The sequence below is a fragment of the Orbicella faveolata genome, unplaced genomic scaffold (assembly GCF_042242905.1).
Source record: "Orbicella faveolata isolate gen_17 unplaced genomic scaffold, um_ofav_v1 contig_2, whole genome shotgun sequence".
Taxonomy (NCBI): Eukaryota; Metazoa; Cnidaria; class Anthozoa; order Scleractinia; family Merulinidae; genus Orbicella; species Orbicella faveolata.
In genome coordinates this window covers 22,893,588-23,162,500 of record NW_028301547.1, presented here as the reverse complement: position 1 = coordinate 23,162,500, position 268,913 = coordinate 22,893,588, and the positions used below count along the sequence as shown (strand labels likewise).

Sequence of the window (268,913 nt, the reverse complement as noted above, 5' to 3'; positions counted from 1 at the left end):
AACAGAAGGATAGTGCTTACCATGTCGGTCACCATATAGGACAGAATATTCTTTTTTGAGGGAGGAGGGGGGGGGGGGGCTTGGGCAATTTTCTGGGGCATGAAATTTTATTCTTACCTTTAGGTTGCGCATGATGCTTTTGGTGGTCAATAGGTTGTGGAAGAACTTTTTAAACATAAAAAAACAGGACCTGAAAGAAAGCACCTGACCGATATTTCCCCCATGGCTCCCTTTGCAGGATTTTTTGTTTGTTTGTTTGTTTTTTTTCAGTCGCTTTTGCTGTGCAGGAAGTTGTTTTTGGTATTAATTGCCCACCCACCCCCCTCAAAAAAAATAATGGTCCGTCCATAATTGTGGTTTGAGATGTACAAATCTGGTAGAGGCTAAATAACCCCAGAATGAATCATTTTACCTGGGGGTTTGGCGAGATCTTAAAAGCATCATGCAGACGCATTCCTCACCCCACCCGGAACAGCTGATTTTACTTTTAAATTGTGCTTAAGGAATTGTTACCGTGTATAAATAAAGTTACCAATAATTAAAAATGTAATCTCTGATTATGTTCTCTTTCCTAGAAATGAAGCAAAATCAAAATCGTTTACGCGACAATTCTCAGCAAATTCAGCCGATAATCAATCACGGCTTCAGGCCTTATTTTCCCAAAGGCATGAAGAGGATTGAGCGAGTGAACCAGACACGACTCTTAAAGCGAAATTCACCATTAGGCAATTTCCAATCACTTGACTCTTTTACAGTTATTCCTGGCGTTTTGCGAGGCGGCATATAATCCAGAGATCATTTCCTTCAGTCTACCGACACTTGCTTATTAGATGACCCCGCATAGGGATACATGAATACCAGGGCCGACGCCAATTTGAGGCAGGCCGAGGTACTTGCCTCAAGCATTGTTTTCGTTTTTATTGTATTTTTTTTTTTGAACGGGGATAGTAAAACACTGCTAAATACCTATCGAGAGAATTTAACCATGGACATTGCCTCAGTCATAATTGTTTTGTGGCAGTGACGGCCCTGAATGCAAAGTGTGAATGTCAATCAATAACTATCAAATGTCCATCCAGCCTGGAAAATATGCTCCTGACCACGCGAAGAACAGGAATATTACATGAAAATTTGAAGGAAGGTACAATATCTAGTTAATTACACTCGACTAATAACTATATGCTAGCGGTTTCCTTTTTTATGTGGGTTCTAAAACTCAGACTCAAACGTAACCGAATGCTAAAGTAAAAGAGTTTCTCGTTTGGCATGATGGGGTTGAGACACGCTGAACAATCCGACGAAGAATCTAAAACGAAGCAAATTTTAGTCGAGTCCCTAAAAGGTAGCATCTAAAACTTAACTGATGCTTGTCAGTATAGCTCAGGATTGAACTCCCTTAGCGGGAGGAAGATTAATAGTTGTTTCAGTTTTCGTTTTAAGATCCCAATTATCATGATGAATTCTTGAATACTGCAGATTGCTAAATATGATTCTGAAAGGCTTTCAATTGAACGACGAAAAAACAGAAACTTGGAAGCGGAGAAAGTGCCTTCTTTCTTTCCCACGCCATGTGATTAAAAGTGGACGATAGCATGCAAAGGACTACAATGTAATACTTAATATCAATATGCGAACCTTTTCTTACCTTCTGATCTACAAACGTTGCACAGCTATTCCGACAAGGAATGGGATTCAGATCACTAAATCTGAAGAGTGTCTCGGTCATTCAACCGTTTCTAATGCCCCCCGTAATGGCCTGGTAACGGCCCTTTTCACGTAAGGGAAACGATAATTATTTTTACTTTCTTATTTTTTTCCCTGTGGTTTTATTTCTGTCATTTTACTTTTTCTTATTTAAAATTTACATTGACCAAAACGCAGAGTTTTCCTAACCGTTTCCTTTCTGTAAAAAATCATATGGAGAGTTTGATCATTTGAGAATTCGTCGAGTATTTCGAATCTCATTACTCAGCACTCGAAGCTCTTCACTGCAGAATTTGTCATAGAGGGGGGCGTTGGGATTTTCGGTTTTGCGGTTCTAGCTATTATTAAGATTGGTTTTTCGGTCTTGTCGTTCATCGCGGTTTGCGGATTTTCCCGTTTTTAGCATTTGGTTTTTTGTTTTCGTCAAAACTACGAGCGGGTTTTCGGATCTGGTATCTGATGCGCTTTTCGGTTTTTCCTATTTGGGTTCCTGTTTCTCTTCGATCTCAGCGCCTCTACTGATGTCGAATAGTCGAGAAACGTCAAAGTTGTACCGGTTAGCTCCCTGGGTGCAATAGCATGTTAGACCAAGTTACAAGTCGCGCGTGACGGATTGATTCAACATTTCAATCGAATCTCCAAGCGTTCAGGTCTTATATATAATTAGTTCGCAAATGGAGATATTAGATTAGGGATTTTCGATGAAAATTTCCAGAGCTAGGGCTTTTTGCGACTGCAAAATTGCAATTCTACAGAGGACTTTTGCGAATTTTCCTAAACTAGGCTCCACAGGTCTAATCACGGTTTTCGTCCCCCTTTTGCTGGGTACTGGCAAAGGGGTCAGAAATTACAGTATTTGTATGGAAATTAATTGGATGGGAACTTTACCATACTGGGTAGCAGATTGTATTCACCAAATTTGAAGGACGTAGCCGGGCTAGAAGACGCTCACTACAGTTGATTTTTAATTTTTCTATAATTTTTTCCCGCGAACCGCGTCTACCCAGCCAAATATACAGACAAATGTACCGAAAATTAGAGAAATAGCTGAGCGTCTTCCCGCCAAGCTACATCCTCGAACTTGGTGAATACAATCTTCTACCTGGTATTTTAACGTTGCGATCCACAAATTTTGTAAAATTCAATTTTTGAAAAAGTTATTTGTCATCGGATTCCCATACAAATACTGTAATTTCTGACAACTTTGCCTACCCGTCAAGATGGAGTCGAAAACCGTGACACACAAAGTCTGATGACGACTGCAAAGTGGTGTGGTGAGGAGCGCTGCGTGACGCTCTTAGGCCATCCGTAGAAGAAACCACATTTTACGCTGTATGAGTTCAGAGAACATCCGCGCCTAAACCGTCAGCTTTCTCAACTCATCCAAAATAATGTTCTATCATGCAGATTTTAATGACTTCTACTTAAAAAACACAACTTTTAGAGTATACTCATATAAACCAGACCGTGTAATAATTCACTCACTTGAACATAACTAACCTCCAGAATCATCAATAACCTATTTTGTTATATAGCTGGCGTTTTTCCCGCTACAGCGCGCCCATTCATTGGCTAGTTCATGGTCACATGACATCTGACAATGAAACTGTTTCCTGCCAAATGCCATGAGCGGGCAACACTGCGAAAACTATGACGTCAAACGGGAAACAGTTGACTGTTACCCCCGAAATGTTGACCGCTGTTGCAAATGATCAGAGTGTGCAGTTGAAGGTGGCCTGATGTCGTCGCTGGAATTTCCGCACGTTTTTCAAAATTTGCTTTTGTTTTGTTTTGCCATATAACAAATCACTTAATGACTGTTCCCTTGGGGAACAGTGAATTTTGATTACAGGGAATCTCAATGTTTCCCGAGACGAAGTTGAGGGAAACATTGAGGCAATGGCACACTCATTGCACTACGTGGACTATCTTTACCTTTGCTGTATACTTGAACATGCTCTACGAATCTCTCGGCCATTGTCATATAGCTTGGCGTTTCTTAATACATTGCATGCAAGCTGTAATCGTCCTATGAATTGTCCTTATCGTGAGAAATAGTACCATGCATGTGTCACCAAATCTGTTCCATACTGAACTTTGTGAATAGTTTACTGATAGTCACAAAACCTGGGATAAGGTGCATCAACTTCATATTGATTTTTCTTCTATGTACATCACAGTTCTCTCCAAAGATTCCATGATGCCGTGCGTCTGTTCAATAATCAGTTGATCACTAATGACGTCAAAATGTTGTAAGAACAGTAAAAAAGGCGCACGAGGTGGAAGCCGAGTGTGTCACTGATGTTCTTACCACATTTTGACGTCTTCTGGGATCTATTACTGAACAGACGCACGGCAACATGGATTCTAAAGGAACAAAAACAAATGCTCAGTGACAGTATCTATCCGTCTGTCCTCCAGTTGGTCATAGCTAAGAACCAATCAAATGCGAGAATACTTTGACTCATTATATAAATTGTGTCTGCCGATACCAAAGAAGAAAAACAAACAATTTTCGGGTGTTTTCAGTTTGACTGAAAGTTTGCAACTTATTGCTTTGATGACATCAGTGGCACAATTCACACGATTTCAGAAACTACCCTACACTACAAAATTAACATAAACGCATTCGACTAACAAAACTGTTTCTACAACTGACTCTAGTCTTATCTATCAGTCAGTCAACTTGGACTAACTTGCTATAAAAAGTTCCAATGCATCGTAACTAAAAAACGTTAGTCTCCACGAGACTGGATCACAGAATCAACGCCTCTGGCGAACAAAGTTCAGCTCACGATGCAGCTGGCACATCACACAGGAACCGCACCATTGCACCACGCAGAAATCATTGCACAGGGAGCCCTGGAAATAAACAAGAAAAACGCGAGTTCGCCGGCGTTCAGTGTAGAGTGAAATCAAGAGATGAAACATAACTTAAGGTGGGGTTAACCTAAAAACATAACATTTTTGCAAACTTTTCTCGTGGTAAGATTTAATTCCAAACCATGGCAAAGTATTCAATGATATTTAGAGTGCTTAAAGACCAAAGATTATGAAAAAAATATTTTTGTACCCTAGTACTGTATTGTAACCTGACACCGGCTGATTAAATCTGCCACCTGCTAGGGAATTGCAGGGCTTACTTGAGACGTCGTAAACTTGCCGTAAACAAAGATAAGTGAATTTTACTCAAAATGACGCCAACATTGTCAATAGCGTTTCTCGCTTTTTGATTGGCTACTTAGAGAAGTCCATAAAGTCTCACTGGTTAAAAAGTTGACAGTTTGACTGCGAAAGTTGAACTTGAAAGCTTGCATAAATGAAATTTTTTTCCGTCTGTACTCTTATTTGTGATAAAAATGAGCCAATTAGCGCGCGAAAAATTAGACAGTCGTTGTAAAAATTTAATTTGGCCCCTGAACATCCCATAATGTCTCTCAAATCAATAAAAATCAAAATGGCCGCCGTACTCGGTAAAAGGGTCTATTTTAGCAGCCTTACGCTGGCTTTACCTCTTTTAGAGATGAGCTTTACATTAGATATTCGCTCACGTTTGAACGGTTGCTTAAAGTCTCTTATACGCTAACTTGATTTATGCCAGCTGTTCGTCAAAAAGGGTAAATGTTGGCTTCAAAGCCCTTAAACCTATGGCATAAAGTTGGATGACCAACTTTAAGGAGATTTTCACCGACTTTAATGTCCATAAACTTCTATGTCCATTCTGTGAAGGGGCTTTGGTGACTGCAGTGTTCGCTTTTTGGCCAGCGTTCGTCAACATCTTTCCATTAATTCATGCATGAAGACGTCAAAATTAACGTCAAGACTGGATAAGCTGCATTTCGTACAAGTTGTAATTCCATGTCCGTGAACTCGGTGAGCGTCCTTTCCTCAAAGCCTTTGAGGCTCCGCTTATAGGTTTATAGGTTCTCCTAAGCTGTGCAGATATCTCAAAATATAATCGTTCAAATTGCCTGTTATTCCTCTTACTTGTTCCAGGAATGCGATTGAACGAACGAACGAACGAACAACTAAGCACAACAACAATGACTTTATTTAAGAAATTCTGATTAAAGTCGTTTGTAGACGCAATTAGCAAAGCTATTCTAGGAGCGCTTGGGGCAACACTACTTAACCTTTGCATATGAAGTCGGTAAACCTACCTGAATGTTTTCCTGCACCCTGAGTTTGATCCTCAGTGCAACCAGAGCTCCAGGACAACATGCGGCAAAGCAACAACCCTCACCCATTCTTGAAGAGATGTCATACAGCAAACATGACCCACAGAAGGTTCCCATGCAACCTGCAAATTGAACGAGGAATTAGTGGATTATTTTGGTTTATTCTTTACGATTTTACTAATAGCAAGCATGTGGCTTAATCTACTCCAGAACACACACGCCCGTATGCATATGCATATATGTATGCCTTTAGGCTATGAGGATACACTTCTGGTAAATTCTGTTCCAGGCTGTTGTTGTTGCATGGAAAGAGCAGTTTTCAAAAATAGAAAGACTCAAAACCAATGGCAACCGCCCCCCTCCTCCCCCGCCCTGTCAGGTGTTAATCTACATCTTTACAGCTTCGAGTGAGACACGGTATGCTTGAAAAGCAGTTTAAGTGTCATGATAGGTTTTTATTCTCATATATAATACTATTTTAATTATTAGTTAGTTTAGCTAGGCAGACTTGGCTATTTTATACTTTAAAATCGTGCTGGAGGAAATTTTACCGTGTGTAAATAAAGTTGTCAATCAATCAATCAATCAGTAGCTGGAAAACAGGCACCCAGGAGGGGATTTGCACTCCCAGATGAAAAGGTCGGGGATGCTCGTCGAAAAATTTGAATCAAACCCCTAAAGGAGACAAATCTGGGTGTGGTTCAAGCTAAATTTCAACCTTAAAAGATAAAAGATCACCTAAAACAGAATAGGCCCGATTACCAGCGGCTGTTCAGGCAATTAGACCGCGCCATTAGACCGGACTCCATACACCGGACTCCAGAGACTGGACTCCAGAGACCGGCGGATATCGAGCCTAAAAATGGAAATAAGAGCCTTTTTTATTTTAATTTCTTCCAGTGCACCCTAAAAGATGCCTTGACAGCTAAAAATAGTGGTGTTTCGTCATGAACACCCTGAGCGAGATCAAAATCTTTGATTTTATACCCCTAAGCGAGATGATGAGCATCCCCGACCTTTTGATGTGGGAGTTCCCTCCCTCCCCTCCCCCCCCCCCTCCCCCGCCTCCCTCCGCCAGGAACAGGTATACGCGGCTGAAGTCTCGAGTCACGATGTCCCTGCTGTGATTGGTTAGAGTTCGTTTTAAGAGGGATTTTAACTAATTGTTGATTTCAATAACGATAAAGAATGTAATTGTTTCGAACACGTGGGTTCTTCAGTGATGCGCTGAACAGTTCACTTACATGAATAACAGTCTTCAAAGCATCCACACAGACCAGTGCTCCAGTCACGCATTCGTTGTTGTTGCACAACTAGAGACGGTTGTGTCACAACAATAGTGGTGTTTGTTTGCTGCTGGCCAATTGGCTGGGCCATCACTGGCTGAGGATACCCTGGCTGAGGATACCCTGGCTGAGGATATCCTGGCTGAGTCATGGGGTACCCTGGCTGCATGCCATAGGGAGGGGACCCTCCCGCTTCAGGTCCCTCCGTATTATATCCCGTTACAGGCATTTCCGACATGTTTCAAGGATGCTTAGCTAAATTTAAGCAAAAAAGAAAAGAAGAGACTGATTTTACCGAACATGTTAGTCAGCGTACATTAATGGGTCAAAGCAACTGTGGCTTGAGATGTAACACGAACAAACAAACATCACAAAAATATTACCCCTGATTTGCTGTCGTCAATTTACAGTTCAATATTTCGTTCATACGAGAAAGCATCCTATTTAATGTCAATGTCTTTTCGATACCACTTTCGCAATGGGGGCGCTTGTTGGAATAGGGGAGCTTATTAAAAACAAAACTCCAGGGAAGCGCTTATTAGAAAGGGGGCGCGAGTGCGCTGAATTGAATCAAGATAAAGATAAAGAAAACGGGAGTTTCGGGAGAACTTAGTTCTTCGTGCAGGCAGAGCCTGCCGTTTTTCATTTGCTCCTGGGAGCAGCAAGAAGAAATGTGAAGCGACTAAAGGGTTCAATATTCAATCTTAAGGGGTACGCTTCACTTGGTTGACAGTAAAGTTCTTCTCCTTGCTTATAAAAATAACCCCAGGATGAATGAATTTTACCGCGGGGTCCGGCGATATCATACATACAGCAATCTGACAAGAGTGAACCAAGACGCAAACGCGTCCCCTAACCCCACCCTGGACAGTCCATAATTCATGTTCCCTTTCGTGGAAATCTGAAACAAAACAAATTCGTTTCGGGGAAAAATCTTAAGTTAATAAGCTAATTGAACTAGAATTTCAGTCACGGAACCTGACAGAAATTCGACAAAGGATAAAAATTAAATATTTTTTTAATTATTCGACTGTTTCAGAGTAATTCCTAAACACTTGCGGGGTGGCATCATTTCTGTCATTCGACGAGTCATGTAAACGTGTCCCCTACCCCCGACCCGAACAGTCAAACATGTTCTCTTTTTCCGAAATGAAACAAGAACAAATTCGTTTCGGCGAAAAGTATCAGTTGGTTCGACTCAATAATCAGTCACAGGTCTGAAAATTGGTAGACGCAATTAGCAAAGCTATTCTAGGAGCGCTTGGGGGAGCACTACTTAACCTTTGCATAGGGGATTAAAAAATTGTGTATTTTTAATCACTTGACTCGGTTAGAGTCGGCAATGACGAGGACTTATTTGCCCTAAATTTTTTATGTGTATACAAGTTATATTTTTATTACAGAGAACTGGAAACGGCGAGGACTTCTTTGCCCTAAATTTTTTATATGTATTTAGATTATATTTTTATTACAGAGAACTGGACAGGGCAAAGACTTCTCCGCCCTAAATTTTTTATATCTAGAAAAATAAATTATCGATAAAAACAAAATGGCAGAAAAGAGATTTCTTCCCCGAATTTTTTTTTACTAGTAATATAATAAAATATATATTTTGGGAAAGAAATTACAGAATAAAGTTTCACGCACAAATTTTTTTTATGTTGTACAGTATAAACGTTTTTGCAAATTTTGTAAATATATTATTCCCCGCATTCTGTCACGAAGAGCGAAAACAATGTCGTGTTTCTCGTCCCCAGTTTCCACGGTCTACGCATGGAACGCCTGGGACCATGACCCCCTAGCCTGCGTAGCAAGCGTTTCCGTGGGGTTTGGGAGCAAAGAAAGACCGAGGAACGTGATTTTCGGTGTTTTGCCTGCGCGGAAAATGGTGTGACAGCGAAGAAAAGAAAGATGGGGGTGGGGAAGGGGAAGTAAGCAATCTTGCGAGCACAAGGATTACAAACGCGACTGAAATACTTCTCACATTTTAACTTTCTGGCAGATATGTGCTAAATTATAAACCTTCACCCTTTCAATCCTTCCTTTTAGACGGATTGAGTAGAAATATAGCTTGATTATAAATTACCAAATTTAACTTTGAAAATTGCAAGTACAAAGCCTGCGTTGGTCGCCCGGAGTCATCGAGATTTCTCCCTTCCCACTGTTACGCTTGTTGTTTCAGACATATTTTGACGAGTTTGTTTTGGTTCAAAGTTCACTTCCGCTACGGAAGGCTGAAGATTTTATTGATAAATTTATGACAGCCGATGACAGCATGACATCTCAGTGTGCGCGTGGGCGGTTTTCAAAATCCAGGGGTTTGTCTGCAAGCGTTTCCTTCCTTCTCCTCCCCCCCCCCCCCCCCCCCCTCTTTTACTCGCTCCATTTTTCGCGCTGTAATTCTTTGCTCCCGAACCCCACAGAAACGCTTGCTACGCGGGCTAATGACCCCCCTTTTGGCGACCAAAACGCTTGCATTTTATGACTCGGGCTTTCCTACGGAAGCCCGAGTAATAAATTACACGACAAAACAAGCGCCACATTCCAACACGTAATACAATACAATACAATACAAAATATACTTGCTAATTAACCAGACGCATTAATAACACCCAGACACCACCCAGACAATAACACCATTATTTTAAGGCGGTGCGATCTTATAGTCTCCGTATGGAAAAAAGTGGTCGACACAGTGGAGTCTTCAACTGCAAGGACCTAAAATGATAACTGATCTGCGAAACAGTAAAGGTTTCATTGTTCGCTCGACCAAAGAGTGTCACCAAATTTCGATCAAAGCCCAGAAAATATGCAAGTTATGATCACGCGAAATACATAAATATTGCATGAAAATATGTAGAAACGGTAAAAGATCCAGTTAATAATCCTACTAAATGTATGTTGCAGTTACCTTTTGGTATTAGTTTATAAGAGTTTCACATTTCACGCACTAATCCAAAGAAGCGTCAAAGAAAAGGAACCCCCAACCGAAAGAAACAGTGACTGAATTTAATCGAGGCTTTAAACATTACAAGTCGGCGTCTAAGGCCTAGTTCAGACGTCGTGCTTCTGCCGTGCCGAGCTAAATTCAGGAATTAAGTTCGACAAAAGCACGGCAGAAGCACGGCGTCTGAATCAAACTTTTTAATTAAGTTAAGCAAGCAATTAACTTTGACAAGCTCTGCCGTGCTACACGACTCTGGCACGGCAGCGATTCAAACGTCGTGCTTCTGCCGCGCTAAACAAAATTCATAAATTATATTAACGTATTTTGGCGAGATTGCGTTCCCACGGGGAATTAATAGGACAATTGTTACGAGGCATCAGTATATCCTGAATTTGGTTCGACTCTGGCGCGACGTCTGAATCAGAGTTGTTTTCCTACTATGCTACAGTCGAACCTAATTGCAATTTAGTTCGGCACGGCAGAAGCACGACGTCTGAACTGGGCCTAAACGTTGGCGAACAGCAGTGAAGAAAGAAAATTTAAAATCTAAAATAAAGATGTTTCATTGAATTATCCCCGGGAATCATCCTGTGGATTGCTAAACATGTTTAAATTGAGGCTTTCAATCGACGAAAGAACAGAAATTTGCAAGGAGAGAAAGTGCCGTCTTTCTTTACCAAGGCCGCCAAAAGGCCAGAAGTGCACCACCGCATGCAAAGGAGTGCAATATGATTAATATAATATTTCAATTGTTGCTTACCCTCTGATCGGCGAAGACTCAGAAATCGGTTTTAGATCTATCAAGTACAGGGAATGGAATCAGATCTTGAAGTCGCGAAATCTGTCGATTGGGTCACGCAACAGTGGGTTCCACAGTGATGGCCTGGGTCTGGCAGTCGAGAAAAGTATGCAGTTGAAGAGAAAAGAACCCAGAACGCGAAAAAGACACGTTCGAAACTCGAGAACACCGTTAGCAAGAAAGACTGAGGAAGAGAATAGGAAAAGAACTTTCAGCTGTACAGCTGTGATATTCGAGAACGGTGATTACACTCCCCGAGTGCAGAGACGGGAAAGGATAGGAGAACAAGTGAAACCCAGATATATACCAGAGGGTGTTTCCGCTTCTGTCAAATAGGGAGGTCCTCTTGGATGAGCGCTGACCACCAAGAGACGCGCGAGCGCCACGAATTCACTCGTAATTAAATAATCCAAGTGAAGGAGTGTATATTCATGACAGTTTCACTGAACTGATTTAAAAATAACAACGTTGGAAGCATGCTATTAAAGGCCAATAATCAAACCTCAATGTATCCTGCATCCTTAGTTTGACTCTCAATCCCCCAAGAGCTGCAGGACAAGATGTGGCCACGAACAAGCTTTACTCATCCTCGCGGAGGATAAACTACTCAATAAACAAGGATAACTGGCCGCTGTGAGGCTATACTTCGTACTGAGTGGCTTGGCATGGCTACGTGGCTACGGCCAGGTGTACAGCTTTGAAGTCGCCATGTACCAGGAGCCATAATCGGGGACGGAGACCGTAAGTCTTGGGATCCGCGCGCACCCATGATATGGGACAATTTTTCTATTTTTAGAACAAATTGCGCCATTCTGACGTCATATATCCGCGAGGATCCACGCACATGTCGGGGGCTCTCGTGTGGATGTTGTCACGTTGCCTGATCAAATGGTGAGAGTGGCGAGATTCTCTTGCAGATTTTTCACAGCGATGGCAGGGAATAAGGCAGGGAATAAGAACCAGGGTTCTTATATGTAGTTTTATGCGTTGAGCCAATGGACAAGGTGAGTTTTTCAGGGTCGAAAACATGACTTCGATTTCGCGCTGTGAATGAATGCTTGCGCTAGTTGTACGCGTAAGCTTTTGCGCTTGTTCTATAAAGAAAAGCTCTATAAGAAAACTCTTTACTCTGGTATCGAGTTAACTTGTGAGTTTCCCAAACAATGCGTAATCATAACCAAACCCTGTTTTGATAGTTTCTTATTGTTTCTGTTTGTTTGGCGTGTTTGCAAAAGGTTTTGAAAGGAAAGTCGGACGCATACAAGTAGCTCATTTGCATAGTGCAAGAGTGCAGCGCGTGCACTTTCAAGTCCGAGTCGGTGTTTTCAATTGTCAGCAAATCGTAACAAAGATTTCTTTCGTTGTCTTTTGTGCCGAGATGCTGCAACAAGTTTCACCAACGCCAAAAGGCTACTAACATCATGTGTGTATCTTTAACATAGTGAAATTTTACACTGCGAAAATAAAATAGACAAGGAGTTTTGATAACTCTACCAACAAAATCGAAATCTTTATTCGAGTACCGTGACTATTCGGGATGATTAAAGAAAGCTGATTATTTCCGCTGTATTCACATATTTTCAGCTAAGCTTTTAATATGTTCTCAAACACTTATCAACCTTAAACATATTTAAAAACTAGAGATACATGAGTTCGATGTACGTTTTCACACGAAAGTGGGAAGTCCAATTTGTCATGTCAGTTTTACTGACTGTACAAAACACGCATCGGCGGGCGCTCTTATTCATCGATAACAGTCAATTTATTGGATTTTTACACAAACAAAACTGAGCAGCATCTACAGACATAAACTTTATTGTCACTTATTAGGCCTTGATAAAACATCAAGCGTTGCTTACAATTCATTCGAAACTCAAACTTGCAATTATTTTTTTTTACGGTTCGGTCGAGATAGACTCTGGTGAAATCCTCGCAAGCGTGTGGCAAGAGGAGGGAAACTTTGAAGTCCTGAAACGTTGCTATATCCAAATATATCCAACTAGCTTTTTGCTGTGTTTTGGAAAAGCTGTTAATCTTCAACATATGTGAAACTTAGAGTGGAGTAATGTGGAGCTCTTGTAAAAGAAGCAGCGGAACACAACTTGGTCAGTGATATCATAATTGATAAAGTGGCACATAACGTAAGTCGACGCTGTCTTACTTCACTCAAACTGGAGCAGCTTACGACGAAAATATTGAAGCAAAATTCCAACAGACATGAATGTATTGAGTTGTGGGCCAAAAGCATCAAACATTTCGGGAATTTCGGACGCCATTTCCCCGCGCCACATCCGCAAAAATCCTCGCAGCATGTACGCGCGTGTGCCGCACGGGATGGCGCAATTTGTTCTAAAAATAGCAAAATTGTCCCATATCATAGGGACAGCCCCAATACTAGAAATGGCGCGCGCTTACGGTCTCCGTCCCCGATTATGGCTCCTACATGTACTGAATATATGCATGGCCGAAGTGTGCTGACACCATGCCTTCGTGTCAGGCCAAATAACATATATAGGGTTTACTGACCAAGCGCATGGTCAAGATGGCTGGAAATTGGAACACTCTTCTTTTTCTTTGCAGGTGTATAGACCGAGACGTAGTCGAGGTCCATAAACACGCAGGGAAAAAAAAAGAAAAAGAAGAAAAGAACGAAGCCAATGCAATATACAGCCATCTGGACCGAAAAAGCTGGATGAATAAATGATCTATAAACCTGACTGATTGATTCAACATTTCAATCGAATCTCCAAACGTTCAGGTCTTATATATAATTAGTTCGCAAATGGAAATATTAGATTACGGATTTTCGATGAAAATTTCCAGAGCTAGAGCTTTTTGCGACTGCAAAATTGCAATTCTACAGAGGACTTTTGCAAATTTTCCTAAACTAGGCTCCACAGGTCTAATCACGGTTTTCGCCCCCATTTTGCCGGGTAGGCAAAGGGGTCAGAAATTACAGTATTTGTATGGAAATTAATTGGATGGGAACTTTACCATACAAAGTAGCAGATTGTATTCACCAAATTTGAAGGAAGTAGCTGGGCTGGAAGACGCCCACTACAGTTGAGTTTTGATATGTCTATAATTTTTTCCCGCGAACCGCGACTACCCAGCCAAATATACAGACAAATGTACTGAAAATTAGAGAACCGGCTGAGCGTCGTCTTGCCAAGCTACATCTTTGAACTTGCTGAATACAATCTTGTACCTGATATTTTAACGTTGCGATCCACAAATTTTGTAAAATTCAGTTTTTGAAAAAATTATTTGCCATCGGATTCTGATACAAATACTGTAATTTCTGACAACTTTGCCTACCCGTCAAGATGGAGTCGAAAACCCTGACAACATTGATCAAGACTGCAAAGTGGTGCGGTGAGAAGCGTTGCGTGACGCTCTTAGGCCTTCCGTAGAAGATACCACATTTTACGCTGTATGAGTTCAGAGAACACCCAGGCATAAACTGTCAGCTTTCATAACTCATCCAAAACAATGTTCTTTCATGCAGATTTTAATGACTTCTACTTAAAAAAACACAACTTTTACAGTGTACTCATATAAACCAGGTTTATCGTCAAGAACGTGTAATACTTCACTCACTTGAATAAAGTCTAGCACCCGGTATCATGAATAACCTAGTATAATGAATAGTAACCATGCGTCATTATTAGGGCAGGGAAGATGAGAGAAGGACTATCGTGGAATGTGGATATGACCAGACGACACCTGACTTAAGTTTTTAGTGTGGATTCAAAAAAGTTTTCAATTTTCGGAAACCTTTTTCATGGGATCTCATGCCTAAAGAGCACAAGTGCAATAGCCTTTGTCCTCAAGCCGCGTATCTTCAAACATAGTTACTACACTCTATACTACTTTGAGCCGAGTTCCTTTTCTCGCTGCTCCCGTCTTTGTCCAAATTCCACGTGTTTTCCAAGCCGCATGGAGACCCTGTTAAGCTGAAGAAAGGGCCTCCTCGGCCTGGCAATGAAGAAACAGCCCATCTCACCCGTCCCCCCTCGTTTTGTTGTGAACCTTTCGCACAGTCATTGCACTACGTGGGCTGTCTTTACCTTTACTGTATACTTACTGTATACTGCTCTAGGAATCTCTCTGCTATTGTCATATAGCTTGAGTGTTTCTTAATATATTGCATGCAAGCTGTAATTGTCCTATGAATTGTCCTTATCGTGACAAACAGTACCATGCATGTGTCACCAAATCTGTACCATGCTGAACTTTGTGAACAGTTTACTGATAGTCACAAAACCTGGCATAAGTTGCATCAACTTCATATTGATTTTTCTTCTGTGTACATCACAGTTCTCTCCATAGATTCTATGTTGCCGTGCGTCTGTTCAGTAATCAGTTGATCACTGATGACGTCAAACTGTTGTAAGAACAACAAAAAAGGCGCACGAGGTGAAAGCCGAGTGTGTCACTGATGTTCTTACCACATTTTGACGTCTTCTGGGATCTATTACTGAACAGACGCACGGCAACATGGATTCTAAAGGAACAAAAACAAATGCTCAGGGACAGTATCTATCCGTCTGTCGTCCAGTTGGTCATAGCTAAGAACCAATCAAATGCGAGAATACTTTGACTCATTATATAAATTGTGTCTGCCGATACCAAAGAAGAAAAACAAACAATTTTCGGGTGTTTTCAGTTTGACTGAAAGTTTGCAACTTATTGTTTTGATGACATCAGTGGCACAATTCACACGATTTCAGAAACTACCCTACACTCCAAAATTAACATAAACGCATTCGACTAACAAAACTGTTTCTACAACTGACTCTAGTCTTATCTATCAGTCAGTCAACTTGGACTAACTTGCTACAAAAAGTTCCAATGCATCGTAACTAAAAAACGTTAGTCTCCACGAGACTGGATCACAGAATCAACACCTCTGGCCAACAAAGTTCAGCTCACGATGCAGCTGGCACATCACACAGGGACTGCACCATTGCACCACGCAGAAATCATTGCACAGGGAGCCCTGGAAATAAACAAGAAAAACGCGAGTTCGCCGGCGTTCAATGTAGAGTGAAATCAAGAGATGAAACATAACTTAAGGTGGAGTTAACCTGAAAACATAACATTTTTGCAAACTTTTCTCGTGGTAAGATTTAATTCCAAACCATGGCAAAGTATTCAATGATATTTAGAGTGCTTAAAGACCAAAGATTATGAAAAAAATATTTCTGTACCCTAGTACTGTATTGTAACCTGACACCGGCTGATTAAATCTGCCACCTGCTGAGGAATTGCAGGGCTTACTTGAGACGCCGTAAACTTGCCGTAAACAAAGGTAAGTGAATTTTACTCAAAATGACGCCAACATTGTCAATAGCGTTTCTCGCTTTTTGATTGGCTACTTAGAGAAGTCCATATAGTCTCACTGGTTAAAAAGTTGACTGTTTGACTGCTGAAAGTTGAACTTGAAAACTTGCATAGATGAAATTTTTTTCCGTCTGTACTCTTATTTGTGATAAAAATGAGTCAATTAGCGCGCGAAAAATTAGACAGTCATTGTAAAAATTTGATTTGGCCCCTGAACATCCCATAATGTCTCTCAAATCAATAAAAATCAAAATGGCCGCCGTACTAGGTAAAAGGGTCTATTTTAGAAGCCTTACGCTGGCTTTACCTCTTTTAGAGATGCGCTTTACATTAGATATTCGCTCACGTTTGAACGGTTGCTTAAAGTCTCTTATATGCTAACTTGATTTATGCCAGCTGTTCGTCAAAAAGGGTAAATGTTGGCTTCAAAGCCCTTAAACCTATGGCATAAAGTTGGATGACCAACTTTAAGGAGATTTTCACCGACTTTAATGTCCATAAACTTCTATGTCCATTCTGTGAAGGGGCTTTGGTGACTGCAGTGTTCGCTTTTTGGCCAGCGTTCGTCAACATCTTTCCATTAACTCATGCATAAAGACGTCAAAATTGACGTCAAGACTGGATGAGCTGCATTACGTACAAGTTGTGATTCCATGTTCGTGAACTCGGTGAGCGTCTTTTTCTCAAAGCCTTTGAGGCTCCGCTTATAGGTTTATAGGTTCTCCTAAGCTGTGCAGATATCTCAAAATATAATCGTTCAAATTGCCTGTTATTCCTCTTACTTGTTCCAGGAATGCGATTGAACGAACGAACGAACGAACAACTAAGCACAACAACAATGACTTTATTTAAGAAATTCTGATTAAAGTCGTTGGTAGACGCAATTAGTAACGCTATTCTAGGAGCGCTTGGGGCAACACTACTTAACCTTTGCATATGAAGTCGGTAAACCTACCTGAATGTTTTCCTGCACCCTGAGTTTGATCCTCAGTGCAACCAGAGCTCCAGGACAACATGCGGCAAAGCAACAACCCTCACCCATTCTTGAAGAGATGTCATACAGCAAAAACGACCCACAGAAGGTTCCCATGCAACCTGCAAATTGAACGAGGAATTAGTGGATTATTTTGGTTCATTCTTTACGATTTTACTAATAGCAAGCATGTGGCTTAATCTACTCCAGAACACACACGCCCGTATGCATATGCATATATGCATGCCTTTAGGCTATGAGGATACACTTCTGGTAAATTCTGTTCCAGGCTGTTGTTGTTGCATGGAAAGAGCAGTTTTCAAAAATAGAAAGACTCAAAACCAATGACAACCGCCCCCCCCCCCTCCCCCGCCCTGTCAGGTGTTAATCTACATCTTTACAGCTTTGAGTGAGACACGGTATGCTTGAAAAGCAGTTTAAGTGTCATGATAGGTTTTTATTCTCATATATAATACTATTTTAATTATTAGTTAGTTTAGCTAGGCAGACTTGGCTATTTTATACTTTTAAATCGTGCTGGAGGAAATTTTACCGTGTGTAAATAAAGTTATCAATCAATCAATCAATCAATTAATCAGTAGCTGGAAAACAGGCACCCAGGAGGGGAGTTGCACTCCCAGATGAAAAGGTCGGGGATGCTCGTCGAAAAATTTGAATTAAACCCCTAAAGGAGACCAATCTGGGTGTGGTTCAAGCTAAATTTGAACCTTAAAAGATAAAAGATCACCTAAAACAGAATAGGCCCGATTACCAGCGGCTGTTCAGGAAATTAGACCGCGCCACTAGACCGGACTCCTATACCGGACCCCAGAGACTGGACTCCAGAGACCGGCGGATATCGAGCCTAAAACTGGAAATAAGAGCCTTTTTTATTTTAATTTCTTCCAGTGCACCCTAAAAGATGCCTTGACAGCTAAAAATAGTGGTGTTTCGTCATGAACACCCTGAGCGAGACCAAAATCTTTGATTTTATACTCCTAAGCGAGATGATGAGCATCCCCGACCTTTTGATGTGGGAGTTCCCTCCCTCCCCCCCTCCCCCCTCCCTCCGCCAGGAACAGGTATACGCGGCTGAAGTCTCGAGCCACGATGTCCCTGCTGTGATTGGTTAGAGTTCGTTTTAAGATAAAGATAAAGAATGTAAAGAAGGTAATTGTTTCGAACATGTGGGTTCTTCAGTGATGCGCTGAACAGTTCACTTACATGAATAACAGTCTTCAAAGCATCCACACAGACCAGTGCTCCAGTCACGCATTCCTTGTTGTTGCACAACTAGAGACGGTTGTGTCACAACAATGGTGGTGTTTGTTTGCTGCTGACCCATTGGCTGGGCCATCACTGGCTGAGGATACCCTGGCTGAGGATACCCTGGCTGAGGATATCCTGGCTGAGTCATGGGGTACCCTGGCTGCATGCCATAGGGAGGGGACCCTCCCTCTCCAGGTCCCTCCGTATTATATCCCGTTACAGGCATTTCCGACATGTTTCAGGGATGCTTAGCTAAATTTAAGCAAAAAAGAAAAGAAGAGACTGATTTTACCGAACATGTTAGTCAGGGTACATTAATGGGTCAAAGCAAATGTAGCTTGAGATGTAACACGAACAAACAAACATCACAAAAATATTACCCCTGATTTGCTGTCGTCAATTTACAGTTCAATATTTCGTTCATATGAGAAAGCATTCTATTTAATGTCAATGTCTTTTGGATGCCACTTTCGCAATGGGGGCCCTTGTTGGAATAGGGGAGCTTATTAAAATCAAAACTCCAGGGAAGCGCTTATTAGAAAGGGGGCGCGAGGGCGCTGAATTGAATCAAAATAAAGGTAGAGATAAAGGGGGTTTCGGGAGAACTTAGTTCTTCGTGCAGGCAAGCCTGCTATTTTTCATTTGCTCGTGGGAGCGGCGAGAAGAAATATGAAGCCGAGACTGACGTTGCCGGAAAAAAGGACTTTAATTCACTCGAAATAAAAGAATTATTATCAAGAATATTTTCATCCGTCATGCTTGAAGTCAGGCAAGTATGCCGCAAATTTTAATTTATATATTTAACTGTCACTTTACAGTCAAACCAAGAGAAGCGCATCCCTCAAGATTACATTAATGAATTGATTATTTGAATATTGAACCCGCTAGTCGTTTCAAGAATGCAATAATGAAGTGATTATTGGAAAATTGGATTCACTAGTTGTTCCAAGAATGCGGCTAATGGGTTCAATGTTCAAAAAAATCGATTTAATATTGATTTTTGAAATTACTAGCGAGTTTAATATTCAAATAGGCAATTCATTATTGCATTCTTGAAACGACTAAAGGGTTCAATATTCAAATAATCAATTCATTAATGTAATCTTAAGGGGTACGCTTCACTTGGTTTGACAGTAAAATTCGTCTCCTTGCTTATAAAAATAACCCCTGGATGAATGAATTTTACCGCGGGGTCCGGCGATATCATACATACAGCAATCTGACAAGAGTGAACCAAGACGCAAACGCGTCCCCTAACCCCACCCTGGACAGTCTATAATTCATGTTCTCTTTCGTGGAAATCTGAAACAAAACAAATTCGTTTCGGGGAAAAATCTTAAGTTAATAAGCTAATTGAACTGGAATATCAGTCACGGAACAAAATCCCTCTGTACGCACGGCCGTGCGTACGTACGATGACGTGTGCAGTTTCAATTTAGCTGCAAAATTTCCGTCGACTTAAGTGCAAGTTCCTTTTGTTTAAGTTTCGGCAATGTGAAGATTATTCTGAACAATCCAAACTCTACTTCGAGCCTTTGACTTTTGCCAAGCTAAGATGGTTACTTAAACGTTAGTATTTTGACTTTCTTTGCCTACATTTTCGTCCAGTACTTTTGACTTTGTCTGCCTACATTTTCATTATAATTAATTCAAAGAAGCGAATTTTTCATTGACAATTTTAGAAACCGTTGCTCAACTGATTGTAGCGTGTTAGGATCCTAATGACCTTTGTTTTTCTTCACCATGCACTGCTAGAGCTCTGTAGTCAATCACAAATAAAACATGTTTTCGCGCCCAAGTTTTTGTCAGCATGTTATAAAAGAATTGGTTCATGCTTTTAGCTGTGCGTATATCGAGTTATGGATGCACTTGGGAAGTTTGGAGGGCACTCAAGAAGCTAGAGACGCACTCGGCTGTCGTCTCGAGCGAGTTGTCTATTTACCGAGTTAGGATTTCGAGTTGGATTTCGAGTTGGATTTTCAAGTTGGATTTTGGAGTTGGATTTTGGAGTAAGGATTTTTTGGCGGGATTTCCAATAAATTTTCAGTGGTTTGATGATTTAAATGGTTGACAGGCCAAACACGACTCCTATTGGTCATGATAGAGCTAGCCAATGGCGTAGTGTACTTTTCGATCCTTATTTGTTTGAAGGTCGACCTCGTTATTTCGTGTTTCTTGACGGCATTTTCCCTAGATTTCTAGGCACTCGATGGCTAATCAGGGACATCAGTGTAAAATGGGGTTGACAAGCCTACACGACTCCTACGGTTCGTGACATTCGTACATTTGCCGTTCTGTGTTCGGTCACTCGACCCTTTTGTTGCTTCACTCGTGTTTGTGAACGGCACTTCATGTTGTGTTATAAGAAGCCGGAGGAATTTAAATAGAGTTGAACCGGAAGACCGTGCTATAGCAAAATTTTTAGAGGTCATAGGTCTGCATGATTTCCGCTCTTATCTGCCTTTCGTGTCGTCGAGTTTGATACCCCTGTAATTTGCCATGTGTTTATGCCTTTTTTAGGCTCATTTATATTGCAAGATATGTTTTTAATATGTTTGCATTCGAGGGACAAAATATGACATTTACCGTGAAAATTTCGCTTACTTACATTCTACATTGTGACGCCGGGCCGGCTGTAATTAGAACTGTTTGCAAGTATGGTGGTAGATTCTTATCACGGATATTATATATTATTTGTCCTTGTACGGTTTTCTTCTGAGACGCCGTAGCTTTACTTCGAGAAAGCTATAGGTTTGTCCAGAAACATTCTTTTGTTTCTTGCAGCTATCTGATCGAGCTTATGTTTCTCGAGCTCGATGTATAGAGGGTGGTAAAGGGTATATTCGTGACTCGTGATCGGCCTTTTTTTTCCCCGTGAAATGTGAAATGGCTAATTTTTTCCTCGTAAATCGTGATTTTCATAGTCGCCGTGAACCATGATTTTCCAAAACGTTTTCTTTTATTTTCCGTGAAGCGTGAAATGCCAATGTTGTATTTTTCGTGAATTGTGAAAGGGCTGCTTTATTTTCCGTGAAACGTGATCTATACCCCTCCTTTACCACCCTCTGTATAGGTTTATTCCTCCTTTTGGTTGTTCTGGCACCACGCGATTCAAATGTAGCTGTTTACGGGCAATAAAAAGGCAAAACACTAACCTCACCCCTACAGGAATTCTTTTGTGGCTGCATTGGACTGGAAATCTACGAGACGGTTTACGGACAAACTAGCCGATTCGTTGTAGCTGGATTACTAGTAACCATCTCGAGAAAACCGACTCTACATCCTTACTCGAAAATCCAGCTCAAAATCCTAACTCGGAACTCCAACTTGAAATCCTAACTCGAAACTCCAACTCGAAATCCTAACTCGAAACTCCAACTTGAAATCCTAACTCGAAGATCCAACTCGAAAATCCAACTCGAAACTCCAACTTTAAATCCTAACTCGGAAGTTAGTTTGTCTCGTCTCGAGCAACTCTTGCGCTTCTTTCGTGCTCTCCAAACTTCCCGCGCGCATCCATAACTCGATATACGCACGCTAAGCATGAACCAATTCTTAAATAGTCTCCATATGGAAAAAAGTGGTCCACACAGTGGAGTCTTCAACTGCAAGGACCCAAAATGATAACTGATCTGCGAAACAGTAGAAGTTTCTTTGTTCGCTCGACCAAAGAGTGGCATCAGATTTCGATCCAAGCCCGGAAAATATGCAAGTTATGATCACGCGAAATACATAAATATTCCATGAAAATATGTAGCAACGGTTCAAAATCCAGTTAATTACCCTAGTAAATGTATGTTGCAGTTACCTTTTGGTATTAGTTTATAAGAGTTTCACATTGCAAGCACCAATCCAAAGAAGAGTCTAAGAAAAGGAACACCCAACCGAAAGAAACGGATGACTGAATCTAATCGAGGCTTAACATTACAAGTCGGCGTCTAAAAGTTGGCGAACAGCAGTGAAGAAAGAAAGTATCTGGTTTGAGTTTTCGATTTAAAATCTAAAATAAAGAATGATGTTTCATTGAATTATCCCCGGGAATTATCCTGTGGATTGCTAAACATGTTTAAATTGAGGCTTTCAATCGACGAAAGAACAGAAAATTGCAAGGCGAGAAAGCGCCGCCTTTCTTTACCAAGGCCGCCAAAAGGCCAGAAGTGTACCACCGCATGCAAAGGAGTGCAATATGATTAATATAATATTTCAATTGTTGCTTACCTTCTGATCGGCGAAGATCAGACTGAGGAAGACAATAGGAAAAGAACGTTCAGCTGTACAGCTGTGATATTCGAGAACGGTGATTACACTCCCCGAGTGCAGAGACGGGAAAGGATAGAATGATAAGTGAAACCCAGATATATGCCAGAAGGTGTTTCCGCTTCGGTCACCGATTCTAGGAAAAAAACCGAAAGTTGCATGCAAGCGAGGCTTAATAGCCCTCGAGCTTTCAAGCTGGCGGTCGAAATGTTGGGAAAGAACGAAAAAATTCTAATGTATGTAGGTTAGAGCAACTTGTCAGGAGCAAATGTGGTAAGGAAAAGGAAAAGAGCTGGAAACAAGTGTTGTACGGCTGCAAACTCTAATAATCGAAGCAAAAACCGACCTGATTTATCATATTATATTTATAGCCAGGACATTCCAAGTCCGTTCACAACAGAGAGTAGGTGTTGTACATTGCACTTCATAAACTGAAGTAAAGATGACTCGTGTTTACTTTTAAACTAGTATCAAACATTTTGCATATTGATTTTACAAGGTAATCTTTCAGGGTCTCACCATCCATAACAATGACATTCTTGGCTTCAATGATTTCATGGAGATTGCTCTTACTTGGGTCTGTAACCAGCTCAGCTGGGGAGCCCCCAAAATTTCCCTTTTCTCTTGTACAAAAAAAAAAGCATTTTGTTACTTGCACCTTCATCTATCCCTGTTGATGCATTATTTCAATGTACTTGTCCATTACCAGTTGCTAATATTCAAGGCCATCTTTCATGGCATGTGGCTGATAGTCTATGTTACACTTCTTTGATAATTTTATTCGTGATTTCACCAATGAATCAGCTTTGTGATTTCGTCCTACCCTGTAACGCATTGATGCTGTCACTGTACCGAACCCTTGTTTGTACCATTCTTGGCGAGTAGATCGTGGTCTTGTTTGATACTCTGATTAGCATCTTTTGAACTCAAGGATTTGTCTTATTCTCTCGCACCGATTGTTAATCCATGAAGAGAGATCGGATGTACTCTAACTTGAGAAGACTGAAGTCGTCAGCGAAAAATGAATCAGCCGTAGGAAATTTGTTTACGTTTGGATGTTCTGTTACAATATTCTCGATATCCGGAGCAATTTTTAAATTACTTCCGTATGTTCTTTCGAGCTCTTGCTTTATCAGTTTTACTACTTTAAGCTATTTTAGCTTTAGTAAAGCTATTGTTCGGGTCAGAGTCGTAGATTTTTAAAATTTACAGTTCATTCAGATTCTCTTTCCTAAACCGACCATTAATAAAGTTCTTTTAGGCAATAAAAATGGTGAAAACATGTTGTTTTTTTCGCATATTAGAGATCGAGACAATCGAAGGATGGCAAACATATCTTTCCAAAAGTTCCTTTATTTTGCCACTTTAATTTATGCGGCGACTTTTAAGCCAGAATTTCAATTGCCTAAGTGTCAATTTGTCAATCTGTTCTACGCTCACACTGACGCCGGGAATATCATCAGAATAGTGATCGACTTCTCTTCCTCGTTCGCCATGTTGCTTTGAATATTTACCGCGAGGGCTATTAAGCTTCGTTTCGGTGCAACTTCCGGTTTTTTTCTGGAATCGGTGTAGGGAGGTCCTCTTGGATGAGCGCTGACCACCAAGAGACGCGCGGGCGCCACTAATCCACTCGTAATGTTAAATGATCCAAGTGAAGGGGTGTATATTCATGACAGTTACACTGAACTAATCTAAAAATAACAACGCCGGAAGCATGCTATTAAAGGCCAATAATCAAACCTCAATGTTTCCTGCGTCCTTAGTTTGACCCTCAATCCCCCAAGAGCTGCAGGACAAGATTTGGCCACGAACAAGCATTACTCATCCTCGCGGAGGATAAACTACTCAATAAACAAGGATAACTGGCCGCTGTGAGGCTCTACTTCGTACTGAGTGGCTTGGCGTGGCTACGCGGTTACGGCCAGGTACGGCTTGTCGCCATGTACTGAATATATGCTTGGCCGAAGTGTGCTGACACCATGCCTTCGTGCCGGGCCAAATAACATATATAGGGTTTCCTGACCAAGCGCATGGTCAAGATGGCTGGAAATTGGACCACTCTTCTTTTTCTTTGCAGGTGTATAGACCGAGACGTAGTCGAGGTCCATAAACACGCAGGAAAAAAAAAAAAGAAAAGAAAAAAAGAATGAAACCAACATACAGCCATCTGGACCGAAAAAGCTGGATCAATAAATGATCTATGAACCTGACTGATTGATTCAACATTTCATTTGAATCTCCAAGCGTTCAGGTCTCATATATAACTAGTTCGCAAATGGAAATATTAGATTAGGGATTTTCGATGAAAATTTCCAGAGCTAGAGCTTTTTGCGACTGCAAAATTGTAATTCTACGGAGGACTTTCGCGAATTTTCCTAAACTAGGCTCCACAGGTCTAATCACAGTTTTCGCCCCCATTTTGCCGGGGTCAGCAATTACAGTATTTGTATGGAAATTAATTGGATGGGAACTTTACCATACTAGGTAGCAGATTGTATTCACCAAATTTGAAGGACGTAGCTGGGCTGGAAGACGCCCACTACAGTTGATTTTTGATATGTCTATAATTTTTTCCCGCGAACCGCGTCTACCCAGCCAAATATACAGACAAATGTACTGAAAATTAGAGAACTGGCTGAGCGTCTTCTCGCCAAGCTACATCCTCGAACTTGGTGAATACAATCTTCTACCTGATATTTTAACGTTGCGATCCACAAATTTTGTAAAATTCAGTTTTTGAAAAAATTATTTGCCATCGGATTCTGATACAAATACTGTAATTTCTGACAACTTTGCCTACCCGTCAAGATGGAGTCGAAAACCCTGACAACATTGATCAAGACTGCAAAGTGGTGCGGTGAGAAGCGTTGCGTGACGCTCTTAGGCCATCCGTAGAAGATACCACATTTTACGCTGTATGAGTTCAGAGAACACCCAGGCATAAACTGTCAGCTTTCATAACTCATCCAAAACAATGTTCTACCATGCAGATTTTAATGAATTCTACTTAAAAAACACAACTTTTACAGTGTACTCATATAAACCAGGTTTATCGTCAAGAACGTGTAATACTTCACTCACTTGAATCAAGTCTAGCATCCGGTATCATGAATAACCTAGTATAATGAATAGTAACCATGCATCATTATTAGGGCAGGGAAGATGAGAGAAGGACTATGGTGGAATGTGGATATGACCAGACGACACCTGACTTAAGGTTTTAGTGTGGATTCAATAAAGTTTTCAATTTTCGGAAACCTTTTTCATGGGATCTCATGCCTAAAGAGCACAAGTGCAATAGCCTTTGTCCTCAGGCGGCGTATATTCAATCATCGTTACCACATTCTATACTACTTTGATACGAGTTGCTCTTCTTGCTGCTCCCGTCTTTGTCCAAATTCCACGTGTTTTCCAAGCCGCATGGAGACCCTGTTAAGCTGAAGAAAGGGCCTCCTCGGCCTGGCAATGAAGAAACAGCCCATCTCACCCGTCCCCCCTCGTTTTGTTGTGAACCTTTCGCACAGTCATTGCACTACGTGGGCTGTCTTTACCTTTACTGTATACTTACTGTATACTGCTCTAGGAATCTCTCTGCTATTGTCATATAGCTTGAGTGTTTCTTAATATATTGCATGCAAGCTGTACATGAATCGTCCTTATCGTGAGAAATAGTACCATGCATGTGTCACCAAATCTGTTCCATGCTGAACTTTGTGAACAGTTTACTGATAGTCACAAAACCTGGCATAAGTTGCATCAACTTCATATTGATTTTTCTTCTATGTTAATCACAGTTCACTCCATAGATTCCATGTTGCCGTGCGTCTGTTCAGTAATCAGTTGATCACTGATGACGTCAAACAGTTGTAAGAACAATAAAAAAAGGCGCACGAGGTGAAAGCCGACTGTGTCACTGATGCTCTTACCACATTTTGACGTCTTCTGGGATCTATTACTGAACAGACGCACGGCAACATGGATTCTAAAGGAACAAAAACAAATGCTCAGTGACAGTATCTATCCGTCTGTCGTCCAGTTGGTCATAGCTAAGAACCAATCAAATGCGAGAATACTTTGACTCATATAAATTGTCTGCCGATACCAAAGAACACAAACAATTTTCGGGTGTTTTCAGTTTGACTGAAAGTTTGCAACTTATTGCTTTGATGACATCAGTGGCACAATTCACACGATTTCAGAAACTACCCTACACTATAAAATTAACATAAACGCATTCGGCTAACAAAACTGTTTCTACAACTGACTCTAGTCTTATCTATCAGTCAGTCAACTTGGACTAACTTGCTACAAAAAGTTCCAATGTATCGTAACTAACAAACGTTAGTCTCCACCAGACTGGATCACAGAATCAACGCCTCAGGCCAACACGGTTCAGCTCACGATGCAGCTGGCACATCACACAGGGACTGCACCATTGCACCACGCAGAAATCATTGCACAGGGAGCCCTGGGAATAAACAAGAAAAACGAGAGTTCGCCGGCGTTCAGTGTAGAGTGAAACCAAGAGATGAAACATAACTTAAGGTGGGGGTTAACCTAAAAACATACCATTTTTTCAAACTTTTCTCGTGGTAAGATTTAATTCCAAACCATGGCAAAGTATTCATATTTAGAGGGCTTAAAGACCAAAGATTATGAAAAAAATATTTTTGTACCCTAGAACTGTATTGTAACCTGACGCCTGCTGATTAAATCTTCCACCTGCTGGGGAATTGCAGGGCTTACTTGAGAAAAGATAACTCTTACAAGAACTGATCAAAATGAAAATTTTTTAACAAATTAACAAAAAAGACAAATAGCTTACTGTTTCAAGCAGACAGATTTTTGAAAAGTTTTAAAAAACACAAGAAATGGTCACCAGTTAAATCTGATACAGAAAATTCAGCACACGTTTCAATGCATAACTTCGACAAAATACACTGGATGGAAAAGTTCTCTGCTTAAACACCAAACTTACTTAGAACAACAAATCCTGAAAATTTCAGCTCAGTTGGACAAATCCTTCTGAAAATATTCGCTTTTCTCAAAGGCAAAAATATTGAGAGAACGAACTTTGAACTTACAGCACAGAATCTCTGAAAATAAAACTTCGATACCTTAAGATTCAAATACAGAATTTTAGGTTAACGCCCCGACTGCCGTGTAGAGCTGGCGTAAGGCCGTTGTTAATTTTACCGATACGGCGGCCATTTTGAATTCCATAGTTTCAAATAGCTATTATGGGGGCAAATACATTTAACAAATTGACGTCAGTTTTTTATGCCTTTGTCCTCTTATTGATGATAAATTGTGTCATAACATTGTCAAAGTGGCTGTGGTTCCGCAGTAAACTTTGACAATGTTATGACGAAATTTATCATCAATGAGAGGACCGACGCATAAAAAATCTGACGTCCATTTACTTTTTACAATAACAAGACCCCAAAATGGTCAAATGCCGGGAATAAATGAGGGGAAAAGACGCCGTAAACTTGCCGCAAACAAAGATAAGTGAATTTTATTCAAAATGACGCGAACATTGTCAATAGCGTTTCTCGCTTTTTGATTGGCTACTTAAACGAGTCCATAAAATCTCACTGACTAAAAAGTTGACAGTTTGACAGCTGAAAGTTGAACTTGGAAACTTGCATAAATGAAAAATTTTTTCCGTCTGTACTCTTATTTGTGATAAAAATGAGCCAATTAGCGCGCGAAAAATTAGACAGTTATTGTAAAAATTTAATTGGTCCCCTGAACATCCCATAATGTCTCTCAAATCAAAAAAATCAAAATGGCCGCCGTACTTGGTAAAAGGGTCTATTTTAGCAGCCTTACGCTGGCTTTACCTTTTAAGAGATGAGTTTTACATTAGATATTCAGACTTTCATCATCAGAGGCAGTTTTTAAGGCTAATCTTAAGACTTATCTTTTTAAGCGTGCATTTGATTTGTAGTTTTTACTTTTTATTTGTAGCCTAGTTGTATTATATAGCGTATTTAATTCTTAGGATTTTAACTTTTAGGATTTGGATTTAGGTTTTTAAAGGATTAGGATTTTAATTTTAGGATTTTAAGCTTAGGATTTTAATTTTAAAGTATTGTAAAGCGCCATGGACAATTAGTGGAAAATGGCGCTATTTAAATGTATATTTATTTATTTATTTATTTATTTATTTATTTATTTATTTATTTATTTATATTCGCTCACGTTTAAACGGTTGCTTAAAGTTTCATATATGCTAACTTGATTTATGCCAGCTGTTCGTCAAGTTGCGTAAATGTTGGCTTCAAAGCCCTTAAACCTATGGCATAAAGTTGGATGACCAACTTAAAGGAGATTTTCACCAACTTTAATGTCCATAAATTTCTATGTTCGTTCTGTGAAAGGGCTTTGGGGACTGCAGTGTTCGCTTCTTGGCCAGCGTTCGCCAACATCTCTCCATTAATAATTCATGCATGAAAACGTCAAAATTGACGTCAAGACTGGATGAGCTGCATTACGTACATGTTATAATTCCATGTCCGTGAACTCGGTGAACGTCTTTTTCTCAAAACCTTTGAGCCTCCGTTTACTAGGTTTATAAGTTCTCCCAAGCTGTGCAGATATCTCAAAATATGATCGTTCAAATTGCCTGTTATTCCTCTTACTCGTTCCAGGAATGGGATTGAACAAACGAACGAAGAAACAACCTAGCACAACAACAATGACTTTATTTAAGAAATTCTGATCAAAGTCGTTGGTAGACGCAATTAGCAATGCTATTCTAGGAGCGCTTGGGGGAGCACTACTTAAGAGTCACTGACTGAAAATATCGAGAATGGCTGGCCAGGTTAGAAAAATCGAAAATCTTGAAACTTTGCCTAAAGAACCCTTTTAGGTAGCCACTTTCGAAAATATTATTCCGATTTTCTTAGAATATGAAGTCTTCGAGAAATTCGCAAAAAACGAAAACAGAGCTTTTTGCCTCGTTAAATATGCAAAAAATATCTGGAAAATTTACAAAGTTCTCGGTATTCGCATTGAAACAATTTACAAAACTAGAACTCGGGGTAAACCTAGCATAAGAGCTTTACTTTTCTTCTATCTAACAATAGAAAGTTTTAAATTTTTCAAGAACGTGTCGGTGTTATCCAGAATCAAATCATTCCCATCCCATTTGAACACGGGGTAGCATTTTTTTCCGTCCGGAGCTCGTAGACTTTCACCTTCGTGATCCATGTACCGGGTCAAGCGATCATGCAAACGATTGACGATGTATTGCATGAGAGATTTACCACTCGTCACTTTGTATCTGTCTTGAAGGATTCTGTCGACCGTTGAAGAATTGCCTTTTCAAGCCCCTATGAAAACGGCAAAAATTGCGTAGTTTTACGGGCTTAAAACGCATCTTGGTATGTCCGATATGGAACTAAAACAAGTACTGTGCAAAAGAGTGTCGTTTCTACTATAATAATATGGAAAAACATTTCTGGGCAATCGAGGTTCACACAGGTAAAATGCAAAAGTTCGCGACAGTCTCTTCTCAAATTTGCATAATGCGGTATGTTCAGAGAACTCTATTGTTGAACACTCTAGTCTGTTTTTGTTCCATTTGTGGGCCATGCTTTGTGGGAAATATACAAAAAGATGGTTGATCCATGTCGTTATTACAACATTGTTTCATTGTTTCACACAAGATACAAAAAAGCTATAGATAAAGCCCAAAATATAAGTTCAAAGTTACATAGATTGAACACGCTACATGTATTACGTGACTGGCGTCACGTAAGATATATTTTCAGTTAGCTCCAATTGGAATTCCTCGATTATTGAGGTTTAGACACTTGCTTATAATAGAAGCATATAGGGGTTTGTCTTTCCCGTCTATACACACTCGATTAGCCTGCAAATATTCGAAAGGAGACTGGACTTTTAAAGTAAATTTTAGCATGTCTCGAATTAATTAAATACACGAAATGAAACGAAGAGGTTTTATTAACGTGATCCAGCCAGACCAAGGAAGCAAGTTTTCTTGAAAAATAGAGTAAGACTGTTTGAAATCGATCCCGCGATCTGACCTTGGTTGGAATTCGGCCTAGTCCAAACGTCGCGTTTCTGCCGTTCCGACCTGATAAATTTGTCCCGGCAGTGGCAATGACAAGAAAACAGCGGTGATTCCAAACGTCGAGTTCAATCAGTCGCGCAAAAGATTGGAAGAAGCCTGCTTTGCTGAAGGCCACTTTAAATGCTACAAATATTAGCAACGGCAGTTAACGCAGCAGGCTATGAATTCAGTTCGGCACGGTACGTAAGAGCACGCCGAAGCCAAGTCGCCCTACACGGCATGCAAACTTTATTCATTCCCCCCCGGGGGAGAGGGGAGACTCATATAAAATAACGGGGGTGCTCGTCGTACATTTTAGGGGTTAATCTTCAAAAGGTCCACCGCGAGAGCTTTTGCGGTACCTTTTACGGGGATTGAGCCGAAAAGTATGACAGGGGATAATGTGTTATGTAAACGGTTGTCAGATTAACCATCGAATTTCCCTCTTTCTTTATTATTTGGAAACTATTAATGCTAAGTAATTGAAGACACCAACAGCGACAAAAAACACTGTTAGAAATATATCGAGTAGTCATTCTATGAAGAGACAGTTCACCTAGCCTTAAAAACGTTTGTGTTTGCTGGCGCGCGTTCTTACTGCCCAGATTTTTTGTTCCAAATACTGGTTGAAGAAGACCAAAAGTTAGTCAAAGTATTTATTTCGACCCGATATTGGGCAAACTAAAACGCCTTTTAAGCCCGTAAAATTACGCAATTTTTGCCGTTTCCATAGGGGCTTGAATTCTTCGACAGTCGACGGAACTCCTCAAAATTTAATTTAATATAAAGCGCGGCTTTCAATATGCTTAGTTGATCCGGTGTTCTAGTCTTGTAAATTGTTTCAATGCGAATACCGAGAACTTCGACTCAAGCGCGGCAGCAGCACGACGTATGAAACCATGCATGCATCTAAAAAGGCTTAAAATCATGAGATAAGTATATATTTTTTCAACAAACTAGATCGTAGCCTTGTGTCACGCAACCTGCATAACCCTGAAATTAAAAATGCTCTGGTTTCCAAACGAAGCACGCTAATTGTAAACAGATATAAATATACCGCCTGTTATACCTGATGAGGATAGAAACACGTCTCGTGAAGACGATCTATTGAATTAGAAGTCTTAGAAAAACACAGACATGTAAACATTCTCGAAATCCCGGTGGCGATAGTATCAAACATCTATCAAACAGCTAATTGTCAAAACGAAGTGCAAGCCTTGGCCTTGCTTGCATGGTCATGAAGCTGAACTTCATAACTAGAGCTTGGAATTTTGGCTTCTTATACTACTCAAGTAGACATTTCCGAGGAATTAAAGCCAAAATACGACCAAGGAAAAATTATAAAATAAATTTGTTCAAATTTCCAGTGCTACACACTAGGTGTTTTACAGAGTGATGAAGCGTTGTAGGCTTGTGGGTCTACTCGGGTGAGAGCATCTTCTGTAATAGTTGCTTCATGGTTAGAAAACTTAAAACGAGTGGCGTTAATGGCTGATAAAATGTGATTTAACTATAACACCGAACTATCAATGTTTAACAAAGGAGGATATGTATGTTACACTGATCATAATTTTACTGAGAATTGCAAAGAAATGCAACTGAGCCAAGTCGTGTTTTGATGATTGAGTGGTGATATTCATAACATCGTAGTTAGCAACAAAATTTAGTCGAAAGTATGAAAAAAAGCAAGTTGTAAGCCATTACAATTATAAGATGGCTTTAATAAAAACATTGGTATTCACGTACGCCAATTCCCTATCCACACCATCCCACCATCCATGCCATTCCTTATTTTTCAGTCGGGATCATTTGCGGTCCCTATCGGGGATCATTTCCGGTCCGGGATCATTTGCGGTCCAATTTGGGGACATTTGCGGTCCGGGATCATTTGCGGTCCTGGGATCATTTGCGGACCCGTACAGATCACGCTAATAAAACCTCTTCGTTTCATTTAGTGCATCTAATTAATTCGTTTTCCATCAAGATCAAAATCGACACACAATGGTTAAAAAATACTTTAAAAGATCAGTCTCCTTTCGAATATTTGCAGGCTAATCGAGTGTGTATAGACGGGAAAGACAAACCCCTATATGCTTCTATTATAAGCAAGTGTCTAAACCTCAATAATCGAGGAATTCCAATGGGAGCTAAGGCCCAGTTCAGACGCCGAACTTTTCATGAGCCGAACTTAATTCGAATTTGGACCGACCCAAATTATCAAAAGTACACCTGTTGATTCAGACGTCGAACTTAATTCGCCGAACTTTATTTAGTTTAAACCAAAACACATCATCGAAATTTCAGCGATTTTCAGGCAAAGTAAAAACTGCTTGTAAAATACGGTATAATAGTTTATACATTAGGTTCGGCTCATGAAAAGTTCGACGTCTGAATCAAAGCCGTTCCAAAGCCGAAATTCCCGGCTGAGCTAGGCGGGAAGAACGGCTGGGCCGTTCCAAATTCAAATAGCCGTTCTTAATTGATTCAGACGCCGAACTTTTCATGTACTTAATTCCATGTATTTGGTTCGGCTCATGAAAAGTTCGGTGTCTGAACTGGGCCTAACTGAAAATATATCTTACGTGACGCCAGTCACGTAATACATGTAGCGTGTTCAATCTATGTAACTTTGAACTTATATTTTGGGCTTTATCTATAGCTTTTTTGTATCTTGTGTGAAACAATGAAACAATGTTGTAATAACGACATGGATCAACCATCTTTTTGTATATTTCCCACAAAGCATGGCCCACAAATGGAACAAAAACAGACTAGAGTGTTCAACAATAGAGTTCTCTGAACATACCGCATTATGCAAATTTGAGAAGAGACTGTCGCGAACTTTTGCATTTTACCTGTGTGAACCTCGATTGCCCAGAAATGTTTTTCCATATTATTATAGTAGAAACGACACTCTTTTGCACAGTACTTGTTTTAGTTCCATATCGGACATACCAAGACGCGTTTTAAGCCCGTAAAACTACGCAATTTTTGCCGTTTTCATAGGGGCTTGAAAAGGCAATTCTTCAACGGTCGACAGAATCCTTCAAAATGCTTGAAAAATTTTAAACTTTCTATTGTTAGATAGAGGAAAAGTAAAGCTCTTACGCTAGGTTTACCCCGAGTTCTAGTTTTGTAAATTGTTTCAATGCGAATACCGAGAACTTTGTCAATTTTCCAGATATTTTTTGCATATTTAATGAGGCAAAAAGCTCTATTTTCGTTTTTTACGAATTTTCAGGATTTTCGATTTTTCTAACCTGGCCAGTCATTCTCGATATTTCCAGTCAGTGACTCGTAACCTTTGCATATAAATAAATAAATAAATAATTATACATTTATATAGCGCCATTTTCCATTAATTGTCCATGGCGCTTTACAATACTTAAAAATTAAAATCCTAAGTTTAAAATCCTAAAATTAAAATCCTAATCCTTTAAAAACCAAAAATCCTAAATCCTAAAAGTTACAATCCTAAGAATTAAATACGCTATATAATACAATTAGACTACAAATAAAAAGTAAAAAAAAAACTACAAATCAAATGCACGCTTAAAAAGATAAGTCTTAAGATTAGCCTTAAATACTGCCTCTGAAGTCGGTAAACCTACCTGAATGTTTTCCTGCACCCTGAGTTTGATCCTCAGTGCAACCAGAGCTCCAGGACAACATGTGGCAAAGCAACAACCCTCACCCATTCTTGAAGAGATGTCACACAGCAAAAACGGCCCACAGAAGGTTCCCATGCAACCTGCAAATTGAACAAGGAATTCGTCTATTATTTTGGTTCATTCTTTACGATTTTATTAAAAGCATGCATGTGGCTTAATCTACTCCAGAACACACACGCCCGTACGTATATGTATATATGCATGCCTTGAGGCTATGAGGATACACTTCTGGTAAATCCTGCTGTTGGTGTTGCATGGAAAGAGTAGTTTTCAAAGATAAAAAGACTCAACACCAATGACAACCCCCCCTCCCCTGTCAGGTGTTAATCTACATCTTTACAGCTTTGAATGAGACACGGCATGCTTGAAAAGCAGCTTAAGTGTCATGATAGGTTTTTATTCTCATATATAATACTATTTTAATTATTAGTTAGTTTAGCTAACTTTGTTATTTTATACTTTTAAATCGTGCTGAAGGAATTTTACCGTGTATAAATAAAGTTATCAATCAATCAATAGCTGGAAAACAGGCACCCAGGAGGGGAGTTGCACTCCCTGATGAAAAGGTCGGTGATGCTCGTCAGAAAATTTGAATTAAACCCCTAAAGGAGGCCAATCTGGGTGTGGCTCGAGCTTAATTTGAACCAAGAAAGATAAAATAAAAGATAAAAGATCACCTTAAACGGAATAGGCTCGATTACCAGCCGCTGTTCAGGAAATTAGACTGCACCACTAGAACGGACTCCAGAGACCGGCGGAAATCGAGCCTAAAAATGGAAATAAGAGCCTTTTTTATTTTAATTTCTCCCTGTGCACCCTAACAGATGCCTTGACAGCTAAAAATAGTGGTGTTTCGTCATGAACACCCTGAGCGAGATCAAAATCTTTGATTTTATACCCCTAAGCGAGATGATGAGAATCCCCGACCTTTTGATATGGGAGTTCCCTACCCCCCCCCCCCGGCCCCAGCAACAGGTATACGCGGCTGAAGTCTCGAGCCACGATGTCCCTGCTGTGATTGGTTAGAGTTCGTTTTAAGAGAGCTTTTAATTAATTGTCAGTTTCAGAAAAGTTAAAGAATGAAATGTTTCAAACGTGTGCGTTCTCCAGTGATGCGGTGAACATTTCCCTTACATGAATAACAGTCTTCAAAGCATCCGCACAGACTAGTGCTCCAGTCACGCATTCCTTGTTGTAGCACAACTGGAGCGGGTTGGGTCACAACAACAGTGGTGTTTGTTTGCTGCTGGACCACTGGTTGAGTCATCACTGGCTGAGGATATCCTGGCTGAGCCATAGGGTACCCTGGCTGCATGCCATAGGGTGGGGGGCCTCCCGCTCCAGATTCCTCTTGGATTGTGGTATATCCCGTAACAGGCTTTTCCGACATGTTTCAAGGATGCTTAGCTAAATTTAAGGGGAAAAAAAAGAGAAAGACTTTACCGAACATGTTAGTCAGCGTACATTAATGGGTCAAAGCAACTGTGACTTGAGGTGTAATACAAACAAACAAACATCACAAAAATATTACCCCTCATTTACTTTCGTCAATTTACAGTTCAATATTTCGTTCATATGAGAAAGCATTCTATTTAATGTCAATGTCTTTTGGATACCACTTTCGCAATGGGGGGCGCTTGTTGGAATAGGGGAGCTTATTAAAAACAAAACTCCAAGGAAGCGCTTATTAGAGAGGGGGCGCGAGGGCGCTGAATTGAATCAAGATAAAGATAAAAATAAGGGAGTTTCGGGAGAACTTGGTTCTTCGTGCAGGCAGAGCCTGGCATTTTTCATTTGCTCCTGGGAGCAGCAAGAAGAAATATGAAGCGACTAAAGGGTTCAATATTCAAATAATCAGCTCATTAATGTAATCTTAAGGGGTACGCTTCACTTGGTTTACAGTAAAGTTCTTCTCCTTGCTTATAAAAATAACCCCAGGATGAATGAATTTTACCGCGGGGTCCGGCGATATCGTACATACAGCAATCTGACAAGAGTGAACCAAGACGCAAACGCGTCCCCTAACCCGACCCTGGACAGTCCATAATTCATGTTCCCTTTCGTGGAAATCTGAAACAAAACAAATTCGTTTCGGGGAAAAATCTTAAGTTAATAAGCTAATTGAACTAGAATTTCAGTCACGGAACCTGACAGAAATTCGACAAAGGATAAAAATTAAATATTTTTTTAATTATTCGACTGTTTCAGAGTAATTCCTAAACACTTGCGGGGTGGCATCATTTCTGTCATTCGACGAGTCATGTAAACGTGTCCCCTACCCCCAACCCGAACAGTCAAACATGTTCTCTTTTTCCGAAATGAAACAAGAACAAATTCGTTTCGGCGAAAAGTATCAGTTGGTTGAACTCAATAATCAGTCACAGGTCTGAAAATTGGTAGACGCAATTAGCAAAGCTATTCGAGGAGCGCTTGGGGGAGCACTACTTAACCTTTGCATAGGGGATAAAAAAATTGTGTATTTTTAATCACTTGACTCGGTTAGAGTTGGCAATGACGAGGACTTATTTGCCCTAAATTTTTTATGTGTATACAAGTTATATTTTTATTACAGAGAACTGGAAACGGCGAGGACTTCTTTGCCCTAAATTTTTTATATGTATTTAGATTATATTTTTATTACAGAGAACTGGACAGGGCAAAGACTTCTCCGCCCTAAATTTTTTATATCTAGAAAAATAAATTATCGATAAAAACAAAATGGCAGAAAAGAGATTTCTTCCCCGAATTTTTTTTTACTAGTAATATAATAAAATATATATTTTGGGAAAGAAATTACAGAATAAAGTTTCACGCACAAATTTTTTTTATGTTGTACAGTATAAACGTTTTTGCAAATTTTGTAAATATATTATTCCCCGCATTCTGTCACGAAGAGCGAAAACAATGTCGTGTTTCTCGTCCCCAGTTTCCACGGTCTACGCATGGAACGCCTGGGACCATGACCCCCTAGCCTGCGTAGCAAGCGTTTCCGTGGGGTTTGGGAGCAAAGAAAGACCGAGGAACGTGATTTTCGGTGTTTTGCCTGCGCGGAAAATGGTGTGAGAGCGAAGAAAAGAAAGATGGGGGTTGGGAAGGGGAAGTAAGCAATCTTGCGAGCACAAGGATTACAAACGCGACTGAAATACTTCTCACATTTTAACTTTCTGGCAGATACGTGCTAAATTATAAACCTTCACCCTTTCAATCCTTCCTTTTAGACGGATTGAGTAGAAATATAGCTTGATTATAAATTACCAAATTTAACTTTGAAAATTGCAAGTACAAAGCCTGCGTTGGTCGCCCGGAGTCATCGAGATTTCTCCCTTCCCGCTGTTACGCTTGTTGTTTCAGACATATTTTGACAAGTTTGTTTTGGTTCAAAGTTCACTTCCGCTACGGAAGGCCGAAGATTTTATTGATAAATTTATGACAGCCGATGACAGCATGACATCTCAGTGTGCGCGTGGGCGGTTTTCAAAATCCAGGGGTTTGTCTGCAAGCGTTTCCTTCCTTCTCCTCCCCCTCCCCCTTCTTTTACTCGCTCCATTTTTCGCGCTGTAATTCTTTGCTCCCGAAACCCACAGAAACGCTTGCTACGCAGGCTAATGACCCCCTTTTGGCGACCAAAACGCTTGCATTTTATGACTCGGGCTTTCCTACGGAAGCCCGAGTAATAAATTACACGACAAAACAAGCGCCACATTCCAACACGTAATACGATAGAATACAATACAAAATATACTTGCTAATTAACCGGACGCATTAATAACACCATTATTTTAAGGCGGTGCGATCTTATAGTCTCCGTATGGAAAAAAGTGGTCGACACAGTGGAGTCTTCAACTGCAAGGACCTAAAATGATAACTGATCTGCGAAACAGTAGAGGTTTCTTTGTTCGCTCGACCAAAGAGTGGCACCAAATTTCGATCCAAGCCCGGAAAATATGCAAGTTACGATCACGCGAAATACATAAATATTGCATGAAAATATGTAGAAACGGTAAAAAATCCAGTTAATTACCCTACTAAATGTGTGTTGCAGTTACCTTTTGGTATTAGTTTATAAGAGTTTCATATTTCACGCACTAATCCAAAGAAGCGTCAAAGAAAAGGAACCCCCAACCGAAAGAAACGGTGACTGAATTTAATCGAGGCTTTAAACATTACAAGTCGGCGTCTAAGGCCTAGTTCAGACGTCGTGCTTCTGCCGTGCCGAGCTAAATTCAGGAATTAAGTTCGACAAACGTACGGCAGAAGCACGGCGTCTGAATCAAAACTTTTTAATTAAGTTAAGCAAGCAATTAACTTTGACAAGCTCTGCCGTGCTAGACGACTCTGGCACGGCAACGATTCAAACAAACGTCGTGCTTCTGCCGCGCTAAACAAAATTCATAAATTATATTAACGTATTTTGGCGAGATTGCGTTCCCACGAGGAATTAGTAGGACAATTGTTACGAGGCATCAGTATATCCTGAATTTGGTTCGACTCTGGCGCGACGTCTGAATCAGAGTTGTTTTCCTGCTGTGCTACGGTCGAACCTAATTGCAATTTAGTTCGGCACGGCAGAAGCACGACGTCTGAACTGGGCCTAAACGTTGGCGAACAGCAGTGAAGAAAGAAAATTTAAAATCTAAAATAAAGAATGATGTTTCATTGAATTATCCCCGGGAATTATCCTGTGGATTGCTAAACATGTTTAAATTGAGGCTTTCAATCGACGAAAGAACAGAAATTTGCAAGGAGAGGAAGTGCCGTCTTTCTTTACCAAGGCCGCCAAAAGGCCAGAAGTGTACCACCGCATGCAAAGGAGTGCAATATGATTAATATAATATTTCAATTGTTGCTTACCGTCTAATCGGCGAAGACTCAGAAATCGGTTTTAGATCTATCAAGTACAGGGAATGGAATCAGATCTTGAGGTCGCGAGATCTGTCGATTGGGTCACGCAACAGTGGGTTCCACAGTGATGGCCTGGGTCTGGCAGTCGAGAAAGGTATGCAGTTGAAGAGAAAAGAACCCAGAACGCGAAAAAGACACGCTCGAAACTCGAGAACACTGTTAGCAACAAAGACTGAGGAAGAGAATAGGAAAAGAACTTTCAGCTGTACAGCTGTGATATTCGAGAATGATGATTACACTCCCCGAGTGCAGAGACGGGAAAGGATAGCAGAACAAGTGAAACCCAGACTGATATACCAGAGGGTGTTTCCGCTTCGTTCAAATAGGGAGGTCCTCTTGGATGAGCGCTGACCACCAAGAGACGCGCAAGCGCCACGAATTCACTCGTAATTAAATAATCCAAGTGAAGGAGTGTATATTCATGACAGTTTCACTGAACTAATCTAAAAATAACAACGTCGGAAGCATGCTATTAAAGGCCAATAATCAAACCTCGTTTCCTGCATCCTTAGTTTGACTCTCAATCCCCCAAGAGCTGCAGGACAAGATGTGGCCACGAACAAGCTTTACTCATCCTCGCGGAGGATAAACTACTCAATAAACAAGGATAACTGGCCGCTGTGAGGCTCTACTTCGTACTGAGTGGCTTGGCATGGCTATGCGGCTACGGCCAGGTGTACAGCTTTGAAGTCGCCATGTACCAGGAGCCATAATCGGGGACGGAGACTGTAAGTCTTGGGATCCGCGCGCAACTAAGATACGGGACAATTTTTCTATTTTTAGAACAAATTGCGCCATTCTGACGTCATATATCCGCGCGGATCCACGCAAATGTCGGGGGCTCTCGCGTGGATGTTGTCACGTTGCGTGCTCAAATGGTGAGAGTGGCGAGATTCTCTTGCAGATTTTTCACAGCAATGGCAGGGAATAAGGCAGGGAATAAGAACCAGGGTTCTTATATGTAGTTTCATGCTCTGAGCTAATGGAAAAGGTGAGTTTTTCAGGGTCGAAAACATGACGCGCTGTGAATGAATGCTCGCGCTAGTTGTACGCGTAAGCTAAGCTTTTGCGCTTTTTCAAAAAGAAAAGTTGTGTAAGAAAACTCTTTACTCTGGTATCGAGTTAATTTGTGAGTTTCCCAAACAATGCTTAATCATAACCAAACCCTGTTTTGATAGTTTCTTATTGTCTCTGTTTGTTTGGCGAGTTTGTAAAAGTGTTTGAAAGGAAAGTCTGACGCGTACAAGTAGCTCATTTGCATAGTGCAGCGCGTGCACTTTCAAGTCCGAGTCGGTGTTTTCAATTGTCAACAATCTTGAGAAAGATTTCTTTCGTTGTCTTTGTGCCGAGATGCTGTAACAATTTTCACCAACGCCAAAAGGCTACTAACATCATGAGTGTTTCTTTAACATAGTGAAATCTTACACTGCGAAAATAAAATAGACAAGGAGTTTTGATAACTCTACCAACAAAATCGAAATCTTTATTCGAGTACCGTGACTATGCGAGTTGATTAAAGAAAGCTGATTATTTTTGCTGTATTCACATATTTTCAGCTAAGCTTTTAATATGTTCTCAAACATTTATCAACCTTAAACATATTTAAAAACTAGAGATACATGAGTTCGATGTACGTTTTCACACGAAAGTGGGAAGTCTAATTTGTCATGTTTTACTGACTGTACAAAACATGCATCGGCGGGCGCTCTTATTCATCGACAACAGTCAGTTTATTGGATTTTTACACAAACAAAACTGAGCAGCATCTACAGACATAAACTTTATTGTCACTTATTAGGCCTTGATAAAACATCAAGCGTTGCTTACAATTCAGACGAAACTCAAACCTGCAATTATTTTTTTTTTTACTGTTCGGTCGAGAGAGACTCTAATGAAATCCTCGCAAGCGTGTGGCAAGAGGAGGGAAACTTTGAAGACCTGAAACGTTGCTATATCCAAATATATCCGACTAGCTTTTTGCTGTGTTTTGGAAAAGCTGTTAATCTTCAAAATATGTGAAACTTAGAGTGGAGTAATGTGGAGCTCTTGTAAAAGAAGCAGCGGAACACAACTTGGTCAGTGATATCATAATTGATAAAGTGGCACATAACGTAAGTCGACGCTGTCTTACTTCACTCAAACTGGAGCAGCTTACGACGAAAATACTGAAGCAAAATTCCAACAGACATGAATATATTAAGTTGTGGGCCAAAAGCATCAAACATTTCGGGAATTTCGGACGCCATTTCCCCGCACCACATCCGCAAAAATCCTCGCAGCATGTACGTGCGTGTGCCGCACGGGATGGCGCAATTTGTCCTAAAAATAGAAAAATTGTCCCATATCATAGGGACAGCCCCAATACTAGAAATGGCGCGCGCTTACGGTCTCCGTCCCCGATTATGGCTCCTGCATGTACTGAATATATGCATGGCCGAAGTGTGCTGACACCATGCCTTCGTATCGGGCCAAATAACATATATAGGGTTTACTGACCAAGCGCATGGTCAAGATGGCTGGAAATTGGACAACTCTTCTTTTTCTTTGCAGGTGTATAGACCGAGACGTAGTTAAGGTCCATAAACACGCAGGAAAAAAAGAAAAAAGAACGAAGCCAATGCAATATACAGCCATCTGAAGCGAAAAAGCTGGATGAATAAATGATCTATGAACCTGACTGATTGATTCAACATGTCAATCGAATCTCCAAGCGTTCAGGTCTTATATATAATTAGTTCGCAAATGGAAATATTAGATTACGGATTTTCGATGAAAATTTCTAGAGCTAGAGCTTTTTGCGACTGCAAAATTGCAATTCTACAGAGGACTTTTGCGAATTTTCCTAAACTAGGCTCCACAGGTCTAATCACGGTTTTCGCCCCCATTTTGCCGGGTAGGCAAGGGGGTCAGAAATTACAGTATTTGTATGGAAATTAATTAGATGGGAACTTTACCATACAAAGTAGCAGATTGTATTCACCAAATTTGAAGGAAGTAGCTGGGCTGGAAGACGCCCACTACAGTTGAGTTTTGATATGTCTATAATTTTTTCCCGCGAACCGCGACTACCCAGCCAAATACACAGACAATTGTACTGAAAATTAGAGAACTGGCTGAGCGTCCTCTTGCCAAGCTACATCTTTGAACTTGCTGAATACAATCTTCTACCTGGTATTTTAACGTTCCGATCCACAAATTTTGTAAAATTCAATTTTTGAAAAAGTTATTTGCCATCGGATTCCCATACAAATACTGTAATTTCTGACCACTTTGCCTACCCGTCAAGATGGAGTCGAAAACCGTGATAACACTGATGACGACTGCAAAGTTGTGTGGTGAGGAGCGATGCGTGACGCTCTTAGGCCATCCGTAGAAGATACCACATTTTACGCTGTATGAGTTCAGAGAACACCCAGGCATAAACTGTCAGCTTTCATAACTCATCCAAAACAATGTTCTTTCATGCAGATTTTAATGACTTCTACTTAAAAAAACACAACTTTTACAGTGTACTCATATAAACCAGGTTTATCGTCAAGAACGTGTAATACTTAACTCACTTGAATAAAGTCTAGCACCCGGTATCATGAATAACCTAGTATAATGAATAGTAACCATGCGTCATTATTAGGGCAGGGAAGATGAGGGAAGGACTATGGTGGAATGTGGATATGACCAGACGATACCTGACTCAAGTTTTTAGTGTGGATTCAAAGTAGTTTTCAATTTTCGGAAACCTTTTTCATGGGATCTCATGCCTAAAGAGCACAAGTGCAATAACCTTTGTCCTCAAGCCGCGTATCTTCAAACATAGTTACCACACTCTATACTACTTTGAGCCGAGTTCCTTTTCTCGCTGCTCCCGTCTTTGTCCAAATTCCGCGTGTTTTCCAAGCCGCATGGAGACCCTGTTAAGCTGAAGAAAGGGCCTCCTCGGCCTGGCAATGAAGAAACAGCCCATCTCACCCGTCCCCCCTCGTTTTGTTGTGAACCTTTCGCACAGTCATTGCACTACGTGGGCTGTCTTTACCTTTACTGTATACTTACTGTATACTGCTCTAGGAATCTCTCTGCTATTGTCATATAGCTTGAGTGTTTCTTAATATATTGCATGCAAGCTGTAATCGTCCTATGAATTGTCCTTATCGTGACAAACAGTACCATGCATGTGTCACCAAATCTGTACCATGCTGAACTTTGTGAACAGTTTACTGATAGTCACAAAACCTGGCATAAGTTGCATCAACTTCATATTGATTTTTCTTCTGTGTACATCACAGTTCTCTCCATAGATTCCATGTTGCCGTGCGTCTGTTCAGTAATCAGTTGATCACTGATGACGTCAAACTGTTGTAAGAACAACAAAAAAGGCGCACGAGGTGAAAGCCGAGTGTGTCACTGATGTTCTTACCACATTTTGACGTCTTCTGGGATCTTTTACTGAACAGACGCACGGCAACATGGATTCTAAAGGAACAAAAACAAATGCTCAGTGACAGTATCTATCCATCTGTCGTCCAGTTGGTCATAACTAAGAACCAATCAAAATGTGAGAATACTTTGACTCATTATATAAATTGTGTCTGCCGATACCAAAAAAGAAAAAAAACAAACAATTTTCGGACGTTTTCATTTTGACTGAAAGTTTGCAACTTATTGTTTTGATGACATCAGTGGCACAATTCACACGATTTCAGAAACTACCCTACACTACAAAATTAACGTAAACGCATTCGACTAACAAAACTGTTTCTACAACTGACTCTAGTCTTATCTATCAGTCAGTCAACTTGGACTAACTTGCTACAAAAAGTTCCAATGTATCGTAACTAACAAACGTTAGTCTCCACCAGACTGGATCACAGAATCAACGCCTCAGGCCAACACGGTTCAGCTCACGATGCAGCTGGCACATCACACAGGCACCGCACCATTGCACCACGCAGAAATCATTGCACAGGGAGCCCTGGAAATAAACAAGAGAAACACGAGTTCGCCGGCGTTCAGTGAATGGTGACCAGTTAAATCTGATACAGAAAATCCAGGATACGCTTCAATGTATAACTTTGACAAAATGCACTGGATGGAAAAGTTCTCTCTTTAAAACACCAAATTTACTCAGAACAACAAATCCTGAAAATTTCAGGTCAATTGGGCAAATCCTCCTCAAAATATCCTTTCTCAAAGGCAAAAATAACTCTTTTTGAGAAAAAAAGCTTTGAACTTACAGTAACAGAAATTCTCAAAACAACCTTCAATACCTTAAAATTCAAATTCCGATAAAAACAAAACTTCGAATTTTTTTTCAGAATTTTAGGTTAACCTCGCCTTAACTGCTGTGTAGGGCTGGCGTAATGCCGTCGTTAATTTCTAATAAACCGTTTTAGCTCATTCATGGCGCGCATGCGATAAAATGAATGAGTTATTGTAATGGTGCAGATGTGGACGGAAGTTATGCGTGGACGGAAGTTGACCCTAACCGAACGTTCCCGCTTAGTAAATGTTAGAATTAACGCGATGAAGTTAAGATACACATGTAAAGAAAAGCAATGTTTGTATAGTCCAAAAAAATAGCAGCAAATCACAATTCCTATAATTTGTAACGTTTATGAAAGAACCGAAATGTCCACACCTAAGGGGGCGTCATTTTAAGACATGCTTCCGGTTCAGGTTCTCATATCATAAGCCCATGCAGAACGTAGAGGCAGGCACATTGCATTACGCACATTCTTCATTTTTTTTAAAAAAAATCCCTCTCGTCTGCTCATATGAAAAGGCAAAACACCTAACATTCTCAATGTGGCTCTGAAACGGAATATCATGAAGTAGAGAGTGCGTACACGTCGCTGACCTGGCGAAAAAATTTCTTTTCTTCGCAATTCCACGGCCGTGACGATTCCAATGGTTAGAACGCAATGTGAATTAGGCCGCTTCTAAGTCTTTAGGAAGAGATTCTAGGTCGCTAGGTCGCTTCTAAGTCTTATGGAAGCAAAATGGCAAAGTAAAGTATTGGTTTGAAGTTGGGCAGAGTTTTTCCAATGATCGGTTAAGCGGCTGAAATCAAAAGAGTGCGTGTTTCCGTGTTTGTGTTTGATTGTGTCACGCTAATTGACTTCAGGTGAACAATGTAAACACAATAGCGTGACAACCAATTTTTTACACACATTTCCGGACTCAATTTCCACCGGAAAAACAACTCAACGGTAAATGATAACAATTGGATTAAGTAAACAAAAAATAATTCTATAGTTATGAATGAAATCCGTTTATAAAAGAAACAATCAAAAAGAGCAATCAGTTCACGTTGTTTAAATAATTAAATAGAAATGGTTAATCGTAATATTATTAGTTAAATATTAACTTCGTTTAATAAAGTCCAGTCCAAAGTCCAGTCCAGGGTTCAGTCCAGGGTCCAGTCCTTTTCCAGTGGGCCTCGTAGAAAAGCTACTTTTATAAGAGTACATAGATTGTATCAGAATGACAAATTTTCCTTACTCATCTAAAAAAATTAAAGAATGACAAGTTTTTGATAAGCGAGTCACGTTTCAGTGTGTTTATCTTTTCATGCTGGTAAATTTAATTTGGCGGACTGCTCACCAATTAACCGAAGTTTGGGTAGAAAATGCCTACGACATTATATCAACTTTGCATGTCATGAATTGGTAAAAGTTCAATTGAGGCCTTACACTACGATAAAATGATATTAAAATCTTCTAAAAAATTCCAAGTTTTCGCCGAACTACGGCATCATCAGGGATAAGAACAAATATTCCGCGTAAGGCTTATATACAGATGTAAAGTTAAAACGTGTGAAAAGCGAAAGAATGTGGGGGGTAAAATGCATGAGATTAATAAGATACAAATATGAATAAAAACGAATGATATGATCTAATGAGCGAGTGTCAAAGTACAAAGAGTCTCTAGATATATTAAAATAATTACTAGAATAAAAGGTCCGCGAATTCGCCGCGTTCCTCTCGGGAGTTGAGGGCAGGTTTGTAGTTTCGTATGTAAAACGCTTCGAACAGTCGTAGATTTGCGGGGTCGTTTTCTAGTACAATGGTCTTGATTTTGATGCCTTTGTGGACTTTATTTTGACACTTTAAAATGTGTTTCTCCACGGAACAGTTGTATTCAACGTTCGTCTCTGTATAGAGATTCAGTGGTACAGTGTACCAGATGTACTTTATATATCTTTTTTTAGATCAAACAATGCGATTTTTACCAAATGCAAGTTCAAGTAAATCATAACAGATTTAATCTTGAGAAAACTTATAAATTGGAGACTCATTGGTGGTCTCACGCTGTGATAAGGATAGGAAGGTCATGTGAAATATTATCAGCGCACTTTAGAAAAAGTAAAATACAAAATGGCAGTAAATTTTTCTTTAAAATGCCTGTAATAATAACTATAAAGAGTTGGCCTGGCATATTGAACCTTGCATATTATTATAGAATTTATTTGAGCAAGCCATTTAGTTTATGTATCTAAAAAAAAATTCAAGATTGGCAGCTTTTTGATAAAAGGGTCGCGTTTCCTTATTTGCATATTTGGATCGGCTGCTAATGTAATGCTGCGGTCTGCTGGCAAATTTACACAATTTTTTTAACTAACTGATGCCTACAAAAATATAGTAGCGTTTACTAGCATATTCAACGTTCATCTCTGTGGGATGTTCGGTCATAGAATGTGCCAGTTTCACTTTTCACATAAATGCATATCTTTCAAAATCGAACAATGCTCTACTAAACGTCGTAGGAGAAGTTTTATACACCAGAGTCCCTGTCAGACGTGAGAAAATGCACGACTGAATTTTTCGGGAATTTTGGCTACAACCTCCCTTTTGTGTGCATCAATTACAATTCGTGCACACGGAAAATTACATTATAATTACACCCAGACACAGACTAAAGGTAAATAAATATGTCACGATATTGTTTTGTGCTGACACAAGCAAATATTTAGCTCAGCTGTAATCTTAGTTACATTATTTGCCTCTTCACCATGTAAAATTTATTTGCATCCAGATATTAAGGCAAAACACACAAAACCGTTTGAAAAGAAAAATTTTCACAACATAAAGAACACAGTAAAAATGTACTATCAGAAATTAAGCCCTTCTGTTTCTAACAGTATTTTCTTTTTTTTTTCCTCCAACTGTACAATGCAGATTGTACATTACATAAATGAGCTGGCTCTAATTAAGAGCTTTTGATTACCTCATGATACGGCGGCCATTTTGAATGTCATTGTTCCAAATAGCTATTATGAGTTGCTTGGGGGCAAATACCTATTAGCAGCTTAAGCAAGCAACGCATATTGCATATTTAGCTCAGGCTAAATATGCAATGAAAGTGTTTAATTCCAAATGGAAACACGAAAAAATAGGCGTCATCGTTCGCGTTCCTCAGACTACACAAAACTTGGTCATTTCGCGTTTTTGTTTTGCAAAGGACGGCAAAGAAATGTACAAAGATTTATAACGCACGTACGCAGCCATTGTTTTGCTCATTATACAATAATTAAATGAATGCGCGCGCTCTGATTGGTAAAACAGCTATGGTTTATTGTGCCAGTAAACTCATGGAAATTTCGCGTGTCTTCTGAATTATTATATAAAAGCAATAGACCACAAGTTTCTATGGTTTAGAGGCATGATAAACCACTTGGGATGTTGGAAGAACACTCGAAGAATTTGTAAATCACTCGCCTGCGGCTCGTAATTTACGAATTCTTGGAGTGTTCTTCCAACATCCCAAGTGGTTTATCAGCCTATAAACCATAAAAACTTAAGTAACCTTTTGTTTGGCGACGTTCTCGTTGCTGTCGTCGTCTTGGTTTGCTTAAGCTCCCTAAATTTGCCCCCTGAACATCCCATAATGCCTCTTAATTATGCCAGCTGTTCGTCAGCTTTACGTAGGTAGCGCAAATGCCCGGGCTTCAAAGTCCTTAAACTTACTGCATGAAGTTGGATGAAAAACTTTAAGGAGATTTTCACCAACTTTAATGTCCAGAAATTTCTATGTTCTATGCTGTGAAGGGGCTTTGGGGACTGGCCAGCGTTTGCCCACATCTTTGCCATTAATTCAAGTATGAAGACGTCAAAATTGACGTCAAGACTAGCTAAGACTAGATGAGCTGCATTGTATGTTATCATTCCATGCCCGCAAACTCGATGAACACCTTTTTCTCAAAACCTTTGCGCCTCCGTTTACTAGGCTTATATTAGTTCTCCCTAGCTATGCAGATATTTCAAAAATATGGTCGTTCAAATTGGCCGTTCCAGGAATGGAATTGAAGAAACGAAACAAGGACCAACCCGGCACAACAACAATGACTTTATTTTAGAAATTCTTATCATAGTCGTTGGTAGACACAATTAGCAAAACTATTTTAGCAGCTCTCGGGAGAGCGCTAGTTAATCTTTGCATCAAAAGTCGGTCAACCTACCTGAATGTTTTCCTGCACCCTGAGTTTGATCCTCAGTGCAACCAGAGCTCCAGGACAACATGTGGCAAAGCAGCAACCCTCGCCCATTCTTGAAGAGATGTCACACAGCAAAAACGGCCCACAGAAGGTTCCCATGCAACCTGCAAATTGAACAAGGAAGTAGTGTATCACGAACCACGAATGACGATGGCCCTGCTGTGATTATATAGTTCGAGTTCGTTTCAAGAAAGCTTTTAACTAATTGTTGATTTAAGTAAAGATAAAGAATGAAGTGTTTTCGAACGTGTGGGTCCTCCAGTAATGCGATGAACACTTCACTTACACGAGTAAAAGTCTTCAAAGCATCCGCACAGACCAGAGCTCCAGTCACGCATTCCTTGTTGTAGCACAACTTGCGACGGTTGTGTCACGACAACAGTGGTGTTAGTTTGCTGCTGGACCATTGGCTGGGCCATCACTGGCTGAGGATATCCTGGCTGAGCCATGGGGTACCCTGGCTGCATGCCATAGGGTGGGGGGCCTCCCGCTTCAGCTTCCTCTTGCATTGCGGTATATTCAGTAGCAGGCTTTTCCGACATGTTTCAAGGATACTTAACTAAATTTAAGCAAAAAAGAAAAGAAGAGAAACATTTTACGGAACGTGTTAGTCAGCGTACCATGGGTCAAAGCAACTGTGGTTTGACATGTACAAACAAACAAACATCACAAAAATATTGCCCCTTTGCTTTCATCAATTTACAGTTCTATATTTCGCTCATATGAGAAAGCATTCTATTTAATGTCAATGTCTTTTGGATGCCGCTTTCGCGGTGAGGGCGTTGTTGGAATAGGGGAGCTTTTATTAAAAACAAAACTCCAGGGAAGTGCTTATTAGAAAAGGGGCGCGAGGTCGCTGAATCGACTCAAGATAAAGACAAAGGGAGTTCCGGGAGAACTTCGTTCTTCCCGCAGGCAGAGCCTGTCAATTTTCATTTGCTCCTGGGAGCGGCAAGAAGAAATCTGACTGACGTTGCCGGAAAAACGACTTGAATTCACTCGAAATAAAAGAATAATGTTCAAGAATATTTTCATCCGTCATGCTTGAAGTCAGGCAAGTATGCCGCAAATTTTAATTTATGTATTGAACTGTTACCTAAAAACTCGTCTCCTTGCCTAAAAAAAATAACCCGAGGATGAATGAATTTTGCCGCGGGGTCCGGCGATATCATACATACAGCAACCTGACAAGAGTGAACCAAGACGCAAACGCGTCCCCTAACCCCACCCTGGACAGTCCATAATTCCTGTTCCCTTTCGTGGAAATCTGAAGCAAAACAAATTCGTTTCGGGGAAAAATCTTAAGGTAATGATCTATATCGGTCACGGAACCTGACAGAAATTCGACAAAGGATAAAAATTAAATATATATTTTTAATTATTTGACTGTTTTAGAGTAATTCCTGACGATTTGCGGGGTAGCATCATTTCTGTCATTCGACGAGTCATGTAAACGTGTCCCCTACCCCCGACCCGAACAGTCAAACATGTTCTCTTTTTCCGAAATGAAGCAAGATCAAATTCGTTTCGGCGAAAAATATAAGTTGGTTCAACTCAATATTCAATCACAGGTCTGAAAATCGACAAGGGTATATTTTTAAACACTTGACTTCGGTTAGAGTCAGTTCTGACGATGCAGTATATAATTTCTTTCATTCGACCCTCATTTGCATTTCAGATGTCCTTCATATGTACACAAATAAAGCTAAAGACATGCATGAATGGCGGCGAAGCGCAGGTGTCAATAATTAATGGTCTCTGTATGGAAAAAAGCGGTCGACACAGTGGAGTTTTCAACTGCAAGGACCCAAAATGATAACTGATATGCGAAACAGGAGAAGTTTCTTTGTTCGCTCGACCAAAGAGTGGCACCAAATTTCGATCCAAGCTCGCAAAATATGCAAGTTATGACCACGCGAAATACATAAATACTCCATGAATATTGAAGCACGGTAAAAGATCCAGTTAATAATCCTACTAAATGTATGTTGCAGTTACCTTTTGGTATTAGTTTATAAGAGTTTCGCATTTCACTCACTACTGTAGTAACAAGTCAAATAATCCAAAGAAACGTCAAAGAAAACGCACACCAAACCGAAAGAAACGGTGACTAAACTTAGGCTTAACATATTACAAGTCGAGGCTGCCAAACTCACCTGAGGTGCACGACCACATGCAAAGGAGTGTAATATAATTAATATAATACAATATATAAATTGTTGCTTACCCTCTGATCGGTGGCGAAGACACAGAAATCGCTTTTAGATCTGTCAAGTACAAGGAATGGAAATCAGATCTTCAAGTCATGAGATCTGTCGATTGGGTCACGCAAACGCGTTTGGGTTTGTCCACCGTGAGGGCCTGGGTTTGGCACTCGAGAAACGTGCGCAGTTCAAGCGAAAAGAACCCTGAACGCGAAAACGGCACGCCCAAAACTCGAGAAGACCGTTAGCAAGAAAGACTGAGGAATAGAATAGGAAAAGAACGTTCAGCTGTACAGCTGTACAGCTGTGATATTCAAGACTGGTGATTACACTCCCCGAGTGCAGAGAAGGGAAAGGATAGGAGCAACCTCGTTAAGTGAAACCCAGATATATATCAGAGGGTGTTTCCGCTTGTGCCAAATAGGGAGGTCTTCTTGGATGAGTGCTGACCACCAAGAGACGGGTGAGCGCCAAGAATTCACTCGTAATTAAATAATCCAAGTGAAGAGGTGTATATTCATGACAGTTTCACTGAACTAGTCTAAAAATAACAACCTCGGAACCATGCTAGTTTAGGCCAACAATCAAACCTCAATGTTTCTTGCATCGTTAGTTTGACTCTCGATCCCCCAAGAGCTGCAGGACAAGATGTGGCCACGAACAAGCCTAACTCATCATCCCGGAGGATAAGCTGGACACCACGCGCCGTAGCAACCTCAGGCCCGGGATTTTCGAAAGGTGGATAAAGTTATCCACTGAGTGAATCACTATCCGTTGGATCAGCCGTTGGATAGTGTGATTTGTTTTGCCAACACTTGTCCACTGGATAGCGATTTTTCCGGTGGATAGCGTTATCCACCTTAAGAACAACTGGGGCCTGTAGTTACAACACAGAGGTATTAGCAGCTACCAACTCATTTAAACATGCACAGTCTCGCAAGCAGGAAAGGGCGTCTTTCTTTGGCAAGGACGAATATATAAAAGCCGGACAGAATGGTGCACGAAAACGCGTGAACGCGTACGAACCAATACAAACTTAGGCCGATCAATATGAGTTTAAATCTATTAGAACAAATACTGACAAAAATAACCCCTGCAAACTACCTTTTTAGCAGGTGGTCACCTGACCTTGTCATTCAAAATGCTTATTTGCAGAATAACTGGCCTCTCCGAAGCTATACCTCGTAACAGTAGCTTGGCGTGGCTACACGGTTACGGCCAGGGGTACAGCTTTGAAGTCGCCACGTACCGAATACATGGCCGGAGTGTGTTGACACCATGCCTTCTGGTCGGGCCAAATAACATATATACGGTTTACTGACCAAGCGCATGGTCAAGATGGCTGGATATTGGACAACTCCTCTCTTTTTGCAGGTTGTTCAGACCGAGACGCAGTCAAGGTCCATAAACACGCAAAAAAGAAAAAAAAATGAAACGGGTAATCCCGAGAGGGCAAGATAGTGTCATCTTAACCCCCCCCCCCCCCCCCTCGGATAGCCAATCAATAGTGCAGGATTTAGTTCATATAATGCAATCAATCAATCAATCAATTAATCAATCAATCAATCAAACTTTGTTAAAAGAGGGTAGCACATAATACCTTGTACAACTTATTAACCTGCGGTCCTGCAAATGTGCTTACATGTATATTTATAAGCGATGTTAGGGTGGGCTTGTCCTACAAAGACGGGCGGTATACAAGAGATTTGGGAACGAGAGCTAAACTCTCCCCAGTGTCCTACTCGGGAACAACGTGCAAGCATACGAAGATGGCGGCCGAAGATGCCTTTCAAGTAACCAAGCTAATGAGTAACGCTTCAACGAAGTATGGGGAAACATAGAGGGAAAGCGAAAGAAGCTACTTCTCGTCATAAACTCAGTAAGAGTTCAAGGTTTGAGGCTGCTTGGGATGGAAGTCATGCAACAAGCGATTTCGACAGTTTGCAAAATGATGGCGAGACACGAGGTAAGCTTCAATGAGTTTAAATGATTTTAAGTAATCGCGAATTTTCTAAAGAGTTAGCCTTGTCTCTGTTTGCCCGCCATTTCGGGACATTTTATTTCCACACACTCTACACCTTCTCACCCCTGCCTGCTTTAGACGAGGTTTCCTCCGTCAGCATCGTGTGATCTTTCTAACATTTCTGACGGGCTTTGGAAGAAGGGGTTTGCTTTTCTTGTTGGTGTAAAGAAAACTTGGCTTATTTCTTAATACATCAACGCTTTGATTTTTTTTTTGTGGTGGGGGGGGGGGGTGTGGGGCACTTTTGACCTTCCATGTCAAGGGGGCCTGGGGGGGATATGATATTATTAAAAACTTAATCATTGGATAATGCAAGTCAAGGCTTTTCACAGGCTTAGTCATCATGGTATGTGGGCCATTATACCATGTTCTTCAAATATGGTAAATGTACATGTACATGTAAATGTTTGTTGTTTTTTTTAATTTTAGTTTTCTATATTTTGGGGGCGTTTTTAATAACACAATTATTCCACTCGCTCTTATTGGTTATGAGATGATTATAGTATGGCTATCTACTATCTTTCATCCAGTGTGCGCTCGTAGAATAATTGTTAAATGTGATATGGAATATCAACTTGAAGTTGGTAAAGGTAAATTAACCAGTTTGTAGGGAGTTTGAGAAACTGATGTTTTGAGTGTTTGCCCTTGGCTTTGATGAAGATCTGACACTTGAAACATCAGCTTCTCTACTGAACTCTCTACAGCAGTTAATTTACCTTTATCAACTTTGAGTTGATGAATAGCTAAGCATTTCTTCAGTAAGAATAGTATCCACATTCTCATATATTCAGACTCTCAGTTGTCTGGTCTGAACTCTTTAGCCAAGCCCAAGTAGTTTGGATAAACATGGTTCGATTCGAAAGAAGAAAATTTATTGGATTTGATTTAAGAGCAAATGCCCACAAAAATCAAACAAAATCAAATTTCTTTGGCAAGGCTAGAAAACTCAAATTCGCTCATATTTTGCATATAGCTAGCCCCTGGCAAGAGTGGAAACAGGCTGTAGTTTTTTCCTTGAAATAGTTTTGTCTTTCTGAAAAAAGCGGCATTTACGATTTAGTTTTCAGACTCAATTTCTTGCAATTTAGTGAGTCCCAACTAGGCTGAAAATCGACCATTTTCCTTCAATTTGCATTTCGCAACTATTGAGCACAGAAAAGTTGTAATGCAACCAGCTTATTGCAGAACTATTTCTTGTGTAAAAAAGGATGATTTCAAGAACATTGGATTAATCTAATTATTTAGCGGTAAACAAAACCAGAGTGTTCTCCAAAATTGAGTTAGTCAGTGGGTGAAAAGAATTGTCATTTTAACCATGTGCCATGTCTCGAAATTCCAAAAGATTTTAGATTCTAACTATACTAGGATAGGTCTTTCAATATAGGTAAAGTTCCGTTTGGGCAAATGATTAGGCACTCTTCAAAACATTATTCAAAATCGTTCACAAAAGACACAAAATCACGCCAGCAGCTTACGAGTGCGGGACCAAAAGTATCATCATCGTATTGGCATATTACTTCAGTTGGAAACGTCAGAATTACCAAGCAGTATAAATGACATACACATAAGGGAAGTGGTCAAAACTATGTTACATGCTAGGGACCCACTTTTTGGAGGGTGGGCTATGTAAGAGGCCATGGGTCTCCTGAGGGAGGTGGGGGGCTACTTAAGAGGCCATGAATTTCCTAACGGAGGTGGGGGTTAGGTAAGAGGCCACTTGTCTCCTGACAGAGGTGGGGGGGAGAGGGAGTCTGAACTCTATCCTATTGTATACTGCAAGCTCTATTGCGATTGACATTCATTCGCCTTCATCAATTCATTCTAATCAGTCATGCTAAAAACTTACCCTAACCCTAAAATTGATCCTAATTGTCTTCTATTATTATTTTATTATTAATTATTTTACAATACAATACAAATTTTATTGTCAACTCCCCATGAGGGCTTTTCAGAAACAATAATAACAATAAAGGTAATTAAAAAAATACTCAAAGATTATTGATAAACAATCATTGAAAAACTATTTACATATAAAATTTATGACATTGAAAATTGATTTAAGAGGAAGGCTTTCATTTTACTTTTAAGAATTTTATTTTATTATTAATTAAATACATCTCATGAAAGTGCAAAACTTTTACTTAATTCACACAAAAAAACAAGCTGTTAGATGTATAATCATTTTTTTCTTAAATGATAAGCCAAATTTAATGAATACAAAGCCTACCATTAGTGGTCTTATTGTGTAGGCTTCTACTTCACACACAAAACTACAAACTAGTCGATGTAAAATCGATTTTTTTTTCACATGATAAGCCAAACTTAATGAATACATAGCCTATCATTAGTGTTCTTCTCGCATAGGTTTTTTTTTATCTAACAATTTCATCTGGCAACCTTAACTGAAATATTTAACTGTATACATATTAAATGTATAATTTGCAGTATTTCAGTGTAAAATGGGGTTGACTAGCCTACACGACTTCTATTGTTCGTGACATTTCTACATTTGCCCTTCTCTGTTTGGTCACTCGACCTTTTTGTTGCTCCACTCGTGTTTATGAAGGGTAATTCATGCTGTTTTATATAGAGGAATTTTATTAGAGTTGAGCCGTAAGACCGTGTCATGGCAAAATTCTTAGAGGTCATAGGTGTGCATGATTTCTGCAGTTATCTGCATGTCGCTTCGTCGATGACACCTTTGTAATTTGCCATGTATTTATGCATTTTTTAGGCTCATTTCTACAGCAAGATATGTTTTTTAGTCTCCAAGTATTTCCCTTCGCGGGACAAAATACGAAATTTACCATGAAAGTGTTGTTTACTTGCATTCTATATTGTGACACCAGACCCGGCTGTGATTATAGAACTGTTTGCAAGAACAGGAGGTTGATTATCACGGATATCATATTTGTCCTCGTACGTTTTTCTACGAAGACAACGTGGCTTGGAGAAAGCTATACGTTTCTCCAGAAATATTCTTAAGAGCTTCTGCCTGAGAGACCGGGGCAGACTTGGAAATGAAGATCGGCCGATTTCACTGAAAATTAGTACACAACGTATGTCAAAGTTTCAGGTTCAACGACCATTTTTTAGCCGAGTTCTGGATGTCAGCCCCTCAGGGGTCCCCACAGGCTGATTTTCAGTGTAATTTTGGTCAGTTTTCAATCTCTCTTTTAGCAACGTGCAACTGATTTCAGACAAAACCAAAACCATATTTGTAGTGCACTATTCTTAGGCGTTTATGGGTAAGAACATTAGCTTACCGGAATTTTTCGTTAGCCCGTGGCTGTTATCACAACTTGGTCCTATTTGAAGCATATGGGAAGCAACAGGAAATGGCCTGTTTTTCAGACCACATATTTTCCATGCCCATGTTTTATATCGTGAAGTATTAGTATCCCTGCAAAGTTCAGCCCTTAGTTTAGTAATATCAAGAAAAAAATACTAAGGTTGAGGCTTTTTTACCAAGAAAAAACTTACAAGAAAATAACTAACCAGGCCACTTTCAGTTAAAGTTTCAAAAAAGCGTGTCTGTAAAAATCAGCCATTTAATTTCGATTAATACCTTTTTTCTTCTAAGTCATGAATTAGAGACTCTGAAGTTAATTGTAACCGAAAAGACTTACCGTTAATCAAAAAATTTCATGTGATTTTTTAGGACCGATCAGATTTTGGTCCGGCAACGGTTATAAATTTTGTGGAAATAGTCTTGAAAATTACAGATAATGGAGTCACTGTGAAAGAACCATATATATACCTAACAATCCGTCTCTTGCCGGTTAATCACAATGCACCATTGCATTTTTTTGGTCCAAACTGCAATATTAAGTTTATTCAACCCGTTCAACGAAACAAGTCTGTGGCCCCGAGTAATGAAGCGCTAATTAAATCAAGAAATAAGCCGCCAAGCTTTGTGATCCCATTTCGTATCAACTCACCTGTCAGAGAGTTCTTTTCTAAAGAAAAGAACTTATCAATCACTCTAAATGCAATTACAACGTCTCTCGTAACACTACTTTAAAATCGCTTTGAACCTTAAGGAAATTTTGAATATAATTATAGCTAATTGTCCAATACAAAATGCAGTCTCACTCTTCGAGTCTATATACAAAGTGTCTGGATAAATTCACTTACTATAAACGCTTACCTGGCTTCAGGTTTAGAGGCATGCCCCTTTCTTATAATCCCTTAAAGGTGAAGCAACGTTAAAAACCTTAGCCTCAGCGATAAATTGGTAGTGAGTGCATTGTTCAGGTTGATTCATACCGTACATGGCGACGCTACGACACGCCAACTTGTCTGTAGTGTGCTGGCTATGATTGACTTGGAATTCAGTTTTTTCTCGTCTAGATTCGTCTCCTTGATACTGCAGAGAGTGATTAGATATAGAACTTGCTTGAGAAGCTAAAGAACAAATGGATATGTTACTGAATATTTATTCATACCCAGTCCCCCAGTGCAAACGGCCTAGGTATTATAAATTGAGGACGTCCAAGACGGACCGTTTTCCCCGCCAAGTCGCTGGATGTCTGACCAAATTACGAGAAAATTACTCATTGGCACACTTTCCCTTTCTCTATCGGGATTTTTCGTTTGTTGCTTTCTCAGTCAGTACAGATCCAGACTAAATCGGTGTACTGCGTATATTAAAAGATAAAACAGGGTAGGAGTGGATTTCCCTTCAAAAACTACTGCTCATGGCACCCCTAGCTGTAGAATTGCTGGCCATTAACTCCGATTTCCATAGTAAGAAGCGATAATCCCCAGGATGACCAGCATGCTTGCTGAGGTGGTAAGGTAAGTCGTCACAAGGCCCAGTGCCTCATACCTGCTGGAGCTTAAATTGGTTATTGCTCTTGTTCCCTGAACAGGATGATAATCACCAGCTCTCATTTATACATTTGGGTGGAGAGAGGCATTGTGAACGAAAATAAATTGATGAGGTGCAACCGCGAAATGAATATATAGCCAGCACGTGGACATCTTGCCGGCTGGATTGTTTATTTACAAGAAATGAAACTATCTGTGATCAGTTAATTAAACTTATTAACTCTATTCTGTCTGTAAGTGAATTTGTTTCATTTGAGTGTGCTTCAAAGGCAGAGGAGCGAAAGTCTGGCTATTGCAAGTTTAGTCCCCTGGAAAACTACATGTAGAAACATGAGTATACGGTGTCCCTCAGTTTTGGAAAGAAGATGACATATGCGGGGCATGAGATAACAAGCCATCAGGACCTACTGTGACTCTCCCAGTAGCGACGTTAGATCGAGATGTTACCCACCTGATGGTCAAATTAAAGTGGGCGCTGGTGGTAATAAACTGGCTGCGTCTCACAGAGTTGACAATTTCCCTGAATGGAAGTTAAAGTATGAATTAAAGAAGATTGTGATTTGCCCACGTCACCGCCAAAAATTCACCTGTTTGCGTGACCAAAGTGGGGCATGTCAACACCCTTTCAATCAAGGAGGAAAAAGAAATTGAAGAAACCGAAGAAGATGGCCGCTGACGTTTCAGATAGAATATTTAAGGAGTTCGGCATTGTGATACCTACTGCATCCCTTAAGTGTCCTAGGGTAGAGTGACTGCATGCATTTTTATCAGACATAAATTCATTTTTAACAGAGAAACAACAACAACATGATATTAAGTGTAGATTCTGGATCGTGGGTTGAAATCCCATCTGGGATTCTCCCAGAATTTACACTTAAAGATTTTTTTTACATGCTTTAATGTCTTAAATTCGTTCCACTTGTTCAAGGATCGTTCTTCCATCATCATCTGCATACATATTTGAACAAAATATCTCTAACTTAAATTGTCTACCCACCCACAATTCAATTGTCAACATTTTCGACGCTATATTGGATGTTGTTTCACTTGAAAAGTTGAAAGGGCTTGGAGATGAATTAAGTAGTTTCACATGCCCAATATTAAATCACAGCAGAGACGCTTTAACACAATAACAATAACATTTATTATTTGTATTGCGCCTTTTCTATAAAATATGCAAAAGCGCATCACAACAATAATTAATAACTAAAATTTTACAAATCTTCCTATCAAAATCATAAAAAATATTTACATTAAATGGGTAAAAGGTAATTACAAATAAAGATATAGATATGCTAAGATAACTGAAATGATTCCTTAAATAAAAATGTCTTAATTAAAGTCTTAAAAGATTCTAAGTTCGTTGCTTCGCGCGCGGACCTTGGCAGCTTATTCCATAGGAAAGGAGCAGCTACCTGGAAAGCTCTGTCTCCCAATGTTTTCTTCGCTTTCACACTTGGTCTTTCCAACAAACGACCATTGTCGTTGCGCCTCAAATGGTAGGACGAAGGCTGTTGAATACTAATTAAATCTGAAAGGTACTTAGGTGATAGGCCATGCAAAATTTTAAAAGTTATCAAGAGTATCTTATAATGTATCCTGGTGCGCACTGGTAACCAATGTAATTCTGCGAGTAGAGGTGTTATATGACAGAACTTGTGCGCACGATATATAAGTCTTGCACTCGCATTCATAACACGTTGCAATTTCATAGTCTGATATTCCGGGATTCCATACAGAAGGCTATTACAGTAATCCAATCTACTACTAATAAAAGCATGAACTAGTTTCTCAGTTGATTCTCTGGATAAATATTTCCTAATATGACGTATATTGTATAAATAATAGAAAGCGCTACTACAAGTCTTTGTAATGTGAGTTCCCATTTCTAAATGCGTATCGAACCATGTGCCTAAATTGCGCGCAGAGGCTACAGGAGAGACTTCAGTCTGCCCAATCTTGATGCTTTGGATTGACACTTTTGAGAGCTGCTGACGAGTACCTATAATCAGGAACTCAGTCTTGTCATCATTGAGCATCAGCTGATCCTCCCTCATCCATGCTCGGACATCGCAGATGCACTTTTGCATGGCTGATACAGCTTCGACTTCACTGGAAGAGTCAGAGGGCTTAAATGACAAATACAACTGAGTATCGTCAGCATAAGTATGAACGGAGGGCAGATGGTGTTTTAGAATCTGGAACAACTTACTCACGTAGATGGTAAATAAAAGCGGGCCCAGACACGATCCTTGAGGGACCCCACACTTCAAATTGCTTTGCGTGTCATGCTCAAACAATGTAATCTCCAGGCGAAAATAGGAAATAATTTTGCCCCCTATTGTATCACGAGGCTTACTTACTTACAATCTCTATCATAATGATGGTATTCATATTTAGAATCGATACCAAAGAGAAGCAAAGACCGAAGCTTGGAGGAAAGCACCTCTGGGTGTGTCGTAGTTAAGTCGAAAATTTCCGTACCACTAGTCACACAAGGTATTTGTGATCTTCTGGCAGGGAGAAGGAGAAAAATAACTCAAGGCTTAAAATTCTAATGGTGAATAGTAAGCTATGAAGGCACTTGACGTTAGAATGTCATAAATTCCAAAACATCCATCATATTGAATCCACCAGTCTGGATTTCATGACTATTCCATGAAGTAAAAATATCGTTTTTGCCAATTATAGCAAAATTAAAAGAGAAGAGAAAAGGTACTAAAGGAATGAAAAGGTGCAAAAAACTATGTTTGTCCCAAGAAACTTGAAAACATCAATAAAAACAGAGAATGAGATGAGAAAACTTAAACTTAGGGTAATTATGCCTGACAAAATAAGGTTGCCATGGAAACAAGGCAGAGTCCCATAAATAAGGCTTTTTTGGGCTCAGCTTTTCCCACCTAACTTATACACTCAGTAAACAACTTGTTTCATTGTATTTTGATTACTTTTCTCGTTATCAACGTTTAAAGTTTCCCCCTCGTCACCTTCCAGTCTCCAGGGTACAGAGTACAAATGCTGCATAAAATTTAGATTCAAATCTGTCAGTAGGAAAATCAATTTCTAGTCTTTGGTTTGTAAATATATATTTAATTTCAATAGTTCACTTCGAGATAATTAATTGTATGCTAATTTTGCGGCTAATGTCTAAAAATCTCTCCTAATAAAAAAATTAAGACTTTGGCAGGAAGTGCGTAGTAGGTAACTCTCTTGAAGTGTTTCGTAGTAAAAAAGCCTCAACCTTAGTATTTTTTTCTTGATATTACTAAACTAAGGGCTGAACTTTGCAGGGATACTAAGACTTCATGATATAAAACATGGGCATGGAAAATATGTGGTCTGAAAAACAGGCCATTTCCTGTTGCTTCCCATATGCTTCAAATAGGACCAAGTTGTGATAACAGCCACAAGCTAATGAAAAATTCCCGTGAGCTAATGTTTCCACCCATGGAAGCCTAAGAATAGGGCGTTACAGATATGGTTTTGGTTTTGTCTGAAATTAATTGTACGTTGCTAAAAGAGAGATTGAAAATTGGCCAAAATTGCACTGAAAATCAGCCCGTGGGGACCCCTGAGGGGCTGATATCAAGAAATCGGCTAAAAGAAGGTCATTGAACATGAAACTTTGGCGTATTACATAAGTGCACATAACAACTTTGTGCACCAATTTTAAGCGAAATTGGCTTACCTTCATTTCCGAGTCTGCCCCGGTCTCTCAGGCAGAAGCTCATAATATGTTTCCTGCAGCTATCTGATCAAGCTTATGTTTCTTGAGCTTGATGTATAGGTTTATTCTTCCTTTTGGTCGTTCTGGCACCACATGATTCAAATGTAGCTGTTTACGTGCAAGTCTGTTGACTGGATTACATGTTGTATTTGCCACTGTTCAGCTTAGCTCAGGCAAGACCATGGTTTCGATCCTCCATGTGGATCTCATCAGTTGCCAGTATTTCTAAAAGACTATGTATGTCTGTAGTTGCTAGCACAACTCGTACATATGTGATGATGTAAGACATTCTGCTGCAGCTTGTACAAACTCGTAAAATGGCTATAAGCCTACACAACTTCTATGGTTCGTGACATTTGTACATTTGCCGTTCTCTGTTTGGTCACTCGACCTTTTTTTTGCTTCACTCGTGTTTATGAAGGGCATTTCAGGTTGTATTAAAAGGAGGAATTTTAAGTAGAGTTGAGCCGTTAGACCGCGCTATGGCAAATTTTTAGAATTATTATTATTATCTACATTTTTCCGTCCTCAGGAAACTGGTTTTCGATTTTTTCATGATCCGTGAAATATGCATTTACTTGCGTGTGATTCGTGAACCAGCAACTTTTGCGAGAACAATTTTCCACTTTTCTTGGAGATTTTAGCATCATTAAAGCTCATAAACTTGTTCAGAAGTGTTTTTAAACGTTAGTAGGCCAGCATCCTAGCTCTAGAGACAAAACGGTTACAGAAAGTTTCTAGCTACTCTAGATTATGCATTGAAGAGAGTGCCACTCAATTCTGTGGTTCTGAGCAATTATGGTAGTCCACAGTTTATGTTTATGTTCAGAGTTAATGTGCTTTGTGTACAAGGCATTCATTAAAGGGACACCATGTACTTGAGCGCAAAACATTGTGGTGACTTTTTGTGTTTCTTCATTAAAATATCTTTAACATGACTGTCGAACTTGTTTTCAAACATCCAAAAGGTTTATTTCTAATTTTTATAGGTATGCATACCAGAGATGATTGTATATTCTACGATCGATTAAAGGAACAATAATGTGAGCACAGTGTACGTAACCCGGGATACTGTTTCTCTCTGTGTGTTTGTTTTTGTGTGTGTGTGGAGGTTCTCATGGCTCCCTTTTTTTTGAGGGGGGATGGGGGGTCGTGAAAGATACCATGGGTAGGTTGTGAAGGGAGAGGAGCCTTTAAAAGATACCATGGGTCACTTCTCAAGGGAGTGGGGTGGGCTGTAGTAGAGACCATGGATCACTTACCAAGGGATGAGGGGGGGAGGGGGGCTATAAAAGAAACCGTTGGTTTCTGGATAAGGGTAGAGGGGCTATAGAAAGAGTCAGTAGTCTCAAGTTATTCTAGTGGATCCCTTATATGTATAATAGTTTTGACCACTTCCCTAATAATAGCATGTTCACCTACCTCGGTTTGTAATATACTGAATCTTGCAAAGTGATTCTTCCCTGCAAATAATTTTCAGTGGCATTCTTGTCAGTACTCATATCCAACTTTGAAGAAAAACAGTTACTGCCAAGTCCCTTGTATGTATCATCTATCTGTGTTATTTGTGTCATTTGATTAAGCCAGTAGTAACTGTTAAAGCATTATTCCATGTGCGACTTTCGGGTTTCCATTTTGAAGATGTTTGAAAGTCCGCCATTTTGACTGAAGATGTGTTATCCGAGACCCGTGCGTTACAATGTTAACATATTTTACCTGGGGGTGAGGGTCGGGATTTCAGAACTTTTAACAGAGTTACTTTTCTTTGTTTGAATTTTAAGCCACAAAGACTTCGTTCGTGTGTAGCATTTTATCGTTTTAGCTAAGAAAGGAGGCCCTAAATTGGGACCAGCATCGAGATATTGGAAAAATTCTAATACTTTTTCTTTCGGAAATAACTCCCACTCTACCCTTACCCTGTGTGCAAGACTGTTGCTGGACAATATACAAATAAGAGACGCAGAGCCATCGAAGATGCCGGCTTATTTGTTACTGCTAATTACTGGAGATTTCTGCCTAATAGCATGTTGAATAATAGTACCGAACAACAAAAATGGAAAATGTAGGAACATTTGCATAGGATCTTGGTAATATTGAGTGATTTGGGGAATTCAAAATCATTACACGAATGCATACAGGTTATGCAAACCTAATGCAACACCGTTGAAATGGCAGGATAGGAATGTTGTTTGACAGCCAAGACATGATAACCCAACTAAGGTAGACATATATATGTTGGTTTATGCTTAAATCATGCTTACATTCCTGTGATATTTCGAATTGAAGTGATTTAATGACAAAAACAATGGTAATACTTTTGGTCACACATTCAACTGCTGGCGTGATTTCAATTTTTTTGTGTATGATTTGAATTATGTTTTGACGAGTGCCTAATCATTTGCCCAAACTAAACCTTAGATATATTGAAAGACCTATCCTAGTATAGTTACAATCTAAAATCTTTTGGAATTCTGAGACATGGCACATGGTCAAAATGACAATTGTTTTCAACGACTGACGAACTCATCGTTGGAGAACGCTTTGGTTTTGTTTACCTCTAAATAGTTAGATAAATCCAATATTCTTGAGACTGGGCTTTTTTGGACAAGGAATAGTTCTGCATTAAGTTGGTTGTATTACAACTTTTCTGTGCTCAATAGTTGCAAAATGCGAATTGAATGAAAATGGTCAATTTTCAGCCCAGTTAGAACTCGTTAGATTGATATCTGGACGTCAAAAGGAATGTTCTTTCTCTTGGAAATGCCAAGATATTTGAAGAAAAAAACTACACAGTTTTTGCTTTTACTAAGACCTACTTATATGCAACAGTAGGGCAAATTCTATTTTTCAAGCCTTATTGAACTATTTTTGATTCTTGTGTACATTTGGTCTTAAAATATGATCCATCCATCCATTCGTCCATCAATCAAAATCAATCAGTCAATTAATCGATCAATCAATCAATCAATCAATCAGTCAGTGAGTCAGTCAGTCAGTCAGTTAATCAACCAATCCACCAATGACAGAAATTGAAAGGGGTATAATAATAAAAGATCAGATATAAATGTAAATAGGGTATACTGTATAAAATTATTACCCACCTACACCTCCAGCCTCACTATCCTCTTTTTTCTAATATGAAAAAATCACTTATTCATATTGCACAATTTAATTTCAGATGGTAGTAAAACAAAAGATTATGGTAGAGGATTTCCTTTTCCTTTGGCTATGTGGGTAAGTTAGGAGTGTACATGTGTTGTAAGTGTTGTAAATATTAAACAAAAGAAATGTGGCAAGCATCCGATTTAATTTGTTTATCACTCTTATGACATCTGAATTAAACTCCAGTCAGTTCAAAAACTGTACAATATTTATACATTCAGTGCTTCTCTCTGACAAGGTGTATACTGTATGGATACTAGTCAGCAAAATTGTTGGAAAAAACCTGACACTATAACACATGGTACCCTACAGGGGGAGAGCAGTAATATTGCCAGTCACTTTACACTTCAGAATTTACCAGGTTTAAATGTCAGAATATATTGGTGACCCATTAGGCACCTTTGACCCTCAGAATTGATACAGATCGCCGTGGACTTACCTTTCAACTGGCACTCTATGCCTTTTTATGGTCCCAGTAAATAGTTACTGTCTAGCCTTCGCTAGAAATGGATGTTACTGCTTGTCAATTGGCATTAATTAACAATTTCACATATTTTTAGCAGGATTTTTTTCAGGATATTTCACTTCTGATTTTTACCCTGGCTAAAGCCTTGTTAGTTTGGTTATGTGAGTATTTTGATCTCAGTTTGGAGTGGTCTACACATTCAAATGTTTTTTCAAGAAAATGACTTATCGCCAGGAATTTACAGGCCAGTTAATTTGAGGTAAAGTCTGCGTATGAGCCAAGTGGCCCACCAGGCTGGAGCTTATCCAGGTTTCCTTAGCATGAAATGACTAGGAGTACTTCTACTCCCCCCTGGATGGGATGCTAGTCCATCGCAGGGTTACCCCCAGCATTAAATTCGCCGGTACCCATTTATACACCTGGGTGGAGAGAGGCACTGTGAGAGTCAAGTGTCTTGCCAAAGAACACAACACAATGTCCCTGGCCAGGGCTCAAACCCGGACTGCTCGATCCGGAGACGAGCGCACTAACCATCAGGTCACTGTGCCTCCCAGTTAATCTGAGCACTACCATAATTTACAAAAAGCATTGATGCAAAAGTTTTCATTGATCATTGACTAATTGATTGATTGATTGTTTTTTCATATCTGTACTACATTTTAGGATCTAGAGCACTGTGATCCTAAGAAGTGTTCAGGAAGGAAACTTTCAAGACTTGGGTTTGTGAAAACATTAAAACTCTCTCAGAGATTCAATGGACTCATTTTAAGTCCCTTGGGAAAGCAGTGTGTATCACCCCAGGACCACACCATTCTTATGGACCATGGAATAGCTGTTATTGACTGCTCGTGGGCCAAATTGGAGACCACGCCATTTGGAAGGATGCGAGGTGGCAATATGCGCTTATTACCTTACTTGATTGCTGCCAACCCTATTAACTATGGAAAGCCTTGTAAACTCTCCTGTGTTGAGGCATTTGCAGCTACTCTGTACATTGTTGGTAAGTGTTACAAAAGTTAGGTAACATTACTTACATGTACGGAGTTTCGTTAAGGGCCGGGCACCAGGCAAATTGACCAGCTGCGAGGATGATTTTGCCCACCTGGTTTGACCATCTAAAGTATAGTTCTTCTTATAAAGAAGTTCAAGTCAAAAACCTTTGCCCGCCTGTGAAAACCAGTTACCCTCCTACTGAAAACATTAATAAAACCCCTGCATTACTCAAGAGGAGGGTATTCGTACAGTGACATGATTCTTAATTGAAATTACATGTAGATGTAGAGACTACATGTACAGGTATCTATAACTTTTGTGCTTTACCTTGAGGAAAAATTTCAAATTTGTAGGCCCTAGTATTGAAAGTTGCCAGTTGGACCCACTACAGTGTACATGTGTAAGCTTCAATTTCAATACAATACAATACAATACAATTGAACGTTTTATTCAGAATCAGAATGAATAGATGTGACATGTTATAATAGGGTAAAAACAAAGCAGTGATGATAACATCAGTGACAACAACAAAAATAAAATAAATGGGCACCCTGAACAGAAAATAAAGAGGTTAGCCCTATGTGAAAGCTACCTTGAAGTGGGAAACACAAATTATGTATGGACAGAGTAACAGTGGTGGAATAATGATAAGATGAAAATCTATAAAATTGTGTGTGTGTGTGTGTGTGTGTGTGTGTGTATTAAAATACAGGCATTTGCAAAATGCAACCATCATTATGTGTGCTTCATCAGCAGAGATATGATGGCAGCAAGCTTTCTTGATTTCTGATATGCACCATAAATCATGTTTTGCTCAATATGTATGAAAGCATGGTCAGTATCGGTTAGAAGTCATCTAGTCTTTGTCATTAATAAAAAATCATATACATACAGTGTAGCTGATCAATCACTAAATAAATACTTCACTGTCACGTTTATCATTGTAACTCGCAGTAATACAGTATAATAATTGTTTTTTCAATGTCATAGGTCAAGAAGATCTGGGCACTACACTACTGAAACGTTTCAAGTGGGGATCATCTTTTTATACACTGAACAGGTTTGTGGCTAAACTAAAGTCTGATCATTGATGAGATAATGTCTCATAAAGTGGAACAGTTTACTTGTGAGGTTTACTCAGGTGAGGGAAGGCATGAGGATGTTCTAACAACATCTGACATTAATGGTCATGGTCTGCAGCATATTTAGAAATTTTGCCTTCACTACACATGGGGGTGTTGGCCAGTCAGACCCAAGATATGTTTAATTAACACAATAAGGTTACAACAAAGTGGATAAAAGATGCATCAAATAACATCCTACATGTGCCAAAGTCAGACGGTGCACCTCAAAACCTCAAATTAGGAAAATAGGGACCGTGTACCCCTTACCAAATGTATTGGTGCCACATTTGGGGTTTTAAGGTTACTATATAAACAACAGAATGAAAGGTAAATAAGATAACACTATTTACACAACACTAGAACAGAAAAATATACCATCTTTGATTTGTCATCAGTAAGGCTGACTGCAGAATGTCACAAGTTTCTTGACTATCTCTTTACAAACATACTAATCACAAGCCTTTGTGTACTACGCTAACCCCCAGTTTTCTGTTCCAAGTCGGCAAAATATAAATTTATGTCATTTGATACAGATTATCACAAATTACATGTACATTACTCCTTGATCCCCACCACATCCAGGAAGAAGATCTTTAAAAGTTTTATTTTGTTTTAATAATGCAGAGTTCTGCTGGACCGGTATGCTGCTTGTAAATCCAGCAAGGAGGTGGTCGAAGTTCAGAATAAATGGTTCGAGGAGTGTGAAAGAGAGCACAACTCACAATCGTCACAAGGTACTGTAAATTTACATGCACATGTATGCTCTTCAGCTAGGCCTTTCCTGTGAGAGAGGCCAAATCTAGACTGTTTGGTAAGCCGCGACAACAACGAACTGCGAACGACAGTGTACAGAAAACCGACGTATACCGACAGATTACTTGACGAATCGTCCTACAACCCGACTTCACACAAAGCCACGACTATAAAGACTTTGACGAGACGAGCACAACTAGTTTGCGACACACCGGACAGTTTACGTGACGAAAACAGATACCTTGAACGTGTTTTCACCAAAACAACTACAACACTGACTTTATTAGACGAAACATTTACCGACTCACTGAAGCTGACGCTACGAACAGGAACCCAACACCTGTTACTACAGTGACTATACCTTACATTGAGGGCACTTCTGAGACCATCTCACGGATCCTACAGCCCTACAACATCCGTGTAGCCCACAAACCTACAACTACGTTACGACACTTACTGACCAACGTGAAAGACAGGGACGAACCTAACATCAGACAGGGAGCAGTTTACAAGATCAAATGCTCCGACTGCCAGGCTTCCTACATTGGTGAGACTGGCAGAAACCTTAAAACGAGACTGACTGAACACAAACGAGCCACGAGAAATGGCGATGCCAACAATCACATTGCTGCACATCATCAACTGACAAACCACAACATCGACTGGGACTCTGCTCGGTGCTTAACCTACAGTACAAACTATTTTCAGCGGTTGACTCTGGAAAGCTGGGTCACTAACCTAGAACAAACGCCTCTTAAGAGATGTCAACAACTACCGGCGCTTTACAGACGACTTTTCCACGACGGAAACGAAACTGACAAACGGACTTCTAAAAAACTTTGGTTGGAGTACCTATATTTTATTTTCTGGAACAATATATTGCCAGTGTTATACTTGATTATGGATTACCTATTTTGATTAGAGAATCAGATTAAGCTATTCATTATTTTCAGTTGCATTTCTCTCACTATGCTTGTGGCTAGACCAGGCACAGCCACTGTTTATTTACAGACTGTATATTTACTTTTCAACTGATGATCTTTTGGCTATTTGAAACAATCACCTTTAGAACTGACTACCAGCTTGATGTGTTGGAAACTGACATTCTTAAACTCATTAATAATTTATCAAGTTAAAACAAAGAAAATCACAACCGTGAGGGAGGTCTGGATACCCGGTCTTAATTAGCATAGATTTTGACGATTTTTCTTCTCCGTTTACTCCTTAGCCTTTGCTTGGATAATTTGAGAAGATCTATCAAACACTCGAGACTGTGTTTCATCCAAACACCTCGAATTTCATCAAAAATACTCTACTGGGCGTCATTTTTCAAATCTCTTCTTGGTGTTTGGATATCCCAATGAAACACTGTCCCTCGTGTTTGATATATTACATCAAGTGGTTACCGTCTCCATCAAGCCTCTTGTGAGAAATGTCTTTCTATGGAGTGTTTTCATATAGCTTTATGAAATCATTGGGATGAAAGTTAAGACAAACTGAGAACGTTTTACAATGTAATGCGAAGTCTTGCCTGTTAGAACATTAATTTTTCTGGTTTTAAATCGGTCTGCCTTCACCAGTTAATGCATTATTATTATTATTATTTTTATTTACAGACTTGATGGACATCGATATGACCAAGGAACATTTCAATCCTAACCGACCCATTGTCAGGTTTGTAGAACACTGGAAATCATTAGATTCTCTTTCAACATGAAAATTTTTGAAAACTGTTCTCAAAATGGAATTGTTTGAGATTGCAATTGAGTTTCTGAGTTCAGACAAAATCTGGAAATTTTCGAAAAATTAATGATAATGCTGTAATTCCCAAGATTGGTTACCGTTTGATTAATCTTGTTCCTGATTTGTTGTGGATAAAGTCCGAGAGATCTGGGAACAATATTAAATTCTGGGGGATGGGCGATACTCTACAAAGTTGTATATGGGAAGGCTCTGCTCCAAGGTCCAAGCCCTTACCCTTTTGTGTACCATTTTGACAGGAAAGGTATCCCTTTCGTAATTCTTTTATAGAATTGCATCCCTTTTCTAAACCCTGGAATGAAGTCAACAAATGATATTACTGGAGAACATGAAGCATAACCAGAAGAGATATTAACCAGAAAAACAAGGATTTTATATTCAGTTCATGCTCGTTTTGTACTGAAATGCCAGTTTTCCCTACCCTTTCATATACCTCAACTTGTGAAATCCCTACCCTTTTGTATACCTGAAGCCTGAAAAAGGTGGATGGAGCCTCCCCATGAAGGCCATTATAGGGGGCACCCCCCTCTCCACCCTGGGAATTAATTTAGGTTGTCATGCAATTTCTCCTTGTATTATTGAGTCATTGTCAAGCACATAGGTTAGGAGAATAAAGCAAATCATGGTGAAAATTGTCCTGTTACTGTACAGTGTACATGTACCACCAAATTCTCTGAACTAATATTGTAATTAAATGGTTTTCAGTAGCGACGAATCAGATGACAGTAACAGTGAAGTCAGTGATGATGACGTAAGTGATGATGATGATGATAACGATAATGGTGATGAAGATAATCGTCAAGCTGGAAGTTATGACGATGTTAGAAAAGGTAAACATGGAAAATATCAAGAAGAAAGTGGAGACGAAAAGACATTACAAAGTCATGACCAAGGAGAAGGTGCGTGTGGTGTTCTTGGTGAAGACGAACTGTTGGTTCGTAGTGTCGACGACGAAAACCTGCTGAGTTGTGAAAAGAATTCTAAGTTATCAACTGAGGAGGGTTTGCTCGAAATAACCGAGAGAACTGAACTTGTTAAGCTGGAAGATAGATAGCACTAGTGGCTTGTCTTCCTGCTGCCTTGATAAAACCGTAGGAAAACGTAAAATACACGAAAGGTATTAAGGTAGAACCCTCCCATTAATGAGAGCTCCAATTACGAGAGCTGCAACATTTCTGAAAAATAGTGGCGTTTCGTCCTGGACACTCTCAGTACAGTAAGACCAAATTGTGTGATTTACACCCCCAAGCTAGACGACGAGTATCCGTGATCTATACCCGTGGGAGTCCCCTTCTTCCCCCCCCCCCCCCTCTCTCTCCCCCGGGGAAGAAAAACTACAAAGATAGCATAATAAGCCACAGATAGCGAGGATAGTTGAGGTTTGGGACGATTGAGACGCACATAAAGGCGGAAACTAAGCCCCACCCCAAAAAATCGCTTACACGAAGCACTCAAAACCCGATAACGAAGCACCAAAAGTCTAAATCGAGACTTGCTTATTGCGAAACTTGCGAATAGCTTCAAATTCGAAAGCGAAGACAAATTACGCAAAAGTCGAAAACGAAGCGGCACCAAAACGAAACACTCAGTCAAGATTAAACATGTGACATCAAAAACTCTAAAATGAAGAGGAGGGTTCTGAACACCTGAATACCGCAATACCGCGACACTTTAATCGGCCGAGTCGAAACTTGATGTCATACTGAAACCACTACTCTGTGTGTTAGTTTAGAGCAAATAACAGGGAAACAACAATAAGGAATTGTAATTTTCGATTTAGACAAAATAAACAAAATAAGTTACATCCATTCGCGTGTTGACTAATAATTAACTAAAAATAACTTACCCTTTTCCGATGGGAAACTGGAAAAGGCTCGGAAAACGTTGGAGGACTTGGAGAATAATCTTTGATACCGTCCAAACAGTGTAAAAAAAAAAAAAAAAAAAAACACGAATCCCGCAGGTTTGGAGAATACCACAATACCGCATTTCGAGATTAAAATTACCGAAATACCGCAAGATCAATTGTCCAATACCCAATACCGCAAACCGCAATCTCCACCAGTGAATGTCGAGAAGAACAAGACATCACGTATGAAGCATCTAAAATTTGAATTCCACGGTAAAAGCGAAAGCTCTTTGATGGTAATGTATGATTAACAGCCGGTAGCTGTGAATTCTGGCAAATTACAATAATCGCTCTTTCGCTCCGCTAAGCGATAACTACATTTAAAAGCTGTGAGTGACATATATCCTCTGAGAAATACTGAAATGATTTCATTCTAATGTAGCTCTATCTTTCTAGTTCTTGTTTAAAAATCGTTTGAACAAAACAGAGACCAGACAAGTCAAAACAACTCGAAGCTAATAGTAACACCACTGATAGAGGCTCATAAAAGTCATCCCAATTTAAGTTATTGAAGCAAAACAAGAACACATTCGTCAATTTTTCATCGTGTACTAAAAATTCCCAAAATGTTTTCTTTTCAATTTTCGAGCTTTGTTCTTGACGACGATGTCCTTTCATGTCATGTTTTCGTGCTTGAATAATAAACAGTCAAAAGCTCGTTACGGTCGTCGATTTATCGCCTACAGGCGTATGTCTTCTGGAGCATTACAAGCTCACGGACAAACAACTGCAAAGATTGAAAGCTAGCTGGAAACTATTTTCATGTAAATTATGTGGCGCTCGTTTGTTTAAAAATTTCCAGAGGTAACCATTACATGCCTGGCAATGATACTGACCAAAATACTGCACTCTTTTAATCTTCCGGTGTTCCGCTTTCATTGCTCTGTAAACCAGTCACGAAAGCACCTTATTTTATCCGGTTTCATTCTTCAAATAGACTCGTTTTGGGTGTTTCAGTTCTTGTGCTTCGTTCGTTTCCGAGTTACGTTGTTGGTGCTTCGCGTTCAGGTCGTTGTTTTCGAGTGCTTGGTTTTCCATACACTGGTGAATTGTCTCATCTCTCAGGATACCTACAATCTTGGACAGAATAAAATGGAACAATTATCCCCCATCCCCCCCCAAAGCAACGATGAAGGCGCGAAGGAGCAAAAGCGCGCCATTTTGGCATCATTGAAATGGGGGGAGGAGTGGTCCAGATGTTCCATTTATTTTGTCCAAGATTGTAGCGTCGCATCGTCACGCAATGATTAAGTCCTCGGTCAGTAGTTACAAGAACCCACTGCATGGTTAAAATGTCACTCATGGTGACATGGTGACATGTCACTAAAATGTCAATCATGGTGAATTAAAAGTTATAAGCTAGCCGATGTTTTCGATGCCTTCCAAGCGTGTCAGAACGGATGGAACCAGGGGGGGCTGGCAGCTACCTTTGATCTTGCCGCTTTTCCTGTTTCTATGATCGCCCCAGTAAAAAAATCTGTCAATCATTCGAAAACTAGAGTGAGCATGCGCAATAGGTAGCATCAAGTCTCGTGCTCGAATGGACGCTCGAATGCGTAGAGACCCGCGAACAGGTGTTTGTGTAAAATGAATTACCTGTTGGTTGTTTTCCTGCTTTTAGCATTTTTTTGCGGTAGTACGGAATTTAAACGTTCCATTCCTGTGGTTCGCCCTGATGAATTTGTAGGGAAGAACTTTACTGGTGTGAATCGAATATCGAATAGCGCTCCCGGTGTCAGCACCCACTTGACCTGGGAAATGAAATTCAATCAGACGTTTTATAAACCTGTGGTTTTAGTTTCCGAAACTATCAACTGGAATGCAGTCAAAGGTCAGTTCTGTATAAGGTTGGTAGAGTCAATATTGAAAATGCGGGTGAGAAGTGTCCGACTTCAGACTCGCAGTTTGTTGACAACCAAGATCATGTTTGGTAATTCCACGGACGATTGGACTTTTCGTCGTCTCAGGAAGAAATTATTCACTGGAAACTGTAGGGTTTATCACACGCCATGTTCACGTCAACAAAAGAGAAGGTTTCGATTGCGATTTCTAAAGTATAGAAGCGTCAAACATTTCTACGACTGCCACCGACAAGAGTCCGCGCTTACATGTAGGTTGGAACTTAAATTAAATTATTTGTGTCAAGTCTTTTGTTTCGTTGCTCTTGAATGCGTAATTATGTGTGAAACACCACGTTTATTTTACGGAATTATCCCCCTGTTTGAATGCTTCATGGCAGCTGTTCTTCCAATTATGTTGGTCAGTTTTCTGAGTTTCTACAAATGCTTTACACTTCGGACACAAGGAAAAGAGCTTCAATCCTTGAGAACATTTTTAGATGATAAAATTTTGCAACTGGAAACCCTAGCTTCTAAAGATAAACAAACAACTGAAGAATACTTAACCTTACAAATAGAGCTGCCAGGTTTGCATGTTTTCACGAAAGAACTGAAGGACTTGGCAAATTATCTACAACCAGGGTTTGGAAACCTCCTTTCCATACTTTACAGTTCCAAGTTAGTTTCAGTAGAAACTGCAATGAACCATCACACTTCAGAGCTGTTCCCTGCATGTACATGCAACTGTTTAAATTCTAATTGCCGGACACATGAGGAGTATGAACGTTTGCTGGGGCTATCTAAAGAGATTGAGGGGTTTGAATATGATTTTTTGTCCCTTGCTTGTACAACATCGAGCTCACTTCAAGGCAAAGACATCCAGGCCCTTATTCATAAATGTGAAAAGTTTGTCGAGAGGTTAAGTTCAGTGACAGTCGGTGAACTGTGCAATCATGCAGTAAGGTCATTCCGAAAGTTCTTGCTCACACGGGCAGAAACTTTGGAATCTAAACTGTACATTCTGAAGGAAAACTCCACTTCCACCCACACACCTTTGGGTGAGGGGGATTGTACTACTGATCAGGAAACAGATTTTAACATCAAATTGCACCAGTATGGTGGAGGGAAACAGTGTTGTATTGCTGGGTGTCAAAATGGGGCTGGCATGCATTCAGTAACTAATTTACAAGGAAGGTATGAAGTTGACTCTGGATTGGCAAATGAACCATGGTTGCTCTATGTGTGTAATGATCACTTTGAAGTAGACAGGAAGAACCATGACTTAAGCACTGAAGAGTTTCCAAAAAGTCAAGTACATGCAACAAAACTGAGCACATCACTTTGCACTTTATGTCATCAGTCAAAGACACTATACAACCAACACCCTTGCCAAAAACATGTTATAAAAATCTTTGATAAAGAGTGCCAGATTCCATGTGACAGTGTATCTTCCTGGATATGTATATTTGACAATCAGTCATCCCCTTTGCAAACTCCACCATTGCTTGATTGCTTTGCCTGCAAAAACTGTTCCAGTTCAATTGTTCTATCAAGAACAATTCAAGCTCCTTCAGAATTCAAATGTCAGTTTTCTGCAAACCCGTTAATGAAGGAAATATACCAAGCCATGGTCACTAAGTTTTTATGTGAAATGACTGGTTGGAGTATTGCTGTTGAACAATCTACCTCTTTCAAGTTTCAGTTCTCACCCCAGAGGGGTAACAGACAAAATCTAAATGAAAGATTGCTGCACCTATTCCTTAAGGATAGTGAGCTTCATTACCAGGCATACATACTACATTCCAAAGTTAACATTTGGGGCTCGCTTGGCAAAGTACAAGAGCAAACTGTTGCAAACATATCTTCTCAACTTTACACTACTTTAAAGAGAATTGAACATGAAAAAATCTGTTGTGGAGTGTATGATTCCAACATCATAAAATGGGCAAAACAGAAAATTGGATCACCAGACCCACCACAATTAATTGTTGACTCTGAATGGGTAGTTCCTATGAGGAAAGCTAACTCAACAGTCTATATAAATGAGACAGTAAGGAAGGCGAGAGTAAAGTGGGATGCAGGAAGTCTTAGTACTTGCCTTGAATGCCAATTCTTGGTGAAAGAGCGCAGTAGGTCTGGCCGCTGTGAAGTATGTCAGAAAATGCTTGAAAACTCTTTGAAGAAACATAAAGAATTAGTTCCAGGAACTGAAGAAAGGGCAACCAAATCAGATAGTAAAGTTAAACTCTCTACACTTTCCCCATCACAGCTACTTGATCGAGCATCTAATTTAAGCAATGAAGTCAGAAAACTGAGCTTTCAAAACAAACGTCTCAGGATGATGCTTAAGAAACAAAAACAGAAATTATGTGTTCCTAATTTCCACCCAACTTTTGATGAACTGTCCGAGATGATGAATTTTGCTGTTACAAACAAGCTGTTGAAAGAAGGGTCCATTCTGTATTCTTTTATGCTTGATGCCTTGTCTCAACTGAAACTAAACCAGACCTCTTACAGTGACGAGTCATCAAGTGAGGGGCACAAACCTCAATCAAAACCACAAAATATCCGATGGGACCCACTTACTATAAAACTTGCTGTAAGTCTCTCAGTCAAATGTAAACAAAAGGGTTATGAAGCTGTTAGAAAATGGCTACCTTTACCATCATGGCGTTTAGTACAGGAGTACAGGAATATGGATACTTCATCTGATCCTGTTGATCTTACTCAATTACAAAAATGCTGGAATGAAATTAAACAGCGTGGTATCTGCAACCTGTTTGGCTTGCATTGGGATGAAATTGACATACGCAGTGGAGTTAAGTTATGTAGGAGGACTGGACAACTAATTGGCTTTGAAGATTTTAATCTTCCATCTGAACTGGAGACTGATGATGAATTTGATGAAAGTAATTTGCCTCATGATTTAAATTTTCCAGAGGAAGAGGAAAATGAGGACACTAGTGAAGATGATTCTGAAAATACTTATGACTCTGACTCAGACTCAACTACAATTTCTAAACCTAAAGTTGCACGCCAAATTTGTCAGTTTTTCTTGACCAGTCTTCAGGGTGATTTTACCTGGCCAGTAGCCTCTTTCCCTGTTTACAGTGTCACAGCTGAAAAGTTGAAGAAGCACATGGTCTGGCCTCTCATTAAAGCACTAGATAAGGTTTCAGATGGTAAAATCAAGGTGGTATATGGGGTTTGTGATGGAGGTCCATGGAATTCAAAATTTTTTAAGAAGTCATCAAAAAAGGCTCCATGGGTTGGCCAAAATGAAGTAACAGGAGGTGACATCTATTGGATATCAGATTATCCACATATGATCAAAAAGCTGAGGAATTTTATGCACAATCCTAATTACAATTTAACACACAAGGGACGAAGCTTAAAATGGGATCATGTTGCTGCAGTTGCTAGGCAGGATGACAGTCCTCTTAAAAGCAAACATATTTTCATTGATTCAAAAAGTAAAATGAAAGTGAAGTTTGCACGAGAAGTACTTTCAGAATCAACTGCACAAGCTATGGAAGAACCTTGCTTCCCCTACAGTAAAGATGAAACTTCCTTTACATGCAAATACATAAGAATGTGCGACAAGCTGTTCAGAATCATGAACTCTGTTTCCCTTCAGTCAAATTACATGACAGAGCTTCTGTCTGTACTAGTTTTCTTCAAAGGATGGCATGATGAAATTGAAGAGAAGGTGAAATCATGCATCAGTAAGGAAGACAAGAAGGCTTTGAGGAAGCAGTTCATTCCACTGAAGACATATCATGACCTCCTTGTCTTGATTCGGGGTACAATTGGGTTAATTGGCTCGATAAAGATAAATTATCCCCATATCAACATTGTCCCAAAGAGTCTTTGTCAAGATGATGTGGAAAATTATTTTTCACTTGTAAGAGGTCGGGAAGTGTCACCAACTGTTCAGCGGTATATGGAAATTCGTTGAACACTTGACATTGACTTTAGTATTACTCAAGAGCTTGGTCTTCTAGAAGGTTCATCAAGTTCTTATGAAGGTCCTGCATTTTCTCCACAGCCCCTTAACCTATCAAAAAGTCAAAATAAAAGGGGTAAGACAGAAGAAAGAGTTAAGACAATACATATTATTCAACAAATGCTACAGCAAAATCAGATTAACTGTGAAGACATCTTAATGGGAGCAAAAGGCTCAGCTTTGCCTGACTACAGTGAGGACCAATGGAAAAAACTAGAGTGTCAGTACCTGGAAATTGTTTCTATAACAGGGCAATCTTTACCAACAACTCTTATTAACTCGACTCATTTAGTACTGGACTCACTGTCAGATCCAGGGAATCGGCATTGTGTGATGAAATTTAACATACTTCTTGACCACAAACTGAAATCTGAATATTTCAACCCTCGCAGCTTTAATAAGGACTCCTACAATACTGCATGGACACAACTACTTCAAGACACAAATTTATTTTGTTGGTGGTCCAGTTTGTGTAACCTAATATGTGGAGGACATGATGGTAGTGAAGAAGCAATGGAAGTGTATTTAAGAAAGTTTGTTAAGGGGAGATGTGTATATCATTTGATGAAAGGTAATTTATCCCCATTATCTGGTCACACTGCTGCAATTAGAGTTAAACTGACACAGAAGTCAGCTAAGAGTGAGTCCATGAAAGAGCCAAGCCCTACAGATGTATGTAAGAGATGTAACATGTTAGGACACTGGGCCAAGAATTGCAAAAATGCACCTGAACCGGACTGGTTAGCAAAGCAAGTATGTTTCAAATGTGGACTAAAAGGCCATTTAGCAGCACAGTGTGTAAATAATATTAAGACCAGGTACAGTTATAATAAACACAAGAACAAATGGCTTAATTTACCTGCAATGGTTGGATTACTTCAAAGTGAAGACCTTGAAAGCAATCCAAACTATAAGCCACTTAAGGATGATCCACCACCTGGGATTGCTGATGTACGGCCATACCTAAAACAGCGTTCAGAAGCCTGGAAAGAAGCAAGAAAGAACATCCTTAATGCAAGCAAGGCAGGAGTTATTACGGGACATTTTGGTCTTTCACAGGCTCAAAGTTATTGGCAAAGTGCTGTTCAAGGACAAATTGAAGGTAGCAATGACAGTACAAGTATTATTAATAAATTAGCAATGGAGTGGGGAACTGTTTGCGAGGACTGTGCTAGGGTTTCCTACCTTAAATTCTTGGCTGGCTCATGCTATGATTTTACCATTTTTGAAACTGGTTTATGGACAATCAACTACAAGGACACAGACATGTTTGGATGTTCCCCAGATGACATTGTTGTAATACATGGTACTGGATTACATGGTATCAGTGGCAGAGGTATTGTTGAGTATAAGTGTCCATTCAAAGGAGGTTATCCCTCACATTACAAGCAATTACCAGCATGCTATTATATGCAAATGCAGTTGAATATGAAAGCAACAAATGCAGACTGGTGCCATTTTGTCATGTGGACACCGCAGACAACAAGAGTGTATACTGTTATGAGAAATGATAGTTTTATTGGTGAACTACTGGATGCAGTGCATAAACATTTTTGGAACTTAACTGCACCACCAACATCTCTTCACCCAAAGCTGAAAGAAATTGAAAGAAAAGCCAAAGAAAATTCTGAGAAAATAAAAATGGTTGTTGAAGTACAGTCTTACAGTAGCTTATCATCCATCCCTCACCTTTCAACTTTCAGTCCTGAAAATATTGACATTCAGGTTACCAAAGAAAAGAGGCACAAATCACTGAAACCAGAAAAACAGAACAAGCGCATTCTGCATTGTTCCAAGTGCAGAAGGCCACTTGTTATTTGCAATCAAGACAAGTGCATCGACAAAAGGAATAGTGCATGTGCTAAAAAGTCCCTGTTTAAAGATGACACAAAAAACACACAGTTGATTGACCCTAAACAGCCTCAAGTTTCGTTATTGTTTAGTTCATACGTCAATGGGTCAAACACTGTTACAAACTCTTGTCATCAGGATGCCTTTTTGGTTGTCATGTCAGAAATTCTTAACAGAAATTCAGAGTTTATGAGAACCTTACCTACAAACCCACAGCAGACCAAAGCACTGCAAGCCTTGAAATCTGTATGGAAGTTCAATTGTGATGGCAAATACCATGACAGTAAGATGGCCTTATGGTGGTGGCTGCAGAATGAAACCTGTAATGGTCGCATCTATTATAGACTTGGAAATCAGTGTAGTTTGGAAGGAATCATTCATTCATTACATCATTATATGGGTCAAGAGGAACGGAAATTCTTTAGTTTTGTTACATTAGTTTCAAGAAAGTGTTCAAAGTTTAGTGACCACAGATTTACATTAAGGGAACAATGCAGTGGCACATTTAAAATAATAGTGGATGAGATAGATCCTGAAGACCGTACTGATCCATCAGATCAAATAAGTCCTGTTAGTCTGGTAAAATACTTCAAACGTCGTATCACACCTGGTGGATATTCATGTTTTTCTGGTATATGCAGCTATACATGTCAAGATAAAAATGAAGGTAAAGCCAGCATGGGTACATGTAAATGCAGTCAACCCGCTGTACGAACCACAACTGTTAAACAAGTACCAAACCTTATTATATTTGAAATTTTTAAAGCAGATCCTTTGCCACTTAAATGGGATCCCCATGTCAACCAGGAGCTTGATGTGTTACAAGAGAAATACAAACTTACTGGTTTAATATACCATAGTCAAGCTAGGGCACACTACTGGTCCGAAGTTTATGTGGACAGCAGTAATGCATGTTGTGTTAATCCTGGCTGGTATGCCCATGATGGGCTTGTTAATGGTGGAAAGTGTATCAAAACTGGAGACAAACCCAAGTCGGAATCTCATGGAAGGCATCTAAGTTTGGCTTTTTTTGAGAGACTTACCTCAATACATGTATGCCACAATACAGAACCACCAACATGTCAAACACCTGAAAAAACGTCAGCAAGAACATGGTCACAAACAGACTCATCCCCATCAGGAAACACTCCTTTAAGAAAGAAACGGCAATAGAGAATCTTACGTTTGTTGTGTTTCTGTATTTTCTACCGATATAAGTTCAAAAAAAAGTCAGTAGTAAAAGAGTCATGATTCAATGTCAGTTTATGTCTTCGCGCGTTATTACTAAATTGTAATTAAATAACGCCTTGCTCTGCACACAACCGAAAGAACGTGTCCAAACGTATTTCAGTAGCATTCCAGTGGCATTTCTGCCGTGATAAACATCTGAACTTAACCATGAGGTTATAAGCTTAAGTATAAAATGGGTCTTACCTTGATAGCTGCTTTTGCCTCGAACATTGCCACGGTAAGCCCCTGGTTGCATGCTGTTCGTTGCTGCGCGTAGGTTTGCAGAGGTATTTTCATCGAAGATGCCTCCTATTACCGAATTTCGGCAACACACACAAGGTGACTGAAAAATTCCCTTAGATTCACGTCCGCAATTTACTGGATATTTTCCGAGCTGAAGTCCGCCATATTTGTTTTCTCACAAACTAGTACTTAGTCTCGCTCGGCCAAATTTCTTAACTGGGGCGATCATGTAAACTCGGTTCCAGGCCTCGCTGCTAGCCCCCCCTGGATGGAACCATATGGCTTTACAATTTTTAAAAGTTTCTTGCAATAACGCGCTCGTTTGGTCACGAATTTTAATAACGCCAGCGACAGTATCGTATCGTGATTATTGTATCGCAATGAGAATCCCTATGGCTTCCACAAAGGTTCGCTAACTGATACATTATTGTTTGGTAATATTCTTTTCTTCCAACGCGTGCCAGCCGTCAGTGACTAAGGCAACTCTGACGTCATAGATTTTTCACGGTCATTGCATATTTGGCGTGGCCAATCAATCGAAATCTCTGCTGAATATTCTGGAGGTGTGTTTCATCTTCTGCAAGGAGTGTTTGGTCTCGATCTGCGTTTTCTCTGTCAAGGTAGGAGAATCTTTTTTCGTCTTTGGTCTTGACTGGGTAGTCATTTGTACTTGAACCGGGGCTTCAACTGCGTTATCTTGGGATGTAGTAAACTATATCAGGAATGCCTGATAAACATAGTGTTTGAAAAACAACCAGAAGCTTAACGCCTTTGTTATATAGAAGTATCCCTTATTTCGGCGCAAAAGCGCCGTTTCTGTTGGTCAATTAACGGTTTTTGAAAGCCTTTAAAGGAAGCCATTGTAAGCCACACTCGTTTGTTCCTTAGGGACTTAGACTAGGTAGAAAGAAGATCACGCACATTGGGGTGCGTATTAAATATTCTGCTGCAGTCAGTCGCTGCACATATTGTCCATGCCGCTTTTCGCACACAGAATCAACCTTTTCGATGATCTAAATTGAAACATACCAGTACAGAGCGCTGCAGCACCCGGCCAACCTTTAGATTAGTGTCGAAAACATTAATAATCGAGCTGTCTTAATTTTTGTCTGTTTTTGTTTTCTTGAAAGCTTTTCACGCAAACAAAACCACCTACTGATCGATCGTGCTTCATTGTACGCTACGTATAACTTACAGTATACGGCTATTGTAAATAACCGTTCTCTTTCCTTTCTTTGTGATTTTGGTCACGAGAGCTCATGTTTGACTGATTTTTTAAACCCAGCGCTCTTCTTGTTACAAAATAAACGTCATTTCCGACGATTAACTGCGCGTTTTGACTGCCACAAGACCGAATTATTAAATTGAGCCTTATAGTGTTCGTAGAGCTTTATTTACAGTGAAAAACTACTTTCCACGGTCCACAGTCTGTCTTCGAGTTTCCGAAAACGAGTGTCGTTCCAGATGTTACATTTATTTTTGTTTATAATAGTAATCTTTTTTGTCGAAAACCTTGTCAAATCGAGGAAAACATTTTGAATATTCTCTTGGCATTAAATTCATATCATGTTGTATAAATTACCTGAAACATTTGGCCGCCGTCAAAGATGTTTGTCACGCAACTTTTTCATTAAGTTGTTGTTATCGATCGACGCATGGATAGATTTTGAAATTTTTACTCGCATCAAAAGGCCGAACTATGGCATTTTGAATCCCTTACGTTTTAGTGTTCGGGTCACCTTGTTATTTACAGAAAAAGGCGTCCATCTGATAGCTCATAAAAATTGTCGGGCGTGTTTCAGGTGCAAACATTGATACGAAAAGTGTTCAAAGTTTGAGGGCATTGCAATACAAACGGGGAAAAAAATCGCCATAGTAGCAGTTTGGCGTGTTTGAACCCGTTTAAAGTCTGTTTACATTGAATGTTGATCGGTCTCCTTAGAAACTTGTGACAAACGATGTTTTTTTTCAATTGAAGTCATGACATTACCCAATTACGAGACGACCTTTGACACAAGACGTCCTAATTAAGCATGTTCGTTGCAGTGTCTACAGGATTTGATTAGCCAAGTTCGTCGGTATTGAATTCTTTTCTCCGCATTGTGCCTATTTCGTCATATCCTGAATGTTTTTCCGCTTGCTGAAGCCATGAATAAATTATGTAAAGATTTCTTGCTTAACTATTCGCAAACAAAACAACATTTTATCTCCATTTCGGGAATGCCGAGGAAGAAATCGATTGAAGACCTTCGATCATAATCTGGTCGTCATGATGTGAAAGATTGGATGGATAACTGCCTAACCACCTGCTACCAGAGTTTTTCCACATAACTTAATTAAATCAATCTTTAGAAGCAAAACGTGTTTAAGTTTCTTTTTCTTAAGTTGTATTGGCGCATGTTATTTATGTTCGTGAAATCTTGCCAATAGCCACCTTGAGATGTGTAGGGTTTCCATGGAGAAAACTCTGAATTATTTATGTCTGGAACAGATCCTTGAAAAAACGAGCGTAGAAATAGCGTTATGTGAGAAGAGTGGACGGTTTTATGACAGGAAATTCAAGACATGTCTTGCAAATTAAATTAATGGATGATAAAAAATGAATTACAATAAAATAGTTAACCGTCGTGCCGGGCTTTTAAACTTTCTTAACGATTTGTGATTACTTTTAAATTGAAGGAAATCTCAAAATAATAATTTGCTAAGGCAGAATGACACCAAAATGGTAATGAAAACTAAAACAAAATAAGGACGGCTAAGAGTGAGAAAGATTTACACGGATTACAAACGACAAACTTGACAAACTTGGCCAATATTTTCAAGATGCGCGGTCCGTGACGTAGCTGCTTTACATGTAAAGAGCACTTCCGTCGTAAATGGCCGTATTCTTCTAATGAAATATAAATTTGAACTCAATATGAATAAATTCTCTCGACCCACGCATATTGTCAAATGAAATGGAGCATTGCCCATAAAGTACGTTTAACAATAAGAATGCACCATTTTACCAAAAAAATATTATAGCTCCTGAAAGTTGCAAAATATTCCCGCTTTTCATGTAACGTCGTCATTTTCCAAAATTAAAAATTCCCAATCCTTCCGAAGTTTTAGTTTCATCAGACATAAGACCCTCAAATAACTTGACGTTTTACAACGTTTAAGCTCGACAGGGTTCCTCCGAGGACGTTTGAATTTCCCAAGTTCATGCGTTGCGTGACATTGAACTGGCGGTCACCAACATGGCGTCTCCATACAAAGCTCTATAAATTTGAGTGAAACACTTTTCCGAAGAACGCGCGAATGAAAAATCAGGGAGACCTAAATTTTGGCAAGGTTTTTTATATATTAATCATCTCTTATATCGCAGATTCTCGAGTTAGTTTATTGAATGGTTACGATTTTTATTTTCGATTGCGTGACAGTGTAAACTAGCGATTGACTCTTTCTTGCCTCACGCCAGATATACGCTACACAGTTTATAACAACTCCATTTTAACATGGCACAAGTTGTAACAGCCCAGCCAGGAACCACTGTTGTTGTACAACAAACCCAAGTTCTGAGGGACTGGAATTCAAGCGTATTTGACTGCTTTTCTGATATTGGTTCTTGTAAGTTAACCGTTCCTTTTTCAATAGCCTTCTTAGTTATTTTCCTCGAACCATTGTAAGTAAGGTGTTACCTAGGAGTGATTTTACAAAGTGGAATGGAACTAGCTTGCGATGGTGGCTCATGCGGGGGAATTTCATTGAAAAGAGAAAAATGTCATTTGCATTTGAAAAGACTCTCTGCATTTGCCTCAGTTGCAAGCTGGTTCCAGTCCAATACCGGGAATACGAATATGGCTTATTAAACGCCAGTCTTCTTTGGAGCCAACCTTGTCCCCAGGGCCTTTTCCCCTTCACATTTGGCGGGAGAAGCGCCTTGGGGACGAAGGTGGTGTGGAGCTCTCGGGAAAAGGTCGTCACGCAAAGCTTCTGATACAAGTTTCTCCTCACGCGTTTTGTGACAGAATGACGTAGGTTCGTTTTGTTGTCGTCAGGCAAAGTTTCGCGTCACGCATTGAGTGACAAAATAACGTAGATTTTGTCTGATTCAGTTTTGTTGTTCGTGAACAGGCCTCTATGGTTTGTGCTGCCCTTGCTTCCTGTTGTGCAACATCTCCACCCGTATGGGTGAAGGATTTCTCTATGGTTGCTGTTGCTCTGAGATCGCTCCATTCACTCTTAGGGCCAAGTTGAGATCAGAGCAGCATATTCAGGTAAGTACACTTAGGAAGATTGTTACAACATTTCTACGGACTGAATCCGGCTAGTCCCTTGCAACCTGTTTCTAGAGAGAAATAGATGTGAGAAATTAAAGAAAGACTCAAGGTTTGCTCGTTTTTTTTTTTTAATGTCTGAGAGAGGCCTGGAGCGCGGAGCAAGCCAAGGAAGCAGCTCGAAAAAGCTGTAGAAACACTCGCCTCTCGGCTCGTGATTCCAAAGCATTTATCGTTCTCCCAAACTTCTACTCCTGTTTCTATTAAACAATTAGATTATGAGCTCGAGATTTCTATCGCGTGATAGTTGACGAGGACGCAGCTCGAGTCAACTATCACGCATAGAAATCGAGAGGTAAAAACTGCACACTGCTACACTACTCACAACCTATCACAGATTAGTATCAATCTACCAGCGTTCTATCACGAATGCCGTTCCCTGATTGGCTACGACTCGCTGTCCATTCTATAATAGATACTGAGTAGCGTAGCAGTGTGCCCTTGTCGATAAAATGATGGCCGCTTCGTAGCGTTTTCGAAGTGTCTGTGAAGAAGATTTGGATAAAATTTTGAACGATTAGCAGATTTACACGAAAACAATTAGATTATTCGCTCTCGCGTTGCATGATAGTTGACTCGGGCTGCGCCCTCGTCAGCTATCACGCGATAGAAATCACGAGCTCATAACCTAATTGTTTAATAGAAACACGATTTTTAACAAACAGTGCGCGTATTTCTTTGGGCTATTTTCTAAAATCTTTTATCACTCTCCTGACCTTTGTTGTTCTTTATTCAGGGCTCTCTTTGCAACGACTCCCTGCTTGTGATGTTTTGCCCCGCCTGTGTGTTGTGCCAGATGGACCGTGAGCTTAAAGCCGTTGGCAAGTAAACGTGGACGATGGGACGGATGCATCGTTTTAAGCCTCATTTGGCTTTTTGCTGTAATCTCTTTTATTTCAATCCGAGAAATAAGGCCATGTGATAGTACTATGTTATATGCTTTGCCTTTAAACTGACTAAGGTGTGATTATTCGAGTGTTAGAGGGACTGCTTATTTTCAGTTTTGGTTTTAAAGCATGGTCTGTACCGTTTTTCAGCATTTATTTTTATCACTGAAATATTCACACTATGGAGTCAGATCATTTATCCAATTCACGACTGCAAAATTGTAACCCGTTCTTGTGCATTTGTTAAGTTTTGATTTGATAATAAATGAGATGTTGGTGGACTTTTAGCCTGGTAAATATAGCTAAATATATGAGAAGACGATTTTTTTTCTCTCTGTTGTACAAGCATACTCGCGAAAAGAATTCCTGGAGTTCTCCAGCTCGGACTCGACCACTGATAGCCTGCGAGCAGGCTCACGTTGGAGCACAAGGGCGCGCGGCGTAGCCGCGAGCGCGAAATCGAGCGGCGAAGCCGCGAGACGAGAACTTTCTTGGCTTCTCTTCACCAGACTCCTTCCCGCCGGATCGCTTTGCTCTTCGCCGCTCGCGCGTGTGACTCAAAGGTGAGCCTGCTCGCAGGCTAACCACTGAGAGCGCTCGCCTCCCACCACTGTGGCCCGGGTTCGATTCCAGCCTGGTGCCATATGTGGGTTGAGTTTGTTGTTGGTTCTTGCCTTGCTCTGAGGATTTTTCTCCGGATACTCCGGTTTTCCTCTCTCCACAAAAGCCAAAACTAACTTAACGCATGACAGAGAGGGTTCAAAGTGTTGCAAGCAGAAGTTTCCTCTCGTCTCAATCTCACCAAGCAGAAATCTGTCACGCGGGGTACTTAAAGAGTGAACACCGCTCCACCAATTTTGCCGCCTTTTCATTGTATCCCTTTGTTTAGATTACACTGAAATGTCCACATTATTCGATTATATTACAGTTAATTAAACAATTGCTCTATTTCCTAGAAGATTCGTCCTTGAGATGATGTTGACAAACTCGGCGCCACGTGCGTCGGCTGTTCATCACTTCGTATCTAACACGGGCTGAATAATTGTTAAATATTCAATGCGAAACTACGTACTCTGTAGAGACTAGTCCGTTAAACCTTCCCCATTATATCACGAACGTTTGTTGTAAAAACTTCATGATGTATGTTCTTCTTCTTACATGTCTTAGGCAATTTTCGCTGATGGCCGCAATTGGCGAATAACCAGTTGAATTATGAAATTTTGTTAACTATAGAAAATTAGCTACCCGACCGAGAATAGTCTTAGCAAAATTGTCACGTGCTGTTTTAAATATGAAAAATTTAATGAATTTTAACCAAATGTTTTTTTCTCGCATGCGATTATGATTATACTAGGGTATCTAAAAGATAATAATGCTGCGGCACATTCTATTGATAGTGACATATTTTACGCAGTGATTCATCTACAACTTCATGCATGATGACACATGGATAGCGAGGTATGACAAGGGATCGTGACAAAAAAGCGCATAGTGATCTGACCCATGTTTGAACATAAAAAGATACACATCAATCTCCCCTTTACCAGATCGCGGAAATCGAAAGATGTGGAAGTTGCAGGAACAGAAATCTAACTTATAAATTCTGTATTGATACGTATTAAATGTGTCAAGAATGTTGACAGACTGTATCGAGGACGCGTCCATCGCGATGTGTGAAAATGCTAAAGCTTTAGCTTAAATTCATGTTTGGATGAAAAGGAATAGACCGCAGCATATATGAAATTAGCGTGTTCTACGGTTTTCGTTTGTTTTACTTATTCTGTAAGCTTTAGGAGCGACGATTTCTCTTCATTTAAGAATTCGGCCAAATAGGCGAGACTGCTAAGAAATGACATACTAAGTTTAAAATTAAGATGTCACAATTAATCGTCCAGATTTACAAACTGTCACATACTGCCTGCATTAAGAACAAAAGCAAGAGTTGTGAAAGCAGGCACAATCTCCTTCACATCGTTTTACAGGTAAATCAGAGCAAAACACAACCACTAATCTTTCTCACTGAAATCCACGCAAAAAGGCGCCCTCCTGTAGTTCGTGGGGGCGCAACGCACTCTGGTAAAAAGTGGCGCAGTGCATTCTGGTTAAATGCGATGCATTCTGGTAAAAAGTGATGAATTCGAGAATTTGGATCCCCTTTTATATATTCTACTTAAATCCTGTTTATGTTGCTGCTCGCTCGCTACGCTCGCTCCGCAGCAATAACCCCCCACCCCCCCTCCGGTTCCCCAACCTCCCATCTCAAGTGCCGAAACTGTTTCGCTATCCAGCTCACAATGACTGACGACTTTTTACTGTATTGATTTGTGGGTAAATGGCAACATGGATGAATTCCTTCATTTTGGAAATGTTATTTGGTTAAATGGTCATTCAAACTATACAACACGGGTACATTATCGTCGGTCAGTGTAAAACGCAGACTGCCGACCGGGGCTAAAATGCAGACTGAGGGTAAAATGCAGACTGCAGACTACAGACTTCTTAAGGACGGTGCATACCAAATACAAAGGTTTTTGCGCCAGGTAAGGACCACGCGGAAAAAGTAGATCTTTGCAAGGGCTATTGGAATCCACAAAGAAAAATGGGGGCAGCCACGCATTTTTTCGAGATAATTAGCCTTGAATCTCAACAAAAACGGCTGACATCAGCATTTTCCTGAAAAAAGAAGGAAAGGATATTTCTTCACAGATTTCAATAGAATTCACCTTTACATACAGAAAAGCAAACAGATTTAAAAATCTTTAAACTAAGTGGCAAATGGTGACAAAAAAACATAATAATAAAAAACATAATAACAAAATCGTTGCAAAAGCGCTTTTAACTTGTCTGACAGCCTTCCTCTGGCTCAGCTAAAATACAGTCTAAATACCTTTTGCTCACAACCAGAAACTAATCACGTGTTGAATAGATTTGTCACTTCATTTCATAACATAAAATGTAGGGGTAACCACGCGTTTTTTCAAGTTATTGATCTTTTTGAAAACTTTTACGGTGCCCGTTACATTTTTTCCTGTCACCTCCCCAGTAAGTGAGACATTTGCGTATCTCGCACTGGTTTTGCGCGCGCACCACGCCATCTGCAGGTACGTGTTTACAGTTGGATTTCAGTATAATTTTCGACAAATAATAGCTAGGTTTTCAGCTGGAAGACGTAAACAGTTTGTGGTTAGCGATATGCTGTCATTCTGGTGTTCCTGGTTTAAGAACAGGTTCATTAAACTTGATTTGGTCACAATAGGAAAATTTTGCTTTCATTTTAGTCGTGTACGTGATAGCGTAGTTGATTGCGTCAATGTCAACCCCAGCGCGTGCGTGGAGCTAACCCATGGCTTGCGTGATGCGCAGAACGTGTGCGCACTAACAAAAGTAGGCACCGTCCTTAACTACCTTATTACATGAAATTTTCGCGACACGTTAATTTCGCGATTTTGAGGTTCGCATATTTCGCGACACCTTAATTTCGCGATTTTGCGAAAAATTTTGCATTTTGACTCACTTTAATTTCGCGTTTTTGAGTGAGACACTATATTTCTTTGTCAATATTATTTAAGATGTCCCTGAATTTGATCAAACAACTTAATCAGCAACGTCCAAATAAACAGAAACGCAACTGATTATGTAAACAGTGACAAGAAGGATGTTCTCACAGTGTCTACAAGGCAATTGAAAGGTTTAAGCAACCAGTGGAACAGCACCACAAGGAGCCAGTAAATGGACAGTTTGAGGATTGTACAAAGGAAGTGCTACCTGGAGTGGAGACGGAAAGCAGTAGTGATGAAGAGGACCAGAACATTACCACAGAATAGTTCAAAATGATTGTTATAAACGTGTGTAATGGTAATAAATCGCTTTTTTAATTATTGACGTAATGTGAGTCACTTAATTTTCGCATCATGTTAATTTCACATTTAATTTTCGCGTCACTAAAATTTCGCGATTTTTTTTAAATCGCGAAATTCGCGAAATTGACGTGTCGCGAAAATTTCATGTAATAAGGTATATATCGTGTAATTTTCATTTTCGATTGCTACCCGTAAATGGGATTATTCAGGCTAATCGCAGTGAAAGTGTGCGCTCCGGTTCGACGGTTAGCCTGAATATCACTTACGTTAGCCGGAGCATCACTCAGGTCAGCCTCTCAATAATGCACCGTTTAGCCTGTTTACGATTAGCTCTGAGTGATGGAATTGGTAGCACAATTCGGTTAAAAAGTCTTCAGTCTGCAGTCTGCATTTTACCCCCGGTCTGCAGTCTGCAGTCTGTGTTTTACACTGATCTACATTATCATCAGGTTTAGTTAACGCAGGCTCGTTCAGGTTGACATGCTGACATCGGCAACCCCTACCCCCAACCCCTCCCGAGTAAGCCGCCAACCAACCCCGTCCTCAGGGCCGTCTCCACTTTTCAAAATGGCGAGAGGGAGAACACCCTGGGCCAGGCTGAACTGACACCCCTGTTGATTGGTCCATTCATACGTACAGGCTGATTGGTTTAGATACGTGCCTGCCTTGAGCTGTTATACATAAAACCATTTCTTACGCCTGCATGGGTCAAACAACACTACAATACTTTTAAAGCTTTTCAACCCAATAATAGGAATGAATAATAACTAAATACAAACATATGTTTAGAACCCACCATTACATTAATCACAAGAAAATTCTCAGGGCATAACAATATCTGCATGTAAACTATCAATTCCCAGTATCAATCCTGTATGCACTAAACACATGTTCGCATTGCTGACCTACTTTTTATTTGCTAATGAGAATCACTACATGATAATGAGGAAAACAATTAAAAAAGCACGCACCAAACTGAAACTAATCGTGGCACTTTCCATTCGGTGAAAAATTCTGTCTGATTGGCAGGTAACTTTGTTTGAGAAATTGCTTTCTTGGTAATGGTCTGGTCAGAGATTGATCAATCGTTTTAAGCTAACAGGAAAGGGTAGTACAAAGCTCTTTTTCTAGGTAACACTTTCTCAAAGGCTCCGGCCAGCCTCTTCATCCCACGTTTGTACACCCGTGAAAAGCACAAGTGAGAGGTGGGATATGATATTCCAAGGCACATCACAAATTGGTATATACCACACAAGTGAATAGTACTTTTCGCGCACGCTGATTGGCTAGCTCGGAGGTGATTAGCCAAGTACTATATATTCACCTCCGAGCAGCCGAAGAAAAACAAAATGGCTTCCCGTTTCAAATAAAGTCACTCTTAAACAAATAAAGTTACTCTTTGATCCGCTAGTTATTCAGCTTGTGTGGTATATACTATACCTCAGTGTGGGTGAAAGTGGTGGATATTTACCTCCACTTCGGTAAATAATTGTTAACCATTTTATACCATGCCATAGAAAATACAGTGGCCAACACAATCAATGCGACATACGCGCGGCGCATGATGGGAAGGTTGAGTGTAATACTATCGAATATACGACGGCTTTCCTGCATTCTGATTGGCTGTTTTTTTCTGTGGCATGATATAAATAGAAGAAGCGTTGCGATAAAGAAGGTGAACAAAGGCAAAGCTGCACCAATAATTTAATTCTGAAAAATGTTTATATACAATTGTTCCCCTTATTTTAAGGTCTTGGGAGACTCGTCTATAAAATACTTAATTTACCGTTTCTCTTAAATAACAATGACCTTAACTTGTGACCGAATTTTACGTGTTTTACTCGTATGTTGCAACACAAATTTCTGGTGCTTGTAGTGTCGTTTATAACTACAAAGTCCTACCACAAGGAGAATGATCAAAGCCACTAGGCTCGCAGAAACAGTGGAGTAAATTACTTTGGATTCAATTCCTTGGACAGCAGTTGGAGTCAAAGTTCTCATTGACGTCGTCTGCGTAGTTGTTGATGATTTTTTCGTGGACAAATACGTTCTTGTGGTGCTATAGAACAGTGTTTTAATCGGCTGGCTTGCTTTAGAAGTTGGTTTGATATCATGGATCTTTTCACCACAGGAGATCCCTGTCCATGGTTCGTAACAGTGGCATGTGCCAACATTGCTACATACTCCATTACCTGAGCAGTTTTTGGCACAGCCAGGCACCATTTTAAGAATTTCATTTACTGAAACACATTGGCGGTTCAGGCATACTCTGCCGTCACCGCATTTCGTTCCCTCGAGAGTCATGGCCGCTTCAGGTACATCCAGGCCCATTTGTAAGCTTGCTCCTTTACACGTGATTATTTTACCATCAAAAGGCCAGCGTGAGTTCATCACATCTCGCTGTATACCTATGACAGGCCGTTGATTTCTCGCACGGCACCACAGCTTGCCACATTTTGCATCCTGCCGCTGGCAAGCTCGATATCTCCCTTTCTTTGACCTGCGGCAGTGGCCAAATTTGTCCGGGCTGCGCGTGTTGTGATAATTATAGCACATATCAGGACCTGATACGGCATCGCGGCCCCACAGGTCCTGACATTGCTGGTCGTGGGTCAGACATTTCCCAAGATAACAATAGGCCGTGTTGTTTGCACAAGGATAGCCATTATGGACAAACGCATCCTGGGGACAAACCCCTGAAGAGCCCTTGCAAGTTTCCGGGATGTCACATTCGTCGACTTTCTCCCTGCAAATAGCTCCACTCATTTTAAACCTACACTTTTCACAGCACGCGCCATCGGCACACTGAGCATGCGCACGCAGCTTGCACGTCAAGTGATTGCAGCAATTGTCTCTCTTATCAGCGCATTCTTGCGCCGTTCCACAGTCGCACTCCTCGCCGCCTCCAACGATACCGTCTCCACAAACCGGTCCCCCAACCAAACTCCTAGGAACGTTAAAAAGACAGTTCCCTAAGCCCCGCGATAAAGTCTCCTCGAGCCCCTTGAGACTGCAGTTGCTGAATTCAGTGGCTGGTTCACGACCGACATGCTCGCTCATCACGCATCCGCGCGAGTTGCGCGTGTTGCACACGCAGCGCGGAAGATCTTCATCGTGATACATGCCAAACAAGTGACCCAGCTCGTGGGCGAACGTGTTCGCGGTGAACGCGGCGTTCCGGCTGTAATCCTGAATAACGCCCGCGGATTGCCGCGAACAGATTGTCATAACCTGAGCTTTGCCGCGAATGGAATCTCTGAGCGACACTCCTGTTAAAAGTTTCGTTACGTCATTTGGATACTTTCGAAGCAGTTTCTTTTTTCTGTATTTTATCAAGTTTGACAAGTACGTCTCTGCATCGTCATCCGCTTTCACTTTGTCCGCTACGTCCCAGGTTTCTATAGCAACCAACGCGACACGCACGTTCAGCGGTTTAAAAATAGCATCCACTATATTTGCGATCTGCTTTGCGCGCATATTTGTCTTGGTCAGGTTCTTTCCACAAGCTTCAAACTGTTTGTGGTCGTTAATTATAAGCAGTTCAACATATTTGGTTTCGGTAAAGACGTCCCTACGAGTTCTTTTGTGAGTTTTTAAGTCGTTTTCAGTAGATCTTTTTGAAAACCTTCGATGAGTTTGAATATTAATCGTGCAAACGCCCTCGTTCTGTGTCGTTCTTTGTTCGGTTGAGTAATGTTTGTTAAAGTTATAATCATCCATTCTATAGATTAAATGAAATGAGTTGTCTGTTGGTTCTATATGGTAAGACTTAAGTCCGTCGAAAATCAGGCCCTCGATCCCTCCACAAGTAGAAAGAGACACTGTCGACCTTTCCCTACCCCTCAAAGTGCCATGGTAGAAACAGTGGTTCATAGTTCTCGTGTCTGTGGCAGAGTCGTTGTTATAGCGTTCGTGTCTTTCACGATATCGCGAAGTGAAGAGGCCGCGATTCTGATACAAGTCAAGCGTGAAGTTTTGTTGAAAGGCAATGAATGTTATTTCTGCCTTTATCTCTGAGTTACCGGCCTGCAAAACAAAGATGTTACAAAAGATTAGTGCCCTATTGTAGGTCTTTAGGGCATCTTACGTTTCCAGCTGCCCAGGAGTCTTGTTTCTTTCGGATGCTTTACCTTTAGTGATTAACTATTTATAACTCAAACGCTAATACGGGTACTACATTTAGACGCTGTTTAAATTGAGCACCTTTTTTCCAAGATAAGCCGACTGCTACTGCTTTTATTAAAATAAAACTGTTTATCTTGGCAATTTTTTGACTCAGTAGAGATTTAAGTTTTTGCAACAGACTTGCCATCAATTTAAATAATTTACATTAGAAGTCGTCTGAGACTGTAAAACATACATGCTATTGATGTAGGTAAGCAATACGTACAAAGAGGTGTTTGTCGATTTTCATCTGTAAATTCTAGATTCGACCAGATAAGCGCTCTATGATGAATTCAAAACATACTGTCAATACCCGAGAGCTGTATCTTTTGATTGATAATGTTTAGTAAGGTGTAGCTTATTAAAAACTGCTGTAATGACTTTAAAGTGTGAAAATTGCTTAAGGCTAAAATTATAGCTTAGTACAGACTCCCATGACGCGCGCCGAAACGTTTCTGAGGATTATTTACTTTGCAGAAAAAGAAAAAATAACGTCCATTTTATAGGTCTTAAAGGCTCAGACATTCCTAATCTGACGATTTTCTCTGACTCGCGCTGTGTGATCTATCGCACAACTTTAGCATAACATGCAAGCCGGGACTCATATGTTATTGATAACCTTTCGCCGTTCCCATATTTATCGATGTCGTTCCGTGATGTTCTGGTTTCGAATTCAGTACGCCTGGAACATTGTTGATAAATTTAACGCCTATTTTACGCTTAGGTGCTTTTCGTTCAAATTGCACTTATAAAAAAATGAAGCTATAAAAACAAACAATAACGCGGCGTGAAACGCTGCATGGGCCCTGATCTGTTTTTACAGCCCGTGATGAATGTCACAAGAGCGGAATACATTCGGTCAAATGACCTTCATGAATATTAATCCTTTCATAGGTTTTCAGTTCATTTTGTCATCCTTCGATAGTTTTGTTCCAGACAGCTTACCAAGCTAAATAAAAAGGCAATATATATTAAGTAATTCCCCTTAGTCTAGCTGTAAAGCTGTAAACCAGATTGATTTCATATTGCCTTCCGGTGTGACAAATATCTGATGTCCACATCACGAACTGAGTAACACATCGCGTGAATTATGTCTCTGCGCACCGCACAATTAACCCGAACGTTTGAGATAAACATTCGCTAAAGTATATTGCATCAAACCACGGAATATTCGTAACAATGGCGGAATGCCGCCTTTTGTAGGTTTTCGTGGTTTTCTCAGGTCTCTGGTAAGCCACGTATGTGGTATTTTATCTACACCTGATGAGTTTTCAAGGACCCATGCCGATTCGAAGCCCAATATAAAAAAACCCAACTCGTGCCCTTCGCTGGCAATTTTCCTTAGTCTTAAAATGACTTAAATTTACTCACCGTTTTTGCTACGTAGGCCGACCCAGGAGCTGTCGATGTTTTGTCTTTTCTAGCAGTATATCGTATCCTGGGTAATATAAATTGATGATTTACCGGCTGGTTGTCTTTAGAGGCCGGCCAAACGCTGCCAGACGACAATGTCCAACTCGGACGGTTCTTTTCTTCGAAACAATTCGAGAATTGTACCAAAAGTTGTAGCTTAAGAAATACGCAGAACGGAAACAAAAACACAACCATATCCACTTTGTTGTGTTGATCCCGAAGTGATAAACTGTCCGTTGAAAAAATAGTGAAGAGAATGAAAGGCCAACAAGATTATAAATATTCCCACTTGGCCAGTCTCTAGGCCAGTGTCAAAACTGATGTGTGAAGAATTGTCGAATGTTAAATGTTCGTCACCGTCAAAGGGCTTTTCGTAACGTGAAACGAACAGTTCAATCTGGTCTTCCACAAAGAATCAATCAAACAAATGTTTCGCATCTTACGTTTCAGTCCTTCTGTCATTCCAGTGAAGCGCGCGTTCCGCCGGAAATTATTGACATCTAAATATTTTCCCTCTCGATTCGTTGCTTTGTGACAGATCTTAATAGCGCCGTAAATTCTGATTGTGAAGGTCAGTAGCAATTAATTATACTTCTAACCCGCCAGGGCTGTGTTATATTCTAGCCGTGTAAACGGCCAGAAAAAATGGAAGAAGGGAAAAAGCTGAACGAACGCTCCGAACAGTAATAGATTTCGCGATAACCCAAAGTAGTTTAGCTGTTTGTTTATACTTATGTAGATCACTAATTGGACTGCCTTAATCCTCCCATTGTCTTTGAATGAACAGTTCAAACCGTAAACGAACCGCGCATGAAAAGAACAATGGCTTAGAAAGGTTAAGAAAGATTAAAATGACTTTCAATATTACCTTAAATGTGTAAATTAGTTGCGCGCGTTTGATGTTATCTCGGTTATACAGACACCTTTAAAAAGCAATAAAATCAAATCTTTTCCTCTTTTTACCTGTCGTACATTCACCGCATGGGTCCATTAATCTAATTTTTTGTCAACTCATGCCTGACTGATTTCCTATTTTTGCTTTGATTGCTGTAACATTGGTGCAAAAAATTCGTCAAGTTTCAGGAAACACATTTTCTCGATGCCGTAATAGGTAATGCCAAGTTTCTACAAGCTAAACGAATGAACGTATGGAAGACAATCCTTAACATGGTTTTGTTTTCAAGTCCTTAAACAGGTCAACGTGAAAGGGCGGCGAGAATGTCGCACAGGATGAAAGGGTAAAAATATCACTTCGGAAGGTTTTCAACGAAGAGCCTGGTATCCGAGAAAAGAATCACATAATGGGATCTTACTCTTGTACAAAACAAAGTGTTACTATGATGGGCTGCTGTGATAGCGCACTTGACTCATTTGTCAGCCCAGTCAATCATTATCTCTCCATTGTGTCAACAACCCAAGTGGGTTTTTACTAAACCGATAATTGAACCATGCGTGAAATGTGTGGTATAAATTTGTGAATGACAATAATTTCCGTGTGGCTTACTGGTTTATATATATAGGTCTAATCAGTAGACCATTGATCAATCGCGTGTGAGAGGGAACTAGAGTACGGATTATTTCGTCCCATGGCATAGATAACACCACGGTTTACCTTCGTGAAACAATTTGGAATCCCGATTTTTCGACTTCTGATTTTCCGAACCAGAAGTCGTTACTCTCCCCTGAGTCTCCCACAGTAATTTTACCTCCGATTTCTCTCGAACCACCCAATTTTTTAAAAAACTCTTTTTTTGTTTTTGACGTTCGAAAAATCGGGATTCCATCTTAGTGAACAGTCAGTCGGCTATAGGAGCACATGACCTCCTGTTACTACTACTAAATATCTAATCGGGCAGAAGCACATTACCCCCTTGACAGTTACATTAATGCTATTGACTCCTGATTTTGTGAAAGATTATTTTTCTCATGTTTGATTTCTGTCGTCCCGGGGCTTCTTGGCTATCAAAAAAAATTAATTCTAATTGCTGCAAGATGTTATATTTCTTATGATCACGTTATCGAACATTGCAAATAACAACTCCGCTGAACTATTGAGGCTTTTTGCCGACACATTTTTTTACCTGATCGGTAAGTAAACAGATGATCGGGATCATTGCTCCAAAGCTCAATCAACAACAAATCCTCAACCAACACTCCACATGAATACCGTACATTCTGGAATTAGCGCCCCCCCTCCTCCCCTGGAATAATCGCCCCCTTCAAACTAAACGCGCCTCCCTCTTCTCGGCCCTTTTTTGACGCCCCGTTCACACTACGCCAGAGGAACTTGAAAAGCGTGTTTTGATTTTGAATGACGCATCAAATGTTTTCCGTCCACGCCAAGCCGGAGGAACTTTAAACGGTGTTTTCATTCTGAAAACGCATCAAATGTTTTCCGTCCATTCAACGCCGGAGGAATTTAAAAACGCAACACAAGTTAAGTCACTGGTCATTTTGGATTTGTGTTTGAGGAAAACCCGGTCAGAGAAGTCAGAGAAATATCATAACGTCATCATCTTCAAAAAGCTGCATTTTCAGAAATGTTTTCCGTCCACAATAACGGTAACAAATGTTACATATCTAAATAAGCGACTCCCGTACATACTTGAATTTACAGGGTAGCTAGATATAGCTTATACCTTCAAGGAACATTTAAACTACACAATTCAAAATAGACTATATGAATAAATTAAATATGAACTTTAAAATATATATATATTTTTTACCTAAGAATATAATAATTCTTACACTTAAATCGGATAATAGTTGCGGATGAGCCTCTCGGAATCACTATACGGTTGAAGTAACTGCTCCTTAGGTTTCGGGCAAGGAATTCTAGCCCAGGTATTACGGGCAAGACAACGAGAGGAATTCCCCGGGAATAAGAACCGCCCCCTCCCCCCTTATTCTTAGATTGAAATAAGCGCACCGTACCCCGGACGCTAATTGGAGGATTTGCGTTACTTTAGAATGAAAGGTAGTCCAGCCCGGGGGCCGGGTAGTCCAGGTCCTGAAAGCTTCCTTCCTCGCTCTATAGATCGAGCGAGAAAGACTAAATAAAAAAGCTTTCAGTAAAACTGGAACATCATTGTTTTCGACTTTTTATAAACCTGTGTTTTCCTTATCATTCTCGTCCCCAGACTCGGCACCTGTCACTCTTAACCGGTGAGTCCTCGGCACGAGGAAAATGTGACTCTGGAGACACATGATTTGTTTGGCTGAAAGCTTTCCTTATTGAACGCTCGTTTCCGGAAATATCTACTGGTTGAGTCACTGGTCGATTGCCTAAATCCTTCAGGAAATTTGAAAACTGGCTTAGGTAGAATTTTCAGTGGAGTCTTCCGAAGACAAACAATTGGATTCCACTTCGAATTCACTTTCGGTGAGAGTTTTACTACTGTTTTAAAATTTCCTTTGTTTAAAAGCCACCTTTTCCTTGTTCTTAGGCCCCACCGGAAAAGAGGGACAAGACGGTTCTGGGGACGAGAATGCCAAAAAAAGGAAAAAAAAAAAACACTCTTTAAAAAACGTGATTGTCTCGGGCCATCTTGTTGTAAAAAGTGCCATCTTGGACGAAAAGAAACATCCATCATGTCTCAAGACTCAAGTCAGCCAGCTGAAACAAGGTCGCGTGTCCCTCCACTTTCGTCGTCATTAATTGGTGGCCTCCTTTGAGCATCTGATAACAGACGTATTTAACGAATTGTTCAGTTGTCAAAACAGTGATTGGATGAAAGAAAAGATCAATTAACAAATTTCAAAACGAAGTCACTCAAGCGTTGGCAGCGGGATAAATTAACAACTGGGACATACGTGGGATTGCTGGGTTTACAAAGATCGTGTCGAATGCCTTTGCAGTTAATAGTTTTCTCAAAGAAGAATTTATGATCGATCGATGGAGTGCGGGAATGCTTTGGACGCAGCTTGGCTGTCGATCATCACCATCCTGGTTGCATTGCAGGTGGGCCATTTACACTAGCAGATCTTCTTTCCCCTTAAAAATAGCTGCTCTATTTTAATACGGTTTGGCGGAATAGAAGATGAACTCATTTCCGCCTGCGAAACGGGAGGCCAGTTTCGCACGCTTTCAATTCGACGATATTTGAAATAGTCCCTCGGGACAGTTTGGCGCCAACTGCTGTCGCACGAACACGTTGATTGCACCTCTCAAGGCATTGTGGTGTTGCTGAACTCGGCGAGTTTATCTTAGCGCGTTCACTCACCTTACATGTAGGCTTAAGTGTATACAGCGACGTTGAGCACTATTAGCTGAGCTGCAAAGCATCCATGTTGGGGTTTGAGGTTAATTGCCACCTTTGGTGGTCGATGTCCACGTCGTGCCATGCATCGGCGCATCAATGCAAGTATGTATTAGAAAACCACACTTATTTTACGTAAAAGTTCAATAGCTTGTAGTCGAGTACAAGCTTTAGAATTATGTCTTCGAATCAACATGACAAGGTTTTATGGAGTTTGGAATCGCGGATAGCTGCGGATAGTTCTTCTAAAGGATTAAATTAATCTCGACGAAACAATTTATCGATGTTGTTGTCTACCCTGTGCACTGTTTTGCCAGTTTGATATGAAACAGAGTTTTGGGAATGATATCCTGGATATCTTGCAAACAATCCTCGGAGCAAAACACCATCGAAACTCGTAATATACTCTGTCAGTCCTCTGTAATTTGCGACGGTCATAATCGTCCTAACTTGGAAGAAACTTCATATCTTAGCAAATCAAACACCCGACGGGGGAGGAGTGGGGAGGGGGCCACTGGGGGGTTCAGAACACTGGAATACCGCAAAAAAAATCGCCAAATATCGCAATACTTCACTGCCGAGTCAAAACTCGATGTCATACCGAAACCACTGCTCTGTCTTTTAAGTTTAGAGCAGATAACAAATGTGAATTTGTCATTTTCGATTTCGACAAAATAATCAAAAATATAAAGTAGCATCCATTGACACATTGGCTAATAATTAACGAAAAATATCTTACCCTTTTCCAACTGCGACATAAGGAATTGCAGTTTTCTGTTACAATGAGAGCCCCGGGGGGGAGGGGGTATTCCCAGAAAAGTTGGGTGGGGTGTGTGGTCCACTTCCCAAAACCCTTACCCTATTAAATTTTATGACCAAAATCTGCCATTTTTGCTACCCTATTTATGACCCAACCAACGTTTTGATACCCTATTTATAATTGTTGTGGCTGGCAAAGTTGCTCTAAACATAAGTAATGTAGGGCGTTTGTTGATTGTCTTTATATCGATAATGATGAAAAAGTAGCTTCTTCTAAGAAACATACCCAGTTCAAGACTAGAGTGTAAAAACCATGCCCTATTTATAACCAAAATGGCGAAAATCACCAAAACTGATACTCTATTTATGACCAAAACGGCTGAAAAACCATACCCTTTGGAACCGCACATATACCTATATAGACCATATAAGGGAGTACCCCCGGGACATGAGAGCTAAGTTTCATTGAGAATGTCCAATTATGATATCGGAAACTGGAAAAGGCTTGGAAACATTGGAGAACTTGGAGGATAATTTTAAATACCGTGCAAAATACTAAAACACCACATCCTGCAGATTCACTCAGACAATGCCACAATACTGCATTTTGAGATTAAAATCACTGAAATACCACAAGAAAAATTGTTCAATACTGCAATACCGCAAAACCCAGTGTCCTCCTCAGTGGGGGTACAGTGAGGTATATAATAATTGTGATGGGAGGAGATAAAAAGGCTTTAAATTTGTATTGAATGTTTAACTCTAGCCAGAACTGCAACTTGGACATGTCATCATATCTTAATCCCTTCATGAGCATAACATTAGCTGTAAGGGATAATACAGCTGTAGTCAGAAGGCAATGCTGTTAAATGACATACTATATTATAATTTTCTGTTCTGTTTTGCAGGGATTCAGTTTTGCAATTTACAAGGCAGGGACAAGGCCATGTCATTTGTCAAACCAAATCCTTGTACATGCCCTCATTAACTTTGCTGTTGGCTCACTACTGTGGTATTTTGTGGGTTACTCTCTTTCATTTGGACCATCTCAGAAGGTAAGGCTTTCTGCAAAATCATTTCTGCTTCTATTTAAACAGAATGATGTACATCTGTTGGGCCTCAGCAGGGCATTTGTTATGATTTATTTGTTCAACTGTGTTTATTTATTGAAATAGGATAATTATTAATTAATTAATTAATTAATGTATTTAACAATTTGTTACATCTTGTGTTCTGTAGGGCTTAATTGGTAGCCTGGATGATGCATTGTTTTTTGGTCTGCCTGGCACCAACTGTTCCTCACAATCCGATTCGGTGCCGGGAGTTCTTTTTGCAAGTTTTGAAATGATGCTTGCTATTGTTACTCCATTTATGCTGCTTTCTGCATGGTGAGTATGAAATACCATTCATCTAGTAATTGAAGTAGATTTGTTGTGCCGAAAAGCATGAATTAGTCATTGATATTGAAGGGTCATTGCTTGATGTGCTGGTTCTTAATGTGGGTCTCTGACAAGGGGGTTTATTGAAAAGGGATATTCTTGCTTTACTGTTTAGTTCAATAAATGTTGTGCTTTTCCAGTGTCCAGTGGAGTGTCGTCTTAAAAACAGAGCCTCCCTCCCTCTTGATGACATGACCTATCTATCTCCATCGTTTTTGGATGATGATGGTACCCAGTCTGCCCATGTAGTCTTGCTTGCACTGTATGACCAGACATTTATTAGTATTGTTCTAGTTAATCACAATTTCCTGGCAACTTTACTTTTTGACCTTTCATCTTAGGACAGAACAAATGAACATTCTTGGAGCATTGGTAAATACATTCATGCATTCCTTTTACTTGTGATCTCATCATACATGTCAAGTAATTCTTTCAATTTTCTCATTAATTCATTTTCTAGGGGTGTGACCAAATGTCACTTCAACCCTCAAAACTACTGTATTTCTGTTTGTTGCTTGTAGATTATTTATTTGTTGTGGCCAATTTTTGTGTACTACCCTATGACTCACTGGATAAGAGGAAAAGGATGGCTTCATCATCACTTTGGAATTGTCGATCAAGCTGGGAGCTTGACTGTGCATACTTCAACAGGTAACTCGTATGAAGCCACGACTGATCATCACAGTTACACACACAACTTAAGCAGTTGTGAAATTTAAGCCTGAAAAAAATTCAGGCCTGAAGGGGATTCAAACCCATGACCACTGCGATACTGGTGCAGTGCTCTACCAACTGAGCTATCAAGCCAACTTAAGGAGCTGGTCACATTGTGGGTAACTCATATGTTGGCATTATGGAGCACCTGGAATTTTAAATAGGTACAGTATACAATTGTAGGGGTGGCGAATGGTCCTTCAAAAACTCTGGGTCTCACAAAATTTTAGTCGAATTTCACGGGTCTCGCAGTCTCACTTTTTTAGCAGTTATGTGCATCTTGCAGTCTCGATTTTTATACGAAGCTCTATTGAAGTCTCGACTTTTTGCAAGGTTAAGGGTTTCCGTTGGTTTGTTTTAATAATTGACATCTTCTCGTCACTTGATATTGAATTTCAATAAAGCAACTTTCAAATTTCAGAGAAAAAGGTAATCCTAACTTCTGCCAAATTGTCTTAATTCCACAAAAAGCTACAAAACTTACCACAACATCATTTTGGCACCAAAAAAAGTTGTTTTGTTCTAGGATATCCTAACGTAGCGTGTTATAGTCAAATTTCCAGTTCCAGCTTGTTCGCAAAGGCTGGCTAAAAGGCTAACAGGGGAATCAAGAAGCCACACACAGCCCACAATATCGATAGCTCATGATGAAACCCACGAAGTCAAAGAACTTATCTGTTGTCCCCTGTGGAACTGTGTAAAGGCACAAGTTTTTACAACAAAAGACTCCTTTGTAAGACTTCTGTACAAGCTCATTCTCCCTCATTCTTATAGCTCTCAACTAAATCTGGGGCTTCAATTTTAAGAGTCTGAGCCCCTCACGCTCGCACTCAAAACACTTTGAAGTCTTGGTCTCGCAATCTAAAAAGTCAATATGTCTTGGGCTTGCAAAGAAAAGCGCTGGTCATGCCATCTCTCAAAGTCTCACATTTACCATTCACCACCCCTAATTGTTGAGGCATGGGTCAAAGAGCGATTAGCATGCTGGAGTCCAGATCAAGTGGTCCAGGTCTGAGCCCTTTCCAATGCTGGGGTTGTGTTTTTGGGCAAGACTCTTTACTCTCACAGTGCCTCTCTCCACTGAGGTGTATGGATGGGTAATTGTAACTTTAATGCTGGGGGGTAATCCAGGGGGGAGTAGAAATACTCCAGCCCATTCATGCTAATTACAAAACCAAAGATAAACAACTGGCTGAGGTGTCACTAGGCTGGAAATGCAGATTGAAATGCAGACTGGCCACTTTCTCTTGGTTTGAAGAAAAGCTTGGCCAATCAATCATATGCACAATTTTTTGTTACTTTTATGACTAGAATTTGGTGGTCTGTTTTGGTCAGATAGGCATTAATTCTACATAATAAATATATTTTTGAAAAGAGAAACCAGATTTTATATCCTCACTAGAATTTTGCTTTTATTCTTGCTAGGGTCGTCTGCTCTTGTTTTCACCAAGATCCTTAAAGAAGTTCATGAAAACCATACACAGAAACAAAGCCAAGAGAATAAGCACCTGCATCCTCAAAATGTGTTCCTTATTGTTGGAGTGTTAATGACCTCTCTTGGATGGTAAATATAGGTTTATGTTTAAAAGCTGTTTTACACTCTTGAAGGAAATATAGACAATGTCAGTGTTAAGTATTGTTGGTGCAACCTGAATGACTGCCCATGTCATGGTAGAGGGTTAGTACCTGCCTAGCATCTCATAGCCATCTAAGGGATCTTTAGGTGGGGGGGGGGGGGGGGAGGGGGGAGGAGGTTGGCAATATACTCCTAACAAACTGAGTTAAGCACCATATCAGTGGCTGCCAAATCAGACTGGTGCATAGAATGAAGACTACATCATTGGACTGATGCATTGTTGTGGAGACAGTTAGTTTTTTATTTTTATTTGAACACAGATCCATCATCTCTTGCATAAGCAAATTTTGCTTCCAAGTTGCAGAACTTGTTTCTTAATTTTTCAGGAACATTATTTTTCTGTATAATAAAACACTTTCTGGGTAACTAGGTTTCCCTGTTTATGAGGCTCTTTTCCCTTACCAGTCCTCCACTCTTTAAGTAGCTGTAGTATCATTTATTACTACTAATTAATAGGCCCTTTGCAGCTAAGCCATCAAGTGGCGTACATTTCATAAAATTATGGGCTTACACATATCTTAACGAATGCCAGAAATGGAAAAAGCATGTTGAAAATACGAAAGTGGCCAAGTTTGAGGCCAGGTGAGCCATTAAAGAATGAGATTTTATGATGGTCTGAATTTTTTTTAAAGATAAAAAGGTTTGTTTGGAAAAAGTTGTTGGAGAGCAAGGCCTTGCTCTCCAGCAACAATTTCCAAACAAGTCCGCTAAATTTTTCAAAAGTTCAAACTGTTGTATAAACTTACATTGTACTCTTTGGTATTTTCGATATGCTCTTTCGATTTCTGGCATTCTTTAAGTTATAGCCCATAATATAGATTAGGAAAAATTTGGTCAGGTGACCACAGCTGCAAAGGGCCTATTTTGTTGCAAGTGAGCTCTCATTTCATGTTATTCTTTGTTACCGTAGGTACTCTGTAAATATTGGATCTGTACACAAGTTCAATGATACTGTGATTCTTTCATTGATTAACTCTCACCTCGCTGTCTGTGCATCTTTACTGAGCTGGTTAATAGTGACTTATTTAACAAGGAAGAACTTTAACATGACAGAACTTCTACAAGGCATCATGGTTGGTCTTGTAGGTATGCCTGTTGTCATTACCACTCATAGACTTATGATATAAAGTGTTGGTGGTGGTCTTCATAAACATTTTCCCGTTTGAAACAGTCTCAATATTAATACTTTGGCCTAATCTGGATGTTAAATTATTTTCTAATATTTAATTAAAGCTAATGGTAACTGTTCATGTTTTGATAATATACAGTGGGTTGAATTTTGCTCATGAAGCTAAATGGGGCACAATTCATAGAAATAAATATCCATTAAACATTAGCTTTCATGGTGTATGAACCATTACACCATGCTCTACAAATAATTGTGGTAAGTGCACACATAAGTTTTTTGGGTGTTTATATTTTTATTTTACTTTAGTTTTCTATATTTGGGGGGCATTTTTAATAAAACAATATTATTCCACTTGTGCTTGTTGGATAAGAGATGATTAAAGCCAACTCAGTGCTACATGCTTCATTGGCTATCTCTTATCTCACATCCAACGTGCGCTTGTGGAATAATTGTTAATTATATTAAGGTGAAATATAACTCACCTTTTGGTTTTCTTCTCTTGTACATCAGGTGTAAGTGCATCTTCTGGTTCAATAGAGTTGTGGGCCTCATTGATAATTGGACTTGTCGTAGGTTTTATATCATCTGTTGTCTCATGGTCAATTCAGAAATACCAACCTTTATGGACCAGCACAGAGGTGCATGACATCACATACACCCATGGAGTTCCTGGTGTTCTTGGAGCAGTGGCAGGTAAAACCTCTTAGGCCCCGATCACACTATAAATGCGTTTTTAAAAGTATCCATTTTCGTCTCAATGAAAACGAAGCAAATATTTTCGACCACACTAACGTTTTCGTTTTTGTTTTCACTTGTCCACACTAATTCGTTTTCATTTGAAAACGCATACTTTTCTGATGCGTTTTTCGCCTATCGTCCACACTGAAAGGCCCGAAAATGCTGACGGAAACAAGAGTCTATGACGCTCTTTTCGTCTCTCTTTTCATCTTAAGTATCCACACTAGAAACGGAGCGTTTTTAAAACGATGCGTTTTCAGAAAACCACTTTTCAAACCGTTTTCGTCAACGTTTTCGGTCGTTTTAGTGTGGAAGATCAGATAGGCAAAAACGCATCAGAAAGTATGTGTTTTCATACGAAAACGCATTAGTGTGGTCGGAGCCTTAAACTTCAGCTTGTAAATGAAGGAAAGGTTTTTGTGGGCAGTTACTGGATCGCATAACTAAAGGATATTTCCCAGGGCATCCTCACCCGGGAAATTTTGAAAATCTAGACACGCCCTAATGCCTTTTGGTACATTTTGGGAGATACGATTTGTTGTCATTTTCAAGCCATTTTTAAGTCTCTTTTGCATTGTGATATAAGGTACATTAACTTAACATAACGTATACTCAGCGGTGGTGTACTAAAACGCAATCCCAAAATAGTCGCAGACAAGGGAAAAATTAGGAAGACATCTGGAGAAAACTGACATGACGGGTTTTCAGGGAAATGTTTTTGCAGTCAAGAAGAGGGTTTTAAAGCTTTTACAACGCGTTCTGGAAGAAGATAGCAGTTCTTTTTACCTCCAAAGCTTATAAATTCTAAATCACCTTTAATATTTGTCTGAATGGTAATAGTCTTACTTTAATTAATTTTTCCCCCAAAAAAGTGGAGGGATACCTCCCCTCCCCTGGCCCCCTCTACTCCCACGACCATGCACAGTATATGAAGAATACATAAATTATGATAATCTGTAAATTATGATTAATTATGGTTGTGAATTTGCTGTAGCTGGTCTGTTCAGCAAGTCGTCGCAGGATGTGACAAGTGCCGATGGCGCTTTCTACTCCAACAGTGCTCAGCTAGGTGTTCAGTTACTGGGCGTGCTTGTAACTGTCACGTGGTCTGTGCTGTGGACCTACCTAATGACTTGGCTGATAAGACTAACTGTGAGTGATTTGAGGTTTGGTTCTGTTTAGTTTAATTTGTCTAATTTAACTTAAAATATACCGTACCAATGCCGTTTTCATGTTCCTTTTAAAGGAGGTGGAAACTGATTGTTAAAGGAGCACGGCACGGACGTTGGCGCATCTTTGAAAAAATTGGTCTTTTTTTCAAATTTGTCGTCGTTCATCTTAATATCCGTCAGTCAAAGCCATCCTTGTTTTTTTCTGTTTATTTTTACTTTGGTGTTTTTTTTTTCCCTAGAGAACTATTGAAAGTGGAGAATGTCATCGCAGTAAATTTTCCAATTTAAGCAATTGGAAAGAAGAAGCTTGAAAAAATCAGGGGTTCAACGGGATTCGAACCCGTGACCTCCGTGATACCGGTGCGATGCTCTACCAACTGAGCTATGAAGCCACACATTGGGAGCGAGGTCAATTAATTGAGTTAATTGCTTAAATTTAAATTTAATTGCTTAAATTGGAAAATTTACTGCGATGATCATTCTTCACTTTCATCTACAACCGCAGTTCATATATGAATTATTTCATACAAACTTCACATCATTAGAGAACTATTGTTAGAGGAAAAACGACTTGAAATATCGTCGGTTTTAGAAACGCTTGGCTTTAGGGTTTGTCTCGCTGCTGACAATTCACTTCACGCTCTATTCACGGTTGATGCATGTTCCAATTCAATATTTCGAGGGGAGGTGGGGTCTGAGTATCACATCACGCTAATATTTGGTCTAAATATCCCGTACCCCGTTAATTCCATTTGCAAAAATTAACGATTTTCCTACTCGATAACCCGTTTTATCTGATCTTAGGGTGCTTACCATTTAGCAAAAAAAATCCAGAACTTTTGGTCGAAAGTCAAATGGAACAGTAATTTTCCGGGAAATCCGTTCGGAAATTGTAGACTACTTCCAGGGGGAAATTTCCTTACCATTTGCTACACTTTCCAGTTTCCAGTGTCTCATCAGCCGAAAACAATTACAAGAAATCGAATTGGAAATGGTAAGCGCCATCTCGTTCGGTTGGTTTGCTGATTTTGGAAAAACCCTTACCATTATTCCCGGGGGGGGGGTACTCCCTTATATGAGCCATACGAGAAAATTAACAAAAGCCCCTTCACAAATTATGTTTACGGTAATTTAACATTGGTCTGAACTAGGGAACTTATTATAACGCAGGTCTGAAACAGGGTTTTGATCTAATGGTCAGGTCATAAATAAGGTATTGAATATTTGGTCAGGTCATAAACAGGATAGGAAATATCGCAGATTTTGGTCATAAATAGGGTAAGGGTTTTGGGAAGCGGGCCGCACACCCCCACCCAACTTTTCTGGGAGTACCCCTCCCGGGCCATCATTCAAAGGTCATCCCAACCGGTTTATTCTGACAAAATTGGTGAGCACCCGCAGTATCCCATGTTCCATTTATCTTCCCCCTAAATATCCTGTATCCTTTTAATTTTTTTACTGCAGTGTACCGTTTCTGGAGAACCCCTAACAGGGCCTCGTCACTTTTCACTCTGTTTCTTACACGGAAAGATATGAAGTGACAATTGACCTGCTCTCAATGCAGTGATTTCCTAGGGTTGGTAGAGCATTGTAGTGTTGACGCGGATGGTTCATAGGTTTAAGTCCCATATAAGCGCTTTTTTTTTTTTTTTTCACCGTTTTAACTAATTGCACACAACAGTGGGAAATGAAAGCTTCGTTAAAATTATCTTTAGGCTCAGCTGAATATGTAAAAGAAAACAAAAAGCGTCACAATGCCTTTGCATCTCACGATAGCAGAATCAAAGCTACAAAAATTGGCACAATCTAGCACACCTTTCATGCAACATGGATGGAAATGTTTTGTCGGTCAAGGTGGACGAAACATTATCAAGCTACATGACGGAGTATCCTGTCATCAACAAACTTTGTTGGTTGTGTACAACTTTCTTTTGCTGTTTTTTTAGGTTGGCTTTAACTCAGTCACTGCAAACGAAGCTTGTGGCTCCTATGAGACCCAGAATATTTCACCATCATCCGCTTTGAGCAAAGAAAAGGAGTCTCTTCACAAAAAGCTATTCAAGGCCGTGGGTGCGGGGGATTTACAAGAACTAGACGCCTTGCTCGCGAATCAAGTGTCGTTTGGAGTGCAGAACTTTGACAAACGAACGCCACTGTGAGTGGAATGAAGAGTTGTCTTTTTGCTTTGCTTTGAATAATATCCCGTTAACTAATAGACTTAAAATATTTCCCGTCTCTAATGCCATTTTAATGCCTAATACTTCCCTTTTTTTGCTGCACTCACATGAAGAAAGATGTTACAATTTTCTTAGTGTTTCTATTTTCATATTTTCTCTCTCAATAATAATATTCTTTTTAGATTACACACTCTCGTTAACTGGTGCGCGGTTTCCAACTTTTGGGTTGACTCTTGGGTTGAAAATGCCAAGGCAATCATTAGTACACTGAGAGCAGTCTATCCTTTCCCTTATGTTTAGTTAGTCCAGCGAGAGGTGACAGAAAGAGACAGAGGGAAAATGGCCGCACGAAAAATAGAGACGAGAAGTGTCTCGCCCGGGGTTATCCTCGCTCTCCAGGCATTTAGTTTTTACATTCCCCTAGGCGAATGAAAGGAAAAGGCGAATTGCTCGTAGTCTAAACAGTAGTTCTTTCGGCTCTGTGTGGGCGGCAACAAAAGTTAAGCTCTCCTCTTGCCCGCAGTCATGGATGCCTTACAATAATGACTTCCGATTGGTTTGTTTCTTAGTCACGTAGCCTCTTTGCATGGACATCTACATTGCGTTAAGTTCCTTCTGCGACAACCTGGTGTAGACATTCACGCGAGAGACCGCTGGAGAGCATCGCCGCTTTCTGGTAAGCATAGATGCTATTCAAAGTCAATTTGAATTGGTATTAAATGCCCTAGGGATGAATTAATGATCTGCAACAAGAGAACATCAACGTAGGAGAGTTAATCCTCCATATAGGCCTTTAACCATGGCAATCCCTCTTATATTCATATAAAAAACAAGCACGTGCTTCCCTTTGTGCAGTCTACTCTAGTCCATGGTATCGAGTGGTTGGCTCATCACCCATACGTGGAAGCCAGGTTTGAAGTCTCCTCGATCTACTCAGCCTAGTTTGGGCTTACCCCAGGGCAGAGCAATTCCCATACCGTATCTACATGTCATGAATAACAATACCCAGGCAGAATATAGAGTTGTTATTTGCATTCCGTCTCTAAATTTCCAGTGGTGTTTATTTTGTAGAAGCTGTCCAGTCCGGCCATGACCAAGTGGTGCAGTGTCTGTTACGACACGGGGCTGGTTGGTGTGAAGATGGAGTGGGCGATCTGCTGTGTAGTACTGTAGGTATGAAGTGTTCTTATATGAAGTGTGCATGATTTTCTAACGGACTCGCAAGCGTAAGTGCAAAAGGAAGTAAGTGAATTTCCTCTCTGTTCAAAGTCAAACCTCTTTTCGCAGGTAAAGATAAGATGGAAACTTGCGGCGAGGGTGTATAAATAACCTGTTTGTTTAATACCGCAGTTCTCTCGTGTTTCTAACGACAATTTCCATTTGCTAAACAACAGTCATCTTGAAACAACAGATGCAAGAGCAAAAAAAAAAAGAGTAACTGGAAAGAGCACTACCCTGTCATTGATAAATGCACCAATGACGATACAACTTTTGTAAAACCAAAACCAATAAAAGTAATCGAATCAGCGTATCACGACAAACGCAAATGACGCAAAGAGCCAATCAGAAGTCCACGTGGAAACGTACAACAGGTGTCAAGCGCGGGAAAACGAGTCGGAGCTAAGTCTCTTCATCCTGATTGGTAGAGAAAACAGCGCATTTTCGCTGATTGATGAGAGCTTGCTGAACGATTTTCTTCGCCAATCATAGAGCTTAGTAGTCGCAAAATCGAAGGAACACGTAACTACTTTAGATAGTCATTAAATAACTGCGTTAATTTCGTTATCTTTTTTTTATTATTTTTAAGTGAAAAACGACGCGGAGGAGCTTCAACGTCTTGTATCACTGGGTGTGGATGTTGATGCACCAAACTCTGACGGCAGTACCGCGCTTCATGTTGCAGCCACTGTAGGCAGTCGAGGAGTGGTGCAGTACCTTACTGATCACAGAGCGGATATCAATGCTGTAGACTCGTTAGGAAATACGCCTTTGAATGTAAGTACGTTAGGTATAATGACAATTTGGGCATAACCGTTTACTTTTAAATTAACACGAACTAACACAGAGGGAACTCTATGACACTCCGATAGTCCAAGGGAGCTGGAGTACAGTCAGCTCGTTCTTACCCTTCCCAAAGACGAGAACTATCCGCCTTGGACGGTGGCAGAGTACGGACGGATCGCTGCGGAAGGGTAGAGGACTGCTCCTCTGTTCCGGTGCACCTGCGATCCGATCACGGGCGCACAGAACGCCCACGGTTAGAGACTGAGCCTACCTAGTCCCAGTGAGGGAAGTGCCCTAAGGAGCCCCCTGGGGACGGATTTGCTTTAAAAGTTTGCGACTGGAATTGTAATAAGTGCGGTTTGATTTTCCAGTACTCGGACATGCATGAGCATCGCGCGGTCAGCCAGTTATTGGAGGGTCTCGGCGCCAGGAGGTTATCGCATCATTACAGCATGCACGAAATCTGTGAAGTGGCCAGTACAGGAAACCTACAGATGCTCCGACACATGGTGCATAATGGCGCCACAGTCTGCTACAGAGATTTTAACAAACGAACGCCATTGTAAGTGTTTGAAGAGTTTTTGCTCTTTGTGTGTGACTTAGTGTCAGGGAGGAGTTCGAGAACTTGAGCCCTTTTTTTTAAAGGAATATTGGAATCCAATACCGAATAATTTTCGCAAAATTAAATAAGTCTGTTAATATGTGACATTTGGGAAAAGCTTTTCTGATGAGGGTTTCCTGGTAAAAATCTTTAGTCAGGCTTTCTATATTTTACACATAACGAAGTCAGGGGCGATTCTCTTGAAAATTTGTACAGTTTATCGGATTTGAGTCAACCCTAACCCTAACCCTAAGTCAAATCCGACGAGAGCGTAAGAGACTCGATAAGAGCGGATGACAGTTGGCACAGACATTATGACAGCATCGACTGACAAACACTTTTAACTTCCGCTCAGGTTGCCAAACGTCATCAGCAAAAACAGTTCTTTTCAGAACTGCCCTCACCCAGACGTCCACACTAGTCGAACAACTGCCCCTGGGTTCAAACCATTTACTAAATCTTCTGTTTTTTTTTTCTCTGCAGACACGTCAGTGCAGCTGAAGGCCATTTGGACGTGGTTAAGTTTCTTCTGTTGCAGCCTGGGACCAACATCAACTCTAGAGACAAAAACGACTTCACTCCACTTCTCGGTAAAGTATTCAAATTGTTTTCCAGTTCACGTTGTACATACACGTCTGGTGTCATTTTCCGCGTCGGAAATGTATTTAGGAAGGAGCTCATAGAACGTTTTTTTTTTACGTTATATTACTGCCTGTGTCTGTAGTAAACCAAAATCAAAACCAAAGATATAACAACTGTCTAATTACAACAAACGCAAGTAACAGAATGATCCAATCAGAACGCGAGGCAATTGCGTGCAACCGTCGTTTTGGTTTAGCTTCTCTGCGGTTCGCGGAAAATATGTACGTTAACTCTGATTGGTTTATTAAAGCTCGTATCTGTTTGTCCCATTACAAACTTAATAAGCGACCCCAAAGCAAAAACTTAATAACTTTCGACAGTGGTCCGTGAAACGTAGTTTTTACTTTTGACCAGTTAGTATTTTGAGGTCCGTTTGCTGGACTAAACATCATTTAATACGTTCGCAGACATTTCCATTCGTGGCAAAATTACTTTATTAACTTAAAGCGGCCAAAATATTTTCGCTAATTTTTGTCTTTTTATTTCCACGAATGTTGGATTATTCAGACTATTTGTTTCGTTATATAACGCTGTTTTTCATATCTCGACAAATCTCTGAAAAATCGCTAAATCAGTTTAATCACTGTAAAGTAACTTCGTCGAAAGAAGAGTTTTCCCTCATAAAGCTGCAATTCGCAGCTTTGTGAGAACGTCCCTGTTTGTTATGACTGATACGGAGTATAATATTAATTTTAACAGCCGTAAGCTTCGAAATGTTAGGTCAAAACTGACAATATTTTCGAATATCCCATTGTGAGTAAAAACAACTCCTGTTACACATCAACAAACAGCGTAAACGGTCGATGCCATTTTCGCGACACTTTTTTTTACTATCAACGAATTGTTCTCTACTAAAAGAGAGAAAAAAGAAAATTTGTAAGTAACCACCCGGTATCAAACCTCCGAACCTCTGTTTCCTGGCATCCCTCTTATACCACTACACTACCAGGTTGACCCGCCAAATCTTCGCAAAATGTAATTAATAAAACCTGACTTTCTCAAATATTAATGATGGAGTTGTCCCAACCATCAAATAAAAGCTAACCGCAAGCAAACCAGTGTGAATATGAACAATTAAGCATTTGGTGAGTGCGTTTTACTCCATCAACAAATTATAACCAGTTTCTACCTTGTCCAGGCCTAAACTAAAGCAGATATGGCATCGTCCATTCTGAAAGGCTTGGTTACCAATGATGGCATCGACCGTTAAAAATGGCCATGGCATCGACCGTTTACAAAAACGGAAATCAGCCACGCCGATCTCTTACATATCGTTCACGCCTGAGACGTAAACAATAAACGGAGACGTAAACGCAGGACGCCTGGGTACGAGACTGACACTGAGCATGCGTAAATGACTTGCCGTGACGTCAGCATTGCCCAGACATACATACATACATACATACATACATTTTATTTGTTATCAAATTAAAATTACAATTGTAACATGCCCGCGGATAGCTGAGCTAATCTAGGCGGGTCATGTTTGGACGAGTTATTAATATACAACTAGGTACAACTAAATACAACTGAAGGTAACAAGAGAACTAAAGAGACTAGAATTGACAACGATGACTAAAGACAACTAATAAACTAACGATATTACAAATAATAATTAACAACAGCTACGACGAGAGACTACAGATACACTAAAGCGAAATTATTGAGTATTAATGAATACATACTAGGAGGAAAATAAATTCAGCTTTACTTTTTGAACGATTTCTGTAGGATCAATATAACAGTCTTCTGAAGCTAGAATTTCAAAAAGTATTTGTTTTATTTTCCTCTTAAAGACATTTTTTGGAAGCTTTTTTAAATGTATAGGCATTTCATTCCAAATTTTTGTTCCGATTCTAGAAAATGAATTCACTTGAATTGAGAGTCTAGAACTTTGTGTGTAAAAATTATTTGAGACAGAGGATCGAGTATTGTAAGAATGAATATCAGAAATGTCTTGAAAGAGATCTTGAATGTTTCCAGGAGCATTTCTGTGTCTTATTTCAAACATAAGATTAGCTAAAAGCTCAATACAAAAATTTTAACGGTAAAACACTGGCATCAATAAGTAAAGGAATCGTATGTTGATTTCGCTCAGAAAAATAAATAAAGCGAAGAGCTCGCTTTTGGAGCTTGAGAAGCTTACACAACGTATTAGATGACACGCGGCACGCTTCAGCTAGCGCAAGGATGCCCAGTTCATCCATTTGTTATTTGCCTCTCTGGCAGAAGCGATTCTGAGTTTCTGATCGAGCTACAAAAATGTCCGTCTGAATATTGAAAGGACACAGCACCATTAACTGTCTCACGGAATACATACGACGCGACGCGGGGTTAAAAAGTAAAAATTTTACGAAGAATGTATGAACTCATCAGCAGAGGTCGCACTATGCTGTCCAAACGTGATTGAAAACGTCAGCGGAGATAATTGTTCTTTTTTATTAACACTGAAAATCGTTTAGGAAAATACCCGTTTACAGACGTAAGGCGTGTGAACAGGGCTTTAGTTGCTATTCTTTGGTTTTATGTTTTTCTTTTTTTCTCATACTCAAGCTGCAAAAACAAACTCCTGTTTAAGATATTTTTTTATGAATTGATGCCGTCTCCATGTTTCTCTCTGTTGTGACTTGCGCCAATCTTGAAAAGCAGCTGGTAATTAGAACATGTAATATTCACAGCAGAGCTTTTCTCTTTGTTTTAAAACTTCATGTTTTGCTCACTTAACGGTAAAACGCTTCTGAAAACAATAGCCGTGGAATCTAAACGGCTGCGGTATTCTTCACGGGCGTTTTTGCTGATGTTAACTAGGATTTCCTTTCTTTTCGGTAATCGAGCAATGACTATTTAGAAATAATTACAACCACCGTGATTTTTGGCGTGCCACTATTTTATTAGCTAAGAATACTAATAATTCTGCAAAGTAAAAATTGAACGGAGTAAAATATTTGATTTTCCTACTCAGTTCATTTGGAATTTAATTGCAATTTAGCTTCGCAAATTTAACAACAAATTGTTCAAAGGAACTAATTGGTCAATCGATGGAAATACATCCTTATAGTGCCTCGAAATACATCCTTATAGAATCCATTGTTTCGTCAGCCGTCACTTCTGTTGAAGAGATTGTTTGTTGGTATTATTAACCCCAAAACGCTTTACATCAAGGAGAAAAAATGTTCAACCCATAACACTATTCCCACAGAAATTCATTTTGCTAGTTTTTCCTAGTCATTACATCTTTGTTGGGTTTAGGTACAATTCTTGGAATTCGCATCGGAGAATAGAAACATTGAAATATTGAAGCTTTGTGATTATATTTTTTCTAAGACATGTTCATTTGTGTTTGTCTTGCTTAGCGACACTTAAGCTTTGGACGGGTTGTTACCTTTTCGTATGTAGTTATGTGCTTCAATCCTTATGCATGACATGTACAATAATTAAACTTGTTTTTTATATACACATCCTTTTTACAGTCTACAAAATACTTTTACTGATATACTTTTTAATCGGAATCCAGCTACCCATGTTTCACCGCTTTTTCATTGGCTTTTCTTGTGGAAAGATTACTTGAAAGCAGCTGCTGCTAAGTGAAAACTCGACTTCATTGTTTTCATTTGGCAATGCCGAGCTTTCCAGTTGACGTGCGAAAACTTGCTCCTCACAAGACGACGAATCTAGAAGATGACCGTCATGGTAAATTATCTTAGTGCGTAGTTTGATTTCTCTTCGGTATTCCTGTATTCCGTCATACGATTTGGCCGCACTATGGTCTCGAGCAGCAGTGACTTTGTCACGAAAGATTCTAACCATGCGCCCGAAGTGTTTTTCTGTCCCACAAAACCAATATTTACATGGATATTAAGTGACACATCCACATTCCAAGCTACGATCAGCATTTCATGTATTGCTTGCCCGATCACCGTTTTCCTAAACATCTTGGTAATCATTGCAGTGAAGAAAAGGAAAGAGTTTCAAACCAATTCCAACACTTTGCTTGCCAACTTGGCTGCCGCGGATCTATTAGTCGGCGCTGTCTCGATGCCTTTGACAATCGCTTTGGACGCCTTACTTCTCCAAAAGGCTGTCGGGTACTGGATTTGCAGACTAGCGTTTACAAATCAACTGGTGCTGTATGCTGCTGTCTGTTCGTCTTTATACCATATGACTTTGATCGCTTGGGAGAGATACGTGGCGACAAGAAAGTGGAACTGCTACAAAGCGATTGTCACCAAGAGGCGAGTGAAGACGTACACAGCAATAGCGTGGCTGTTAGCTGTACTAACCACGACTCCTGTACGTATTCTTACGGCTCTAGGACTCGACTATAAGTACACTAAGATCTTGGACACGATCTTCTTTCTTCCAGCCTTAGTTTGCTTAGTTCTCATCGGGTATTTTTATATCATGTTGTATCTCGGTGTGCGCGCATGGAAAAAAATAAGCGACGTTAGCCAACTGGGAGCCCCTACTGAGATGGCAGCGAGGCGGGAACTTGGTATTGCGAAGAGGGTTTTCATTCAGACAGTTGCCATGTTAATATTTTACCTCCCATCGAGTATCGTTCTTTTCTGCGGAGAGTTTTCACCCTTCCTTCGAACAAGCTCGTTTTTCCGTCGTTCGGAGTTGCTGAATCAGCTGAACTCGCTGGTAAATCCATTTCTCTACGTTTTGGCACTGAAACGTTTCAGAAAGGCAGTTCTGGGAATGCTGAAGATGGGCAGAAAACCTGGAGTGCAGGGAGCGGCTGTTAGAAAACGACGTTTGAAAACTTTCGGTAGGCGGATTGGTGTTGTTGAGAATCTGGAAGTCGTCCTTGAGTGTGAACAAGTACAAGACGACGTTTTTGTTGGATCAGGATCGGGATGTTCAGACACGCCTAAAGGCACTGTTAATGTGATACATCTGGAGCCGATCCTGGAAAGATGCGTGGCGTCTACTTTACCATGTGAAATCAGCCAAATCATTCATGTCGACGTGCATCAACCCAAAACAAACAGAAGAAAACCAAGAAGAAAGGCTAATGGTGTGGTCACAAGGGTTATTCCTACTGACGCAAGCTTCAATGTTTGCGACACCATATCACAAGACAATCACTGACCCGAGAAGAAACTACGTTCGTCTGAAAAGGTCTGAAGGAAAGGTCTGAAATGAGGCATGGATGAAACGTAACACTATCATCACACAAAACATTAGCTACAGGTGAATCTGTTTCAAAGAATCTTGCAACGAGTTTTCGGGAGAACTAAGCTAGCTATCATGTCTTCATAAGCTAGGTTATGTCGCGCCATCATAGTTAGCAGCCATAATAGCGTGGCAACGTTTCTAGAACTCTCGAGAGTTCATTGGCTATTACAAATCTAAGACTTGTGTGACTTAACGAACGCTTAACGAAAATTGGGTGTACAAGTGTACTAAGTTCTTGCCTGCCCTTGTCAAGAAGACAGTGATGAGAACGGAGAAATAAAATAAAAACAAAAACAGGACCAACTTGGAGATATTGTCTTGATTTACTTTCAAATTCTCAGAAACGACATTGAAAAAAATTATGACAGTTGGCACTTCACTTCGGGCTTGGAACTTAAAGTAAAATAATAATAAAAAAAACGTTATGCATTTGGTTGTCGAATAGCACCAATTACAATCGTAATTTTGTATGTGAAGCAAACGTTCCCTCTGCTTCTGCTACCAAACGAGCAAATCGGTGATGCTTGAGTGCAGCTAGTTAGTGGTTTTGACAAGTTTTGCAAAGATCGCCGGAAAGTAAGTCCCACCATTTGTTTTAAAGAAATTTGGCCAGTTTCCTCTCAATCACGGTGTCTTTGCGTGTTAGTCTCGAGGTCCTTGGTGAATTCGCACGAATCGTAAGGTTGACAAAATCCGGCTCAAACCCGTTTGCAAAATATATAATTTTTGTATCATACTTTTGGGTAATTGTAAAGGTGTCTTGTTGAAGCTGACTTGGAAAACGAAACCAAATATTTACGTCCGTGTTACCTCTAATGCTCGTGATGTATATTTACACCGGGAATAAAAACAATAAAACAATAACGGAAATGCTAAACCTTTGAAATCGACAGAAAACTTACAAAACAATCCACACTAAACTAGATGAAAACTGGAAGCTGTATGAAACTGACCATGAAATGTACAAATAAATCGTTCCTTTTCTTTCAAGTGATTTTAGCGATGATAATGCGTAACATGGTATTAGAAAACGCATTTTTTTCCCAGCTGTCAGAAGCAGAAAATAACAAGTGCATGAGAACATGTCCGTTAAATATAGGTGTTCCAACAGTAGGCGTAAATAATAAGAATGAATTCATTAAAGTAGCACTCAAATTCAATGGAACGAAAAAATTAATTGCTTCTTTAACGTGTTTACAAAAAAATGGTCAATTTTCTCGCGGACTGAATACACTTTAATTAACTTACTCCTCGTGTCTTCTCGTATTTGGATGGAGTTTGAATGTGCTAGGGGGGAGGGCAAAGGAGGCAATGGGAGGGGCTGGTTGTAATAAAACTAGCAGGTTCAATCCAGACTCGGAAATAAGGCAACTTTAAATCCAATCACGGCACAACTTGGGAGCGTTTCACGCTTCTTACGTGAAGCATGCACTCTGGTCATAGGGTAAACGTTTTGTTGCCGTTACGTACTATCTGGTCATGATGTATGTTTGCTGTTTTTGTTGTTGTTGTTGTTGTTTTGTTTAGTGACGATGGTTATCCTGGCCTTTTATAAGCAGATTGGTTGAAGCCCAGTTGTCCAAGTAACAACTCACTATTTCTAGCCTTAAGCCTTTGTCTGGATTTCCCCCGCCCTCTCCTCCCCTGTGACTGTAATCTATCTTCCCTCCTGTACGACACCTAGGCATCCTTTCTCGGATTCTCGTAACAAAGACTTTGTAAAATGTCTCAAAACAGATGCTATTTGGAAATGTTGAATAGCACAGTTGATTTTGTTTGAAGACTGTCAGAGTGTCATAGACACGAAATCACGGTTTACTGAGTGAGTACTGTATCTTCTCTGATATACTCTTGTGTTCTACCATGTGGAAACAAAATGAACCATGGTAAATCAAACCTTGCCATGAAAGTTTCAAGCCACGCACCAGATGTGTTTACCTGCAAAAACGAACCAATATTCTCATGGATTTTAAGCGACACGACCACATTCCAGGCTGCGATCACCACGAAATGCATTACCTGCCCGATTATCATTCTCTTAAACGTTTTAGTGATCGTCGCTGTGGCGAAAAGAAGACAGTCGCAGAAAAACTCGAACATTTTGTTGGCTAGTCTCGCTGTCGCGGATTTTTTAGTGGGTGCCATTTCCATGCCTTTGTCTATTAGCCTAGATGCGTTGCTCCTCGATAAGAATACTACTGTAGACGACTCTTTTTGTAGACTAGCGTTTGCCAATCAACTGGTGGTGTATGCTGTTGTCTGTTCGTCTTTATACCATATGACTTTGATCGCTTGGGAGAGGTACGTGGCGATACGAAATTGGATGTACTACAAAGCGATTGTCACCAGGAGGCGAGTGAAGACGTGCACAGCAATAGCATGGCTGTTAGCTGTACTAACCACGACTCCTGTACGTATTCTTACGGCTCTAGGACTCGACTATAAGTACACTAAGATCTTGGATAAGATCTTCTTTCTTCCAGCCTTAGTTTGCTTAGTTCTCATCGGACATTTTTACCTCATGGTTAACTTGAGCGTAAGGTCCAAACAGAAAATCAACGGGGTTAGCGCAAGTTCTGCTCCGGCTAGAGCAAAGATGGTGAAGGGCATTGCCAACACGACAGCGATACTAGCACTTGCCTTGTTAATTTCTTACGTTCCTTCCATCGCTATCCGTTTCCTCGGTGAGATAGTTCCCATCCTTCGAACAAGCTCTTTTTTCTGTTGGTCCGAGGTGCTGAGTCAGCTGAACTCGCTGGTCAACCCATTGCTATACTGCTTTGTACTAAATGGTAACTTTAGACGCGAAGCTGTGAAGATGTTGAAAATGAGAGGATGTGATGAAATACAGTCACTAACTCGTGTACAACGACGTCGTACCAGGCGGGTTAGTACTATCACTCGTCAAGGTGAGCACGACGCTCAAGGGTTCGCGGAACGAGAGCTGGAGGATTGCTTTGAGATGCCAGGATCCCGTGATGGTAGTGATGGCGCAGATTATTGCAAATCTCGCAGAGCAGTCGTAGAAGAATCTTCGTCATACCTAGCTGTTGTAAACCGCGTTATCAGGGTCAACGTACATCAACCTAAAACCATCAAATGCAAACCAAGCATTAAGGCTTCTGGTAGTGTGATGAACACGGAAGGCCAAGCCCACGGTACGAGTGGTCAGTGTCGATGTTTCCTACATCATCACCGCAACCAGTCCTGCGATCAAAATGACGTTATAGATAAGACACAAAAACCAGACACCTTGGTACCATCGCCAAATAGCAACCAACCAAAGTCCATCAGATTTCAGCAGGAACTAGAAGTTGCTAGCAGCGTGACTGATAAGAGGGATCAAGCCGATGGCACCAGTGGTCAAACACAATGCTCACTGTATCGTGTCCACCAGGAAAACGGCAACAAGAATGCTGTGGTCGAGCAGAACAAAACGAACCAAAAAACAGAGACTTTGGCTCCATCGCCAAATAGCAAGCAACCAAAGTCTGTCGGAGTTCACCAGGAACTAGAGGTTACAAGCAGCGTGAGTAACAGGAGTGATCAAGCCGATGGCACCATTGGTCAAACACAATGCTCACTGCATCGTGTCCATCAGGAAAACGGCAATAAGAATGCTGTTGTCGAGCTTGCGAGTGGACAGAACAAAACGACGCAAGGGCCAAAGAAGACGGCTTCATCGCAAGGAAGCTATGCAGCGCCAGAAGAAACGGGAGTTATCTTGAGCTTTCCGGAACAGCAGCAAAGGTGCAAGTATCGCCCAACACGAGAAAAACAATTGTAATTTATTTCTGGATAATTTTTTTGTAGAGGTCAGACGCTTAACTTAATTACTCGGTTTGGTTATTTAGCCTCTTGGTTCAGTCACGGTCATTTCAAAAATCATGCGAACGTTAGATTTCGCGCGGCATTTTTTTCCAGCGGTTTTCTTTCGTGTGACACACGACGGACTAAGCGAAAGAGGGACTACTCGTAGTCTATGCGAACGTCGTCGTTTCCAGAGGTTAACCCGAAGTGGAATTTGTAGTCTCAAGTGGGTGGGCGTAGCCCTTATTACAGGCTGAAGTCAAGCTCAAAATTAGAGACCTTTAAATCCGGATATGAGTGCAAAATTTCACTGCCAGTTTTCGTCGGATTACTACGAAAGATTTTATTTCTGACTGATTCTTTGCTTTTGGATAGACATGTCATTTCGTGATTGGAAAGTAGGAGGAAGCCTTCGAGAACAAACGGAAGAACGACGTTTCCCTGCCTACGTGATGCGTTCACATATGCAAAGTTTTGAGACTTGAAAATCTCGTGCTCATGTATGAGTTTAACCTTATGGAAATAAAATGTTTGTGGGTTTGAAAAGAAGAAGAATTTAAGTCCAGCCACAACGTTTCAGGACTGCTTATTTTTAGCATCGTGAAAGAGTTTTAAAATTCTAGATCGCGTGTGGTCGCAAAACATTGTCATCGACAAATTGAAACTCCTCAAACTGTTAACGCAAGATGCATGAAGCATGTTGTACCACTTATTGGTACTTGGCGAAGGTTTGCTCTAAAAGGGTGTCCTTCCAGGGAAGGCTGGAAACTTTTTATCAACCAACAACGAACGAGAAAGGATGGTAAAGAGCAGTGAAATTTTTTGAAATTACCCTTTCACAATAGCAAGAAACTATAGTAGAAAATGTAGTCTTAATTTACGCAGGGCCCCTTTTGATACCAGCCAAGTGCTGATTGGGCCACCCTGCCTAAATAAAGTTGACCTTGACCTTAACTAATAAAAAAAGTGACAATACTGGTATTTTCCGTGAAAGGCCGGTTTTGGCTTCCCAGAGTTAGCAGCCGAGGAAGATTGAAAGTCGCAAAATGAGTAACTTTTTCAACCTGCCTATGTTAAAAAAACACACGATTTCTACCGTATAACATGTTTAACATGTTCAATGCAAATGATAATAAAGAAGTTGGTTTAACTGTTTAAGTCCTTCTATGATGAAATTCTTGTATGTCCCGTCTAAGGCGTTTGAAAATGTTAACAAATAGTCTGCACGAGAGGAATAATGCTGGTTACCATTTTCAAATATCTCTTTTCGTTTCGTTTCATATAACTGTTAGTTATATGAAAGGTTTTTTTTTCTCTTCATTAATTTAACCTCCACAGCCCGCGATAAAGTAATGTGTCAGAGAGCTATTTATTTTTTACCAAATGATTTTTACTGGGTTCATTCGTGGGAGTCAGTATCGGTGTAACCATGTGAAAAAAAGAAGTTTTTATAGTTGGCTTCTGAACCTCGGCTTATCCTGTGTTATCCGCTTATGGTGTAAAAAGCAAAATGCGTTCTTGTTTTGTTTTAGTTACGGGTACGGAAGCAGAAAACGTTGAATTGCTTGATTTGTCACCGCTAACACCTGGGGGCCGTGAGGCCGAAAACTCAAGTCTCTTGATTGCTTCTTTCTTCTCAAGGAAGCGTTCTCGCATGTAAGTTTGCAAAATGTCTGTGAACATCTGTCTATATTCCTACGATCCTCAGAAATCATTTGTTCGATTTGGGGGGTCTTCGGAGATTTAATATGATCTTTGGGATATTTGATAAACAGAGCAACAGAACTTTTAAACTACAGTATCAACAAAGCTCTAAAGAATCTCTTAGACGATTCATACAGAGAGAAGTAGTAGAACCTGATGACAATTCCCGATTTCTAATTAAAATATCGAAAAATACATTTATTTTCTGCATAACAGAGGTGCATTTACTCAATCGAGTGTAACTTAAATAATTGAATAGTGAAAACAGTGAGTGCCGGAGTTTCATCGACTCGTGGATGAGAGCTCTCGTTCGATAAACAAATCTTCTTTCATGCACCTGTTAGCTGCACAGTCATAGCAAGGCTTGTCTTCCCTTGTTTTTAGCTGGAGTACTGCTTATCATTATGCGTATTAAAACTATTAAAAACGTTGCGTTATACTACGTACACGTTTTTTTTTTTAAAGCATCCTGAGCTGTTAATTGTGTTAAAACGTTAAAACTATTAAAATTTAAGAAACCCTATGTATGAGCATTAACCGAGTATTTTAGTGACTTTTTGGGAAGAGACCGAGCATTTTTGTGGGAAAAATGGAGCATTAAGGTGGAGCATTTTAGTGGGAAAATAAAAGCATAATGTACAAAAGCCTACCTTCGCCCCGCGGGAAGAAACAAGCGTTTGGGACTGGTCTCGTGTTTTGCTTCGAGTTCTGATTGGCTCATTGACTTACTTGAGTTTGTTGTGATTGGTAAGTTGTAATTACATTGATGTCGGTTTTGTGACAGTTAGTAGCTACAAAGTGACCGTATAAGGGAATCTTGGATTTCAATATTTGCCTCATTTGGGTAAGCGATTTGAGTTCCTGATCGAGCTATGAGACGATTAGCTCTGAATGCTGAAAGGGCATGCAATACACAATTAACTGGCAAGGGAATTTGAGCCAGACTTTGCTCGATTTTTGTTATTTAATACTTTTTGTGCGATGCGGACTTGACAACTCAAAATTTTGCAAAGAATGTATGTGCTCATTAGCGCTTTTTCAAAGCCATCTCCTTCAAAATCACGCACAGAGTCAAAAAGTTCTCCTGACCAATTGTTTTATGCCATGGACAAGCTCTTAAACTGATTGGAGTCAATTCATATCTAGCACGATTTCGTCTCTGTGCAAAGTCGTATACCAACGAGGGAAAATGTAAACAACGACGTGGGGCAGGGTCTTCCCATTTTCTCGACTTTGTTCATTTTGGTGCATTTCTACAGATGCCATCATGAATGCTCACTATGGGGTTGCCGAGCACTTGAAGGCGCGTGGAGGGACCTTTAGTGAGTGCAAGTTGGCTCAACTGATGACAAACGCTGCCAGCACCGGGGACACAAGGACCCTGAAACGATTGATAAGATGGACCGGTCACGTGAACGTGTCTGACTTCGATGGACAGACCGCACTTCACACAGCAGCGATGTACGGCAGGCTCAATATCGTAAATCTGTCGTTGAAAGAGGGCGCAGGTAAGTCGTAAGCATGATTACGAAATATTGCAAAGGTCACTACTAGTGGACGGATTTCTCCCCTACAGCTTGGTACTGTAATGCGCTTACATAATTTCTGTTATTGTTACTCAGTCTCTGGTTAGCAACTTAGTTTAACAAAGAAGTCTCTTTCCTTTCCAGATGCGACACTTTTTAATCGGTATGGCCAGATTCCCTTGCAAGTAAGTTTTCTTGAGCTAGTTTTGCTCACAAGTCACTGTTTCTTTACCGTTTGGTGGATGTAGGGCGGTGTTGGGTGTTGTCATGAATGTAGCTAATTTGCTGGCCTCATCTGTTATTGATCGCCCTCTGATACCACATTTAGATCTTGCCATTTTGTTAAGATGACTCGCACGAACTTTCTTCCAAACCTCACTGAATAATGGCAATACCGCGGGTTTGGAATTATGTTGATCTTTCTCAAAGCAAGGCTCCTTCTTAGTGTAGAAACGCAGGACAAGTTGCAAAAGAACACCGCCCTCCTTCTTTTGTTCTCGATTGTTTTATGTCAACTGCGTCTTCTGCACGAGATAAGAGCTCAAAACGAAGAAAGTTGACGCTGCTATCAATCCCGCGCCCGCATTCAAGGAGTTTGGGGAAGATATCACGTGAATTCATAACGTGAATAGGCATCGAACAAATGTTCTCTAGTTGGTTAATTTAAGTTGTCTTCCATTTTCATCAGATGCATGTTTTCCGCCTGAGGAATATGTACGACACGGCAAAAACAGTAACTATGATTGTGCTTTATAATGATCGTCACACATGAGCAATAATGGCAATAGCACTTATTGTTTTACGAAAAAATTCGTTTGTGGATAATGGTGTTCAGAATTCATGTCCGTGTTTTACAGGTAGCAGTAGCAAATGGACATACAGCGGTTGAAAGAGAACTACGAAGATTTCTCAAGGTAAGAAATGCAAAATACAATAATGGGGTAGGCTACTTGCACTACGGCAGTAAAACCACGCACTTCGGGGTGGGAGGAGGGGGGTGGGGGGTGGCAGGGGGCGCATGCCACGCTGCCGCAGACTGGTCTTCAAATGTCTACACACTTTATTTTTTATCATTTGTTTTTATACTGACAGTTTGTATGTGCCATCTATGAATTAGTTCGGAATATCGGTTTTCAAGTTAGCGATCGTCAATGCTGTCCTCATAAGTTTTTTTTCCCGTTATTGCTTTTTTTGACAGCTCACGGAAGAAATTCTCTTAGACGATCACGTAACAGCGACGTGTTACAGCCCGCAAGCGAGAAGAAGAGGAAGAAAACACAGAACAGAAGCGGCACAGTACAATTATTCAAAGCGGGAATCTTGGACCTCGACGGAAAACTCCCTGGAAATACGCCGTCATGGCGGGTACAGCGTAAATAACAGTGTTCACTCTTCAAAAGAAATAATCAACTTAGCGGACGTACGAGCGCCGCTTGAAGCGAATGCCAAATCCCGGCCTCCTCTACTACATCTTAGTACGCAATCTATTTCTGGTCTCAGCGCACAAGCTAGAGAGATGGCAGGAGGACAGCCGGATTACGTCTGAGAAAGCCGGAAGGTGAGGCATCCGAAGAACAACGTGACGAACAGTCTTTGAAGTCACTCCACGAAGAGCAGATACAAGATGGGATGCGACAGATTCTTCAGACAATGTTGCGAGCTTCCAGATCTGCGCAGATAGAGACCTCTTGTAAGGTTAAAGGCCTGTCCAAACGGGAAATGTTTGACGACCAAACATCATAAAACATTGTTTGGTGACCAAACATGCTGATGTTGAAGTGAGTGGCCAAACGGTTAAAACATGTTTGATCAAACACAGATCAAACTATGGACACAAGCCGCTGAGAGCGCACGGGACGCATGCGCGCGCCAAACATGTTTGATACGGCTGTCCAAACGAACAAAACATCCCCCATCAAACACGAGAACAAAAGAAATGTTTTAAGTTGTTTGATCGAATGTTTGATAGCCTTCAAATTTTTTCAAACACAACCAAACACGATCAAACGCGATCAAACAGCACCAAACAAGGTGGTCAAACGGTAAAATGTTTGGTCACCTAACAATGTTTGATGGTGTTTGGTCGCCAAACATTTCCCGTTTGGACAGGCCTTAACACTTCCTCAATAACGCGCGTCCTAATCAATCGAGGGAGCAGGTATCTTTGGTGCTGTAAACAGTCAAAGACTTTTAAGCACTTGTTACACCTTATTACCAAATCAAAAAGTTCCGTGTTCTCGCAAGGACATCAAAATTTTTACGCGTGACTGTGACGCAAATGGATACGGCATCTTGCCCAACAACGGGATGTCTCTCTTTGTTGGGACTTGTTTCCTCAGCTGCAATCTTCTATCAGCAAGTTAGAACAGACGTGTTAGCGAAGTGTTTTTTTTCACTCAGTCATCAAACAAACCACCCATTTCTTCTGGTTCTGATTCTTCACGCTTTTCATCCATGTTTTGATTTCTTTGGTGCTTGTTTTGCCTTTCTAAAATCTGCAAGAAAAGGGTTTGACAAACAACAGAAGAAACATCATCAATGAATTTCAAGAACTGCACACTGAATATAAATTATTGTTATATACTGCGGTTTTCAAACTATCACAGTCATAACATAAGCATTGAAATCCAGTTCACCGATCACTTAAACATTAAATTTACACTGCATAAAAATTAACCAAGTTTTCTTTGCAAGATAACGTATTGTAACTCTGATGAAATATGGAGTTGTGCAGTTGCTGATTTTCTGTAGGGTTCTAGCAATTTTCTTGCAACTGTTGACAAGTGAAAAAAACTAATTTCTATTTTCTATTCTCATTGCTGTTTTATTTTATTGTCATATAAATAGGACTCTACTTCTATGACTTTGATGGCAATGCCAGATATATTAACAATAAGATTGATAATAAAATGTCAAAACATGATTTTACTTTGTCATAAGTGTCTTTCTTAATCTTCCATGTGGCTTTCTTGAAGTATTCCAAATTCTGTTCAGTGAAGTCAGCTTGTTGTGTTTTCTTTGTCTGGCCTGCAAATTTATCCAGTCAGGAATGAGCACCTCTTTTATAAGTTACAAATTCATTGATTAGAAAGTATCTTGTCCATAAGCTGCAGGAGTAAACTATGAATGTAAATTTTCCTTGAGAGCATGAAAAGACAGCATGAAAAGACAGGTGCTTAAGAACAACATATGCTGGTTATTGACCAAGCGTGAAGTCAAGATGGCTGGATATTGGCCAAGATTTTTTTCCTCAATGTTCATGGACCAAGACACAGACGACATGCATAAATACGCAAAAGAAAAAAACAAAAAAACAATGAGGCCAATATCTAGCCATCTTGACCAAACAAGCCTTGTCTGCCAATAAACAATTTTATTATATGGAAAAAAACACTATTTACTTGTGGGACACAGCGGATAATCCCAAGCGGGTAAGATAGCTCCATCTTGTCTGCTCAGGTAGCCAATCACAGCACAGAATTTGTTTCATCTTGCCCACTCATGGAGCTTAGTAGCCATATAATAATCACACCTATTGTTACCCAGGACCAGCTTACACTTGATACAGTTGGTTGACTTGTATGGTGCAAATTCCATGCTTTGTGTTAAACTGTGCAATTTAAGTCTGTACACTAAGATCTGGGGGTGGGAGTACTCCCATAGTTAAGCTATATAGGTATGTGCTGATGTGAAGGGTATGGTTTTCAGGTAGTTTAGTTGGGATAGGTTATAGAAATCAGACAGGTTTGGCCTAGACAGGGGCAGATCTCAGGGGAGGGTGCAGGGCATGCACACCCCCCCCCCCCCACCCCCGCGAGATGACATGCAGCTTTCTAATATACCTCACCTATCTCCTTCGCGCTCTGTTGCGCGTAAAGCCGATAAGGCTTTCTAATATGACATAACTAGTATTCTGCAAAAAAAACTATGTGGTTTGTTGGTGTTGAAGTAAAACATGAGCACCCCTCCTAAGAAAAATCCTGGATCTGGCCCTGTTAGAATACGGTATAATATTAATTACTGGGAAAGTGGCCAGGGTATAAATAATTTAGTCTAAAGCATGTTTTTTTATCTGAGGTTCTATCATAAAAAATGAAACTTAGAAGTGACTTTGTAAGATATTGGTTTAGTTAGCGGATGTTGGACTACAATAGTGATAAAGTTTCTGCATGAAAAATAGCTAGTCTGAGATAGGGTTGCAAAATCAAGTTAATCATGGCCATGTATGGGGTAAGGGCTTCAGTATCCCAGAGGCACACCCCCACCCAGATTTACAGAGTACCCCCTGGGGGTACCCTGTCTTACCATCGACATACTAACTTTAGCCATAGAAGTTTCTTGTCTGATAGCCTGTTAATTACTGTCTCCTTACTTTTCCATGTATTCATTTAATCTGTATACATACTTCAAACTGCCATCATCTTGACGTCACATGGTGAGTGCAACTTGGGAAGAGTAACAAGTCTGCCGAAGGGGTGGGCGTCAGTCAGCGTGGGTCCTCTTGGTAGACTTGATAGTCTTCCAAGATTGTGCTCTGGATATGAAATCAAGATGATGTTCACTTGGAAGATGCTTATGATGTTGATAAACGCATGCCGCACAGACTGATTCAATACTACAAAGTCGCCACACACTTGAGTTCTACTATTTCTGTTATTTAAACGAGTTATAAACAATATTTTACCCCCTCGCCATTTAACCTGTGAGTTCTAAAGCTGCCTTAAGCTTGTGAGTACCTGATGATAATCGCAATCCTTGTACTCCACGTGTTTGTTGCCTGTTTGGCTTTGAGGTTCGTTTTCGCTCTTTAGAGGGTTGTTTCTCTTTCTGTGTTGACTTCCGTTTGTGAGGTCGTGAACCTCCTTCACTATTCACTAGATCTAAACCTTTTCGGACTAGTTTAGATGACATTTTCAGCTATTTCTGAATCGGTTTGCACTGAAAGTTTTTCGCTCTGCATGTCTTGTTGATTCGCGGTATTAACTAGTACCCATGCCTTACTCGTGTATTAGCAATCTCTTACCCAGGCGTGAGAACCGGCTATTCTGATTGGCTAACTTTTTCCTATCGTCCCAGTGTTCTGTTCGAGCGTTGAGTATCTCAAAATGGCGGTCGTCGGTTGACTTTGTCGCTTTCCGTAGTACTATTTGTAATAGTAAAAGCTCTTTAGGAGATGAATATACTCAGAACTCCCGATGACAGCACTGCTGTTGTAAGAATCATGGGCGAATTCGATCAGTTTTTGTCTAGTGACCCTAAAAGCCGCTTGACATACGAAGAATCATCAAGCGACTTACACGCAAGTTCACAGAGCAAATGGCCGTCTTCAAAATCTACAAGGACTCTTAGTAAAACACGAAGCCAGGGAAGTCTTCTATCTAAGGAGCGCGAAAAGGATGTGGCGCTTATTAAGAGCCGAAGCAGAATTGCGCAGTTAGAAAATACAGTGAATTCACTGGAATCGGACAGAAAACGCGCTAGAATAGAATTTGAAAAGGACTCTGGAAACGACAAACTTGGACTCCGAAGACTAGAAGAGAAATACGAAGACTTGCAGCAAAACTTTCAGTACCTCGCAGAGCAGGAGAAGAATGCCAAAGATCAGTTGAAAGAACTCAAAAAGGAGTATGAAACTTACCGCAACAAATCAGAACAAAGAATACAGAACGTGCAGAGGGAAAAGCTCAAAGTGTGTGCAGAAAGAGATGAGGTTTGTAGAGCGCGTGATCTAGTGTTGCTTTTTGGGAGATCTTGCAAAATTATAGACTAGTCCAGGTATTTTTTCTACAGTTTTCCCTATCTTTGTTAGGAAGAGTTAGTCAAAGTAAAGTGGCCAATGACTGGCAAAGGTGTGGAAAACTGAAAACAAGATGACATGCATGTGAGGAAAAAAACAACATGGTACACTTTAGTCGGAGGTTTTGCACCCAAGCACCCAAGCACCCACCGAGTTCACACCCACATCGACTCAACTAGCTATCAAGTTCACCCCAGATTACTGGGCGTAATGAAACAAAATCTCACAAAACATGTTCATTTCTCGTTCTTTAATCCACTGACCTCAGAGCTAACTCGAAAAAGGTGGAGGCGAACTTGAAATAGAAAGCTTAAAATGAGTACAGGGATGTAAACTTGGTGGATGCAAACTAGATTGGGTGCAAAACGGTTAGTTTTCAACAACTTTTATCCCTCAGATTAAATGTTGGCAGCTTTGCTCACAAGTTAGCTTGCTTATGCTGCACTTCATACATGTATATGTACACAATCATTTCTAGAAAGAGGAGTAGACATATATCCTATTGTCTTCAATGCAACCTGCTTTTAGAATGAATTCTGAGCAGCTCCAAAAAAATATTGACCCTAGGTGATCTCTATTTTTTAACAAACTGAAACCAACATGTTTCCAGATAAATATGGCAATCGGACTAAAAATCAAAACAAGTTATCTTTTGATTGTGCTTAATTTTTCAAAGACTGTTTAATAATTTAGTTACACTTCATAGAACTCTGTTTGAAGTAATTTCAAGATCCATGCACACCAATCCATTTCTCAAAGTTCTTGGGGATATTTCCTGATTCAAGTTGAACAAATTTAATGATCATTTGGGTTAGGGATTGGTTCTTATTCAATGTGGGGATCATTTTGTGGCTGGTGATCATATTGAGGTTGGGATTATTTTGGGAGCTATACAGTATTGTTAGAGTGACTTTACATTTGTAGACCTCTCTAATTTCATATCTTATAAAATCTAGTGTATGCAAGCTAACTTATGGGTGAAGAAATTGACTTCACTCAGTTTTCATTAGTAAAAAAATTTTGCAAGGTGTGTTATTTTCAAGGTGGGGGGCAGTTAAATTGGAGACAATTTTGCATATAATCAGGGACTGAAAGATGCAGGTTGTGGCTTATTTTCATATGGCTTTTACTAAGCTGATATTTTGGGAGGCCTTATTTTACAAATCCATTAAAAGTACATTGTCTAGAGTTACATGTAACACCAAAAAACCAGTGAACACAGATCATGCATTCTTGACAAATGTACTTTAAAAGTTCATCAGCAGCAGATTGTCTGTTAGAAAATGAAATGAGACTTTTTTGAGGTTTGAAACTTTTTGAACAATGGTCATTCAGTTTTTTACTTGGATCAATATTGAATTGATTATCTTCAAGTAAACAAGTAAAGTAACTACTGACCACTTGTGTTTTGTTGTAGTTGCAAGAGGATTCAAGTAAAAAACAAATGGAGTTGAAGAGTGCTTTATTCAGGTGATGATGTATTCAAACTCCTAGGTTTACTACAGGCAGCCCAAGCTCACAATGCGAGTACTTATTACTTTTTTTTTACTTTTATGCAAAAGTTCAGCGAAATGTGCCATCTGAATGGCGAACGTATACTGTAATAATTACATAATGTCTGAGTCTGAATACATGAAACGTGACTCCCACCTTGCAGCATATGGAGATGTTGTGTTACAATGGTTTGAATTTATAAAGGTTTGTATGAAGAAAAGTGGTAATCGGCATTATAGCTGAAATTGTGATACTTTGGCAATAAAATTGACTTACCTCAATGCCTTGTTTTCTTTCCTTTTGTCTTCTCACTCTTCATTCCCATTCTACACTAAATTGGCCTGCTCCCAATGGTGTGGGTTCAACAAACCAACAAACTGTCAATAAAATGCTACAAGACTGCTAGATATTTCATTGTGCGTACAGTGCAAAGGTTTGAGAAGTGAAATCTTGCTTACTGCTAAATAAACTTGTCATTAAATTTGATATCAATTCAAAGAGAGATAGCTGAAACTTTTTTTTTCCTGCAGGCAGGGAACTGAGATGGCTGTGGTCCAAAATAAACTAGGGGATACAGAGAGTCAACTTGAAAATGTCAAAAGGTAACAGAGATCAAATCTGCATGCAGTCAATTATCACAACTCTTTCTCAAATTCTTTGTTAAATAATTTATTACATGTATTTGCAGGAGACTTAGTGAGGTAATGATTCAGCTACCAGAGCTAGAACAGCTCAGAGAACAATCAAGAACAGCTGAACACAGGGTCAAAGTAAGTTTGCAGTATATTGTTTATTTTGACCACGAGTGTTAATGAAGAAATGAAAGTTTCAATTGTTTGCAGTTATGAATTGCATGTAAGTTCTTAATTGATTTGATTCATGAATCTTTAACTTCAGATGACCATGCTGACAAAGTAGAAACTGAATACAGATTGTACAAACTGATGATATGAAGAAAAAAGAAAACAAGCCAAAACTATGATAGTTAATTTAAAGAATTACTGAGGCTTGAAACCACAACCAGCTTAAGATGAAAAACTGAGTAAAACTAGCCAAAAAACCCAAATAATTTCCACTTCAAACTATGGTGGCCAACACAGAAACAAAACTTGTTCAAAATTACTTGTACTCAGTCCAGTTAGCATGCATTCTCATGCATCTTTCCCTCTCTGCCAGTGGAAAATTCTTTAGGTTTGGTTTAAGTTTATGAGCACTTTGCCATGACAAGGTGTATGAAAAATGCAGACTGTGCATGTAGGTTTTTGGCTGTAGCTGTATGCATTCATTTGTTTTGGATGCAAATATGTGCATATGTATGTCTGTGCTAACTTCCTTTAGTTATTAAACACTTGTGCCATTTGTTTCTTGCAACTTAGGAACTGGAGCAAAAGTTGTCCCGTCAAGATGAAGCCACAGGAGTTGCTATGGTGATGCAAACACAGCTTACAAAGTATAGAGAATTAGAAAAAGAAAATGAAAAGTTGAAAGAAGAAAATCACTATTATAGGTAAGTGGCACCATGTTACTGAAAGATTTAATACTTGGCCTTTCAAAGTCATCGTGATGCCATTATCAAGAGAAAATAAGTATAAGAAAGTGAACATTTACATGTAAGTGGGCTAGAGGTGAAAATTAACATACTTAACAAACACTTAAGCACAAATTGAGTCAGTTTGGCATTATGATGACTCTGAAACTTAGAGTATTAAATCTGTCAGTAATTTTGCATGTTATTCCTTTAACAAATCTCTTTTGGTACCAATTTGTCATTTTTTGACAACAGAAGTCAGTCCTGCTCAATAAAGTCATTAAATTGTGTTTTTTTCTTTGAATGAAATGTTATGGCCACTAACACAGGAATCAGCGATGACAAGAATGCATCACAAAACGCAAGGTGACATGACTTCAACAGACAAGAAAGAAAAAAGAAGGAACCCAGTTGTTTCACTTTGTACACAATAACAAGTAGTATGTTAAATTAACACTTCGCCAAGACCTACTGTACAGTGTGGAGATGCGGTGACCTCATGGTTAGTGTGCTCACCTCCGGATCGAGTGGTCCGGGTTTGAGCCCTGGCCGGGGATTGTGTTGTGTTCTTGGGCAAGACACTTCTCTCATAGTTCCTCTCTCAACCCAGCTTTATAAATGGGTACCTGCGAATTTAATTCTAGAGGGTAACCCCATGGAGGGAGTAGAAATACTCCTAGTCACTTCATGCTACTGAAACCGCAGATAAACACTGGCCACTTGGCACGTATGCAGACTTTACCAAAACCTGCTTTGAAAAGCCTAACTGCAGCGTAGTGGAATCCAGTCTGAGAGAGTATTACTTGTTATATATCTTAATCTGGAATTCCCTTCCTGTTACGATCACTTCATTGTCAAGTTTTCCCAGTTTTAAGAAAAAACTGCAAGATTTTTTAGTAAAATGATTACTGAACTGGCAAAGCCGCAAACTGTTGCACTATTTATGTAACCGTACTGTTATGTACGAGGTGGCCTCAGCTAAAAGCCTGATGGTTTCTAGAAGTCACCTCGCCTCACATTTAAATATTTATAAATATTGTATATTAAGTGAAAAGGCAAAATAAACAGAATGAATGAAAATGAAAATGAATTAATCATTGGCTAGTTTAATAATGTTGTGCAAATTTTCTCACCGTTTTCTTTAATAAATTTGATAATAAATATGACCTGTTTTTTTAGGGAAACAAATGAAAGCAATCTTTTGTTGAAAGAAAAAGCAGAAAGTTTACAAAACAAACTCCAGAGGGCAGATCAACGGATTACGGAATTGACAAGAGTGGAGATTGAAAATGAGGTCTGTGAGCAGGCACATAAAGTGCTACTCAAATGGTATTCTCCCATGTCACATGAGACACATGCAAGTTACTTACAGTGTACTTTTCAAAACTGATCAAACTTCGAACTGGAATTAAGAAGTGTTTGTTTTTGTAGGAGATAAATCAGAGAACACTGAGAAAAGCTCAAAGAGCAAGAAATAGAACCACATGTGATGCTATGTCTAAGTGAAGATTCAAAACTTTTTTTTCCACATTTTTATTTCCATTATTAAATTCAAAGTACAGCCCTATTATTAAGTGTCAATAACATAATTACAAATGTTGATAATAATGTAATTATTTGATCTACAGTATAACAGATAATAATTTACTATCAATAAATAATTTCAAAACTTGCTCACATTGGTGGGAGGCGAGCACTCTCACCAGCTTGCCAAATACCTCACATTCAAAACATTCTTTGTGGAATGGTATCTAGAGTATAAAATAAAAACTTAACCGAAGCTGTATTGGAGTTCCGATGGTTAGCACATGTACGTGTAACTAATTAAAGGTTTAAATACATCTGTCATCATCATAGGAACCATGTCTTTTAAGTTATCATAATGAATTATTGTGTTTACTTTTACATGATTTTAACTATTTTTATATATGTATTTATCTAAATGTTGAATTTCAGGAGGTAAGAAAGAAAATCCAAAAGTGGGAAACTGAAGATATGTCAGGGACAAAGAGACTAAGGTCTGTGAAACAAATCTCTTACCTCCAGTGATAAATACAGAACTGGTATATTGCCGGTATTTATGATTGTTTTTTATGGCAACTTGTAAGGAAGATTTAACGTTTTGTGTGTAGGAAACAAATGAGTCCATCTTTCTCCCAACAGGTCCCCAGCCCAGCTTGCAAAAGACATTACAAACCTTCAAAAGAGCCAGGTTGTGTTGTTAGAGACACAGAGTGAACTGAAATCTAGGTAAGGATTATTATAAACTGAGCAAGGCCTTTGTTATGATAAACCGAGCCAAGCCTTTGTTATGATAAATCTGCATGTAAGCAAGCCTTTGTTATTGACTTATAACAAAGGCTCGGCTCAGTTTATCGCTGAACAAAGGCCCAGCTCGATTTATATGAAAGGACCGGTGGAAAAAGGGAATTGGGTATTTTTGGTCAAAAGTGAACTTTGTCCAAAACACTCCAAATTTTGCAGGCGGTTTTGTTTAGGCCTGTTAAACAATGTCCTTTTTTTTTGCTTGTTTGTTTTTTTTTGCTGAAATTTGCTTCATTTTCAAGATATAACATGTGTAAAAAATGCATAGTTGTTGTCACATCAGCATACAACCACAAAGATGTTTTTACCCTCTTCCAGGCACTGAGTTAGTTGGGGTGTAACTTTCTCTTTCTCTCACCCTGCTTCTCCCCTATCTTTTTGCTTGCTGTTTTTCGCACTGCGCCCCAACTAACGAACACCTGGAAGAGGTTACTGTTTTTTTCACTTAAGAAACAGTAAAATGTTGCTTTCTTGTCACATGACTGCAAAGATGTTGATTTAAGTAAGACCAAAAATACCCAATGCCCTTTTCCCACTGGGCCTTTCAATTGATTATTAATAGTATTCAGATGTTAAAGAACTTCACAATCGATTCATGCTTTATTGTGCATCATCAAGTCATGATACACATGGGAAGTTGAAGAAAACAAAAAAGTGCAACAGTTGCTCGAGATGCAGCTGAGAGCAACTCTAGTTTCTTGTGTGCTCTCTGAACTTTCCAAATGCATCATAACTCAATGATCCACAGCTAATAGCATGACTCAATTTTCATAACATTACCAGTGGGAAAAAAAATATGCTAGCAAAGTGTAGTTCTTGCATGCACCATGAGCATGCATCTTTTGGTTTATGATATACTGAGTTTCATAGCATTTCTTTCCTAGCTACTGTATGTTGTAATTCAAATATGATAGTAAATAGCCCTTTTTCATATTCTCAGACAGTAAATGCTATTTGCATTCTTCTGTTTTTTTGTTACTCATGTTGTTGTTGTGGTTTTTCAGTGTACAGATTCATGAAACGGCATACCAAAGAGCTTCCCAAGAGCTAGCTGCAGTGAAAAAGGAGTTAGTTGAACTGAAGGTAACTATAGATCTTTACCATCTAAAGTAAACTCTGGTTAACAGCTCTTTCAACATCAAATGTTAATGAAGAGCTTAGTTAGTTTTCATAGCAGTAAGCTTGTAGGTGCATTTCTACTCCCCACTCCCCACCCTGGATGAAATGCTAGTCCAGCACAGGATTACCCCACAGCATTAAATTCACCAGTAACCATTCATACCCCTGGGTGGAGAGAGGCACTTTGAGAGTAGCGTCTTGCCCAAGAACCCAACACAATGACCCCCGCCCAGGGCTCAAACCCAGACCACTTGATACAGAGTCCAACATGCTAACCATTTCATTGATGTAGAGTACAATGTTGAAGAGGTGATTCTATATGTGTCATGTTTTGAATTTCTAGAATGTATGACATTTTACCTTGAACAGCCAATCAAGAATTTGACTAGACTAATTTTAGAACTTGGCAAATGCCAAACCAAAGCAGGCACATTGGCTGACATTGTTGACTAGCAAAGGGCTGGAGTGCGACATAGCCTGCTGTATACATTACATGCCTCTGATGTCAGTTAATTTATGACGTTTTCACAGTGACGAACTGTCAGTAACTCAACTTGGTAATTTCTTCCAACACAGGAGACCAATGATCGTCAAAAAGAACTGAATCAAAGACTTCAAAGACGTTTGTTTCTTGTCACAGCTGTAAGTCAGATGTTACATGTATCTCAGTCATGTTTGTAGTTTGGAGTGTAACTGAATATCTATTTGTGAAATCAAAGAATTTTTTTTCAAGACGTTTTTCAAGTTGATCAAAATTGTGGCAGGTGAAGGGAATGTTTCTTTTATGTTCACTGAATGTTTGTCATTATTAATTTGTTTTATCAGGAACGTGATGGTTGCCGCAGAATTCTTGATACTTATGACAACAGTTTCTCATCAAACTATGATCCTCAGATACATGCCAGATTACAAGAGGTTGGTAATTTATCATTTAGGGCAACAAGTTGTACTCTTTACCAGGCGCTTCGTTAAAGTTTTCAGCAGGAAAATAATTGGTTTTCACAGGCAGGCAAAACATTTTTGCATTGAACCTTTTTTCTGGTTGCTCGAAAGGTCGATAACGCTATCCAACGGATAAATCACTATCCAGCGGATAGCGTGGTTTGTTTTGTTAATGCTTATCCACTGGATAGAGATTTATCCGGTAGATAGCGTTATCTAGCCTTCGAACAGTTGGGGCCAGATGGTCAAACCAGGCAGGCAAAGTCATCCTCACAGCCGGTCAATTTGCACGGTGCCCGGCCCTTAATGAAACCCCTGCTGTACCACTGGCATCCTACTTTAAGACAAGGTTGCTAAGTACATGCAACAGAACATATACATGTATCCTTGGTTCTGTACCTTACATCACAAGGTATTGGAGTTTGAGCTTCATGAGCACACTGGAACTTATGGATACCTGAGTTGTTGGGGTTTGAGTGATTGGAATTCTATCGTTGTACTTTTAAGCTGACTGCGTAAATTCTCTCTTCTTAACAGGCTGAAGCTCGTCTCAAAACATGCCATGAACACATAGAAGCTCTTGAGGTGAGTAGATGTAAATTTGGTGTTTTACACTTCTGGTGATGTGTTTCCATTGCAGTGAAAAGTTGAAAGGATTTGCGGATGTTTCTACGTAACTTACGACTAACGTTTTCTCTGTTTAACTGATCATCATCTGCACCACTGTGAAAGTAAAGTGTATATATTACACAATGGACTTGAGGAACCCAAGAAATTTTTTTGACTTTGCTTTTTTTCCTATAGCGTGAGTTAAACCAGAAGGCAGAGAAAGTAAGCAGGGAGAAACTCAAATGCAATAAGGTATGTAGTTGTTATTGTATTGTGTGAAACAGTACCTGACTCCTTTAATAACCGGGAAAATGATCAAACAATCACCAATACATAAACATGGGTTAGAACTCAACCGATCTACCCAGTGATGTGTGCAATTCCTAGCTTGTCACGTGTTGCCTGTAAAGCATCCGCGCCTGCAAGTGCCATGGGAGGAAAAGGAAGGTCAACACATAGAATTTACCAATGTCAGAACATCTCAATCTTATATTGAACGCTTTTCGTAATTGTTTTTGTTTTTTATAGATGGAGGTTGAAATTACTGAACTGCGTGAGAAGGCAACCAAGCAAACTCCAATGAAAACTGATGACTCTGCCTTGAGGTAAGTCCCCAAATCAGAGTTGAAACCCACGAGAAAACATTTTCGTCCCCAGAGCCACCTGTCACTCTTAGCTGGCAGCGGCTTGGTACGAGGGAAAGGTGGCTCTAAAGACACATGATTTGATTGGTTAGAATCTTGGACTAAGGTTTTCACTGATGCAACGTTGGTTTCACTCCGCCATTCATTTTTGCCGCCAGTTACGATTTTTGTCGCTTTTTGCTTCAAGTTCTGATTGGTTTCTAACGCAAGTTACATTCCCCTACATCGTGATAGGCGTTACGTTTATCTTGTCTGTAATCCTCGAACACGCTATGGGGTAAGCTCTTGCGTGAAGTCAGGTGAAACACCTGCTTGAAAGCAAGGGCAGTGTCTGGAACCAATCCAAACAGTTCTAAATCCGCGAGAAATGAACTACGGGTGGAGAATGAGTGACATTTCAGGCATTGAAATCTTTGATTTAGGAGAGAGGACAAGCAAGTCACTAAAATGCTGATTTGTTCTGTACAGTTGTAAAAGTCGTCTTTACTGAAAATCTTAAGTGAGGTCTGAACTGCCATAAGTAAACACTTGCTGCGTGATTTGATGGTCATGGTGATGTTTTACTCTGCAGAACCGAAATGGAAAAACTACGAGCGGAGAATGCCAAGCTACAGGAGCAGCTTGAGATCCACGAAATCAACAAAGAACAAATGCACATGCGGGTATGATAAAAGAACTCCGAGATTAGAGCGATTATCTTTCGAGTGTTGAAAAGTAATTGGTTTTGCGTCAACTCCGCTGCACGACTGGCTTAAAAACTTCGCGCCACGTTTTTAACCAATTATAACTTACTAGCACTCGTTTTCCCGCGCTACTCTGGTTTCGGTTTTACGACACACAATTGTAAACCGCTCTATGTAGCCGGGAGTCAAGCTTATGAACATAAAAGTGCAAATGAATAATGTAGAAAAAGAAGCCAACGGTGCCCCGTTTATGCTGAAAAATTTTATGGCGTATAAAAACGACGAAAAAATTATCCCCAAGCCCACACCCCCACCCCGTCCCCTGTTTTGTAAACAGAAATTGTCCCATTTTGGCTGCGAGTGATTCCCTTTTCAGAACATCTGCATCCGTTTACCGCACTTTACCAAACAACGTCTTATGACAAGACATTACACATGACAAAATCAGTGTTCTTGAGGCAAATAATTTTACTAAGTAGTACTACAGTGCTAACTACAGATATAGTCTAATCGAATATGATTTGCACCTATCCGAAATGATGGAAAGCTGAGTAGTTGGCGTCGTACATAAGCGAGCGTCTGTGCAGTTGAATGTATACATTGTAAACTTCACTCATTGATTAAACATGTGCTCTTGTAAGATTCCATCAGAATCCCGTCTCTGGGAGTTGTCTCTGGGAGTTAAATGGGTTCGAAAGTTCCGTCGGACAGGTTGCCAAATGACGTTACATACTCTCTTACTCGTTCCATCGTATGATTGGTCGATAAAAAAATTCGGAAACTCTTCGGGTAAATTTACGACTGTTTGCTTAAACCGAACTAACTGCACTTTTACGTGTTTGTTACTGCAGGGTTACTACGACCCTACCAAAACCAAGATCATCCATCTGTCAATGAATCCATCCAGCATTGCCAAACAGCAGCGTGGAGAGGAGCTAGAGAAACTGAGGAAGGAGAATGATTCTCTTAGGAGGAGACTGCAACTTTTAGAGGAGGGAGGCTGTAGCCCAGAGGATGTCAGTGTTCTTAGCAAGCTTAGCCCTGAGGCCGGACCAAGTGTGGTGAAGCAAGTGGAAGGTCAGTCTGAATGCGGGTCTCCTTAAAGAAGCTAAATTTTTTCAAGTTTGTCGTCTGTAATCCGTGTTAATCTTCTCCATCCTTAACCATCCTTGTTCCTATATGGTTTATTACTACCTCTTTGGTGTTCTTCTATCTTAGTAAACTGTTATTTTCAGGTTTCGTTCAATTTGAAGGTAATTTCGTACGTGACCAATATAAGTAAAACTGCTGTGACTGAGCACGTTTAATAATGCCCTTCTTAATTCCTTTCCCTTCACTACTGTGTCATCCCCTGGTGAGTTTGACGTACCAGTGTACCCGTGTTAAGTGTTGTCCTGTATAGCTAGGTTCTGTAATTATTGCATTCTGTTTGTTAGGAATGCTTGGTAGGTCTTGCAGTTACCACTGGAGTCCGTTCCATGCTTGTCTGAAACAGAATTTCATTCTGATTTTGTGGGATTTTCTCGACAGATTTCAAAGCTCAGCTCTCATCAGCAGAGATGAAAAATCAGCGATTAAAAGAGGTAAAATAGCTATGTTAGGGGCTCACGTTAGTGTTCTCTTGTTCTGGTGCTGTTTTCTTGTGGTACATCTTGGTTTGTTTTCTTTGCTTTACCGGCGTCATAGGTGAGTTTTACAGGTTTTATGAGTTTACTGTAGTACAGCACAGACAGTGTGTGGTTTTCACTACGACATAAGTAAAAGCATAGGTATAAGGACGTCCACAAAACGAGCACAAGTACCTAGGCATGCGCAAAATAGATAATTGCCTTGTTTTTGTTTCCATACCTCCTCGATACAGTAAAACAAGATGGCGGACTCGATAACCTCGCGGTTCTATTAGCCTCCATGCGCAAGCTACATACCATTGTCACCTTTAATTGTTATATATGTATCTTTTTTTCTTTTTTATGCTAATATTGTAATTTCAAAATTTAAATGCAAAGTAAAGTGAAGTTGAAGCTGAAGTTGAGTTAAAAAAAAAAAACTATAACGCAAGTTGTGTGACACACTGCCAACGTAGCAGCGTCTTACGTGACATTTCATTTTCAGGTTTTCAAGAAGAAGATCCAAGAGTTTCGCGAGGCTTGTTATGCGTTAACAGGATTCAAGATCGACGTTATACGAGATAATCAGTATCGGCTTCAGTCCATGTATGCTGAGAGATCCACAGACGATCTGTTATTTGAAGTAAGTTCTACAACTGACTCTGTTTTCAACCATCTCTAGTCAACCGCTTGTGATGACTAGCTCTGTCGTGTTGTCGACGGGGCGTGCGTGTTGTTTTCAAGAGGTGTTGCTAAGTTACGTGACGTATCTTGATGACGTCACATTTACGTGGTAACAGGAGATTGTGAGCGCCAGTGTTCATCCTCTGATTGGATAATAAGTATGGAGGGCCTTAAGACCCGTCCGCATATTGAAGGAAGCTGCAAGAGAAAATTTAAATTTGAAGCGGGATTCCGAGTTTGGCGATTTCAATTCAACCCTGACGGTGTGTTGTTACTGAACAGTAGACCATAGGACCCTATAGGTCAATTATTATCTCTCCTTTTGACATAGAATTGGTATTATTTCACTATGAAACCCAAACTTGTCAAATTCGAACGTTACTTTGGAGCTTGGTCGAGCAAATTGAATTGAAAGTTGCAAGTTGCTTTGAGCAAACTGTCCATCAATATTGGAACATAACGCTGCAACATTGCAAAATTCCACGCAAAATAACTTCTGGTTTAACCATAAGAATCCGGAGAGCTGGCAGGTTAATGTGTAGTACCTGCTGTTGAAAAATAAGTTTCAATACAAAAAAACAAAACAAAAAATACTGAAAACCGTTTGTCGGTGTTTCTTACAAGGTGTGTATAGTTGGACTTTTCAGTCCCTAACAATGTTGACTTTTGGCCCTCTTGTTTTTCAGAGTAGCTCTAAGGGTGAAATGATGCTTCTGGCTACAGATTTCTCTTCTCAGTTAGCGGATCAAATAGAGACCTACTTGAGCAGATACAACTCCATTCCTGCCTTCTTAAGCAGCATTACACTTGAGCTGTTCAACCGGCAAACTCAGACCATAGTCATAAACTGATCCTCACAGTGTATTGAGTAACTGTAAACAGGGCCTATCTCGATGAAGGTCAACTCTGTTACTAGCGTCGTTTTATAAGTGCGTATGGTTAAATTGGAAGAATCTGGTATAGCGATTTTGTGAACGAAGCTCTTGGTAAGGTTATACATCGGAGATTTTTCTATAGTTCTCCCGTAATATTTGCGCATTTTGAAGAAAGGAAATGAAAGGAAATGTAAACCGCGATCCTATCAAAGTCTGAAGTCCATTGAAAAGCTGCTGTGATGCACAAACTTTTCACAGTACCAAGGGCGGGAAATCATGCGCAAGGTCGATTGACAAGGCAGAAAACTTGTTTGCTCTCATTGGTCAAAACAAAATTCCTTTGATACGTTTAACCAATCATAGATTTCAGTAAGACATCTCTTTCAGAAGTCAATCGAAAATCGCTCCACAACTCCTTATCGCTTTTTGCACCCCTTATATACACTTAAAGCCTGTCAATTGTTTTTCCGCACGATACACTTTATTGTAAATATTTTAATGTTTTATCCAAAGAAAACATGTGTAAATAAAGTTGCTAATCAATCCCAGTATTGGTGTTTGAAGTGGAGTGGGTGTGTCGCCATAGTTCGTGTGTGGGGGGGAGTGGGGGGGGGGGGCAGGGGATGGAGGTTAGAGAGGGTTTGCTCATTTAACGATGAAGCCAGTGTATACCATTTGAAGCTGGGTGAAAACGGAAGTGATCGTCAAGGGTATTACCTATGGTTGGCCATTCGTTTCAAAATTACGACATGGTATACGCGGGTTTTTCTGCCGCGTATACTTGTTTACATACGTTACGTATGGGCTTTAAGCTCATATATACGACCGTTTAGATCGCGTATATACGCATTTTTAAAGGGCCACATATTTGCGTAAATTCAAGCGCGGGGATATGCGAAATAAATGCCCAAATATACGCGTCCTACAAGGACCCATATACACGCGTGCTAAAATGCGCGTATATGCGGGTCTCGTAAATTACGTTGTATATGCCAGCACGAAATGTGCCTTTTTAAGAGAATGGCTGTTCGTGTATGATAGCCATGAAAATTACTTTAACTGAAAATCGTCAATATGGCGGTAGTGGTGAAATGGCTTGTCTTAGTCTATCTGCTATTTAATGTTTGTTACTGCAGCTCCCACAGTGAATGAACTTCTAGAAACAGTTATGCGTCTTTTGCATGACTTTTCAAGATTCTATCCTCACGCTAATCGTAACATGGCAGAGTACTTGATCGTTTGTCGTGAAGTTGCTGTGGATTCTGTTCACCGTTTAGAACAGAGGTGCCTAAGCGAATGCTGAATGAATTCTGCCTCTCGAATTGCTGGTGAGACAAATTCAATACTTACTACATAGATGGGAAATGTTTGCCGTTCAGTTTTGAACTTGAGTAATCTCAAACTCCACAAAGCATAAGCAGTGGAAAACAGTTTTAGAGAGAAAAATTTATATTTGGGTTAACTTTTAATCCTGGGTTAGCGTTAACCGGCTTTCGAACAACCCGGCCCTGATGATTCGAGAAATAAGACTGACGTGAGTTTTCCAATTCTGGTATTAGTATCATGCTGGGTCATTTGCGAAGTAGAAACATCTATGTTCAGCGTCAACGTTTAAGGGAAAGTTTTTTTCGAACTGACCCAGCAGGGTCTGATTTGAGGTGGTTCAATAACATCACAAGGCGTGTTGACAGCGTCAGGGGACCTAATTCTCTCTGCCACATTGATGGACTACACTGCCTTATCAGTTGGAGGTTTGTAATACATGGTGGCTTTGACAGGGTTTTTAGACTTTAAGTTGTACAACAAACAATTCTGCTGCGACTGGGCTCGCTCTCTTCTTAGCTGCTGTGCAAAGTTATGGATTGCCCTCTAGAGTGTGTTCAGACGAAGGGGATGAAAATTTAGAGGTAGGAAGAGCTATGCTATGGCGCAGGGGATTTAATAGGGGAAGCAACAATTCTGAGTTGTCTGTACACAACCAGTGAATTGAGCGTCTCTGGAGAGAAGTCTTTATTGAAGTCGGTCAGTTCTACTACACTCTATTCTACCAGATGGAAGAAAATGGCATCCTGGAATCGACCAGCATAATCGATCTGTTCTGTTTGTATTACATATTTCTTTCCAGAATTAACAACCAGTTAAACCTCCTAATTGAGGCGTGGAATAACCATGCTGTACGTACAACCAATATGGGTGAACGCGGTGATTTTACAAGATATATGTAACACTGGAAATATTAGCTGTCAGGGACACATTTGATGATAACACCCAACCAGATGAATTATTTTGTGAAGACCCAATAGGACTTACACTAAAATCACATTCTGTTTCCTAAAACTCCCCTTGAGGTATTGATATATCATCATGATAGGCTGGACGACCCACTCTTCCATTAGAAGCTGATACAGTTGGCAAAGCCCTAATGAGAACACGCTGAGGTGCATGAAACTGCTCTTAATGCAAGCATTTCCCATCTAAGTAGTAAATATTGCATTTGTCTCACCAGCGATTCTAGAGGCCGTATCCTCTCGGCACTCGCCTTGGTACCTCTGTCCAATGAGTCAACTAAAGGATTAGCCTGCGTAGCTTGGAGGTTTAGCAATTTTTTAAGCAATTTGAGCGCGAGCGCACAAAGCGACAAAACCGCGAAAACGAGCAGGAGCCCCCCAGGCTCCTCGTGGCTACGCCGCATTTGGCGTTCGTTATCGCGGCTTCGTCGCTTTCTTAGTGTTAGGATAAAATCTTGAACAGTCATTCAAAAGACGCATAACTGTTTCTAGAAGTTCAGTCACTGGGGGAGCTGCAGTAACAAACATTGAATAGCAGATAGACCAAGACAAGCCATTTCACCACTGCCGCCATATTTACGATTTCTAGTTAAAGTAATTTTCATTGCTATGATACACGAACAGCCATTCTCATAAAAGGCACATTTCGCACTGGCATATACAACGTAATTTACGAGACCCGCATATACGCGCATTTTAGCACGCGTATATATGCATCCTTGTAGGACGCGTATATTTGGGCATTTATTTCGCATATCCCCGCGCTTGAATTTACGCAAATATGTGGCCCTTTAAAAATGCGTATATACGCGATCTAAACGGTCGTATATATGAGCTTAAAGCCCATACGTAACGTATGTAAACAAGTATACGCGGCAGAAAAACCCGCGTATACCATGTCGTAATTTTGAAACGAATGGCCAACCATAATTACCATGTTAAATCTCGTCCATTGTGCGGTGACTAGGAAACAAATCATATTTTGCTGACTTTTTGAAAGCCCACTTCCACGACGAAAAGTACGTCTTAAAAATTTTTCCTCTCTCGCGTTTTTGATCATGAGCAAAAGGCCCGAAACGTCAGCTTCACAAACCCGCTACGCCTGTCATTCGTGGCTTAATTTGAAAACGTCTCGAGAAGAACCACATCAATTCATAAGCTGTGCAAAACTGAAATCCAAGACCTATTAGTAGTTCACAAACACGATTTTCTTCTGCCGTCAAGGTCCTAGTCAGACGGATATCTCAGTTGGTCAGGGCCATACGTCGAGGCCTCCCTCCCTCCTCCCCGTGGGTCCTATCCCGGACCACTTGATTTGCTGTTAGCTTGGACTTGCCGTACGCACCGTGATATTATTAATTGCTGGTTTACACTGTCACTATCACACACCATCAAAATAAAAATCGTAACCACTCAATAAATTGAATCAAGAATCTGGGATATGATCGGATGATTGATATTTAAACAACCTCACCAAGACTTAGTATTGTGCGGTTTTTCATTCGCGTGTTTAATATTCGGAAAAGTGTTTCACCCAAATTCATAAAGCTTTGTGTATAGGAAAGCCACCGTAAAGCCAAAAACATCCGTCATTGAGTTTTGCCAGGAGCCATAATCAGGGAATTGAAGCGAAAAATATTTCCCTCTAGAGTTCGGACCCATTGAGAGTAATAATTCTTCTAGTGTAAGATCCGTTCAGTTAGCAAAAACTTGAGTGATAACTGTAGTCACGGCGCCACAATTTTGTTTTGTTTTGACGTTTTTTGTCCATTGTTTTCCGTTTTTCATTATTCCGTGTTATTTGTTATTGTAATTAGTTTCGTCAGTTATGTTCGGTTACGTAACGTTTCATATTTTCGTGTACATTTTTTCATCTGTTGTTTCTATTGTTTGGTGTAGCTTCTTCTGCCGTTAGTTTTCTAGTTGCCGTTGTCATTATGTTTTAGTCGTCGTGGTCGCCACACAAATCTTGTAAGTTTCGTTATTTTCCGTTTTTTTTGCCGTTTTATTTGTATTTCGTTTTGGTTTTCTGTTCTGTATATTTAGCCTGTTTATGTGCGTTTGTTTTCAGCGAATCGCCAGTAAAAGTGCGGATCTCTTAGTTCTGTGGATTTCGATTACAATAACTCCTCCCACACGACAGCCTTCACGGGCCAGCATTTTAATGTCACGCAACGCATAAAATTCAAACGTCCAAATGAGGAACCCCGTCGAGCGTAAACGTTGCAAAACGTCAAGTCATTGGAGGTTCTTTTATCTGATGCATCTGATGAAACTAAAACTTACTTCAGAAGGATTGCCAACGATGATGACGTCACATTGAACCGGCCATAGCTGTCCGCTAGAGCTCATTACCCGGTGTCCGTAATGAGTACCCACGGTTCGAATAAGCACCTGCCATTACAAAGAGGGTTTAAATTAGTTGAAACATTTTAAATATGGTTGTAACGAAATTAAATGCAATCGACGAGGTTAGACTATCAGAAAAAATGGAATTGGACTTCAACCCTCCCTCCCTCCCTCTTCCCCTCCTCGCTCCCACCCCCCGGCCGGGCCGCTTTTAGCCGGCCCGCGTTTTTCCCGCCACCCGGAAACGAGGCTGGTACAGCGGCGTTCTTTGACAGCAATTCTTCGGAAATTTTTTGTTTGCTTCCGACTCAGTAGTAAGTTATTGGCCACAAATTGCCAGTTATGTATTTTCTTGTTTGTCAAAATGTTCTCGCTGTCGTTGTTGCCCTCCTAGTGATACTCATTAGCTGGTATTTATGGAGGAGAACTTCCGAAGGTTCAAGTTCGAACTCTGGAGAAGAACCAACCGCTTCGGGTTTTGAGAAAATAGAGTCGCCGACAGCTGAGCAGAAGGTAAGCAAAGTCAACATCCATCGCTCTTAGCGCTGTTGTCCTCTTCAGTTTATTTGAAATTTAGATAATATGATTTACTCGCCTTATCGTAGTCTTATTTCTATCATATTTTTGAGAAATTCTGACGACACCGTTTGGACAATCGATAAACCGAAAGAGAACGGTTTTAAAAATGTCAATCTTGTTTTGTGCTCTTTGCTGGGTTTGCTTGATCGACATATAAGTCATACAGGATTGGTTTTTCTTGGTGGTTTCCGATGTAAGATAATGGAAAAATGATGTTACATGCAGATCTTGTCTTTCGATTACGTGTGGGTTGTTAGAACATGAAAGGACCAACGTTAATTTAGCTGATATTTCCATCCGGCCACACTTAGCTTGTGAATTTTTTAAAGAATGATATTTTAATTCGTATTTGTTAAACCAAAGATCGACTAGAACAGATGTCATATTTCTTTCATAAAATTGAATTGTTTAATCCGAAGCAAGTGTTAAATTCGTTTTCCTCGTCCGTGATTTGTACATGAATACATCGATAAATTAAAAAGATTAAGCATGTATTTTCCTATTAGCATATTTTAATGAACCCTGTTAGCTAAACACCTGAACCAACTCTACATACATGAAAAGCTGTAGCTGCTTAGCGGTTTTTTTTTTCAAAGGTGAAGCTTCAGTAGTCGTCAGGCAATTGAATATGTGAAATATCATATACCTGAACTGCTGGAGAAAAATGTACTGCATCCAGGATTTGTACAGAGTCTGGAATTCTTGCAAAAAGTAAGCTTATGGAAATCTGCAATCTAGTTTCCAGAGTACAGCTGTTTTAGAAAAGGTTGTCCTACGAAAGTGAAAAAGCGTACAGGACAATGTTGAAGGGTATTATGGGTAATGGTGACCAATGGTTGCTTGATTGAGGCTAAAGGCATTTCACCATGACAGAGGGACACAGCACAACACGTATATTTTTGCTTTTCTTCCTGAAGCACTGTTAACATCAAACAAGGAATGCCAAACTATTACTACCCATAATTGACATAATATCAATCGGCATTGTCGCATTTGCATTTACGCTTGTGTGGGACAACCTTTGTTGAAACAGCTGTATACACAGTTCCAGAAAATATAGTTTTAAGGTGCAGGAAGATTGGAAAAATGTCTGGAGTTTTCTTGATTGATAATTTCATACTTGCAAACAAAATTCTTTGCCAGCTTATCATGCGATCATACCCTCCCTTCCGATACTTAGAGATTGCAAAAAATAAAAATGCAGGTTATTGCCAGTTATAGTCAAATTTTGTCCTAGCCAAAATGTTCAATCCAGAGACTTGAGAACTCTCTCCACCCTGTCCCAGAGTCAAGTTATTCTTATTACATTGCTACTGTGCATTTGAAGTGCATCTTAGTTGTATTTTAAATGTGCTTGTTTTTTTCCTAGCCTGAAAAAAAACAACAAACAATGGTTTGGTAAAAGTGTGGGAAAAGTATTGAATTTCCTTTGCAGAAACATGTATGAATCTGGTTCCTGAAAACAGCCCAGCTTTGCTGAAGTGTACCACCATGTTGATATAAATATTACTGTTTCTCTAAATTTTGGCAATGCACTAGTGTTAGAAGATCAACCTCATATAAGTTTTATGTCTTGAGTAGAAGATAGTAGAAGTCACAGAAATCGCTAAGTTACAGAAACTTACCCTTACTAAATTGGTTTTACTTGATCTCCAATATGCTTATAAAGAGTGATGTGTGCTTTTCCACTGGCTGAGGAACGAAAGAAGGGTGAAATGTTTTTTCTCACACGTGGCTCGGAGTCTGAGTACAAGCGTGTGGGGGCTTTTCAGGTCACATGGCTCGTGTAAAGTTCAGTTTTTGTTTTGCCATCTGTCATTGCCTGACATGCCCCACCCACTCACCCACCCATGACATATTTTTAGAATGTTTTAAGTTGAAGTGAAACAGTACTATTTTCTAGCCGTTTTTTTGTGTTATTGTGAGACAGCTATGATGTTATGTTAATCAAGGTCAGGCTGCATGGTTCAGCTTGGCATGGCTCCCAGTGGTGTGTGGGAAGTTGCCCTTTTCATGTTGCTGTCAAAAAAAGTGAAAAGACACAATAAAAAGATGTGGCTTTCTCAAAATTAAAAATGGATTATCGCTGTTGTAAATTATCGCCCTTTCTCTGTTAGTTTCTGTCGGCTGTCACGCATGGTGTCACCTGTCCACAAAACCCCTTGGAAGGCCTCCATTATGAAAGCAACTTTACACCTGTAGGGAAATAAAGCCTTAAGTAATCATGTTTGAATCCTCTTCAAGCCTGATTTTTTTTCCTGGTTTTGTTTTTGCAGCTGCCTTAGTACCTTTCAAAACAAGTCTTACTGTGATGATCTTTCATGTAGTATACAGTTTGTTGTGCTGCTCCAGTTTGAAAATGATATAATTTATATATTGCCAAAAATATGTAGGTTGATCTCTTGCTAAAATTGTCACATAGGTGGAGTAATTTCTCCCATCAGCGCACGCATTAACAAAACAAAAGTTACACACAGTCAATATAAGTGTACATGTAAGAGGAATTTCATGCAACCAGGAAGGCAAAGTTAAAGGTTAAAGTCAGTGACAATAACTACATGCACACATGCACCACAGCTTAGTATTCTGACCAATTGACATTAGAATTTGGATTTGTAAAGGCAGTGTCCAGTTCCTACCAGAGAAATAGATTTTATTTGCCATTGTACTTACCTTCTCAGATTTGGTCATTTCACTTTGTTCTGTTTTGTTTTGTTTTGGACATACAAATTTACATTTTGGCATGAAGAGTCATTGCTCTGCAGATTAAACCTTCTGTCTCTAAGTTTACATTATTCTTGCCTTTGTCTTCATGGAGGCTTATACTGGGGTATTCATGTGATGCGTGATTACATGTAGCCTATTGTATTTTTCGTGAAACGTGAATTTAGGAAATTGTTCTTTGTGATCCTTGACCTGAAGGTTTTCGTGACCCATGAAGAACTTGAATTATTGACCGATATTTATGATTTCACCACTCTGTTCTACGTGATTTTGAGAGACTAGTTCTCCAAATGGTTGGAGTCATCTATCGAGAACTCGTGACTTAGACATGCGATTTGCAATATGGAGCCTTGACTTAGCCTTTCATGATTTTGCTTTTTCAAACACTCTTTCTAGGATAAGAACAGGTTATTAAAAAGAGTATCTTGCTTCCTTATTTTTGAGACTTTGGAAAATAATTTTTTTTTATCTGTGTGATCCTCTATTTTTTCCCATTTGTGAACCGTGCTATGTGCCCCCCCTCCCCATTTCTGTTTCTCTCTAGTGACATAAGTATCACATGTGGTTTGAGCTGTTGTTGTTTTTTTTTGAAAAACACCAGTTTGAGTTTTATTTTCTCACCACAATCTGAAGCAGGGGACATGCATCTGAACATTTTGATACCAAGAACAGAGTTGCTAAAAGCAGCCATCTGCCAGCAATAATCACCGTCTACTTTATGATCACTTCTGGCCCAATCCTCCGCCCAGGGGCAAGGAACTGACAACTTTATGATCGCAGCTAACTACTTTGTTGGGCTATCCCTGTGATTCGCTAGGGAAAAAAGATGGTGAAATCAGTCATCTAAAAGCTGCCTACTGCAAAACGTTGCAACAAACCTGCAAAAACAGATTTAAACAAACAATGAAAATAAACATGGCACAACCCAGCTGACAACTTTTTTCTTGTTTTCTTGCTGTCATATTAGAATGATGATGATGAGACAGTAACATTTGAAGAGGCAACCAACTTTCTGCAAGGTGCAGGCCTTATAAAGTCGAAAGACATCAGGTACCTTCAAGAAGGTGAAAGAGAAGACATTATAAGAGAGAGTAGTGATCAGCCTCTATCGGAGAAGGAACAGAGGCAAAAGATCAAAGAAATGGCAGTGAAAGAGGCTTCTAACATCCAGACCCTATACAAGTCATCTCGACTGGGTATCAAAGAAGTTGAAAGCCAAATGACTGAGGAGGAACTGGATCAAGAAAGAGAGTGAGTAAAAGGTTCTTTTAATGTCTTTCAATAACTCACAAACTCTGAAATTCAGAATCCAGATCATGATGGTATTTTACACTACCATCAATCCTGATTATGATAACAACAAAATACATCCTTGGAAGAAAGCTAACAGAATGGATCAAAATTGAGTACAACCCACCTATGTGCTCTTTTGCACCTGCAGAACTAGTTTTAGACTTCCTCGTATCCTGAGATGTCAGGATAGCATGTTGAGAATACATGTATATTGTTTTTGATAGCAGTAGATTCTACCTGTACCTGGCATACTTATAATAATAAAATGGGTCATTGTGCAATTTAGGGTTAGGGTTAGTGAAAGACACCTCATTTGTTGTTTCTCCTCTCATTGAAGGATGCAGAGGAAACAGCTTGAGGAAATTTTCAAGCTTCTGGAGACTGATAAGGACAAGTATGGTGTAACAACAATGGATGATCTTCAAGCCCAAATGAAGTTATACACAAGATAGTATTATTAAAACTACTGTTAAACTAAAGCCAAAAGGCTGGTTGCATTAGCTGCTAATGGATATAATTATTATGGCTCTTTCTTGTAGCTATTCACCACCAGTAAATATACAGTCACCAGCCAAGCAGAAGTTATCTTCTGACTGAAGACTTTTTGTTTTCCGTTTTGGACCAAACTTGAAGAAAAGATTAATTTAAGATTGATTTAAAATTCCCAACTCTAAAGTGAGTTGGGAATGTAAACCAACATGTGTACTGAAAATATAAAGTAATTTAAGCCTTCCTTTGGTACTTCTTCCTTTTATACTTTTTTTACTATAATGCAAAATGTGACTTCTGAGCCACAGTTGAAGATGTTGCATTTCATTTGAAAATTGGTAATTTTCCTTCAATGGCCAATAATTTTGTCCAAGAAAAATAACATTAATATTTGTAATATCTTTTAAATTTAATAGTTGTCTTATTTATTTAACTTACTACCACATGTTAATACAGGTGATGGTCTAACATAGATAATATTTAAGACTGTACATAAAATTTGCATCTTGAAAAAAGTATGATGCCATGGCTTCTTCTACATTTCAGTAATATATATATTTAGATACTTGCCTTTATGCATGATGTAGAGGTTTAACATTTTTTTGATCCCAAGCTGCTTGTAAAACAGTTTTTACTCATGTTATATTTGAGTTGGAATGTATAATTTATCTTAACAGTACTGCCCAAAGGTAACGTGGGAGCCTTTGAATCACAAAAGATAAAGGACAAGAGAGAGGAGAAACACGAGGCAACAACTTGATAACAAAGGCAAAATGCAATGATGAATAACACATTTCAAAGGGTTTAGGCAAAAATGCACCAACCCGTTGGGGAGTTTAAAACATGTTTGATAGTTTTGCTTATCTGCGAGTGGTACTGTACTGTTACAAATTAACTCTTAATGATGGCTTCTTTATTATGTTATGCTTGTTGCATTGCTAAAATATGTACATAATAGTTACCATCACCTTGATGGTAGACTGTTCACAGCCTTCAATTTTCTTGTATTTTTTTTTTTTTTTTTTTTTTTGTTCATTGAGTGTGTGCATAGAATCACAAGAGAACTGAACGCCAGCCCAAAACAGGAGACTTGACGGGGTAGGGGTTGGGGACTGCGATTGCGCTCACAATTTCCTTCGCGTGCTATGAAAAATGGAGAGGCTGTGAACAGTCTACCTTGATTCTCTTTTTGACATCATTCTGTTAGTTACCTACAATTCCCAACCAATAGAAGAACCAACAATAACAATGAAAGCATGATCTACAACATTTGTAACTCTTCTGTACCCAGTCTAGTTTTTTATCAGCCATGCAGAATAAGCATGAGTATGTCAAAAGGAACAAATATTTATTGTTGATTTATTAAATTAAATGCAACTTACCTCAGTGTTATATGTTGGGCAATGTTGGGTTAATAATGGTGATAGGACTGAGGTGAGTCCAATTCAGACTGTTACCAGACCCATCAGAAGCTGTGTCTACTGTCCTGATATCCTGTGACATCAAGTCACTGACCTGGCGTGGCCTCGGTATTGTGCTCACTTGGCTGTATTTGGGTATGGTAAATACCTAATTATACCTTTTTGATATGTTTCAGCAGCATTTCAGGCTTGTTTGGTCTCACCATGGGTATTTGGGCTTGACTATGTCTTGCCAAAATACGAACCATGGCTCAACCAAACTGACCTGATATGCCGCCGAAGCATAGCAAAAAGATATGATTACGTATAATAGCTATACAAAGTCATGTGATGAACACAATTGGACAACCTCACAACAGAAGTCCAAATTGTTAATATTGAGTATAATGAAATGCAGTTTTGGATGACCCATAGGTCTATTACAAATTGGTTTGTAAGCAATATTCTAGAACTTTGGCATACTAATTAACTTTTGAATGCTGAACTTATGAAATGATTTGAAAAAAGTAGATTTGAATTACATAAATTTATGTTTGATACGTGATGTTCATAATATTGTTGACATCATTAAAAGTACAAACTTTTAGATCTTTTAAGTCTGTATTTCGCTCAGCATTTATTGTTTCCTTTGTTTATTATTAAATAGAGATTTTACTTGATATCAACTCCTTTCCTCAATCATATTGATCTACCCAATGCGGTTTTGTTACCTCTTAGGGCATTTGGCCTCAAAAGGTCCCCAGTAGGAGCTTTTGTAGTACCTTTCAGGGTATTGACCCAAAATATGACAGGAGATATTTGAAAATCAACTGATTATTAATTTTCTCTCAGAATCGTTACCTCTTAGGGGTTGAAATAAATTTCAAGTCATGCCCACAAAACAGGATCTTGGTACCTCTTAGGGGGTTCTTTTCAAAACTTCCGACAAGCACCCCCGTCCGTTGTTAAGCTACCCCACATTACTTCCACAGTTGAATGCCTAATATGATCCTAAAGTGGGTCATTTGAGAACCAGTTTTAGCTTGGATGAGGGGAATTTGATCAACCGAAGAGCCCCCAAAAGCACAGTAAAAGTAGACAAAAATAATGCACAGGGAATATTGGCAAATAAGTATTTGTTAAAGTAATAAATGCATCCCAAATTGTTATTTCTATAGATTTTCACATCCACATTGTTTTAAGGCAAAATGAAAAATGGGTGTCCTGTACATTTATGATCATTTGGGTCAAAGGAGTACCATTCTCTGAGTTGTTTAAAATTTGGAGAGAGACTTTTCCATGTAAAAATTATGAGGTTTCTTCTTGGAAATTTGAAAAGAACCCCTGAAAAGTATTAAGGTATCTGAATCTTGATTTTGTGGGCATGACTTCCACTGTAAATTCATTTTTACCCTTAAAAGTGAACATTTTTTTTGCCCAGTGCAAATGTTACCAGAATGACTCTAAGGGCAGTCAGATTTTAGCACCTGTTGCAGTCAGCAATCATGAAGGTATGACAAGCACCTCGTAATTTTTGTTTGGCTTTCCCACAGGACAAAAAGAAGCCCTGGATAATGTCCACATGAATGTGTTTGTCTCATTTTAGCTTTCATTTGTTGAGACCAATAGAATAAGGCTTTCTGAAAGAATTTTATGGTAAATATAATATATATACATACATATTTCTATTTCCTATGACGAGCTTTTTGTACTGAAAATCCTAGAAAGATTCCTCTAATAGAACACCTATCAAACTTTTACATAGTGCGGATAGCATCGACAAATATTCCGAGTCCTATAGGGCAACTACCCTCCCCTGCCCCCCAAGTTGACGCTGCCACCACCCACCACCACGCCCTCTGGCTACAGCCAGTGGCCCATACTATACTGTAATCCTCGTTTTCAAATTCCAGATTTTTTGACATTTACTTCGCTATTTCGCGAGTTCCAATATTCCATGTTTTTATTCTTGTTTCCTCCTCCCTTTATTACTTCCTGTAGCCCAAATCCACGCGTTTGTCTCTAACTTTATACTATCCATGGTTACGTACGCTTATATCCTAGTGACGTCAGTGTACGCATGCTCTATATTTGTTTTTCGGCATTCATGACCGATGACATGTTAAAGTGATGCGAAAAATAAGTTGGAAGAAATTTTCAAGACTTTATGGTGCGAAATACCTGAGTTAACATTGTCAGCATTAGCTAGATCTTGATGTGAGATAAGGAACTGTGCTCAGTGAATTTATCCGTGAGCAGCTCCGGCAGAAATGTTTCATAATCGTTCAGCGAGCCTTGGTGAACTGCACGGAGGTCAAGGTGCTCACGAGACAATTGATGGGGAGGAGGCGACTTTGGAGCGGTCCAAGAGCTCAAGACATTTAACGAAGAAAAAGAGTTTCAAGTTCGGCTCCAGAGATTTTGTCGGAGGAAGGAAATTGGTGAGGAGACCTTCTATGAAGTCTGTATCGAACATGGTTCAAAAACTTATGATTCGTATGTCTGCTGTGCAATTTCCTTCGAATTCTGCATACTCGACGAGTTCGATCGGAAAATTGGACGAGAATGCGTCGTACAAGAAGAAGAATTTCGATGCGGCGGAGGAAACTGCTTCGAAGATTCGGAGAAGTAAGTCTGCTGAGGTACTCAATGTGTCTGGTTTGAAAAATCATGGCAACACTTGTTTTATGAACGCGACTATCCAGTGCCTCGCTCATACTGATTTATTGGCCGAGTACTTCGTTATGGATCAGTATAAAGAAGATTTAAAACTTCGCAAAGGGCAAATCAAGAAGTTTGGAACTCGCGGTGAAGTGACGGAGAAACTAGCGTTGTTACTCAAGAGTTTGTGGTCAAGTCAGTATAATTCGCAAATTAGTAGCGATTTCAAGTCGATCGTTGGAAAATATGGAGTTCAGTACCGAGGTTATGCACAACACGATGCTCAGGAGTTTTTGCTTTGGCTCTTGGACAAAGTTCACGAAGATCTGAATCGAGCAACCAAGCGAAAGTACAAAGCTAACAAGGTGAGAAGCAATCAAAAAACCTAGGTCTATTTTTACGAGTGAACTACGAGTGTCGATCAAATTACCTGCCAAGTGTCATGCAATGAATTTTCATTTCCAGTGACGTTTTGTTCACGATAGTTGGCTAAACAACTTCGTGTTTTTCTTTTTAATAGTACCGTGTTTTCACAATTTGTGTGAGATTTATTGATTTGAGCCTGTGGTCAGATAACATCTCCATGTTTTGGCTTTTTACCAATAGTTAGGATAAGATGTACAGTACTATTTTGTAATTCTAACCCGCGCATTAATGCCCGACATCGCGTGTCCAATATTAAGACGATCCCGAAGCAGATAGCGAATTGGAAATATTTTTTGCAAGAAATCTGAGATATTTGCTGTTGTGAATTTAAATATGTTTTGTTAAAGAGACGAGCATTTGATATCGTTTACTTTGAACGTGTAAAACATTATTAGTCCACTACTAGTAAGCTTACTTTCTGATCTAACTAAATTTTAAGCCATTTTGAGGCTAGAAAAATCAAAGTTGGGGGACGTTTCTGTCTAAAATAGCTCTCTTCCCTTTGACCCTTTGACAAGAAAATTTCAAGTTGTTGGTCTGTCTTCCGTAACAAAACAGCGGAAGCACAAAGAATTTAAAATATGTCTTTTCATTGATCCACTTTGGATTTCAAATGGATGGTGTTTGAACTTAGAATAATATTCACGGTCGTGTATTTCGTTTGTGCACCCCATGCTGAGTTATAAAATAATGGGCGACAGCTTGAATGAAACAAAATGGTCCACTCTGGTCTGTGTGATTAGATTTATCAATGTTCGTTTCCATTGTCGAAGAATTATATCATTAGCACTGCTTAAGGATGTGAAATTATCGGCGTTTTGTCATCGACGAACATGATTTTCATGAAGTTATTTTTAGCTGTGTCTTTGAGGAAAAATAGTATTATCTCTGGTGTGTGGATAATTGTATGGAGTTGTTTTTCAATATCTGTCAAATATCGACCTCTCTAGAATGATCTCAAAATGAACAGTGTATTGTTAGATTACCTAACTTGATTTACATGCATGATACTGAATGTAGTTTACAGTTGTTTGTTTGCATGTTCAATGGGGCTTGATTTCTCCAGCTTCTATTTTGAATTCAAGCATCTGATAATTTGCATTGTGTTCCTTTCCCTAATTTGTTTCTTTTTCTCTTTTTTATTTCACATTTAGAACATGATTGTTCACATAAATTATGTACCCTGTAAATGACAAAAGTTTCATTCACTTTCAGTTGATATTAATACAACTTGACTAAAGACGCATAATTCTAAGGCTGGAACTGCACCGCATATCCATATACCATTTCACGGTTTCTGACGCCACCTTATTTGGAGGGGGAAGGGGGGGGGGGGGGGAGCAAACACTGCAAAAGTTACAGTAAATCTATGGGGAAAAACTTGAGTTCTAAACTATTTGTGAATTAAAACTAAAGATACTTATTAAAAGAATTTACTGATTGCATTTGAGGGAAAAAGCCTCGCTAGAAAAGCCACAATTGAGGTTTTCATTTTTGCATACCTTTGACTGTAAAACTGAGTCGTGATTAGCAGGAAAATCTGGAGACATTTGTGTGAAAAACTGAAAGTGCAATTCCTTGCCTCACGGCAAATCTACATGTACATTCTGTAAATTTGACCAAAAAAAAAAACCTCAAAATACTCAGAAAGTCAATCACTTTCAACTTGTTGGGCATCAAACTTTTAACTTTTCTCATAAATTTACTGCAATTTTCGCTGTCTGCTTCCCAAGCAAGATGGTGCCAGAAACCATGAAAAGGTCTATTTTCCTTGGTACTTTTTCATGATACATTTTTAGGGTTATCAAAAGTAGCTGGCCGCCAACAGTAGTTACTGCATATTTCATGATCTCAGCCAGCTTTTCAGATGGGCTATTTACCTGATTCTTAGAAAAAGATGAAAAAAACTGCTTAAAAAATAAAAGGAGGTAATGGGATTTATAGTATCACAGTATTGCTATATTCCCCAAACTGTGGGATGCAGCTTTTTTAATGTGCACTGTATTTGCTATTTATCGCTCTTTGAGGTATGTATGAAATTTGCAAATAAATTATTTGTTATTTTGCTTAAATGCCAAACTATGCAATTATACTGAGGTGTTGATAATTCTTGGCATGCCGAAGAATATTAGGGCCTTTTGAAGTTACAGTTTGTTATGGATTTTCATCATAGGGGTATTTGAAGAATGTGTTTACAGGCACCCCTAATGTCCTCCCCTTTCCCTTTGAGCAGATTTCAAGATTAGAAGATGGTATCTGCAAAATTCAAAACGTCACTGTAGCTTGAAAGAAACTAACCCTTAGATTCCATTTAAAAACTTGTCCAAAAAAGTAAACAAAAGTTTTCAAGTGTTCCACTGCTATTCATAGCCTGCTTTTGGAGTCAAGTTACTTGTGGGGCAAATATTGTAAAAGTAAACAGTTTGTAATCTAAAATATGTTTTCAAAACACAGCCATAAATGTTCTATAATACTGTCACTAACAATTACTAAATTGTTTGAAGAGGTAGTTTCTTTGAAAAACATTTCAGAATAAAAACTAGCAGTAAAAAACGACGTTTCGGTCTCTCTGAGATCATTTTCAAGTTGAAGAAAAAACGAATAAAATATACATATACAACTGTATAAGAACAAATTAGGGTGCGAGAATATCAAATGATAAAATATGTAAATACAAGCGCTAAAATGTAAGTGTTAAAATAATAAAATACTATTAAAAAAAACAGTCAGATTCAATCTGTGCAAAGTTATTTATATAGGTTTTTTTTTTATAGTATTTTATTATTTTAACACTTACATTTTAGCGCTTGTATTTACATATTTTATCGTTTGACATTCTCACGCCCTAATTTGTACTTATATATGTATGTTTCATTCGTTTTTTCTTCAACTTGAAAATGATCTCAGAGAGATCGAAACGTTGTTTTTTACCGCTAGGTTTTATTCTGAAAAGTTTGAGGAGGTGCCAGGCTTTTGCTTAAGCAGTTTTTGAAATTTTGTAATTTCAGGAAAGTTCAGGAAGATCAGATGACACCATTGCTTTGGAGGCTCTTGCTAATCACACACGCTGCAATGACAGCTTTGTTCTGGATTTATTCCAAGCTCAGTATCGATCATCACTCAAATGTCCCAGGTGCCATCAACAGTCTACAACATTTGATCCATTTCTGTGTCTCTCACTGCCCATCCCACAACGGGAAACCCGCCCCATCATAGTCACCACAGTGTTTGTAAATTCATCCAGAGTTCCACTTCGTATTGGTGTCAGCGTACCCTTGCATGGAACAATTGCTGACCTGCGGAATGTGGTGTCTGATATGACAGGCATCAAACAAGAATCTTTGATCCTCACAGAACTTTACTATGATGGATTTCACAGAACATTTCATGATAAGCAATCTTTGAGCATTGTTCATGAAGGGGACAATATTTATGCATTTGAAGCTCCAAGTGGGCTTTTCCCTGAGATGGATGCAGATGTCCAGACACCTGTCATGGCAGATAACAGTGGACCAATTCAAGACACCATTCTTATCCTTGTGGCAAACTGTCAGGGCCCAGCAAAAACTTCATCAAGTAAAAGGTAACATATAAAAATAATTATAGGGCTTCCACATAGGGTAACTTGCTGCTGAGGTGGAGTTGCCATGCATCTTGAAAGTTCTTGAAATTTAAGATCATAAGATATTCAAGGCCTTGAAAGTTTTGAAAAGGTGTTTTAAAATCCCTGTAATTATTATTTTGTTGTTTTCAAAAATAAAAGGTAAATAATAATTACATGTACATTTAAAAATGTGGTATTTTCATGACAAATGTTTTGTTAAATTAGATGGATGTCCTTGAATGCAGAATTTGTCCTGTTTGCAACTGGACACACTGAACTTTATGTTCACCGTTAAAGAATTCTGTTTTACTGTTTCAGATTTGGTCTTCCCTTCATAGTGAGAGTTCTCAGGGAACTGAGCTATGAAAGACTGCATGCAGCAATCTTGAAAGCCATGGCAAGGATTCTGTTGGATAATGTTTCATCGCAGGTAAGGAAACGAGCTGGAGGAATAACAGGGTTTTCAATAAGTTTTGAAATAGCCATCTGAGGTAACTAAAGTAGGCAGCAAACTGATGAATTTTTTTAACAATTTGAGTGAAAATACAGACAAAGTAAGCAGCGGTAAGACATAAATTCTGACAAAGTAGGCGGCGAGTTTCGCCGGTTGCCGGCTTCTAATGAAACCCCTGGAATAAGAAATTAAGTTTAACTGTTGATGGTTTGTTCTTGTAGCATGCCCATTAATAAAATGCTTTCATTGAATGTCTGGGCTTTGCAGTGCAAATCAGTAGAGTGTGAACATATTTGAGTTATTGATGTGTTTTGATTATTCTATCAAGAGGGAAAACCACAGGTACAAAACCTTAAAATGGTTAATTGTCAAAGGCATGTGGTTTAATTTACGATCTTGCACCACAAAGTGAAATCTACCTAATGTGTTCTATGAATCACCTTTTGGATTTGCAGAGCAAGTGTTTGACTATTAAGATTTGGTGACAAATGTCTGATTTCGGTGACTCTAACAGTACCATACAAGGCCTGAAGTGTTGTAAGGTCTGTGTTAAGTTGGATACATTGTATCAAATTATAATATTATGATAAGTATTTTCTTGATACCCAGTCAACAAGTCAAGACAAAGCACATGAATGCACAGTGGTTACTGCTTGGGCACCAATCACCTTATCCAACCACTGTTATTTGTCCTTTCCATTTACATAGTCTGTACAAGGAGATTATAGTATTGATGTATTGCTTCAAATTAATTGTTGCTTTAGGTTAAGAAGCAAAGGTTGCTGTTTCGACTGCGTGTAGTCAATGGCTTGCCTGGGAAGAGTGCTCTGTCTCCAGAAGTTGATCATCCTTTGTATCAGGCTACTGTGGACAAGTAAGTGGTTCTGTTTGTGCCGCAATTGAGCAAGAACAAGACCAGTAGACTGGAAACATGTAGAGCATTTTCACGTGACATCATCAAATTCTCAAATCCAAAACTAATGAGCCACCAAAGTTTTCATTGTAATTAGGCATAAGAGGTGCTAATTTTACATCTGTTTAAAACTTTCCAGCTCAATAGCGTCTTTCATTTGGAAACCAGCGCATTTTGAATTTCAGAGTAATGATGGTGTGTGACATAAAGCTGTGATTGCGTTTGCAGAAAAATATGTATTTATCTCACAATTTTTAGCCATTTAAGACGTTAAAGTATTTGGAAAAGTGCTTAATTAATTGTTTGTTTGTGTGCTCAGTGCAGTCAATCAGTTGCTTAGATAGCCAAAGTAAGTTCCAGATGTTGGTTTCACTGTATTGGTGTCCCACAAAGGAACACCTTAAACCTGGAGAGCTGTCTTCTTTATTTATCTTCTATAATATCACAATTTCTTGACTTTATCCACTGAATGGTTTTCAATTATGTTTTTTATTGCGTGACAGTGAAAATGCTCTATAGCATAGAGCTCTATATGTAATCAGCTGTTTAAAGCCCAAGGGTTTCATTACCATTTTTAGCAGGAGGACAACTGGTTTTCACCATCGGCCAAAACTTTTGGTTTAAACCTCTTGATAAGATTAGCTTTCCTCTTGATGGTCAAACCATGCAGGCAAAATCATCCTCTCTCCCAGTCAATTTGCCCTTATTGAAACCCCTAAAAGCTATTAAATGGCTTATGTGGCCAGAGCCAGTTACTGTAGTTATGTAGCAAGTGACTATAAGGTACCCTGACGATTCAATTTAGTACCCTCCTCCTCTTAAATGCCCTTTTTAATAAGCTCTCCCCATTGAGTGCCATTGCATTAATAAATGCCCCCCTCCTTCCAATAGGCACCCCGATAGCTAAAGTAACATGGGGAATTGACATAGAACAGACTGATCAGGTCAATTCTGAGGTCTGCCATCTCAGCTGAACGTAATGTTCACTGAACATGATGACTATCAGAGCCCCCATTGTTACAGATCATGAATTCAATTATTAGTTTTGTTTTGTTTTGTTTTGTTGTGTTTTTTTTTCCGCTCATTTAAGTGTTGTATCACATTTTGGGTGTATATGCTAAAAACAAAATAAGTGCCCCTGAATAAGTCCCCTCCCTTGAACTACCAGATGTAAATTATTGTCCCAGGAACTAAATCAAATGTAAATTAAATACTACTGCAGCTAAGGTGGCGTAAGCAAGCCGGTAAAATGTGATGTACTGTAAAATTTTTCATCATGAGGTTCTCATATTCTATTGCATAACCATGTTAGGTACTGATCAGTGATTGTCATTAAAATTACATATACTGTATGTTACGTGAATATGATATGCATTGTTGTGCTATAGGGCACTCATGTCTTGTGGATCAGGCAGTGGACCTCAACATATCAAGATGATTGCTGAATGGGATCCAGAGACAAGAGTGAGGTAAATCTGGAATTAAATGTATTATTTTACTTTACCATGTTATGGTAACAAAATTTATATATCAACTAATGGTGCAAAGGGCCTGTGATGTAGTACAGGCTGTCTGCATGCATTGCATGCCTATATAACACAGTACATGCGGTTGAAGCTCTTGTAAGCGTCCACCTCAGAAATTCGAAAAAGTGGTCGTAACTAGAGTTGGTCGCTAAGTTAGAAGAATGAGCTCTCCTAAGCGACCGCATGGTAAATCAATAGAGGGTGGCCGCTGATGGGAGCTTCAGAAACTCATTAATAATTCATAAAGAAAAAGCAAAAGAAATCAATGTTTGATGAGTGTCTTTATATCTGATCTAGATATGGCTAAACTTTATGTTCAATTTTTTAGACCAAAATAACTATTAGCGCAGTGTGCAGTTTCATTAAAGTGTAGATTTATACGTAAAAGACTCTGAGTGGTCGCTTGCAAGAGCTTTAAAACATGAAGGAAAAGTCCAGTTGGGTAATCCCAAAAATAGTTGCAGTCGCTTACGAGAGCTTTTCACTACAATGTTTAAGTCACAGTTTAAATGGGATTTCACAAAGGTGGTCTTAACTAGAGCTGGTCGCTTACAAAAGTGGTCGCAAGGAGAGCTTCAATTGTATTGCTTTTATATCATTTTGCATTTTTCATGGCCATGTATTGTGACTTTGAAAAAAGAAAACTAAATAAATTTTTCTTAGAACTTACAGGTCCATTTAAAACCTTAATTGTTTGCAACAAAACAGGTGCTAGTCATATTTTTACCATTAAGTGGGTTCATGGGCCTCCGATTGGTAGCAATGCAACATTCCAGCATTAATCAAATTTCTAGAACTCATAGTTTAGTGGTAGTCTCTTTGACAGTTTGGAGAAGAATTGCATGTAACATTTCAACCCTTATTTTTAAATACTGCTGAATTTGACAGTAATTTTAATATTCTCTTATTTGCACTCACTGTTTAGCTTTGTGAAGTCCAGTGTTTTGCAAGAAAGACCAGAGGAACACTGTAGTGTCCGTGAAGTGGAGTCACTGCATAACAGCTCACATAATGTTGAACTGGAAGATTGCTTTACGCTTTACACCAAAGAGGAGAAGGTATCAGACATATCAAACCTGCAATTTTAGGTGTAAAAAAAATTAACAAAATAGGGATGCAGAAGAAGAGCTCCATCAGAGCTCAAGAATACAGCAGTTTTCAGAGTGATTTGTAGTATTATGCTAGTCTGTGAGTTGTGTCAATAAATCCTGTTGGACAAAATATATTAATAATTATTGCCCTCTTGCAAAATGCAGACTTTTATTTTAAAAGATGAAACACTTTTTATTTCATATGCTGACTTAACTTTGGTTTTACAATCTTCGGATTCCCTTTGGTTTCTTTGCTAGTTGTATGCATTCAAAACCCTGCTAGAACTTTCCAGAAGTTTTACTGTACCAGTTTAAACAGGTTCTTGTAGATTGCATAGCAAGTCCCTTATCAGCTTTGTAATTGTGTCAGATTAAAAAATTTGTCTTGAATGTTTACTAGTGGTAGCTTGTTGTTTGTGGTTTCTTGTAGATTGCAAGGTGGTTTTAATGTGTTTTTCAACAAATCTATCAGGAAATTATATGACAAATGTCTGTCTTATGACAGTAAATTGACGATCAGAATATGGCTTATTTCTTCATTCAAATAGTCCTGAACCACTTTCTAGATAGTCCTACATATGTAACCATTATCCTACTCTGATAAAAATAGCGGCATTGTGCATGTATAGCGTGATGATGGTTTTCAGTTATTCTGGCTATACAGCACAGGCAAATGCTCATTTCAATCAGGATGAATTTTGTATTACCGAGTCTGAGGAGTTCACTGGAGGAAATACCACTTAGCTTAGACACAGCTAACCAAGCTTATGATATTTTTTTCTAGCTGGGCACTGAAGATGCTTGGCTTTGCCCTCGGTGCAAGAAACTACAACAAGGAACAGTGAAGAGGCTGAGTCTGTGGACTCTGCCAGAGGTGTTGGTGGTTCACATGAAGAGGTTCAGGCAGGTCAGTTGTTACATGGCACTTCATTCATCACTTTACTTGGTAGAGTACCTGGGCAGAAAGTGCCAGCCAGGGTTAAACACTAAACAATCATTTCTGAAATTTGTCTCCTGCGTGGAAGACGTGATGACGTAGTGTTTAGTGCATTAGATTCTGGATTGAGTCGTCTGGGTTCACTGAGGCCCTGACTTGGACTGGTATCTCCCATTTAGGGCGGGGAGGGGGGGAAGAGGGGATGTAACAATCAGTCGCTTCATGCTATTGAAATAGTAATGAAGCTCTGTCTTGACAAGTCACCTGGGGTGAAGGCAGTCTGTTCTCCAATGTTAACAGGAGTTACGTAGGTCTTAGTTAATCTCGAGAACAAGTTTAATTTCTTTGCACCCTTAAGGGATCTTCAATGTTTATTGTTCAATCCAAATTAGCGCAAACATGAAAACTTCTCATCAGCTCTCAATCGAAACATATCACTAGGCAGCTTTACCTCAGAGCAAACAACAAATCGATTCTCTCAATGAAACATCGTTGAATTTCGAGTACTACAAAGCAAAATGAGTGATCAATAAAACGCAGCATTTCATGTTTTCCCCAGACCTCTGCCGGCCGCACCAAACTCCACACTCTGGTGGACTTTCCACTGACGGGCTTAGACATGAATGCACACTTAGAACCCCGCAACAAAAGGTCCTCTCCAGACTCCCACTCCTTAGGATGGGGTACGTGGCGGCGTCACCGCGCAAATTCCGTCAGTGGGTGTGAGGAAAACCTATATGACCTGTACGCTGTGTGTAACCACACTGGAGGAATGACAGGCGGGCACTACACGGCGTACTGCAAGAATCCTGTTGACGCCACGTGGTACCTGTTTGACGACATGCGCGTGGAGAGGATAAGTGAGCGTCAGATTGTCACCAAGGCAGCGTATCTTTTGTTTTACGCCCGGCGTAACGTCGGGTCGTCTTCGGCGTCCGAGTCTTCTTCGGGTTCCGACCACTGGGCTTGGAGAATGCCGCAATTTTCGTACGAATCTGTGCTCAGTTCTCGCGATGAACTCACAAAAAAAGAGGAGAGTGCGACAGGTAAGACTTCAATTTTTTTTCTTTGTTGTTATTGTTTGTTCTCGTATACAAGTGAAAAAATATATGATCTTTCATATGTTCACTTGTAATCTTCACCATCTACGGGTATATTACGAACTCACAACGTGGCCATCTCCCAGATGGCTTGATAGCTCAGTTGGTAGAGCACTGCATCGGTATCACAGAGGTCATGGGTTCGAATCCCGTTCAGGCCTGAATTCTTTCAGGCTTAAATTTCACAACTGCTTAAGTGTGCATGTCTTCATGTCTGTTCTCGTGTTCAACAAAGTATCTGCGTTCTGACATTTTCAATTTAAAAGAGCTCAGTCACGGTATTTTGAGTTGTTTTGGCCACGTGCAAAATTACCTTTAAGAGATGGAAAAACACCAAAGAGAAAATAATTAACCATAAAGGAACAAGGAGAAGACTGCCACGGATTACAAACGACGAACTTTAGGTTAAACTTTTCAAGATGCACAAACCGTGACGTAGCTCGTTTAAGTTGCAATAACTTTTCTACCTGTAGTTGTTGTCAAATTTTAACTGATTGAAAAATTCCCCATTTCGTGACCTCTTGTATGTAGAGTGATCTCTTTTCAGTTGTTGTTGTATGTTGTATTTCTGCGCACTTCTCATGGCTAGCTTACAGCGTAAGAGTCTAATTACCGATCTTAGCCAGCTAACTCTCTTCCATTGTCATTTAGGAAATGACGATTGTTGATTTGTTCTAATGGAACAGCTTCGAACAACTGTAAGACCGTTTAGACGTTGTAAATAAGGGGCCATGTCGCAACATGCTAAAATCGTTTTCTGCAATGCGAAAAAACCCTTTGAATAAGGAAATAATCGTGTAAAAAGAACAAATACAAAATGACAAAGATGGTTGTAATTTGAATAGATTTAAACGGATTACAGAAGAACCATTTGTAAAATTGAGGGTATATCTATTCATCACATGGCCCCTTTATCGTTGAAGAATCTAACTAATCTTAGTGCTGACGCTGATCCGCATCGCATTTCTCCTCAAAGTCACACTCTCAGGTCTTGAGAATGTGGTAAATGATCATAATCAGGGGTTTTAAGGACTTAATAAGGATTTTTCTGTTACTTTGCAGGTAGACCTACAAGTCAGTCGTACAGTTCCCTGCCGCAAATCCACGCACACAATACAGCCAATAAATGGAGCAGTCGAGAAAACGTGATGACTGAATCGTGCGTGTAACTGGAACTGCTGGGGGACTGGGAACACTTGGTATCGTTTGGGATAGACAACAAAATGGCGTGTATTCGACATAAGCTTAGTCTCCTCCGAAGCCGTTTTCGGGATGTCACGCATCGTTCGAGCGTTGCGTGACTTCCGAAAAAACGGCTGTGGAGGAGACTAACATAAGCTCAAATATTGTTTCAAAGCAGAATTCGGAGGCCAGTGTATTGTCGTTTTTCAGGTACTATTAACTTAGGAACAAACCTGACGTGTGCTGTATTCTTGTTTTTAGACAATTACGAGCTTAGAATTCAACTCAAAATCTTGAGTCGTAATCAGTTTACAGTGATGAAAAGTCTTATCACTTGGGTGTTACCGCCATTTTGGAATGCGTCTATCCAAACACCGCCTTTAAAAAGCCCAGCCGAGATACTCGTAAAATGTACGTTGCAACAAGGTCTTTTTTGATCCTTGCATGGTTAAAGCCCGTAGAATTTCTGTCAGTTTAACCCAATTAATACGTAAACCTTCTGAAGCCCCAACGCGAGGATTAGATACCACGGTTTCCTTTGGGCAGAAAAAACAGAGTGCGTAATAAGTGATCAAGCCATAAGGCTATTTAGAGTAAGAGGTTGGAGGAAAGGTGGGAATTGGCGGTCGGGAGAAGACAATCAGTATGAGTAATCAAACGGTGACGAGTGAAATTAGGAAATAATTTCAAGCGCGTTTTGTCCAAATTCTAAAAGAACTACCGAGCGAAGGAAATTGTTGGAATTTTGACAAAACGCGAGTGATGTTATTCTTTATTTTACGAGTATACCATTTAATTACCTTTTAATATCATGGGTGGCAAATTACGCATACAATCGTGGGTTTTTTTATTTCTCTATTGTATCGAGAAAATTCGGGCCAAACATTGCCACGGCAATTTTGTAATTTCACACGTGAAATTAGAAGTTAATGCTGAAATTTCACGGCAAAAATAAGGAGTAATTTGTCACCCATTATATTACTTTCGTTAACAGGCGAGTAGGTTATCATTTCACTTGCTTCACAGGTCTAACGGAAAATACTTGTCACGTTGTGTCTCTCCTCCCCATTTCCCTCCTTTCTCCTCCCTATTTTCCTAGGAATACCGCAGTTTCTTGAAGCATCTTTCGTGCCTGTGCGCAAACTTGTATACGCAGGCTTCGATTTTGTACCAAAACGCTTTGTGTCTAGCAAGAGATACTCGTTCAGTCTGAAATATTTAATTCTCAAGAAAAATCTTAAAGGAACTACGTCACGGTTTGCGCCTTTTGAAAAACTTGGCCTAAATTTTTCAAGTTCATCGTTTGTAATCTTTGTTAATCTTCTCCATCCTTAGCCATCCTTGCTCCTTTATGATTTAAGCGGTAGAGCACTTTTTCCGTGTTAACATAGCCTTTATCTAAACACGAAGAGGGTTGGGAGAATTCGAGACAGTTATACAAACGTTTGCTTAACTTTCGAGATTCTCTAAGACCCCCGAGTGTTTAGATGAGGCTATGTAAACACGGAAAAAGTACTCTACTACTTTTATAAACTAATTCTCAAGAATACGCGCGAATCTGAAACGGCACAACCCTGTTTACATACTCTCATCTAAACACACCTATCGACCAATGAGAGCGCGCATAATAACTCAGTTATTGTATAATTGTTGTTATCTCCTTGGTGTTTTTCTATCTTAGTAAGCTACTATTTTCAGGTAATTTTGTGCGTGGCCAAAATAACTCAAAATACCGTGACTGAGCTCTTTTAATTTTAGTGAAACCTTTTCTCTTTTTGAAGGTTAAGGATTAAATTAGAGGAAAATACCTGGAACCTTGAAATGTCCGCAGAATGAATTTTGTTAAGTGCTTAGACAGAGTCGCGCATTAAAATGAATTAAACCGAATATTACGAGCTTTCGAATGGCAAAGTTATCAAGAGAAGTAACACTGTAAATAGTAAGTAGATTCGCGGTGTGGAGAATATTATTTGTTGAGGCTCAAAGCTCCAATAAAATGCCGCTATCTTTGTTAAGGCATTAGAAAACCCGAAACGGGTAACCTATTTTCTACAATTTTTGACGCAAAAATTAAAGCCAACAACAACAAAAAACACCGCCCTGCATTGTAAATAGTGCATGAAGCAAAGCACATTCAGAAGTTTGTAGCCCCTTCTGGTTGGCCAAATAAGATTTTGACTTGTAATAAAGTTATTTGTATAAGAGTTGTACTGTATAAGAGTTGTACTGAAGCAAGTAACGCATAGTTCCTCATCGACTTCTCTTCACCCACCGCTTGCTAGTTCCAGTTGAAGCCTTCCTGAAGTTAGCCACCGATCTCCATTTCTTCCTCTGGACTGCAAGCTGTATATCCCAAGCGTACCTGACTTAATGGTGAAGAAACGGTTCTTTCCATTGTGTTAGCCCGCTTTGCAGGCGCATATTTGCGCGCGAGTGCACATTTTCGTATTAGGCCGCTGTCTTGTATTTGGTAACTGTGGAGGGTTGGGGCAAGGGGAAATTTGCCCAGGGAGTAGACGGCATCGAAAGCCTGGTCTATCGAGCGTTCCGTTCCAAAAAAAAAAAAAAGCGCCTGCACTACAGGCTACATTGTGTCAGAGATTACCTCTTAAAAAGCTGAATTTGTTCAGTTCTTTCTCAGGCGTTACTTTTTTTTGTTTTGTTTTGATCTTTTGCCTGCAGAACACTACATGGTGTTTAAAGAAATACAGCCAATTAGAACACAGAAAGCCATTGTATACTTCACGGAATTACGCCCAACCTTCCCATCGTGCGCAGCGATCTTTTTCGTTTGATACTGTATTTAATATGGCATGGTGTAAAATAGTTTTACAACGTTTTCTTGTGATATACCATGGAATATCCCTCGTCACTTGTATTTTCTTGGTATACACGCGAGAATTTTATACCTTGCGACCCGTGAGATATTCCGTTGCATTACTAGTATGTATTTGTATATATTTGTGTTATTCTCTTGATATATTTTAGCAAAAAGTGTGAGAATATTACAATGGCTACCCTTACATACGTATGTTTCGCCCCTGCCAAGGGACTTTCAGAGGCCTTTCAGCTAACTCGTCAAACATCGCTGGCATTGTTAGAAACCTGCGGGCAGGCTTAAGGGTTCATACGCAGTTCCTATTGCAGGGCATATAATCTGACAGGTTTTGTGTAGCTTACACGAAGTGTAATCCACACTTTGTCTTCATCCGAGATATTTCTTTATTTATTTGTCTACGGGAGCTAAGCGCTTGTCACGTGTTCTGCTGAAACCAGGTTCCGGTTAGTGGTCGGATGAAGTCGGCCATATTGGTCGTGGCGTAGAAAGTTTCACTTTTTTCCCCTGCTTTCAGTTTTCAAGGTCGGTCGTGATAATTCAGTTTATCCTAATTACAACTAAAACTTGTAACCCATACATGTACGCACTGCGGACCTGTTTTTAAGAAGTACTTTCCTAGAACCTGCTTTTTATTTTGCCACAAGAGTACTTTTTATTATGTGTTCGAACGTGCCCTCTGGAGTCGGTAATTGCTTGCATATTACCAATCTCGTAAACAGGGTAGTCGTTTGTAAGTAATAATGAAACTGCCCGGGGGGGGGGGGAACTCCCATATAAAAGCCACGCCCACAAAACAGGATGTTGGTGTTCTTTCCAAAATTTCCGAAGAGCACCCCCGTCTTTTTTATATGGAAGTACCCCCCCCCGGTTGAAACTAATGCTAATGTTTGACTCGAAACTGTGAAAGGCTTACAGTGATATTTAACGCAGAAAGTAGTGACTTCACAAATTTCCCAACCCATAAACAGCCTTGCATCTCTCCATCACTGTTACACCACGGTACCTCCCTGGAATGACGTTTACTTTTCTTTCACCTGCGTTTTCGGAAAGCGCCGAGTGCATTTGAGCTTTGCAATGGCGCAGTTGATTAACTGCAGCTCAAAAATGCAGACAGATATAAATGATCCCCGAGAAATTTGATTTGATTTATTTATAGAAAGTTACAGAATTACCGATACCAGAAAAAAAGTACTTTAGCTTGGCGTATACACTTTCTTACGAATATTTCATCAGACGTACAAAATGTCCTCTCGAAAACAGCAAAATCGTGTCCGTATAAAATTCTTATTTCTCCGATTGAACTCAAATGTTAGTGTTTTTAAAAACATTTGCGGTGAACAACTGAGGGTCCTTCTTCGTCGTATTCTTGTTTGGAAATCAACATCTGTGGGAAGGTGGACAGCAAGGCTAAGATAGATCCTCCGATCCATACAGAGTATTTACGCTCAGGAGGAGCAATGATCTCGATCTTCATTGTGGGTGGAGCCAGGCCAGTGATTTCTTTCTGCATTCTGTCAGCGATTCCTGGGAACATACTGGAGCCCCCAGACAATACTATGTTGGCGTATAAGTCCTTACGGATGTCCTCGTCACACTTCATGATGGAATTGTAGGTGGACTCGTGGATGCCTGCAGCTTCGATTCCAAGGAAAGAGGGCTGAAACAGGGCCTCAGGATCCCTGAAGCGCTCGTTGTTAATAGTAACGACGGCACCGTCGGGAAGTTCGTAGATCTTTTCTATGGTGGAGCTTGAGCCAGCAGTCGTCATTTCTTTCTCGAAGTCGAGAGCAACATAGCAAAGTTTTTCTTTGATGTCACGCACGATCTCACGCTCGGCTGTGGTGGTGAAGGAGTAGCCACGCTCGGTCAGAATCTTCATGAGGTAGTCTGTCAAGTCCCTGCCGGCCAAGTAAGGACAAACGACGGCATCGGGAAGAACGTAGCCATCGTGGACGGGAACTGAGAAACTGACCCCATCACCGATGTCTACAACATTTCCTGTTATACGACCAGAGGCGTAAAGAGACAAAGCAGCCTGGACGGCAAGGAACACCGCTGGCGAATGGAAGGTCTCAAACATAACCTGCCCGATTAAAAAAAAGAACAAATTCACCTCGACTCCTTCTCGGTCCATAAACACGTAAAAAGACTGACTTGGCCAATATCAAGCCATCTTGACCGAACAAGCTTGGTCAATGCACAAATTTACATAATTCAAAATTACACTTAGACTTGGATACAATAGTATTCAAAAAGTCTTGTCGTTTTAGGACTTGGGACATTACAGTTGAACGTTGTGTTCAAATCAACAGCAAGAGTGATTCATCACTTGAGAGAAGTGTGTGTATCTGGGTCATCCTTTCTTTGTTAGCTTTTGGGTTTAGCGGAGCTTCTGTTAGCAGAACTGGGTGTTCCTCGGGAGCTACACACAGCTCGTTATAGAAGGCGTGATGCCAGACCTGAAATGAAGAAAATTCACAGTAGAGTAGTGTCCGAATATTCGATAATTAAAGCAGCAAATTTTGGTTACCTTCTCCATGTCATCCCAGTTGGTGATGATGCCATATTCCATGGGATATTTCAGAGTCAGAATGCCTCGCTTGTTCTGAGTTTCCTCGCCGACGTACGCGTCTTTCTGACCCATACCAACCATCACGCCCTGATGTCTTGGGCGACCAACGATGGAGGGAAACCCTACTCGAGGAGCATCATCTCCCGCAAAACCGGCCTTGCACGTACCGGAGCCATTATCCACAACTAAGGTAGCACATAAAAACAACTATTATTCAAGTCTATGCACCGACCAATGACGCTGACACCAATGAAAAAGACGGGTTCTATGAACCACTGCAACAGGTGTATGACAGGACACCTCGACATGATATCATAATAACTATGGGCGACTGGAATGCAAAGTTAGGGCACCAAATGGAGGGCGAAAACGGAGTGGTTGGTAAGCATGGTTTAGGAAGCGACAGATCTGATAATGGTGAGAGGTTCGTAGAGTTCTGTGCGGCCAACAACATGGCCATCATAACGACCATGTTCCCCCACAAAGACATCCATAAGTACACCTGGACCTCTCCAGATGGAAGAACAAGGAATCAAATTGACCACATAGCTGTTAATGGTATATTTAAGAGATCGGTACAGGACGCCAGGGCTTTCAGGGGAGCCGACATAGGAAGTGATCACAACCTGGTTGTTGGAAATATTCGATTGAAGCTAAGTGGGGTGGTTAGAAAGCAAGGCGAAACGACTGCACGGAAATATGAGCTGAGCAAGCTGAAGGTGCCTGAGATTAAACAAAGGTTTGTCTTAGAGCTTAAGAACAGATTTAGCTGCTTGACAGAAACTGAGTCAGATGAAACAGGAAACGATGACTCCCAGAATGCCGAAAGCGTCGAGGAGAAATGGTCGAACATCAAGAAGGCCTACAGCGAAACGGCATAGTCAGTTCTTGGTCATAGACAAAGGAAGAGCAAGACTTGAATAAGTGCAACAAGTTGGAGAAAAATGGACGAAAGAAGGAAATTGAAGGAGAAGATGGAAGAGACAAGATCAGAAAGGATAAGAGAAAGAAGGAGAATAGAATACAATGAGAAAAACAAGGAAGTAAAGAGAAGCTTGAGAGCAGACAAGAGGGAATGGGCAAATGCGCTTGCAAGGGAAGCCGAGGAGGCTGCAAGGAATGGCAACCTAAAAGCGGTGTACGAGGTAACGAAGACGTTATGCAACGACCGGCCACGAAGAATGAACATGGTGAAAGACCAGGATGGAAAGCTATTAACAACAGAAGAAGAGATCAGACATAGATGGTAAGAACATTTCGACAATGTCCTGAACCGGCCTGATCTAGTAGCCCCCGCAGTTGTCGACGATAGGCAGCCAAACGAAATAGATGTCAGCGACGAATGTATCACCCGACAGGAATTAAAGCAGGCTCTGAAGAACATGAAGAATGGCAAAGCAGCTGGAATGGATTCAATCACAGCAGAGCTACTGAAGGCTGACATAGAGACAACTGCGTGCCTCCTAGAAGACCTATTTCGCACGGTGTGGGAGACAGAGGAAATCCCGGAGGACTGGAATTGTGGTCTGATCGTTAAGCTTCCGAAAAATCAATCAATCAATCAATCCTTTATTTGTTAGAGCAGGTTTATAATTACAAGATTGAATGAACAATATTGAATCGGCAGCCAAAAGGCTGATGTGGACCTGCTTATAATAGTAAAATAACTAAGATAAAAATAAAACAATAATTAGAATTAAAATACCTTATTAACTTAATAATAAATAAAATCATCTGTCTTGTTTGAAATCAAAATGGCTTCTTTATGAAAAGAAAATTGGAGGATGTCTTTAGAAAAGGTAAACGGGCAAAGGGGGAACCTTACTGACTGCGGCAACTGGCGTGGAATAACATTGTTATCTGTACCAGCGAAAGTTATGGGAAGAGTAATTATTATTAGACTGCATGATGCAGTGGATGGGATGCTAAGGGAAGAACAGGCAGGTTTCAGAACTGGGCGAAGCACGACTGAACACATCTTTGTGCTGCGAAATGTCATCGAACAATCGCTGGAATGGAATGCAAGTCTGTATACCTGTTGTGTAGATTACGAGAAAGCATTTGATAGTGTCCACCGTGAAACACTGTGGAGGATAATGCAGTCTTATGGAATACCATCAAAATTCATAAGAATTGTCAAATTGTTTTACAGTAACACCAAGTGTGCAGTGATCGATGGAGCAGGCAAATCGGATTGGTTTACCGTGAAAGCAGGAGTGAAACAGGGTTGTGTAATGTCAGGGTTTCTCTTCCTGCTGGTAATAGATTGGATTATGTGTAGGACTACCGAGCAAGGTAATACAGGGATTCGATGGAAGATGATGCGACAGCTTGAAGACCTAGACTATGCCGATGACATTGCGCTCATTTCCAGCACATGGACGCAAGTAGAAACGAAGTTAGAAAGACTGGGGTGAAAGTACGGGTTTGAAGATAAACGTCGACAAAACGAAGGTGCTCAGACTCAATGCTAGGAGACAAGATCCTATAAAGATAAACGGCACTGACGTAGAGGATACAGACAGCTTTGTCTATCTAAGGGCCACTGTTAACAACTTGGGTGGTGCCGACCAGGACATTCGGAGTAGGTTAGGTAAAGCTAGAAGCGTTTTTCATCGACTTTCCAAGGTGTGGAGAACAGGTGAATTCCGCCGAGAAACTAAGATGAGGATCTTCAAGTCAAACATCATTGCTGTCCTGTTGTATGGATGCGAGACTTGGAGAATGACAAAAGCGGATGAAAAAAGGCTTGACACCTTTCTTCACAAATGCCTAAGGAGAATCTTGAAAGTCCATTGGCCCATGCGTGTGCCCACTGATGAAATTCGGAGAAGAGCGGTAATCGAAAAGATCAGTACACAAGTACGACGCAGGCGATGGAAGTGGATTGGTCATGTTCTGCGTATGGGACCAAACCGAAACCCACACGTGGCATTATCCTGGGCACCAAGTGGAAAAAGAAGTAGAGGACGGCCAAGGGAAACATGGCGGAGAACTGTGGAGAAGGAACGCGCTGAGCTGTGACTTACATCGTGGGCCGCAGCAGCAGCTGTGGCCAAAAATAGGGACAGATGGCGAGCATTGATCTCTGGCCCTATCCCCCACTCGGGGGCAAGGAATTAAGCAAGGTAGCGGCCATTTTACTGATATATATTATAGAGCGCGAATTCAGCAACAAAGTCAAGAGTCACCTGTGTAGATCCAAGTGTGTGAGGTTTTTGGCGGTTTGAAGACCATTATTTTTCCACCAACGCCGTTTCTAATTGGCTGCTTTTGATCATGTGACATAGTGACTAAATCAGAGTCTACCTTATGATCATTCACTCGTCTGAGTTGTTTTGTTGTGCGTTCATTTTTGATTTGTGTTTAGCTTGTTGATTGTACAACGGATTACTTCATCTTAACTTTCTAATCCCTTGTGAGACGAGTCCACAAAGAAATAACAAAGAGACAGAGAAACCTGAAAAGTCAAAGATTTGCTTCATTTTGGATGCGTAGTTGAAAAAAAAATTAAAGTCTACCCGTAGAATATCGAACTTTTTAGGCTGTTCCATACAAACTACACAGGATTCTTAAGTTGTCAGCCGGTATCTAATAATACTATCCCGGTGGTGCGTGATAATATAAGTAAACGAGCGTATATGCAGCAATTGTCCTTGTATATAGACTGAAAACAATAGTTTATTTGGGTCTGTTTACGACGCTTAGCCTAAGTTAAATTTCTCGAAATTTTGCGAGAGCGTATTAAACTGAAAACTTGCCTTCTAGAGCAGTTTTCAAATGAGTGTTTATAAAATCAAAACCAAACCAATCACTTACCAAACTCAGCCAATCTCAAACCAAAACCAAAGTAATTAATTATCTGATTACTTTCGACACTCAATTAAAAACCACTCTATTTCCCCCGGGGGGGGGGGGGGACTCCCATATATAAGGGACAGGGCTCTCGTCGGAAATTTTGAAAACTGACTCCTAAGAGAAACCAAGACCCTGTTTTGTGGGCGTGGCTTGAAATGTTTTTCACCCCTAAGAGGTACCAATTCTAAAACAACACATTATCTCCTGTCATATATTTTTTGGCTCATTACCCCACGAAAAGGTAGCTTAGAAGCTCCTTCTGGACCTTTTGAGGCTGAACACACTTAGACGTGCCAAACCGCATTTCTAACCCCTAAATGGAACGACGAGCACCTTCGTCCTTTTTTTTTTTTTGAAAGTACCCCCTGGGTCTATTTCTTTTGACGTCTGAACGCAAGCTACCTGAAAACTCGACGACAGGCGTTTTTCAGCGATCTCTCCTGAATCTGATGTTTTAAAAATATTCCTTTTGAATCGATAACTTGCCCAAATGCTTCTTTTTCCCTTTTGTCGATATATTAATATTCTTTCGTACAATTCTAGTGGCCTCTTACTAACCGAACGCAAGGGCTGTACTGGGGAATATTGATCCGTTGTTGTGGCAGTTCGGATCGACCGAGCTCAGCGAGGTCTGTACAAGAAAAGACGAGGACTAATAAACCCCAGTACGACTCTAACAAGTTAGGTTAGTAAGAAGTTTATTATATATGTGGCACTTGTTTGAATTTACCGGATTTCGAAAATACAAAAAATACACGGCTTAAAACCGTTTCGCTCCGTATGGTAAAATCCCGACCAAGAGAGAGGCAATCAGAATGCTCAGATTTACCTGAAAACTACTTTGTCATGTAATAAAGCAGCATAATGATAACAACACGAGCAACGAACAGTCGATCTCATTTCTGCATAGTTTGAGGCCCAAAATAATGATACAGTGTAATGTCATTTTTTCATTAGACCGAAAAAATGGTCGTTGTAGAGATGTTTGCCGTTGTAGCGGAGGTGGCCTTTAGTGACGGTTCGACTGAAAGCATATAAATATATATGTAACACTTTTTGAAAGATATATCAATAAAACAGATACCAAACAGAAACAGAGACCAACGGCGCGCGATACGGATCAGGTTTGTGACATTTTACAATAACAAAATGGCCAGGGGCTTTTTATATACTGTTAAGCTACCGTTCTTCCGTCGCTGATTAACTGGCCGTGGTCGAGAAGTTATTTTCAAAGTTATAATCAAATGCAAAACCCCAAATTATTTTCTCCTTTACCCACCCCCTACCCCTTTGCGCTCATAAATCTCTCGCGTCTTTTGTTTTGCTCGCGCGCTCGACCATGTTGCGAGAAAGAACACGAACAAACAAACAAATTGTGAACATGCCAAACAGATTATGAAAATGTAGTTTCTTGGTGTTGCCGATAGCGTGATCATCATATGACGAGAAACAAAAGATTGAAAATACAATAAGCAATTCTCAAACCACAGCAAAATAGCTAAGTAACAATAGTTTCCACAACACCGAGAAGTAAGAGGTTTAGTAATTTGCTGTGGTCAGTCAGCACACTGATACATTTTAAACTACAAAGGTTAAAGCAATAATATTTCCCCCACAAAAGAAGTTATTTTCAGTGAATTTCAAACGAATAACAATGGCTAAAGCCTTTTGTCAGTTGTCAGTTGAATTTTCGGGTATTTCAGTGTCAGTAATTTTTTCCGCCATTTGTGAGTTGTCAGTTAATTCCATCCAGACCTTCAGGTCGCGTTGTCATTCTGTACGTAGACTTTGAGCTACTTTGCAGATCGAAGATGGAACAAAACCAGAGCAGAAGGCGTGTTCACCAGTTCCTTGAAATTCTTGCCACTGGGACGAGCGTATCCAGATCACTGACAAGAAAACTCCCTGACCGTTCAAAACTTATGAAGCAAAGAAACAACATTCGTCAGACTGGCAAAGTCTCTTGAGGCCAAAGAAGCTGTGATTGACATTATTGAGTAAGAGATGCAGCTGGCTTGAATATCAACTGGTGTGAGGTGTCATTTTGCTTTTTATCAAAAATGACAAAAACTGCCCCTAAAATTATTAAATCAGCTGGGCGGGAATTGAAAAAACATTCGATGAGTTTTTTTTAGACCTAGCCCTCAATGAGATTAATCCATATTCAACGTAATTTCCGGAGTTTCAAGGCTTAAAAATAGTTTATCGTGTGTTTTTTTTAATTTCCGCCCAATAAGTGAAATCTTTATTTGTGGGGATTGGGCCGAGCATGGGTAGAGTATAGACGTGTTTTTGCTAGCTCCGCTCAAAATTCGTATATGGAGGCCTCTACATGGCAGAAAAAGGAGAAAAGTTCAGACGAAAAACTCATGTAGAGAGAACTGGGCCAACTTGGAGAAGTGTATCCAACTCGTCGGAAGAAGAATCCCTTTCACCGTTGGAGAAGAAAGCCAAAGTCAAGTTGCACATGTCTGACACGGTGCAATCGAGCGAAGAAGACGAAACCGCCGCTGCCGTGGAGTTGGCTAATTCTGTAATGCCGAAGCTAGACCTTGTTCTGCAGAAGTTAGACAACATGGAAAAGAAATTGGACATCCTTGAGGGTTTTGTGAAAGTGGTCGATGGAAAGGTTAACAAGTTACAGGATAAAGCTGAGCAGTTTGAAAGCTTCAGCAGGGACGCCACAACAAAACTGAAGGTGTTAGATGAAGGAATGTCGTTCGCAAATACAGAGATAGAAAATTTAAAGAAGAAAGTAAAGCTTCTGGAACAAACTATCCAAGAAAATACAGTAAACACCGAAAACAAATTCAAGGGAAAGATCGAGGCCTTAAGAAACGAGAAGTTGTATATGGAGGTGTATCAAAGACGGGAAAACCTTCGCTTCTACGGCATTGCTGAATCTTTCCACCTCTCAGAAGAAAATGTCAAAGAGGTGTTAATTGGCTTTATACAGAAGGAACTTAACATCAGCGAGGCGGATTCTTTTGAGTATCAACGAGTGCACCGCATTGGCAAGCGCGACCCATCGCAAGAAAAACCAAGACCAATAATCGCACGTTTTTTGCGATACTCCGACAGAGAGCGAGTCATGTCAAGTGCAAGAAAGCTGAAAGGAACTGGTTTCGGAATATTGCCAGACCTTCCGAAAGAAATTGTGGACCGCAGAAAGGAATTAATGCCTAAGTTCAAAAAAGCAAAAGAAGACGGAAAATCGGCGTTCTTCAAAAGATCAGAGCCGGACAAACTTTTTATTGAGGGTATACGAATCTTCTAATTTCTTTGGAACATAAACTCTCTATCTAGGTATTCATAACATGTAAGCCTCATTCACACTTGTTCTTAAAAATGGAGCTGCATGCGTGTCATCTAGTTAGCGTAATGCGTGCAAGACCTATTCCATTAGTAGCGCAATTAACAGCTTTTATCGCTGGCTACTGTTTTACATACATGTTCAATTGTAGTTGTAGGTGTTATAAATGTTTTTCTTTTGTTTCTTTTTCCTTTTCAATATTAATTAGTTTTACCTTTTTTTTGTTCAAGAGACATGCAAATTTTTTCATTAGCTCATCTACTAAAGATTACTATCTCATTCTCTGCAACTGCTCGCCTTTTCACTTAAATATGTCCTTAAAAAGTTACAAAACTTAATTTAAATTTTGGTATCCTATCCTTAAATGTTCGGGGGATAAGATCTTTTGATAAACGAAAAGCACTTTTTCATTGGTGTATGAAGGATAAAGCTGATATAATTTTTCTACAAGAGACCTACAGCACACCCGAGGTGGAAAACACCTGGAAATCCCAGTGGAGAGGAGACTTGTTTTTTTGTCATGGTTCTGAACACAGCAGAGGTGTCTTAACACTAGTCAAAGAAGGGCTTGACTGTAAATTTGAGGTATGTAAACAAGATAATCTAGGTCGGTATATCATTCTAAAAGGTCTTGTTCAAGGTCAATCTTTTTTATTTTTGAATATCTATGCGCCAAATAAGACCAACGAACAATGCATCTTTTACGACGAAATACAGAACGAATTCGACAAATTGGAAATTGACACTGATTGCAAAATAATAATAGGTGGTGACTTTAATGTTATCCGCGACCCAGATTTGGATGGATCGGGAGGATCTCCAAAATTGAAAGAATCGTCCAAAAAGATAGAAAATCTATGTTTTTCTCTTGACCTAATAGACATCTGGAGAATCAGAAACCCAAAATTAAAACGTTTCTCCTGGAGACAGAAAACTCCAATGATTCAACGGCGGTTAGATTATTGGTTGATATCAAATAATATACAGGAAGAGGTTGATAAGGTCGATATTATCCCTGCTATTAGATCTGACCATTCCGCCATTACGTTGCACATTAATGGTATAGAGAACTCAACCTATGGACCGTCTTTTTGGAAATTCAATGCAAGTTTGTCAGAAGATAAAGAATATGTAGACCTAATTAGAAACAAAATCGGTGAATGGGTAGACGAAAGTAGAGAAATCGAAGACCCGCGGGTTACCTGGGATTATTTAAAATATAAAATACGCTATGAAACGACTGGTTATAGTAAGAAGAAAGCAAAAGAGAGAAGGTCAGAGCTGGTAAATTTGGAAATTAGATTAAAAGAGTGTCAGCGAAAATGTGACGAACACCCAAGTGCTGAAAATCTCTGCGATTTAGAAGTTCTCAAATCAGAATACGAACGCCATTATGATTATATAACACAAGGAGCAATCATAAGATCTCGGGTGAGTTGGTATGAAGAGGGCGAAAAGAATAGCAAGTATTTTTTAAATTTAGAAAGTGCTAAAAAGAAAAAGACATGTATACGGAAATTATCCGTGGATAATGATTCATATATAACAGACCCAAAAGAAATAATGAAAGAGATTCATGATTTCTATGAAAAACTCTATGATAGAGACTCGTATAATTTAGGTGAGAACTCAATTGATCGTTTCCTTAATGAAGTGGATACTAAAAAATTGTCTGATGAAGAGAAAATGACTTTAGATAAACAACTTACTAGATCCGAACTGTACGAAGCATTGAAGACATTTCCGAAAAACAAAACACCTGGAAGTGACGGTTTAACTGTGGAATTTTACTTGGCGTTCTGGCACGTGATTGCAAAGTATCTCGAAAAGTCTCTAAACTTCTCTCACCAACACGGGCAACTATCAACTTCGCAAAAGCAGGCAATGATTACCCTATTGGAGAAAAAAGATAAAGATAGACGATTTATAAAGAACTGGCGACCTATCTCACTGATCAACGTAGATGTTAAAATTGCATCCAAAGCGTTTGCTAGAAGGCTGGAGCCAATCCTGCCAGAACTTATTCACCATAATCAAAATGGTTTTATCAAAGGAAGGTCTACACTTGATGCAGTTAGAACAATCGATGATTTACTTGAATTGGCAAAACTCACAAATACAACAGGTATTCTAATGGCAATTGACTTTGAAAAGGCATTTGATTCTCTGGACCATACATATCTATTTAAAGTATTGGAAAAATTCAATTTTGGACCGTATTTTTTACAATGGGTAAAAACATTTTATACAAACATATCCAGCTGTATCTTAAATAACGGCTTTACTACAGATCTTTTCTGTATCCATCGTGGTGTACGACAAGGTGACCCTCTATCACCTTTATTATTCATCTTAGCTTTGGAAGTTCTCGCATGTCAAATCAGGCAGGATAAAACCATACAAGGAATAATGGTCAAAAACGTGGAGATCAAACTCACGCTTTTTGCAGATGACATGACTTGTTTTCTAAAAGACATAAATGCATATTCGCGACTTTGTACAACTTTAAAGGTTTTTTCATTGCATTCTGGTCTCCGAATTAACGACGATAAAACAGAAGTTTTTGGTATCGGCCCACATAAACTAGTACAAAATGACTTTACTCACAAAGTGCGAAAATCAATCAAGATATTAGGTACCGTTTTTGACTATCACAAACCATCACGAGACAAAGCAAACTTCGACTCAATATTCAAATCTATTAAAAAAACGCTGAGTATGTGGAAGTGGAGGGGTCTTACCCTGATTGGTAAGATTCAAATAGTTAAGACCTTCATTATTCCAAAATTTTTGAGTAAAGCGACTGCAATCTCAATATCAAACGATCTTGTCAAGGAGATAAACAGACTGATTTTCGGTTTCATTTGGAAAGGTAACGATAAAATTAAACGGACCGCGCTTATCAATGATATTGAAAATGGAGGACTAAAAATGCTTGATATTGAATCCATGATATCGGCTCAAAGAGTGATGATCTTAAAAAAGTATCTAGGAGAGAGCAACAGCACTTGGAAAACTATTTTAGATGATTTCTTTTTTGGAAATATAGGTGGAAAACTTATCCTGTTCTGTGATTTTGAAACTAGTAAACTACCGGTTCATCTTCCAATATTCTACAAAGAGTGTCTAGAGGCATTTCGTAATTTAAAGAAATCCAAGGTAGCCACCTATGAGGATGTTGTAGACCAAATTATTTGGAATAATAGGAATATTGTGATACACGGAAAATCTCTTTTTGAAAAACATTTGTTTACTAAAGGAATTGTTAAAATTGGTGACTTGTTATCCGATACGGGTAAATTTCTTGAAAGCCCTAAAGTGTTGGAAGCGAATCTATCTCCAATCCAGTACTTCAAATTAATAGGAATTGTAGATGCCATACCAAAAGAATGGAGATTAATTATCAAAGAATCACATATTCAACATCAGCAACTATATCCTCAACAGCATTTGGATACAGTGTATATTTATATCGACGAAACCAAATCGGATCTGTTAAAAGCCTCTTCAAAACTTTTGTATAAAGGATTTAAAACAAAGAAACAAACTCCTCCAACCGCCAAAAGGAAGTTGAAGGACAAATATCCAGAGGTTATAGAAGACTGGAAAAAAATTTATTCTTTACCATTCACTGTCACACTTGAAACAAAAATTAGAGAGTTCCAATATAAATTATTAAACGATATAATTTTCACAAATGAGAGGTTATTCCGTTTTAAAATGACTGAATCACCAATGTGCACCTTTTGTTTGAAAGAGGTCGAGTCCCTCGAACATTTGCTCTTTTATTGTGATACAACAAAAGACTTCTGGCGGGCTTTTTCTTCTTGGCTTTCAAACCAGAATGTATCTTTGGACACTTTGACATTTGAAAATATATTGTTTGGAGTGTTCAACAACAACGAAGACTTTATTATCCTGAATCACTTGATACTGCTAGGAAAGTTTTTTATTTATAAATGTAAATTAAATAAAATTAAACCAACATTAACAATATTTTTAGCAAAGACAAAAACCGTTTATTACATTGAAAAAAAAATAGCTACCAAAAATAACCAACTTTATAAACATTACAAAAAGTGGGAAAAACTAATGCCATCTCTTAATAATAGTTGAGCTTAATTTGTAATTTCTCCTTCTCAGCATGTCACTAACTTACTTTCTTTTTTTTTTTTTTCTGTATTTGGGTAGCTGCACTATTGTAAACAACGCATTGTATATTCTTTAGGTATAATTAGGCTACGATTAGTAATTATAATTTGTTGTATGTAATCTATTGTAGTTATGACGTATTGTAAGTATTGTAACTAGTGTTATGTCTTGTGTTGTATTGTATGTATTATAACCCAAAATGTTGAAAAAAATAAAAATTACAAAAAAAAAAAAAAAAAATCTTTATTTGTTATTTTTACACTATCCCGTGGACCGGTCCGTAGGGTAGTCCGCGGACCTGGTCCGCAGTGGGGGTCAGTGTTTCCGGGTTACCCAATCAACTCGGAAATTGAAACTTCAGTTTTAGAGCGGTAGGCACCAATAATATGAATGTTTGGATTTGGTTAGCTTAAAACCATTACAGCAATTTCTAAATAGTGTATATCAAATAAGATATAGATTTAGCCAGGATAAGCGAGAATTTGAGTTGAGTTTTGTAACTTAACGGTAAGATTTTCTGTTTATGTCGTTTGGCCTTCTGTTTTGAGTTTGAATAATCTCAAGGTCCTCAGATACACAAACCAAAAGTAGTTTAAAAGAACATTTGTATACAAGATAAATTTATACTTCGGTTAACTTTTATAACCCTGGGTTAGCGATGACCGGCTTCCGAACAACCTGGCCCTGTTTTCAACAAGTTAGTCCGACATGAGTCCGCGATCCAATCGAAAAACCAGCATTTGGTCAACGGTCAACTTCAAAAATCACGTGACCTCAATGAGCTCTCTGTCAACCTATTAGCTAGAGTATGGCCGCCACCTTGCCCGACTCCGTCGTCATCGTTCGTACGCGCCCACGAGCAATACTGCTAGCCATGATAACCATGAGAAAATCAATTCATGGGCTTCCTAATTCCTTTTCTTTCCTTATGGGTATTGCCTGATTTCAAGCCGAAAAGGACTAGGTATGAGTCTGTAGATTAAGGGATTAGCAACTATTGATCCACATAGTCAAAAAGAGCATATCGAGATTCACAAAATCCCCAAGTTTAGTGTTAATCAGGCTAGTTTTGACTGAGATACAGCCATTTAAAAATGCCAAAATTACACAGAAATATTTGGTCATCCGGACACAGCGTCCATACATTTTCCTGTAAATTTTGATGTTTTCAAATGGTTGTATCTTGGTTACTATTGGGTCTGTTTGCACCAAACTTGGGGATTTTGTAAAGCTTGGTGTGCACTTTATGACTATGTGGATCAATAGCTGCTAATCCCATAATTTGCAGACTCGTACCTAGTCCTTTTCGGCTTAAAATCAGGCACTGGGGCTTCCCGAAGCTTCCGCTAAAATGCGCGGGAAATCGCTTGCAACCGCGATCCTCTGGCCTCAGCGGTTCACCAAGTTAAAGTATGCGTTTGTTTACCAACCGTTTCCAAAATGGCGGATCTTCCGGTTGTAATTTGAAGTTGGAAAGTTTGAAGATTCTGATGGAATGAGAAGGGTAAGAACTACAAAATGAGTCTAAATAGAAGTAAAAGACACTGGAAGTAATGATTCTGGGAAAATTAATTGAGATTTTGTTCCGTTTCTTAGGGTGGCGATACCTTCCCTGTAGCAGGGTCCGGCCGTCGTTCATCCGTAGGACGCGCGGGTAATATAAAAACTATTTTGCTGTTTGTACTTAATCTGTTAATACTAGTTATGAATTTGATCAGACAACTTTGGAATTTGGAGCAAAATCTGTAATGTTGAAAATAACTGGATTTATTTGGACAGGCAACGTTAACTTAACTACTGTTACGAGTTTAACCTAATTGCTCTTCGGTCAATGTAAAACGCAGACAGCGAACTGCAGAGCGGGGATAAAATGCATTGTACCCCTGGTCTGCAGTCTGCATTTAACCCTCAGTCTGCAATTTGCAGTCTGCGTCTTACACTGACCGAACTGTTGGCTGGGGAATTTGACTACTTTTAAATAGTTTTCTTTTATCAGTACAGTCGAACCTCCTGTTAGAGACCAACCAAAATGTCAAGCTTAGGTGATCGCTTACAGAAGGTGGTGGCTTACAAGAGCTTAGACCATACTGGGTCAAAATTTTGCCACACTAGTGTATGGTGAGCAACCTGCAAGAAGTTGTCGGCTTGTCAATGCAAAAAGAAGCTCTTGCCTGTGCATTGCATTGCCAATGCCCATCTAAACCCATGCAATAACTTATAGTAGCCAAAAAGATCTTAAAGCTTTTCAAAGTATTTATCTAGAGTATCATGCTTCTTTTCTGATTAACTACCTAATAAGGCAAACAGAACAAGTCTCATGATAGTTACAAACTGAATCTTAAATGTTACAAAACCTGTCAAGTTGTTGCTTATGGAAGGTTAAAAAGAAAAGAAAATTTCAAACTTTCATCTCTAAAAGTGGCTGTGGTCACTTTACAAGAGGTGATTGCATAGAAGATTACGACATCTTGAATGGTACAACACCTTGTTATTGAATTTCTGCTGTATTATCTGTCGAGTGGTTGCTTACGGGAGGTTAAAAACAAAAGAAAATTTCAAACTTTCAGCTCTAAAAGTGGTTGTGGTCCTTACGACAGGTGGTTGCCTACAAGAGGTTCGAAATACAGTGATTTGACTTGGAAACCTCTGGTACTTGTATATTGGAAAAACTAGTCGCTGAGGAGAGGTGGTTCCTCATGAGAGGTGGTCGCAACCGGAGGTTCGACTGTATCTAGATCTATCTAATGCTCTTTATATATATCTGATTAGGCAATGTTGTTCTTTGGAACAAAATCAGTATTTGGTGAAAAAAAAAAACAACAACAACAAAAAAAAAACTGGAGTCGTAGTTAGACAGGCAACTTAACTGCAGAAGGAGTTTAACCTTTCAGCCACTAAGTTGTCAGGCCAAGTGTTTGACTGTTTTTAGATAGTTTTTTTTAATCTGTTTTTAGATCTAGCTATGCTATTTACATAATATCTGATCCACCTGTAACCTTGTTCTTTGGAACAAAATCTGTAATGGTGAAAAAAAAACCCCCAAAAAACTGGAGTTGTATTTGGACAGGCAACTTAACTGCTGTTAGGAGTTTAACTTATCAGCAGCTAAGCTGTCGGCCCAAGTATCTGACCATTTTAAATCTAAAATACAGAGAAACAATGTTGGCACATGGCCTTTCAAGTTAGTAATCAAAACAAACAGAAAATTAACATAAATTTAAGTTGGAAACCAACTGAAAACTTGCTGCTTGCCGTTAATGTATTGATGTACATCGTGGCAAACTGGTAAAATGTAAGGGAATAGCTGGTTAGCAAACATATTTGACAACTGGATGGCTTGGTTGTTTACCCACAATTTTCAAACTGATTTTCATTTCCCTTGGAGGTTTGAAAAATTAGGATTCTACTATAAAATCAAGTTTCCTGTTGTATTCCAAAAAGCAGATGTAACAATTTTTTTAAAGAGTGTACTTGGAAACTAGGGAATACTGTAAGAAAACACTGCTGACTACTTTTTTGTTTTACTTAATAAGCAACTGCTTATACCTGCCATTTCATCCACAGACTCAAAATTAATATGCCATTAGTTACACTGTATGTCTTAAAGGGACACAGTTGGCTGGCACAGATGCGCATTAGATTCCGTTTCATAGCTAATTTGCACATCACAGAGATGCAATCCATACTTTTTTTTTAACCAAATATGATAAAAATGATATCATAGGATGAGCAAAAACGCACTCAAAAACAGGTTTTTCAGTAAACTATTGAAAATCAAGCAAACAGTGCAAAGATTGACGCAGATTTCTAGATGTACTTTGATTTCAGGTTGAGGTGGGCTTTTTTCAAAGTGAGAAAACTAGTGTCCAGGTCAGCGTGGTCCCACAGCTGACTGTGTCCCTTTAACACTGAGAGAGAAAGGGTTAAATTGGTGATATCAACAGTATGGTAGGCATTGTATCGTAAGCTTTACATTTGATATTTCCAGCTTCCGGCCGAGCAGCATTAGATCAGGATTTAGATTCCATTCTGGGTGGTAATGATGGTAAGCTTTCAAGTTTATTTTTCTAGTTTCTTTATTTCCACACAATAAATTGTGGATTAAACAAAGGTTTGAAAAATGTTGAGGTTTGTGAGCAAAAACCCACAGCACAGCACAACTTTGTCATCTAAAGCCAGGATTTTAAGACCAAGCACTCCAGATAATTATTAACTAGTACTTGGTTCAAATTTGATGTTTTATTTGTTATGTATTAAACTATTAGATTATGAGCTCAAGATTTCTATTGCATGATAGTTGATGAGGGTGCAGCCTGAGTCAACTATCACGCATGGAAATCTAGAGCAAGAAATCTAATTGTTTTAGTAGAAAACTAGTAGTCATTCAAACTTTATCTAAATCCTCTTCATAGACAGTTTGAAAACAACAAGAAGCGGCCATAATTTTGTTAACAAGGGCACACTGCCACGCTACTCACTATATATCACAGAATAGATAGTGAGTAGCGTAACCAGTCAGAGAATGACATTCATGATAGAACGCTAGTAGATTTATACTAATACACAGTAGGTAGTACTGTGAAGTCTCAGTGAAGAATATGCTAAAATTAAAAGGTGAAAGTTAAAAAAAATGAAATCAAATTATTAATTTTATTAATTGGCAGGGATGCTTGACCCATTTGTACTATAATTCTTTGTAATAATTATATATTAAATTTGTCACCAATTAAAATATAAAGTTCACATCTTGCTCTTTTTTTTGTCGTCTCTAGATGACATATTTGGTTCAAGTTCTCAGCAACAAACAGATACAAGGGGCCGTTCTACAACCTCAGTGAGTTTTGATCAAGTCGGAAATTAAGCAAAGTGTTAAATTGTTATGATTACCATTTTTGTCTTAAAGGAGCTCAGTCAAGGTATTTTGAGTTATTTTGGCCACATACACAACTACCTAAATGGTAGGAAACCTGAAAATAGCAGTTAAGGGCAATTCCATGTGAGAATGTGAAAAATCCAGATTTTTAAAAAGTGGTTGGACTTAAAATCATACCCTGTACTATGTTGTTGACAAGTTATAGTACATAGAAAAATAAGTTTCAGTTTGCTTGTGATAGCAACACATTCAGGGGGGGTCTCCAAAGTAAGTGTTTATTTTTTAATAATAAACAATAGGTGAGAGACAAATTTTTAACTTGCTATATAAAACTTGGAAATGATTTGTGTCTACAAACAGTTATATCAGAAGAAATACCTCAAAGGAGTTAATACATAAAAAATATAAATTTCACCCTGAACTTTTTAAAAAAAATAGTTATTAACAAAGTAAATTTTGTTACGGACGTTACATAACGTCCGTAATGTTTACACAATCTTTTTCCATTCTTAAAATAACTATTTAAAAGATTTCAAAGATATTTCTGCCACAAAGCTAAATATTCTTTAGAAACACTTTGGTAAAAAGCAGTCCCTGAAAAACTGCAACATTTTCCAAATAATGGTAAGAAAACTTTGTTACGGACGTTACGTTACGGACGTTACAATTCTTGAAGCTTACATTTGAAAAAGTCTCAAGAACCCAAACATTACACTCAAAGACAATTTGTCTTTTTAAACATTAACTTGTTGCACCTAACATCAATGGAATTAGTATTCTGGTTAAACAGTTATTTCTCTTGATAGTTTTTCAAACTTTCTTGTGTTTCCTTATAACTTTGAAAAGTTTTTCCACGGCAGGCAGCTCCGGAATTTCAAAAGGCCCACTGATAAATTGGGGAACAGTTACTGGATCAGAAAAAATGTTTGAAAAGTGGACTGTGTCCACGTCATCTCGTCTAGGCCAATGGAAAGTACTGGCACTATTTCTGTGCAGGAACTTGAATTCTACAAAACTGCCACTTTTCTTCATTACTCTCCCAAAATAATAGGTTTTGACGTAATCAACTGCATAGTATTCCCCTGGTTGAATAGTTGGTGGTGGAATTGGGCAAAGGCTTTTCTGGTGCAACTCTTGGATCATCAGTTGCCTGTATGCCAGAACCTCAGTTTTAGGGATCATCACAGATCTTGTAGCCACACATCTTGCATATAGGCAACTGAAAATTCCACAGTCATAGGTATTATTCTGTTCTGGAATCTCACCAGGCTTGTTTGAATAGAAAGACCACTGGCTGACATCAGTCGACCGGTCAGCTTTCAAAAGAAGTGACACCATCATTTCCACTCGCTTTAAGACAGTTGGCTTAACAAACTGACCTGGCAAGCTGTCGAACACTATGATACACATTTCCTGAGGAAACATCACTCCAAGGAACCAATGTTCACCCTCAGTATCATTGCAGGGAAAGAAAACTGCATCTTGTTTGAAAAGGTCATCTTTGTCTGTCAGAGGATCTTTCAGGGTCTGCCTTTGCACCAGCTTTTCAAATTCTTCCCATCGAAAAATTTCCACTTTAACACCCTTTTGAGCACTTTCAGCCTTGACTAGCTGTAGATATGCATCAACAATAAAATTTGTAACCCACTTTGATTCATCTTCTACAGCTTTTCCTTCGAGCTCTTTCAAGTCCCTTATGTCAATTAAGGGATCACCCTTAAAGTCAATGGCTTCACTAATAATTAGCCCTGCCATTAGACTGCTGAATGGAGGAATTTGGAATTCAGTGCAGTGGTCATTAAGAATTGCCCTGATGTGGTCAGGCAAGCCTTGCTGTATCTGAATAATAATTTCCTCTTCATCAGTCATAGGTGTGTCAGCTGGTAATGTAGCATATGTGCACAATGGCGTGTCGTCTTCATCATCAGTAACATCACCATCACTACCTCCATCGCCACTACTCTCTTCATCCCCACTGTCCCCACTGTTGTTACAGGAACCGTCACTGACTTTAGATCTGGTTATTTCATTGACTGAGTCACTACAGGTTTCTTCAGCATCATTTGATCGTTCAATCTCATGAAGAACAGATAGCTGACTTGAATAAAGGAGACAATGTACTTGACCATTCTCTGCTGGTGCTATGCAGTGGACCTTGCTAATTCCTGGGATAGCTGTGGCTTTTTGAAAGCATTTGTCCAGTACAAGACCACTGCCTAATTCATCAATATCCTTCTTAAGACATAGTTGAATGTTGATTGATTTGCAGAATTGTGCTGCAACGTTTGCAAAGGATTTTGCGTCCTGCACATTTGCCACTTTCCTCGTGGATACTGCAGTCCACACCATCCTTTTTACTGTTCCTCCCAAGCCATCAACCACTCCTTTGCCATGGGAAGTGGCAAAAAAGTGCCACTTTATTTTTAGTCCCTTTCTCTGAAGAGTATGGTAGAAGCCAGCCATGTACCTGTTTTTAAATTGGGAGGTGGGCCCATCAGAAAAGATGTCGACAACTTTAACCTGTGGAAAATTTTTCTTGACAAAATTGTTTACCACAATATCCATAAAAACAGTAACTGATTTCTTGTCATGGTCGAGGTCATCACTGACTATAACATGTGAACTGCACTTTGTGTTGTCATCCGAATCTTTAGTCCAAATTGCAACAGTAAAGAGTGTAACCTGTTGCTGACTCCAATGCGCTGCTTGAACTTCGTCTTGATGCTGACAGGTATAATTTTCAGCAAAATCAACGTGGACAACAGCTTCATCTGGCTGTGCGTTTTTCAAAAAATTCTGCTTGTTTCCTCTTTACAAAAACATGCTCCAAGAATGAAGGCATTTTACTTTGAAGAGAATGCAAGGCTTCTTCAACAATTCCCTCTTTGGTGACTTTCTCCATCTTCTTCACCAGTTTGGGTTTGCCTTGTTTGGACTGAACTTGATGAGAAACTCTCTCCCATTGTTGCCACTGAACAATTTCATCCAGAGCAGCATCTTCCTTGACTGCATCAAGCCAGGCTGGACATGAACCACATTTGCTCATCATGCATTCTTCTTTATTGCTATCGCAGACAAAGTTATCAACAAATGCTGCAGAGTAGGAAGGAAAACTTTGGATTTCTTTTGTGAGGCATTCGCAGAGCAACTTCACGTTGTCATGATACTGGCAGAGACAAACCTGCCGTGGCATGAATGCTTGCAGCAGAACATTCTTTGGTCTAAGAGAGCAGAATTTGCTGAAGCCAATCTTTACCTGAGGGTTCTCTTTCTGAAACAGTCCAAATGTCTCTTTCAGTGACCACATCAAGTGCCTCTTTTGTAGTTTCAACTTCTTCCCATTCTCTTTCATGATAACATAGTCTTTACGCCCTGGTGCTTGTCGAGAAATGGAATCTCGGTAGTAAAATTCTTAAACACAGTTAACTGTGGACTTGGCAATGCACTTGTTGCCAGTGGATTTCTGGTGTTCACTTGAAAGTGGAAGTCCATGTGACTTTGCAATCTTTTCGATTACAGCTTTTCGTTTCCTTGGGCTATTTGGTAGTAATGGTGAAACTTTGTGTACTGCTTTACCCAGTGCTTGTGGAGTTTTGTAAGCATAGCTTACAGGAGTGTCACCAGGATCTTGTACATGTGAGGCAGACAACTTTTTCTTAAGCCTGTGCAATCGCACTCTTTCCCTACACTTCTTTCTTTCAAGTTCAGCTTTTCTTGGATCAACAGCTTTCTTTCTACTTTCTCTTTTCCTAAGTCTGTCTTTCTCTTTATGTGCTGCATGCTTTTCTGCATTTTCTTTGATTTTTTTTCTGTGATTTCGGACTCTTTCTGCCATAGTTAAACGCATTTTTGGATATGTGAATTCTTAAAGAAAGCAGTGTTTTAGAGAAGGAATTAATTATATTCACTGGAGTCCAGTATATGTCTGTGGGCTCAGATAGTTTGCAAAGAGCATGCTCAAAGCTGAGTACATTATGTAAAATGAATGTAGTGTCCTTCATACTGTGTTGGGACATTTCACGCCTTTAACATAAAGTACCAACCAGTTTGATTTATAAAATGTTAAATACAAGCCTTTTTAAACTTATATGTCCAAAAAACTGTGGCCAACAATACAAAAAAGCTGATTTATTGTGTGCATTTTATAATAATTCACACAGTGTAACGTCCGTAACATTGGCTGTAACATCCGTAACGTTAAAGTTCACATAGCATTATATAATTGCGAAAGCCAGTTTAAATTAAATTAAGCTTTTTGGTTCACACAACTACTATACTTCAAATATTTGGAGCAGTTCATGCAATAAGCCCTGACACTTCACAGGAATTTTCCATTAATACCAGTGCTCTGGCTCATGTGGTTTTTTTTTATGTAACGTCCGTAACGGTGTGTTTTTTGCTCTATTTTAAAATATAGGCCAGTCAAGTGGAAAACTTTTATAACTCAATTAATGCGTCAGCAGGCACAAACATGATCAGCAATGTAACATTGGACAATCTCTTCCTATCCTTTGCCTGTGCTAGATTAAAGTTTCAAAAATGACTCTGAATGTAACGTCCGTAACTGTGGAAAATGCCCTTAAATAAGATAGAAAAACACCAAAGAGTTATATAATGATAAACCATAAAGGAACAACAATGGCTAAGGATGGAGAGGATTAACACGCATTATAAACAACGAATTTGAAAAATTAAGGCTAAACTTCTCAATATGCACAAACCATGACTGAGCCTCTTTAATATACCTACCAGAACTCATCAACACGTGCATGTTGGTGAAGCTCAACAGCATCTCACTATACAAATCCAGGAGCACCTTTTCACTGTCAAAAATTTCCACACTTTTCACATCCTTGAAGTCTTGGAAAGCTGTGGAGCTTTATGTTCTGAAGATTGTTTTTCCACCCTAGATACTACCTCCAACACCTTTTCAGCTCAAAATCAAGGATGTGCTTCATATTTGTTGGGTAGAACCCTCATTCCGTAGGCAAATTTCTCATGCCAATCGTTCAGTGGCTATTCAGATATGTTTGAAAATGAAAATGTTTCTTTTTTCATCACCCTGTAATTAGCAATATTTGTTATTTTCCCATTGCCTGGTTACTAGTTATTTATTCTGCATTTATTGTCACATCATACATGTAATTAACTACAGTGGAACCTCCCTTAAGTGACCACCCAAAATGTTAAGCCTAGGTGGTCACTTATGGAAGTGGTTGCTTACAAGAGCTTAGACCATATTGGGTCAAAATTTTGCCTCATTAGCATTATGGGAACTGGAGAGACTTTGAAAACATGTTTATTTTTTTCCTTTATCTTTTTTCAAGGCTCCTGGCAAGAAAGCATCTTTAACTTCTGGGTATGTGAATTTATGATAAATATTGAAAGTACAATGTTGACCTAAACCTCCCTTAGGTGACACCTATTTAAGAATGAACTATAATGTCAAAGTGGTTACTTAGTGAAAACTGCATGTTGTCACCTCTGAGAAGTTTCAACTACAGGAGCTATGTCACAGACTGTATCTTGAAACAATTTATCCCACAATAAGTGTAAATGTCTTGATCTGTTGATGTCACATTACAAGATGGTACTCCGAGTGCCATCTGTCATTTTCTCCACCCTGAAGGATACTCCCTCTTTGGCTCCACCCCTCATTACACTTGTTTATCAAATGGAACATTCAGTGTCCCTCTAGAGAGTCCTTCACCACCCTTTGAATTTTACTGTCAATCATTTGTTCATTTCTTTTGCCTCTTTAAATAAATGCACTTCAAGTATGCTTGTAGGTCAATCACTTCATAAAATTGTTAGCTAATTTTATTGGTATCCAAACAGCTACAGGTAGTTTTGTTAACAGTGTGACTATGTAATTTTTGTTGTCAGTGCTACAGATGAAGATTTCTATAGCAGTTTGGCACAGATGGCAGGAGATGGTTTTGATGATGATGATGATCCTGACGAGGTGATCATTTTAGTTCAATTTTAATTACATTTTAATTATTGTATTATCAAATAAATACAGTACCACTCAAAAGTAAGTTACCACCCTCTCTTCTGAGAGGAGGGTCTCATCTCATTAGACAAGACCCTTTTATCCAAAGATGAGACTTGTTTTGCATGACTAGACACTCAACTTATGATACATACTTTACATGTACTAACAGTGTCTGTATCTGTAATCCAGTAGTACACCTCAAACACTTACTTGAAGAAAGCTGTACAAGAACTATGCAAGGCCATGTCCATCAAAGGCTGTATCTGACAAGAGAATGCCTATAATAATAAATCAGTTTTCTGACCTTCGTTTGACAGGTTGCATAGTAACAAAATTGTTATCAAAACTATATTATTTCCACCTTCATTTGTGAATTGTATATCTTCAAGCAGTCACTCTCTGAAGCAGATGCCAAGAAAATGGCTGACAGCCTAGCTGTGAGTGTTCCATACATTTGTTGATATAAATTATTATATGCCTTTAAGTGATACAGTGTATGCAGAATCATAATATTTAGTATTTTAGTCTTCAACTGGAATAACTGGCAGGATTCTTGTAACATGCCCTTTCAGAAAACAATTTTATTTTGAGAAATGGATACCAGTTGAAATTTTATATTTGAGGGAAAATTTCTGACTAGACAGAGAACTTCAGGCAGATAAAAAGGGCCATGCAAATGCATTTCAGACTGAATTTTCTATTTCCAGTAAGTTGAAAAAGCTTTCCAATAATAACAAACTAGTGGACTACATTGTACGTTTTTCTGAGTCATGGTCTACACTGTTACAGATCACAGAAATGACACCAGAAAATGTCCATGCACTTCTACTTGAGTCTTATGATTTATGATTCTCTGAGTGTGTAAAACACAGACAATCTAGTTGATTTGTGTAAAAGTGACTTCACTCAATTAAGCAACTTGAAGAATCTTGAGATTAACAGGTTTTAATCTTCATCCCTCGCACTGACAATAATTTGGGAGTGACTCTTTCAGAATTTACAATCCAGTTTCCAAGAAAGCTCAACTACATGTATGAATCATGTGCACATAACCTAATTTGATTCTATTTTCTCCAGGGTTTGGATGATATGGAGTCAGATCTGTTTGGTGGATCCCTAGGAAAGAAGGCCACACCCAACAAACCTACAAAATCTGTGAAGAATGCATCAGAACCAAAGAAGATAAGCACTGATAATGAACGACCCCCTAGTGTAGACTCCACAAGGGCAAAGAGCTCTTCTCCATCCTTTGCAAAAAGTATGTTGGTTCCAGTTGGCATAGTTAAGAAATAGTATTATAATAGAATAATGTTAATATTAGTAGTATTTATAGTAACTTTATATTAAGTTGAAAAATGTGGGGAATGTTTTCACAATCCCCCTTGCTAAAGGCTCATGTTAAAAAATGTTACTAAAAAAATGAAGTAAATAACTTCTATTTCAATTTTTAATGCAGATCTTTGGTCTGAATTTTTTGAAGGCAGACTTTCAGTCTCAAATTTTGATCCTTTGTTTGAGAAACGCATACACAGTGACTAGAAAATTATCATTTAACTGTGTTTTTTGTGTTATTTTGTTACCTTAGTGGAACATTTACTCCATTTGGTAATAAGTATTGATCGTTCTAAAATCAGAAAGAATTAAATGCCATGTTAAACAATTATTTAATGTAATATACAGCTGGTGAGAAAAAAGACACCAAACAAGACTCTGGTGCTGTTGCCACCAAACCAAAAGAAACACAAAAACCAAGAAAAAAGTTTGATTTTGGAGGTGAGTGTGCTGTTTTCTTGTAGTTTTGTAAGTAAATTATATCAAACATGAAAGACCGTGTTTGACCACATTTCCAAACACCGAGAAGAGAGTCGATAATACGATGCTCAGCAAAGCTTTGAGGTGTTTGGAAATGTGGTCAAACACTGTCTCGAGTGTTTGATATATCTTCTCAATTGAAGCTAAGTCTAAGGAGCAAACGGAGATTTCAAGTCGTAAAAATCTATGCTAATTTCGATCAGATATCCCAACACCATCACGGTCATGTTTTCCTTTGTTTAAACTTGCTGGATTATAAATGAGTCTGAGATGTAGTTTTGAATGTCATCTATCCAACTTCACAATAACATTCCACACATGTACATTAGTGTCCATCTCCCCTCCATAGTGTTCAAACAATATTTTCAATACCAATATTCCTGTGGTATTTACTCTCGGAAGCAGGTTTGTTGTAATCCTCCTGAGCTTGCATGACCAAAAAAAACAATTCAAAGTTTTGTTTTCAGTAAAGGAAAATTAAAAAGTTGGATAGTAAATTTCTTAAATATAAATAAGACATTTTAGTGTGTAGTATCCCAGCGCAATTTAAATTGTCATTTGTATTTTGACTCATCCTGCGGGCTATGCGCTTGCTAAAATACTGCAAGACTCAATAAAATTACAGCAGTGCTACACACTAAAAAATCTTATAAATAAACGTATTGTTTATTAGTTATTTTGCACTTTGAGAGTGAAGTCTCTCGTCAAGAACATAGTTCAGGGAGCAGGCTGACTAGTTTTGATGCAGATCGAACCTAGACTACTCGTCCCTGAATTAAACTGGCTACATGCAGCCACTACAGTGGGTGACTGCCTTTCCCAAAAGAGCTAGCATGGCTTAAAATGACAGTACAGTACCGCTCAGAACTAAGCAAACCAAAATTCGCGTTAATAACGCAAGTGGGTTAACGCGTGCGCGCGTTTTGCTGCGTTAGACTGCGTTTTGACTTCGCGTTGTAGCGTGTTAAATAAAGTGAACGCATTAGTATGTGCGAGCTTGGTTATTATTCGCTTCTTTTGTTACTTTGTGAAAGGAAGTTAACGACCTTTTCTTAAGGCAACATTCGGTATGAATGTCATGTGTTTTCAAGGAGTAGACAAGTTTTAATTCTTTCGTACCAGCTGAATATTGCGGCGGTTCCAATGTATTTAATGTGCTTTAACTACGACACTGTACATGTATCTTACAGAATTTGATGAAGATGATCCCTTAGCTGGTCTTTTGTCGGATGAAGATGATGATCCAAAACCAAAACCTAAAAAGTCCACAACTGCCAAGAAAGCTGGCTCATCAGGGATATCCAGACAAGGTGTGCTACCCGTGTACATGTAGCTAGTTAATGCACAGCCATACATAAATAGAATACTTTGCTAACAATTTGTTGGGCGTGGCTTGACATTTTCTAGACTCCACTGAAGAAAGGCCAAAGTCCTCAAGAGGGCGTCGATCAGCCAATCCAGAACCTGCAAATTCACCGTCACCTCCTGTAACACCAGAACATCAACTTGCCGTCAGGAGGGACAAAGATGGAAGTGGAACTGTATCTTCCCCTCCTGGATCCCCAGCAGCTGCACCAGATAGCAGGGGGGAAGATGTGAGATCTTCCCAGGCATCTCCTCAAGACAAAGGCATTGGAAAGACAGCTGGTAACTAACACTTGCACAATAAGATATTCAATGATATATCCAATTCAGTTAACACAGTCAAACTTGTATTAAGCGGACCCCATATTAAGCGGACACTCTGTCTTAAGTAGACAGCAGTGCAAGTCCAATTTTTTTTACCACATGTACTGTAAAAAGTACCCCTGTTCAACAGACTCCTCTGTTAAGCGAACATGGATACCTTAAACTTGACTTGTATGGTCATTTCTGTTGTTAGAAACCTGTATTAAACGGACACTGCAGAAAGGATGCATGTTTTTTTGTCCACGTTTTAATACATCGGCCATTTAAGTTGGCCGACAAAGAGCTGTCACAGAAATGCAGTATTTTATTATTTGGTTTAGTTTTTACAGACCTTTTGTGCTTGTTTGATTTTGTGAAACTTCACATAATTCGATCAATATAGATACGGTTACTGCATACTTACGAGAATGTTATTTGACCCTTTCAAGGCCTTTTAAAACTGACGAATACTAATATGGCCCTTTCAAGACGAATTCTGAGGGAACCTGTTTTCAACGGACACTCTGAGTGTATTAAGCGGACACTAGCAAGGGTCCTGAAGGTGTCCGTCTAATACATTTTTGACTGACAGGTATAAATTTGTTTGACATTTGGCTAACTATTTCAATCATTGGTTTCAGCCAGGAAAGCGAAGCCAAGCAAAGATGAGATCAATTTTGATTCAGATGAAGATCTACCTGGTCTAAATGATTCTATTGAAAAGACTCCGAGAGACTCACCCACCCCACCCCCAAGATCAAAGCCAGAACTTAGCAACAGAAAGAAAAGTCAAGAGTCCTCTGGGGATATTTTTGGTGATGACGATGATCTGCCTGGCACAGGTACTTAATTATTCTTTTTACTGTCCGTCTACTTTGTCGGACCTTGTTAACAGTGCTAGTAAAATTAAAACCGCAGACCATTGCACAAGCATTCTACCTCCCGACCAACTGGCCATCTAGTCGATTGACCGATTGACAGATTGACCTACATACCTACCACGTTGTACCTGCCAACTGAGTGACCATCGAGCAACTGACTGATTGACCGATTGATTGATTGATTGACTTACATACCTACCAACCTACCTATGTTGTACCTACCAACTGACTGACCATCGAACAACTGACCGATTCGCCTACACGCCTACTGGCCTGCCTGCCTACAGCCGGTACGGAAGAAGTAGAACTTGTCTACTCCTTGAAAACACATGACATTCATACCGAATGTTGCCTTCAGAAAAGGTCGTTAACTTCCTTTCACAAAGTAACAAAAGAAGCGAACAATAACCAAGCTCATACAATTACTAATGCGTTTACATTACAGCGCTATAATACGCAGCAAAACGCGCGCTCGTTAACCCCTTCGGGTTGTGAACGCGTTACTAATGCGAATTTTGATTCGCTTAGTTCTGAGCAGTAGTGTACCTACATGCATGGAATTCTACCCCACCCCTCCCCGTGTCAAAAAGAGCAGTCTGTGTACTCAAGGTACTGTAGCTATCATCCTTAATCTGAACTTTACTCGACTGCACTTTTAGATTATTTCCCTCTACATTTTAAAACAGAGACCAGAAGTGACAGTCCCTCAAAGAATTCTCGTTTCAGTGAACTTTTGGGTAAAAAAGAGAAAGATGGACCTAAAAAGCAAGTTCCTAAGTCCCTGGATGACTTCATGGCCAACATCAGTGGGAAGTCATCTGCTGGAAGTACAGCAAGTAAGAAAGGTATGACGGAATATGGCAATGGGAAATCTTTCTACAACTCATGTTGTTTATGTTTAACAGGGCTCGAAAAATATTTGAATTCCAGTTTCCCCTCCTTCGGACTGGTAGCTCTCAGATTTTGCTTGCCCAGCGCAATGGAATGCTTGTTTTTGCTTTCCTTTGTATGACTTAACTGGCAAACAACTTTCTGTAAGCCCTTGACCGTCGGACAAGTGACAAGGAAAAGTTACTTGCCCCGAAGAAAAATCTACTTGTCCCGGGGGTCTTGATGGTACTTTTCGTGAACCCTGTTTTATGTACAGGTGTTCTTGGTTTTCACGGGACATCATCGCCGCCGTAGTGGATGACATTAACGAAAGATTTCTAACTAACCTCTTTTGTTTGTGTCATCCACGAAGGCCGCTCGGCCTTTGTCATTTGAAACTCTCGGTATTGGTTGCAAACCACCAATACAGCAGAACCTTGTCTTACGACCACCTTGTTATTTCGGCAACTTTCCAGTGGTCTGAAGGAAGGCGACTTTAAAGTCAGTCAGTTTCTGTTATATTTACATGTATAAAGTAACCATTGATTGTGGCCTCTCCGTTAATAAGACCCGAGAACAAGACCTGCGTTTGGTGGACTGTTGGTGGTCGAAATATCATTATTCCACTGTAACATGATTGTACATAATTATTTTCGTTTGTAATTGCTTTAATTCTTGTCACAATTAGTTTGGACACTTTGCAACAGGTTGATAAATCTCTCTCCAGCTTTAATTTCCCTTTCCTCCCCACGTCAATGTTCAATATTGATTAAGAAACAGAAAACATGTTCCGTGTTCCTATCGAGTTATAGAAACACGAGTAAAAGTTTGGGAGAACGAGAAATGCTGTGCGAACACAAGCCAACAGGCGATTGTTTCCACAGCTTTTTCGAGTTTTCCAAAACTTTCACGAGTGTTTCTTGGGTATACTCTTATTCTCATTTTTTTTCTGTATTAACCTGTTGTCAGGTCGATTTAAGTCACGTTTTCACGTTCTATTTCTTTGCGCGGTGCTGAAAAATTTGCCTGTAAACCTGCTGATCACATTACCGTGATGAATTTTCTTGTTTTACAGTTTCAAGTCCTACATCTGAGGAGTCGTTTCAGTTTGGAGGCTACATGCCTTCTGCAGCCTCCAGCAGCCAGTCACGCAGCCGAGGGGGTCTGGCCAGACCAGACACAGCTCCCGGCTCCACCAAGCGCTCCGTGAGGTTTTCAGATGATCTGGGACTTGGTGACGAATTGTTTGGAAGTGAGCGACCCTCTACAGCTCCGGGTGAAAGATCAGGCAGAAGGCTGGCAAAGAGAGGTGAAAAAGATGAGAACATCAATGGATCGTATTTGGATGATAACAAGAAACCACCAGAAGGGAACAAGCCAACTAGAAGAGAAACAACTAGTAATGGTGGGGACTTAAAATTTTGAACCGTTTCAGAATTAGGATTGAATTCTCCCTGCAACTAAAACACGCGTTTTATGCCTTCAGCTTAAAGGAGTTTGCTTAAAATTTGTTTGTAAAAGTGAGGTCTGAAGTTTGCATAAGTGTTGATATTTTCCTTGGATAAAATACTCAGTGTACATGTAGTCCATCACAAATTACGCATTCCATTCATCAGGTTTCCTCGACAATTCACCAGCCTGAAAGAAACGGTTCTTTCCAAGAAAATAACTTGTGTTAGCCCAAGGGTGGTTTGATCCCCCTCGCTAACAACGTGAATTTTCCCGCGCTTCCACTAGTTACAAATGGTTTTGTTTGTAGTTGTCATTGTTTCGTCATAATTCCTGGCGCTATAGTGATTGAACAGTTTTGACTTTGGCTTTAGGGCAGACGCACAGGCAGCCGTTAGGAAACTGCTGTAGTAATGATGCCCTTCCTTGTATTTTAGCTTCAGAGGAAGTCAAAGATGAGGCAGTTAAAAATCCACAAGCTGTTAAACCACAGGATGACAGGTCACCGGCTGCACAAGGTACAGAGTCACTTTTTAGAAATGTTTGTAAAGGACCCCCGCAAACAAGCAAAAAATTTTTGCTAAAATTGTTTCTTCGGCTCGCAAATGGGTAAACATTTTCTGAAACCTTCAAGGGGAAACATGTAGGGAAACATTGCTTTCGTACAATGTTGCGCAATAACGTTTCCTCGTTTGCAAGGGCCGTAAAACAGTTCAGGATTATTTTCAGCCATGGCAGACGCCATGATGGAATAGGCCTTTAAAGCGAGGACTAACATCTGCCAGATGTCAGTCCTCATACAGCACATGAAACTGGCAGCAATTTACAGGTGACACCGGCTTACTTTAAGGCAAGAAGCTTGTAGTGTCGTTCAACGAGGTTCGTCGCGTGATGAAGTTAATGAATAATCGTATTGTTATAAATTGATTTGTTTTTCTTCACTTTTTTTTCTTTTGACTCTATTCAAAGAATATCCACGAATTTTTTCTATGCGCCTTTAACCTTAGGCCTATTATATTATATTATATTTTATTGTTTAACGTCCAAGTATGTTCAGTACGTATTTTTATAATCTTGTTTACTAAATGGTACCAAGATGGTAGTGAACATGTGGGCCCTCTGACCTCACCATTTTCAGCCATTATAATCCATCAAATATTTTCGCTCGCGCGCGATTGGTCTAAACGCGTCTCGTGACCGAATATTCCCCAGCTAAAACTGGGCAATATTCGGGGATATTCTCCAATTTTCAAAACCGTGCGTGTTGCGAAAAATATTTCAAGGATAATAAACACAATAGCCTCCATTTGGCATGAAAATATGCTCGCATATTTGTCGTTGGACATTATCTGTTCCTCAAAGCTCAAAGTTTTCCTCGAGCTACGCTCTCGGAAAACTGTTCGCTTCTCGGAAGAGATAATGTCCGCGGACAAATATCCGAGCATATTTTCGTGCTAAATGGAGGCTATTGTTTATTTACTCTTCATATAGCACTGATTCGTTCAAACAATGCGGCATTGCTGGAAAATTACCTCGCCCTTTGGACATGCGCGGCACATTAAAAACGGACAGCAATTTACTCCTGTGCCATCGATAATCCTACTAAGCGGCTTTTTAAAGACTTCCTTTTGTTTTTCTTTGTCATGCTTTTTTTCCTCTTAAATGAATTTTTCCTATACACTACTTAACTTATTTTCAGCCAACTCCTTAAGCATGTGACGAAGGATCTTCCCTCAGTAGTATTATATCAAATTGTTATTGATTATGCCTATTTAACAAATGTAGAGGTTCTGAAAGGTGCAAATAAGAGATATATTTTATTGTTTTTTAAAACAAGCAGATCACATGCTTAGTATGGCTCACACAGACTGTTGATGTTATCTCTGTTTTAATCCGAGCAGCTGTTAATTCAAAACCTGCATATAAATTAGCAGTTTAATCTTAATTTAACATTGCACACCATAAATCATTCAGTTTTATGCCAACAGTCTGAACGGTTTCCTGAACACTATCTTCGTTTATCGAGGTTTCAGCCTATTAGTCAGTTGGTCCGTGGCATTAAGAAAGGAAGCTATCTTAGCTAGGTAAAACATCTTCGGAAACGAGAGTGAGTTGCCATGAAGAAATCACTTTGTGAACTTTTGATGCAACACTTTCCGGAAGCCTCTGATGCTGAAGAGCTTCGTTCGACTTACATTGCTAATTGTCTCTTCAACAGTTTTCTGTCCTATACTGCCATTATGATGAATATTGTGACGATCCACGCGATAAGAAAAACTGCGTCGTTGCCAAAGACTTTAAAAACATTGCTCCTGAGTCTTGCTGTGTCCGATATTGGTGTTGGTTTACTAGTTCACCCATTTTACATTTTCCTTTCGGTCAAGTGGTTACATCAGAATCCTCCTGGCTGCAACACATATATGGCTTTTTCGATTATTTCGTTATCATTTTGTTTTGCTTCGTTCTTAGGTGTTGTGGCTCTAAGTGTAGACAGGTTCTTGGCAATTCATCTTCATCTCAGATATCAGGAACTTGTGACTCACAAGCGTGTTGTTGCTGTGGTGATCTCAATATGGCTGCTTAGTGTTATTTTTCCCGGAGCAGCATCAAAGGCTTTGATGCTGCTTTGGTTGCCATTCGATGTTCACTCAGTTATCATCTTTACTCTTGGACTTCTTTATCTCTTGCTTACAACAATGATTTACATCAGACTGTATTTAACCGTTCGACGCCTTAGGAATCAGATTCAGGCCCAGCAAATACAACAAGCAGTACAGACTGGCGAAATGGGAAATTTTGTTAGTCTCATGAAATCTGCAGTCGGTATATTCTATGTATATCTCGTGTTTTTGATTTGTTACTTGCCCTACCTTACCAGTTTGGTTGCCTTTGAAATAAATGGGCCCAGTTTCTCATTGAAGAGTTTTTGGTTTTATTCATGGACGATCGTGTATCTTAACTCATCGTTGAACCCAGTAATTTACTGCTGGAAGATGAGACACATTCGACACGCTGTCATGGACATACTGCGGAACATGCCCTTGCTCAGAAATCGCGTATCCCACTTATCTTAGGGTCGGCAGTGTTATGCCATATATTCCCCACATTCATTGTTGTTATTGTTGATAAACGCCTTTTTTGTATATTATGAACTACGAACAGTCTAACTTAGCTTCCTGAAGAGAAACGAGATCGTGTTAAACTGACTCAGTGAGATGTATAGCTGGGTGACCTTTGAAATTTTTCGGCAATGGTAGTTTTATAATTTAAGAAAGGAAAAATCGCTTGGAATAAATTTTGTCATATATATTAGAATAATGATATAATGATGAATACGTTACGACCTTCTTGTAAGAATAAGCAGTTCTACTGGCCGTATTGTTGTGTCTTTCATTGGCATAACATAAATTAGAGGTTATCAGCAGATGAAACTTGTAGCAGTTTCCAGGTGTGCAATGGATTAATTTTCTAGATGGCTTTTAATAAACCGTTTTCATTTGGTTCACTGTTTTTCCTTTTGACAGCATTAGATGAACTAATAACTATGAACGCGCTAATTTATTTTCGATCAGTGCACTTATAATATAGCTAAATATCCCCATATACCGCGGCCAAAACGTCTGCCAAGTTATTGGCAGCCTTTTAGATTTTCATAAACACAATGCTTGCTTAATTGACCTGACACTCACGCCAATGACGGTTACCTCTCGGTTTTATAAAAGCAAAAACGTGAAGTCTGCTCCAGGCAAGTGGCCCATCAGACCGGAGCTTATCCTTGTTTCTGTAGCATAAAGCGACTGGGAGTATTTCTCCCCCCCCCCCCCCCCCCCTCCCTCCTCCGGATGGTATGCTAATCGATCACTGGTTTGAATAGCTATTAGAAAATTCAAGACCCTCGGATACAAACTAGCAATTTTATCTTAATTTGACCGCAAACCTTATGAACTATTCAGTTGACCTATGTTTGTGCAAACAAAACATCTGACAGTGAGTTCTGGAACACTTATTTGCTTTCGTTAACTGTGGATTAGTAGTTCTCTTAGCAAAGAGAGAAATCATTCACGGCAATTGAGTGAAGGAAACCTGAAAATAGTAGTTTACTAAGATAAGGAATCACCAAAGAGATAATAATAAACCATAAAGGAACAAGGATGGTTAAGCATGGAGAAGATTGACACGGATTACAAACGATAAACTTGAAAAATTCAAGCTAAACCTTTTAGAATGCGCAAACCGTGACGTAGCTTTTTTAAGTGACCCAGTTCGTCCGTGGTATGGAAAAAGGAAACTGTCTTAGCTTGGTGTAGAACACCTTGTAAGCCAAACGATCAGTGGCCTTGAGAATCCTGTGTCAAGACACATATCTATCAAGGACAATTTTCTTCGTCCCGAAAAAAAGACCTGTCTATTCTGTATGGCTTTCTCTATGGCTGCAAGAAGGACATTTTAATCTGTTTTCGGTGTTTTAAAAAAGGTTATTCATCAGTGAATTCATTTGATCTCGTTAGCATTGTTTGCTCCTACTTGTGGAGCCGACATTGGGATAAATAATTACTTCATTGCAGGAGTCGGTTTGCGGAGTGCTTTACGTAAATGGTTCTGTTCGCCACAGGAAACGACAGTAAATGTTTACATTTTATAAAGACAAAGTGTCAAATACGTGACGTAATGGAACTACATTGTAATACTGATGTGTGCTTTTGAATGCTTTTCCGTTTATTTAGTTTTGATTTGTTCAAGTGGTAACTATAACCCACACATGGATAATGGAGCATTCGTTTCGCACGTGATATGCGCGGTATGTGAAACTAGAAACAGTTTCCAGATGTACAATCAATTACTAACATTGTGTTTTTGATTTGTTATTTCTATGAAAATATTAAGTGACTATGTTCATAAAATCTCTCTTATGCAGGTGCTAGTTTTGCTAAGTCCAAAATTCAAGGGAGTTTTGTTTTGGGGGTTTTCACAAACATTAAGATTGCTTAGTAAACCTTAAAAAGAGACCAGTGAAGTTTATTTCTTGGTTTTAATGGAAGCGGTAATTAAACACCTGTATGTAAATTAAAACTGTCGTTTTAATTATACCGCCAACGTAATGAATTACTCACTTTCATCCCAAAAAACGTGACCAAATTTTCAAAAAAAATATTGCGTCTGAAAGATTGATTTGTGGAATACTTACCTTGTGGCAAGGAAACGAATATCTAGTTTCGTGAAAAATCTTTAATGGATGTAATGGAGAATTCATCTTGTGAGCTGTTGACACTTAGTTATCCGAATGTCTCCGAAGTAGAAAACCTCCGTTGGACCATTCTTGTTAATTTTATGTTGAACATTTTCCTGTCCTATACCGCCATCATGTTGAACGTTGTAACAATCCACGCTATAAGGAAGACTTCGTCGTTGCCAGACACTTTGAAGACACTGCTCTTGAATCTTGCTGTTACAGATGTCGGTGTTGGATTAATTGTTCAACCAGTTTACACTTCGCTCCTGGTCAAATGGTTACAACAAAATGGTGAAGACTGCAATTTCAGGCATGCATTTGTCATGATTTCGTCGACGTTCTGTCTAGCTTCGTTCTTGGGTGTCGTGGCTGTAACTGTAGACAGATTCTTAGCAATTCATCTTCATCTCAGATATCAGGAACTTGTGACTCATAAGCGTGTTTTTGTTGTGGTGATCTCATTATGGCTTCTTAGTGTAATTTTCCCTGAGGTAGTGTTGTGGTTGCTGTCGGATATGTACTCACTTATGACATTTACTCTTGGAATTGCTGGTCTATTTCTTACAACATTGGTATACATCAGAATTTACTTAACCGCACGACGCCACAAGAATCAGATTCAAGCCCTGCAAGTACAAGACTTAGACGAGAATAAGGAAATGGCAAGGTTTGCTAGCCTCGTTAAATCTGCAGTCGGTATATACTACGTATATCTCGTGTTTTTGATTTGTTACTTGCCTTTCTTGATCTGTTTGGTCGCCACTGAAATGAACGGGCCCACTATTCCTTTGAAAAGTTGGTTTATTTTCTCATTGACTTTCATATTTCTTAGTTCTTCTTTGAATCCAGTGATGTACTGTTGGAAGATGAGACACATTCGACACGCTATCGTGGACATACTGCGGAACATGCCGTGTCTCAGAAATCGCGTATTTCAATTATCTTAGGACCGGAAGTATTATACTATGTATTCCCCACATTTATTGTTGTTATTGTTGAAAAAGGTCTTTTGTATCTAACATGAACTGCGAGCAGTCTAACTTAGCTGCCTGAAGACAAACGAGATCGTACCAAACTATACAGCTTTTTAGATTCTTGCATATTTTATGATTTATTTTATTAATTAATCATTTATTTATTTATTTTATGCAGGACCCATGTTGATAGCAGTTTTTATAACTGAAATGGTCATCCTGTATAAATATGTTTATTTATTATTATCATCGTTAAATTGACAAAGTCCTAATAGTTGTTTAGAGCATGTGTGCGCGTGCAAGTTGTAATATAGCTTTAAGCGCTCTTTATCTGTTTAACAGAAAAGAAGCCTCCACTGTGCTCGATCTGTTCTGTTATCAAGCACGCAGGAAGCGGTAGAGCACGATTGAAGTGTAGGGGAAAACACGAGACGTAGTTGAGTGTGTCTACCTACTTCTTGAGTGCTCTACCGCTTCATAAGAGCTTTACACTCAACAGAACAGAGCACAGTCGAGGTTTCTTCATTTGATTTATGATAGAGAACCCATGAATTTCCTCACACAGTCAGTTAATATTCTCAAACCAAACTTCATTTTCCAAACGAAGGAAAGTGGCGTAAGTGTGCATCTGTACTCTGATAAAGCACGCTAAAATAAGCCTATCACAATCCTTGTTAGAACTGTTCGAATAATTTGATTGGCCAAAGAGACAACAGCTGTCAAACGCAAACTGGACTTTAGCTAAACTTTCGGTTTTCGAGTGGCTTTCGAGAGAACAACGATCGCTTCAAAGTTCGCTTTTTGGTTTAATTTAAACTTAAGGATCAAAAGGTTTCTTGTTCATCGGAATCCGGCCGCATTGTGGCTCATGAAAACGTGCGCTTTTCCAGTGGAAATTTCGAAACAAAGAACTCAAATCTTGCGGATGAAAATGCGAAATGTTGAGCTGTATTTCAAGCTGTCCATCTAAATGAGGGATTGATATTGCTCAGTAATTTCAGACACGCTTTAGTTTAATGGTAGTTTTATGTTAGAAGAACGGAAAAAGGTATTGTAAATGCCTGGAATAAATTTGTCACATAAATAAGAACAGTAGAGAACTTTCAAGCTATATTATTTTCTTTCTTGTGAATGAAAAGCTGTTTTACGGGCTATGTTATCGTTACTTTCAATTGCATTACATAAACTTGACAGCTGGAAGTCTTTAGTCTAGTAGTTGATTCTCTTTGTAGCGCAACACTTCTTTTTCGGGGGAGAGGGTACCAAAAGATAGGGTTAAAAGTTCCCGCTTTGCAATTGTTGTTTAGTGTTTTATTCGTGACAGTTAAGAGCCCTTTCGAAATATGACACGCTCACTCGTCACGTGCCAGATTCAAGAAAGATAACAGAAAACGTGTTGTTATTACTGAAATGATCTTCAGTTGAATGGTGTTTTTACTTAAGTCTATTCACTTGAAACAGGAAGATCATAGGACTTGTCTTATAACCGGACGGTTTGGCTTTGAAAGCGTCTCAAGGAGTAATGTGTTGGGTATCGTTGTTGTTTGTTTTGGCTCGTAGTGCACTTGTCCCAAACGAGCCGTCGTCGAAATAGAGCTCGTGACGAGCCAAGCGAACGCATGCGTAGAAGTCTTGAGCTGCGCTTGAGCTATGTCCACGCGTGCGAATGAAACTACAGTTTCGTTTCGGTTTTTTTTTTTTTAACATTTTCGTTTTGTTTGATCTTTATGACAATTGGCATGTAATTGATTCATGTTTCAGTTGTGGTGCACGAGGGAAGTTCGGAGAGTGCGAAAGAAACCTGGGAGGTTTTGTATACCGAGTTTGATAGCCCGGATTTGCTAGCTAGTTTATACTTCCGAGTCTGTATTTATTCAATCTCGTTCCCGGAGTCTTCGTTCCCCTCGACCAGCGGTCGGAAAACGAGAGCTCTGGGAGCAACCATTTCAGGCCTGCGCCATAGATGCAGACTGCGCAGTGAAACCGATGGGCAGAATTCGGTTATTTCAAAATGGTTGGTCCCAGAGCTCTCGTTTTCCGAACGCTGGTCAAGGGGAACGAAGACTCTGGGAACGAGATTGGTATTTATTAAGTACGGACATTGTTCCTATCCACGTGCAAACTCATTTTTTTATCAAGTATGTAGCTATTAAAGGATCTTCGTTTGGTGGAATCCTTAAAGATATCTCATTTACCACGTCTGAAAAGTCGAATTTTGGGACAGTTTTTCCTGTTTTACCAAAATATCACCTGTTTAATAAACCCCGCTGTCAGGCCAGTGACGTTTATATCTTTTCCTTGGTTGAAATGTGATCAGCAATTGTAGACCGACATAAATACAAACAGCAGTTTTATTTTAATTTGACAGCAAACTCAGATAATTTATCATTCTCAAAAAGTTTTTATATCGTAGTAAAACTGTTGTTTTGAAGGCAAGAAATACCTTCGATTCGAAGATTTTCTTTAATTGCACGTTGTTTTATTAGTTTGTGTAACAAACGAGAGCACAACTCGAGTAACTTACATGAAGTCTTTGTTTTATCAGTTATGACAAGTTGCATCTATTGCCATCCATGTTTATATCGATCATTTCATTTTGCTCTGTCTTTAAAAAGATATATAAAGTGATTTTTTCTAACGCAACAAGGACCATGGATTATTTCCCAACAAATGCTTGACCAAAACAGCGACTCCAGGAACAGTTATGCCTTCGCGCATGAGCACGTTTAGAAATGAAACAGAAAAGAGCGTGAAATATTCATTGTGTGCCTTAGTCTGCTTCGTCCTGTCTATTGTACCGCGTTAAGAAAATTATGAATGAATGCATTCAAATGGTCTCGTTACCATTGATCTCTCCTACTTGTAACCAGTTCTCGGGGAGACTTTGGGACCAACATTAAGTTTATTAGTGTCTTAGTAGCGATATTCGTGTTAGGCGGCTTATAGTTTAGGTCGCTATTCGAGTCGCTGAGTTTGTTAAACAATTGTCATGGTTTTCTGGATTGATAAACCGGATGTGATCATAGTACAAAAGGTGCGCTATTTATTAATGACGTTTTCATCGTTATGACGAAGCAAAGGGTTAAAGTGCTAAAAACAATCTTTATTATTTATAGCAAGTGTTCTTCTTCATGTTGTGCTGATCTTCAAACAATTCATTACTGTTGGTAAAGCTATCACCGACACTTGGTGATGGAGAGTTCGTTGTGCACTCCACATGCCCGGCCCTTGAAACTGAAAGCAGTATGTAGGTGTACCATTGATTAGCAACGAAACGACTTTATAAAGACACCTGTTTCGTTTTGCCTTATTTTTGAACATGGGAAATATTCATGTGCACGTGCTGACTTATTTTTGTTCAAGCATGTAGCTAAGGGTCTTCGTTCGGTAACATCCTTAACGAAATTTCAATTATCACCTTTGAAATGTCCAATTTCGGGCCAGTTTTCCTTATGTTTTTTGGAAACACATTGTCGCGCCATTGACGTTTATGTCTTGGTTTTGTTCTAATCAATTATTAGAAAGTTCAAGACCCCCGTATTAATTCTTCATCATGATTCACTTACTGTCAGTTTTAACTGTATTTTATGACAACAGAACATCTGAATTGACTTGTTGCGGAAATACTTCGTTTACTTAGTGTTATGGCTTAATTAGGAAGAACTAGTATTAACTTTATTTTATGACAACAAGATGTCTGAAGTGGCGGGTGACAACATGACATCTGAATTGACTTGTTGCGGAAAGACTTCGTTTACTAAGGGTTATGACTTTAATCAAGAAGAACTACTCATATTAGCTTAAGGGAACCCAGTGGTTTGTGTCGTTGAGAAAGGAAACTGTCTTAGCTTGGTAAAATTTATGTGAAACGCTCGGTCACTTGAAGAAACTTCTGTCGAGACGATGAGGAAATCAGCTTGTGAATTGCTGCTGCAGACCTTCCCCAAAATAATCGAATTTGCAGACCTCCGTTTAACTTACATTGGTAATTGTGTCGTGAATATTTTTCTTTCCTATACCGCCGTCATGTTGAATATTGTGACAATTCACGCTATAAGGAAAACTTCATCGTTACCAAAGACTTTGAAAAAATTGCTCGTGAGTCTTGCTGTTTCTGATGTTGGTGTTGGTTTGTTGGGGCAGCCTTTTTACACCTCACTTCTGGTAAAATGGTTACAACAAAACAACCCCGGCTGTAACATCTATATGGTATTTATATTCATTATAAGTGTGTTTTCCTTGGCCTCTTTCTTGAGTGTTGTGGCTCTAAGTGTAGACGGGCTCCTAGCTATTCATCTTCATCTCAGATATCAGGAACTTGTGACTCACAAGCGTGTTGTTGCCGGGGTGATCTCAATATGGCTGCTTAGTGTGTTTTTTCCTTTGATGGTGTTCTGGATTCCGCCCGATATCTACTCACTTATTATTTTATTTCTTGGAGTTATTGGTCTTCTCGTTACAACAGTGGCCTACATCAGAATTTATGTAGCAGTACAACGCCACAAGAATCAGATTCAGTCCCTGCAAGTTCAGCAAGTTGCAGAGAACAGCGAAATGGCAATTTTTGTTAGCCTTATTAAATCTGCGGTCGGTACCTTCTACGTATACATTGTGTTTTTGGTTTGTTATTTGCCTTTCACTATCAGTTTGGTCGTTCATAACATCGGTGGTCCCAATATCGAATTTAAAAGAATTTTGCTTTATTCGTGGACGGTAATGTACCTCAACTCATCTTTGAACCCAGTAATTTACTGCTGGAAGATGAGACACATTCGACACGCTATCATGGACATACTGCGGAAAATGTCTTGGTTCAGAAATCGCGTATCACAGTGATCGTAGAACCAGCCATACTATGCTATGGTTCAGAACATTCATTGTTGCTATCATCGATAAACGGCACCTTCTGCATATACTAATGACTACACGCAGTCAGAACTCTTGCTGAAATAAAAAACTGATTAAATGAAGGGATTGATGTGGCTTACTTATTTACGGCTCCCTTAGTTCAGTGGTAGCTTTATTAATCGAAAAAGATAAAAAAAAAAGTAGCTTAAATAAATTTATGCTATATTTTCAGCAGAACAGATAAAGTCTTGTTCGTTTCTGTACGCAAAAAGCACTTCCAGTTGCCGTGGTATTGTTCTTAGCGTGAGAATCGAGAAACCAGAAGTTGGACAGGACCCCCCCCCCCCCCCCCCCCCCCCATAGCTACGCTCCTGGGGGCAACCCAGTAGCTCATCAGAGCTGGAACTTTAAAACTCCAGCCTGCTGAGCTTGCAGGGGCTAGGAATATTGTACTTTCCCTCCCCTGGATGGAATGCTAGACCATCGCAGGTTTCCTCCCGCATTTTGTCAGGTCAGTCCATGATTCGTCAGCACCCATTTCAATGTCCGGGGGCATGGAGGCATGGGTAAAGGACTGAACACAAGAGCTCTGGCCAGGCTCCATGAGGCGCCTCCCTATTGATATCAACATCGAATTGACGCCTCACGGCACGGAGACAGACAGACAATGATAAGAAAAATTCTGCGATTTAACCACAGAAACCTTGAAAACTCTAGCGAATCGAAAAAGCTTATAACTGACCTAATATGGTTTGACACGTTTAATACGGCTAGATAAATTGGGAACGCAAAAAATGTAGGCAGTGCATCGCCCTTTTTCGATTTATTTTTATTTAAGGTGCGAACAATATTACCGGAGAAATGATGAGAAATGATTTTAAATGTCTTCTAGAAAATCGGTGCGTCTTGAATTCCTAGTAACGCACTTTACTTTAGACGTATATTGGAGTTTTCTGATTACCTCAAGGAAACAGCCCCTCCTTTCAACGTCGTTTGCTTCATCTTTTGATGTCACTGTGTTCTTGTCTTCAGGATCAAAACCCAGTGGTGGAGGCGGCGGCGGCGGGGGAGACTGGTTAGGACTGGGCGGTGGCGATGACGATGGAGGCCTGGATCTAAATGAAGTTCCCCTCAAAACAAACACACCGTTTCCCAGAGAGAGCGCAAAGGACTCGCCAAGCACACAAGGTACATGCATGTTTTTCCTTTCATTGTTACAAGTTGCTTGCGTAACACTTCTTTTTCCATTCCTGTTCGTTTTCCACAACCCTTTAACGTTATGTCATTTCTCCGAGTTCAGCTCCCCCGGAACGTCAAGAGAGGCAAGCGTCACCGCCAAGAAGGGCCGGCCGGCGCCGGGGGGACGGTGATAATGATGAGTTCTTACGCATGCTGGGAATCACTCCTGACGAGCCTCCGAAGCCAAAACAGGTGGAGTCAGCTGATGACAGCGGCAAGTAAGTTTATAAGCAAGTAGGATTTTCAGCGAAAGTGCGCGTTTTCCCTGTCATGCTTACCCTAAAGTGGAGGTTCATGGCAAATGCTCGTTCATGGCCTCATTCTCGAAGCGGCGACCGATAGACTAATTGGCTGCCTGACTCACTGATAAATTGACTGACTGACTGACTGACTGCCCATTGATTGACTGACTGACTAATTGGCTAATTGATTGATTGATTGATTGATTGATTTGTCAGGTCGTCATCTTTCCCATGGGAGTCACCAGGAGGCAGTCCAAGGAGAGGAAGACGGTGGCGTGATCAGGCGAGTCCACAAAGTTCGCTGGATGCACCAGATCCTGCACCTAGTCAGGGTGGTCCTGTGCATAAGCCACAGCCAACAGCTGGACAGGAGGGTCCCCTTGACAGGCAGCAGCTGGCAGCTGGTCAGGGAGGTCCGCTAGACAGGCCGCAGCAGGATCAAGGTGAGGGTGGTCCCTTAGATAACGAGGAAGCTAGAAGGAGAGGTATGCAAGGTAAACGCCAAGCATCTTTTAATCAGGACACACCAAGACCTGGAACTGAACAGCAACCGGTTAATCGACCTCCAGTACAAGTTCAGCCTGGATCACAGCTGTACCCTGCACAGGCCAGTGTCGTTCCTCCTGCTTCAATACCTACTGCAGTATCACATGTACCACCCCCGCAGTCAGTTCCAGTACAACTCGGCCCTCCCCATCCACAGGAATATCCATCACAGCAGCCATATACAGCCAGTCCCATCTCCCCTCAGGGCAACATTCCACCGCAAATGGGAGCCCAGCCATACACTCATCAATCGTATCCTCAGTACCAATCTTCTCCTTTCGCTTTGCCTACCGGCCAGAATCTACCCCAGACCCTTTCCTACCAACCTCAGTACCAGTCCCCTGCTGGATTTCAATCCTCGTCCCAGATCCCTCAACCAACATCGCTGGAAAGACTCGAAATGACAAAGCTGAAAGCTGAGAGTGAGCTGCAGCAGAGTCGATTGATGGAGTATGAGGTGGCAAATGAACACCGCGAACAGCAGAAGATGCGGCTAGAGGAAGAAGTGAAAGAGCTGATGAAGAAAGTACAGGAGATGGAGGGCATCAGGCACAAGAAGGACTTGGACGCCACGAGTAAGGTGTCAGAGTTAGAAGGAAAGGTGAGATTTCTCTCTTTTATTCAACTGATGGTTTTTTTCATAACTCTTCTCTGTTGCTGCTGTACAAAAACTTGCACCTGCTACCTTTATGTACTACAAGGCAGCTGTTGGTTTGAAGCTATTGGTTCTCTATGTTGTGTACGTTCGTTTTGATTAGCCACTAAGGAGCTTAAACAAACCATGACGGCAATGGCAACAAGAACGTCACCAAAGAAAAAATTTAATGAGCGAAACAATGGTTATGGACATGCATTTATAAATCTTTGTACATTTTATCTTGACTTTTTTTTACCCATTTCACGAATACTTATGGGTAAACTTTACCTTTATCCAGGTCCGCCGTTTAGAACTTGAGCGAGAGCAATTGTTGTCCACGTTTGAGGCACTGAAAAAGAGACACAAGGATGAACTGACTAATATCGATTCTTCTCACAAGTAAGAAAATTGTTATTCAACCCAGCAGTTGAGAGATCACACCTTCACCTATCGCTTGGGTTATTTGTTTGATTTTCACCCTCTTGTATCCACGCCTCGATTTTCCCCGCTTCGTCGAGTCCAGTCCCTACTCCACCTGAAGAAGAGATGTTTAGGGGAGGATTGTAATATTACCTCGTTTTTGTTTGTTTTTTTGTTTGTTTTTTTGTTTGTTTTTTTGTTTTTTTTTACAGCGGCTGGTAATCGAGCGAAAAGTCCACCCCATGTAAAAATGTTCCATTCATATCCAGAAACGTGTTTATTTGAGTCCAGTTTTATGACAAGAGCTTGCTAGGCTGAATTACACATGGCATAGGGTTAAGACATGTTCCTTCTTGGCTTCCTTGGGAAAAGTAATAAGTCAGTAAACCGCCTATGATACAGAAATGAAAGAACAAACAGCTCGTGCTAAACTATGCATCATGTGAAGTTGAATGTTGAAAGAACACGGAATGCTGTAAAATAATGAAAGAAATGGAGTGGTACTGTATTATGTACCCAACAATTTTCACCTTGTCGATCGGCATACAGAATCGTGCGGACCGGCTGTAGTATTTGTTGATATATAGAGGAATACGACAGACACATTTCCTGACACCAGATATGTTGTGTGCTAGCTCCGTAACTGCCATTGTTGTGCAATTTCTTTTACTAATCTACCTTTCATTATTCACAAGATCTCACTTGAAGACTTTGGAAGACTCTTATCAACGTCGCGAACAAAGACTGAAAGACGAGACCGACCTAATCATCCAGCAAAACAGCGAAAAGTTAAGAATCTTGGAGACTGAAAAAGCTGACTTACAAACATCTCACAACCGAAAACTTTCAGCTCTAGAGACAGCGAAAAACAACGAGATAGAAACACTAAAAGACCTTCATCGGCGAGCGTTAGAGCAATTTCGCGCAGAGCACGAAGAAGAGGTCGCGCATCTGAGAAGGCTCAAAGAGCAAGAGGTGTCAGCGGCTACCAGTGCGCATGCTCACACCAAGTCGCTCCAGTCTCTCATGGATCAAGTGTTAAACTCGACTCGTGAAGTGAGCGACTTACGTCAGAAGATCGAGGTCACTCATAAGAGTAGTCTTGATGAGCGCGAACTCTCCGCCAGGGCCCGGGACGAGTACTTGAAACAACTGCAGGAGAGGTTGCACAGGCAGCAATCTGAAAATGACGAAGAAAGGACCAGGTTACAAGGCAAGTAATTTCATCACTTGTTCGTAGTAAATAACTAAAAATTATGAATAAGTGAGATTTTTTATAACAAGTTCACTTACCAGCCAAATACACGCTTTTTCTCTCTTACAGGCCTGGTCTCCAAGATGGAACTACACATGCGTGAACAGACGCGTCAGGTTGATCAAGAGAGATGGCGTTTGTCTCAGGAGGAGTCTCGACTGAAGGCTCTTCAGGCAGCACTGGAGGACGAGCGACGAATCACAATGGAACAGCTGTCTTCACAAAGAGCTGAGGTAAATGATCTTAATCAATTTTCGTTTTGACTGAAGTATACAAGTGACCAAGATGAAGGAAGTCATAGGTAAGGCAAAGTGTCTTCAGTGATGTACCACCAAATTCTCAAAACAAACAATAAAGGAACTGTTTGGCGTTCGGTGCGAAGAGTCAATTTAAGACTTCAATACTGGGAAAGCAAGTTTTAAAAGATAAAAAATCTTCTCCAGTTGGCTGTGTTGGTATGTAAAGATCAGTGTGCCACAAGACACAATTCGTTTTCAAGAAAGGTTGAATAGTTTATAACCTGCGAACTGGAGTGTTTTTGTAGCCTCAGTATGCTTTTGTTTTGTAACCCGTGTATCTATGTACGTTTAATCACGCTTGTCGGCGAAATAAAACTATTTGTATAGGTAATCATACGGTTTCGAGTTCAATTTGGAATTAATTTGCACGGGTGAGTTTTTTAAAAAGCTGAAATTGCACGAGCCGCTTCGGCGAGTGCAATTTCAGCTTTTTGAAAAACTCACAAGTGCAAATTAACTCCAAATTGAACGAGAACAACCGTATGATTACTTATTAATAATATAAACATGAAAAAATTCGCGCGGAGGAAGTGCCGGAAGATCTTTCTTGAAGCTATTTTTTCTCATTTGAGAAAACTTTTTTCAAAGTTTCAGCACAAAATTTTCACCATCATTTAACATGATATCATTTTCTTAGAAAAGTTGCTATTTTCTTACAGTCAATCATAATCCAGAATTTCGATGTGTAATTTGCACTGTTGTTACACTTTTTACACTGATGTTACACTTTTTGCACTGGTGTTACACTTGAACTGCACTGCTCTTAGCCAATCAGAATCGAGTAATTTTTTCATGTGTATTATTAGGCGGGGAAGTTACAATTTTACCTCTTTATGTGGGTGTTTCCATTTGATTAAAGTGAAAGTGTATGGATCAACGCACGAGCGGGACAAAACAACCCTGAGAGCGCGAGCAAAATGAAAACCACAGTGGACCGGCGCGATCACAGTTGGCTTTGGTCGTATGATACTAAATTCTCAATAATTCACTGAGTCGATATCACACCCGCTCCAAAACCCATTGGTGACCTGTCATATTCAATATGTTTGGCTGAGAGCGTGACGGCCTTATGCGCCTACTGGCGCGATGAGAAAAGATGATGATGATATCCAATGTGGCTGTTTTCTTGCCTTTAGGTACAGCGCGCCCGTGATGACCTGGTGCGAGAGCAAAGAACCACCATGACTCAAATCCAAGAAGAGCGGCGGTCACTGGCCACAGAGCGTGCCCAGCTCTCCTCGGCTCACAGAGACCTGATAAGTAGAGAGAAACTGAAGACTGAGACGAGTGTGCAGGTTAGTAATCTTTTTGTTTTTCTAACTCTGGATATGTATTGTCAAGTGGACAATTTTGTAGGCTTGTGGTCCCATTCCATTTCTCTACCCTTAGATTCTTGGCGTCCTCGAATGTTCCAAACTCCGCAAAATTGGAACTAAAAACTTAATCAACAGGGCTAAACTGGGCTAAATACATTGACACTTAAATAAAGTTCTTACTTACTTACTTGAGTTGAAACCTCTGTCATTGGTGGTTAGTTTTACACGCGACTTAGCAGACAAAGAGTAAACGTGAGCGCGGAAAATAATCTGATAACAGATTACTTGAGGCAACCGAAAATTGCTGAGTGAGAACGCTAGTCTCCTTCATTACAAACTCGGCCTCAATCAGTTTACTGCTTACTCGAAATTATGCTTGACAGCGGCTATGAAAGCTAGTCGTCAGATGAACTTTGAACTTCTCAGGGAGCCTAATTTTGAAATCTCTTGTTACGTAGAATCACAAAGAATCATCCCCATGCGTGTACTTGATACCTTGAACTAGGTTTCAGTCTCTTTTCAAGCTGTTTCATTTGTTTTTACAGACGCAGTTCTTGTAATTTATGCAATCTTTTCTTTCATTTTTAAATTTTTTTCCCTTGGTTTAGGCCGAGGCTGATCTGGGGGCGACTGCGGTGAAGATTAAAGAAGACGCCGCTGCCCTGAGTGTGCGGGAGGCTCAACTGAAACAGGAAGAGGAGAGACTAAGGAGAGAGAAACTTGAATTTGAGCGACAGCGGAATGGATTTGACGAAGAAAGGGACCGAATAGGAAAATTAGGCCTGGAAGTACAGAAGAGGTCACGAGAGATTGACGAACTTTGCTCAGTAAGTCACTGTTTTACTAGCGTTGACTGTGAAGCGGCAGGGTTAAAGGCCCCTAGTCAGCCACACCTTTGTTTTTGTTAACATGCGAGCGTTTGGCTATTATATTTCATTTGGAGCAAGTCGAAACGAAGGAAATCACTGTGAAACTACGAAAGGTAATTAAACAGACTCTCAGGAACACAACTTACAGTAAAACAATAAAATTTCGCATCAACATGCAATATCAATAATTTCGATGGCATCGAAAATGGCGGAGGCTGACTAGGGTTCTTTAAAGGAGTACAACAGATGTTGTCACGCCAGATTGTGTGAAGACTACGTCATGCTGTCTAAAAACATCTTAGAAAAAAAAGGGGGGGAGGTCAGATAATTCTCGGAGACGGGATATGTCACCTTGGCCGGCTCTTCCACAAAACGAGCTGGGCGTGCTTTTAAAATCGAATCTCTGAGACAGCGTTTGCACCGAGGATGGCGTTTTCCTCTTATCCTTTGTCGAAGAACACCTTGGATATGTTTCTGGGACATGATGCTGATCATTGACTCATCTGCTCTGTTCTCAGGATGCTGGTCGGGTGCGTGACGAGGGCGAGCAAGCCCTGGAACTAGCCGAACGGGTGAGAGTGAACGCTGAGGCTCAGCGAGCTGAAGCTGAAGGAATGTTCCTTGTCGCGCAAGAGAAAGAGCGACAGCTGGCCCAGGTATTTTTATCTTGATTTTATGAACAAGGAAGTAGGTTAACCTAAGGGTGCTAAGAGTGAGTAAAATATAATCAAGAGGAGATGAAGAGTAAGAGAATTAATTTCCATATTGGCCTTATTTCACGTTATTTTTAGATCACTGCCGCTTTCGGAAATCATAGTAGAGTTTAGCAATAGCCATACCTTGACGCGAATTTTGCTCATGTGAACAGCCCAAGAGGCTTTACACGCATTTTCATTCTCGCGCGACAGCATTTACGTAACGGGCGTGGGAACATTATTCGCGCACGAACTGGGTAGTATACCTAAAAGTAACTTGAGAGGGATTACTTTGGAAGTAAGACCTATCTGGAGGATTAACTCTCTCACCGTTAATCTTCTCTTGATCTAATATAGTTACTGTTGCTGACACGAATAAAGAACTGAAGGCATCAACTTAGGGATACTTGGCCTTTATTTTCAGAGCTTACATTTGTGTAATTCTTGAGAATAAGAAGAAAGATTGTCAACATTTCAATCTTTTCCGTCTTTTCCACGGCACCGGTCGCATTGTTCATTTTAAAATACTCCTTTCATGTTGCTAGGATCGTCTTGCTATCGCGCATGAGCGACGTTTGCTGGAGAAGGACAAGCAGACAGGGCGGTGCTGGCAGTGTGATGGACGGCGAACAAATCCAGCAGAACAAATACATACTTCAGGTAAAAGTCTACTTCACCAGCTAGCTGCAAGAGACTGAGTTCAGAGTTTCCTCTGGTCCTAGATTGTAATCTTATTACAAGAAAAGCCTCCACATTCTGTTCCATCGTCGCGCAATCTTTGAGGTTCACTTTCAACGTCGTCCCGTTGGAACGTTTGTGAAATCGCGGTTGTCACGAAACCTCAAAATACTAGCTCCGAAGTTGTCACGAAACCTTAAAATATTCCCTTGTTTGATACTGGTTCAGTGTTAGCGCACGCGGTAATCCATCTCGCATTATTTGGAAGGCAAAATTGCAAAGTGAAGCCCGGGCGGAGAGGTACGGGCGCAGGATTATTTTGATAGTGATCCGACAGGGTGACACTGAAGGGCTTAAAGTATAAATGGAGGGTATGGGTAACTGAGCAGACAAAACATTAGACGGCTGGTAACTCGAAGTAATCTTCTTCCATAATAATGCGGAATCTTGTCGATAATTTTCACGTCCGTTTTGGGATTTGGGCTACACTCTTTTTTTTTTATAAGAATATCTTTTATAAGTATATCGAGGCTGACATTTGCGAAATTTTAAGAATATTAGAAGCATAAACCCGAGGCTGAGATTTTGAAAAGAATATAATTTTGTGTGTTGAAAATTTGTAAATGCAATGCAATTATAAGTTTTAACTAAACCGTATAAAATTCTTCCATTCTCTAAACGACAAAACTTGCCAAAAAGCAACAAAAAACAGCACTAGCAGTATGTTCGATGCTATTAACATTTCTGCAAGAAGTTATGTGCGTCGTGTCAGACTATAATACCTGCAAGCTCGCTCCAAAATTACTTTAACACCATCCAGACACCAAATACATTCGAAAACAGAAATGTCATACGGTATAGTCTAACAATATTCACCAGAATATTTCAGCCTAAGATCGGCAGAAAAATAAAATATTCAGCCTCGGCCGGAAAAACAATATTCTTATAGAAACAAGAGTGTAGTTTAGAGTTGTGTCGGGAAATTATCAAAGAGTATGGTACATTGTTGGTGCATTCTATTTCTTCTTTAAATTATTATTCTTGAACTTTTCCCGCACACAGCTCCTGTGAAGGCTTGGTTATTAAAGCTTGCACCCTGAATATGTCTCTGGACTGATTTTCTTTTTATTAAAACCTACTTAGCTAGCATGTAGTCGTGCCTTTTCTTTTATCTTGGCGATTGAATATGTCAGTAAATTTTCCGTCATTCCGTCGTCAGTGTTTTCCGATTGCGGTGTAGCTGGGATTGTCGCCAGCGTTGTCCTGTGCATCGTGAATGGTAAAAGAGACTTTCCGATTTCCGATTTCTAATTTTAGACGTTCGTTGTGTCAAGTGGTTGGTGATTACATCAGGTTGATGTTCTCTTAGGAAATCCTGTACTTCCCGTGCGCTGCTTTGAACGTGGAAGACTGACAGGCATCCAAATTCGGGTTTCAGCTTCTAATTATATTAATATAGTCGCTCGTGCTCAAAATCCTCTACGGAAGTGCTCGCACGATTATTTGTTTTAAAATTTTGAACACTGTCCAGATTGAATCTTTATTTAAATGTGACCAAATTAACACATAATTTACAGTTTCGTACGTAATATAAGTAACAGGTAATATGATTACATCCTAGTCCAATTCGGAAATAATCGAATTCAAAAGGTCCCTGTGACTGCCAAATTAGACTCGACTTGCGGCCTCGTCCAATTTTGTCAGTAGTCGGAATTTTTTTCATCCAATTAATTATTTCCAAATTGGACAGTTTGTATTCCTGTGTCAAACACTAATTAAAGGCGTAAGGTCACTCTAGACAATTCTGGCTCGTACGAACAGATCTTGAAACTTACTGATGGTAATACTTTGAATGAGACAAAAACAAGTTTGAATGATCAAAACTGGACCAAATAGAAACGCATTGCATAAATTTTACGATTTCTGTCAAGTCGACGGTTGCTCAATTTGTATCGCGATCGATGGTATAGTTCCTAAAACTCATGTTTGGTCACGATGTAATTGATATTAACCATTACATTATTAGTATTTCATTGACATTTCTGAAAACGCCAAAAGCTGCCCGAGCTGCAGTCTAGAACAGGAACGCTGGAGTCAAACGATCGACTTATAATATGACTAAAGGTATCACCACCCGCCCCTCCCCCCCCCCCCCCTGCGCGCTCTCTCTCGTTTCCTCTAGTTTAATGTTGTCAGTTTAGAAGCTTGCGTTGCAACACTGATAAATGAGAGAGAGGCTGGTTACCTTTTCAATGCTCACTGAAGTGATCGTCAGTATCTCTACAAGTACAAGTTCAGTTGTAACTACTTTAACACTTCCTTGTTGGATTTTATGTGTCACAAAGGACGGTTCGTTCCACTCTGTGTACCCACCAGTCAGTTAGACGTTACAACCCGCTACTACGAAGAATCTGAATATTTTATTGCCTTCACAGATTCACCCGCAGTGGACACGTCAATCCTTACCCACCCCTCCCTGCCAATGTCAGCTCCTGGGACTCCTGATTTGTTGGTAAACAGTCTTGAGTTGAAAAGAACACTTCGGAAATGGTCCCATGATAAAGAAAAGGTAATCAGGGTGAAGTAACAAAATATTTACGAAACTCTCTCAGGCTTTTTAGGGAATTCCCAATGAGTGTAATTTAGGGACCGTTCATTTTTTATAAGGTAGGGGGGGCTGGTGGGATTTGGGGGGGGGCCATGCGAAAAAAAAATGGCTTTCGAGGGGGGGCCATCCCAAAAAAATAAGGGAAAAAGGGGGGGTCACGTGAAATATTTTAGTAAAACTTTAAAATGGCATAATGTTGGAATATCAAAAAAATTGCTATAGAATAAACATAGAAGGCAGGATACAAATTTATTACAAACTTTCCTTCTGCTTTAAAAAAACGTTTAGCGACAAAAAGCATTTGTAGCTACTGAAAAGAAGTATTTAACACTGTTATTTTCGAATGCAACTTTCACTGGCACTCATCTTCATCTCCGCTGTCGTCGAGTTCTTCGTCGCCGCTTGTGCTGCTATGGGAGTCTCTTTCACCAATGCTGCAAGAAGCAGCACTGCTTTCCGTCAGAGTGTACTCTTCAGGGTACATGAAGGTGTAAACATAATCTCTGACTTCCCGCTCAAGGCTGGTGGTGATTCTGCTTCTTGCAGCATTGGTGAAATAATTCCCTTCCAAGAGCTGTGCGATGTATGGCCCATCTCTTCTAAATATCGACGTGGTAACATCCTCAACTTTAAGACACTCTACCGGGACGGCCGTTCTAGGAGGGTACACAAGGCATTGTGGAAGATCATTTCCTAGCGGGTTTCCAACACAGATTCCATAAACTCGTTGGACGTTGTTTTCAGTCCGCTTCCTCTTTCTTTCATTTGACTTTCTGCGGTTTTCTTTTTTCCTTCTCCTTTTGTTGATGTGCTGTTTGAGTATGCCTTTGAATATGCTGTTATAATTGCTCTTCTTATTTTCTAGTGCTTCCATGTCCTACGTGACCTTCGTCAACTTAGCTTCTATACATTTGATCTGTTTTACATTAAAACTGTGGGCAAATTCTTCGCCCTGCTTTAAAGCAAGCCCATTGGACTGAAAGAGTGTGGAATCGTGTTCCTTTACATCTTTCAATTTGACATTCAACTTTTCCACCATTGCTCTGTGCTCTTTGATGGAGAAGTTCAGTTTTCTTCCATCACTGGGCTTCAACTGGTACCCTTGCATGGAAAACTCACTCGCCCTTTCTGAACAGCCATCCGCACCTAGAAAAATTGCTTCTTTTGCTTGTAAGATGTCAAACTGCCTGGATCGTTCAGCTGTAAACCTTTTCTTAAACCACTCGTCGCTTTCGCCATCATTGCGCATTTTGGAATGAGCCTCTTTCATGATGCTCATGTAGTAATGCGCTCTTTCCCCGATTGGATTAACAATATAAAGAAGAACGAGCATGGAAGTGGCAGGCTGGTTTTATCTGACCCAGAGAGCGTTGCTCTATTTGCAGATAAGTTTATTGTCAAATCGAAGTTTGTGGTGGATTATCTTCAGCATCTTGAAGTGCTGGAATTTAAAAGGAAAAAGAGAGCAGAAGAAAAGGCAAAGTTAAGTAGGGAGGAGGATTATCCTTGGACTGAGTTGTGCGAAGATCTAACCAAGCTTAAAAAGCTACGTGTTCCAGAACTAAACAAGTACTCAAACCACCACGGGCTAAAGCAGCATTTGAAAAGCAGCAAGAGTGAGAAAGTAAAGGCAATTGTAAGACATTCATGCTTGCAGCAGAAGAGTCCTGTCAGAGCTGGCCCACCAACACTGAGAAATGCCAGGACATTGACACAAAATGACAACAGGGCAAGTGCTGACAGCAGTGAAACAGATGAAAGTGACAATGATGAGTATGACAGTGATGCCATTGACTCTGGGGGAGAAGATGACTCAAGTGACATCACTCTTGCATTCATCAATTCAGATGAGGAAGATGCCAATTAGAGGCCAAATGCCACACGCTCAGGGCGAGCCATAACTAGGAGATCCTAAATTGACTTCTCTTTCTTTTGATTTGTTTTTTAAACAACAGCTCTCTGTCGTATAGAGATTGTAAATATTGTCTTCATAGTGAGCACAATAACGTGAAGTAGGGGGATAAAAGAGAAATATTAAAAAAGTTGAAATCTAAATATTGTTTGTTCAATTTTTTTTTGGGGGGGGGTCATCCCAAAAAATGTCCGCTATAAGGGGGGGCCATGTGAAAAAATTGGTAAGCTGAGGGGGTCATGCGATTTTTAAATGGTGCTTCCCAAATCCCACCAGCCCCCCCTCCCTCATAAAAAATGAACGGTCCCTTATGACTATTTAGTAACTAAGAATCACAGTAAATATAGACATATTAAAGTGATGAGATTTTGGGCGCAGAGGTTGTCGATATGGATGTTGCTAGGCAACTTAGCGTGTCATGATGACGACAAGCTGACGTAATGGCTTGTAGTGCTTCTGATTGGGCAGTAAGGATCGGAAACGATTTGGGTCCTTTACGAGTGTTCGCCTTACATGCTCCTCTTTTCCAGGCGGACAAGGATGAAGCCCTGAAACTTTGCATTGTAGAATTCACTGTGGACCGAAGTATCTAGCATTGAAAACGTCCCCAACATTATACAACGGTCTGTTGTATAACGTAAGGGGCCGTGTTCGTATTCTCGGTAATGGACTGGAACTAGCTTGCAATGGAGGCTCATGCGGGGGAATATCATTAAAAAGAGATCAACGTCATTTGCAGTTGAAAAGACTCCCCGCGTTAGCCTCAGTTGCAAGCTAGTTCCAGTCCATTACCGAGAATTCGAAAACGATCCATTAATGGTCACTTCCTATATTATTGTCTTCGTTAGATCATCATTTAAGGATTAATGTGAAGAATATTTTAATTTCATTGCTTTTCCAGAAGATAGCAACCAAGTCAAATTTGTCAAATTCTTGTCATTTTCTTAGGACGAGGAATTCCTTGAGCAGGAAGCCCAGTTCCTCAACAGACTACAGAGGTCACGTGATACCAGCAAACATAAGTCCAATGGTTCTCTGAATTCAACAGTTTACTAAATATGGTCACGTGAGTCGTGTATTTTCAGGCCTGTTTAGCAAGTCTACAGCTCTCAGTATGGCTCATGCGGCCCGTTGAACAAACTGAACGAATTATATACTAGTATTAAAACATATATTTTCACGATTACTTCTTTTGTTCCCAGAGTGTTTATAGTGGTTAGGTCAATCTTTTTTGCCTTCTTTATTTATTAGCTTCAGATGAAAATATACTTTCTCCTATTTACGGCTAGTAATCAGAATATGTGAAAACTGTACAAACTTGAATAATCAATGTGGGCTCAACAGACGTTTAGGGTCATTTTAAGGTCGTTTCAGTCTTGTTAAGCTTCCTTTTATTTCTGTTGTGTTTTGATTCATTTCAAGCCATCATCTTAACATTTTATATTACCTTTCTGAGAGCAGTCGGTACATGACAGAATACCTTAAAACTGGGATCTAACTCCTTTTAAATCTAATTTCTCATCGTTATCTTGTTCAGTAAATTATTAAACAGAAGGAAGAAGTGAATGGAGAAAATCGTAAGCTAAAGAACAATTGCTGGCCGAACTACCTCATTCTCAAACCTAACAGTAAACAAACGTTATGACGTTCAGTTAGGAGAATTGATCATTTGAGCTCGGGACTACTATCCGTCACATATTCGTACGTTTATAAAAGAACTTGCAAAATACGGAACTGATTTTTTTTGGAGGCGAGAAAAAAGCTAGTTGAACATGTTTGTGAACCAGCGGGCAAGTAAAATAACTTACTTTGTAGTGACCTGAACGGTAAGGGCAAAATTATCGTCTGTTTCAGCATTGTTACGAAGAAGTACAAACTATGATCACGATAAACGTCATTGCAAAATGACCTAAAAATATCTTCTAACTTCCCCGATAAGAGACATTATTGAGGGATCTTTTCTTATGAAAGACATGCCATTTGCTTAGTTTATTTTTGTTCATTTTCAAACTGAGTCTCTTGGACATTTTCTCATAAGCTGTTTTTGTTCGCTCTTGTCTCCCTGTAAAGAGCTTTACAAAGATAAACTACCCTTTTCGTTGAACTGAATTCACGGTCTTGAAGCTAAGTCACCCTCCCTCCTACGGTATTTAACTCAATAGCTCTCTTGCTACCGGCTTCCCTTCGCTGTCTTACAATGTAGACGTTTACAGCCGATCCTTTCGTTTTACTGAACTCAATGTAGACTAAATTAAACCATGACGTCAGTCATCAACTATTTATCGCGACGAAACCAAGTTCGTTCTGGAAAATTGAGGCTCTGTGCATATTGAGCACATTAAGCACATATAGTTTGAAGCCTAACTTACTGAATATGTTACATTCATAGACTGGACATCAAATGCTCTGTGCTAGATTTTTGCTTAAGATACGGCCTAGTTGGCCAGAATTGTCTGAAGACTAGCCATACTTGTACGCGGTTCTCTCATCGCACGAAAGAAGGAACAATGCTGCAGACGTCAACTGGCTGTGAAAGCGCGTTTTAGTTGACAACAAAGCAAGTTTATGTACGACAAGCACTCATGTAACACTTACAACTCTTGTCGTCACAATAGGGTCTCGATAGAAGCACATTCATTAATCAAGTCAATCAGTGGAACTATTAACCTTGGACTGTGACAAGACGTGCGCGTCTGGGCACTTCAACTCTTATTTGATAAGATCAATATTGAGTTTTTGAGGCATGACATTTGGAAAATTATGAGAGTCCATCTGTTGCTCCGAAATACAGTAATGTTCATTTGCCAAAAGTCAACTCTCTATATTGTATTAAGCACCTAAAATATTGGCATTTTAAGTTTTAATTTCTCCGTATAAACGTCTTTTGTTTTGCCTTCGTCCCTTCACTTTACGATACATTTGTATGAAACAACAACAGTTTTTGAACTTCGTGTCTTCCAGTCGTCCAGAGATGCTAGTAATTTGAAATAATTTCTAGATAATAGCAGCAAGTCTCTATCCTTGCATTGTGGGGGTTTTGATGTTTTAAAAAACGTTGTGACATCAATTGAACACTCTATAAAGAATTTGAGTAACGATAGGTATGGTGTAAATACTGTTACGTTTTCAAATAATTTTGTCCCTCTCTTCTTTACAAAACAAGAGACAAGTGGACGAGGCAGAAGCCACGCACCTCTTCGGAACCAGTAATTTAATTCGCTCCCCGTTTAACGCACTTCTTTTGTGTTAAGGGCTTGGTTCATTATTTCTGTCGTTTGTTCAATTGTTTTTCAGGCAACTAAAAGGTGCGTCGCGCCTCAGACAAGGCATCTCATGAAACTACAGTTCTAGTACCATTTGGTTGACTGCATAGGTCCGCCATATGCTTAATACATTATAACGAGACGACAAGGCAATCGTACTTTTTTTTCTTGTTATTGTTTAGAGACAGATTCTTTCTCCATTCAGTTGCCAAGGATACGTGACGGTTCACGTAAGCATCAGACTTAAGTTTGATCTTGACGCCATAAATAATTAGGAAAAACCAAAACTCTATATCAGTATTGTTGTTTTTTTCTCCATCAGTGTAATTAATAGTATTATAGCTTATTTGTGGCCAAGCACGGTAACTTACTGTTATTTGTTTTGCTACAGCTGGACTCGATACAAAGTGTGTTTTGCAATCTACAAACGAATACCATTAATATATTACTTTAAGATATAAACTCCGAGAGAAATTAAGCCACTTCTCGAATACTTAAAAACATTTTGAAGATTGCGTTGGTTAAATACCTTATCAACAAAGGATTCTAATTCAGGCTTGTCATAAAGAGCAGCCAGTAACAACCATGAGTTCATCATGCTTGACGTCATGCGGCAGGACGACACTTAAGCTGGTTTTCACCAACTTTGTTCCCAGGGCCTCTCTTCTGTTAGGTCATGGGGGCGACCATGGGAACTGCGAAGCAAAGTTACGTGCGCGGACTCGGTAAAGATGTTGATAATTTGAACCTTTTGTCAAGAACGTTTCCTAACAATAACCTATTACTCACCGAGCGCGAGGGCCGTACTGTGGAATATTGGCCCGAAGTCATGGCAATAGGGACCGAGCGCAGCGAGGTCCGTACCAAGAGCCGATATTCCCTTGTACGGCTCGAGCAAGCTACTAGGTCAGTAGAAGCCTTAAGATTACCAGGGAAATGGGGTTTACTCTAGTGACAAATCAATTGGCTAGCCTAGGTAACAAAATTTAGTTAAATGTCACATTGACTGGCGCGATCTATAGAATTCCTAGTAGTGATGTAATCTTAATTTCTCTCGTTTACCTTCTCATAACGAATTCAAATAGGTATACGTTATGAAAATGACGGATCTAATCATCTCATGACTTCGAAATGTTTTCACTTGCCCGCTGGCACTTGCTTAGCCTGACAAAGGCTATTTTTTAACGTGGTTTGCAAACGGCCCAGGCGATTATTCTACTTTTCCTACGATTTTATTTTGGAAAGTTCTAAGTGATCGCTAATCTAGTATTTTGTAAAATGACAAAACGCGAATCATTGTTAGCTCTCTTATGCTGATCGATCGAATTATTGGATCTATTCTCTTGTAGTTGGACAAAATACTGGTGTCCATAACATGTACAAAATCGTGTAAGTTAGAGATGAGATTGTACATATTTTATTATGTATAGTAAACCTAAAATAAACATTTTGATATCAAAATACTTGCGTGTGTAGTAAACCGTTTGTTTAAGTAATTCTAAGATTCCTCAAGGCACTGGGTCACTCGACACGGCCAGACATCTTGAGAATTCTCTTTGGCGGAGATTAAATCTTTGCTATCATTTATTAAAGAGGCAAATTAGCTTCATTAAGTTGCAGTAACACCTATATCTTTGATCCTGTCACTTGTCAAACGTTTGTTTCATCACGGTAAACTCTCTCTTATATAGACTTAACTTCCTTTACATACGCCGTTTTATAGTTTACAATGCACGGATTAAATTATTTTCGTCTCATCCTTATGAACTGTATGACTTAAAATATTTGCGGCTTTTAATATTTGAGATTGTTCCACGATCTAAAAGCATTCTTTCCCAGCTGAGGAAAAAAAAAATGTGCTGACATTCTCTGTACTTTTAAAATTGCCTATTGCCGATTGTTGCGTTGTGTTCGTTTATTCAATGTACCTCTTTCTTACCAAAAAAATTGCTGTGGAGATACGAGCTGTTATGTGAATTTTCCTGCTCTGTTTTACTGCATTTCTGTGATTATCCTCTTCACTTAAAAGATTGGCTTGGAGTCACACAATGGAAAAAAAATTCGCAAGTTTTCTTCCGCTTTATGCATGGGACATGTGGGTATTACCATTTCCACTCGTATTCACTCACTTGTCGTTGTGGTTTCGCCTTTCTTATAGTGTTTGAATATTCTCTTTGTATTGTTACCGGCCTTCAAGGGATATCTCTACTCCTCACAAACCGGCCCTCCATGGTTCTCACGGCTCGAACGAACAGCAATTGAAGGACTGTTTGAAACATCATAATTATTGCATGTTGTTCAGTTCATCTTTTACATATTTCATTTTGCTGAAAACGTCACTTAATGGACTCTCCCAAGAACATATTCGGTATCTCCAAATAGCGAACAACACAGCCCGAAAACAAAACCAAAATAACTTTTTTGAAAACTCCCACAAACATTTCCTGCTTTATGCTTGTTCAAATATTGTATTCACAACACGATATTCCATGAAAATGGAGATACACCGACCATTCAAATGCAGCGGCTTTAAAACCACATGATATTGTACAGTTCTATGAAATTTTACATTGCTGCGCCTCTAAAATTCAAAGCTCTCACTCAACCGACAAATGCGTTTTTCGCTACCGTCAATCAAATGTTCGGCGGCTGCTCCCAGCTTCCCACTACTGCTGAGCACTGTTTCGTTGTCTGAACTGTGCTCAACGATTTGATTACCACGCGCTCGGCAGTAGTCGGAAGCTGGGAGGAGCCGCCGAAAATTGGATTGACGGTAGCGAAAAACGTATTTGTCAGCCTTGAGCTTTGAATTTTAGAGTCCGCATGTTATTGAAAGGTAGAGTAAGGTGACAGTATAACTTTGAGGTGTCTTGCGTCCAAGCGATGTAGCGCGTCCGGTTTAAACTGTAAAAACCTATAGCCCCATATCAAATTAAAGCTTATAGGGCTGGCTATCACACTATACCAAGAGTTTTGCAATAAAAGGAATTGTTGAAGTTTTCACGACCTCTAAATGTGACTGTCCGAATCACCTTTTGAAAGCTACAAGTCAAAGCGAATTTGTTCATTTGCCCTCAAATTTGGACAATAGTTAGTTTGACAAATGAACAACAAAGTTGTCTCGAATTTTTTTCGAAATATATTTCCCCAAAAGCGGTTTAACTCCATATTTTTTAAATCTTAATTCGAAAATCTTCTGAAACTTTTCACTGAAATTAAATATTGTACAGAAGCTAGTTTGACATATAAACAACGAGAACATGTCTGCGAATCATTTATTTCCGAATGTTTTTTCTCCGAGAGCGGTTTTTGTAGGATCACTCCATATTTTTTTTAATCCTATTTCGAAAATGTTCTAAAAATTTTCACTGAAATTAAATATGGCAAAACGCAGACACGTTTTTTAACGGTTCGGGTCCGGAAACTGAGGAGCAAATTAAATTAGCGAAAAACATATATATACTTACAAAGGTACTGAAAAATACAGAAATGGTTGATGATAACGTGTAAACTTGAAGTGTAAGTTGATGCTAATCCTAGATAAGCTTAATCCAGTTTTAGGAAACCCGGTCAGGATATGAAATGTGTCGGAACTGTTCATACAAACAAACCACGTGCTAAAACAACATGTCTTTGTTAATAATGCTAATACAAATCTTTCAATCTTTCACTCCCCACTTCAAATATATGATCTTTCTTCTTCACCATCTGCGGGTATATTGCGAACTCACAATGTGACCAGCTCCCAGTTGGTTTGATAGCTCAGTTGGTAGAGCACTGCACCGGTATCGCAGAGGTCATGGGTTCGAATCCCGTTCAAGCCTGATTTTTTTTTTTTCAGGCTTTAATTTCACAACTGCTTAAGTTGTGTGCATAACTGCAATGATCAGTCATGTCTTTAATCATATCTTTCTCCGCAGTTCAAACATATGATCTTTCATATATTCACTTGTAAGGCTTAAACAGTCGGAAAGTAAATAGCACCAACGCGCCAGTGGTTGTATGTTCTTTCAGTTTAATTTTTAAAATGTACTATGTGGCATTTTCACTACGCTCTTGTTTATGACAATGTCGAGGCTGAAATTTACAAGTTCTAAGAATATTTTAATAAACCCAAGGCTGGGATTTTGAAAAGAATATCATGTTTTGAGTTGAAAATTTGTAAATATAATACAATTATGTTTTTAACTAAATTTTTCCTTTCTCTAAACGGTAAAACTCAGTAGCCAAAAAGCAACAAACTCAACACTAGCCGTATGTTCGACGGTAATGATTTCTGAAAGATGTTGTGCGTGTCATATGGCTCATATCAAGATTATTGCCTGCAGGTTTGCTCCAAAATTACTTCAACGCCGTCAATGTCACGATAGCACAAACAATCTGACGTTTTATTGGCATAGTCCACTCTGTATTCCTTTATCCAATCTTAGAATATTCACAAGAATATTTTCAGCCGAAAATTGGCACAAAAATAAGGATATTCAGTCTGGACCGGAAAAACAATATTCTAAAACAAAAGAGAGCGTACAATAACAGTTTAATCGGCGTTAAGGGTCAGTTGGCTCTATCATGGGCTGCTGATTAACATTCTCAGTTACATCTATTTTCTACTTTTCTTTTTCTTTTGTGCGCAGTTCAATGCTTAGGTATTGCTTTATGTTTGCCAGAGGGGTATTCTCTTTCCCCAGAGACTCCCGACCTACAGAACCAGTTTCAGGTGCTCTGGGCACGAAAATAATTCGAATTCAGACGTTCGTGCTCCACACTCGTAAATATTATGTACACGATACTTGCCACACAAAGTTGTAGTAAAAAGATACAATATTCGTGGCACGCACTTCACAATGATAATTTTTGGTGTCGAGTCGAAGAAAGTAAGTGTCTGAAACTGTCTGGTAGAGGGGGTGTCACTTTGTAGGAGTGCAGGAGGGTTGTGCACGAGACGGGTCTGCACACATGAGGTGGGAGGGGGTAGCGTCTACCACATAAGGCTGCATTTTAGGCATGGGAGAAACTGTTACTTTTGAGTAACTTCTTTGAAGCCTCATGTCCAGCTCCACTCGGGTGTGATTTTCTTCCATGCAAAGCTTGCTGATCATAGAGGCACTGAAACTGTTTGTAATGGTACTTTACGATTCTAAGTTTACAAACTATTATCTCAAAATAACAATCGATCCGATTAAATGGAAAGTGTTCACTTCATCTCCGAGAGGAAAATTTGCCCATGTTGGAACACAATGTTGATGACGAGGCAGCGAGAAATCGCTCTCATTTGCCATTTGCAATCTTCCAGAGAGAAGCGAAACCGAGCAGGAAATTAAATATTTGTCAAAAATTGACGCATCTCTCTATCCTTTCTCAGTTCCTAGCATTCTTTTTTAAATTAGATTATCTCATTTTAATTTATAATGTGCCAAGTCAATAATTTGTCCGTACTTGAAAAACTTCTTCAACTTCCTGAAATGTTGCACAGCTACGTGTGTTTTAAGACAAAGAGGACAAATATAGCCAACCAGCCAAATGTCCAAAGGCGGATATGCGATTTAAAATTAGACATATTCTAAGTCACCAGTAAACATCTACTTTGTGTTCTCTTTCCACACACGAAGCTCTGCTTTTGTTTCGATTTGCCCTGAGATTTGGAACACGACCCACAAAATACGTGCCGCTGGGAACAAATATGCTAGGAATTTATATCCCCCGGGGGGATTTTAGTACGAGTTGTATAGACGATTCATCCTGGGGATTCAGTTAAGTGGTCGCTATCTAAAGCTCTTCATTCAATGACCAAATATATTAATCCGAGCCTGGAATATTAAAACACGACCAGCTAGTCCTTGACAAATCATTGTATTGCATGGATTGGTTTGTTATGTAATAAGCAATCGTGCACGAGAGCCAGTCTTTCATGCACGGGTGCTGTTTTATAAAGAGTAGACCATTTCATGCCATGTTATGTAACGAATTTTGGCCTCCTCAGTCTCGTGGAAGCCTTAGTCAAGTTGGTGTGTCGACTTCATCATCTTTGTAGCGTTTTTAGCTCCCTATTTATACCCCATCACAACATCAAGTTTGTGAAGAATGCAATCTGAGCTTTCGTAGCCCAGAGTAACATCTCATTCTCTACTGAATTATTACTGAATGTAAATATTAATTGATAATAAAATTAATCAAACAGACGTTCAATTCAAATTGCGTGATTAATGATGGAGCTTATTATCTTGTGCGGATATGGAAGGCTTTGCATTCGTGTTAATAGTACACGCAAGGGAAGGGAAATCGGTTATCAAAACTTAAACATCGTGGTCAGAGTTCTTAGACTTCCTCCCCTGGCGATTGTCTTAAGTACTGATAATAACTAGCCGCGATAGTTTCCATAACCAACTTCCTCAAGGTCTGCTTAAATACGTGGCGTCTTCAAAGTCACCTTTCGTTTTCCCTCCTGATTTGATTTCCCTCCCTCCCTATTTTCTCCAAGACACAGGCATCAACTCTTTGGTGTATAGCCAGCTCTAGAACTATACTACAAGACCAAGAATTGATCATCCTAGCCAACTTTGTTCAGAAAGCCGTCGTGCTGCTATTAAACATTTTGAGCATTGATTAGTGCTTAGTCTAGTGAGCCGTGAATTACGCTTTTGTTTGCACTCAAGAGCGTGCACAGTGCTGAAATGAGCTCTATTGTGACTGTTGTCTGCAGACAGTTTCCTTATCTCGCATTTTTTGTGCGTAAGCGATGGGTATTTGAGCCTACAGATGCCGCATGTGATAAGAAGGACCACCCTACACCCCTGCCTGGGGAAACACTTAAAATCACAAATTACTACGTTATGAAAAGCCTGCGAAAAATATTTGATATTGCGCAAATTGACAAGGTGTTGTTAGCATTCGTTCGCGATCATACCGACCATCTGTATGTACCTTGTTATCCGAGGGACGACAATTCTAACCACCGGATGACTGATTTATCATAGTTGTACAAAAGGAATTCGATAGGTTAGCCATTGAGAGCATATCACGTTAAATCAATGGCACGATTTTGAGCCTATTAGGCGGTAAACCTTCTTACTCAAGATCAGCTGTAAAAAAACGTCGCGTGACATATTTAACATAGTGGTTTTCAAGATGTTACAATGTGCCTGCAATATTATTAATCCACCGCTCTTTCAGTGGCCCATGTGCCGGGCAGCCAAGGGGGGCAAGGAATTTTTGGGGCTCAACCGACTCTTCAGATATATACATTCGCCATCTTGTTAACACTTCCGGTGCGCGAGGCCCGGCTTGCGTTTGAATGGCTTATTTTGATATCGATTTCCGCCTGTGAAAAGTTTTGGATCGCGGAAAGTAATATTTTCAGTTGTTTTGAAAAAACGACCGGAAATTGAAAGGGAAACTTCGTATTGAAGCTTGGGGTGCGTCCCGTCGGTAAATGCTTGTCATTCATTGGTGAGAGTGAAGCCCCACTGCGATTCAATCGACTTGATTTGCATTTGATTCAATGAATGCGGTTTGGGAGTGTGAACGCGTGACTTGGGGCTGATGATAAATCGGTGCGATGATTTAATCTCTGATCATTTATAAGAAGCAGGCTCGCCTTGCAAAGCGTTTAGTATATACAAACGACACCGATCGTGGTTTAGTCACAGTACAGTACGTTTCTGTCTCCTGAATATTCACAGAAGGAACCTAGCCATGGCTCATCTTATGATGGTTTTTTTGCCGTTTATGTTTGTTTTGACAATTTCGTTGGCTCCAACCGTTGTTACGAAAAGACAGTGTTCTAAAGCTTGCAGAACGTATATTTCAGCTGAAATCGAAGGGAAACTCAGCAGGGCATTGCGGGTGAGTACAAACGTACTTGTTCCTTCATCTTTGATGGCGTTGATTTTACAACGCAATGATTTTATTTTAATTAGACCAAGTTTCACTGCCTTTGTTGAGTGTAGAATGGTAAATTAAACTTTTTAATAGGTACGGGAAAGAGTGGTCTTTCCTTGGTGTGGGACTTGGTTTAAGCTTGTTGATTTAAAAGAACTTCACAATATAGTTCAAAACAAGTGTTTTCTTGTCAAACTATTTTCCACCAAGGTACATGTACCCATAACCTTGCGCAACGAAAGGACACTACAGTTCTTCGATGTTTTAATTGCTTAACAACCTTCCCAAAGGATTTCTGCTCTGTTGCGTTCATTCGCTTGTTAGCTTAAGGAAGAGGTTTTGGAAGAAACAGTAAAAAATCATGCCGTTTGCTTTCGTGAGATTTCTTCCGTGCCAGGTACTTAGCCCGTCAAAATTTATGTCCTTTCAACTAGTTGCGTATCGCCCGTCTATTGACATATGGTGTATTTCTCTAGACGATTTTTAATGGGTTCGCTTCGCTGGAATGCAATGGAATGCAAATTACAGGGTTGTAGAGATCACAAAATTAAACACTGTCAAGCCAGCCTATTGTCAGGCAGAGGACACTGATAAGAAAATGTCAAAGTTCTGATCCGGCAAAGGACACGTAAAGGGAAATCAGATTGGGCGCCCGCTAAGATACTTTGACCAGCGCTGTGTGCGCTTTTCGTGCGATAAAGTCATCAAAATGGAGAAAGAAAACTTTCGTTCAGTTAAAATACAAAAGCATGTCACTTTCTGATGGAGTTGGAACGCTTCCCAGAAAGAGGTCGCGGTTTTTCTAGAAATGTGAGTCATGTCCTAATTGAAAACATGATCAAGGTCGAAAAAAGTGAAAGATAGCGCCGAGAAACGCCATAAAAATGTTAAACCCTCGCGCGCGCGTTTTATTAATCACGGAACACTTGTTGAAGACGTGTAACTGTCATAAGGCATTCGATCTGTTAATCTCGCGCTCTTTTCGAGAAATACCTCAAGTTATACCCCCTGTGAGTGTGAAATTTACCCTGAGGCCGCAGTGGTATTGTGTGTTCCCGTCTTGTTATAAAGTGAAGCTCGCGCCTACCTCGTGACGTTATTAACAATCAAAACAAGGAAATTTGAACAATGGATAATTTATCTCGCGCTTAAAAAGGATCTGTCAAAACTTCCTCGCTGAACCATTTAACGAAGACGGGCGTGAGTGGTTTCAGTAGAGATGCTAATTCAATATACAAGTTGTTTATTTTTCCAAGCTGGCAAGGCAATACACCGTTTCTCGGTTACCTTCGATTATAGAATCAAGCGCACTATTCTGTTATTGTACTTAAACTATAAATAGCAAACGTTAGGTCGAAAACAATTAATGCGGCTATATTCGAACCCAGTGACTTTCTCGAAGCGATGTTGCCATTAAAAATTTGCTAATTAGGTTTCTCGAATATTGCTTTCATTATGTTTCTTCTGCGGTCAAATAACTTGGAATTTTAAGGTGTGGTGCCACTTCTGTTGCGTTCATGAGTCATTTGACCAAAATGGATTAACAATTCCAGTTTTATGAAAATTGTTTTTGTGTTTCGGACTTATATGCATAATCTTTGTTGCCTGTAAGGTACAAATTAAGCCATCGGCATTTTCTTTGTACGAATATGAAACCCGCAAGACTGTCGCGTTTAATTTCTACTTCAATATCAGTACACTTTCAATCAGAAAGGTTTTTATTATTATGACAATGAAAAAAAACATACAGGAAATATTGCATCGTTGAGCATCAAATTTTCAGGGCTTTCGTTTAAAGACATGTCCTGTGTGGCAATCAGCGACTGAGATTAAAGCGGTGAGAAACAAAAGTTAAAAGTGTGTAAGTCAAATGCGTTTTCTTTTTGTTGATTTCCTCTGTTTACACTTTAGAATGCTGCGAAAGGAACCCGAGGACCCAGAGGAAAACAGGTGAGGTCAACAGGAGGTTAAATCGTTGGTTTTCCTGTGGTTTGTGCTGGGCATTTGTTTCATATTTTCCCAACTCCCTTCTAGGATCCTCTCGGCGTTTGTATCTAAGATGGTGGTTTGTAAAAGCCGCCATTTTGGATTCGAATTGCCGGCAGAGCCCGAGAACAAGATTGTATGTTAACTGGGCAAATCCAAGTTCTATTCGAACTAACTTTTAACGTAGAAATCTGCAATATTTACGTTCATGAATGACGTCTCGTACATACGTCCATCGTGATCAGCCGCTTACTAACCACATATCCAACCCAAGGTGAAGGTTATCTACTTTAATGGCTTGTCCATCTCCAACAGAATTGACTCGTAATATCTTGACTTGTAACAACTGTATGGTGGGGTTGTCGCCTTGTTCACGCATTCTCCTCATACATCTGTTTGCTTTTCATCGTCAGGGACTTCAGGGACCTATCGGGCCTCAGGTACTAAACCATATTCATGTTACAGATGCTAATCTAAACAAGGACGTTCTCTTAATTCGTCACGCAGTCCTCGCTAAATTATGAAAGAGGGATTTGTGACGAGATGAAGGAAAGATTCCGTGACGAATTTAAAGAACACACATTGACCACTAACCCGTAACCATAGTGATTTGTACTGAAGGCTTAATCGCTTTGCTGACCTCTTTAACAAGTTATTCGGGTAATCTTGATAAAAGCTAACACCTTAAAGTTGCAAGTAACTACCTCAAACTGTAAAACACTCTTAGCCACCTCTCATCTCCCATCACCAGCACCTATTGCACGATTTCATAGCGACAGCATTACGTCACATTTCACAGCACCATAACACTGGCATAAAACGTATGAGCAAAATTAAAGGAGCACTGTCACGTTGTAGTTCATAAGGCTATAATAACAAGAAAGAGCGTTTTTTTCAGGAATTTATGGCTGCAGTAAGTTTTTTTGTGCCAATCTTTCAAGCTATTTGCAAAGCCCGTCCCAGGATCTATTTTGTCACGTTTTTTAGTTTCTTTATCCACTTCCATCCTCGCCATCATTACTCATGCTTCTTTCCCAATGCTTTCCAGTCGTTTATTTAGTTCTGCTCTATAGATAGAGCACATCATTACTGGTTTCGATCTAATCAAGATCTGCTTTTGGCGTTTATAATTGTAAAGCTTGCAAAAACAGATGACAGTGCTCCTTTAAACTGTTCAACGCATGCATCACGCAAATAAAATTTGTTGCTGACCACTTGGTGGCAATGAAGTTTGACCAAGGTTGATGTGTGCTCATCTAGTTAAAGATAGCTGATCTATTCGGATCTGTTCCACTTTAGGGTTTACCCGGACCACGTGGAGAGACAGGCCCTGTCGGCCCAGAAGGACCGAGGGTGAGTTGTGTTCGATTTTTTTCGAACCTGACCGAAACTGATGGATAATGTGCCTGAGGGTTTATTTCAATCGAGAATAGCTGGGCGGTTTTTGATTGGATTCTTTTGTTTCAGGGGGAGCCTGGTTCGGCACTTTCCCTTCCAAAATGTGAACCAGGAGAGTACCTCACTTCAGATGGAAAGCAGCTGATATGCGTTAAATTTGGTACGTTTTATAACACTTGCACACGAGTACTGCACGTGTCCTGCTATTCCTCTCTACTCTACTAATGGTGACGATGCGGTTTCGTTTAAGCTTGTAATATTACGCATTCGTTCTGGTGATAAAAATAATGTTGAAGTTATTTTACGCGAAACAAGCCCGTCATAAGACTTGTTCTTTAAATGTTTGCACCACCCAGGACGCTTGACGTAAATACGTGAAATAAGGTTCTTAAAATACTCTGACGCACATAAAAGGCTCAATGACGCATACTCAATAATTTTTCCTTCGTTAAGTCCAACAAAGTCTCAATATAACCGTTCTGTTTAAAAGCGTTAGTCCCTTTGTTTCCTTGGAGATGCTAATTGTCTCGTTGATTAAAACTCATTTCATCTTTTAGTTTCTTTTGTTTTTGCATTGAAGTTAATCCATTGTTTGATCTTGAGCATTTTGTGTTGTCTACCGTTTTCAGGAGCAGAAGTTTGCAGTGCCGTGGCGAAATGCGAAGGTATATTTTTACGTTGTCAATAAACAAATATTCACCATAATAGTGTATCTTGTTGCTATTTTCTGACATCAGTACTCAGTATCCAAGTGCTTTGTTTGTTTTGCATGGTTAGTGATGCGACATCAATTTTCGTATCGATCCGGATTCACGCTGACAACTCGTCGTGATGAAGCAAATTTTGTCCATTTTAAATGCTTCTTCCTGTTCCTTTTTCCAGGTCATCAAGTGCCGACGCCCACTTTGTCATCAAGTAAGGACGTTTTTCGTGTAATCGCCATAAATAGAGATTATGTTATGATGCAGATTTTTCTGTTTTTTGAGACAAATCTTCGAGAAAAGTATGACTAACGGCTTCTTTCGTGGTACTTTCATGGTTAGAAATTCTTTTTGGAATATAAAAAATTCTATTCCCCATAATTTTGAAAAAAATACATCAACCTTGATAACCCATAACCTATTTGCTCAGGACGTTTTGAAAACCTAAATTAACACACTTAAGTCTTGCGAACTGATAATTTTGCTTGAAAAAGTTGTATTGTTGACCTTCTTCAAGGACAGAGCCGGAACAAAAAAGGCTTGTTGCGGTTAATTTGGGCTTACTGCTGAAGTTTCTAGGAGCAAATAATTGCTTCACACTCCAGTTAACACTACTAGAACTCAACTTTAGAAAATCGAATTCATTCGAGAACTTAAATTTGCGTTAAGATAGATAAGGCGATTCAAAACCACAAAAGCATGGGTGGATCCTATTTTTCTCGTTTCATACGGATTACTCTAGCAGTTGTATGTTTGTTTGTTTGCTTTCGTCTTTCGGGGGAGGCGCGGTTTACACAAAATAGAGGTGACGTATAGCATTACTTTTGGATCGGCTTGACTTTGTCTTTTTATAGCTGATATGGTTTAATCCCGTTTCTTCGAGCCACTTAAGGGAACGGAAATGGATTAGAAAAAATCGAGGGTAAATGTTTTCTAATATTATTGCAAAAGGAACAAAAACTCGCTCGAAAAATAGGGATTCCACTGTATCATGCGTCGTAAAAAAAGCAATACAGCTTAGTTGTGAAAAAAATGCTTGTCGTAAAATGTTTTTTCTCTTTTTGCAGCACCAACTACTGCTCAGCCTCCTACAGGAGGTAAGTAAGACGGGAGCTGGGGCGGGTTAAAGCCTCATTCCATACACACATCAAAGTGCTCTGCTTTTAATCATTGTGTTGCTGACTTTATGCGAATTTGTTGTTTTTTAGTATACCCTAACCAGACCCAGTTCATGAAGAAATACATGATTCAAACGCTATACATGGATGCGTGGGACCTGGGCACGTTTTACATTGGCGAGCAGCTGTTTCTGGGCGTATCTCAGTTGGGAGGGAAGAGCTTCGTTATTTACAAATGGGATAACGAATACAGGTAAGCATGGCTGTCTAAAACAGTTCTGTCGTTTTCAGCTTTTTTTTTTACCTTACAGCGTTTTCAAAACTACGCGAACTAGTAAGTTCAAACGTCGACCAACAATTGGGTGTAAAGTGCTGTCGATCGTGGCTACTAAGGCAACTAAACATGACCGAGTGACATCGTCGTCTCTCGGACAAACCGGTCCTTGTCCAATCATTTTGCAGATTTCTGCTGTCGTCGTTATGATTGACAGCAGTTTAAAAAGCCAAACGTTGGTAGACGTTCTCACTTCGCAGCTAGCATAGTTATGAAAACCACTCTTACTAAATAGATTTTCCATATCGAAATTTTACTGTTTTTGTTACTGTATGAAAAGAACATACGTTGTCGTTTTTGTGCATTTTTAGCTTCCATTTCTCTGTGTGTGAATTACGTATCTCGGTGTCTTTTCATATTTAGTGTCCATTCGTTGGAACAAGATTCCAGTTACAACCCGTGAGTGAATCTTTCACATAATAATCCTCATGAATAATAATTATAATTTTCACACACTGTAATATTAACCTCTCTTTTTCACATGAGCTCACTCCATTTGCACTGTTACAAGTTCAGAGATTAATTGCTAAACGAAATATTAACGTAATCGTTCGTCGTGTTGTTCGATTTAATAACCAATTTTCGCTTTGTTGTTGCTGTTTTTCTTTTGTTAACGTGGTTATTTGTTTTATATCTGTTACTGAATTTAACAGTGTAGATAAATAACACGTCTCATTACCTCGAATGCCTTACTGACAACTTAAGTCCGTGCAAAATGCTAAGTGTTTACAGAAAAATGGCTCCAAATTTTACAGATCCTCGTATCGCAGAAGTTTTGTGTCCGCGCGGGTTTCGACGCGCCTCTTAGGAAAATTTCGTTTTGCAGTTGTTCCGTCACACTGTCAGTTATTCAGTTATAGTTACTTATTTCTTCAATCTTTCTTTATTCACTTATTGGTTCATTTGTTTGCCTGTTGATTTTGCCTATTTCTATCTCAGCTGTCTTTGATTTCCCTTCCTTAGTTATTTGAAATGCACTTTACCTCTTCACGCAGTGATCGGGGGGAGGGGGAAACTCCCTCACAAAAAGGACGGGGGGAGGGTCGTCGAAAATTTTGAAAAGAATCCCAAGAGGTACCAGGATCCTGTTGTGTGGGCGTGCCTTGAAATGTTTTTAGCCCCTAAGAGGTACCAATTCTAAAACAAGGCATTATCTTCTGTGATATTTTTTCGGCTCAATACCCTAAAAGGCACCGTAAAGCTCCTGCTGTGAACCTTTTGAGCTTGAACATCCTAAGAGGTACCAGCACCCCCCGTCCTTTTTATATGGGAGTCCCCCCCCCCCCGGGACGGATCCCCTTACTGGTCTCCATACATCATTTGACTGCTACTTCAGTGATCGGTGTATTCATTTTCATGACTCTAAGAATTGCGTTTCTATTGATGTTTGGAAAAAAAATTAAACCTTGATCACTGTGAAGTCGAATCCTTTCAGCCGCGCATTTGCTTTCCTCGGAGAACAGGATCAAACTAGATAGGTGTTGAAGTACAACCGAATTCTCACAACTAAGTTGAAAAAATGTTTGGAGACTAGTGAGGAGAATTTGCATTTTGAGTTTGGTAGTGAAAGGATTTATTTGAAACACGACATTTAACTAAACAGCAGCCGAGGAGTACATCTTAAGTTAACTAGCGGATGGCCTCGAAGCTTGCTATTTAGCCTGCCCTTAGTACACAATACCAGTGCGGTAATTTTAGGAAAACGCAAAACGACAGCTACATAAATTTGAAAAGTGCATCGTCTCAATAAAAACTAGGATGTCACTTATACGCTCGTGCGTTTTTCGGTGGACACATTGTAAAATCAACATCTGGCAATGCCATATAACGAGAAGAAACAAACACATTTACAGACTGTTTCACTTTGTCAGTTCTGTAATTTGAAATGTTATTTTGTACCTGAGAAACGTTTGGAAACTTCAAACACGGTGCACTTACACTGTTGTTGTATTTCATCGTTGTCGCGTTTGCGTTTAAGGGTTTCCCGACAAGTGATCACTTAAGATTCGCTTTATCACTGGACAGTCGTAAAAAAAAACCCGTGGAATCGCTGCTGCTTTTGGTCATTTTTGGCTCTGCCCTGCTTTGGCTCTGCCCCATACCCCTTGGACTCTTCCCCCTCCCCACAACTTCCAGGACTTCAAATTCTCCCTTCTTTCTGTGACTGATTAAACCAGATGAAAGAATGTAGTGATTGCTTACCAGGAAACACACTGCACTGCACTAGGATTACTTTTCTTAGGGGACTTGACATTTTTTTCTTGTTGAACCTGTTTCTCTGTCTTTCTCTCTCAAGGTTCCGTAGTTTCCAAATCCTCAAGGTACCCTTCGCTCGCAAGTGGCAACATTTCGTCATTGGAGAAGACGTGTTTTTTGCCGTGGCTAGTAATTCTCGCTCGCATGACTCGCCAATCTTTAAGTGGAATGGGGATATGTTTGTTCCGTTTCAAACTTTACCAACAGTCAAAGCATTTGATATTGAGCCGTTTAAAATCGGCGAAGACACTTACTTGGCCGTGGCAATTTATTATGGGCGTAGCTCACACATCTATAAATGGGACGGCGAGAGATTTGTAAAGTTCCAGGACATCGCAGCTGTGGGAGCTGATGTAGAGCACTTTAAAATGAATGGCTCAACATATCTGGCAATAACAGGTATGAATCGTTCTGTACTTTATACGGAGGTAACTAATAAAGTCAACCATTTGATTACCAAAGACCCTCTGGAATCGTTCTTGATATTCTACCGACTTTACCGCAGTGCAATTTTATCAATGCTTCTGTTTTTAGTGTTGATCGTATTTTTCTCAGCTACGACACTGGAATATTCTTGCTAGTCAAACAGGAGCATTTTAGATAGAAAATTTAAGATGATTTGGCCATGAGCTAGACGTTATCATTTTCTTTTGGAGACTTTTACTGGCTACCGAAAAAAAAAAAAGAAAGAAAGAACAGTTTAGACGTAAATCGTTGTCTTGCCCACCCCTGTTGCAAAAACCCTGATACTAAGGAAATATTGCTTCTGCATGAAAACACCATTTGTGCACCAGATTTTCTTGAAACAAATTATTGAGGTAACGTTACGATCAGGTAAGTACGGGCATATTGGGAAAAACAATTTTAAATTTTTTTATTATGATGAACCATGGCTGAATTATGGACAATCTTATCCAATCTTATTATGGAAAGTTCAAGATTCCAATGTGTGTGATTTTATGCGATTTCACTTTCGTCGACCTCCTTTCACCCAGGTCCCTTCTCTCGCGGTGCATACGCATTAATCTACAAGTGGTCCGGGGCGAGGTTTGAAGAGTTTCATCGGTTGCCCACTGGAGAGCGCGCCTATGGAGTTAAGGCCCTGTCTGTTGACGGCGTCCATTTCTTGGCTGTGGCCCGCTGGAAGGCAGAGAGCTCCCTAATCTTCCGGTGGAATGGAACACAATTCAAGCTATTCCAAGAAGTGCCATCGAGAAGGGTAAGATATGCTGTGATTAACATAAAACTTCTCCCCACAATGTGTACATGACAGGTGATGAGAATAAAGAAATTCGTCGAGTAACGAATATTGTCTTGATATGGCACCAAATTCTCGGAACTATATTGGAAGTATGTTCTGGTAATTTAGATTTCAAGCTTGAAAGGTGAAATGAAATTTGATCTTTGAGCAATTTTGTAAGGGTAAAGGAACTTACTTTGCGCGGTAATCACGAACACAAATAGGGCAAACTTTTCATTAACTCTAACTGCGACTCTTTTGATAATAGTGAAGTCAGCAAAAAATATTTGTCAAACATTCTTTGAGAAATAAAACATTTTGCTACTCCAAAGGGGTACTGAACACCAAATAGTAAGAAAAGAATAAAAAGAAATGTCAAAACAAAGCATTCACTGCTGGCTATCATATTTTAATTATGGCTCACGTGAGTATTTACTTCCACAGGCTCGTGATTGGATCACTATTACGTCCCCATTCATGTCACGTGAGAAAACATACCTGGCGATAGTGAGCAGTGACCGGAGTCCAGGCATCTTCGCGTGGGATCGAGATTATTCGAAAAAGTTCGCTAAAGTTCAAGACATTCCCTCGGAAAGAACACGAGATATGGTGTTTTTCAACATGGGTGAGAGTGTTTATCTGGCCGTGGCTTCTCATCGAAGTACAGACATTTATCAGGGATCAACTAAGGTTGAGAAGTAACTTTACGTTACTCCAGTCTTTTGTAGCCCGTGTTCGCGCGTGAAGCGAGGAGATTAAGCCAACTCTGGCTATGTTTCTCGCGCGATCAGGTTTACAGAATTACTCACGATGAAAGCTTGAGGGAGAATCCTCAAAGACTAGCATTTTACTGCAGAAAATATCCACCCTACCTTGAAGTAGAATAACGGCGCCAAACTTTCATTCTAGAAACATTACAGAACTATATTTCATCCTCGTGTACTGAAGACCGCCAGAGTTCACATTTTGTAATATTTTTAGCACTACCTGTTTCAAGTTTTTGTAGAACCTACACAAGACGAAGAAATTCACCGTAAGTTATCTTTTACCGCCATTTTTTGTGTACATATTGCGGACCCCAATGATTAGTGGTCCGCGCGAGGAGAATGGGAGCTACGCGTGGCAGAAGAGTCAAAGGTCTCTTCTACCGCGTTTGTCTCGCGCTTTACCAAGAATCCCGCAAAAATCGGCCAACCCGCTCGTTATCATTTTAAAGAAACGTTTAACCCTTCACCAAGCAAGTAGAACATGAGAACGAGCCAAGATCAGGAGTTCATGTGGACCTTTACTAATTTGAGTAACTTTTAGAGTTTTATAGATTTGTAATATATATAATACGTCAAGAGGAATGCGGTTTACTAGAAGAAGATAGCAAAAGAGAGTCGCAGTTACTAGATGATAATCGCTGCAAAGTGGACTTGCTAATTCTTAACTTACTTTTTAGTAGCCTTGCGCAGAGTCGAGGTCTAGCTCTAATAGACCAATTTCGATACATTAAAATTCAGCATAAAACAATAGACCTCAGTACGAGGCTCAGGGGAATAACTACAGGGTTTGTGGGGTTTATTCCCCAGAGCCTCGTGCTGAGGTCTATTGTGTTAGGCTGAATTTTAATATGTCGAAATTGGTCTATTCATGGTTACAGCGGAGTAATAGAATGGAGTAGTCACAAGAGAAAGAGGAAAAGTCTCTTACAGACCAAAGATGCATTCCTTATCTTCTCTTGTCACAGGAATTTATCATTATATTTATATCAGGTTTTTTTTATAATAAGGGGAATAAGTCCACCCGGCATAATTTAATGAATATGTGTGTTTTTGTCTGCATCCGTCAACGAAACGCTAGACAGTTTCCTTTTTAAGGCTTTTAAAAGATGCAGCTTAAAAGATGCAGCTTAAAAGCTTTTAAATTCTAGGCTTCTTAATTTAGTAACATAAATTAGTTACCGGTTGCAATCCCTCCTTTTCAACAACCCCGTGGGGTACAAGCTAAAGGACCCTTGTGCTATTTCTCAGGGAATTATGATCGGGAGTCTGTTACTTGAGTTACACCTTGTTTGCAATGAACACTAGATTGAATGAATCTATCAATAATGGCGGACAACTTAACTGTTAATACTTGAGAAATTTCCCGTTGTATATAGATCCTCAGTCATTGATTTACTTGACATGTCCAAAGTAAGTTGAAAGAGTAAAAAAATAAAAATAGTTGAAACGATTTTGTTTTTTGTGAACGATACTGGTTTAAAACTGATGCGTTTACACATCGATCTGTTCTCTCGGTTCTGCGTCCACACCAAACTTTGAGGGGGTGGGGGGGGGGGGCAGGGACGCAGTTGAGACGCGCTTCAGTGGTCGTTGCCGTTGTAAAGAGGTGGCGCTGTAGAGAGGTTAAAATAAGAGTGAATTTTATAGACCGTCCGAGGGGACAAAAAAAGAGGCCGTTGTGGAGAGGTGGGCGTTAGTGGAGGTTGTACTGTACTCGGGGCTCGTACATGTCGTACAAACCGTACTAGTTTAGTTTTCACTTAACGGATTGATAAAGAAAAAGAGATACTCTTCGCGTTTTATTTCTTTTTCTACGAAGAAGTGACTAGGATTGCAGTTAACCTGTGAATACTACCGTCTCTGATACCATTTACCCACACCCATTTTTTCTTTCTAAAAAATCCCATCCTCTTGGGGAAAGAAACAACTGCGACTCAAGAGGCTGCACCATGTGATTGTGGTACTTTCATGAAAGGAAAGGAAGGACTGGGACGCTCGCCGTATCCTTTAAGCCGGTTAAAAACACGGTTTTGTTACTTCTTAGGGTGTTCAGCCTCAAAAGGTCCACAGCAAGAGCTTTTGCGGTAACTTTTAGAGTATTGAGCCGACAAAAAAAAAAAAAAGAAAAGAGATAATGCGATGTTTTAAAATTGATACCTCTCAGGGGGTGAGAGATATCGACCGTCGCTCGATCCGAGCCAAATTTGATTCGCCGTGTCGAGCGAATGGTTTCATAAACCACCCAAGTTCATCGAAAGTGATTCCTTTCCGTTTCTCAAGACTGACATCGCAGAAGTTTATATTTTTTAACTGTCTGATACAAATGGCGGGTTCGTGGATCCATCGTGGTCATCATGGTTCCAATCTTCGAGAAAGAAAGACAGTTATGGTTGTTACCCTCTTCGGAATCGTTTGAAGACCGTTACAAAGAAAGATCCTGGATGCGGATGAAATACAGAATTTCAAGCGATCGAAGTTCGAGAGATTTTCTAGCGGAGACAAGCGACAGCCGGAAATACGTCTACGTTCGCAGGATATGTGATACGCGGCTTTTTGTGAGACGCGCTTGAGCAAAATTGCCAAACAGAAAAAAATGGGTCACACTTGAAAAAATGAATCATATTTCGAAAAATAGGTCACACTTGGAAAAAAGCGTCACACTTGGAAAAACTGGTAAAACTTGGAAAACAGAGCTACATTTGGAAAAATGGGTCAGACTTGAAAGAAAGAGTCACACTTCTAAAAATGTGTCACACTTCTAACAATGTGTCACACTTGAAAAAATGGGTCACACTTGTAAAAATGGGTCATACTTGGAAAAATGGGTCACATTTCTAGAAATGTGTCACACTTCTAACAATGTGTCACACTTTTAGAAATGTGTCACACTTCTAACAATGTGTCACACTTGAAAAAATGGGTCACACTTGAAACATGACGGGACGCACGGGGCTTCTACTGTAAGTACCGCAGAGAAATGGTAGGAAATTTTCCTAGCATTCCTTACATACTCTCACTAGGGATCTTCATCTTACGGCCAGGGAAGGCGTCATAATCTGTTTCAGTGACATGCCGATGATATTAAATAAAAAAATAAACCAGAAAGGGCCGATGGAATATGAGACAAGCTTTAAAATGAAGTCACAGTATTAACAGTGCTTTAAAAGTAAATAGTGCGTTCGAGTCATTCCCGATGCTTTCAAATGATAGCGGACTCCACCGACGCCAGTAATCTGGAACAAAACAAGGTCATCATATATCGGATCACGTCTAAACACACGTAAAGAAAGACTTGGGCAGGAAAAAAACGTGAGCGGACAAAACCGGGGAATGCCGATAAATCAAGTAATCCCGCAATGATGAACGAATTACACAACATGAACTTTCCTCTGCTTCTCCCCCTGAACCAAGTTCAGATTTACGAACTGAACTTAAAGATACCAAAGTGCCTACGAATGGATGTTGAGCGCGGCGAGCAAACGTAAATGTCTTGTTTACCAAATGAAAGCCATCACAATAAACTCTGAGTTTGCATCGAGATGCTTGTCCGGGCGTTAAGGAGCGTTTAATTAATCAATCTAGAACAGATCTTAAGGAATAAAAACCCAGAAAATCTGGAATACTTGTCTGAGTATGTCGTTGGCAGTGGGAGCCACGTCCAGTATTATCATGCTCGGCAATTGGAGTTATTGTGTAGAAAATATCGCACAATTACACAGCCAAGGGCAAAAAAAAAAAGCGCGAGGAGAAACTTAGTACATGGAGCTAAGATAGATTGTCAGTGCTTTAGGTGACCATGCACTGCTACCAATGGCTTGGCCAATCGCTTGGCCAATGGCTCGTACACGCAACGAAATCGTAAAAGTCCGTAAGTAACGACCGAAAGAAGTGAGCCCACCCCCTATCCCCTGAAAATAGAGGAACTAAGGTTCAAAAGTATAACTATTTTTCCAATCGATAACCTGAATAACGTACGATAAACTGATGACGATTCAACTAGGGAAGGTATAGCTTATTCCAGGAGGCGTCATGAAGCGCCTTGGTAAAACAAACACCGCAAAATTTTCGTCAATTAACAAGAAGGTACTAACAGGACCTCTTCTTCAAATTGAAATTACTAAAATTGGCAACTTTGGATCATTTTTAACAGGAACGCATAAAAAGAACGTTTAATTATATTGAAATTAAAAACTCGACCAGAGCAGTTAAATATTTATAAAGCAGACTAAAGTAGCAGTGCATCATGAACAGTAAAAATAGTTTAAGGTATCTTACATCACGGTCTACATATAAAGTGCCCACCCATGTGCTAGCAACATAAATTTGGACTGGAGCGAAGAATTTCTAAACGATTTGTAACAACTCAGTATTTTTACGAATTACACCCACAGCCTTAGAGGAATACAGCCCTATTCTCATAGAATTTAAAAAAAAAAAAAAAAACCACACCGGGAAGAGACACTTACAGTAGAAGTCATTTGCGTCCCCTCAAGGGGTGACAGATTCTCGCCCATATCAACTTTCTTTTCTCTCGTAAGTTCTCGCGCGTTTAGAGATGCGCCACACTCGCGTTTTAGGCGCCGGGATCCCAACCAATGCTTACTTAACTTTTTAAAGATGCTACTTTTAACCCTCCCCCAAATCTACACACGTGTGTTTTACTTGTGGAAGTCTATTGATTTGGACAGTACTTGGGTTAGAGATTCTCGCCTATACCAACTTTCTTTTCGCTAGTACGTTCTCGCGCGTTTAGAGATGCACCACACTCGCGGTTTTGGTGTCGGGATCTTAAACTATGCTTACTGGACTTTTTAAAGATGCTAGATTTGGCCCTTTCTCAAATCTACACAGCTACACAGGTGTATTTCACTTGTGGAAGTCTGTCACTTTGGACAACGCTTGGGTTAAAGATTTTTCGCCCATTTATATCTTTTTTCACTCGCGTGTTTTCGCGCGTTTAGTAATGCAGCAAACTCGCGTTTTTGGTGTGGGGATCCCAAACCATGCTTACAACGCTCTTTAAAAATGCTAGTTTTTGCCCTCTACCAAATCTACACAAACGTATTTCACTTACGAAAGTCTATCGATTTGAACAGTGCTTAGGTTGGAGATTCTCGCCCATATCAACATTCTTTTCTCTCGAAAGCTCTGGCGCGTTTGGAGACGCGCCACACTCGCGTTTTAGGTGCGGGAATCCCAACCAGTTCTAATCTTTTAAAGATGCAACTTTTAGCCCTCCCCCAAATCTACACATGTGTATTTAATTTGTGGAACTCCATCGATTTGGACAGTGCTTGGAGGAGAGATTCTCGCCCATATTACCTTTCTTTTCTCTCGTAAGTTCTCGCACGTTTAGAGATGCGCCACACTCGCGTTTTAGGTGCGGGAATCCCAACCAATGCTCACCTAACTTTTTAAAGATGCTACTTTTAGTCCTCCCCCAAATCTACACACGTGTATTTAATTTGTGGACGTCTGTCGATTTGGACATTGCTTGGGTGAGAGCAGGCTAAACCCACGAAAACTTACGAGAGAAAAGAAAGTTGATATGGGCGAGAATCTCTAACCCAAACACTATGCAAATCGATAAACTTCCACAAGTGAAATACACGTGTGTAGATTTGGGGAAAGGCTTAAAGTAGCATCTTTAAAAAGGTAGGTAGGCATTGCTTGGGATCCCTGCACCTAAAACGGGAGTGCGGCGCATCTCTAAACGCGCGAGAACTTACGAGAGCAAAGAAAGTTGATATGGGCGAGATTATCTCACCCAAGCACTATCCAAATCGGTAGACTTCCCCAAGTGAAATACACGTGTGTAGATTTGGGGGAGGCCTAAAAGTAGCATCTTTAAAAAGTTAGGTAAACATTGGTTGGGATCCCCGCCCCTAAAACGCGAGTAAGGCGCATCTCTAAACGCGCAAGAACTTACGAGAGAAAAGAAAGTTGATATGAGCGAGAATCTCCAACCCAAACACTGTGCAAATCGATAGTTTTCCAGAAGTGAAATACACGTGTGTAGATTTGGGGAAGGGCTCAAAGTGGCATATTCAGAAAGTTAGGTAAGCATTGGTTGGGACCACTGCACCTAAAACGCGAGTGTTGCGCATCTCTAAACGTGCGAGAACTTAAGAGAGAAAAGAAACTTGATATGGCCGAGAATCTCTTACCCAAGCACTGTCCAAATCAAAAGACTTCCACAAGTGAAATACACGTGGGTAGATTTGGGTGAGAGCTAAAAGTAGATTGGTTAAAAAGTTAGGTAGGCATTGCTTGAGACCATGCCCTGCACCTAAAACGCGAGTGTGGCGCATCTCTAAACGCGCGAGACCTTGCGAGAGAAAAGAAACTTGATATGGGCGAGAATGTCCAACCCAAACACTGTGCAAATCGATAGTTTTCCACTAGTGAAATAAACGTGTGTAGATTTGGAGGAGGGCTAAAAGTAGAATCTTTGAAAAGTTAGATAAGCATTGGTTAAGATTCCCGCTCGTAAAACGCGAGTTTGGCGCTTCTCTAAACGCACGAGAACTTACGAGAGAAAAGAAAGTTGATATGGGCGAGAATCTCTTACCCAAACACTGTGCAAATCGATAGACTTCCACAAGTGAAATACACGTGTGTAGACTTGGGGGAGGGCTAAAAGTAGCATCTTTAAAAAGTTAGGTAAACATTGGTTGAGATCCCTGCACTTAAAACGCGAGTGTGGCGCGTCTGTAAACGCGCGGGAACTTACGAGACAAAAGAAAGTTGATATGGGCGAGAATCTCTAGCCCAAACACTGTACAAATCCATAGACTTCAACAAGTGAAATACACGTGTGTAGATTTGGGTGAGGGCTCAAAGTAGCATATTTAGACAGTTAGGTAAGCATTGGTTGGGAGCCCTGCACCTAAAACGGAAGTGTTGCGCATTTCTAAACGTGCAAGAACTTACGAGAGAAAAGAAAGTTGATATGGGCGAGAATGTCTTCCCCAAACACTGTGCAAATCGATAGACTTCCACAAGTGAAATACACGTGTGTAGATTTGGGGGAGGGCTAAAAATAGCATCGTTAAAAAGTTACGTAAGCATTGGTTGGCATCTCTGTACTTAAAACGCGAGTGTGGCGCATCTCTAATTGCGCGAGGCATTGCTTGAGATCCCTGCATTCAAAACGCGAGTGTGGCGCATCTCTAAACGCGCGAGAACTTTTAAGAGCAAAGAAAGTTGATATGGGCGGAAATACCTCATTAAGGCACTATCCAAATCGATAGACTTCTCCAGGTGAAATACACGTGTGTAGATTTGGGGGAGGGCGTAAAGTAGCATGTTTAAAAAGTTAGGTAGGCATTGATTGAGACCATGCCCTGCACCTAAAACGCGAGTGTGGCGCATCTCTAAACGCGCGAGACCTTGCGAGAGAAAAGAAACTTGATATGGGCGAGAATGTCCAACCCAAACACTGTGCAAATCGATAGTTTTCCACTAGTGAAATAAACGTGTGTAGATTTGGGGGAGAGCTAAAAGTAGCATCTTTAAAAAGTTAGGTAAGCATTGGTTAAGACCCCTGCACTTAAAACGCGAGTGTGGCGCATCTGTAAACGCGCGAGAACTTACGAGAGAAAAAGAAGTTGATATGGGAGAGAATCTCCAACCCAAACACTATGCAAATCGATAGACTTACACAAATGAAATACACGAGTGTATATTTGGGGGAGGGCTAAAAGTAGCATCTTTAAAAAGTTAGGTAAACATTGGTTGAGATCCCTGCACTTAAAACGCGAGTGCGGCGTATCTCTAATTGTGCAAGAACTTACGAGAGAATAGAAACTTGATATGGGCGAGAATCTCCAACCCAAACACTGTGCAAATCGATAGTTTTCCACTAGTGAAATACACGTGTGTAGATTTGGGGCAGGGCTTAAAGTAGCGTCTTTAAAATGTTAGGTAGCATTGGTTGGGATGCCCGCCCTTAAAACGCGAGTGTGGTGCATCTCTAATTGCGCGAGAACTTACGCGAGCAAGGAAAGTTGATATGGGCGGGAATGTCCAACCCAAACACTGTGCAAATCAATAGTTTTCCAGAAGTGAAATACACGTGTGTAGATTTGGGGGAGGGCTAAAAGTAGCATCTTTAAAAAGTTAGGTAGGCATTGCTTGAGATCCCTGCATCTAAGACGCGAGTGTGGCGCATCTCTAAACGTGCGAGATCTTACGAGAGAGAAGAAAGTTGATATGGGCGAGAATCTCTAACTCAAACTCTGTGCAAATTGATAGTTTTCCACAAATTAAATACACGTGTGTAGATTTGGGGGTATGGCTTAAAGTAGCAGCCTTAAAAAGTTAGGTAAGCATTGGTTGGAACCCTGTACCTAAAACGCGAGAGTGGTGCATCTTTAAACGTGCGAGAACTTACGAGGGAAAAGAAAGTTGATATGGGCGAGAATCTCTTACCCAAGTACCGTCCCAATCGATAGACTTCCACGAGTGAAATACACGCGTGGAGATTTGGGGGAGGGCTAAAAGTAGCATCTTTAAAAAGTTAGGTAGGTATTGCTTGAGACCATGCCCTGCACCTAAAAGGCGAGTGTGGCGCATCTCTAAACGCGCGAGACCTTGCGAGAGAAAAGAAACTTGATATGCGCGAGAATCTCTTACCCAAGCACTGTCCAAATCGATAGACTTCCTCTAGTGAAATACACGTGTGTAGATTTGGGGGAGGGCTATAAGTAGCATGTTTAAAAAGTTAGGTAAGCATTGCTTGGAACCCTTGCACCTAAAACGCGAGTGTGGCGCATCTTGAAACGCGCGAGAACTTACGAGAGCAAAGAAAGTTGATATGGGCGAGAATATCTCACTTAAGCACTATCCAAATCAATAGACTTCCCCAAGTGAAATACAGGTGTGTAGATTTTGGGGGAGGGCTAAAAGTAGCATCTTTAAAAAGTTAGGTAACATTGGTTGGGATCTCCGCCCCTAACACGCGAAGTGTGGCGCATCTCTAATTGCGGGAGAATTTGCGAGAGCAAAGAAAGCTGATATGGGTAAGAGTCTCCAACCCAAACACTGTGCAAATCGATAGTTTTCTACAAGTGAAATACACGTGTGTAGACCTGGGGGAGGGCTAAAAGTAGCATCTTTTAAACGTCAGGTAAGCATTGGTTGAGACTCCTCCTGAAACGCGAGTGTGGCGCATTTTTAAACGCGCGAGAACTTGCGAGGGAAAAAAAAGTTGATATGGGCAATAATTTCTAACCCAAACACTGTGCAAATCGATAGTTTTCCAGCAGTGAAATACACGTGTGTAGATTTGGAGGAGGGCTAAAAGTAGCATCTTTAAAAAGTTAGGTAAGCATTGGTTGGGATCGCTGCACCTAAAACGAGAGTATGGCGCATCTCTAAACGCTCGGGAACTTACGAGAGAAAAGAAAGTTGCTATGGGCGAGAATCTCTAACCGAAACACTGTGCAAATCGATAGTTTTCCAGAAGTGAAATACACGTGTGTAGATTTGGAGGAAGGCTAAAAGTAGCATCTTTAAAAAGTTAGGTAAGCATTAGTTGAGACCCCTGCACCGAAAACGCGAGAGTGGCGCATCTCTAAACCTGTGAGAACTTACGAGAGAAAAGAAAGTTGATATGGGCGAGAATCTCTAACCCAAGCACTGTCCAAATCGATAGACTTCCTCTAGTGAAATACACGAGTGTGGATTTGGGGGATGGCTAAAAGTAGCTTGTTTAAAAAGTTATGTAAGCATTGGTTGGGAGCCCTGCACCTAAAACGCTAAAAGTTAGGTAAGCATTGCTTGGAATCCTTGCACCTAAAACGCGAGTGTGGCGCATCTGTAAACGCGCGAGAACTTGCGAGAGAATATAAAGTTGATATGGGCGAGAATCTTCAACCCAAACACTGTGCAAATCGATAGCTTTCCACAAGTGAAATACACGTGTGTAGATTTGGGGCAGGGCTAAAAGTAGCATCTTTAAAAAGTTATGTAAGCATTGGTTGGGAGCCCTGCACCTAAAACGCTAGAGTGGCATATCTCTAAACGCGCGAGAACTTGCGAGAGAAAAGAACGTTGATATGGACGAGAATCTCTTACCCCCTGAGGGGACGGAATTGACTTCTACTGCAAGTATCTCTTCCTGGCTTTTTTTTTTTTTTAATGCTATGAGAACAGGGCTGTATTTCTCTAAGGCTGTGGGTGTAATTCGTAAAAACACTGAGTTCTTATAAATAGTTCAGAAATTCTTCGTTTCGGTTCAAATTTATGTTGCTGGCATATTAGCCTGCGAACGCAGAGGTATTTCTGGGTGTGGGTTCCGCCGAAAAATAACGTCTGCGAACCCGAGCAAGGAACCGATTTGCGTGACGTAGGAATTTTAAGCCAATCACAGTTTAGCTCAAGTAGCCCCAGAACTACTGGGCGAGGTTTTTGCTTTGAGGAGCACTCGAGTTTCATTCTATCATGGAATCTGATTGGCCAAGGAGAAACAAAAGTCATTGCGTCACAGAAATCGTTTCCTGGCTTGGGTTCGTAGACGTTATTTTCGGCGGAACAAAGTGACAACCGGAAATACGTCTGCGTTCGCAGGCTACTGGCATATGGGTGGGCACCTTATATGTAGACCGTGAAGTAAGATACCTTAAACTATTTTTACCGTTCATGATGCACTGCTACGTTACTCTGCTTTATAAATATTTAATTGCTTTGGTCGAGTTTTTAATTTCAATATGATTAAACGTTCTTTTTATGCCTTCCTGTTAAAAATGATGCAAAGTTGTCAATTTTAGTAATTTCAATTTGAAGAAAAGGTCCTGTTAGTACCTTCTCCTTACTTGATGAAAATTTTGCGGTGTTTGTTTTACCAGGGCGCTTCATGACGCCTCCTGGAATAAGCTATACCTTCCCTAGTTGAATCGTCACCAGCACCAGTCTATCGTACGGTATTTAGGTTATTGATTGGAAAAATATTATACTTTTGAACCTTAGTTCCTCTATTTTCAGGGGATGGGGGATGGGCTCACTTCTTTCGGTCGTCACTTACGGACTTTTACGATTTCGTTGCGTGTACGAGCCATTGGCCAAGCGATTGGCCAAGCCATTGGTAGCAGTGCATGGTCACCTAAAGCACTGACAATCTATCTTAGCTCCATGTACTAAGTTTCTCCTCGCGCTTTTTTTTTTGCCCTTGGCTGTGTAATTGTGCGATATTTTCTACACAATAACTCCAATTGCCGAGCATGATAATACTGGACGTGGCTCCCACTGCCAACGACATACTCAGACAAGTATTCCAGATTTTCTGGGTTTTTATTCCTTAAGATCTGTTCTAGATTGATTAATTAAACGCTCCTTTACGCTCGGACAAGCAGCTCGATGCAAGCTCAAGCTCAGAGTTTATTGTGATGGCTTTCATTTGGTAAACAAGACATTTACGTTTGCTCGCCGCGCTCAACATCCATTCGTAGGCACTTTGGTATCTTTAAGTTCAGTTCGTAGATCTGAACTTGGTTCAGGGGGAGAAGCAGAGGAAAGTTCATGTTGTGTAATTCGTTCATCATTGCGGGATTACTTGATTTATCGGCATTCCCCAGTTTTGTCCGCTCACGTTTTTTTCCTGCCCAAGTCTTTCTTCGCGTATGTTTAGACGTGATCCGATATAAAGTGACCTTGTTTTGTTCCAGATTACTGGCGTCGGTGGAGTCCGCTATCATTTGAAAGCATCGGGAATGACTCGAACGCACTATTTACTTTTAAAGCACTATTAATATCGTGACTTCATTTTAAAGCTTGTCTCATATTCCATCGGCCCTTTCTGGTTTATTTTTTATTTAATATCATCGACATGTCACTGAAACAGATTATGACGCCTTCCCTGACCGCAAGACGAAGATCCCTAGTGAGAGTATGTAAGGAATGCTAGGAAAATTTCCCACCATTTCTCTGCGGTACTTACAGTAGAAGCCCCGTGCGTTCCGTCACGAAGGGGTTACACATGGAAGAAAGGATCCAACTTGGAAAAATGGTCACACTTTAAAATCAAAGGAGACCTATCGCCAAACTCGTGGATTAGGTAATCTAGAGACGAAACATATTGGTGAACTTTTAATTACTGGTGTATTTTTAAATGCTGTTAAAACAAGCCGGGTTTGTACCATGCAAGGTCGCACTTAACTCGCAAAGTATAGGCTTTTTTCGTTGGCTTTTTTTTGAACACATATTACAAAGACATACGTCCAGAATAGCTAGGGTGGCAAAATTGCAGCAGAACATGGAATGGTAAAGGCTAAGGGTTCTTGGGTCACAGAGGACACTCCTGCCCAACAAATCATAGAATACTCTCCCCCCTCCCCCCCCCCCCCCTCCCTCACACCCAGATCTTGATGTTGATCTGCCCTCTGGAAAAATTTGCATGTATTCAAGTCGTACGAGCTCACAAACGTTTTTCATTGCATTTCATTCAAGGTTATAGGTAAGCTTTCTTATGATAGAGCACTTCTTTTCCAATGTGGAACCGCTTGTCTCTATATATTGTACGTAAAATACATCAAAATAAGTAGACTCTTTTGCAAGCATTTTCAGTGTTGATCCGACAAATCTGTCGACCATAAATATGTGTTCCAACAATAATAATAACAGCTTTATTGAAGTGTCAATGTACTTAGTTTTAACTAATAATTGGGAACAAGCTCACAGGGGGTTTCTTTCCCCTTGTTATCTTTTCAACCAGGAAGCAAAAGTGTAAACAAAAGACAGGGTAAAAATCATTTAAGCTTTTCAAAATCAAGTATTTGGGAGTTTCTTTCCAAGTTTATGTACATTTCACATCCCACTTAGAGTTCAGATCAATGTACTAAAATAAACAAGACAAGTATAGAGAACTCAACTTTAATCTAGACTTAACTCGTTGCCGGTTGAACATGGACAACTCAACATGAAAAACTGAAGTGTTTAAACTGCAAAGCGGTGAACGAAGGTCCTGCTTGATTGAACGCTGGATCTCAGAGCAGATCTAATCAGCCAAACTTGAAAAGGAAAACGATGATACGTGACTACTGCAAGGTTGACACAACGTCGTAGAGTTAAAACAATATTTCGGCTCGCCTCAAGTTTAGATTTCACTAAATTATAAAAATGAAACTACAATATTATACAATAGTGCCGACGTTTGTCTCGCATTCAGTAGCTGTCTCGTTCATGAAAAGTTGTTCGTTTCGCTCATATAAACTCATTAAGGTCAAGGAATAAGACACATTCTCATCAAAGCTTACCACATTAGCTTTTCAGGTCACTTTCCAGCAAACAAATGCACATCTCCTGGTCATTTTGAACGCCTGGACGACTCAAATGCTCCTGAAATTCAGCCTTCAAGTTGGCCATAGTACTAATTCGAACAGTCGAAGTCAACTCCACTTCAATTTAGCGAAACACCACTCGGGCCGACTAATTACTACGAGCAGTGTCTACACCTCAGTTATTGAGTGCATATCGGAGTCCCCGCAACAAACACGTTTCTACGCTTCGCGTATCCACGAGTTTAAAAAGGGTCACACTTGGAAAAATAAGTCACATTTAGAAAAGGCGGTCTCACCTGGAAAAATGGGTCACATTTGGAAAAAAGAATCATTCTTGGAAAAATGGGTCATCCCATTGTTCTATTGACGAAATTAATCGTAGTCTCTTCGCTTTGGACATTGAAACTTATCAATGGATGCTGAAATTAACGACACGCCCGGAACACTCATTACGAACTCTGCAGCAATATTTAGGTTTCAATACAACACGCAAACGATTTGAACCTGGTCACAACCTCTTCATATTCCCAGTAGTGCATTCCGCCCCCCTAAAATACAATAGATCCTATCATAAAAACCACATCAACTTGTTTTTCATTCACACCTTAAACCTAGTAGTAGAGTGGCTAAGACTCAATTCAAAAACTCATCTCATGAATGGGAAAAGCTCACCCTTCATCGCATGCTCGTAGTTATATGCCAAACACTATGTTTCTTTGACTGATTATCCAGTTACAAATGATTATCAAACCCGCCCACAAAATCCTCAGCCTAACCCACAGAATATGTCGAAGTGAGCCCAATATATGAATACTTCCTTCTCGTTTATATAGGAATAAATATGACCGTTCTGAACTGTATCGGGATCAAATCTTCTCACACACCATTTACCTTTACAACAAGAAATTTGATTGGCTGCTTATTGTAGATCCAATCTGATTGGTGTGACATACATACATCTCTCACTCACTCACTCACTCACTCACTCACTCTCTCACTCATCCATTTACCCGTCCATAACATACCCGACGCGCCGACTAAGAGGTATTTTTTTACAAACAAATAACTCAAAAATGGGTCTCATTTGGAAAAATAAGTCACACTTGGAAAAATGGGTAAAACTTACAAAAACGGGTCACACTTTGAAAATCGGGTTACACCTGGAAAAAATAGGTCACACTTGGTAAAAGGGTCACGCGTTGAAAAAAGGATCCCACTTGGAAAAATGGGTCACACTTTGAAAAAAGGGTCATACTTGGCAAAGTGGGTCACACTTGAAACAATAGGTCACATTTAGAAAAGGGGGTCACACTTGGAAAAATGGGTCACAGTTGGAAAAAGAGGTCACACTTGAAAAAAGAATCACACTTGAAAAAGGGTCACACTTGGAAAAATTGGTCACATTTGGAAAATGGGTCACACTTAGAAAAAAGGTCACATTTGGATATGGGTCAAACTTGAAAAAAATGGGTCAATTTTGGAAAAAGGTCACACTTGGAAAATCGAGTCGCACTTGGAAGAAAGGGTCATACCTGGAAAAATGGGTCACATTTGGAAAAATGGGTCACACCTGGAAAAACGGGTCATATTTGGAAAAACTGATCACGTTTAGAAAATAGGTAACCCTTGGAAAAATAAGTGACATTTGAAAAAACGGGTCAACCATGGAAAAATAAGTAAAACGTGTCACATCTGGTGAAAAGAGTCACACTTGGAAATATTGGTCACATTTGGAAAAATGGGCCACAAATAGAAAAATGGGTCACCTTCGAAAAACGGATCACACTTGGACAATCGGGTTACACCTAGGGAAATGGGTCGTACTTGGAAGAAAGGGTCACACCTTGAAAATTGTGTCACACTTGGAAAAATGGGTCATATTTTAAAAAATGGGTCACACTTGGAAATATGCGTCACACTTGGGAAAGTGGGTCACATTTGGAAAAACGGGTCACACTTTGAAAATAGGGTTACACCTGGAAAAATAGGTCACACTTGGAAAAACGGGTCATACTTGGAAAAATGGGTCACACTTGGAAAAATTGGTCATATTTAAAAAAAATGGGTCAAACTTGGAAATATGCGTCACACTTAGAAAAATAGGTCACACTTGGAAAAACGGGTCACACTTTGAAAATAAGGTTACACCTGGAAAAATAGGTCACACTTGGAAAAACGGGTCATACTTGGAAAAATGGGTCACGGATGGAAAAATGGGTAACACTTCGAAAAACGGGTCAAACTTGGACAATTGGGTTACACCTGGAAAAACAGGTTACACTCGGAAAAACGGGTCATACTTGGAAAAATGGGTCACACTTGGAAAATGGGTAACATTCGGAAAAATGAGTCACACTTGGAAATATGCGTCACACTTGGAAAAATGGGTAAAACTTGGAAAAACGGGTCACACTTTGAAAATCGGGTTACACCTGGAAAAATAGGTCACACTTGGAAAAACAAGTGAAAAAGGGGTCAAACTTGGACAATCGGGTTACACCTGTGAAAAATAGGTCACACTTGGAAAATGGCTCACACTTGGAAAAAAGGGTCACACATGGAAAGAAGGATCACACTTGGAAAAATGGGTCACGCTTTGAAAAAACGGTCACACTTGGAAAAGTGGGTCACACTTGAAAAAAGTCACACTTGGAAAAGTAGGTCACATTTAGAAAAGGGGGTCACACCTGGAAAAATGGGTCACCCTTGGAAAAACGGGTAACACTTTGAAAAATGGGTCACACTTGGAAAAATGGCTCACGCTTGGGAAAAAGGGTTTTTATTTGGAAAAAAGGATCACACTTGGAAAAATGTGTCACACTTTAAAAAGAAGGGAAAAAGGGGGGTTACACTTGGAAAAAAGTGTCAAACTTGGAAAAATAGGTCACACTTGAGAAAATGGTTAACACTTGGAAAATTGTGTCGCACTTTGAAAAGTGGGCCAGACTTGGAAAAAACAGTGCCGAACCTGGAAAAACGGGTCACACTTTGAAAAATGGATCGCATTTGGAAAAATGGGTCACACTTGGAAAAACGGGTCACATTTGAAAAAATGGTTCATACTTAAAAAAGTGGGTGACACTTGAAAAAATGGGTCAAACTTGGAAAAAAGGGGTCACACTTGGACAAAAGTGTCAAACTTGGAAAAATAGGCCACACTTGAAAAAATGGTTCACACTTTGAAAAATGGTTAACACTTGGAAAATTGTGTAGCACTTTGAAAAGTGCGCCAGACTTGAAAAAAACAGTGCCACACCTGGAAAAACGGGTCACACTTGGAAAAATGGGTCGCATTTGGAAAAATGGGTCACACTTGGAAAAACGGGTCACACTTGGAAAAATGGGTCACACTTGGAAATATGCGTCACACTTGGAAAAAAATAGGTACGCAGTGCGTACATGATCGGACATGCAATACATGCATATTACCTTATTAACAGTAATAAGTTTTGTAGTGATCCCTCGTCATTTTATTTGAAACATGAACAATACATATATAGATATAAAACCAACTACTAAAACGGATTTATTTAGATGCAGTTACTCTTTAAAGACCAAGTAAAGACGTTTATTGCAAGCTTGCTCAGATGACAACTTAGATGGTACAAATATGGAATGATTTCTACTACTCTGGTCATTATGTACTGTCTTGTCAAACCTTATTTAGCCAAATTATCCTTGTTTACACTCATCTGACAGGTCTGTTATGCTGAAAATGTGATGTAGGCTAGGCGAGTAAGATGTAACCATTTCAGTGTCCTACAAGCAGAATAAAAGAGGGTATGAATCATAATCATTATAATTTATTAACAATTCTTTTATATCTATATATTATATTGACATTCCCTGCCAAACTTTCACTGAAGTGCAAGCTAAAATTAATGTTAATTACAGACACTTTCTATGGTAATCACAAAGAAGCAAAAACGTTTGCCGAGTGCACTTTGACAGCAAGCTGTATAAAGAATCTCCTTTGTGTAAGATCTGAGCCATAGCAGCAGCACTGGAAATCAGTCTATGGTGTTGATGAACAATGTAAATTAGAGAGTTTGCTACACAGTCTTCCCTGTGAGTGAGGAGCCGAAATAGTTAACTGACATCAAAGTCGGTCACAATTGGGCCTGGGTTTGTCTCAACGCAGTCAACACCGCTGCCAAGTCGAAGTCTTAATTCAGGGATATATGCTTTATAGAAACGACACAAAAATATCTGTGTAAGCCAGAGACGATTCATTTTCGTTATTTCGAAATAACAAGTCACTCATTTCAGTACTGCTAAATAAATCGATATGAAGAAAAACGAAAGCAGCATAGCACACCAGAATTTTTCCTTGAAGCATCCTCGATACTCCCTGAGAGCAAAATAAATGCTATGCATGCCAACAACAAGTCTGTCCTTTTTGTGTTATGAAGTTTGGTGCCCAAATTTAGTACAGAATGATTAAGGTGCTCATAACTAATTCGAAGTTTCTCTAGGAAATAATCAAGGTAATTCTCGATCATTTTCATAAGAACTATTGACTTTGTCTGTGACTGGTCCCTCAGACGATGTACAATCGGCGCCCGATATCTCGAACCTTCAAGGAAAACTGGAAAAGGTTCGAGTTATTGGGAGTTCGAGTTATCAGGGGTTGAGAACAAAGGACCGAAAATAAGAAAAAAACGGTGTTTACCATATTTCTACTTTCGTGTTTCTATCCATACAGTGTTTATTCCAATCAAATTTAATTATAGACGTAACGTGAAACGGAACAAAGCAAAGCAAAGCAACAGGAGCGGGTTTTAAAAAGAAACAAGGTCGGGCTACTGCTACAGAGTTCGTGGGCTTCACGCGACTTGTAGTTTCAATATTTTTCCGGGACTTACCCTTTTCCAATGAGAAATTGGAAAAGGCATCGGAAAAAGTTGAAGGCCTTGGAGGATAAAATACAGTCCAAAATGTTAAAAACCGCATCCCGCAGGCTCGGAGAATACCGCAATTCGAAATTAAAATTACCGAAGTACCGCAAGAAAAAATGTCGAATACCGCAAACCCCAATGTCCCCCCTTCCCCGCTTTGCTAGGCGTTAATTTATAAACGGAAACATTTCCGTCTGAACATTTTTACGGTTAAAAAAAACAACACGGCTCAGTTGAAAGCAAAAAGGCCGACTGTTTTCCCGTTTTGACAGTAAAAAAGCTATCGCGGGTACCATTGCTTGATATATAAGTCTGAGTGCAGTGGATTAGCGCTATAAATGTTTCCAGAAAACTGAGAGGTTTCCAGTTACCTAGATTTTGTTTTCGGAATGATTCCGGTGACAAGTAGATGCCGTCTTTAACACGATTCTTGTCAAGAAGCATCAAATTATTTTTACCCTGCGGTTAAGTTGGCTTGGATTAAACTAGACCCCCTCCTGACTTTCCGCTATTCACTAGCTCAAAGTCAGTAGTGGGCGGCTATTTCAGAAACTCATGAATCTCGTCGTGACGAGATATATGTAAAATATACCGAATGCAGATTTAACGAGGCTAGCAAAACTTGTCATTTCGTAATTTTCTCCTGAGCCTTGTACTTGCAGGGCCTGAATCTGATTCTGGTGGCGTCGTGCGGTTAAGTAAATTCTGATCTAAGCTAATGTCACAAAAACGAGTTCTGTAAGTTCAAGACTAAATCTCATAAGTGAGTACGTATCCGACAGCAACCGCGACACTATCACAGAGAAAATTACACTAAGAAGCCATATAGAAATCAGCACATGTGGGTCACAAATTCCTGATATCTGAGATGAAGATGAATTGCCAAGAATCTGTCTACACTTACAGCCACAACTTGGACTTATCAAAGCTACCACCTACATAGAAGAGATCTTACAGTGTATGTATATATTTGCGTTAATATATTCATAAAAATAATAATACTAAAACATACAAAGTCATTAACTCATTGTACATCTGGAACCTGTTTCTAGCTTCATATACCACCCATGTCACCGATGCTCCATTTTCCATGTGTGGGTTATAGTTACTACTTGAGCAAATCAAAACTATATAAACATAACCGCTTGACAATAACAAGATTAAAAAGCACACGACAATTACGATGTAGTTTCATAGCGTACATATTTGACACTTTTTCTCTAAATGTAGACATGTACTGTCGTTTTCTGCGGCGCAAAGAAGCGTCTAGGTAATGCCTAGGTAATGCTCTAGGTAATAGGGAATCATTCAAAAAGAAGATTAGGAAAAAAGACCTCACGTCTTTTCTGTACAACAACAATAATCCTCCGTAGGAAAAAAGATGGCAACTGGTACATTTACCCATAGTTCTTAGCGAGCGAAAACCTTTACAACGTTCATAAAAACGTACAGAAACTTTACAAAACCGGAAGAACTTGAGCTACTTAATGTCCTTAGTACAGAGACAAATCTTGTAAAAATTTGGCTCTCTTTGTGCCTTGTTGGCTGTGTTAGGTTCGCAAGGCATTGTGGTAAAATGTACAGCCGCCATCTTTTTTCCCACGGTGGATTGTTGTAACCTCTGTAATTCTTAAAGACTCCCAATAATATGCCTACTGTTTTCGTCTGCTACTTATACATACATTTTTGCAGATTGATTGTACATGCATGTACACTTCCTTTTTTACTTATTTAATTGTAAATAATTTTAACTTTTTTTTTGTTGTGTCCCCAATTAGTAGTTAATGCTAAATACACTGACACTTCAATAAAGCTGTTATTACTGTTATTATCACCGCAAAATCGTAATTATTTACTCCAATATCGGCTACACAAGTAAGAGCGAACAATGGTAACGAGATCAAATAAATTCACTGATGAAGAATTTTTTGCAAACTCCGCAAAAAAAAAGACACCGCGGAAAATGCACTGAACAACTATTCACAGTTAGTCAGTTTAAGATTACCGTATACCTTCAGAGCACCTTTAGTGTGTCTCACGTTCAAACGATGTAGCGCGTCCGGTTTAAACTGTAGATACCTAAACCTCTATATCAAATTAAAGTTTATAGCGCTGGCTATCACAATATACTAAGAATTTTAAAATACAATGAATTGTCGAACTTCTCAAGACCTCTAAATGTGATTGTCCGAATCACCTTTTGAAAGCTACAAGACAAAGGGAATTTGGACAGTAGCTAGTTTGACATCTATAAAACAGAGAAGTGTCTGCCAATTTTTTATTTCCTAATAGAGAGCGATTTTTCTATGATCACCCCATATTTTTTAATCTTATTTCCAAAATGTTCGGTAACTTTCTTCTGAAATTGAATATAGCAAACCGCAGACAGCTTTTTTCGGCGCTTTAAGTTGGAAAACTGAGGTACAAATTGAAAAAGAGAAAAACACAATTCGCTTTGACTTGTAGCTTTCAACAGGTGATTCGGATGCTCGCATTTAGAGGTCGTAAACAAATTCGACAATTCATTTTATTTTAAAATTCTTGGTATAGTTTGCTAGCCAGCCCTATAAGCATAATTTGATGTAGGAGTTTAGGAATTTACAGTTTAAACCGGACGCGCTACATCGCTTGGACCTTAGTTAACACGACCCGTTTGTCTTCAGGCAGCTGCGTTAGACTGTTCGTAGTTCATATTATATACAAAAGGTGTTTATCAACAATAGCAACAATGAATGTGGGGAATAAATGGCATAGCACGGCCGGCCCTAAGATAAGTGGGGTACGCGATTTTTTAGCCAAGGCATGTTCCGCAGTAGCTCCATGATAGCGTGTCGAATGTGTCTCATCTTCCAGCAGTAAATTACTGGGTTCAAAGAAGAACCGAGAAATAAGAAAGTCATTGAAAAAATAATCCAACTCTTCAAGGGAACACTAGGCCCGTTGATTTCAGTGGCGACCGAACAAATCAACAAAGGCATATAACAAATCAAAAACACGAGATATACGTAGAATATACCGACTGCAGACTTAATGAGGCTAGCAAAACTTGCAATTTCGTTATTCTCTCCTATGTCCTGCACTTGCAGGGCTTGAATCTGATTCTCGTGGCGTCGCGCAGTGAAGTAAATTCTGATGTAAACTAATGTTGTAAGAAAGAGACCAACATATCCAAACGATGTCAGAAGTGAGGCCATATCAGGCAGCAACCAAAACACTACTACAGGAGAAATTACACTAAGCAGCCATATTGAGATCACCA

The 268,913-nt window shown here is 39.8% G+C and overlaps 24 protein-coding genes and 2 pseudogenes across 32 annotated transcripts in view; 17 read left to right on the top strand and 9 right to left on the bottom strand.

Moving 5' to 3' along the window:
* LOC149112521 (placenta-specific gene 8 protein-like) overlaps window positions 1-11,172 on the bottom strand; it is an 11,725-nt gene extending 553 nt beyond the window's left edge. Inside the window, exons 1-4 of one of the 2 annotated variants that reach the window (XM_089290404.1) lie at window positions 10,876-10,992; window positions 7,127-7,423; window positions 5,865-6,004; window positions 3,099-4,566 (exon numbers count right to left, since the gene is read on the bottom strand). In XM_089290404.1, coding sequence (XP_089146530.1) covers window positions 4,468-4,566; window positions 5,865-6,004; window positions 7,127-7,406 — 519 coding nt within the window. In that variant the 5' untranslated portion in view covers window positions 7,407-7,423; window positions 10,876-10,992 and the 3' untranslated portion in view covers window positions 3,099-4,467. Of the gene's footprint in view, window positions 1-3,098; window positions 4,567-5,864; window positions 6,005-7,126; window positions 7,424-10,875 lie in introns of those variants that run through there. The other variant, XM_089290405.1, reaches the window with a different exon arrangement.
* Window positions 11,173-14,409: 3,237 nt separating this feature from the next.
* Window positions 14,410-22,876, bottom strand: LOC149112520 (placenta-specific gene 8 protein-like). Its single transcript, XM_089290394.1, has 4 exons — window positions 22,721-22,876; window positions 18,458-18,754; window positions 17,216-17,355; window positions 14,410-15,916 (listed from the first exon to the last, which is right to left on the bottom strand). Exons 2-4 carry the CDS (start codon window positions 18,735-18,737, stop codon window positions 15,818-15,820), a joined length of 519 nt encoding a protein of 172 aa, XP_089146520.1. The 5' UTR covers window positions 18,738-18,754; window positions 22,721-22,876; the 3' UTR covers window positions 14,410-15,817.
* Window positions 22,877-25,739: 2,863 nt separating this feature from the next.
* On the bottom strand, window positions 25,740-39,484 carry LOC110054920 (placenta-specific gene 8 protein-like). Its single transcript, XM_089290393.1, has 4 exons — window positions 39,368-39,484; window positions 35,651-35,923; window positions 34,457-34,596; window positions 25,740-27,230 (listed from the first exon to the last, which is right to left on the bottom strand). The coding sequence occupies exons 2-4, from the start codon at window positions 35,904-35,906 to the stop codon at window positions 27,132-27,134; spliced, it is 495 nt and encodes a 164-aa protein (XP_089146519.1). The 5' UTR covers window positions 35,907-35,923; window positions 39,368-39,484; the 3' UTR covers window positions 25,740-27,131.
* A 3,389-nt stretch (window positions 39,485-42,873) lies between these two features.
* Window positions 42,874-51,263, bottom strand: LOC110054936 (placenta-specific gene 8 protein-like). Its single transcript, XM_020761312.2, has 4 exons — window positions 51,133-51,263; window positions 49,192-49,464; window positions 48,870-49,009; window positions 42,874-44,384 (listed from the first exon to the last, which is right to left on the bottom strand). The coding sequence occupies exons 2-4, from the start codon at window positions 49,445-49,447 to the stop codon at window positions 44,286-44,288; spliced, it is 495 nt and encodes a 164-aa protein (XP_020616971.2). The 5' UTR covers window positions 49,448-49,464; window positions 51,133-51,263; the 3' UTR covers window positions 42,874-44,285.
* Window positions 51,264-52,825: 1,562 nt separating this feature from the next.
* On the top strand, window positions 52,826-71,759 carry LOC110054919 (18S rRNA aminocarboxypropyltransferase-like). Of its 2 annotated transcripts, none has more exons than XM_020761292.2 (7): window positions 52,826-53,075; window positions 64,871-64,926; window positions 65,984-66,320; window positions 67,304-67,373; window positions 68,062-68,171; window positions 69,807-69,864; window positions 70,660-71,759. In XM_020761292.2, exons 1-7 carry the CDS (start codon window positions 52,937-52,939, stop codon window positions 71,003-71,005), a joined length of 1,116 nt encoding a protein of 371 aa, XP_020616951.1. In that variant the 5' UTR covers window positions 52,826-52,936; the 3' UTR covers window positions 71,006-71,759. The 2 variants fall into 2 exon arrangements, with proteins under 2 accessions (XP_020616951.1, XP_020616949.1); XM_020761290.2 differs by having other exon boundaries at window positions 70,657-71,759.
* Window positions 71,760-81,488: 9,729 nt separating this feature from the next.
* Window positions 81,489-86,515, top strand: LOC110054921 (cornifelin homolog B-like). The gene is made up of 4 exons (XM_020761295.2): window positions 81,489-81,648; window positions 84,489-84,637; window positions 85,145-85,287; window positions 86,084-86,515. The coding sequence occupies exons 2-4, from the start codon at window positions 84,526-84,528 to the stop codon at window positions 86,174-86,176; spliced, it is 348 nt and encodes a 115-aa protein (XP_020616954.1). The 5' UTR covers window positions 81,489-81,648; window positions 84,489-84,525; the 3' UTR covers window positions 86,177-86,515.
* Window positions 86,516-91,781: 5,266 nt separating this feature from the next.
* LOC110054914 (zinc metalloproteinase-disintegrin-like MTP8) lies at window positions 91,782-96,420 on the bottom strand. The gene is made up of 2 exons (XM_020761286.2): window positions 95,630-96,420; window positions 91,782-94,120 (listed from the first exon to the last, which is right to left on the bottom strand). Exons 1-2 carry the CDS (start codon window positions 95,864-95,866, stop codon window positions 91,889-91,891), a joined length of 2,469 nt encoding a protein of 822 aa, XP_020616945.2. The 5' UTR covers window positions 95,867-96,420; the 3' UTR covers window positions 91,782-91,888.
* A 2,397-nt stretch (window positions 96,421-98,817) lies between these two features.
* Window positions 98,818-128,479, top strand: LOC110054922 (uncharacterized). Of its 3 annotated transcripts, none has more exons than XM_089290387.1 (19): window positions 98,818-99,632; window positions 101,598-101,744; window positions 101,929-102,077; window positions 102,470-102,500; window positions 102,650-102,779; window positions 104,268-104,406; window positions 105,389-105,564; window positions 106,118-106,300; window positions 107,340-107,497; window positions 109,464-109,672; window positions 110,264-110,370; window positions 110,766-110,867; window positions 111,502-111,689; window positions 112,070-112,260; window positions 112,783-112,889; window positions 124,896-125,144; window positions 125,307-125,347; window positions 126,020-126,076; window positions 126,361-128,479. In XM_089290387.1, the coding sequence occupies exons 1-19, from the start codon at window positions 99,567-99,569 to the stop codon at window positions 126,706-126,708; spliced, it is 2,778 nt and encodes a 925-aa protein (XP_089146513.1). In that variant the 5' UTR covers window positions 98,818-99,566; the 3' UTR covers window positions 126,709-128,479. The 3 variants fall into 3 exon arrangements, with proteins under 3 accessions (XP_089146513.1, XP_089146514.1, XP_089146515.1); XM_089290388.1 differs by lacking the exon at window positions 98,818-99,632 and adding an exon at window positions 99,735-100,035; XM_089290389.1 differs by lacking the exons at window positions 98,818-99,632; window positions 101,598-101,744; window positions 102,470-102,500 and having other exon boundaries at window positions 102,008-102,077.
* LOC110054917 (adenosine receptor A3-like) lies at window positions 115,898-118,431 on the top strand. Its single transcript, XM_020761288.2, has one exon. It carries the CDS (start codon window positions 116,704-116,706, stop codon window positions 118,033-118,035), a length of 1,332 nt encoding a protein of 443 aa, XP_020616947.2. The 5' UTR covers window positions 115,898-116,703; the 3' UTR covers window positions 118,036-118,431.
* On the top strand, window positions 118,587-122,787 carry LOC149112519 (uncharacterized). Its single transcript, XM_089290391.1, has one exon. The coding sequence runs from the start codon at window positions 119,999-120,001 to the stop codon at window positions 121,907-121,909; it is 1,911 nt and encodes a 636-aa protein (XP_089146517.1). The 5' UTR covers window positions 118,587-119,998; the 3' UTR covers window positions 121,910-122,787.
* On the bottom strand, window positions 126,205-130,155 carry LOC110054918 (uncharacterized). 2 transcript variants are annotated; one of them, XM_020761289.2, is made up of 3 exons: window positions 129,899-130,155; window positions 128,092-128,189; window positions 126,205-127,657 (listed from the first exon to the last, which is right to left on the bottom strand). In XM_020761289.2, the coding sequence occupies exons 1-3, from the start codon at window positions 130,071-130,073 to the stop codon at window positions 127,559-127,561; spliced, it is 372 nt and encodes a 123-aa protein (XP_020616948.1). In that variant the 5' UTR covers window positions 130,074-130,155; the 3' UTR covers window positions 126,205-127,558. The 2 variants fall into 2 exon arrangements, with proteins under 2 accessions (XP_020616948.1, XP_089146518.1); XM_089290392.1 differs by lacking the exon at window positions 126,205-127,657 and adding an exon at window positions 129,568-129,696 and having other exon boundaries at window positions 128,140-128,189.
* A 95-nt stretch (window positions 130,156-130,250) lies between these two features.
* Window positions 130,251-144,017, top strand: LOC110054937 (mitotic spindle assembly checkpoint protein MAD1-like). Its single transcript, XM_089290386.1, has 19 exons — window positions 130,251-130,872; window positions 132,377-132,429; window positions 132,984-133,055; window positions 133,142-133,223; window positions 133,830-133,960; window positions 135,161-135,275; window positions 135,938-135,999; window positions 136,145-136,231; window positions 137,311-137,389; window positions 138,002-138,067; window positions 138,251-138,340; window positions 138,905-138,952; window positions 139,172-139,228; window positions 139,505-139,581; window positions 140,192-140,282; window positions 141,155-141,380; window positions 141,834-141,886; window positions 142,416-142,553; window positions 143,281-144,017. The coding sequence occupies exons 1-19, from the start codon at window positions 130,336-130,338 to the stop codon at window positions 143,443-143,445; spliced, it is 2,229 nt and encodes a 742-aa protein (XP_089146512.1). The 5' UTR covers window positions 130,251-130,335; the 3' UTR covers window positions 143,446-144,017.
* Window positions 144,018-144,089: 72 nt separating this feature from the next.
* Window positions 144,090-147,272, top strand: LOC149112518 (uncharacterized; annotated as a pseudogene).
* A 1,092-nt stretch (window positions 147,273-148,364) lies between these two features.
* On the top strand, window positions 148,365-155,208 carry LOC110054904 (uncharacterized). Its single transcript, XM_020761276.2, has 3 exons — window positions 148,365-148,619; window positions 152,377-152,660; window positions 153,040-155,208. Exons 1-3 carry the CDS (start codon window positions 148,449-148,451, stop codon window positions 153,152-153,154), a joined length of 570 nt encoding a protein of 189 aa, XP_020616935.2. The 5' UTR covers window positions 148,365-148,448; the 3' UTR covers window positions 153,155-155,208.
* Window positions 155,209-156,667: 1,459 nt separating this feature from the next.
* LOC110054928 (ubiquitin carboxyl-terminal hydrolase 31-like) lies at window positions 156,668-170,689 on the top strand. The gene is made up of 9 exons (XM_020761301.2): window positions 156,668-157,617; window positions 160,687-161,261; window positions 161,601-161,712; window positions 162,501-162,610; window positions 164,038-164,118; window positions 165,101-165,233; window positions 166,051-166,173; window positions 166,763-167,249; window positions 168,366-170,689. Exons 1-9 carry the CDS (start codon window positions 156,862-156,864, stop codon window positions 168,470-168,472), a joined length of 2,484 nt encoding a protein of 827 aa, XP_020616960.2. The 5' UTR covers window positions 156,668-156,861; the 3' UTR covers window positions 168,473-170,689.
* Window positions 170,690-172,627: 1,938 nt separating this feature from the next.
* Window positions 172,628-173,992, bottom strand: LOC149112517 (actin CyI, cytoplasmic-like). Its single transcript, XM_089289402.1, has 3 exons — window positions 173,855-173,992; window positions 173,672-173,783; window positions 172,628-173,406 (listed from the first exon to the last, which is right to left on the bottom strand). Exons 1-3 carry the CDS (start codon window positions 173,975-173,977, stop codon window positions 172,643-172,645), a joined length of 999 nt encoding a protein of 332 aa, XP_089145528.1. The 5' UTR covers window positions 173,978-173,992; the 3' UTR covers window positions 172,628-172,642.
* Window positions 173,993-174,219: 227 nt separating this feature from the next.
* Window positions 174,220-174,777, top strand: LOC149112516 (protein CFDP2-like). Its single transcript, XM_089289337.1, has one exon. It carries the CDS (start codon window positions 174,220-174,222, stop codon window positions 174,775-174,777), a length of 558 nt encoding a protein of 185 aa, XP_089145463.1.
* A 1,783-nt stretch (window positions 174,778-176,560) lies between these two features.
* Window positions 176,561-176,920, top strand: LOC149112515 (uncharacterized). The gene has a single exon (XM_089289336.1). The coding sequence runs from the start codon at window positions 176,561-176,563 to the stop codon at window positions 176,918-176,920; it is 360 nt and encodes a 119-aa protein (XP_089145462.1).
* Window positions 176,921-180,009: 3,089 nt separating this feature from the next.
* Window positions 180,010-181,356, top strand: LOC149112514 (uncharacterized). Its single transcript, XM_089290385.1, has one exon. The coding sequence runs from the start codon at window positions 180,087-180,089 to the stop codon at window positions 181,029-181,031; it is 945 nt and encodes a 314-aa protein (XP_089146511.1). The 5' UTR covers window positions 180,010-180,086; the 3' UTR covers window positions 181,032-181,356.
* A 5,279-nt stretch (window positions 181,357-186,635) lies between these two features.
* Window positions 186,636-231,262, top strand: LOC110054927 (uncharacterized). Of its 2 annotated transcripts, none has more exons than XM_089290382.1 (27): window positions 186,636-186,723; window positions 186,816-186,873; window positions 189,208-189,264; window positions 189,992-190,053; window positions 195,420-195,451; window positions 195,979-196,057; window positions 196,480-196,527; window positions 197,168-197,348; window positions 197,771-197,863; window positions 199,093-199,212; window positions 199,310-199,549; window positions 200,212-200,412; window positions 201,138-201,296; window positions 202,397-202,726; window positions 203,208-203,288; window positions 214,855-215,010; window positions 215,123-215,279; window positions 215,520-216,450; window positions 216,785-216,885; window positions 217,602-218,119; window positions 218,231-218,394; window positions 219,597-219,755; window positions 220,385-220,603; window positions 221,164-221,301; window positions 221,886-222,000; window positions 224,454-224,587; window positions 227,487-231,262. In XM_089290382.1, the coding sequence occupies exons 1-27, from the start codon at window positions 186,715-186,717 to the stop codon at window positions 227,592-227,594; spliced, it is 4,650 nt and encodes a 1,549-aa protein (XP_089146508.1). In that variant the 5' UTR covers window positions 186,636-186,714; the 3' UTR covers window positions 227,595-231,262. The 2 variants fall into 2 exon arrangements, with proteins under 2 accessions (XP_089146508.1, XP_089146509.1); XM_089290383.1 differs by having other exon boundaries at window positions 186,637-186,723; window positions 196,483-196,527.
* LOC149112513 (uncharacterized) lies at window positions 190,730-193,966 on the bottom strand (annotated as a pseudogene).
* Window positions 203,311-206,275, top strand: LOC149112512 (histamine H2 receptor-like). Its single transcript, XM_089290384.1, has one exon. It carries the CDS (start codon window positions 204,888-204,890, stop codon window positions 205,842-205,844), a length of 957 nt encoding a protein of 318 aa, XP_089146510.1. The 5' UTR covers window positions 203,311-204,887; the 3' UTR covers window positions 205,845-206,275.
* On the top strand, window positions 207,930-210,150 carry LOC149112511 (adenosine receptor A2a-like). Its single transcript, XM_089289676.1, has one exon. It carries the CDS (start codon window positions 208,000-208,002, stop codon window positions 208,945-208,947), a length of 948 nt encoding a protein of 315 aa, XP_089145802.1. The 5' UTR covers window positions 207,930-207,999; the 3' UTR covers window positions 208,948-210,150.
* Window positions 212,687-214,022, top strand: LOC149112510 (adenosine receptor A3-like). Its single transcript, XM_089289399.1, has one exon. The coding sequence runs from the start codon at window positions 212,878-212,880 to the stop codon at window positions 213,808-213,810; it is 933 nt and encodes a 310-aa protein (XP_089145525.1). The 5' UTR covers window positions 212,687-212,877; the 3' UTR covers window positions 213,811-214,022.
* A 6,004-nt stretch (window positions 231,263-237,266) lies between the features above and the next one.
* On the top strand, window positions 237,267-248,929 carry LOC110054932 (uncharacterized). Of its 3 annotated transcripts, XM_020761307.2 has the most exons (13): window positions 237,269-237,643; window positions 239,591-239,629; window positions 240,079-240,105; window positions 240,965-241,018; window positions 241,133-241,223; window positions 241,693-241,728; window positions 241,946-241,978; window positions 242,832-242,861; window positions 242,973-243,135; window positions 243,580-243,615; window positions 245,513-245,871; window positions 246,468-246,691; window positions 247,157-248,929. In XM_020761307.2, the coding sequence occupies exons 1-13, from the start codon at window positions 237,494-237,496 to the stop codon at window positions 247,412-247,414; spliced, it is 1,500 nt and encodes a 499-aa protein (XP_020616966.2). In that variant the 5' UTR covers window positions 237,269-237,493; the 3' UTR covers window positions 247,415-248,929. The 3 variants fall into 3 exon arrangements, with proteins under 3 accessions (XP_020616967.2, XP_020616966.2, XP_020616968.2); XM_020761308.2 differs by lacking the exon at window positions 240,079-240,105 and having other exon boundaries at window positions 237,267-237,643; XM_020761309.2 differs by lacking the exon at window positions 243,580-243,615 and having other exon boundaries at window positions 237,278-237,643.
* An 18,724-nt stretch (window positions 248,930-267,653) lies between these two features.
* LOC149112509 (adenosine receptor A2b-like) overlaps window positions 267,654-268,913 on the bottom strand; it is a 1,707-nt gene continuing 447 nt past the window's right edge. Inside the window, exon 1 of the mRNA XM_089290122.1 lies at window positions 267,654-268,913. This exon is cut by the window's right edge and continues 447 nt beyond it. Coding sequence (XP_089146248.1) covers window positions 268,420-268,913 — 494 coding nt within the window. The 3' untranslated portion in view covers window positions 267,654-268,419.

Coding starts and splice junctions, on each gene's coding strand:
- LOC149112520 (XM_089290394.1), bottom strand. CDS start 18,737: ATGTCGGAAATGCCTGTAACGGGATATAATACGGAGGGACCTGGAGAG. Junction 17,356..18,457: donor CTTTGAAGACTGTTATTCAT/GTAAGTGAACTG, acceptor TTCAATTTGCAG/GTTGCATGGGAACCTTCTGT. Junction 15,917..17,215: donor GGGTGCAGGAAAACATTCAG/GTAGGTTTACCG, acceptor GTTTATTTCCAG/GGCTCCCTGTGCAATGATTT.
- LOC110054920 (XM_089290393.1), bottom strand. CDS start 35,906: ATGTCGGAAAAGCCTGTTACGGGATATACCACAATCCAAGAGGAATCT. Junction 34,597..35,650: donor CTTTGAAGACTGTTATTCAT/GTAAGGGAAATG, acceptor TTCAATTTGCAG/GTTGCATGGGAACCTTCTGT. Junction 27,231..34,456: donor GGGTGCAGGAAAACATTCAG/GTAGGTTTACCG, acceptor GTTTATTCCCAG/GGCTCCCTGTGCAATGATTT.
- LOC110054936 (XM_020761312.2), bottom strand. CDS start 49,447: ATGTCGGAAAAGCCTGCTACTGAATATACCGCAATGCAAGAGGAAGCT. Junction 49,010..49,191: donor CTTTGAAGACTTTTACTCGT/GTAAGTGAAGTG, acceptor TTCAATTTGCAG/GTTGCATGGGAACCTTCTGT. Junction 44,385..48,869: donor GGGTGCAGGAAAACATTCAG/GTAGGTTGACCG, acceptor GTTTATTTCCAG/GGCTCCCTGTGCAATGATTT.
- LOC110054919 (XM_020761290.2), top strand. CDS start 52,937: ATGGGGAAACATAGAGGGAAAGCGAAAGAAGCTACTTCTCGTCATAAA. Junction 64,927..65,983: donor CTTTTCCTTTGGCTATGTGG/GTAAGTTAGGAG, acceptor ACTACATTTTAG/GATCTAGAGCACTGTGATCC. Junction 66,321..67,303: donor AGCTACTCTGTACATTGTTG/GTAAGTGTTACA, acceptor TCAATGTCATAG/GTCAAGAAGATCTGGGCACT.
- LOC110054921 (XM_020761295.2), top strand. CDS start 84,526: ATGGCACAAGTTGTAACAGCCCAGCCAGGAACCACTGTTGTTGTACAA. Junction 84,638..85,144: donor CTTTTCTGATATTGGTTCTT/GTAAGTTAACCG, acceptor GTTCGTGAACAG/GCCTCTATGGTTTGTGCTGC. Junction 85,288..86,083: donor GATCAGAGCAGCATATTCAG/GTAAGTACACTT, acceptor TTCTTTATTCAG/GGCTCTCTTTGCAACGACTC.
- LOC110054914 (XM_020761286.2), bottom strand. CDS start 95,866: ATGGTTGTGTTTTTGTTTCCGTTCTGCGTATTTCTTAAGCTACAACTT. Junction 94,121..95,629: donor CGGCCTACGTAGCAAAAACG/GTGAGTAAATTT, acceptor TTTGTTTTGCAG/GCCGGTAACTCAGAGATAAA.
- LOC110054922 (XM_089290387.1), top strand. CDS start 99,567: ATGGAGTGCGGGAATGCTTTGGACGCAGCTTGGCTGTCGATCATCACC. Junction 105,565..106,117: donor CATCATGGTTGGTCTTGTAG/GTATGCCTGTTG, acceptor CTTGTACATCAG/GTGTAAGTGCATCTTCTGGT. Junction 112,261..112,782: donor TTTAACAAACGAACGCCATT/GTAAGTGTTTGA, acceptor TTTTCTCTGCAG/ACACGTCAGTGCAGCTGAAG.
- LOC110054917 (XM_020761288.2), top strand. CDS start 116,704: ATGGTCTCGAGCAGCAGTGACTTTGTCACGAAAGATTCTAACCATGCG.
- LOC149112519 (XM_089290391.1), top strand. CDS start 119,999: ATGAACCATGGTAAATCAAACCTTGCCATGAAAGTTTCAAGCCACGCA.
- LOC110054918 (XM_020761289.2), bottom strand. CDS start 130,073: ATGTCATCTAAACTAGTCCGAAAAGGTTTAGATCTAGTGAATAGTGAA. Junction 128,190..129,898: donor AGGATTGCGATTATCATCAG/GTACTCACAAGC, acceptor ATAAATTTGCAG/GCCAGACAAAGAAAACACAA. Junction 127,658..128,091: donor AGAAAGACACTTATGACAAA/GTAAAATCATGT, acceptor CTTTTCTTGCAG/ATTTTAGAAAGGCAAAACAA.
- LOC110054937 (XM_089290386.1), top strand. CDS start 130,336: ATGAATATACTCAGAACTCCCGATGACAGCACTGCTGTTGTAAGAATC. Junction 132,430..132,983: donor TTGAAGAGTGCTTTATTCAG/GTGATGATGTAT, acceptor TTTTTCCTGCAG/GCAGGGAACTGAGATGGCTG. Junction 138,341..138,904: donor TACATGCCAGATTACAAGAG/GTTGGTAATTTA, acceptor TCTTCTTAACAG/GCTGAAGCTCGTCTCAAAAC.
- LOC110054904 (XM_020761276.2), top strand. CDS start 148,449: ATGTATTTTCTTGTTTGTCAAAATGTTCTCGCTGTCGTTGTTGCCCTC. Junction 148,620..152,376: donor CGCCGACAGCTGAGCAGAAG/GTAAGCAAAGTC, acceptor CTGTCATATTAG/AATGATGATGATGAGACAGT. Junction 152,661..153,039: donor GAACTGGATCAAGAAAGAGA/GTGAGTAAAAGG, acceptor CTCTCATTGAAG/GATGCAGAGGAAACAGCTTG.
- LOC110054928 (XM_020761301.2), top strand. CDS start 156,862: ATGTTTCATAATCGTTCAGCGAGCCTTGGTGAACTGCACGGAGGTCAA. Junction 161,713..162,500: donor TGGATAATGTTTCATCGCAG/GTAAGGAAACGA, acceptor TTGTTGCTTTAG/GTTAAGAAGCAAAGGTTGCT. Junction 166,174..166,762: donor ACATGAAGAGGTTCAGGCAG/GTCAGTTGTTAC, acceptor TGTTTTCCCCAG/ACCTCTGCCGGCCGCACCAA.
- LOC149112517 (XM_089289402.1), bottom strand. CDS start 173,977: ATGGTTGGTATGGGTCAGAAAGACGCGTACGTCGGCGAGGAAACTCAG. Junction 173,784..173,854: donor ACTGGGATGACATGGAGAAG/GTAACCAAAATT, acceptor TCTTCATTTCAG/GTCTGGCATCACGCCTTCTA. Junction 173,407..173,671: donor CAAAGAAAGGATGACCCAGA/TACACACACTTC, acceptor TAATCGGGCAGG/TTATGTTTGAGACCTTCCAT.
- LOC149112516 (XM_089289337.1), top strand. CDS start 174,220: ATGGGCGACTGGAATGCAAAGTTAGGGCACCAAATGGAGGGCGAAAAC.
- LOC149112515 (XM_089289336.1), top strand. CDS start 176,561: ATGAGGATCTTCAAGTCAAACATCATTGCTGTCCTGTTGTATGGATGC.
- LOC149112514 (XM_089290385.1), top strand. CDS start 180,087: ATGGCAGAAAAAGGAGAAAAGTTCAGACGAAAAACTCATGTAGAGAGA.
- LOC110054927 (XM_089290382.1), top strand. Junction 199,213..199,309: donor ATCAGGGATATCCAGACAAG/GTGTGCTACCCG, acceptor GACATTTTCTAG/ACTCCACTGAAGAAAGGCCA. Junction 218,120..218,230: donor AGAAAGGACCAGGTTACAAG/GCAAGTAATTTC, acceptor TCTCTCTTACAG/GCCTGGTCTCCAAGATGGAA.
- LOC149112512 (XM_089290384.1), top strand. CDS start 204,888: ATGAAGAAATCACTTTGTGAACTTTTGATGCAACACTTTCCGGAAGCC.
- LOC149112511 (XM_089289676.1), top strand. CDS start 208,000: ATGGATGTAATGGAGAATTCATCTTGTGAGCTGTTGACACTTAGTTAT.
- LOC149112510 (XM_089289399.1), top strand. CDS start 212,878: ATGAGGAAATCAGCTTGTGAATTGCTGCTGCAGACCTTCCCCAAAATA.
- LOC110054932 (XM_020761307.2), top strand. CDS start 237,494: ATGGCTCATCTTATGATGGTTTTTTTGCCGTTTATGTTTGTTTTGACA. Junction 241,729..241,945: donor TGCCGTGGCGAAATGCGAAG/GTATATTTTTAC, acceptor TCCTTTTTCCAG/GTCATCAAGTGCCGACGCCC. Junction 241,979..242,831: donor GACGCCCACTTTGTCATCAA/GTAAGGACGTTT, acceptor CTCTTTTTGCAG/CACCAACTACTGCTCAGCCT.